The following is a 288,358-nucleotide window of genomic DNA, read 5'->3' on the forward strand; positions in this document are numbered from 1 at the left end:
GAGAGAGAGAGAGAGAGGGCGGGCGGGCCGCACGCATGCCAGGCGAGCACACTACTGCTTGAGCCACATCCCCAGCCCCTCATTTATCATTTTTAAATGTCAGTCTTCTTTTGTCATCTTTTTTTTCTCTTGAAATGTCAGCAGCCAGTCTTACTATTGGCCCAGTAAAGATAATGGCTACTTTTGAGATTATCCTCCTAGATTCAGTTTTCAGTATTTTACTAAGAAGTGGCTAGGAATAATTTCCTTCCATTTATCCTATGGAATGTTTGTAGAGCTTCTTGCCCCTGTGTTTTGATGATTTAATTTAATTTTTGCAATATTCTTGGCTAGTGTCTTTACAAATAGTGCTGTGCTTCACTATTTCTCTCCATGGTATGATACTGCAGTTACCAATAGGTTGAAACTTTTCACTACAATCTATATATTTCATACTCTTATATTTGTTTTCTATTTTTTTCTTACCTTTTTGTAGTTTGAACTAGTCTCTCTGACCCACCCAATTTTTCAGTTTTTTAATCCTCTTTCTATACTGGGTATTTTGTGGAAAACTTATTTGCTTAAGTGTTTTTTTTTTTATTGTGTTTTTCACTTCTCATCTTCATTTGTTTCTTTTCTCTAAATTTATTTATTTATAAGTTAAATTGTATACATTTATCATGTACAATATGATGTTGTAATTTTAGATACATTGTAAAAATGATTATATCTAGCTAATTAACATATGCATTGTCTCCCATAACTACTATATCTATATCTATATCTATGTGTGTGTGTGTGTGTGTGTGTGTGTGTGTGTGTGTGTGTGTGTGGTGTGAACAAAACATCTATACTGAGCATTTTTTTCCAGAATATTTTTGTTTGTTGTTTTGGTGGATTATTATCATACACCTTCATGGGTTATAGTGTGTTGTTTCAGTACATTTGCATATTATGTAATGGATCAACTCAGGATATTTAGGTTATTCATCATTCCTAATATTTATCACTTATTTGTGATGAAAGCATTCAAAATCCTTACTTCCAGTTATCTTACATTATGTAATATAATATTGTTGAGTATAATCACCCTCCTGTGTAACACCACCAGAACTTCCTCCTATCTGGCTGTGACTTTGTTCCCATTAACCCATCTGTCACCATTCTCTTAGTATTTGTCTTTTTATTTTTCCTTCATAGTCTTTACTTACGAGGTAAACTTTTCTGTTTATTTATATTTTTATATTTTTTATATATTTCCTTTTGATTAGTTTTTCTAAAATTCATTTTGAGATCTGGAAAATATGGCCACCTTTCCAATGACTTCTAATTTTAGTTAATTTTCCTGATTTTTCTTTGATTACTCCTCCTGATTTGTCTGTAGTTGTAGATTTAGTGACTACTGTATATAAAATTATTTATTCTGACTTCTGTTATCTTATGGCAGGACTATTCAGCTGGTCTACTCTTCTGTTGGAGTAGAAACAGATCACCATCAACTCAATACTTTGTAACTGTGCTTTTCTCCTCTGGTGCAATCCTTCACAAGTCTTGGCAGAGGGCCTGGGCTTTGTTCCAGGAAGCTTCCTTCTTACTAGTTCTGAGCTCCAGTTTTTGTTTTCCCAGCACTATGTTGCTGCTAAAGTTTGCTTAGCTCTGCTGCTTCAGGTTTGACCTAATGGCCACTCACTGCATGGAACCTAGGAAGAAGGAAACACTTCTAGGAAAAGCAATTGCAATACATGTTCACCTTTTTACAGTTATATTTCCTCTGTGACCTCAGCCCTTCAGTGCCTGGATACCTTGTCCTCAGCTACAATTTTTGCCTGCCTACCCTCTTCAGGTTTCTGAAAGCATGGAGCTACTTATAAGCCTGTACTGTTACATATATGGAATATTTTGGACTGACAATTATGAAGACTTTTGAACTAAACTTAATGTGGTTTTTCATTTCCACAACTTAGCCTCTCAAGTTCTATCTACCTTTGCAACTCTTACAATGTCTCCTAACTGCTATTATATTTCTGTTTTATAAAGCTTTACTAGTTGTCCTCTGGGCTCTTCCAGGATGTATAGTTAAGGTGAGACTGAAGATGTTATTTATATGCAGGAAGAAAAGGCATGGAATATATGAATGTTTTCAACAAATATTTATTGAGAGACTACCAAGGGTTGGTGTTTCTTCTAAATACTAGAGATGTAAAGGTGAACATAACAGGCAAATATCCTTATCAATGTGGAGTTTAGAGTTTAGTGAAATAGGTAATCATATAGAAATAGAAAAAAGATTCAGATTTCTGGTAACTTTTTAGAAAAACTTTGCAAACTAGTTAGAAATGTATGGTACTGTGCTAAATATATGTTACCTATAAGAATAATTGAGAAAAAACTATAAGCTAGGTGTTTCTGTGGATATCTGTCATAGCAATCAGTCACTCAGTTTATGTAATCATGATATTTGACTTCTAAATTTTGTTTGCTGGGTTAATTATAAAATAATTTGCTTGAATTTTAGTTCTTGGGTTCATCCTATTAAGAATAGATGCTTTTTACTATTGACTGGATCCACAAGCCAACTTGTCTTCAACTCTAATTTTATTATCTCACTAAGTTCTTATAATCTAATTGTATTCTCCAAGCATTGAAAGGTGGCTCTTCTGTCACCTGAACACATCTGTAACTGCCATGTAATTTGTGACACAGAGAATGTTTAAGGCAATACTTCTTAAGACCCAAGAACCATTGCTGTTCCATTGTTTGTGCTTTATGTAATTTTCAGCCCTATGAACTGTGAAAATAATACCCAAGTTTATAAACATGTCCTAATATATTTTCATCTTTGGGTAAAAGACAAGGATTTTTTTTTCATCTACAAATCAAAGTTGTTTATGAAAATGACCTAGAAGTCCTTTCTGATATTTCTTTCATGCACATATGATCAGTCACCAACCTTTTTAAATTCTAAATTCTGAGTACCTCTCAGATCTACCTACTTTTCTACAGCTCTGGCACCATCACTTAAGTCATAGCCACCATTACTGCACCATACCAAACTGGGACAGTAACATTAAGCTCCTTGACTCTACTCACTGATAAACCATTAGAGTAATTATTAAAACAAATTTATCATATTGATTGCTTTTCTCCTTGTTTTTTTTGTAGCCTCTCATGCTATTTTTTGAGTAAATTTAAATGCTAAATACTTAGTATCACCCAGAAGTCCAGTCAGAGAGACTATAAAACTCTCTGGCTATGAAAACATCCTCTGGAGCCACTTCAAATCCTAATTCTGTTGCTTGCTAAGTATTTTGGGAAAGTTACTTAACTCTCTGTGCCAACTTTCCTCCTCTTTACAATGTGTCTATGTTATAGAGACATAGTGAAGATTAAATGAGTTTAAAAGCAGGATTAGAACAGTGCCTAGATGGCACTCCAAAATACCTTAAAGAGGATTAAATTCTACATGTTATAATTCTTGCCTTTAACTCCATAATAACCTCAAAATATCACTCCAACTCTCCTGCCTACCATCCATGCTTTATCTCTAGCCTTACTGACCTCGTTACAGCTCCATGAACACCTGGGCATCATTATTCCACATGGTCTTCACACTTTGTTTCTATTTTTACTTCTATGATTTAGCTTTACTGTCTGATTTTATACAAGTTAGGTATCCTTATGAATTGTACTCATCATGCTTCATTAAAAAGATGTGATTGTTATAATTTCAAATAGTTATTTTTTACTTGTCTCTCTTCTAAGTTTAATGTCCTACTGTGGGATCTCTGAACACATTTTCTTCATCTCTCTGTCACTAATAGTTTCTTATAATGTATAGTAGATATTAGCTTCCCAACAATTTTCTCTGAATTAAGGGATCCTGAATCCCCCATAATAATAAAAATCCACATATGTAGATGTATATGGAATAGTAGAACAGAGTTAATAATAATGTATTTGGGGAAATCTAACGTGAGGTTCTGGTGGGACAACTGTGGATTGCTCAGAAAAGACGAGTTGCTATTTAATGTACAGACAACTCTAACAGTAAGTTACAGAAATAGAAAACTGAATAGTTTGGATTAATACCAAGGTAAATCTAGCTAAAATAAATATCAAGTACAGTTTTGTCAAGTATGAACTGTACCTAATATGGGTATTTTGTTTAACATGGTTAAAAGAATTCTTTTTCTTCTCCTGGGACATCTTTGGAGAATCTTTTGTTTAGACAGTCTTTTCTTGTCTGTTTCCCTTTCTACCTGCCAGCACCCCACAAAGATAGTTTTCACCATATTAAGCCAATCTCTTTCCCCTTCAAAGAGTCTCAAAACCATAAGAAACCACAAATAGTCATGTACATCTTTGAAGCTGAAGGTTTGCCAAAGAAAAGCATTCATACCAAATCAAACTTGAAACTCTAATGCTTTCACACTTAAAACATTGCAGTTTTATGGAAATGCAGCATCCAAAAAACCCACAATGTTTAAAAAACATTCAACACTTCATGATACTAAAGGATAAATGATTGAAGCATAACATTTTGATTAAAGTGGAAATCAAAGAAAATAACAGTATAATGTATCTGGCTGATTTTTTTAATTTATAAAATTTTAAAAATATTAAGCTTAAGTAAAACTAAGATGTACAGTCTCCTGATGTGTGGCATAAAATTCATTTAAAAAATGATAATGCGCCTGTGGTTGTGGCTCAGTGGTAGAGCACTTGCCTAGCACATGTGAGGCACTGGATTCGATCCTCAACACCACATAAAAAAATAAACAAATAAAATAAAGTTATTAAAAATGATAATGCTATCTGGGTATGCATAAGAAATATTACAAAGGTTCTTTGAAGGGAAAATGATTTCAATGTTAAAAACAAACATCGGTTTTGTGAAATTGCAGTATATAATATAAGTTAACTCTCTGTTGTCTGTTACTTAATAGTAAATAAACACTACACTGATTTTAAAATTTTTGTTAAGACGTAAGTTTTTAGAGTAGTTTAAGTTCACAGATTAATTTAGCAAAAGGTGGATAGATTTCTTGTCCATCCTCTGCTCCCACACATGAACAGCCTTTCTCATTATCAGCACCTCCCACCAGAATAGTACATTTGTTATAATTAGTGAAGCTCTATTGACATATCAGAGTCACCCAAAGTCCAAAGTTTACATTAGGATTTACTCTCCTTGTAGTATATTCAAAGGTTTTGAACAAATATAAAATGACGTATATCCTTTATAGTATCATACAATGTATTTCCACTGCACTAATAATCCTCTGAAAATCCTCTGTTTGCAGCAGCCTGTACATCCTCTTTCCTTTCATTCCAACTGCTGACAACCACTGATCATATTTCTCTATCTCCATAGTTTTTACTTTTCTACAATGTCATATAGTTGGAGTCTTTTAGCAGATAGTCTTTTCCAGGTTTGATTCTTTTACTTAGTAGTGTGGACTTAAATTTCTTCCATGTCTTTTCATTACTTAAACTCATTCTTTTCAGAGCTCAATTATATTCCATTGTCTGGATATAGCTTTTTAACCATACACTTACTAAAAGGACATCTTGGTCACTTCCAAGATTTGACAATTACAAATTAAGGTGAAATAAGCATCTGTGTATAGATTTTTGAGTATTTACAGGTTTCAACTTTTTGTGGTAAATACCAAGGAGTATCGTACAATAACTGGATTATATGATAAAAGTATTTCAAATTTTCTATGAAACCACCAAACTATCTATCAAAGTACTCATACCATTTTGCTTCTCATCAGAAATGAATGAGAGTTTCTTTTGCTTCAAATCTTCACAAGCATTTGGTGTTGTCAGTATTCTACATTTTTGCCCATGTTAGTAGATGTATAGTGGAACTACCTTCAAAGGATATTTGTAGAAAAGATATGCTTTCCTTCTTCTTGGGAAAATAGGTTTAAAGTCATATATGTCAACGTACTCTTTGATAGTTGTATAGCATTTAACCGTCAGCTCATTACAAAAATAGGCTATTGATTATCTCTTTTAATAAGTATTAAGTGCTCACTCTCAATTTTCTAATCACCTCCCATGTATGAATTCATTTCTTTTTCTTAAGTACACTCAAATACACATTTAAGTACTCGTATGGAAACCATTTTGCAGGTGACAAAACAAAAACTTAGAGACACTGAATAAATTTCCATAGGTTGCCACAGTTTTCAAATGCTAGCATCCTTGCTTGAAATCCAGCAAACCAAAAGCCTTGCGCTTGATCCCAGTTAGTCTGTCTTGGACTTCTCTTACCCTATGTTTCCCTCTTGTCCTATACCAGTCTGTCTCTCATTCAAGCGAAACCATCTTTGCCAGAGTCACCAGTCTTTCTTAATTGCCAAGTCTATTGGATGGCTTTCTGAGCTTATCTTGTTTCACTCCTTTGCCATAATTAACATTATTATTCATTTCTTTCTTGATGAAACTCTTATTTAGCTTCCATGAAAACACTCTCCATTTCTTTCTCACCATCCTGGCCCCTTTTTAGAAAATTTGTTTCTTCCACATATTCTTTTACCTCCTTCAACTTCTTATGTTTATTTTTGTTTTGTTTTGTTAATTCAGTCCTTAGCCCTTTCTTCATCTCCTAAATACCATTAATCAAGGTGGATTTGTATTTTTAATTATTTTTGAGATATCTTATAGGCAACTAATACTCAACATGGCTAAATGTAATTTTCCATTAGTTTTTTTTTTTTCCTTTTTGAATCTGGTTCTGTCTCCTTTAATCCTTGTCTCAGTACCTGACACTTCTATTACTCAGAAAATCAACTTTTATTCCTCTTTATTTATCTTTCACACTGAGCCAGGCACCACATCAAGCCTTTTCACTTCACGCCCTTTGCCACTTTCCTAGTAAAGACCCTATTACTTTTTACCAGGATTATTGCCATGTCCCACTGATAAGTACTCAACTCCTCCCTCCCCACTCCTTCCCCACAACACTATCGTAGAGGAATTGCCACAAAATACAAATACAGTTTTGTCACTTAACTTAAAATACTGTAATGCCCAAATTTCTGTAGGTTAAATTTCTACTTTTTCAGCATCATATCTTTTCCTATGTATTTTCTATGAGTCTTTCACACACAATCAATGTTTACAGGTTCCATACATTAGAATGTGCCTATTCACTGTGATCTATTTGTAACTCCTAAGTCAATACTCTCAGAGCTTTCACAATCATTAACATACATGCACAAAGTGGCAAAAATTTTGATTTGTCTGATATGCTCATTTCTAGCTAATATCGGAGAGACTCCTGCCTTCTTGTTTCAGCTCTCATATTATAAACATCACTTTCTGGTATATTTAATGTCACATTTTTCACATTTTCATATTTTTGTTGGTGATTTTACTGTTTAAAATGCCCCACACTCATAGTGCTTAGGAAACTAGACTGCACTTTAGCACTATGAGTGTACAGAAAATACACATACATACAGAAACTATGTATGTTAGATACATGTTCTTCAGGGATGAGTTATAGTGCTGATGGCCATAAGTTCAACTTATTAAATAAGGCATCTTTTTAAAAAATTACACATAAAATGAGTTTATGTAACTTCAAACTGTAATTATTAATAATATGAATTTTAAAATTTTATATTAGAATAAAATAAGAAAAATTATGTTACTAGGAACAAAGATTTCAGCCTGAAAGAAAAGAGGTATAATATAAAATCAAATTACATAAAAGGAACATGTGTAATCTTAAATTTGGTTTGGAAATATCAGTAAGGATTTTTTCATATTTCTAAAATAGGTCTGAACAAATGTAAAATGACATATATCCATTATAGTATCATACAGTGTATTTCCACTGTATGATAGGTAAGATATAGGTATCTATACTCTTTAGTCATTCTCTGAAAAGGCAAAGGAATAATAACAATCTGGGTTACAAGAAAATACAGCTCATTAGCAATTAGCACCTCCATTACCCAGATTTTGGTCTCTAAACATGATTTCTCACTAGAAATGAAAACCAGAATTCCATGAAGAAATGGTTGCTCCCAGGTCTATGACAGGAAAATCTAAATGATAGTCATGGAATTTCTTGTGCCCAAAACAAAGGAAGCTATCAAAAATCACTAGAGTAGAAGTAAAACTGTAAAACAAAACTAAGAAACTAGAGAATTATGTGAAAATGTTACTGCCAGCCTAAATACAGGGGAGCTACATCAGCATAAAAAAATTAACTACAATGATTGAAGCCATTTATTGGTTAAAAATTATGAGTGTATTTTTAAAAACACTGAATATCTACCTTTACCTTGGAGGACTCACTAGGACACAAACCCTTTACTCTAAATCAAGGATTGGCAAACTTTTTTTTTTTTTTTAATGGAACCACACAGTAAATATTCTCCTTCTTCCTCTCCTTGTACTCATTCTCCACTTCTACAAGTCTACATTCAGTCTCTATGGCATGGTCTTCTTTGTTCTTATGAATACCATTTGAGAATTGTTTAAAAAATAATTTTAGCTCTGGACCACACAAAAAGAGGTTTTAGGCCATCTGTGGACTGTGGTTAGCCAATACCATTTCTAAAATAAAGTAAGTCAAATGAGAAAATTATTCTGGATTGTTATAAAAACTACATATTATAGTAACCAAATCACTGATGACAAAACGATTTTCTTTATAGAAGCTCATCTAATGAGTTCAGAAACAATAATGGGACTTCATATTTACATACCTCAATTAAATAATAGATGTAAGCAAAGATCATTATAAAATTGTTAACTAAAAGGCTGATGGAAAATTGTACAGATGGATAGATAAGCCTGGAATCACTTTAACCTGGCATTTCTCAAACTTTGTTACACACTGGCATTATGTGTTTATCTTTAAAAAATACTGATGTCTGACAGCCAACTCTGGCTGGACATTCAGATTGAATTAGAGTGGGTCTCAGGAATTTTCACAGTTACCATGATAAAGAATAACAAGACTAAAATAAAACAATATGATATATGCCTACTGAAGAGGTGTAACAGGAAATAGGTAACAGTGCCAAAACATATAATGTTGCCATTGCATTGGAAATTGTTATGCAAAACCAATGCTAGGCAGTCCAGGGAGATGTGTCATCTTCACATTATTATCTACTTCATATTCCACTGCTCTGAGTAAACTTGAGTAAGTACCATAGATCTGAAAATATTATTTAAAAGCAAATTTATCATTATTAATTGAAACAATTTCCCTTTCCATTCATTGAATTCATTCAAATTTTAAGTGGACACCAAATCTATAATTCAATAAGATTATACTTTTTTTAAACTACAGATTGAGTCTAGGAGTGCTTACCCACTAAGCCACATCCTAGCCTTTTAATAGCTTACTTTGAGATAAGTTCTCACTAAGCTTCTTAGGGCCTACATTTTGAGACTGCTTTTGAATTCACGATCCTCCTGCCTCAGCCTCCTAGAAATATTGGGATTACAGGCATGTGCCACCATGCCCAACTAGACTTTTCTAATATCATATTTTTTCTCATATTTGAATTTTTCTCATAATAAAAATGGACCTTGTGTATTTAAATAGATCCACTCGAATGATATTTCATTGATAAAGAATGAGCTTTGAAACCTAACTAATGGCAATATTCAAATTATGCATATTAATTAGTATGAAGTAAAGTTTCAGTTTATGTATACATTATGTAATATTTTAATAAGGTTATATATATCTGATTTATCATATTTTAAATTAATTAATTAATTTTTATTTGTTCTAATTAATTACACAAGATACTAGAATGCATTTTGATACATCATACATAAATGGAGTATAACTTCTCATACTTCTGGTTTACATGACATAGAGTTATACAGGTCATGTAATCATATATGCACATAGGATAATGATGTCTGACTTAGTCTACTATCATCCCTACTCCCATACTCCTTCCCCTCCCTTCACTCTCCTCTGTCTAATGCAAAGTACCTCTATTCTTTCGTAGGTCCCACCGTTATTGTAATTTAGCATCCACATATCAGAAGTGAGATGGCATGGTAAAGCAGATCTTTTTTAAAAAAATTATTTGTACTAATTAGTTATACAAGACAGCAGAATGCATTTCATTATACATTCTTTCAAATTTATCATTTTTGTGGTAATAACTTTCAAAATGTTTTCTTCTAGCTTTTGGAAATATAGTACAATATTGTTATCTATGGACACCAATCTGTACAGTAATACCACACCTGAACTTCTTGTTAGTATCTAATTATAATAGTACTCATTGACCAACCTTTCCACATCTTCCCTAAATCCTAGCCTCAGCCTCTGGCAACAACCATTCTACCGTAGACTGCTATAGATCAGCCTTTTGAAATAACAAGTATGAATAAGACCATGTGGAGCTTGTCTTTTTGTGCCTGATATTTTTCACATAGCCGCTATAAACACTGATGTGGTTATCCATTGTAGTATGATGATTTCAAATCCTTTGGATATAAACCAAGGAGCGGGATAACTGGGTCAAATGGTCTTTCTAATCCAAGTTTTCTAAGGAATCTCCACACTGCTTTCCATAGTGGTTGCATCAATTTGTAATCCCACTAGCACTGGATGAGTGTTCAATTTTCCCCACAAGCTTGCAGCATTTATTGTTACTTGTGTGCTGAACTTTTTAAATATATTTGTTGATCAATGCATTTCTTCTTCTGTGAAATGCCTGTTTAGTTCCTTTGCCCATTTATTGATTCAGTTATTTGATTGTTTTGTTGTTGTTGTTGTTGTTGTGTGTGTGTGTGTGTGAGTGAATGTGTTACACTTTTTGAGTTCTTTGTATATCCTGCAGATTAATACTCTATTTGAAGTACAGGTGGCAAAGACTTTCTCCTATTCTGTATGCTCTCTCATCATGTTCTTGATTGTTTCCTTTGCATGATATTGGTACAAAAGCAGACATGTAGGCCAATGGTACAGAATAGAAGAGACAGAGACAAACCCAAATAAATACAATTACCTCATACTAGACAAAGGCACCATAAACATACATTGGAGAAAAGATAACCTCTTCAACAAATGGTGATAGAAAACTGGAAATAAATATGTAGTAGAATAAAATTGAACCCCTATCTCTCACCCTGCACATAATTCAAAGTGGATTAGGACCTAGGCATTAGACCACAGACCCTGTGCCTACTAGAAGAAAAAGTAAAACCAACTCTACATCATGTTGGCTTAGGAAATGACTTCCTCAACAAGTGCAAGAAGCAAAGTCAAGAATCAATAAATAGGGGCCAGGTGTGGTGGTACATGCCTGTAATCCCAGTGGCTCTGAAGGCTGAGGCAGGAGGATTGCAAGTTCAAAGCCAGCTTTACAAAAGTGAGGCACTAAGCAACTCAGTGAGACCCTGTCTGTAAATAAAATACAAAATAGGTCTAGGGATGTGAATCAGTGGTTGAGTTCCCCTGGGTTCAATCTCTGGTACCAAAAAAATAATAATAATAGCAATAATGATAATAAACGGGATGGTATCAAACTAAAAAGCTTCTTCATAGCCAAGGAAACAATGAAGAATGTAAACAGTTCATGAACAGTTCATGTGTTCTATTTTTTCATGACTTGGTATTGGTAAGTGTGTGTTTCTAGGAATTTATCCATTATTTCCAGGTTACCAAATTTTTTGACATATAGTTGCTCATAAGAATCTCTAATTGTTTGTGTTTCTTGGTGTCCATTGTAACCTCTTCCTTTTTATCTCTGATTTTTTTTTTTTTTGATTGGGGTCTTCCATTCTTTTCAGCTATCTGGTATATCTACATTTTTTATTTTTTCAAACAACTCTTCATTTTATTGACCTTTTATATTTTTATATTTGATTTTTAGTATTCATTTATTTTCTCTATTTCTTTAGATCTAATCTTTATTATTTCTTTCCTTCATTAATTTGGGGCCTACTTTTTTCTTGCTTTTCTAGTTCCTTGAGATTCAGTGATAGGTTATTTATTTGAGAATTTTTTATATAGAAATTGATTGTTGTAAACTTTCCTCTTAGTACTGCTTTTGCCAATCCATAGGTGCCTTCATTTTCATTTGTTTTAAGAAATCTTTAAATTTTCTTCTTGATTTCTTCTTTGAACCATTATCTGTTCAAAAGTAAGTCATTTCATTTCCATATATGTGTATATTTCCCTTGCTTTGTTATTGTTATGGTTATAGTCTTATTGCATTGTGATAAGGAAAAAAAACAATTTAATTTCAATTTTTTTGAATTTGTAGAGAATTATTTTGTGTCCTATCACATGATCTATTTTAGAAAAGCCTCCATGTTCTGCTGAGAAAAATGTGTTTGGACAGCTGCTGGATGACATGTTCTGTAGATATTTGCAAGGTCCATTTGGTATAGGGTGCAATTTAACTTTGCTATTTCTTTGTGGGTTTTTTTTTTTTTTTTTCTGTTTGGATGATCTGTCCATTGCTGAAAGTAGGGTGTCAGACAGAGTTCCTATTATTGAATTGAAGTCTGTCTCTTCCTTTACATCTACTAACATATGCTTTATATATTTGGGCACTCCAGTAATGGGTACATATTTATTTAGAATTGCCACTTCCTCTTGCTAAATAGATCCTTTTATTTAAGAATTGCCATTTTCTCTTGCCAAATTGACCCATCAATTATAATAACAATTTTCACTTTTTCTATTTTTGATTTAGTCTTTTTTATCCGACTTAAGTTTGGCTGCTCCTGTTTTTCTTTTAGATTACATTTTCATGGAATATCTTATTCCCATCCCTTCACTTTCAGTCTGTGTGTCCTTAAAAGTGAATTGAGGGTTTTTTGTAAGCAATATATGATTATGTCTTTTTTCATTAATCCATTCATTCATTCTATATCTTTCAATAGGGATTTTTAATCCACTTTTTTTATTAATTGTTGATAGGTAAGATCTTACTTTATAAACGTTTAGTAATTTCATTTTGTTTTAGCTTCTTTTGACCTTCAGTCTTTCTTACCTTCCTTCTTCTTCTCTCTTTTTCTGTCTTCTGTTCTTAGTCTTCCTTTGAGGTTAAGTCATTTAATCTAGTGATGTATCTTGATTTCTTGATTTTGGCTTACCCATTACAGATTTTTGTTTTGTGTTGACCATGAGGCTTTAAAAACATCTTTTGATTATTAGAGGCTATTTTTAAGTGACAGCAATTTCACATGATCCTAGAGATAAGAGTAGAAACAAAGAACAAGAGAAATTACTACAGCTGGGGATGGAGCTCAGTGGCAGAGCACTGGTCTAGCATGTGTGAGGCCTGGAGAGAGAGAAACTACTAATTATGATACAACTATGCATATTCTTCCTCCACACATTTGGAATTTTTGGTATTACAGTTTACATCTTTCTATATTGTATATCTCTTAACACATTAATTTAACTATTTAAAAATGATATTTTTTTGGTTTTTAAAATAATTTTTATTTTTTTAAGAGTAAATTGTACATTACAGGGAAAAAAACTACAAGCAAAGAACAAAGTCATCCAGTCACAAGAAGCTTAGTTGGAGGTGTAAAAATGATATTTAATCTTCATGCCAAACATATGAGTGGTTTAAATATCATACTTACAATAGAGCATTTTGAATTTGTTTAATAACTTTTTACCAGGGAGTTTATAACCTCTCATATTTTCTTCTTACTCTATAATGTCTCCCTTTTCCAGATTGAAGAACTTCCTTTACCATTTCTTGCAGGACAGGTCTGTTGGGCACATATATCTCATCATTTTTTTTTTTTTTTACTGGGAATCTCTTAATTTCTATTTTTAATGTATAGCTGTACAGGGTACAGTATACTTGATTGGCATTTGTTTTTCCCTATGGAAAATTCATGCCAATCTTTTTTTTTTTCTTCTGAAAATCTCATGCCACTCTTTCATGGGCTGTAGATTTTCTTCTGAGAAGTCTGCTTTTAGGTGAACTCAGACCCCCTGATTGGTTATTTTCTCTTGCAGCCTTGAGAATCTTCTTTATGTTTGACTTGTGATAAATTGATTATAAGATGTCTTTGGGTAGATTGGTTGAGTTAGATCTGTCTGGTGATCTTTGACCTTACTGATCCTGGATAGTTGTATGCTTTTGCAGGTTTGAGAAGTTTTCTGTTATTTCCTGTCTTCAAGTCACTAATTCTTCTCTTTGATCTATGCTGCTATTTATGCCTTCCATCATGTTTTTAATTTCACTGAGTACATTTTTCAGCTCAAGAGTTTCTGTTTAATTTTTTAAAATTGTTTCCATCTCTTTGTTAAATTTCTCTCTTAGAGTACTGAAGTGTTTCTCTGTTTTCTTTGAGCTTGTTTAGTTTCCTTAAAGCAGATGTTTTAAATTCTCTATTTCAGCATTCTCTCATACTGATTAATATCTGGTCAGATTCTGGCACCTTATTTTGAGTATTAGGTGAGGTCATGATTTCCTAAAAACTCTTGATGCTTGTTGGCATGTGACATCATTTGGGAATTGAAGGATTAGCTTTTTATTCCTGTTTTCCTAATATGGCTTTGTTTGTGCCTGTCCTTACAGAAATTCTAAATAGGTTGTTTATTTTCTCTGATTCTATAGTCACTTCCCCTGTATTATCACTGGATGGCGCCCTGTCCAGGGTTGTTGTTTGCTACTGCAGTGTTATCAGTTTCAGTACTAGAAGGCGATACTATCCAAGTTTCCCCCCAAATACACTATTGGTGTGATTTTTTAGAGCAAACAAGGAGAATATCAAAAAGAGTAGTCCTTTCCAAAAAGTTCCTCCGGAGACCTCATGCACAGTTACTGGCTGGGGTGGTGAGACACTTCAGGATTCTTCCTGGTTCTGGGCAGAGTCACTGTAGGTGGACTAGCTCCAGGGATGAATGCCACACCCATGACCACCAATATTGCCAAGCTCTGTTACACCCTGAGCCACAGGCTTCCAAAACCTGCACAATACTGGGGTAGACTCAAAGCATACACTGCTCTGTGTTTTATACTACTGAGGTAGACTCATGACTTAAGACTGTTTCAACTATACATAGGTGATGCACAGTCTCCCCGAACAGGCAGGTCAGGGGAAATATGCCCATTAGAATGTGCCCAGTATTAGGTTTATCAAATTCTGCACTAAGTTCTGGGACAAAATTTTGTATTTACTACACTTTCATACCTCCATTGAATGGGGTCTTGCCCCACACTATATTCTCTGAGGTTCTAGCCACAAGAACCTGGACATTCCAGATGCACAAAGGCCCATACAATAGCTGGTGGTAATGCAGGTTGAGAAACAAGTCCCTGCCACTAAATTGCAGGTCTCTGCCTGGTGCCAGGGATGTTTGAGAGCCCTGTCTGCAATTGCTGGCTTGTTGATAGTGTACTGCCCAAGATTTGGGTGTGAGTGATGGAGATGGTTTATTGTCTACCATGGCTGAAGCTAAGCAAGGTCACACCTGATTTTCACAGCCACAGGGACCTGAACAGACTCAAGAGGGAGGGTTTGAGGCACCTCAGAAATCCTCTGAGGCCAGAAATGATGCAAACTGAAGTTCTCCATTTGTCATATATGCGCACATATGTGCACATATTTCTTCCAGAGCTGGCCTAGAGATTATGAGATCTGGCCTGTGTGTGAAGCTTCAGTTTTTACTGAGTTCTGGCCTTCAACCCAGTAGGCCTTGAACTGAGATCTGAGACAAGACCCTGTGATAGTTTTGGGCTCCTGTTCCTCAGTGCATGGAGTCTGGATCCCCACTCAGCCTACTGAGTTTGGAGGAATGGTGGAGGAGGTTAATAGCACCTGGCCTATGACAGTTCCAGAGGTTCCATCTGTGATTACTAAGCTGGTGGTAAGAGTCTGGGTTTTTACCCAGCACTGGGTTTTAAGTCTAAGGCCTGGAATTAATTCTCTCTTCCTCCCTACAAGTGGAAGGGGTCTCTTTTCACATTGGGCTGCTTAGAGTTAGGAAGGGATGATGCAGGCACCTCTTACCTTCCTGCCTTCTTTAGTTTGCCTTTTCATATTATTATACTAAAAGCAGACTCTGTGCTCCCTTACTTGATTTTCCAAGCATTTGTGAAGGTATTTTGGTGAGTAGTAACTGTTTATCTTGGTATTTGTAGGGAGATGATTGCTGGAGCCATCATTTTGGTCCTGTTACTCTAACACTCTTGATTTCCATTCTTTTGCTTCAGTACTGGGGATTGAAGTCAGGGCCTTGGGCATGCTAGGCAAGTGCTCTCGCAGGGAAATACACCCTTAGACCCTTTTGCTTTTTATTTTGTGACAGGGATTCACTAAGTTGCTAAGACTGACTTCCAACTTGTGATCCTTCTGCCTCAGCCTCCCTTGTAGATGGGATTATAGATATGGTGCCAAAACACCTGGCTCTCTCTAAGTTTTCTACCTATAAAAAGATTCCTATATGAAATTAGGTTTTTATTGAGAATTTACTATGAATTGTTTAGTCTTCATCTTTTGAGAATTGATGTTTCCAGCTAAAATGATGCCCAATGAAATGATCATCATGATGTTCTTTCATTACTGCCTATTCCTTGAATTTTGAAATACAGTGACTTTTTTTTTGATAAGTGGTATGTTGACAAAAAGTTTATCACTTTCTTGTTTTTTTCTATATGTTTAATTCATCTGAACTTTGTTAATTTCAACAACTAAATAAAACTTCATCAAAATGACAACTCATTTAAAATTATAAAAATGTATATATAATATGTACATTTATTTACACGTTTTTGCTATATTTAAAAGGAAACAAAAGAAAAAAAAACAATTCTGGGAATATACATATGAATATGGGTATTCAGTGAAAGGAATGGGAAAGTAGTAATTTCCTGATGGGGGTTATGTTCATTAATTTTACTAATTACAACAGTGGACCCTTTGATCTCATTCAGGAGTATTTTTTAAAATATCCCTTTCCCAACATTGTCTCTGGACCTTCTGAAACTTCTTGATTTATTATCTACCTTTCCCAGATTTTCTTAGATATATCCCATGCCTTTTTTCCCTCATTGATTAATATCACTGGATTTTTTTTTTCTATCATTAGCTTGATTCACTCTATTTTACAATTTGTTACTTACAATTAGTTAATTGCAATTGCAGTTTAGCGGCAGGGACTTGTTTCTCAACCTGCATTACCACCAGCTATTTTTTAATTATTTTAATTTCAATAGTGACACTTTTGATTTTTTTGTAACATTTCTAGGATTTGAGCATATTATTTTCTACAGTAGGTTGTTTTTGTTCAAAGGATATAATATACATTTAGGTTAAGAGTCTATTTTTTTCAAATAATTTGTGTATTTAAATACAAACTCTGAAATTTAATTTGTTGAGCTGAGATTTGTATAAAATAAGAACAATAACAGGGTCTAACTCTATTTTAATGAGGTTTTAATGAAGATTGACACAATGACCAGCACCTAGTAAGTGTCAGTACTTAGACTCTAGAGTTCTGCCAAGGTCTACTTGCAGACTTCTTAGTCTGCAGCACCCACATTTTTAGATCCATTGGTTGACTTGTTCAGAATGGATTTCATTTTAATTGCTGTGATGACTAGCTTATGACTTACTCAGGATTTTGAATTTTACTACGAGCATGAAATTAAAGAACATTGTTGTTCCAAATTTAGGCTTTGAATTATAATATTCATTCCTCTATTTTTAATAATTTAATTCCATTTGTTTTGCTTTCCAAGAGTTCTCTTAATTTCTGGACTGCCTTTAAATACCTTTTTTGCTTTCTAATAACCTTATAATTCTTGTAATTTGTATGCTGAATTTGACATTGGATTGGCATCTAAATTCTTGGTTCCACGTTGGCTTTTCTGAAGGAGATTACCCATGGGCTATCTACTCTCTTTTCTCTAACAGCAGCGCCGATAAAGTTTCTCCTATTCTAAATAATTTCTTTCTAGTATTCAATTGTAAGTACCATGTGAATTCTGTGCCCCCTTCTCTCTTTCTCTCTCTCTCTCCATCCATCTTACACATTTTAAGCTTGATTTGAAGAGACCCAACAGTCATTCCTCCTAATTCTTCATCTTTTGCCCTATTTTCAACCAATTGTTGAACATTTCCAAGCCCATTCAGACTATTATGGCAAAAGGGTCAAATTCAGTGAATGAAATCTATGTCCTTAGCCCTTTGAAACCATACTCTTAAAAAAATTATTCTTTTAGTTGTATTTGGACACAATACCTTTATTTATTTTCATGTAGTGCTGAGGATAGAACCCAGGGCCCCACATGCACTAGGCAAGCGCTCTCCCGCTGAGCCACAATCCCAGCCCTGAAACCTTACTCTTGATTCCTTAGTGTGTTTGTGTGTATGTGTGTGTGCGTGTGCATAAATACATTTTCTCTTTCTTAGTTGTGGTATGGTCATATTAAAATTCCCTTTTAAATACCTAAATACTGACACAAAGTTTTCTTCTTCCTTAGACCATCTTACTTATTGTATTAGTATAGTTTCTGCTGCTATAACAAAATATGTGAGCAGGCTAACTTCATAGAGAAATGAGAATTATTAGGTTCACAGGGCATGACACTGGCATTGGCTCAGTGTCAGGATATCACGGTAAATGGCAGGGGTCTGGTTGAAAAAGAGACCACACTTCAAAAAAAGAACATAAAAAATGATTCAGGTGTCATGTTCAGTTTTATAATAACTCATTGTCAATAGGACTCAGGGATCCCACGAGAAATATCTCAGTCTCTTCAAATGTCAGAACTTCCCACTAGACCCCACCAATTAAAGATCTCAACAATTCTCAGCACCACCACTGTGGAGACCAATCACTCAGCACACAAACTCTTGAGGGCCACACTGAATTCACATCTAAACCACTGTACTTACACTCAGAATTTTAACTAAAAACTGTGTATCAGTTTTGATACCAGATATTTATATCTTGACCTTATCTCTATTCTACCATTTAGAAAAAAAAATTTATGTAAAAAACACATTTTTTATGTAAAAATATGTGTTTTTTACATAAAAATATGTAAAAATTACCTAATGAATAATACTTGACTATCTCCCAGGTAACACAAACTCAAATTGTTGTTCATTGCCCTTTTTTTTCTGTCTGTCACATGTCCCAGTATTCCTCCTATATTTCTTGAATCACTTCATGAGACTTCCATATACACCATATACCACCCAAGTCAAGGACATGAGGAGCTGCCAGGTTACTTCTCCTCTTGCTAGCTGTATCTGATAAGGTATCAAATCTTACCTTTTGCATTACTTTAATATGAAAAAATGTTGTTCTCTTTTGTTCTAGTTGTATTTATATTGCCTTAGCTTGTGCCCTTATCACCAAAGTCACTACAGTAGAGTCCTATGTTGTTAGTGAGTTAACTTGAACCCCTAAAAAAACCTGCAACATGCTCAAGTTAGTGAGTCTTAAAAACAAGTCTGATGCTGTCCCCCAGTTTATTTATTTATTTATTTTTTGGCAAGCGTTTTATTTTTTAATTTGTTCTAATTAGTTATACATGACAGTAGAATGCATTTTGACATACTGTGCACAAATGGAACACAACTTCTTCTTCTTCTGGATGAACATGGTGCAGGGTCACACTGGTAGTAAAATCATACCTGTATATCAGGTAATAATGTCTCATTCCACCATATTTCCCATCCTCACACCCCTACCCCCTACTGTCTTCTGCACAATCCAAAGATCCTTCATTTTCCACCTCCCATTATGGATTAGCATCCACTTATCAGAGAAAACATTTGGTCTTTGGTTTTTTGGATTTGGCTTATTTCACTTAGCATGATATTCTCCAGCTCCATTCATTTACCTGCAGATGGCATAATTTCATTCTTCCTTAAGACTGAGTAATATTCCATTGTGTATATGTACCACATTTTCTTTATCCATTTGTTTAAGGGCATCTAAGTTGATTCCATAGTTTAGCTGTTGTGAATTGAGCTTCTCCAACCATTGATGTGGTTATGTCACTGTAGTGTGCTTATTTCAAATCCTTTGAGTATAAACCGAGGAGTTTTAGAATAACTGGGTCAAATGGCAGTTCCATTCCAAATTTTCAGAGAATCTCCATACTGCTTTCTATAGTGGTCACACCAATTTGCAGTCCCACCAGCAATGTGTGAGCCTACCTTTTTCCCTGCTTCCTCACCAACACTTATTGTTGCTTGTGTTCTTGCCATTCTGACTGGAGTGAGATGAAATCTTAGAGTAGTTTTGATTTGCATTTCTCTAATCACTAAAAATGATGAATCTTTTTTCATATACTTGTTAATCGATTATATTTCTTCCTCTGTGAAGTGTCTGTTTAGTTTGTTAGCCCATTTATTGATTGGGTTATTTGTTGTTTTGGTGCTAAGTTTTTTGAGTTCTTTTTTATATCCTGGAAATCAGTGCTCTATCTGAGTGGCATGTGGCAAAGATTTTCTGCCATTCAGTAGGTTCTCCTTCATGTTGTTGTTTCTTTTGCCGAGAAGAAACTTTTTAGTTTGGGTCCATCCCATTTAATGATTCTTGATTTTACTTTTTGTGCTTTAGGAATCTGGTTAAGGAAGTCAGTTCCTATGCTGACATGGTGAAGATTGGGTCTTACTTTTTCTTCTATTAGGCACAGGGTCTCTGTTCTAGTGCCTAAGTCTTTAATCCACTTTGAGTTGCTTTTTGTGCAGAATGAGAGATAGAGGTTTAATTTCATTTTGCTACATATGGATTTCAAGTTTTTAAGCACCAAATTTGTTGAAGAGGCTATCTTTTCTCCAATGTATGTTTTTAGTGCCTTTGTCTAGAATGAGATAACCATATGTATGTGGGTTTGTTACTGTGTCTTCTATTCTGTAGCATTGGTCTACATATCTATTTTTGGTGCCAACACCATGCCATTTTTGTTATTGCTCTGTAGTATAGTTTAAGGTCTGGTATTGTGATGCCTCTTGCTTCATTCTTCTGGCTAAGGATTGCCTTGGATATTCTGGGTCTCTTATTTTTTCAAATGAATTTCATAATTGCCTTTTCTAGTTGTGTGAAGAATGTCAGTGGGATTTTAATAGGAACTGCATTAAATCTGTATAACAGTTTTGGTAGTTTGGCCACTTTGACAATATTAATTCTGTCTATCCAAGAATAAGGGAAATCTTTCCATCTTCTAAGATCTTCTCATTTCTTTCTTTAGTGTTTTGTTGTTTTCATTGTAGAGGTCTTTCACCTCTTTTGTTAGCGTGATTCCCAAGTATCTTATTTTATTTTTTTGAAACTATTGTGAATGAGGTAGTTTTCCTAATTGCTCTTGCAGTGGATTCATCACTGGTGTATAGAAATGCATTTGATTTATGGGTATTTATTCAAGTAAGATCATCATTATCACTGTTAAAGCTGTTTTATCTGTCATTCCCCTTCTTCATTTACTACTGGGTCTCCCTTTTTCTATCTCTCTCTCTTTCCCCCTCCATGTAGCTCTATCTCTTACACACACACACACACACACACACACACACACACGGAAACTTGTGCACTATGGTATTTGCAATTTTGAGCCTTTGTTCCTGCTGTTTCTGGTGTCTAGAAGGAACTTCCTGTAATTCCTTGCTTGGTAAGTCAATTTAATGCATTTAGATTTAGCTTTTGTCATACAGGGAAGCTTTATCTGACTTTCTTCAACTTTAACTAAAAACATTCCCTCAATGCAATTATCTCTCACCTGAATCACCACCACAAATATGGATTATTTTTACCTCTTCATTTCTCCATGAAACTGTAAATTTTATTTGGTCAGGGATAATTCCCTATTCACCTTTCTTTCTTCAATGCTTAGAGATGCCCGGTTCAGTAGGGCAGTCAGGTAGATCTCCTTAGTAAGAACTTACATTTTGAACTGAACAAACATACATACAATATATTGCTTCACGAAAGACATATCATTTAAGTGTTTTCAACTATAGATTTTTGAAAAATCATCTAATAAGAGCTGGGGATATAGCTCAATGATGATGTGCTTGTCTAGCATGCGTGAAGCCTGGTGTCAATTTGCAGTCCTGGTAAGAAAAAATGGTCTGATAAGTGTAACAAATTTGATTATTATTAAACCTTCTTTCTTTGATTCAATGAATTTTAATGATAATATATTTTGTCTTGTGGTAGATATATAATATTCAAAATAAGGTCAAATTAAAGTCAGTTAAATAGTATTTATTAATTTATATATTTAAACTATTTGCTTCTTAAGCACAAGATTAATAAATATTTTCACATTTAAGCTTCTTACATATAGAATGAATTTGACATATAAACTATTAGTAGTCAGCTTTGATAGCACTCAAATATGATCTCAGAGAACCTATGATCACGTTAAGTTCTGAAATATAGAATACAGTACCTGGTGTTTTTCTTTCTTGTTTTTTCTTTTCTTTTTTATTTTTTGAAATCAAGGAGTTAGATATTTCACAAGTGGCTGCTTCACCTAGGGTTTTTTTTTTTTAAGTCTGAAAACTGTGACAAAGCTAAACATTATAATTCTCTAATTGAAACATTATCTTTTGAAATCCATGAAGACATAAATTCTTCTGTTTATTTGCAGTATTCTCTTTATGGATCTCCACATAATCTGCAGTATATCTTCCCAGGGTGACCCCATGACATGATAGGCACAAGGGAACTTTAGACTATCTCCTTGTTAGATTGACATGTATATTAGGAGAAGAGACACTCTTTAATCCATAACTCTACAGTATGTCACATTTACATTTATCTTGTGCATCACTATATTTTATTGGTGCTTCCTGATGTCTTCAAATAAATTATGCTCTTGTGCCAAAAATGATTGTACTGTCTGTTTTTATTGGTTTACCATTTTCTCTAGGGAGCTGACTAAGAAGCATACTTTTGAAATTGCTGTTAAGTGAAAGTTAATACTGGGTCCTGAGAGAAAATGTTGAAAGTATAAAAAACAAGGAAAAGAAAAAAAGAAAAGTCCTCCTATTTTCTTTTAAATTTCTACATCTAGTTCTTTAATCTGACTATACAAGTTCCTACAAACTAAAAATGAAATATGTTATATGACCCTTATAAGTGTGTCCAAATCAGGAGACCCAAGTGAGAATCACTTACATCCAGAGAGAATTAGATCATCCAAAGGATAAATTTGCTGAAATGTGATTATATGGAAGTAGACAGGATTTTGGCTGAAGAAATATCTTCCACAATGCTAGCTCTCATATATTTTTGTCTATGGATCGTTTGGAGGCCACCAACTATCCACAGTGTTGACTGACTTATTAAAGTACTTTTTTCAGCCAACATCAACCTGGCTGCTACTTTTCTAAGTCTATTATTCCAGTGACAAAAGAATAACAACTGTGCCATGATTAGAGACTTACCATCTTTAAAAGACCTTTTGGTGACTAATAGATGGCAACAAAGAGACCAGTAATTGCCCTCTGGCTAATCATTGATACCTATATAACAGCATCTTTGACATTTAATTCTAGCAGGAAAACAATTTCACAGTATTATTAACAATATTAATGTACAGTTCTAGTATAGAGTAGGAACTAAGAGATATTTGTTCGCCATTCCTAGTTGTAATTTACTATTATATTTTCCAAGGCTTCAGATTATTCTGCTTGACATCTTTGTACTAGAACCTGGAAATTTTGCAGAACATTTCTAGTGTGTTCCACCAGTAATCTTTGGTTATACTGAAGTAGTATCTTCACTTCTGGCAATCTTGAGTGAGATCACTTTGTCTTACCATTCTGAAATTGGATTTAAAAATATTTATTAATTCAGATAACAGGATGGTTAAAAGACAAATAAAAACCTCATTAAAATGATAAGAGTTTTAATAAGACTTTTAATCTCTATCTCTGATTAAAGATGAAAAAGAAGTGAAGTAAAAAGGAAATGAGGTTGATGTTTCTAATCTTAGAGGTAAAGGATCTAATTACTTCCTGAGAATGGTAATAAAATTAAAAAAAAAATTATAATCTAAAAATGGCTGATGTACTAATGGAAAAAGAAAGTTCTCACCACGGACATAAAATCATCAATAAATAGTTCTGCAATCTTAATAAACTTTTAATTGAATTAAAATATATGCCCATAAAATATATCTAAGTGTACATAGTAAATTCTCAGTAATGAACACAAATATTCATTAACATTTAATGTATTATAAACTAAATATATAATATTCAAAGTGTTTACTAACAATAATGATAAAATCATTATGTTTAAATAAATTGTATATTTTGTGAAAAATAACTGTATATTCCAAAACAAAAAAAGTGAAAAGAATGTCAGTTTGTTATACATTTGTGCAAATCTCTTTAATGTCTCCATTAAGAGAAAAAAGTTGGATATTTATATGAGCCCTTACACTCAATCTGTTTGTATATGTTGCTTGGTTGAATATTTGGAAGGAAATGTAATCTTATATTGATATGTAGTTGAAAATGGAAAATTTTTTAAAAATATTTTTTTTGGATAATTGTAGATTTTCTTTGGTACAACAGAACAGCTTTGAAACTTCCAGTAATCAAGTGGTAATTTCTGAAAGGTCTTTACAGTATGAAACTGAAATTGGACTAATGAACTTTTATACTCAGAACATTTGTGAGAGAATGATTCTCAAAATACCAAATAACATCTTAGTATTTATTAAAAATAGTTTAAACTTTACTCATCACTATAAGAGACTTAGAGATCACTGGATTCCCACAATCTTCCTGTGAGAATCATTGCACTCTATAGAATTTCATTATACAAATACATCTAAGTTTATTGACTTATTATTATTGACATTGGTGTTTCTTACTGAAAAGATCATCCTTTACCCCCAATGTTCTTCAGTCTAATTTTCTATGCACATCTATCTCTGGATTCTATAATATTGTATGGGTTTAGCTGTGTAATATTGTAATCTCAGCATAATCTTCCTTACTGCAGCTTTATATTAATATCTGGCAAGTAATAGACTAAGTCCTAATTTCTTTCCTTACATATTTTCTTCTCTATTTTTTAACATTTTAATATAAATTTTATAATGTAAAGCATCTTTGTAATGATTGCTATTTTTCTCTGTGAATCCTTGCAAAATATGAATTAGACTCATTCATAGGTGTATCTTATATGTGTTTGAGGTTAATAGCATGTTTAATTTTTTTTTAGTATATAATTGTTCTAGTTTTGGGGGAAATACAATTAATTTTTCCACAGTGTGAACTTTCTAAATTTACTTATTTATTTAAATAGTGAACTATAGATTCTTTTTGGTTTTCTTGTGTAAAATTTACATCATCTACAATAATGACATCTCTATTTCTTCTATTACATTATATTTTTCCTTGGGTTCTATGGAATTATTAGGAAAAGACTCAAGTAAAATATTAAGTAGAAGCAGACATATCAAATAGCATTGTCTCATTCCTAAAGTCAAAGGAAAAATTTTCACCACTTCAACTTTATTTTTATGTTTGCTATTGATCTTTTGTAGAAAATTATTTTGTATTCCTAATTTATAAAGACCTTTATGTTGTGAGTATAAATGTTACCAAATTATTTTTCAACACTTCAAGTATGTGTTTTCTGTTATATTCTCAATATCATGAATAGTATGGATTTTTTAAAACATTAAAATAAACTTACATTCCTGGAATAAATCCAGAGTAGTTGTGATTTTACATACTTCTAATCACTAAATTGCCAATATTTTATTTATGGTTCATAAAATATCTATTTATGGGAAAGATTGACTCGGAATTTGCCTTTCTTATATTGTCCTTCTCAGGCATTAATGTTACTTTGACCTTAAACCAAATTGAAGAGTGTTACTTTTATTTTTCTGTGTGTGCAAACTGCAGTTTTCTTTCTTGAGAGAGTGGGGGTGGATTAATTCCTTTTTAAATTTATTCAGTGAAAAGACTATAAATTTTCTAAGTCATTTTTTAGTCATTGAGACATAATGCTATGTAATAAAATGTGTACTTTTAAGTGTAGAGTTCCTGAGTCTTAATAACTTTATATACCCAACTTTATATTTCTCATGCCCTTTTCTAATCACCTCCCCCAGCTTCACATCTGGATACAATACATTTCTTATTCCTATCACCTTTAGGCCTAATTTCACCAGTTCATGGACTTCATATAATTGAAATCATACAGTATATACATTTTTTTGTATTTGGCCTCTCTTTTTGAGCATAATGTTTATGAAATGCATCCATAGAGATGCATATATGAGCAGTTTATACCTTTTTAATTGCTTGATACTATTCCATTAAATGACTATATCATGGAAAGAATATGGTAAATTAAAGGAAGGGCATACTTCTCAGCAGTTCCTTTGTATCTACTTACAAAGCAGAAACACTGCTCCTCAGTAAGGTAGGTAACTAAGGGAAGTCACTGAAATGAAATACTGGACAATAAAAGAAACCATAGAAACACAGAAATCCAGAAAGTTTGAACATAATATAAGAAACAAAATGCAAACTTGGCATCCAAATGCTGCAACCATAGCTACTGAGGGTAGAGGGGCAGTGCAGGTAGAGAGAGAGGAAAGTGCTGCAGATTTTAAAAAAATTGGCGGAGGGGAACTTGTGGAAGTGAGAGAGGGTGATATTTATGGGCCCAGAGTTGGTGTGGGAATTTTTTGAGTGAAAACCAACTCAAATGGCTCAGCTCACAGGAAGATTGCTCAGCCAGAATTGGGCTCACCGACATAGGAACCATTTATATGTGCTGTGCAGCAGAGCAGAGGTGGGAGATCAAAAATTTATACAGTGACTAGCAAACCAAGACTTAGCCTATTGTGACTCTCTGAGTTTATCTGAACTAGAAGGACAAAAACAGATGCAAAGAAAATTGTGCCTGGAGCATTCAGGATCCAGTTATCAAGGACAGAGTGCTCCCTCTGTTGCAAGAGTGTGAAAAGAAAGTGATGAGCTCTTAAGAAGATAACAGTCATGAAGGAGCATCTACACAGCAGGGTGGATACTTGGCAATTCACTTTCATAGTGGTGAATAGGAGACATGTGGGGATATTTAGTCCCTATCCCCTAAATGAGATTTTACCAGAAGCCCTAGAGGTGCAGACATCCAGCACAGACTGGCATCTCCCCAGTTAAAGGGGGCATGGATCAAATCTTAAATACCCAGAGACAGAGTGTGAAATGTCAGTGAAGGCTGAACCTCAACTACTGGAATTTCCCATTTAGAACTCTGCATCCGGCCCCAACAGGAATACACAATTTGTCGCCATCCCCCCATCTATCCTACTCTAAATTGGGAGATGGGAAGCTGAGAGGTACTACAATCAGCAAATTTGGCTTCTAGCCACAATGTCTGGTAGCTAGGTGAGGAGCCCGAAGATAATGAACTTAACCACATCAGTCCTTGACCCAAGAGTTTGCAAAGCCCAAGTGTAAATATAAAGAACAAAATCAATCTCTATCAACTGTTTTGACAACCACAGCAGAAACAAGCCTTTTATTTCTCATTAAGATTTCATTTTTTATCTTTTTCTCTGTATTCCCTCCATTTTTTATGTTGAGTTTAACTTTATAAAAAATGTTTCACATAACATTTCATTGTAAAATATTTTTTTTTAATTTTTTCCATTCTGCAAGATTTGTGTGTGTGTGTGTGTGTGTGTGTGTGTGTGTGTGTTTGAGGCTGTGTGTGGATGTGTGTGTTCTAAGTGGATACGTTCTATATTTTGTTTTATATAATTTTACTCTCAGTTGCTTTCTTTTGAACCTATTCATTATTTAGCCTCATATTTTATTTAGCTTTTTCACTGCTGTGTCCAAAGACCTGACAAGAACAATTTTAGAGGCAGAAAACTTTTATTTGGACCTCATAGTATCAGAGGTCTGAGACCATAAACCGCCATCTCCATTCCTCAGGGCTCTAGGTGAGTCAGAACATCATGGTGGAAGAGCCTGGTGAAGGCAAGTGACTTTGGACATGATCTGAAAAGAGTGAGAGAGCGCACTTCTCACCAAGAACAAATATATCCCCTACAGTCATGACCTAAGGATCTACCTCTTCCAGCCACATTCTACCTGCCTATAGTTATTACCCTGTTAATCCCTATCAGGGGATTAATTCACTGATTGAGTTAAGGCTTTCATAACCTGATCATTTCACCTCTTCTTGCATGGTCTCACACATGAACTTTGAGGGAATACCTATATTTAAACCATAACATCTTGGTTTCACAAAGGTGGGAAAGAATTATGTGGGCATCAGACTTGTTTTGTTGTGATATTTGCTTGTTTGTTTCCTCCTTGGTTTTTGTCCCTCTTATTGCCACTCCTTCACTCTCTTCCCCCACTTATAGCCAAATTTTCCTGTTCCCTCCTCCTCTCCTTCATTTTTACTACTTTCAGTTAATTTGTTTTCTCCCTTCTTTACGCCTAACATCTGCTACTTCTCTTGCCTCCTGTTTACTTTTAAAGATTTTAAACCTTTTCTTGCCTTTCTACCTTATTTTCTCCTCATTGAGGAAACTATAATAGTTATATATAGTTTATATAATGCCTACCCAATTCATGTGGTTGTGATTACTAATACAGTGGACTACATAGCAGATACCAGTGGTTTAATGCCTGATCTAGGTCACATTTATTTCTTGTTGTACTGATATTAAATGTTGACCTCACCATTCCTATGTAGTTGGCTATTAGTGTTATAGATGTCAAAGTAGACATCTGAAAATTATCTTAACGTTGTGCTACTGTTGCTAACATTAGGGCTCCCCTCTTCCTCTTAGAGGGGCTGGAAAGTGATTGGGACACTTTGAGCTCACAGAGTAGATATTTTTCTGCAGAGCAATGCTTGCAAACCAGCCAAGTAACAGCAAATCTCAGTGCACACATGATCTAGCCCCATATGAACCTGAACATTACTTCATCACATAGAATTGGGGACAGAAAAAAAACCCAAACCAACGACCAGTCCCCAAGGAGGAACAATCAGAGGAGGACTTCAAGGAATCATGCCTGCACATCTACTCATACATCAAAAACAGAGAGAAATCCCAGAACATAAAAACTAACTACACACATAAGGACACATGTATAAAAGAAAAAAAAAAAGAATCCATTTCAATTGATAAGCAAATCTAAGACCTCTGAAAATATGAAGAAACAGGCAAACAAATCTCGCCACAAAAGTCACAATCTCCCAATAAAGGATACTGCAGATACGGAAGTGCATGAAGTTCCAGAAAAAAAGATATGAAAAAAACCGATTATTAAGATGTTCAATGATCTAAAGTAATATCTAAATAATCAAGAGAGAAAATATGGGAGCTGAAAGATCATTTCAAAAAACAAAGAGAGATAGTAAAAAGAAACCAAACAGAACTCCTGGAAATAAATATTTCACACCCAAACACCTCAATTTTTCTTCTTCTCAGCACCTGATGGAGACTTTTTCAAAATAGATAATATTTTAGGTCATGATATAAGTCTTAGCAAATACAAAAAAAAATAATATAATTCTATGCATCCTATCAGATCAAAACAGAATCAGATTATAATCGAATGAAACTAGAAAGCAACAGCAAGAAAAGTAACAGAAACCACATAAGCACATGCAGATTAAACATATTATCTTATCTAAAGATTGGATCATAGAAGAAATGAGAGAAGAGCCAGGCACAGTGGCAATGCCTGCAATCCCAGTGACTTGGGAAGACAAAATCTCTAAAAACAAACAAAAAGGCTGGAGATGCGGCTTCCTACAATGAAGAAAGAAAGAAAGAAAGAAAGAAAGAAAGAAAGAAAGAAAGAAAGAAAGAAAGAAAGAAGGAAGGAAGGAAGGAAGGAAGGAAGGAAGGAAGGAAGGAAGGAAGGAAGGAAGGAAAGAAAGAAATTCTTAGAAACAAATGAGGATAGAGATTCAACATGCCAAAAGCTCTGGGACAGTATGAAAGTAATTCCAAGAAGAAAATTTATTGCATTGAGTACCTACTTTATATATATATATATAAAAAGCCCAAATAAATAAGCTTTTGCTCCACCTCAAGGCCTTAGGGGGGAAAAACTAATTACAAAATCAGTAGAAGACAGGAGAGAATCAGAGCCAAAATTAATGAGGTTGAAAAAATACACAGGATCAATGGGACAAAGAGTTGGTTCTTCAAATAGATAAATAAAATTGATAAACTCTTAGCAAAACTAATCAAAAGAAAGAGAAGACTCAAATCAACAAAATTAGAGATGAAAAAGGAGCTATCACTACAGACACTTCTAATTGTAGTCCAATAAACTGGAAAATCTGGAAGACATTCACAAATGTCTTGACACATATGACCTGCCAAAATTGGACTAGGAAAATATAGAAAAACTAAACAGACCAATATCAAGAAATAAAATTGAAATAGCAATTAAAAGCCTTCCAATAAAAAAACAAAGAAAAGCCCAGGACAAAATGAATTCACAGCTAAGTTTTGTCAGAGCTTTAAAGAAGAATTTATACTGGTCTCTCTCAAATTATTCCATGAAATTGAAAGGGAGAGAACACTCCCAAATAAGTCAAACTCAGAAAACAAGGGTCAGATGTTTTCTTTTATATGTGGAAGCTAGAGCAAACAAGGGAAAGAATATATCATAATGATACCAGTAAGATTAGTGGAATAGAAGAATGAGATTGAGATTGAGAGAGAGAGGAAGGAGGGATGAGGAAGGGGAGAAAATAAGGAGTTAATTTAACAAAGTCAATAATATGTGAACATATAAATATATCACAGGGAATTTTACCTCTATGTGTGTGGAAAGCACCAATCAAGGATGGATAAATGGATAAGCAAGGGGAGGTTCCGTAGAATGAAGGGAGGGATGGGAGCAGAGAGGGGGGAGTTGAGAGAAAGGGGACTGAAATGGAGCAGGTCACATTCTATGCATGTATGATTTTGTGAGGATAAACCCAGCTACTAATGCTCTAATTAAAAACTTAAAATTAAATTAAAAAATGTATCCAGACAGTATTAACACAGGTTTAAGTTGTTTTCAGTTTATATATACCTAATTTAAAAAAAAATTATGACATTCTCATACAGACCTTGTGTAGATGCTTTAGTAGGGTAACTACTAAGAAATGAATTGTTGAGTCATGAGTATATTTAACTTTACAGAACACTGTAAGCAGTTTTCCAAAGGTATTGTAGCATTTTAGACTCAAACTCAAGTTTCTCCTCATCCTCTCCAATGTCTGGTAATTTTCATCTTTTTTTGAGGCTTTTAATGTGAGTAAAGTGAAATCTCATTATGGTTTTAATTTGAATTCAGTTGATAACTAATAATGTTGGTAAATTTTTACGAGCTTTTAGTCAATCAAAAATATTTTTGTAAAGGCTTTGCAAATAGTTAAACTTTTTTTTTTGTTCTGCCTATTGTTTTAAATACTATTAGAAGTATTTGTAATATATTCTCCTTGAACGTCCTTTACAGGTATATTTACTAAGAACACTGTTTAAAGGTCTGTGGCTTTTCAATTCATCTAATGGAATTTATGATGAATAAAAATAAAAATTTATAATTTTAATAAAGAAATGTATTTTTTCTTCAGTGGCTGAGGTTTTTGTTCATGCAAAAAAAAAATGCCTATATAAAAATTCATAGTTATTCTGTTATACTTTCTCATAGAAGTTTTATGGATATATATTTTTAGTTTGCAAGTGTTTAATACCTTTTGAAAACACAATAATCGTATCTTCTTTTATCCATTATTCTTAGTGGGAAGTTGGTGATTACACCATTTTTTTTTTTGCTTCCTTAATGCTAATTTTTTTGAAATGTTCTTTTTTCCCCTTAGTTTCAAGCAAATGTATATTGTGCCATTGGTGCTGTTTTCTTTGAATTTATTTTATTTAGGTTAATGTAGTGCTCCTAGAACTTATGACTTGTCTTTTGTCAGCTTTACAATATTCTTGGTTATTTCCACTTTAAATATTTTTCCTCCAAATTATTTTATCCTGCCCTATTTACACAATTACACATATATTAGAAATTTTTAAAAATAATATATTTTTGTAATGCTTTTTTGCATAATTCCCACACTTACATACCTTTGTAATTTTAGGATGGATATTTTTTATCTTCCAATTTGATAAATCTCTCTTCAACATTACCTAATCTCATCTAATAATTTCTCAGTTTCCCTTATTGCACTTTTAATTTTTCGATTTTGTTATCAACATTTGTTTCCTGTTTTATGATAATATTTGTAATTTAGCAAAGTTTTCAAATATGAGCTTTAATCATTATGAAACTGGTAAATTTCATAGTGTGCTTCCTATAACGTAGTCCATTGGAGCTCCATCTGAAAACCTGTTGGACTTATTAATATCCTCTTAATGAGATCTGATTCTTCTGAAACCTTTGCCTAATTACTCTGCTTCTCACCCCTAACTTCTAAGAACAAGAAATGGCTCTAGGGAGAAATAAAGTTTCTAGTCAACTTATACATTCTCTCTCTTCCTCTGTATGTAATCCTGAAAATTCTATCATGTCTTGAATAAAATATTTCATTTAAAAGATTAATGTAAAACTGCTTATGTATTTCATCCCAAATTTCATTCTAATAATTCTGATTTTTTTTCAATTGTGGAGAAAATATAAAAGAACTCGAATGATTAAACAAATCAGCAGAGAAGACTGTACTTTTGATTAATTGAAAAGACTAATAAAAAGAAAGTACAATACATTTGCAAATATATTTTGATTTTCAATTTGCTTTGTGTGAATTTGATTATCTCTATTACATATAATATTTATAACTATAATTAATTGTCTATACATCAGATATTGACATTTTGATCAATTTAGTATTGTAAATAGTGTGTCATTGCCTATTGAAATCAATATAAACAAAAGAAATATCTTAAGATGGATATTTGTATAAAAACTCTAGATAGGTTTTTCAAAATATGTTAAACATTCTAAGAATATATTGATTTATTTTATATTATGAAATATAAAATTTATTACTATTTGATTATTATTTATATTTTATGATAGTTTTAGAACAGGTTTTCATCATTTTTGACACTTATTCAAATAGAAAAGTAGATTCTATCCTTCTTTACTTGAATCAGGCCTGTTAGTACATAACCTACAAGAATTTATTCTATGTAACTGTCCAAGTTAGGCAAAAAGGACTGTTCCTCTTGCTGAAACATTCATTTTTAGAGAACTTAGTCATCACATAAGAAGTCTGAGTGTCTTATAAATATGCTGTGAAGAAGTTCATGCCAAATTGAGAAACTGTGTATCTGTTCTATGCAGGAATCACAACTGTGACTAGCCTTCTAGTCCTCCTAGCTCAAGTATCAGACATAAAATCTTAGAAGCTTCCAGAGCCTCCAAACTCTGGTAATTTAAGCTACCCCCTGATGTTCTGGTCTTTCCAGCTGAGGTTTCAAATACTGTAAAGGAGAGGCAAGCTATTGCCACTGTGATCATTTAAAATTTTGAAGCACAGAAGAAACATACACAAGATAAAATGGTTTTCTTCTTTTTTTTTTTTTTCATCTTTAAGATTTGTGGACTTGTTATACCAAAATAGAAAACAAGACAATTTGGGAATGGAATGAGAATATGGGGAATTTTATTAAAAATCTGAGAAATGCTGACTTAGGATCAAATACATGGAAATCTTCCAGTCCTTGAAGTGTACATATAGAAGGCTAAAGAGAATTAAGAAAAAAATGTTATAGGAAGATTGAGGAAAGAGGACTCTCTTATCACGTAGTAGAAAATTTGGCATCATTGCACCTGGAGAGAGAGAGAGAGAGAGAGAGAGAGAGAGAGAGAGAGAGAGAAGAACCTAAAGGACTCAATATTATAGTCAAGGAAACTTTAAACCATGATGTTAAAGGTAGTACCCAGATTCCTGTATCTGCTTATAATAAAATTCTAGAGCGGAAACATGAACTAGAAATCAAACTCCTCACTTTTCAAGTAGGATTTCAAGAAAATACAGAGAAACCAGAACAAACTCTCTTAAGCAAAGAGTTCTCAAAGTAAAAAACCTTTCAAATAAATGATCAGATCCTGAACATTGTCAGGAAAACATGACTTCACAGCAAAAATGAAGTCAAGGTTTAAGAGAAAACTTTGTTAATATCTCAGAAAGTTTTAAGATGTTTTGTCATAGATGTTTCAGAAAAATGTGAGACCACAGCAGGCTATTAAGGGCAGGCCTTAGTGAAACTGTAAAGTACTAGGATTTCTTAGAATCTTATAGGCTTTTTCCTCTAGCAGTCCCATCAAAGTGGTACTTAAGGTAGTGAAATATTTAAGTGGAAGATATTGTAGATATGGCTCTTGTCTAATGGATTAAATCATAATTAGGCATTAAAACTGACTTTAAAAATTTTTTTTATTAGTTATACATGATAGTAGAATGCACTTATATACTTTGATAAATCATACATAGATGGGATATAATTTCTCATTTTTCTGAGTATACATATTATAGAACCACATTGGTCATACAGTCACATACATAAAGTAATAATGTCTGTTTCATTTTACTGCCTTTCTTATCCCCACATCCCCTGCCTTCCCCTCCTTTCACTTCCTTCTACCTAATCTAAGGTAATGCTATTATTTATTTATTTATTTAATTTTGAAGCACAGAAGAAACAATCACAAGATAAAATGGTGTTGTTCTTTTTTTTTTCCCCATTAAGATTTGTGGACTTGTTATGCCAAAATAGAAAACAAGACAGTAATAATTTGGGAATGGAATGAAAATACGGGGAATTTTATTAAAAAATTTTATTAAGAAATGCTGATTTTGTATTACAATTCTTAATACACATATATACCACAATTTTTGTATCTCCGTTTGTATATTAGGATGGTGGAATGTGATGGACATTATTATACAAAGTACATGTATGAAGACTTGAATTGGGTGTCAACATACTTTATAAAAACTGACTTTTAAAATGAATTATACGTTTGAACTGAAAGAGAGACAGTAAAACATACACAAGGTCATCATATCCCGAAACTTCCATTGGCAGTAAACTAAAATATAAAATGGCCTAAGAAGAGAAAGCATGACTCAAATATCAGATGTATCACATGCTACAGATAATCATTTTCAGGGAGCAGATTTGGGTCCTAAACAAATGTGAGCCTGACTAGTTTTTAGAATTGTTATTAGCTAACCACTATTGGGTACCTTCTCTTTTGTTTATTTGAAAATGATGTCTGCTGGCATAATTGTACCATTGAATGTCAGATGTGTGGTAGTGGTAGGACAGAGGCAGGCCTAGATGAAATGTAAGCAATAAATTGCATTTGAGGGGCCTCATCTGTATACAAGAGATTCTTGACCATGAGCTTGATCTTAATGCAGTCATTTCAGGGCCTTGGAAAAGGATGGGTATACTTTTCTAATGGAACGTATAAATCATTAATGTATATAAATCATTAGTGTATTTTTTTAAATGACAGCAAATTCTCTAATATTTCTCCAAGCAGGAAGTCAAATCTAGGTTCCTTTACCTTATACCTGAGTGTGCTGTGATTACTTGACCAATAGAATATGGCAGAAGTAATGCAATGTGACTTTTGAGGCTGTTATAAAAGATCAGGTATCTTATTTCCTAGTTAAGTTGATACTGGATTCCTGAGTCATAATGTAAGGTCTGAAGCCATGGTGTCTGAGAAAACTCCAAGCACAACTGAGAGGACATGTGTAGACATGTGTAGACAGTCCCTGCTGAGCCATTCTTAGATTCTTCCCAGCTCTAGATATGTGAGTAAAGACGCCTCCAGATGATGCTTGCCATAAACAAATTTGGGTCACCTGTAGCCATCTGAATCTTCTCAACTATTGTGGAACTGAACAATTCCCATTATGTACAGGATCCATGAGCAAAATAAAATGATGGATCTTCTTCTCCACTAAGTTGGCTTACAATGTACTACTAAACTGGAAATGGTTTATATATAGTGGGATAAACTTCTAATGTTTGTAGATGATAAAATATAGCTATAAGCCAAAAACTTATTATAACTACAAACAGTCAAGGAATTCAAATGGAAACCAATTTAATTTGACATATTATATTTCTAAATATAATATCCAAAGCATGATATGTTTTGTGATAAATAAGTTGTTCACATGCTTACTGTGTGATAAATCAGTTCTAACATTTTTTTAATTTAATTATTCTACAATTACTTTTCATAAAGCATAAGGTCAAGTTATTTTACTTCATTTCATTGAGCATGTTGGACACTTTGTATGTCTTCTTCTCTTCTCATTAAAAAAATGTGTTATATTACCATGGTGTCATTTTTCTAATACCAAATTACAGTCTCTTAAATTGTGAATTTTTAGGGGCTGGGATTGTGGCTCAGTGGTAGAGCACTCGCCTACCATGCATGAGGCACTGGGTTTGATTCTCAGCACTACATGAATGTAAAATAAAGATATTGTGTCCACTAAAAAATAAAAATTTTTTAAAATGTGAATTTTTAAGGAAAAAGTTTTTTTCTTTATACTTAGAGAAGTAACTAAACATGACTTTAACAACATGTATGAGATAGTTGCTTTCTATACCATAATAAAAGGTTTAGTGCTGTATTTTCCATTGCTAACAGAGAACTAACAAAATTATAAATGCGGGGATTCCACCTCTTGGGTCCCCTTCTTCCTCTGGGAGAAGTCTTTTCTGCTGTTCTTTAATAAACTTCTAATTTCTACTCTGAAAAAAAAAATAAATGCACATGTAACTACTGGCAGAGAAACTGCATTGTGCTTGCTTACAGTTGGTCATTCAGAAGTTGGTCATTCTCGACAGAGCATTGGCCTACATATGTCATTTAGTACCTATAGCACACAAATCTAAAAGCAAATAGTTATTGCATCCATGTAATCATGTTGTTATGACTTGTCTACACAGGAAAAATCATAAACTTACTCAAATCATTTAAAATGTATTATTATTTTTATTATTATGAATAGGATTAGCCAGCCTTTATTGTATAGTTAGTATGCATCTAGTTTTAAGAACTTTGCATAAAATTTCTCACTTAATTCTCATGGTTATTTTAGAACAGGGATTAACCCTGCTATATTGAAGAAGAAAGTAAGGCTTAGAAAAAATTAAATAATTTTCCAAAAGCACAGAATTGGTATGCAAAAATTAGAGCCAGATCGTCACCCATGCTTTGTGAACTTTAAGCTACATCTCCTTGGCAATTTGCAGATTAAATTTTCATTTCTAACTATTTGCTTTTATTTTCAGTATAAATTATTTGTACATAGGAAAAAATACTTTGTGCATTACTTCCAATTAGCCTACAGGTATGATGTCAAGATTTTGATTTTCATCAGAAGCCAATGTGATTCGATATTATTATCAAACAACCTTAATATTTTAGTAATTTTCCTATTCACTATCAACTGATACAGGTTAATGTTAAATAATAATAACCAAGGTAAAAACTAAATAAGAATACTGTCACATTCATTCACTCGAGAATATATTTTAAAATGTTTTGGTTTTGAAAATAAATAAGAAGGTAAAGCATTGGCTGAAGTGAAAAAGTTAAAGTTACAAAAGGACTTAAAAATCCCAGTAAAACCTGGGTTTCAAGGATATTAGTGTCTAGGCCTTCCCATTGGAGGTAGAGAACACAGTAGAAGATAACTACGACGAATATCCCAGAGTTTTTCCACTTCTGGATGGCTTACTGTGTTATTACGTTGTCCTATTGTCTCCAAAATTCAATTTGTACAAATACAGATATAAGTCAATTTCTTGCTTATCAAGTTTCTACTCTTTCAATTACCTTTTTGAGTTTTTGTTTAAATCTCATTTGTTTTAGGTAATGTTTTTACATTTTTAGTTTATGGATCTTAATATGTTGAATTTAAGTAATTCTTTGAGGTGAGAATAATAGAAACTTTAATTTTTGATACATTTTAATGAATTGTGTTAAATATTTATTAAATAAATTTAAAGACAAGTGTTTTGGATTTATAGGACCATGCTTTTCCATGTTTACCACTGTGTTGCTATCATAGGACCTTTCATATCATAGGACCTTTCTGTGGTTACTCAGTTTTACTGAATCAAGATCCTTCATCTGATTGCTCATTGTTAGTCATCACAGACCAGATGCGGAGCCTAGTAATTCCCTTAGGTCCATGACATCATATATGAGAGGAAACTATTATTCACTCCATTCATTATTTTAGTCTTTTTGTGCCATATTTTTAACAACAAATTTCTTAATTTTTTTATACAAAGAAAAATGATTTCACAAATTCATAAATTTACTTTTATTTCAAATTCCTAAAATTTAACTTTTTTTAACTTTCACAAAGTATAGAGCACAGATAATCATTAAAGTGCTGTTTACCTCAAATTTGACTATATTTTGAAACTATAAAGGACTACAAAATAACAACTGGATCCCAATAAATTTCTGATTTTAAAAAGGGCACATATGCATTTATGAGAATAGGTGAAAACTACATGAATAAGTTCAGAAATATTAAAAACCCATCCCATCTAAACTACATGTAAAATAGTGAAAGTAAACATATTAAGAAAAAATTAACAGGGCAATAGTTATATTCATAAGCATTACTTTCATAAAGAACTATAAAGACCTTACACCAATATCTCATAAAGATGAGATAACAATGGTAATTAAAGAGTAATTATTTAAGCAAATCCCTGTTACTAATCTAGAAACTGATTTTTCAACCATAATAGACAATAAAAAAATTCTATGGGCTAATTTTAAAATAGCACCTATTATAATACTTGGGAAAAAATATGTAAAATTTTATTTATTTTTCCTATAGGCTTAGGAGTTTGATTTTATTTTCAAATATTGTTTTAAAAACAATTCCATGGTTATTTAATGCTCTATCATATTTTTCTCACAGAGTTTTAAAAACAACTGCCTAGATGATTATATGGGAGAAAATATATTTCTTTCTTGTATTAGAAAATATGGAAACAAAGCAAATGTACTGGACACTATTTAAAATAGGCTAAATTATTACAACACTTAATTAAGCTAGGCTTAAACACATGATAGATATTCCAACAGATTTTTTAAAAATGATGAATATATTTTATAATAGAAAATGTTCCTACTGACTGCTTTTTAGTAAATTTATGATGGTAAACAATCTAAAAAAATAGGGCTGTCAGGTTTTTAAATTTACTGCAGTATAACTTGATATTTAGCTCATGTGGAACAGAGTCTTCTCTATTTTTTGCCCACTGCCAATTCCCAGTATATATAGTATATCATATTGAGTAATAGTAAAGTGAAAATTTTTGCTATTATCACTATGATTTACAAATTAATTGGAATAAGGTTATTGAGAAAGCATGTAAGTGGACAAATACTATTGTACTTTTTTTCCTTCCAGATAATACTAGCTAATTTAGGAAAGTCCATTTTACTCTGCTTCCATAAAAGCAAAAAGTATATATTTTTCTCAGTCAACAGTCAACTCTAATGGATCATCTAAGCAATGTCTGACTATACCTCTTTGCAGAATCCCATCCAACTCTGTGATCTGGCAAAAATAAATTTTTCAACCAATGGCAGCAAACTTGGAGAGACACTGGAAAGTTTTTGCAACAAGGACAAATTCCTAGTATTCTTCTCTTTAACTAGAATCTTGGAAAAACCTTGATTTCTCCCCTCAGGTAATATCAATAAGACTAATATCTTGTATGAGTCTAAGGTGACCTTACATGAGTGACAGAAACTTCAGTCGTTAATCTAGAATGAATAGTGAGTGTGTGGATACACTTTTAGCAAAATAACATTGTTTTCACTTATTGGAAATTCTATTAAAAAAAAAAGAGTAATCAAATAGTATCTGAAAAATACAGATAAACGCTCTTTGGAAGGAAAAACTAAACAACACATATATGAACACCTTCCATAATGAACAAAATCTTAAATGAAACACTTGATAGAAGGAAGACATAAGGGAAACCAATGGTTCTTGCATCAATGCAATGACAAAAATAATATTCACTGTGACAATTTTATTTCCTTTTTAATTTTTTCCTGGTATATTTTGCCTGACAGAGACTACTCTTCAGGGGAATATTATAATTACAATTTTAGTGCTCAAAACAGTATTCAGACTTTTTTATTCATTTAAGTGTTTTATTCATTTAAGGGGAAAAATTTTAAAAACCTTTTTTTAACTTTAAAAGCTTCTCACAAATCATAAAATTAAGCTAAAACAACAAATGTTAAGAATAATTTGTTTAAAGAAAACATTGTATTTTATGAGTTAAAATATAATTCCTAGATTCTTTAAACAGAAATGCATACTCTTGCCAAGATCATTTTTGACTTTGTCACGTACGCATCAGTTTGTCCTTGAAAAAATAAGAGAACTTTTTCTGTTATTTTTATAATGTTATATAAAGTTCCTGTCATTTTCTTTTTCAACCTGCCAGTTGCAAGTAAATGATAAAACACTTCCACATAATACACATTTGATAAAATCTTAAATATCTATTCTCGGTAGTATTGATGGTATACCCAGAAGCTATGCTGTCATTCTGAATAGATCCATTTGACTTATCTCTTAAAAGTAAGATAGTTCTCTAGGATCAAACACATACAGATGTTTAGGACTTATGGTACAAATTAGAGGGAAAAATATTCTTTAAAGAGCCAACTATTTAAAATGCAAAGTTGTCTTCTTTAAATTCTCTTTATGGAAATACGGCTTTCACTGAAGTTTTGTCTACCCTGGTAATCATTCTCTATGAGATTTGCCAACGTTCACCGTCTATCCCCACTGGAAAGAAAGAAAATGGATGTTTTCCATCTGCAGCAAAGTAGAGTCAAAACAAATGTATTTAAATTGGAAACATTTGTGTCTAAAAGAGCTATTCTCCATGAAAACATCTGGTTGTACTTTTAAGTCATTGCCAAATAAACGCATGCTGGAAAGTCTATTTTATGCCACACATGGTCACCCATGTCGATGTAGCCTAAACCTGTTTTTGTTTGAGGTCAACACCCTATTTCAGGGAGAAAAGTACTGATTTGTGAGTGTGCAGAGATTTTTTTTTTTTTTAACAATACTTCTGGAATGGAAGTTTGAACATGTCTACTTTCTTCCAGATGGGGAACCAAAAAAGACAAACAGTGCTCTTGATGGTTCTCAGGTAGACAATGCAAGGATTGAAATAATGATGGTTGTGGGACAGATCAAATAACTCCTTACTTGTGAACAAAGACTGCTTGTGGTTTCTGGTTTCAGCCAGCTCTGGCTGTTACTTTTTTCTGATTAACATAGACGAAGAGAGATAATCAACTAAAAAGATGTGAAGAAAGGGGATTTCAGTATATTTGGTTGACTAGGTTTATTTGTTAGGGTATATAAAATACCCAAACATCAGTGGCTTAATATAGTTTTTTTTTTTCACTCAAACCCAGTGAAGATGTTTCTGGTTGGTGGGCAGCTTTCCTCATTTTTATTCAGGGATCTAGGTTTTTTAAATCCTGTGGCTCTCTCAGTCAGGAGGGCTCAAGATTTTTCTGTATTTGATCATCAGAAAAAGTTTATAGGCTCATGCTGGATGCTTTTATGTGCCAGCCCTGGAATTGTGTGTGGCACTCCCACAGCCCTTTGGCCACACCTAATGAAAGGCTCAGTTACGTCCTCTAGCTGTGTACCAGGGAAAACAGGATTCACCAAAATGGGTCTTGGTAAATACAAAGTTGCTTCTGTTATACCCAGAGGAAAGTGTAAATAGAAAGTTTGAATATTAAAGCACATTTTTATGTTACTGTATAATTGTTAGGGTCGTAGTAGCCAGTAGCACAGAAATACTAGTGGTCTTTTCCTCTTCTTATTACTATCAGCTACCTATGAAGTGACCCTCAGTATCCTTTTGAAAATGCCTTGTGAACACACCTGCTACTGTTGCACCAGTTGCTAGCTACCACTGTCTCCACTCAGTATGGAGTGGAGATACTTCCCACTTTGTCATCCATCATCTCCCGATGGATCATCTGCAACCTACTACTGTGTCTAAATACATCATGTACATTTGAAAACAAGAGTATAGGCCTTTGAGATGGCCACTAGTGTTGCAAAATGAGGATCCAAGCACAGTTACATGTGTTCCCCCTTTCTTTCATAGACATTTTCAAAACATTTTCACCTTTTTACTGTAGTCCTTCTCTCTGTAGGGCTCAGAAATTCATCTCAGGCTATAAGAAACATCAAAATTCTTTACATTCAATCAAGCATTTATATAAGTTGTCACATTCAATCCTTACAATAAATCTAAGAGGTAGATCCACACTGTTAAAATTATTTTTGCTCTAATTTCTCCCATGAAGAAACTTAACCATTGAAAAGTTAGGCTAGTTTTTCCAATCTAGCAAGGTTCTTCACCAGATCTCTGTACCCAAAGTTTAGGTTCTTAAACATTACACTGTTTTTTATTTTTTTTTCAACATTGGAAATTGAACTGGGGCTGCACACATGCTAGGAAAATGCTGTACTACTGAGCTATATCCCCAGGTTTATTTATTGTTTTTAAGACAGGGTCTGGGTAAGTTGCTGAGGTGACCTCAAACTTGGAATCCTCCTGCCTTGGCCTCCTGAGTAGCAGGGATTACAAACATGTGCCACCAGATTGGGCTCATATTGATTTGATGTTAAGATTTGATAAAACCTTCTAAATATTTTTTCATTTATTCTAAATATGCTTAACTTTTACATATTTAACCATTCCTTTTCCTCTTTCTAAAGTGTCTATCACTCCTTTTTTACTGAGAATGGTGGTATATAACATTAAATAATCCTGGATTAGTGCTTTCATAAAATTCATTGAGTCCTAGAGGTCAAATTCATTCACTAGTAATGAAAGGGCCATTCTGTGTGTAAGAATATAAAAATTTGAACTGTGAATGCCACACAACAGGGTACATCTACAATCTAATGGTTGTCATTTAGGAATGCATAGTATAAATTGCCAAATCTATGATTTTTCAAAGGAAAGTATAAACAGATTTTTATGTACAATCTCCAGATTTTTAATTATTAGAATTTTACTCTTTTTTTTAATAGAATGGATTTCTAACCTATAATAACTAAACATGGTCCCTTTTTCCTCTCAATTATTTTACAAATGGGAAATAAAGAAACTGTGTTCTTCATGGTTGCTTGTATTTCAGAATTAATAACCATTACACATTTAATGGTTCACTCACAGTTTCATATACTCACTTATACATTGATGGAATTCACACATTCATTCATCATTTCATTATGTACTGACTTGCATATTATAAGATACACAGTAAAAAAATCAAAGAAAATTATCCCTGCCTTTAAGCTGCTTACAATTTTATATGGAGAAGAGATGGATCAGCAAGTAGTTAACATTCTGGGGGGAATATGTATAATGATAATGGAAGGAGATATTAATTATATCTGAGGATAGTGATAAAGATTATGTGGTTTCAAACAGCAGAACACAATTGGGAAAATTTTGTAAAGTTCCATATGGCTTGAGCAGAAAATTCTTTTCAGAGTTGTGGTAACCAAAAGATATATATTTGTGAGAAGAATGATACTTCATAAAACTAAATATGAACATTGCTCAATATGAATATTATCATATTATTACATCTATATTCTTTAGCACATTAATATTTATTATATGTTTATTTGATAATAATTTACATTATTGCTTGGCATATTATTATATATGTGTATTTAGTTGATAAGTAATAGATCTGAGAGGTGGGAACATGAGGTTAAGAGGATAATTCTATGAAATGGGCTTACTGTACTGACCCCATATGCTTTCTTTTAAAAGAGCAGTTTACCCATAGCTCTGCCTGTCTTGAGTCAATAGGATATGTTACATTCCTCAACAAACAACCTGTTATCTGCAGGAGAAGTGTATGCCCAATAGGTTCCTCCTTGCCTGATAAGAACATAAGTTACCCTGAGAGACTTTGTGACCTTCATGCAGACCAGGTTCTGGAACTCAAAGAGATAGTCCCTAACCATAAAATATGTAAGAACATGTTCCAATTAGAATTGATCAGCACAGGCCAAGGGGGCTCAGAATTTCCTTGAGTCTTAAGAATGCCATAATAGCAAACTCTCCCCTCCATAGGGTAAAACCAAGGGCGGTGGGGACATAAAAATCTGAGGCAGTCCTACTCTTGACTTCAATGAGAAGTCAAGAAGTTGATCTGGGTGGGACTTTCTGGAAACTTATCTGGAACCCGTAATAAAATAGGAGGAAGGAGGGGTGTGACATTCTCTCTCTAATCTGAGAGGACCCTTAAGAATTTCCCCCTTTTCCTCTTTCCCTAAGGTTTCTAAAAAATCTCATACCTGCTACTCTGAGGAACTTGTCTGAAAATATTTCTGGTGGAATCATGAGAACTGGTGACTGGGGACATCCATCGTACCTCTGGTTTGATGGATGGTTTTTCTCTGCAGCAGAGTTCTCAAATACATTTTGACATGTATCAACTGCATAATAATCATCTTTGTGTGCTATGATGGCTGTTACAGTGCCACCAGTATGGGCATACACTTACTTATTAACTGCTGTATGAACATAATGGTGACTCAGTCTGATGGTTACTTGCCTTAGAATATTTGTGCTGAAATTAATATGTAATTTTACTCTTTTATGAATCAGAATACAAAGACAAAGTATCTAATTATCCCTGAAATTTTATATATATATATATATATATAATAATTAAAAATATCATTTATAGTTTTTTATAGTCTATTAATATGACATAATTTTTTTGAGGGGTACCAGGGATTGAACTCTGGGGCACTCAAGCACTGAGGCACATTCCCAGCTCTGTTTTGTATTTTATTTAGAGACAGGGTCCCACTGAGTCGCTTAGCGCCTTGTGGTTGCTGAGCCGCTGGGATTACTAGCATGTACCATTGAGGCAATAAAATTTTAAAGCATATGTTGTACCAATTTTTGACCCTGAATTAGGTCCTTTTTTCCTCTTAGAACTGTAGAATTAATAACAAGATCAAGCACCGACTGAGTAGTGAAGGAGACTTTAATTGTTGGTAAAAGTAGAGAAGTGGAAGATAAACTCACAGATCAGCTTCTTGAGCCCTGTGGATTGGGAGCCTGGAGATATAGGGTAAAAGAAATTAAAGATAGGTCTACAATAACAAAGGAAGAATATTCTTGTCTTTTCAGGGAAGGAGTAATTTTCTGGGAATTTGACACCTCTTTTTGATCCTTTTATGATTTTTCTGATTACTGACATGGCAGTTGTCAATGGTTATGATGCTGGGGTGTAGTTTACAGTCAGATGGAATAATAATGAAGTCAGATTATCTTTTGGTCACTCTGGCAGCCATTTGAGATCCAGTTGGTTAGTTGGCTTTGCCGAGTCTACTTAAAGAGGAACTTCTGCTCTACTCTTTTCAAAGCTAAACAAAAATAGGGTGAGATAGAAATTCATCCAGGTCAACTAGGTAGTACAAGATTAGGATACGGTAACCACTGATATTTCCATTGTGAGGGATAGTATAATTTATGAAGACCAAGGGTACAAAATAGAATACAAAGAGAAAAACACACAGTTATCTCATACGAGACCAAGGCACCAAAAACATACATTGGAGAAAAAATAGCTTCTTCAACAAATGGTGCTGGGAAAAGTGGAAATCCATATGTAGCAAAATAAATTAAGCCCTTATCTCTCACCCTGTACAAAACTCAACCCTAAGTGGATCAAGGACCTAAGCATTAAACCAGAGACCCTGCACTTAACAGAAGAAAAGGTAGGCCCGAATCTATATCATGTAGGCTGAGAAGCTGAATTCTTTAACAAGATTCCAAAAGCACAAGAAGTAAAATCAAGAGCCTATAAATAGGATTGTATTAAACTAAAAAGTTTATTCACAGCAAAGCAAACAATAAAGAACAGGAAGAGAGAGCCTACAGAATGGAAGAAAATCTTTCCAGCTTGCACCTCAGATAGAACATTAATCTCCAGGATATACAAAGAACTTAAAAACTTAACACCAAAAAAGAAAAGAAAAGAAAACAAAACAAACAACAACAAACAAATAACCAAATCAATAAATGGACTAAGGAACTGAACAGACATTTCATAGAAAAAGAAATATGAATGGTCAACAAATATATACAAAATGTTCAACATCACTAGCAATTAGAGAAATGAAAATTAAAACTACACTGAGATTTCATGTTACTCCAGTCAGAATGGCAATTATCAAGAATACAAGTAACAAATATTGGCAAGGATGTGGGAGAAAAGGTACACTCATGTATTATTGGTGGGAATGCAAATTGGTATAAGCACTTTAAAAAGCAGCATGGAGGTTTCTTAGAAAACTTGGGATAGAACCACCATTTGATCCAGTTATCCCACTCCTTGGTATATACCCAAAGGACTTAAAATCAGGATACTATAGTGATATGGCCATATCAATGTTGATAGCAGAGTAATTCACAATATTTAAGCTTTGGAACCAACATAGGTACCCTTCAAAAGAAAAATGGATAAAGAAAACATGGTACATACACACAATGAAATATTACTCAGCTATGAAGAAGAATGCAATTATGGCATTGCTGGTAAATGGATAGAACTAGAGACTATCCTGCTAAGTGAAATAAGCCAATCCCCACAAACCAAAGGTTGAATGTTCTGATATGTGGATGCTGACTCTCAGTAGTTGGGAAGAGGGGAGTGAGGTTTCATCAGATTGAATGGGGGAATGGGGAAGGGAGGGTGATGGAAATTGGAAAGATTGTAGGAATAATTCAGATATAACTTTCCTATGTTCATATATGAATACACAACCATTGTAACTCCACATTACTTTCAACCAGAAGATTGGGAGGTTATACTCCATGATATGTCAAAATACATTCTACTGTCATATATAACTAAAAAGAACAAATATAAAAAAATACATTTTACTGTTACGTATAACTGAAAAAAACAACAGTAGAAGAGCCAAGGCAAAAAACGTGACAATAGTCTGATAGGTTAAGGACATTAGGAAATGAATTAATGGCAATTTTCATTTATATAATAAATGGTGAAAAAAATGCCTAAGGTTTTATATTACCTGATGTATAATTCTTATTTTTATTACAAAATAACTGTACCTTTTAATGTTTGGTAATAGGTGAAACCAAAATAGTAACAGCATTTTTTAACATAATGCAATATCTCTGCAATTCTGAGGTACTGAAAATTATATGAAAGAAGTATATCATAAAGTCTTTTACCAAAGAAGGTAAAAATATAAAAAAACTGTCAGCTAACACTAGAATTTACTATATAATTCAAAACTTACATTTGTTAAATGTTATTTTTTAAAAAAAAATAGTTGTAAATGAATCTTTAATTTATTTATTTACATATAGTGCTGAGGATTGAACCCAAGGCCTCACACATGCCAGGCAAGTGCTCTACCACTGAGCCACAACTCCAGCCCCTAAATGTTAATTCTTAAAGGGAAAAGGCCGTTGGAAATCATGCCATAGTGGCACATCTCAAATCAACTAAGGTAGATGGTCATTTTCTCAATAATCACAGAAATAATTGAAGGAGGCATATTTCTGATACCCACATGCTTCTATAAATAAATGTTGGAAAAATAGGAAATCACAAACAGTGTTTGTACTGGATCATGTCTGTTCCAAAGACAGGGTATATTTTTTCTCAAAAAAAAAAAAAAAAGAAAAGGGAAAGGAAGGAGGTAAATATATAACCATATTTTTAACAAGAAAATATTCATATATTATAAAATATATATGATGGTGGGAAAACCATTGGTAAAGCAGTAAGAAGAAGGCAAACAGGAATAGACGTTTATTTGTCTGGCATTAATGAAAGTGTATGGGCCATTTAAAAGACAAAGTAAGTACAATTGAAAAATGAGCTACATGATATTCCGTTTTGAATTTATGAAACAGTAAAAAGAATTGCAATTGGGCTTCTCAGGAAGTTGATGGACAAGTGTAATTTGACTTTTTACAACTGCATCAATTTCAGAAAAAATCTCTTCAAATCTTTATTTTGTGACAGATTGGATGCCATCCATATCCTGGTTAATAACTTTGAGAATTCAAGGGTTGACTACATTTACAAAATCTATAAACAAAGAAACTTTCAAAAGAACATTTTAGAAAAGGTAAAAGAAAAATAAAAACAAAAAAAGAATAATCTGCCCTTGAGTTTTCTCTTCGTTCTCTATTTATCAGCATAAATGACATTAATAAAAAACAAAACTAAAAAGAGTGCCTTTAACTGGATTCCCTTTCTATTAGACATAAATAAGCAGTGATTTTTTTTTTTTTTTTTACAGTTAATGCAATTTGACTCATTTGGGAACTCTTCAGAATAAAAGACAAAAACTCACTGCAACCAAATAACAAGCAAATATCTGAATGATCTTATAATCATACTAGTATAAATGTGTGGTGCTAAATACATAAATCAAGTGGAAAATGGAGTGCTACTTATTAAATTCATATCTATATCTGTTAGTGTGATATCGTACATGAGAAAAATTCATGTGATTGATGGGAATTCGTCCCAGGTGCAACATTAAATAATAATTCAAAAACCAATTATAAACTACCATTTCCTCCAAGGGTTACTTAAGCCTTTGGTTCAAAAGAGCTTGAGTTCCTCATGAAAGATCTGTATTTTTTCAGGCACGAAACCAGTGATTCATAGGATGAGTAACAGACCCAACCCCCATCTTTCCCTTCCCCACTTTCTGTTCTGTTCTGCTTCAGCAGAGCACACATATTAATAGACTGTTTTTACCATGCCCTTCTGTTGCTTATCTTAGTTCTTAGCTTTCAAAGATGCTTTAAAATTATTATATTGCAAAACAACCAATACAATCACTAAGAGAAGAAAAGGTGGTTTTATTTACCAAATATTTGGATATTTTGCATACTCATTAATATTTAAAATTTTAAATGTTAAATAAAAATATAAATACCTGCTGTATTTGTTGTGTACAAATTTCTATCTATCTTCTATCTATCTAGCATCTATCTAAACTTAGAAATCAGAATAGTATAAGCTGTTCGCAAAAATATTTTAATCAAAGCACATGGAAATGGTAGGAGACCTTCAATGATACACAAAATTATAAGAGGTTATGAGGGGCAAGGGGGAGGGAAAAAGAGGGAGAGAATTGAACAACAGCAGAGGAGGTAGAGAGGGAAGATGGGAGGGGAGGGGAGGGGAGGGGGGATAGTAGGGGATAGGAAAGGTAGCAGAATACAACAGTCACTAATAGGGCATTATGTAAAAATGTGAATATGTAACAGATGTGATTCTGCAATCTGTATTTGGGGTGAAAATGGGAGTTCAAAACACAATTTGAGTCAAATGTATGAAAGATGATATATCATGAACTATGTAATGCTTTAAATAATCAATAAAAAATAAAAAAAAATATTTTAATCATAATTCATAGGATGTAGGCTTTGGGGGTCTACAAAATTCCATTTTAGACATTGAGGTATTTAGTAAAGTACCTAAGTAACTTTTCTGCAATATCAAGTATTTGTTCAATGCTTCTTTTAATACACTTACTATGTAATGAACATAATACACCCACTATGTAAACACAGGAACCAATCAATTTTCTTATCTATCCGTCCAGGTCCTGGGTAGAACTATGAAATCGTGTTAGGTGCATTCTCAGATCTATTTAAATATCATCAGTCAAATCATTTCATGTTTCTTTGAACAATTTTTGTAGGATATTGAATTTATGTAGGATATGATATGAAAATATTTACCATTCTTTTTCCCATATAGTAAATCCTTCAAATAATCTCCAGGCCCACTATTTTCCAGTTATTGGAGATAATTCTTGAAGAAAAAAAAAGAATACATCTCCTCCTTAATACAGTTTACATTATAGTGAGTTTAATCAGACAATAAATATTACACTTTAAACAACTATACCATATGTTAAAGAATGATAAGTTTTATGGATAAAGTAAGACAGTGAACTAAGAATGAGGAGAATGAAGAATTGGCATTTTAAAATTTTTATTTATCAATTCTTTTTAGTAACAAATGATAGCAGAATACATTTTGATATAATTATATAAGCATAGAACATACCTTACTCTAGTTAGAGTCCTATTCTTATGGGTGTACATGATGGTGGGATTCACTATGTTGTTTTCATATATGTACATGGGAAAATGTCAAATTCATTCTACTCTTGCCTTTGCCTATCCCCTATTTCTTCCCTCCATTCCCCATTGTCTACTCTACTGCTCTTCTATTCTTCCCCTAAACTCACCCCAACTGTGCATTTGACCTTTGGTTTTTGGGGAACTAACTTATTTCACTTAGCATGATAAAGCTCCAGATCCATTTATTTGTTGGCAAATGTGACTAATACTCCATTGTAAATATAAGCCATATTTCCTTTATCCATTCTTCTATTGAAGGGCACAGTGGTTGGTTTCATAGCTTAACTATTGTGAATTGAGCTGCTACAAACATTGATACAGCCATGTCACTATAGTGTCCTGATTTTAAGTCCTTTGGGTATATACCAAGGAGTGGGATAACTGGGTCAAATGGTGGTTCCATTCCATGTTTTCTAAAAAATCTCCATACTGCTTCCCAGAGTGGTTGCACCAATTTGCAGTTCCATCAGCAATGTATGAGTGCACCTTTTCCCCTACATTCTCACCAACATTTATTATTACTTATATTCTTGATAATTGCCATTCTGACTGGAGTGAGATGAAATCTCAGTGTAGTTTTAATTTTCATTTCTCTAATTGTTAGAGATGTTGAACATTTTTTCATATATTTGTTGAGTATATTTTTCTGTGCAGTGTCTGTTCAGTTCCTTTGCCCATTTTGTTTTATAAAGTTACTTGCTTTTCATTTGTTTGGTGTGAAGTGTTTGAGTTCTTTATATATCCTGGAGATTAACGTTCTATCTGAGGTGCAGGTGGTAAATATTTTCTCCTATTCTATAAGTTCTCTCTTCAGACTTTTGATTATTTCCATTGCTTTGATGAAGCTTTTTAGTTTGATGCCATCCCACTTATTGACTGTTGTTTTTACTTCTTGTACTTTAGGGGTCTCATTAAGAAAGTTAGTTCCTGAGCTGATATACTGGAGTGTTGTACCTGCTTTTTCTTCTAGTATGTGTAGGGTTTCTGTTCTAATGCCTAGGTCCTTGATCCACTTTGAGCTGAACTTTATGCAAGGTGAGAGTTAGGAATTAAATTTCATTCTACTACATATGGACTTCCAGTTTCCCTGTCCATTTGTTGAAGAGGCTATCTATGTTCCAATGTATGTTTATGACACCTTTGTCTAGTATGTGGTAACTGTATTTATATGGGTTTTCCTCTGTGACTCCTATTATGTTGCATTAGTCTTCTTGCTTGTTTTGGTACCAGCATATGCTGGTTTGCTACTATAACTCTGTAGCCTAACTTTAGATCTGGATTGCGATGCCTCCTACTTCACATTTATTGCTAAGGACTGCATTGGCTATTCTGGGCCTGTTAGTTTTCCAAATGAATTTCATGATTGTTTTTTCTATTTCCATGAAGAACATCTTTGGAATTTTGATAGGAATTGCATTGAATCTGTACAGTACTTTTGGTAGTATAGCCATTTTGACAATATTAATTCTGCCTATCCAAGAACATGGGTAGTCTTTCCATCTTCTAAGAGGTCTTCCTTGATATCTTTCTTTGGTGTTCTGTAATTTTCTTTGTAGAGGTTTCTCACCTCTTTTGTTAGATTGATTCCCAACTATTTATCTTGAGGGGGTATTATAATTGGGATGGTCTTCCTAATTTCTCTTTCAGCTGATATGTAATTGGAGTGTAGAAATGCAATTGATTTATGAGTGTTAATTTTGTACTGTTACTTGGCTAAATTCATTTACAAGTTCTAGAAGTTTTCTGGTGCAGTTTTTTAGGTGTTCTAAATATAGGATCATGCTGTTGGCAAACAGAACTTATTTTAGCTGTTCTTTTCCTATTTGTATTCCTTATATTTTACTCTTTTTCCTAATTGCTCTGGCTACAGTTTCGAGGACTAGGTTGAATAGAAGTGGTGAAAATGAGTATCCTGTCTTGTTTCTATTTTTAGAAAGAATGCTTTCCAGTTTTTCTCCATCTAGAATGATGTTGGCCTTTGGTTTGTTATATATAGCTTTTACAAAGTTGTGGTATGATCCTTTTATTCCTATTTTTTCTAGTGTTTTAATCATGAATGCATGCCATATATTTTCAGATCCGTTTTGTGCATTTATTGAGATAATCAGGTTATTCCTGTCTTTAAGTCTACTGATAATGATTGATGAATTATATTTATTGATTTCTGTAGGTTGAACCAAACTTGCATTCTCCAGGTGGATGAAACCCACTTGATTATGGTATACTATCTTTTAAATATGATTTTATATGTGACTTGCCATTATTTTACTGAGAATTTCTGCATATATGTTCATCATGGATATTGGTGTATAGTGTTCTCTCCTTGATGTGTCTTTGTTTGGTTTTGGTATCAGGGTGATATTGGATTCATAGAATAAGTTTGGAAAAGTTACCTTCTTTTCTATTTCATGGAATATTTTGAGAAGGAATTATTTGTTGGTAGACTCTTGATGACTTCTTCATTCTCATTACTTGAAATTGATCTGTTTAAATTTTCTATATCATCCTGGTTCAATTTATTTAGGTTATATGTCTCTAGGAATTTATCAACATCAAGATTTTCTAGCTTATTGGAGTATAGATTTTCAAAATAGCTTCTGATTATCCTCTGTATTTCATTAGTGTCTGTGGTGATATTTCCATTTTCATCATGGATTTTAGTAATGTGCTTTTTTTCTCTGGTTAGCTTGGCTAAGGACTTATCAATTTTGTTTATTTTTGAAAGAACCAATTTTTTTAATTCGTTGATTTTTTGAACTTTTTTTCATCTCACTTTCATTGATTTTAGTTCTGAATATAATTATTTCCTGTCTTATACTGATTTTGGTGTTGATTTTTTTTCTTCTTTTTTTTCTAGGGCCTTCAGATGTAATGTTAGATTATTATATTTGGTATCGTTCTGTTAATGTATGAGTTCAATGCTATAGTCTTTCCTCTTAGAACCACCTTCATAGTGTCCTCAAAATGTTGATATGTTGAGTTGCAATTCTCATTTACCTCTAAGTGCTTTTCTTAAATTTCACCCATGATTTCTTCTCCTATCCATTGATCATTAAATACTGAATTATTTAGTCTCCATATGTGAAAGTGATTTCTATTTTGTATCTTATCAAATATAATACAGGTTATTATCTCTGTTGATTTTTTTTGTATTTGCTAAGAGTTGCTTTATGTCCTACAATATAATTTGGAACATGTTCCATATGTGGCTAAAAAAAACTGTATTCAGTCACTGATTGATTAAATATTATATATATGTCCATTGAGTCTAAATTATATTTTTTAGTTCTGTAGCTTATTTAGGTTTTGTTTAGATTATCTTTCTAGTGATGAAAGGCATGTTAAAGACACCCAGTATTATTGTGTTGTGACCTACTCAATTCTTGATATTGAGAAGGGTTTGTTTGATATACATAGGTGCTCCATTGTTTGGGGGCATACATATTTCTAATTGTTATTTCGTGTTTTTGTCTGACTCCCTTAAGGCAGTATGAAATGGCCTTCTTTATCTCTTCTGATGATCTTTGGCTTCAAGTCTACTTTATCAGATATGAGAATAGAAATCCCTGCTTTTTTACAAGATACATGTGAATGATAGGTTTTTCTTTTTCTTTTTCTTTTTTTCTAATCCTTTCACCTTCATTCTGTGCAGCAGACCGGCTGCAGCAAAATAACGGGGGTGGGGTGGGGTGGTGGTGGGGTGGTGGTGGTGGTGGTGGTGACGAACAACTTGTGTACATTGATACAGCAGGAGTAGGAGCCATTTATTGTAGGACAGGAGTGGTATTTACACATTCCACACAGCTTATCTTAATTAGCATAAATTAGATACATCAGTCAACCAATAAGAAATCTCCACACTTAATGGCTCGCTGGCCTTACTTCACAAACCACTCCATCTGGCATTTTGCCAGGTGCCATCCAGACTTGTTTACAGACTCTAACATTTGCCAGGCACCATCCTGACTTGTTTACAGACTCTAACAATTCTGTGGATATCTTTACCTATGAGTTATAATTGGTCTTGTTTTGTAATCCATTGTGCCAGCCTATGTCTTTTGGCTGATGAGTTGATTCCATTAACATTCAGTGTTATTATTGAGACATGATTTTTATTTCTGTCATTTTGATTTCTAGTTTATAATTTGAATTAGAATCTCATTTGGTACACTATTCTTTTAGTGTCCTTTTACCTTCTGCCAGTTTTCATTTTTATTCTCCATTTCTTCTTCATGAAATATTTTTAGAGTATGTTTTGTAGTGCCAGCTTTATAGTTGTTAATTCTTTTAACTTTTGATTATCATGGAAGGTTTTTACCTCATCTTCAAATCTGAAGCTTAATTTTGCTGGACATAGTATGCTTGGATGCTTGGTTGGCATCCATTTTCTTTCAGAGCTTGGTATATATTATTCCAAGACCTCCTAGCTTTCAGTGTCTGGGTTGAAAAATTAGCTGATATCGAGATTGGTATACCTCTAAAGGTGACAAGTCATTTTTTTCTAGCTGCTTTTAAAATTCTATCCATAAAATATAGGATAACATTAAAAGGCCAAATATTCATGGTCTCTTAACATCTTTTCTTAGTGATCAACTTTATTCTCAAGACTACATACTTTGTCTTCATTGCCTGAAAAATATATCTTTCAAATGAACTAGTCTATTGATAATGCTTTTCATTGAATTTTTAATTTGTTTTATTAATTTCTTAATTTTGAGAATTTCCAGTTGATTCTTTTTCAGAATTTCTCCTTATTGAAGTGATCTTTCACTTCTTATATCTTCTTTCTGATTTCACTACTTACATTATATTTAATCTTGCAGATCACTTTAACTATACACTTTCTAAATTTCTTCTCCGACATTTCCTCCACTGTGGTATCAGTGGAGTCTGCTATTGACCCATTCTGGTTTGGGTGGGATGGTTTGTTCCCTGGCTTTTTAATGTTGTTTTTGTGTCTAATCATCTATCCAAATGGATCTGAAGCAGCACAGCTTCTATTCTATGAGATTTTAGTGATCCTATAGGTTTCCAATGCCTCACAGATTAGGGGGGAGCCAAAAAATTACAACCAACTATGCATACAATATTTAGCAATAAATTAAGTACCTAATTTCTATTTGATACTTACAAAGTTAATTAACACAATAAACAGAATTGGTAGTTTCAGCAATTTCTATCAGTAAAGATAGTAATCATGAATTATATCTGGAATAAAATCAAACAATAGGTATGTTATTTATGACTTTTTGTATTAATTGTTGCTATAAAGTTAGTGTTTTATAAAACAATTAGTTTAGGAGATGTTAAGAATAGTATTAATTAAGAGTACAGAAGAAGAGATGGGGGTAGAAAGGGGTTGGTTCTTACAAGAGGTGAACAGGGCAGATGCAGAGGTGAGGTAGGATGTGTTGTTGTTTATGAGGAAGAAGGAGAAAAAGTAGAAGTAAGAGAATTAAAGTAAGAGTGAAAGAATAGTAGAGTTTGATTGTTAGCAAGAGAAAAACAGAAATAGAAACAAAGGGGAATAGAGTTGTGAAACAGAGAATACAAAATCAATCCAAAATACACTAATTAAAAACCCTAACAACAGAGTAAAGAAAAACAACTTCTTTCAAGAAATGAGAAAGCAGAAATAAACATGTACATGTACAAATGTATAAATTTCCATCATGTATCAATCAAGTACCCATTAATAAAAAACAAACCACAGAATAGTCAATGAGGGTAAATGCTCGCTTTCTGTGCCAAACAGTATGTTTTTTTTCTCAACTTCCCTTCTCAGGAGGATGGGGAGCTGTGGGAGGTTGTGTTGGCTCAATTTCCAGCATAGAGATGCTGCTGGGTTCTGTGAAATAAGTTTCTGGAAGTGAAGCTCCCATGGGTGGGGATTAGGCCTGGTATTACCCCAGGTATTTTATTGCTTGAGAAGTTATAAAGTGTTAGTGAATCTATGCATCGATAAGACTGTACCCCACTAGTCTACCCAGGGCTCCACTCTTGGGAAGGGGAGCCAGTCCTTCACTGCTTCTGTTATTTGTGGATACTTCTCTTTCTGCTCCTGAGTACTAAGCAACTTCACCCCACTACACACACTTATCCCCCATTCTGCCTTTCAGATTCTTGAGCCCCTGCCACTGATCCTGGGCTGGATTCAAGGGACCTGTATTACCCCTGGGAAAAATGCTTTCTGTGCCAGAACTTCTCCTGCTTTGCTAGGCTCTGTTTAGTTCTCCTGGCTAGTATCTGCACGATTAAGGTATTGGACCCAGCCCTGAACTCACAGATGTAAGTTCTCCATCTGAGTTGGCACTGGTGCATTGTGGACATCCCCAAATGTCTCCAGGTTCAGCTCCCCATGCACAATAGTCAGACCCAGGGGGACTTTGGTGTACCAGGTGATAAGCTGAATAGCCTCTAGGTCAGCCCAGGACAGACTGCCCCTGTGATCCCAGGATTCTCCATGCCAAGAAGTGTCCGCAGCATGTTTTACACTTTTACAACCTTGTGTACTAATTTCTCCTCCTAACAGGAGCTCAGCTCCAATTTTGTTCCTTTTCATTGTGTAATACATCCAAAGTTACCAAGGCTCTCTGTCCAATACTGAGTATTAGTGAAGTGCTTTATTCACCCACCTCTCAGAAAAGCAGTTTTCCCACTGTTTGAGTCCCATGTTTCAAAGCTGTAAGAAAAGTCACTTTCTGTTAGTCTGCCATATTCTCCAATGCCTTCTGGAAGAATTGCTGATGCAGGTAAATCTCCATGAGAAAATAATTGAGCAAAATCTTGAAGGAGTTGATGGATCAAGACTTGTGACCACCCAAAGCAAGCATGCTTCAAGCAGAGAAAATGTCAGTTCAAAGTGATGGAGGCAGCAATGCCTGGGGCAGAATGTGACCACCAGACAGTTTCAGATTCTAAAATAATAGTCTATGAGAATAAACACACTTAAAACTCAAAAGGGTAAGTTCTTATGATATAATTTAATCCATAATATAGTGATAGACACATTCTTGTTCCATCATTCATTCAAAGGCCAAACAGGTATATAGTAAGCTTTTCCTATTCCTGAGCACTGAAAACACAAACCTGAGTTAGACAATAGGGAAAGACTCATGTAACTTAATCATTACCTTCCATATCATGAGGACTGCCATAATAATGTTGTATACAGAATGATAATTTTCTTGCATAATAATAAGAAGGAGTTATTAACTATCTGGAGAAAGTCATAAATGGCTTCTCTGAGAAAGTGATATGTAATATGGTTCCTGAATAATGAATGAAGTTTTACAAGGAAGAAATGATAGGGGCATTTCTGGGAACAATACCATGTCTGTAAAATAAATGAAAATACTGAAAAAACTAATGAAAAAGTCTTGATCTCACTGAATGCATAGTATATGAGCAGGTAAAGAAGCAATGAGCAAAATGTGAAATACTGCATTCTGAGTATTTTGACTCTAGTCTGTAGGAAGAGCGTGTTAGTAGAAGAGTGATGTAATCAGGTTTGTAAAATAGAACTGTTTGATAGTGGATGGAGAGGATAGATTACACCATTCAGGCAATCCCCTACACTGGCCAGCTGTTCATGAGAGGTCCCTGTAGATACATGTATAAAGATGCTTTAAGTCTTATGGGAAAACTTGATAACATTACGTAGGAATCTTACCGCTAGTGTTGATGCAGAACAGAACTCAACACAGGATAGGTTACTTCCAAAAATATTTAAATGATAATCTCAAGGGGTATACAATATGAGGGTTTACAAAATTCCATTCTAGACCTTGAGTTATTTAATGAGGTATCCTAAGTAATTCTAAAACAATATCAAATATTTGTTGAGTGCTTCTCATATATCCTGTACTGTGCTAGTTCCTTTTATGCATTACCTCATATACTCCTCGTAACAGTTCTGAGGTAGTTATTATAACTTCCCACATATTATAAATGAAGAAAATGCTATCTAGGGAGGTTAAATAATAGCTCATAGAAAGAAAAACATTTTTGATTCAGGTACCTTTAATTGCACATGCAACACTACACTGCTTCATTAAATATCTGGCACACATTGGCATTTGCAGCATTTTGTGATTAAGGCACAGCTCACATCTGAAATGTTTTCTCTTCTACAGGTTTGCACCTTACTGTAGTTTGTGCACTGAAATATTCTGGTTTTTCAGCTTGAAAGATAAATTGAGTTTATTGTGTTAAGAACTGGGAAGGGTCTGGGATTTTGTCTTCCTTGAAAGATGAGAGATTGTCTTTCCTCAGGTTCCAGAACACTGTTACAAGATATAAAACACTTAGTTCAAGTACAAAAGACATTGTTACTCATGAGACTTGCAGAAATCAGAATGTTAACATTCACATTGGTTCCTTAAGTCTCAAATTCCAAAAGCTAAGACAAAGAGGACCAAATGACATCTGCACATTCAGTAGGTTGATTGGAGGAGAGAAACTTTGAGCTTAGGGAACTGAAACTCTGATATAATAGAATAAATAACAATAAATAGAAAGGAAACAAAAGGAAGAACAGAGAAATCTAATTTTAATTTAAGGTTCTTCATACCTTTAAAGGTCTCTCACTCCCCTAGGTTTGTCATTCCAAAATTTCTAGGACATCTGTAAATCATATTAGAGAGTTACCATAAACTCACTCAGTTATAAAAATCACCTTGTGCACTATTAACTAGCTCATGCAATAAATAGGTCAAGTGAAGACAGAAGCAACATCTTAAGAACTTATAATTTAGGGGATTTTCCAATATTATCTATTGATCAGACAAAGGAGAACAAGGATCCTGAGAGGGAGCAGATGGGTATAAACTGTCCTTTGATCATAAGACTGATGTCATACTCACATACACACCCTTCCCATGCCCATCCCTCACCAAGTTTCTTTTCAAAGAAGGGCCTAAGAATCCCCCAAATTATTTCTTTGTTTAGATAGCCCAGATTCTTTCTTGAAAATGAAGCTACTTTCTTAATAAAAAATATCTGTGTCTCTGACTGACACCCACTGAAATTCTTTTCTGTCACATACACCAAAGACCCCACTTATCCTAGGTTGAGTTCCTTCCCCATTTCCAGGAACTCCTCAGACCATCTTTCTGGTGACAGAATCTTCAAAAGGGACACTGGATGATCTAGGAGGAAGATTTTATTATACTATACAATAAAGAAAGCAGCCCCTTGTTCTAGAGGGAGGCACTTTCTATATTTTAAGACTGGTGGTTATACAAATATCCTTCTAACGATAGCCTAAAATAAAGATGATTAGGTTCTAAGTTCACAAGACCTTCAGAAATGGGAAAAAACAGGGAGAATTGTCTTCCAGGATTGCACCCAAAGTGAACATGAACTGGAGAACATATAAGAACATCTAATTACCCACCACTTCTAACTAACACATCTGAAATCCCACAGAAGCCTTGAAATGCAAACATTTCCTAGAACTTGACATGGGTAAGTAAGCCAAGTTCTATTTCAGTGTCAGTGTCAGACAGAAGTTTGTGGATTTTATTACATGATTAATGGAATTTATTTTTACTTAAATCACAGAAACTATTACTTTTGGATAAATTTTGATGCCACAGTTGAAGGACAGGTATGCTTCAAAGCATGTTTTTAGCACTGTAATTGGCTGAATAATACATATCCTTATCTATTCTCCATAGTAGAGAGGTTATACTTAAATAATTTAACTTTTAAAAAAGTACTACCACCAGTTAAGATTCCTAGCCATTCTGATTTTCTTAGGGTCTTGAATAAAAATGTATTTTTTCCTCATCAAGCACAACTTTATTAATCCAGTCAATAAATCAAGGATTTTTTCCAAATTCTAACTCTTTCTAACTTTAGATGGATTTTCAATCTACTGACATTATCGCTGGAGATTATGCAATTTTTATAGGTGATCTTTGGATTAAATATTACATGAAGCATAATTTTGAAATCATAAAAGCATCTAAGAAGAAATGAACAATGAATACTACATGGGCAGTATGACATAAACATTAATTTCTCAATGCAAATAATTTTGCAGTAATAAATGAAGTAAATAGAAAGAAAATATGAGGATAGGAATGCTGGCACTACTGGTATTTTAAAAAAGAGGTATGTCACCAAAGGGCTCAGTGAAGGTCACATCAACATAAATGAAAATATTGGTTGTGATAAAAAAATGGGACATCCCAGAGGATGTGATATATTCAAAAATCTTCAAGAGAATTGTGAAGACATTTCACAACACTGACAGTGTAAAAGATAAAATGTGGGAAGTTGATCCAAACTAGAAAGAAATAAAGTAATTTACCAAGACACAGAAAGGATCTGTGATAAAAGTTATGTGATGAAAAGGTTAGAACTATTGAAATTATTTTTCAAAAGATTTTTCATAAACATTTTAATTCTCATTTAAATTACAATGCATCAAATATATATTTTACTGTTTTAAACATTTTTGTTCATTCCTAACCTATAGTAACAGAGTTTTTAATGTTTTGATACACTTTCTATAAGTACTGCAACTCAGAAAGCAAAGTAACTTGGCAGTTAATATGCTCCAGTGATTGTCTCACCACAGACACACAGATGTGAAAGACTCTCAGGACCAAACCACCTTCACAACAGCTAAGGAAATCAGGTCAGAGACCATAGTGCCTGCTTTTAGAATAATGAATTCAAAAGGTGCATTGAAGAAGGTAGGAAGCAAAGAGTAGTCAAGCAGTCCTGTAGAGAGACACCTGCTGCTGGGAAGGGAAGAGAGAATGAAGTCAGGTTTTAGACTTGAAACCCAGGACCAGACCTCCCATGGTGAAATCTGGTACTGGGAAAACTCCAGACCCCTGCTGGAAGTACTGGATGGGCCAGTGCCACTGAAACCCAGACAACCCTGACTGCCTCCCCGACTTTGGGTGGCAAAGTGGGAAGAAAGACTGCACTTGCTGGGATCTACCACAGGGTTTTATCTTGGGAGTCCAGTGCCCAGCCCAAACTACTTCTGGCACAAATAATTTAACATTAACGTTTTTTATTTATTTTCTTTCTTCCTTTCTTGTGGTTCTGGGGATCAAACCCAGGTCCTATGCATGGTAGGCAAGTGTTCTACCACTGCACTATATCCTCAGTCCCTCATGGGTATATAAGCTTCACATAGGTTCCCCTGACAAGAGTAATCTTTAAAAAAACAAACAAAACAAAACTATTCTACTTGCAAAGCACCTTCTACTAGGTCAATAAGGATTAAAGAACAAATCACCCGAACTTCTTGCCAAAAATTCTCCATAGTATACACACATCAACTCTCAAGACACAGATTAAATTGTTATTTAGTGATCCTGGCTTTGCTGAGATAATCTCATCAGATTTATATGGGAAGCAGACCTAGAAGTTGTAATATGACCTATGTGCATAATCACTCAATTAAATAAAATTAAATGATTGGCTTCCACGTTGAGTAACAACTTGTTGACCTGATGGCTTAATTTGTGTAAAGACTGAATTTGTATATAAATAGCCACACATTTGTTGATGGTATTGCCACGGGCATTAGGGAGCCGGTCTAAATATGAATATCTTCAAAATTTTATTGGTATATACAGGTTTGTTTAGATTTGATTTTTTTTTCTTTTGATAAATGCAAGTTTAAGTGCTAGTTTAGAAATTTGTTGAGATCCATTTAATTTATTGAATATTTTGTTCTTGTAGTGTGTGTGTGTGTGTGTGTGTGTGTGTGTGTGAGAGAGAGAGAGAGAGAGAGAGAGAGAGAGAGATATTAAAGAACAAAGACTCAAAATAATCTGGAATTATTTCAAATAGGAATCTACTTTTAGTGTTTTTGTTTTTCTTTAGGGTCCTCTTTTTGTAGCTTAATTTGCTTTTTAAAAATCTTCTGTTTTATAACAAGTAGTCATGAAATATGTATAAATTTATGACTATTTTTAATATTAGGCTATTGTTGGATATCTTATGTAACTACGTGTGTGTGTGTGTGTGTGTGTGTGTGTGTGTTTATCCTTTTAATCATACCACATTGTCTGGAAGTAAGTTTTAGGATGTGTTTATTTCTGGTTTTCCCTCTAGGGGTGCAATATAGTGCAATTTATAAGTTACAACTAAATCAAAATTAATCTCTCTTCTTTCTTAAAAAATGAAAATAAGTCAATTAAAACAAAGGCATTGAGTTTTTTTCAAATAGCATTTAATATTGAAAAACAGCAGGCTTTAAAAACTTTAAAAACATAACAAGTGAACATGAAAAATTGACTGAAATGATCTATAAACTGAATAAAGAAGTGAGTGAAACTACCATCTTGACTGGAGAAATCATTCTGTATGGTAATAAGTATGCATGTTGAATGAAAAAATAAAGATAGTAAATTTGGGATCTCAACTTGTTCTTTCAAGTTTGTTGTGTACAGCCCAACATAGAAACATAATACTGAATGCAGTTTAGAGAAAACAAACAAACAAACATTGATTCAGTTTTAGAAGAAATTTTTTCCCAAATATAATTTCAGCTATGTATGTAATTTAGGGGACAAATATCTAGAATGATTATTGGTAAAAATTTTCATTTGTGTATTTTCTTGGTATTACTTAAGAAGTGTCTCTATGTTATCTTTTCAGTGTTTTCCTACATTGGAGCAGAAATTCAGATATTAATTAACCCTGTGAATTTGCCTGAAAACATGGCCCCTGGAACACAACTCAGTCGGGCTTATGATAAAGATGTGGCAGGAAAAGCAGATGCATATCGCTTTCTGAATAAAACAAAGGATTTTGTCATTGATGCAAGTAAATGAATATTAACATTTTTATATTTTTATTTATTTTATATTTATTATTTAAGATTTAGGCTTAAATGAAAATGACTTAGTTATACTCATATGGCATATTGAGTTTTTTGGCATACTTTGCTTTAGTTAATATCTCTAAAGAGACTTCAGATTCTTGCTTTGCCCCTAACTCATGATGTTCTACAGTGTTTCTATAAAGAAGTAAAAGTTTTGTTCATTGTTAACCTGAGAGTCACCTCCTTCTTTTCAGGGAAAAAAAAAAAACAAAAACAGCCTTTGAATAATAGAAAAGATGATCCAGTATATATACTACTTTCTCGAAAAACAATTTAAAATATACTTTGGCTAAGTGAATTGCAATTCCCCCCACCCCCGCTGACGTGAATGAACTAGCCAAGACAGGGAGAACTCATACCTGGTTAGGTAGCTGGCAGGGTAGACTATCAGTGGGTGGGTGAAAAAATAGATCCGTTTCCCTCACTTATAATTAAGCAGATGATAACTCTAAAGTGAGATGTATGCTAGAACAACTGTTTTATTTATATTTCCTATAGCTATTATGTATACATTGATTTTTGTACTATGCTCAGGAAATGTCAAAATATTGCCTGCTAAGATTTTTATAAATTTAACATTTTTGAAAATAGCACTATGTGTCACTGGCCATCACCCAACTGTCACTTCCCTAGAATGCTTTACTGGTGGCTGAGCACAGCTCTATACTCTAAGAATAAGGCCCCTGGTTCCATTTTCTGCAGAGATTAATTCTAACCTTTGCCAACTTGGCTGTTTCCCTTCCTCTCCGTCACTCTAAACCTCAAATTCAGAATAAACCTGAACAACCCTGCTTTCTTGACTAGTGATACTGAAAACCTTCCCCTGGGCACAGGATTTCTGATTCCTGATGGTCAGACTGCAATAAGACTCACCTCCCTAGATGCTGATTGCCTGCCCTCTAGATCCAAGTCTTTTTTTTTTTTTTTTTCCTTTTCTTTTTGACCTTGGCTAGAAGTGATAAACCATGGCCTGGTTCCCAGATGAATCACCCTCCTCTTTGCACACCACTTATACTAAGGAAATGTCTCAATCTGATTCCGTGGAACTCTGTGCCCCACTCTGCCTCTCATCTTCTGAGTAGTTGCCTAGGATGAAAAGCCACAAATACGCATGCATCCTCTCCCCTATCCTTATCACCATGCTACTCAAGGCTTCCTTTCCTCTAACTTGGCCCGGTATTCTCTTTGCAATGTTATGCCCTCTGAAGTGCCATTTATAAATCAATAAATACAACTTTTAAAAATTCCTTACTTTTGCACTCTATTTCATGACATTCTCTACCTCTTGGCTTTAACCAGAATTGATCATCCCAAGGGACAACTGCAGAGGGCCTTAAGCTGCTATTCTTCCTTCTCCCACACACGTCTTGCATCTCTGAGTCAGGAAGTGGGGAGTCAGCATGCTTCTTACTCTGCAAAGCTGATTCCTGACCACTGCTCAGACATTTTTTGGGAAGGATCCCTGCTCATTTGGAGCTCCGGATATTTGGCTCCTCACCACACTAAACTAATCACTCCCCCACAAGCCCTGGGGACTTGAATGCATCCCTCACAGTGTTTCTATTTCAAGTTCTGCCACCATTTCATATGTTACTATGATGTTCACACTCTATCCTATCCAGCACCCCACATGTAAGACCCTTTACCTTATTCAGTGTAAATCCTGTACCTAAATTCCCATGTCTTTAAAATTAGCTACCATTTACGTACTCTTGTGGTTGTATCCAGAACTTCAGCACCCAGAATAATTCAATTTTTTCACTCTTAATTCAGAATCTCACTCTTAGGCCTCTTTCAGCTCTTTTTTTTTTTTTTCAGTTATTACTATAATATTGTGTTGCCATTATCTCTAAGGTCACCAGTCCATTGATTTATTTTCTTTCTTTCTATCATTCACCTCTTCTCTATGCCCTGTCATTCTGATCCATCTTTCAACTCCTCCTTAACATTATCCTTGGATAACCTACCCTGTGCTTCCTCTTGCAAATTCTCTTCTGGAAAATTCCAGCATGAGATTAATCAATTGTTAATGTTTCCTGCTATGCTAGGATTGTTGGATATTCTTGGAGAAAATCACATGAATCAACATGTTAACATGTCAACCAAAATGTTTTCTGGACATCCTTCAATTATTTTTTTTAAGTCAGAAAAGAATATTTTCTCTTCTTTACTTCTTCCCTTCTCCTAATCTTTAAGTAGTCTTTTAAGCCTTTTGCATTTCAATAAAATCCACTCTTGCCAAGTGTTCCTTTCCTTCTCCTGTCTTCTTTTTGACTTTTAATAGAATATCTCACTTCTCATTAGACTGGATAAATATCTTTAAAGAGTTCTATACAACACTTTCCCCTCCCACACCTCTCATTTATTCTTCTATGATGTTCAAAATGAACTGTGATAGGTTACTTCATCAAGACCTGTTACCATACAGAACAATCGATAGGTTACTTCATCAAGACCTGTTACCATACAGAACAATCCCCTTTATTGGTAAACACAATGCCATATTTTGTCCTGATCACATATAATCTCTCTTTAAGATTTGGAAGTGAAAAAAATCACTCCCTACTTCTTGAAACACATTCATATTTAAATTGCTTTTTACATAATTTAATGCAGATTTTCCCTATTTACCACTTTATCTCCGTTTCCTGTTCTTCTTCTTATTCTCCTTCTTCTTATATTTCCTTTGTTTAACCTGTACATGTTTGCAGGGTGTGATTTAGGGCTATTTAGGTTCCTTTGTATTTATACTCTGCACATTCCACCTTGCATCTATCTTGACTAAAACCACACCTATGTATCCCTTGACTACAATTACAAAAAGATTCGTATGATCCCAAATATATATATATATATATATAATTTCAAATATTATGACTCAACTCCAGACCAATGTCTCTACCTCATTGATATATGTTCAAACATATTAAAGTATTCAAATCTAGACTCAATAATGCTGCTTCTACTTTAAACTTTGTGTGAACTTTATAAAGTTCACCACTCTCCATTAAATGTTTTATATTTTAGTCAAAATATACATCTCTTAATGCAAATTTTTCTTCTTTCCTTGGGTCTTTCAATATATTTTCTGCCTCCTTTTCTCCTGGCCAAATTTTTCACATCACTATCAATTATTAGTTTGGAAATAATTCCTCCCAAGTAACCACAACATCTACCCTGTCCTCAACACTGCATAAAATATTCCTTTTTGTATTTTTAATCCACTTTATTTAGCAGCTTTATTTCCTTGATTGTACCTCTTGAGCCCAAGGACTGTGCCTGATTCAGTTGTCTTCCCTGTTTTATTAGTGTCTATCCCTATACCAATAAATTCATGTCTGTATTTCCAATTCTTATCCCACCACTTTGAATCTGCATTCCTCCCTTATCTGTCTTAAGGGACTACGTAATGAACTCCTTCAAAACATGTGGCTTTAAACAACACTGAGTTGGCTAAATGATTCTTCCCCTGTTCTTGCTTGGGTTCATTCTGACGTCTAAGTTCTAAAGATCTGATTAATCTCAGGAAACTACAGGTTTGTTTCTGAAACTAATGTCATCTAAATTAATCTGTTTCCCTTTAGCTTCTCTAAGGCGCAGTTACCTAGGTTTCTATCAGTGTAAGAAATATCTGAGATAATGCAACCTGTAGAAAGTTTTATTTTGATATTTGAAGGCTACAATCCATGCTTGGTCAGTCCTGTTGCTTTTAGTCCTGTGGCAAGGTAGTACACCATGGTGGGAGTACACTGGTGAGAAAAAACCTCTCATCTGATGGCTGGGAAGTAAAAGAGAGAAAGAAGAAAAGACTGGAATAAAACAGTCCCCTTCAAGGCCATGCCCCAGTGACCCAAAGACCTCTCACTTGGCTGTACTTCTTAAAGACTCCACCATATTCCAATAGTACCAAGATGGAGAACCAGTCCTTGAACACATAGGACTTTGGGAGACATTTAAGATCCAAACTGGGGTAGAAACCATAGCCTTCTGATGCTATTCCTGGTGGCCCATCTACAATATCCTGGGACTACACTAGCACTGGGAAGATAGGTTCCACTTAATAACATATTGTAGAAATGTCTTCCCTTTGATAGTTGGTGCTTCTAGGCCCTAAATGGTTCTAGTTGTTTCTAGCGTGCCACAGTTTATTTGGTACATTGTCAATATGGGAACTGGGACTTTTCCTGTTATATCTTCATACCAAAATAGGGAGCAAAAAATCTTTCTTGGGAGTTAAAGGAGAACTATGAGACCATTCAATCAAGTTTTAATTCCTTTAATCAGTCTAGAGAAGACTTGCTAGGAGACACTATGTTAAACATACATCCAATGGTTGATTCTATTAATATTCTCTTAAGGTTTGATCCAACACCCCAATTTGAGACAGTTTCTTGAATTATGTACAAGGAATCTATAAGCTCCATTTCAGTTTGAAAAAGAGTTCAGGTAGGGTTATTCTGGTTTCTTGTTATGTCTTGATTTGACTTGACTCTTATCATTCCATAAAGCTAAAAAGCAAGATTTATATAAATTTGTAGGAAACTTATTTGTTTCAGGGAAACTCGCTTTTTTGTCTTGATTAAATTCATTATAAAAGCATAATTAGTATATAATTTAAACACATGTTGCTACTTGATAATAGTGAATTTCTCAGAATACAGGATATTTTTTTTCTAATTCAATAGATTTTATGACTTGAAGCTTTAAAAAAGCATTACAAATATTACATCAACTTTTAAAATAACTTATTTACTAATAGTTTATAATTCATTTTAAAATGTCCAGATTTAGGAGGAAGGGAAAGGGGAGGTACTATAGGATGGAATTAACCAAATTATGTTATGGGCATGTGCAACTATATCACAATGAATCACAATGTTATGTGTAACTATAATACACCCATTCAAAATTAATTTTTAAATTTCATATTTAATAGAATACTTATATTGCTAATAGTAACAAAATAAAAACTTTCATTTTTATCAGTGTCTATATTTTTCTTCCTTTCATATATACCTTTCTTGTCTTAATTAGCTCTTTTACTCTCATGTGTTAGCCTAGTCCAGTAGGGAATTGGTTAGTGTTGCAATCAGTAGCACAAATAATCATCTTTTCTGACAGTATGCCTCCTTTGATAACAGAGAATTCTTGCCAAACCTGTGTTATAATTTTATGGTAAACTCATACAAATAAGGAGTTTAGATAAAAAATAATATTTTTTTCTCTCTTAATAAAAAGTAGACATGAATGTACTCACAACATGATGGGTCATTGATGGCCTCTGTTGTCTTTGGCAATGATTTTCAATAAAAATATTTGAGGGGAAAATACAGTTGATTAAAAATGTGTGTCTAAATTATAAACCAATTTGAAAAGAAAAGAAAACTCTAGCTTTTGCTATCCTTTTGCATATTTGAAAACTTTTTAATGAGGTGGCTAAAAATTAAAAATGCAGACTAATTGCATTCCTAGCTTTTAAGAATTCATTAAAAATTCATATGATGCTTGTTAAATGGGTAATATTGGTTAGATCATGTCATTTCTGATTTACATTCTTTATAAAAGAGTTAAAATCTGTAATTATAACACCTTTTAAGATGTAAAAGGTATGTTTCTTAGACTGATAATTATTATAATTTTTGGATTATTTCTTTACTAGGTTCTGGTGTAATCACTTCTACCAAAATTTTTAATTACGAAACTGATCCAATAAGGTTTCTATTTATAGTTGATACTGGAGGACTCATGAGACGTGTTCTGATTATTAATATCATTGATGTTCCTGAACCTCCAAACTGTACTGCTGATCCACAGTTTTCTTCAGGCACAGGTATCACACATCATTTTCCTATGTTTACTTTCAGTAGAGGCCAGGGCTACTTTTTCTTGTAGAGATGATTAGTGAAATTTTATTATGTATATAATGTGTTTATATAGGTATATGAAAATATGTGTAGACATTCATGTATATAAGAAAACACATGAACCCTATTTCTCCCTATGGAATAGATTGAAAACAATTTTACTATATAGAAATTTTCACTTTTTTTTTTTTAATTAGGGCTTGAAGTGAGGGGTGCTTTGCCACTGAGCCATATCCTGGGCCATTTTTATTTTATGACAGGGTTTCACTTAGTTGCTGAGAGCCTCATTAAAATTGCTGAGGCTGGCCTCAACTTGCTATCCTCCTCCCTCAGCCTCCTGAAATGCAGAGATTACAGGCAAGTGTTACCGTGCCCAGCAGCCAAGAGATTTTATGTGAGGACTTGCAAAAGAAATAAGTCAGGGGAGACAAAGTAAAAGTTTTACTTTTAGGTAAACGCTAAGAAAGGTAGTTTTAAGAATGTCTGTCCTTGTCCAATGGGTAGTGGGAATCCTTTGAAGTATGGTAAGCTAATAGGTATTTTGAATTGATTTATCTGGTTGGACACAGAGAAAGATTGGAAGGAGACAGAAGGAGGCTGAGTGAGCAAGATAATAAATATATATTTTCTTTATTTGTTCTAATTAGTTACACATGACAGTAGAATGCATTTTGACACACCATACATAAATGGAGTATAACCTCATTCTTCTGGTTGCACATGATGTAGAGTTACATAGGTTGTAGTAATATATGTAGTATGTTGGGTAGTCATATATGCACAGAGGGTAATAATGTCTAAATCATTCGACTATCCTTCCTACTCCCATCCCCCTCCATCCCTTCATTCACCTCTGCCTAACAAAAAATACCTCTATTCTTTCCTAGCCTCTTCCCCTTACTGTGAATTAGCATCTGCATATCAGAGAAAACAGTGATCTTTGGTTCTTTGGGATTGGCTTATTTTGATTAGCATGATATTCTCCAGCTCTATCCAATAAATATTTTAAGGTATGCATATCACCATATCACGAGGCAAAATTGCATACTTTATTTATATAGTACTTAAATAATAAGAAAGAACACAAATAGCTAGACAGTTTTCCTGATAAAATTTTCATAGTATAATAGTAGTAACCACAACAAGTATAATTTTTCTTTATTATTGGTCTATTAATAAGAAGAATGGATTTTCTTTTTGAGGTATATAGAAAATTCCTTTATAGGGTAGGATTTTAAATAACTCACTATCAGTGAATGGCTTTCCTTGCTTGATTAAACAAATGAACTACTTAGAATCTTATTTTGGTTGTAGTCTTAATTTTGTGAATAAAATTTGTAATGAAACTTTTAGATTAAAATTTTCTACTTTTTCTGACGATTGATTTCCATGTAAGTGAAGACATTGTGATGAGAGCTTAGTCAAACACATGCCTGAGTCAACTGGGACCCTCAACTCACATGACATGCATTATATTCTTTTAGCAGAGTTATAGAGTCATTGTATAAAATACACTTCTTCACCACATAATTCAACAGCATATTTCACACTCCATCATGACTTAAAATCGTATTATTCAAAGTCCTCTTTTCTCTTCCTGTTTTCCCGTGATGTGTAGGCATGGTGATTAGGAACAGTATGGTACTGAGAATGCTATTATGACTGGATTACTCAAATTCACATTTGAAGTGAAGAGAGCACCATGCACGTTGTCATTCCTGTCACTCAATGTGCAATACAGCAAAAATGCAGCAAGAGACAATCTGTAACAAGGGGGTATATATGTTGCCTGTTAATATTTTATTTATAAACACTGAAATTTGATTTCATATAGATTTCATGCATCACAAAACGTTAGTATTCTGTGGTTTTTAAAAACCATTTAAAAACTTTTGGCTATTTATATTTAAAACTTTAAAAACTCCTCTCAGCTCATAGAGCACATACAAACAGTCATCAGTCTTGATTTGGCTCAGCAAGACTAGCAGAGTAAAAAGAGGAAGAGAAGTTATCAGGTTATTTCAATAATCTAGGGAAGGAATGATAGAGTTTAGCCTAAGGAGGTGACAGAGATAAAGAGAAAAGGGTAGTCTTGAGATATTCAGATAAGAACTTAATCTGATGAGGAATTTAATAGAAAGCAAGGGAGGACAAATCTCAGAATTGTGATTTGCATGACTGTTGTGGTAAGCCTCAGGTAAGGTAGGATAGCATAGAAGTAAACCAAATTTGAACAGAGAATCCTGAGTTCCCCCTTGAATGTCATATTTGATATGCCTTTGTTATGTCAAAGGAGAGATTTAAGTTAGCAGTTGAGCTCAGAGGTCTTGCTTAGGACTATACATGTTTTGTAATTGAAACCATGGATTTGGATGAAATCACTCAGACACAATAGAGAATTAGAATAAAAGCAGGCCTAAGGCCAAACCTTGAAAAACTCCTACACTTAATGACGTGGGGAAGAAACTGAGCCTGCCAAAGACACTAAGAAAGAGTGACTGGGGTTGTAGTAGAAGATGGAGAGAGTTATGCCATGAATGGCAAAAGGACAGGTTTCAAAAGAGTGCCAGGTGGTTAGCTGGCTGAATTCAAGTCAATCAAGATCGGGGATTACAGAGTTCATTGCATTTAACTGGTGATGAAGGAGAGATGATAACTCGTGAGTCTGGGAACGATGTTATGGGTAATAGAAGGTGGAAGACAGAATGGAGCAGATTGCTGAGATTATAAAGAGAAAACACTTCTGTAAAAATTTGAATGTGAAATTAGAGAGAAAGCAGATCTGTATAAGAATTTCAAGACTGGTGTCTGGTTTACCTCTTTAAAAAAAAAGAATTGTTGCATTATAATTACTCACACTAGTGGAATTCTTTGCTATGTATTTGCACATCACATAATATAACAATGAAATCTGTTCATTTCTATTCCCCAGTACTTTCCCTTTCCCTCCCTGGTTTACTTCTTTTTAAAGGGAGATGTCTGGGTTATTTTACAAAGGAGGAGAATTGATTTTACTGGGAAAAGTTGAAGACACATGAAAAAGATAGTAGAAAAGAGATGGAATCAAGGTGTAGTGGAAATTAATGAATCATCTATCAATCTAGCTGACCCATCCATCTTGTAAACTTTTACATGCCCACATTTAAAATTTTATTTTATTTTGATGTTTAACAACTATAAAAAGTCTCAAAAATTTAAATCTCAAAGATTATACTTGAAACACAATTTTCGAAAAAAGTGCTTCAGAGTTGTGGGTCCCAGTTTATTTGGGTGTGTGCCTGACAGAAATTTTCTTGATTATCGCATTTAAAATATAGTACTTCAAAAATATGATCTATTATTCTAAATTATATTTATTATCTCTAGATTTGAAAAATAATAACTGTGAACTGTAAACTTATTTTAGAAAAATAAAAGAAGCAAAATAGGGGCTGGGTTGTGGCTCAGTGGTAAAGCACTCACCTAGCACATTCGAGGCCCTGGGTTCTATCCTCAGGACCAAATAAAAATAAATAAATAAAATAAAGGTATTGTGTCAAGTACAACTAAAAAAAGATTTCAAAAAAAGAAGCAAAATATTTACCTTTTTGAAATTTGGACACCATAAAACAAAAGTATTCATTTTATTAAGTGAGCCATATTAAATCCGTTTAATGTTGACTGTAAAAATAAAGTAAGATTTTTGTATATGCAACTCTATTATACTGTGCTCAAATATCACATCCAGGGACTGGGGCTGGGGCTCGGTGGTATAGAACTTGCCTGGAATGTGAGGCACTAGGTTCAATTCTCACCATTACTAATAAATAAATAAGATAAAGGTCTATCAACAAGTAAAATAAATTTTAAAAAAATCTAGTTCCTAAAGAACTACAAAAGGAAACAAATTACATTTAAAAATATAACATTTATTCCATTACGTGACTACAAAAGCATTTTTAATCAAATTTTACTATGATCCATATGTTTTCTGATAACATGTGTAATTATTTTTCAAAACAAACATAGCAACCCATTTTCAATAATGATATTTGTATATACATTTGAATAAGTAACAAGAATCCTTTCTTCTTTTCTTCCTATCTTAGTTAAATGGTAAGACACCAGATCATCTCACCTGAGTTCTCCTGGTCTTTTAGACCCCTGGATCTCAAGGGCCACTAAAAGTACTTGAGTATTATAACCACCTACTTTCTGTTTTCTGTTCCCCTTCTGTCTCTGACCAGGATATGAGGGGATAGAAGGTGTACACTCAAGGATGACAGAACTCCTACAAGAGATTATGGATTATTAAGACCTTGCTGGTTAAGATTTGGAATCTGTATATGGGATTTCACCTGCTTTGAGAACTTAATGATGACTGTTCAGGAATCTTGCCAACTTTGATTTCCCCAGACAATTCTTCCAGAAGTACTTAGAAATCTTAGTGTAATTCCTACAGATGTGCAGTGCTTTTTTTTTTTTTTTTTTTTTTTTTGCTAATAGAAGGAAGGTTAACTGTGTAACTGTTGAAGAAAACTCAAGTAAGATGGACAGTGAGCATCCACTTGGGGTCCGTTGGTCTGGCATCATGGAGGCAATTTATAATATTTGGGGAGCAGTTTCTATTTGTAGAGAGAAGCAAAGACTGATGAGGAGATGAAGAAGAACATAAACTGTGGCCCTGAAGGGTAGGAAAGAGACAGGAACATAGCTAGGCTATGCTTAGAATAAAGGATATTCATTCTTTCTCTCTCTCTCTCTCTCTCTCTCTTTCTTTCTTTCTTTCTTTCTTGGTATTAAAAGGGACTTGAACAGTTTAAATGAGAGGTAAAGTTAAGAGTCAAGAACTACAGAAAGAACAGGTGAGACAGCTCAGCATGAACAAGGTGTATTTTTAATGATGAAATTTTCTCCTTTACCACAAAAAAAGTGAAGAATATACACATATAAGTAGGTTGGTATATCCTGTGGGAAAACATCAGCTATCACTAGTCTAATTGTTTCTTTTTATTCTGTGTGATAAGATGAGAGCTCCCTTGTGAACAGCAAGATAGAAGACAGGGGAAGGGATAAGAGGTTTGGGGTAAAAGATAAGATTTGAAATAATGGTTGTAAAAGTTGAAGAGTAACAGAATAGAGACTTGCTTAAGAGATCAGGGTCAAATACAGTCAATCCTCTAATAATTCTCTTTATAACCAGTATATTAGGCTTATTCTGCAAAGTACAGCAAAATCTGATATTTATCCAACTTTTAAAAAAGTTAAAAAAACATTAAGCTGTGTTCTATTTGAGTCAAAAAAAAGGGGGGGTTCTGGATACCAGCATATTACTAACACATGATTTACTTATTTTTTTTTTAAAAAACTTGTATTATCTTAAAATCAATTTTTTATTGATTTTTTTCTTTAAGTAAAATGAGTTTGGGGATGTTTTATTCATTTATGTATCTATCTAACATAAAGCAATTATGGTACACATAACAGAATAGAATTTTCTGTTTAAAAAAAAAAAATATATATATATATATATATATATATATATTAGACTCAATTTTTCTGGTAATAACAACAAAAAATAATAAAGCTAACAACAAGCCCAATTTTAATATTTTATTTTTTTGCCTTTATTTTTTTGCCTTAACTTCAGTTTTTCTGGGTTCTTTCTTGTTTAATACAAGGCCTCACAGTAATATGGAAACTAGAGATTTTGTTAGGATTTGTTGAAATTATTTCTTTATTATTTTTTAATTTACTTAAAGTTTTGAAATTTGGTCATACTCTGTCTTCAGGTTATGCTGAGGGCATGGCTTTGGTGTAATGTTATTTCTTCTTTTTTCTATATTGTTTTTGGAGATAATATTGGAAAACATGGTTCTAGGTGGCCACCATCATACTCAGTTACCCCAAAATCTGGTCACTCATTTCAAACATAACTATGTTAGAAAAATTAAATTTTGTTGGGCAGCTTGTTACAATTTAATTTTATTACAACATATAAATTTGGTTCAACAATTTATGTAAGAAATATAAAAATTTTAAATGTCTTGTTACTCAACTTGAGTTAAACTTTATTTCCAGTTTATATTCCAAATAGGGTATAATGACACACACACACATACATTTACAAACAATAAGCCAGAAATCAGTGAAATAGTTAATTTAATCTGAATCCTTTATTCTATCTATGTGTATTATGGGTTGGGATTTTTTTACTCATGGTCAAGGACGCAAAGAGATGTTAAATGTGTGTGAGAGTTGGAGGTAAATCAGTTATCTATGTATCATGTGCTTCTGTTAGAAACAGAGTTCCTCATTGCATGGCCCCATTAATCTAGAAATTGGAGCAGTGAGATCTTTGTGACACTACCCTGTTGGCTCAGTAAACACAGTAAAGATTGTCAGCCCATATGTGATACTCTTTCTCATGAACCTATAGTTTCTACAGATAGTGCTAAGAAGTGCAGGTGGCTTAAAATTCTGAGATTTTATAAACCCACACCAGGCACATCATTGGTCAGGAACATTGTTGTCAGAGATGGCTCTGAGTAAATTAATGCATGAAAGAAATAAATACAAGGATATACCTCCTGATTTTGCATATCTGACATCCAAATACCTAGATTTTAAGCAGCATGTTCAGATAAATCTGAATGCAAGAGTAAGTGTTAATTTTAAAGACCCTGAAGCAGTCAGAGCTCTAACTTGTACTCTCCTAAAGGAAAATTTTGGACTTTCTATTGATATCCCATTGGAGAGATTACTTCCCACAGATCTATTGAGACTCAACTATATTCATTGGGTGGAATACCTGATTGATCATCAAGACTCTGAGAAAAGTACTCTCCAAAGAGGAATTGACATAGGTACAGGGGCATCCTGCATCTATCCCTTACCTTACTTGGAGCAACCTTAAATGGCTGGCATTTCCTTGCTACAGAAGTAGATGATATGTATTTCAACTATGCAAAGAAAAATGTGGAACAGAGTAACTTATCTGATATCATAAAAGTGGTAAAAGTGCCACAAGACACTCCTGATGGATAATCTTAAAGAAAAATCTGAGATAATCTATAACTTTCTTATGTGCAGCACCCCCGCTTTTTGCCAAACAATTGGAAGCCTAGGGAATAAACTCTCGAAACCTCAAAGACCTCCACCTAGTTCTGAAAATACAGGAGGTATCACAGAAATCATGGTGGAAGGATGAATTAGAATTTGTTAAATGATCATCTATCACAGTTTACAGCTTTAAAAAAGGCTAAGGTGGTAGAGCTGTATGCTGGGAAAGAAATGCAGCCTGGCTCCACTGAAGGAAGAACTTCACATCCAAGGGGTTCCCAAAGTTACCTTCACTGAGTTTTGTCAAGGTTTTGTCAATGAGGTGGGCCTTAGCTTGGAGTTTTTATGATGATATCACAGTACCATTCCCATCACGTAAGCGAAGAAAAGTAGAGAAGCCAAGAAAACCCATTACATTGTGGTGTTGGAGTCTGTGATGAAAGAATTATTCCTCAAAGAATCGTCCTTGGGCTCTGAGACAGTGGAGGGCATAGTGGTCTTAACAACATGGATAGAAAAAATTCTCACTGATTTAAAGGTCTAGCAAAAATGAGTTCCCTGTAGAAAACAGGGAGTTAGTCTTTCCCTGAAAGCCACAGAAAACTCCTGAATTCATTTAAGGCGAAAGAACAGAAAGCCAGTAAGACAACTGAGGGAAGTGCCTCGAGCTCCTGAGGATGTCATACAGGCCTTGGAGGAGAGAAAAGCTATCCCCAGAGAATTGGGCAGTAGCCAGAATTTGGCCCCAAGCCCCCAGGAGGGTACCCTGAGGGGTCTGCTCTGCAGAGGGTGAGTCTGCCACTGTTGGGGGCCACTGCCCAAGCAGATATCCCAGAACTCATGGAGGACGAAAGCAGTGAGGAAAGGGGAGGGGAGAAGGTTGTGGAGAGTTATAAAGTCTTTGGCAATGAAGCCCAGGATCCAGAGGCTTCTGAGAAGTTTAGCAACCCAGGGGCTGAAAAGTGGGGGGAAGCCCCTCCAAGGAGCAGCTGATTGTTACCTATTTAAGTGTTTGATAAACATTAAGAAGGAAATGGATGATGCCTTAGTTGAAATGCAGTGGGTTGGGGGACAGAACAGAGATTTGATGAACCAGCTTTGTACCTGTATACATAACCAGATTTTTAGGCTTTTTGCTAGTTAACTCCAAACTTCCTTTAGTTAGAAGAGTGTCTACAGAGACTGGGGGTGTGGCTCAGCTTAGCATGTTCTATCCCCAGTCCTCCTCTGACCCCCCCTAAAAAAAAAGAGAAAAAAAATCTATTAAACAGATTGTTTGGAGTAGCCTGTATGGTGGCACTGGCCCATTAGTAGTATTATGTGAAATTATCTTAAAAAGCAGAAATCAATTAATTCATTTGAAAGTTATAGGGAGTTATAGTACAGTGGTTCAGGAAGAAGAATTATGGTTATCAGCAAGAACAAAAACCTGTTTGTAAACTCAGGAGGGACTTAACGCTGACTCGAGCTGCTCATCTCAGCTTTGGACTGAATTTATGATGCCAAAGTATCTTTTGTGGTGTCTGGTCTGGGTCAGCACTTCCCGAACATCATGGTCTCACGTCCCCAGCATCTTCATAAGAGGAGACACTCTTGTCCTCTAATGGAGAACAGAAAGGCCCCAGTGCCCACTTCGAGAGTCACCTTTAAGACTAAGCCTCAGACACTGCGTACAAGATTAGTTAATGTGCTTCAGTGCCCAGACATGAGGTGACCTGATGGTAGGTGGTGGAAGAGTTTGGAGGAGAAACCTTAGTAAGATCAGGAAGAAGGGCCCCTCTGCAGTATGCCTGGGAAATGGAACATTGCTGACTCCTGGCTATTTTGATGTTGCTAATTTCTGAAGCAGAATTAAGTAAACAAAACTCCTAGATGTGACTGAGACAACAAAATACACTCATATTGTGACCTCCAACCTGTTGGAAGTAACATTTTGTAGCAATTTTGCTGCTGTTCGATTTTGGTTAAACATATGAAGCTGAATGTGTTTTATTTTTAATATAAGGCAGAATTAAACTGTTAGTACTGTTTGAATCCTGGGATTGGGGAAAATACTTTCATGGGTAAATAATGATCAAAATGTGAAAGAGAACAAGGCACTGTGTGCAGTCATAGCTTCAGAAATCTCACCTATTGGCAGGTAATTTGTTGCTGATCAAGTGCTGCTTCTTGTGTCTTCCCTTGTAATCCCTTCTGTGCATTTACCTGCTAGCACTGGAGCATTCTGGGTAAAATCTAACTGTGTCATCAGAACAGGTTTCTAATTGAAATGCCAGGGTTCAGCAGATACCTCTGGAAAGGATTCTTGGTTTTTGTTCTCTTTGTGTCTCAGTAAACCATCTCGGTGCTTGACTCTCACAATTTGATTTTGCACCACTACCCTAGTATTCTGTTTAGAGTAAAATCTTTGAGTCTACCAGAGCTCCTTGCCCACTCCAATGAAGATGGCTTAGTTAAGCCTCCCTGTTGAGAGGTGGCTGTTAGGGCAGAAAGCCAGTGACTGTGGCATATTTTGGTGGCGGCTAAATTAGACCCTCTGTAAAAGCATAAAGAAAAGAAAATATTTTGTCTCACTTTGGCAGTAGAACTGCGGAAAGAAGTTGTTTTAAACACAGGGCTCTTTGCATACTAGACAAGTGTTAATACCACTGAATTCTGTCCCGTGCCCTTTATTTTGTTTTGGGACAGGGTCTTGCCGCATTGCCCAGGCTGGCCTCAGACTTGTGATCCTCTTGCTTCAGCCTCTTGAGTAGCTGAGACTACAGGTGTGCACCACCTGGGAAAAGAGCATTTTAACCAGTAACCAGTGTTTGGAACCTAGTCTATGAATCTCCAGGGAATCCATAGGCCTCCTGGAATTATTTCTAAAAGTTCTGTTATGGCAAGACTTCAGTGAGATAAGAACTTGAGTATATGGGGGAGTGGGCTTTTCAACTTCTTTTTCTCTCCTTATTCTGCTGGAGTTTTCAATTTCCAGTCAGAAAATCTACCAGTGGACTCAAATGAAAAGGCTGAGACCTCAAATGTATAACTGATAAGTTTGTGTACGAGTTGCTGAGGCATAGGATAGGCCTCTTTTAAAGACTCCTCCTTGTATATTGCTGATTTGCCCACTAAAAAGTCTGTGCTAGTTTACATTTGCATGAGAGCCTGCTGTTATCACACTTGATAGCACTAAGAGGCAGGAGGAACTCACTCCTCATCTCCACCAGTTTCTGTAAGACTTTCAAGACTCTGCACTCCACACTGACAGCACTTCTTCAGGCTGGATTAGCCCAGACAGTCCAAGAAGAGGACCAGGCTACTACTACTCAACTTGCCATCTTGATGACCTTCAATAAGACACCTTCTCTTGGGAGGTCCTAAGCACCTGTAAGCCATAAAAAAAAAAAAAAAAAAAAAAAAAAAAAAAAAAAAAAAAACATTAGGAACAACTCTTTGGAGATAGCTGACCTTGGGATCATTCTCCAAACCTGCTAAGCTTTCTATTGAGACATTAAAAAGACTTCCCTTGCTGGGTATGGTGGAGCATGCTTATAATCCCAGAGGCTCAGGAGGCTAAGAAAGGAGGATCACAAGTTCAAGACCTATCTCAGAGGCTTTGCCAGACCCTGTCTCAAAATAAAAATGAAAAGAACTGGAGATATAGATATATCCAGGTAAAACACCCCTGGATTTAATCACTGTTGGCTAAATAAATAAATAAATAAATAAATAAATAAATAGATAGATAGATAATGAAAGCAAAATATACTTTAATTTTTAATACACTATGTTGATTTTTTTTCTCACAGCTACCTTGGAAATTGCTGAAGACTATCCATTATTTCAATCAATTTATAGAGTGATTGCCACAGATGAGGACTCTGCAAATGGTGATCAGCTGATGGTACGTGGCTTCCATTGTGTGAGATGCATGTATTGCTTCAGGAGACAAAGCAATGCACTGGAGATGTTTCTTGGGAGTAGTTGATACAATTTGATAATTAAAGAGCATATAATGAAGTTAGAAATCACTAAAATGCAATTTTAGTGTTAATTTTAGTGTTAATTTTTAGTGTTAATATTTGTATTAATGTTGGAAATGGTATTTTTAGTTTCTTGAAATCTATATGAAAATGATAAAGTAACTTATCCTGGAGGTATGGGCTAAGAGGAAAACATCCATGGTGAGGGAAAACTAGGGCTTTGCTTTTTGAAAGCCAATCAGAATGGTTTTACTTTTCTATGTCAATAACACATGTGAAATATAAATTAATATTTATATGTATAGACACATACATACATACATACATGTTTCAGTATCCTAATTACTAAGTATTTAATCCAAAGAAACTTGCTTTTCTCATAAATAATTTATGGTTGTAATGTCTCTTAAAGAGTTGGGAGAATAAAAAGAACTTATAATCCATAAAGTTCTATCTGGAGAGTTCAGTTGTGCACTGAACTGCAAAAGTCAGCACGCTGGCTCTGCAGCTGTTCTTTTTGAACACGTATTGAAGTAGTTTACTCCTTCTAATTTAGTAACTCACAGTATGAAGTAATGAAAGCACAATATACAAATGGCAGTGGGACTGTCAGCTGGCTGCCTGGGCTGTTATGGATTTACCACTATTTTAGTGATAAGATCCTGGGGAAATCACTTAATCTCTCCTGACCTTGGATTCCACAATTGTAAGAGATTTTTTTCTCTCTTTCCCTAACCTTCAGTAATGTATTTGCTGTCAGTCAAAGTATTCAAAATCCCTGTGGAATGCTCCAAAAAATTAATTTGTTGTAGACTAGCTGATATGAAATTGTTAAGAAACATGAGATCCTTTCCATTAGATGATATATTTTCAAAAGATTAAAAAAATAACTTGTAGTTCAATTGAAAATAGTTATTTCTAGTTCTGTCATTTGCAGGAACATGAGAAGTACCAGAAGGTGATTGTTTTAAAATTTAGTGTTTTGAAAAATAATTACATTGTTAAGGATAGAATGCAAATTAAATTGAAAAGAAATACACATAAGTAATTGAGCTTCTTCTTATTGAATTTTTATCTCATTTGTAGCTAAAATTTATTATGTTAAATTAAGGTAAAATTAAGGAAAGATTTATCTGCCTCTCCCTCACCTCAAAGGTGGTGTCAAATAAATTGAAAGTAAAATGAAGAACATAAACTATATCACAAAATGCATATTCAACTGTATGAATACTTGAAATTCATTTATACTCATAATTCTTGTTTTGTTTTGTAAAATTTAAAATGATGAGTTTAATTATGTGTTATTCAATCAAAGGTGCATTAATTTGAAAAATCAGAATTATGTATATTTTTAAAATTTTCTTAGAAAAATGTAGAGTGTTGTGCAGCTTTATTAAAAAGTAGCAGATGTTTCCGTTGTGCTTATAGGCTAAACAACTGAATTATTTTTTCAGTACTGTGAATTACAACTTATCAGTGATTCTGATACTAACTAGATCATGAAGAAAAATTGAAATTAATTATATTTGCTATATTATTGTATGCTAATAATCTTCTATTTCCTTGGTATATTTTATTGTTCTAGTACACCATTGAGGCACAGTTTTCTGGACCAAAGGAAGGAGCAAATTCTTTTGGAATGGATCCTGTAAGTGGTGTTGTTAGCTTGAAAGGTGGAGACCCCCTGGACTTTGAAGCTGGATATCATGTAATTAATATATTTATTTATTTTTCTATACAGAGTGAAAGGGATTTTTAGAAATAATTTTGAATTCTTCATGAAAAACTAAGTACATTTTTATTTGAAAGAAGGGTGGTGTTTTCTGAGATTCACTTGTATTTTTACAGCTAACTAAAAGTCTAGATCTGAACCTTACTGTTAGCAAAACATACTGATTGTGTCTTGACCTTTTAGATTAAAATTGAAATCCTTCTGCATATCAAAGGAAATGGAGGAAACTTAAAATGGTCAAGTTTTCATATTGAAACTGATTATTCATACCCTGCCTCACTTAGAATATTAGCCAAGGTAGGATCAAGTATAAGCCTTATGATGAACTTGAGACTAACACGGTGGGAAAGAATATTTCTGGTAGTTCTATGAGAAACATAATGTAAGGAAAGCATTTTTAGGATGATTTTTTTTGAGTGAAAAAGGATATGTAAGTAGGAACAGCTGATTGGAAAGAAACCAGCTAAATGGCTATTGAGATAGTCTCTCCACATTAAAATTAGGTGTGGAAATTGAGAAATAGAGGATGTTATTATCATCATCACCATTGTTATTATTATTGTAAAAACATTTCTGTTCTCAGAAATGCCTCCATATGTAATGATTCAATAAGGTGACAGAAGAAAAAGGGACAAAAGGCAAGATGCAAAACATTACAGTAAACATAGAGAATGTATTGCTGATTAGTTTTTTGGGGAGAAGGAAGTGATAATATTTAAAGATGATCTCAACATTTTTGTCTGAAAGACATAAATGGAAGAAAGCAGATGAATTGTATTTAAAGATAATTTGGTTTTGTTGAATGTTGGAGTATAACGGAGAGGCCAATGTGACATAGCTTTTAAATAATTTGAGTACTAGGAATACAATATGAGATTAGAACGAGGTGGAAAAGAAATGGAGGTTATGCCTAAGAGCTATGTATTTATGTATTTTTCAGATGTATACTTCTAACCCTCCCCTGCCTCACTTCCACTGCTGCCTTTACTTCAATCAATTTTCTATTTAGTCCTTCTTCAACTTTCTGCTATGTACCCTAATGAGATCTGAATTACCCATCCAAGAAACTGAAGTTTGGTACAATCACTGTAGGGTTTACCCAACAGAGTCTCAGACATTGTGGGCAGTTATTTAATGTTTGCTCAGGAAAGGCTCATAGTGGAACTCTTAATGCCTCAATGGTGTATTGTTTTTGTTTTCAAAGGGACAGCTGATGATCAGAATAAATATCTAAGAACTGAGATGTATGATAGGCTGACATGAAATATATTTGAGATCTGTTAAGCTTCTCAGCTCTTCAGAAGTTACAGCAAGTCCTGGAACCCAGAGTAGCTCCTTGTCCTGTGTAGGGTTTACCATCAAATGCATTAGATTTGGGGTTTATTATTGAATCTAAAACTTGTTCATAGTTTTGGTTTAGTTGCTCCTATATTTAGACATATAGTCAAACTATACAGACCTCTGAGTAAATTTAATGCCATATAAATTGAAGCTATTTTGAAATTTACTACTAACCTAAGTAAGAAAGCCCTTATATTTTATTTAACTACCTGGAAGAAAAATAAAAAGCTATATCTAATTGGAGAGAAAAAGGACAACCTAACAGGAGACACACTGTAAAAATACATGTGTATTTCCAATTACCAAATAGTATATTACAAAATTTCTAAAAACTCTTTTCCAGGTTTTCCAGCTTGCCCTGAGAGCAACAGATAAAACAGGTCTGTTCTGCCAAGGGACACTAATTATCAAGATTATAGACATAAATGATGAGAAGCCTCAATTTGAGTAAGCATATTTATTATTACTTTTACTAAATAACTAGAATTTAATGCTAGATAAAAGCAATACCAAGATTACCAAATTGTCATCCCTGAACACATTGTTTTTATCTCTTTAGAGACATAATACATTAAATAACAGTTAATGAAATAGAAAAGGAAATTATTGAAAGTGGTTCAGAATGTCAATATGAGGAGTCACATTATGCTGAGGTATAAAGGAAGAACCACATTGGATTTGGTGATGAAGTACGTAGGAATACGCACTCACTTTCCTTTACTTTGACACTACATTCCTAGGAATACTCACTCACTTTCCTTTACTTAGACACTACATTCCTTTGAAGACTTCCTTGAAAAATCTCTCCAATCCCCAGAATCAGTCTTCCCTTTTCTGTAAACTTTCAGCAAACTTAGCATCTCAACAATTACATAGCATAATAGGTATTTATAACTGTATTGCCTATTAGCAGTGAGATTTTTGAATGTTAGGAGACAAGGCTTAGTCATCTGTGCATAAACTAGTATAACATATGGTAGATTATCAATAAGTGTTTGATGCCTTGAATGAAGGCAGAATGAGAAAAAGATGTAAGTTTCAAAAATGTCCTAGAATGATCAGGTACTTTAAGTATGACTCAAAAAGGTGTGTAATAAAGCTCCCAAAATCAGGACTGAGTTGTGGTTCAGTGGTAGTGTGCTTGCCTAGCATGCATGAGGCACTGGGTTCCATATCAGCACCACATAAATTAAAGACAATAAAGTCTATCAACAACTAATATATATATATATATATATATAATTAATATATATATGAAATATATATATATATATATATGTATATATATATATATATATATATATTTAAAAAAAGAAAAAAAATTAGAAGTTTTTTAAAAAATAAAGTTCCCAAAATCATCTCCATGGTTGCTCTAATAAGTTGCAACTTTGGCTACCATTTCATCATACCAGATAATAAGATGAAAATGGCCATATTTATTACCTTATGTTCAATTGGCAACTATTCCATACGTTGGATATCTGGAATAACAGAACTATATAATTCCATTCTGCTTTTCATTTTTTATCTCTTTTATGTCATGGTATCTTTGATGCCTGGCAAGGGACCAGAGACTATATTATTGAAAATTAATACTTTTGCAGGAACTAAGTAATTTTGTGCCACAAATGAATTTTCTCGACATTTGGATAGCTCCGTGACACTTCAATTCTTGACAAGAGGAAGTAGTATTATCACAAATCTAAAACTTTCTTCAAAGTTTGTCACAACTTGCATTTATGTGTGTAAGAATTTGTAAATTTGTAATTCTCCAACTGTTTTTTTCAACTCTGTCTTTAACTTTCTTTAAGGCCATTTCCTCTGGATTCTATTAATGTGACTGAAATGAAGCCTGTAGGAGAAATTATAGCAAGAGTAAAAGCAACAGATCGAGATGAAGATAACAGCATCACTTATTCCTTTAAAACTCAGCAGGAAATGTTTGGTTTGGACCCTCGTGAGTTTTAGATACATTTCTTGGAGCCTACTTTGGTTAAACATTCACTATATATCTCTATACATTTTTAGAACTTGGCCTGATTCAACCACCCTTTCAAAATTAAATGTGGAGAAGCACACATACCAAAAACGTGGCATTTATAATTGCTATTTTCCTACTGGTTAAAATGGCATTCTTATGAAATAATGGGTGATATAAACTAATTTTTTATAAGTGGCCATCATTTTTTTTTAAAGAGAGAGAGAGAATTTTTCAATATTCATTTTTCAGTTTTCGGTGGACACAACATCTTTTTTTTATTTGTATGTGGTGCTGAGGATCGAACCCAGTGCCCCGCACATGCCAGGCGAGCGCGCTACCGCTTGAGCCACAGCCCCAGCCCAGTGGCCATCATTTTTCAGAGATAATTAGTACAAAGGCATCTGTGAAATCCTTGAAAACTATATGACACATAAGTCATAATGATTATCTCAATTTTATTTGTAGAGTTTGGGACTTTTCATGGATAATTTGATTAGCATTTTTGGTTATGGATAGATTTCTATGTGAAGAAGATTCCTTTTCTGAAATTTTCTTATAGGCTGTTGAGATAACTGATTTTATTAGTAAAACATTCACTACATATCTCTATATAGTGGGTTCAAGCAGACAATCAGAAGCACCAGGGGTACACTGAGGGAGCTTCTTTAATACTCTCTGAAAGGCTGTTCTAACATAATGCTAGAACTTGAAGTTCACAAGGCAAGAAATCAGGAAGAGAAGACAGCTATAAAGTGTGGTAAGTTAAGGGTAGACTAGAACATAGAAGCATCTGATAGACCCCACAAGTATGGACTGAGACCCACATTGGTTCTTATTGTCTCTGACCTGGGTGTTGTTGGTAGCTCATGAAAGCTGGGACATTTCATCACAGGGATGAGCACACATACCTGTTCAGCAAGTCAGAGAAACTGGAAGAACTACAGCAGGTCAGGTAGTTGCAGACTCAGCTAGCTAGTTTACACCAACAGTGATGAAGGGGACCAGCCAAAACATATGTAAGGAACAAAAGGACTGCTGCTATCCTCATCCTTCACATTGGCCAAGAAGCTCCCTTATGACCCACATGAACCAAAATACACACAATAATTAGAATTATGGAAAATAAAATTTGGCTTAGAAGAGTTGACATATTTCAGAATCATCATACTGATCAACCAACATTTGAGATCATTCATTTAAGTTCTTAGAGTTATTACCAATTTATGCATCTGTCTTTGAAATGCAAATGTCAGGCTGGGGTTGTGGCTCAGGTATAGAGTGCTCTCCTAGCATACGTGAGGCACTGGGTTCAATTCTCAGCACCGCATAAAATAAATAAATAAAATAAAGGTATCGTGTCTACCTACAACTAAAAAAAATATTTTTTAAAAGATGCAAATGTCATTGGGAGAAGAAACTAGCTAAGGACAATTTTGGCAAGACTAAAGCCTTTGAGAGTTAGGAAGACACTCAGGATTAAGCCAGATGATTCCAGAGCAAAAAGAAGGAATTCTGGGAAGGAAGTAGGTAGGTGGTGGCAGCAGGGATAGTCTCTTATGCTTTGCAAACTTTCTTTAGTTTGATCTTTAAACTCATTTTTTCATTTTTTATGCAATGAGATTAATTTGAAAGGCAAAAGCAATGAATGATTAGGATTTCGAAATGTTTTTACTAATTTTTAAGGTTCAAAAGCATTAGCAACAATTTATTATTGTAATTAAAATGAAATACAATGGTCTGTGTTTGCTTTTTTTTTTTACAAGTAGTTGTAAACAAATAAATGACAATTTACAAACTTGGAGGAAAATTTGATGAAACAATTTTTAAATATGATTATTTTAAAATATAAGCACACAGTAAGCAGAAGCAAACTATAAAATAAAGAAATATTTCCAATGAATGTATAATTGCTAACAATTGTTTTTCTCATTCACAGAAAAATATATCATTAAATAAATTTAAAAATTGTCAATATAAATAAACTAACATAAGCTTACTGATTTGGTAATTCTTTACTTTATTTCTTTAATTAGTTAAAGGTATAATCACTCTTCTTCAGCCTTTGAATCTTGACAACCCAAATAACTCCAAAACCTACCCTTTGGAAATTGAGGCCAGAGATAATGGAAATAATACCAACACTTACATGTTTACAGTTTTTGTGGAGAACATAGATGATCCTATTTCCTGTGACTCAAGTTTTTCAACAGGAGCAGGTATATTACAGGTTAATTTTATTTTAAAAAATATATGAAATGATACAACAGTAAAATTTAAAAATAAAACCTAGAATTGTAGTTCAAATTTACTTAGTTTTATTAAAAATAATTTAAATCCTGAATATAAGATATAACATGCTTCAGAAAAGAAAACACTATATTCAAATTGTTATTTTTTTTTCTTTGTGTGGTAGATAGAGGATAGGAGAAATGACAAAATTATTCTAAGTTTATCTGTCACATACAAATTAATGTGTGGCTTTAAAAGATGCCAAATACCAGAAAATATAAATAACAAAATATATTTTTCACCTACTATATTGTTCAAGACATAAATATAACAGGAAAAAAAGGTAATGTTATATAGACATTGAAAACTTAGCAATTTTAAGTTCGGATTTTTTAATAACCACACAGAATATTATGGTAGTAAATATTTGTTTTAAAAAATGATTACAATCTTTCTCCCAGAATTTGTTTCTTAGATTCATCGTTGCCAAAATATTAAAACATGGTCAAGATGTATTACAAAATTTGTAATAAGCATAACTTTGAAATAACCAAAATATCTAACTATAGGAAATTGACCAAAAGTTGTATATATTTTAATGAATTACTACCTAGTCTTTAAAAATTACCTTTTAAAAAATAATAGGCATGAGATGACAATGATACACACTTTAGTTTGCTTAATTTTGTGTACAATGATGTCATTGTACATTGTCCCCCCAATAATTATAAACATATGCTATTTTATTTAATCATTTCTTTTTGTTTGAGTACAGTAAATTAGTCTGAACATGCCTGACTTTTTTTGTTTGTTTGTTTGTTTGTTTCTGTGTGTTTGTTTTGGGTGCTGGGGATTGAACCCAGAGGCACTTTACATTTAGCTATATCCCAAGCTCTTTTCACTTTTTATTTTGAGATAGAGTCTTACTAAGTTGCCAAGATTGGCCTCCAACTTGCAATCATCCTGCTTCAGCCTACCAAGTCACACAGTTCCTGGCTCTACTGTTAATTTTTAATGTCTCTTATATTAAAAAAACTCTAGCTTTAATTATAAAATTTCAGTGTATTACGAATATAATAGTGTCATTACATCTGATAGCTTTACTCCCCCCAAAGAGAATTACTGGAATTGTATACCTTTATATATAAAATAATGAAATATGTTCTTATACTTTCTGCTACATAATTCAGAGCCTCATATACTGTTCATTAACCTCACCCTTATGTGTGTTGGTTTCTTTTTCATGAAGGCTTTCTAAAAATAAACTCTTTTAAACATTTGACTGTATTTAGACAATGCACATAACTGGAGCTCTGAAACAGATTGGCTTGATTTAATTTTAGTTGGGTCAACTGGATCTCAATAATTATATCTGTTCTGCTTATTCTCTCTTCTTTTCTGTTTTTTCCTAAACTTAGCCACTTCGTTATTTGTCATATTAAACTTAGCCACTTTGTTATTTGTCTCCTTTTACCTTTTCTGTTTGAGTGCTTGTCTTCCTCTCCCTATTTCTATTAGGAGAAACTGAAAGTTGAAGTCAAGAGAAACAAGGCAAACTTCATTAAAACACTCCCCCCTCCCCCCCCCACCAGTGCCTGTCTGTTGCAGCTGTGTAGCAACTTCTTACAGTGTTCCCTCTTTTCTGTCCACAGAAGCATCACCTTTTGAAAATTCAAAATTTCTAAAACACACACACACACACACACACACACACACACACACACACACATACTTCTTGCTTTGAGCAAAAACATACCTTCTGCTATGGATATTAATAAATATCTCTGAAATAGGAATTTATGTCAAAGGGATTGTTCTCAGGCTGAAAGAGAAGTCCCCTAGGTGAGCTCTGGCAATGAGCCAGCTTTCCGTTTGATGTTTGTGAAGATAGTATCTTTTGGATCACTTTGAAACAATAGGATGTTCTCTGTAATTTCCATTCAGTCTCCCCAAATTATAGTAAGCTTTAAAAAGATACACATGGATCCCATGAAGGTCATTTTGACCTGGTTTCTACCAGACTTGGCTGAACCAACACAAACTGCTCAAACACTATCAAGATCATGATGCCCTCTTTTCCATTATGTGGGCTGTGTCCTTGGATGGATGGATAGTGGGGGAAAATTACTTTCTATGAAACACAGGGTAACTAAGTGCCTCTCTGAAAAGGTGTTGATCTGATTTTTAAGTTGTTGGTTTGATGCACATGTTCACCTCACTGTGGTTTGTTATCTCTCTATAATTAACACAGAGCAAACCATTAAGTTAGAGAATCTGTTTATATATGTTCAATTTGAAACAAAAGTTCAAAAAAAGCTAGTTCCATTCACACAAAAATTATTCCTTAACATCCTTAGAAATAGTCAAATAATATGAGGCTTTTGCAGAACCACCTAATTTATATCCAAGACTGAGACTTTTTGAGAATCCTAGATGAAGAAACTACCAATGATTTAAATGTGCATGCATCTGTGTTATTTGATTTTGGGGTGAGAGAATCACAATGGTAACATTGGACGTAAAATAAGAAATGTTTGGGGAAATGAGAGTAGCAGTTGTGAGATATTTATGTATGGTATTTTATTTAGTCCTCAAAACTACTCTGAAGTTGGAAATGTACTTTATCTGCATTGTCCAGGTGAGAATACTGATGAAGCAGAAATTCAAGCTCATTTCTTCTGACTTTGCTACCTGGCTCCACATTGTGAACATTGTTGTGGAACAGAATAAAAAAACTTCAACCTTCTAACATATAAGAATCCCAGATGAAATATCTTAGAGACTATCGAGGTTGTGCAAGCACTGAGCAATTATATCCCATTCCACACACTAGCCCTAAATTTAAATTTAGAAATATGAATTGGAACTATGTTGATTTAAAAAATACAGATGTTCATGTGAATAAATATTTTTTAATTTTCTGAAAATGTATTAAGAAAACTGCTTGAAAGCCAGACATGGGAGCATAAACCTATAGTGTCAGCACTCAGGAGGTTGATGCAGGAGCATCAGTTGAGCCCAGGGGTTCAAGCTCAGCCTGAGCAACATAAAAAGACTCTGTCTAAAAAACAAAAAAACAAACAAACAAAAACCTGAAGTTGAAATTTTTACAGCATGAAGACTTATCACACCCATATGAGGCAAAGAATGTTTGAATTTAAAATTTTGTTCATGATTTTGGTGATTTTATAGGTGTTTCAGTGTCTGTTCCTGAAAATATTCCTGCATCTGCTTTTATATATATGATTCTTTCAAGGGACCCAGATATAGGACAAGAAGTTGAAGTAAGTTTTTAACTTTCAGTTATTAATTTTTTAAAAAATTTGATTTAAAAGTGTCTAATTTTTAATCAGCAAAAAGTTATTTCATCAGCTTTTTAACTATAATAGTCACCTAATGACAGATTTACACACTAATGAAATGTCCTTTCATTGTTTTTTTTTATTCATTTCAATCATGTCATTTCATTGTTATTTTCTTTTATTCACTCCAATCAGGCATATTTTCTTCTTATACATGTAATTTGAATAATGGACATTTTAGATCTCCCCCTTATTTCTGGTTTCAGCAATAATTCCTAAAGAATAGAAAATTCATAAGTAATAGATGACAACATGGTTACAGCTTAAGAGGAGGTAAAGAAAAAATTTAAGATAATTTATTCATAACTGCATTTTCTCAGAAATTTCTAATGGTGAAATATGACCTAAATGTAATTATATTTTTTAAGAAAACAACTGGATTCTTGATTATACATTATAAATCATATTAATACATTAGAACATTCTGCCTTAAATTTAGCAACTCTAATTCTCCATAGAAGAGACTTACATTGTTTCCTATTTGTTCATAATTGTTGCAAAAATACTGGCTTATAAACATGACTTGAGAATTCAGTTGAAACTAAAGTTTAGAGGAGCAGATCGCTGGAGAATTAAGCATATATACAAATTTTAATGAGGCATTGATTAGCATACTCGATTACATGTTTTGTTCATGTGAATTTAGATGGAGGATAGAAGACAACACATTAAAAAAATGAAATTCCTTGTTTACAGGTTCAGATCCTCCATTGTGTGAGTGTGTGTTTCAGGAGGGAAAAAGACAGAAGATGGGGGTCTTATGCATTTGAAATATGTGGGTTTTTGTGGGGGTTTAGGCTATGTGTAGAATTGGTGTTTCCATAAATATAAATTATAATTATGTGTTTACATGTATATTCCATAAGTAAAATTTATAACATTTGGATTTTATTGCAAAAGTCATTATAAAAGAGAAACAAAGACTTGGAAGATGATAATTTTTAACAATTCAAAACCATAAAAGTAAGGGGAGAAATAAAAAAAAAATTCCACAAGAATATTTAGTGGAGTTTATTCTAAAATAAGCCAACTTTAGTTGTTCACTTACAGACAATAAAATGTAAGCCATTATACCCGTCAAAATGGCCATTGTGACTTTTTAGAAATGGCATTGGATATCACATCTCCAAGTTTTATTCTTTTTCTTTAAGCCAGAATCTGGATGTAAATTTTTTGTAATTTCGTTTCTCTATGAAATTCTTTGCAAAATCTTTAATATTCATCTTGAACCTGGGCCCAGTTATAGGCATGGGTGACATCAATGTACAGGAACATGCTTATGCCCATAAAATCTTTGTCTCCAAAGCAATATTTTATTTTTTTCCATACAGAAAATCAATACAGAGATGACATCAAATGGTTTCTTCCAAGTATTTCAGTGCATGTACCTCCTTTAGATACACTTCCTGAGTATACAAGAGGGAGTGACTTTTTTTTTTTAAATTGGAAAAAGCTGCATATGTGAAACTAGAAAGTAATTATGAAAACAGTGACAGATATTTACAAAAATGCTCTAGTACTTAAGCACATGAACCAATGGAAAAAGTACAGTTAAAATGCAAAAAGAATGTTCAAATTGTTTTTGAAGTCTGGAACTGAGAGTAGGTTCAGATTTAATTTATGGGCACTGTTTTTACAAACCTAATTTTTATATAGGTCTGGCCAAATATCTGCATCAAAACTGTCAGCTCAAAATTCACGCTTTTTCAATAATGTATTTACCATGTTTGTGTTTTTTCTTTAAGTTTCTAATATTAAATTCTTCAACTAATGCCACTGCCTACTTTGCTTTGGATTCACGTAATGGTGTCATTTCTAAAACCATTGAACCTCTTTTGGACTATGAAACAAATCCTAAGGTGAGACTAAATATAAAATAGAGAATTAAAATAACAAATGCCTTTAAATACTTTTTCAATGAAAAATAATTATTGAAACATCTAAATTGAAATAAAAATATACCAAATTTTATGTAATTGTCTTTTCATATTCACATAGATCATGGAGAAATTCTCATTAAGAAAACTGATGAAAAACTTAATTGATTCATCTTACTTTTTTCTTAGACCTTTTAAAAATATCTCAATTGTTGTATGTGCTTCTATGGGTGTGTGTAAAAGTTGGAAGAGGGATCCTCTCTATATTCAAAAGCCTAGAACTGAGACAATGTTCTGTGTAATCTAATGAGATCATACTTCTTAGTTTTGAATTATCTGGAGAACTGCATCTGTCTGACTTTACTTGATTGTAGAGATCTAACCTCTTTTTTCCCTCATTACCCTGGTCAAATTTCAAATTAAAAAAGATTGGGAAAGAGAAAAGTATAAGGAGATGGAGAAACATAATAAATCACTTCTCCCTACCAACTTGTTCTGAGAAATGGAATCATTTAAATTTCAAATGTTTTCCAGTTTCTTAAATAATTTTCAATGATGCTTCCAGTAAAACTATCAAGTTCCCCCGCCCCTTTATTCTCTAATCTTACCTAGATACTGACTTCCTAAACTGCAAAAATTTTGGCCAGAACTTTTCTCATCAGGTAGGAATAAAAGAAAAACAAAACAAACAAACAAATCCAGTCATTTCTCTAAGACCAAGACATCTGGTTAGCTATTTATAAAATTACTTTTCATTCTGGTATTATAGGCTCTTGTGTCATATAGTCAACTTTGCTGTTTTTCACTCACTCCTAAAGACACAAATTGCCTTTATTATTTTTGTTCTTTTATTGACATTCTGATTTTAATTACATTGAATTTATAAAGTATAATGGCATCTCATCATCTTTAAAGCATCATTGAGAATTATTTAAAATTTGTTTAAATTTTCAATAAGACTTTATATTTATCCAGATTTTTCATACTATTTGTATAGCATTCTTAGCCACCCTTCATTTTATTGTTAAATATCCGTTTTCTAATTGTTCTTTATAGTTGTATAGAAAACTATTGGTTTTGGTTTCCTGATCTCAAAGACAGCAAATCTCAAAATCCTTTTATTGATTCTAATACTGTCTTGGTGATTTTTCATTTTTTTATGTGTCAACATTCATAAAGGGCTTGTTGAAAATAAAAGTTACTACTTTCTCTATAATCCTTACAATTTTAATTTGTTTGTTTTAAGCCTTCTTGTTCTGATAAGAATTTCCAGGGGGAAAAAAAAGTTCACTAGAAATGGTATAAGAAAGAATCCTTATCTTGTCATGATTTTCAAAAACGTTATTTAAATGTTTCAAATTGGAATGCTATTTGTTGTAGGATATAGTTAACCTTTTTAAATAATGAAATTTTCTTTTATTAAGAGGTTTTTTAAAAAAAATCAGGAGTTTGATTTTGACTTATATACCTTTTTTTCTCCATTTGTTCTAATGATTACATTTTCCTTTTTTCTTTCATCTATTAAAGTTCTAAGCTACTTAAACATATTTTCTACTATTATACCATCCTGTGTTTTAGCATATAATCAACCCCATTTGAGATCGTTTTCAATATTGACTGCTAATTCACTTAATTAATATTTTAGTTTCATTTGATACTTGAATTCTGGCTAGCCCCCCTACCCCCATTCCCCACAGCTATTTGGACAGTGTTGAGGAGCTTTTCTTCCAAAGGGTATTTACCATTTGACTCTGTAAGACATGCCTCTGGCATAACTGGCCTTTGGGAAATCCATGTTATTTTCATGCCTTGGCAATTCTCAGAAGAGATGGTTAATGTGGTCACTATTCACCTGCAATACCCCACCCCTATCCCCACTTTTTCTTTCCCCTTACAATATCATTTCAGCAGTATTTTTGAAGGATTACAGAAAACTATTTTATTCTGTACTTCAATCTGATTTAAAAGCAAAACTGCGCACTTGATCAACTTTCACCTTTTCCTTTGATTTACATGTCAATCTTCCCGATTAGACATGCTTTCCTACACACTTAAGGTTATTTCTAATCTTAATAAGATAATTCTTATCTCTAGTATATTACACTTGCATCAAACAGTCAGTACTTGAGAAATAATTTTTGAATGAAAACATTTAACTTTAGCTACCAATTTCCAATGTTTTGTTAAGATTCAAAACATAAAGAGGCAACAGATTCATTTGTTCAAAAATACTATTTTTGTTTTCCAAGTACTGTGTTGCAACTCTTACCTTTACTTCTAAGTACCACACATTTAGTTTTCTCCTACTTTTTTCCTAATTGTGTATTTTATCTCTATTTTATACATTTTTCTACCTTATTTCTAAACAAATAGTTTATAGTGGCTTTTTTCTGAATAATAATTTGCTTAAAGGTAATATATTGTTGTTCATGCAAATTTTAGAATATTCATATCTGTGATCTTCAATTTCTTCTCACTTATTTAAAATATTCCTGAAGTAGAAAGCTCAAAAGTTACAATTTTGTGGATTAAATGTATTTTAAAGTACTTTTTGCATATACATATAACTTATTATAAAATTAAATTTAAAAATAAAACAAAAAATTACAATCATTCTTTGACTTCATCAAAATTAGGTATTACCTCTTTAGACTACACTTCTTTGTTGTTTATGGCATTGGAATGTTACCTCTTTAAATAAAACTTCTATTCTGAAGTTTCTAAAATATTTGAGGCTTTTCAGTCTGTATTTTCTAAAAGTTAGTTGTTGAGCTTCAGAGATTTTTCCCTAAACAATAAAGTTACTTTTATTTTGATATTTTATTTATTTTAAAAATTTATTTATTTACTCTAATTTGTTATAGTATTTTGATATTTTAACAAATTTAAATTTGACATATTTCCTTATTGTGGTATGCTGAAAACTATCAAAAATTTAACCTCAGTTTCATAACAACTGGGAAGTTAGCATTAATTGCAGAATCTGCATGAGAATACAAAGGATGTTCTTTTCTAGAAATGATTTTAAAGTGTTTTTGGGATGCTACATTTTTATGCTAAGAGCTTTTTAAAAGTGTTTTTTTTTCTGTTTTATTTTTAAAGAACTTTTTATGAAGGGGAATATGCATATTTTAAGTACTCAAGGAAAAAAATAAAGATGTACTCTCTTCTCTTGTTTATTTTAGCATTTCCAGTTTGTAATTGCTGTTAGGAATAAGGAGAACCTCCATGTGGAGTCATGTGTTGGCACCATCACTATAAACATCCAGAATGTTAATGATGAGAGTCCTGTTCTTACGTAAGCAAGGAGTAATCTAAATATTTAAGTGCTATGATTAAATCACTGAATCTTTTTTAATAGCAGTTAAAATATCAATGTTTTACTATTTCTATTATAATTTTCTTAAAATTATTAGAAATCAAAATTTTATGAACTCTTTTGTTATTGCTTTTTTAAATAAGGATTAAAAATCAACTCCATTTCTACTTTGCTTTCAACACTACAAAGAGAAATAATACTTTGGTGGAAAAGATTTTAACATTTGCTATTTTCTTGCTGATTATCTGTAATATGTAAAATATTACAGAAAACTCAGAGATATATTCATATTGTGAATCAATGTGGCAGTTCAAGAGAATTTGGGCAATAAGTTCTTGCTGATATTGAAATATTTCCAAACATATGAAATGAAAATGTGATTGCCAGAGTGTTTGTAGAATTTTATCATCTGGAAAACAGTATAATTTACTAGTCATTGGAAGGACTGGAGAAAGAGTTTAGGTAAAAAAAAATTAAAAAAAAGAAAAGAAGAAAAAATATTATAAGATCATTTATGATATGTAAGCATTCCCTACATACATAATAATCTACAAATTATTTAAGGCCAGTGGCTTTAAAATGTTACAAAATATGTATCAAAAGAAATTTAAAATATTTGTTATATGACATAGATGAAAAGAGACATTTGTTTATACTGAATGATAAAAAAAAATCTCTTGTCCCACAGATACATACCAGATGCACCTATAAATATTTATGAAAATCTGCCTATTGGAACAATGCTGGTCAAGTTGACAGCAACTGATAGAGACATAGGAGACTCAGTACACTATGAATTTATAGGTACACAAAAAGAATTTTCTATAAATGAAGGTAAAAAAAGTTTTGTGGCTAATCATTTCAGAAAGTATAATATAATGTATTTTTCACTAGCTAAAAATAAGCCTGATTATCATTCTATTAGGATGAAAACATCTTCAAAATATTTAGCAGTGTATTTACATATTTCTATGAAGTAACAAGTAATCATTTCTTCCTTCTCAGAAGTATGGAAACTCTCAGACAATTCAGATCCATAACAGTATTCCCTAGGATTTTATTGTATAGTTTTCCTCTGAGAAGTAAACTTTCCCATGGAAACCAGAATACTAGTTAACATAAATTGAATATTTATTTTTATATCATACATTCTTCTAGGACTTTGCATGCATAATAACCCCATTGGGGTTTTACTGTCCTAACCCCCATCTATCATATAACTCCTGGAGAGGAGTTTTAATTTAGCCAAACTCATATGATTAATTTCTTTAGAAGACCTGTAGTGAGTTTAATCTGCTTGATTGTGACACTTGTAATTCTGAGTCCATCTCACATGACTGGAAGTTAGAAGTTCATGCCTCTAACAATTTAGGTATAAAGCAAGGAGGAGGAAGAAAGAAAAATTTCTCATCTTTTAAAGAGGGTATACCCATAATTGGATTGAATATAAATGGTCTACCATATCAATAGAAAGACCACCATGTAGGGGATCAGAATCTGAGGTTAGGGAAGATGACCCATGGAAGGGTGGCTAGGTATGGCAAGTCACAGTTTAAGTGGAGAGGAAGAAGGGTCCTTGAACTGGGTATGAGGGAGATGGCAGCAGAGAAAGGACAGTAGTTTACATACAGGGGGATTGCTAACTACATTAAGGAAAGGCTGACACTCCTATAGGAGAGATGAATTATTAAGATATAAAATGAAAACCATGTGGGTGGGGATGAATTAAAATTTGAAGGTATCAGAGTGAATATATGCATTTCAATATACATATTTGTATATATGTGTCTATACATAATATACACAAATACACAAAAAATATTGACATAACTACATGTGTATATACACATACATACATTCTGTACCTGTGTCTACAATAAGATTGAAAGAGTTTAAGAACCCCAATGTCACAATAGCAAAAGTATACTTTGTGTGCAGATACTGACCTCTAGGTCCCATTTCCCTACAAGAGCTCCTTAGAGGAATGGTTCCTTTTGAGACTAGAGCAGTTAAAATATAGGACGAACAAACATGCAAGAACCTACTCAAACAATAACAAGGAATGTCAATAAGGAGAAGAAATTAGACAAAATTGGTTATATTTTGGAAATGCTAGGACCATTGGAATATCACAATAAATAATAATGCATAGAATCAACCAAGGTGTCCACCAATGGGTGAAAGGATGAGGTACGTGCAGTATATTTTCACAATGGAATACTATTCCATTCTAAAAGAGTTTGCAATCTTGTCATTTGCAACATCATAGACAAAACTAGATATCATTTTGTTAAGTGAAATAAGCAAGAGACAAAAAGATAGATAATGCATGTTCTCAGGTCATAAGAGACTTGGAAAGACACAGGATGGGAGATGAAAAGGAGATTAAGAGGTACCAAAAGGTAGGTAGTAGGAAGAATTAGTTCTGGCTCTCTACAGCACAGTAGAATAATCACTGGTCACAACAGTGTGATTTATGTCCAAATAATGAGAACATAGGTGTATTAAAGTTCCCCAAACATAAAAAATGATTAAGATTTTAGTAGATAAAAATATTTATTACTCTGATTTGGTTGTTAAACATTGTATGCATATATCAAATTATCATAATGTACTCATAAAGATCTATGAATATTATGTATCAATAAAAATAAATAGGGCTGGGGTTGTAGCTCGGTGGAAGAGTGCTTGCCTAGCATGTGTGATGCACTGGGTTTGATTCTCAGTACCACATACAAATATATAAAATAAAGGCCCATCAACAACTAAAAAAACATATTTAATAAATAAATAAACATAAGTAAGTTTATTGTATATTAAAACCCATAAATAAAATGGGACACCATAGTCCACAGAGATATAAATATGCAAATAAACATGACAGTTTGATGAGGTAGAGGATGCTTATGTAGTTTCAAATACTTCTCCACACAATATATTTTGCACAAGGCAAAACAGTAACTTTGGAATGGAGTAAACTGGCAGATGCCTGCTTAGTCAAGTAATTAAGATGGACATGATTAGTAATGAAACAAACTGACAGAATAAAGTATAACTTCTGTGGTATTTAATCAAAAGCTTTAAAACCTTTATCAATTGAGAAAACTTTGGGCTCATCTAATCTGAGGGAAATTCTCCAAAACTGCTATTTTAAAAAATCTTTCAAAGGGTTAAGGTGGTAAAACTGAAGGGAAGACTTTAACAACTTTTTTTCAGTTGAAAAAGTTGAAACTGACTAACAACACATGACAATGTGTAACATTCTGAACTGGATCTTCTTTTTATTAAAAAATGGAGACAATCAGTGAAATTTGAATGAGACTCTCAGAATTAAATGTATTGATATTAACTTCCTGCCTTTGATGCTTGTATCATGTATATTTGGGGAAATATACATCAAATTTTTCAGAAGAGGGGCTGGGATGTGGTTCAAGCGGTAATGCGCTCGCTTGGCATGCACGGGGTGCTGGGTTCGATCCTCAGCACCACATAAAATAAAATGAAGATGTTGTGTCCACCGAAAACTGAAAAATAAATATTAAAAAATTCTCTCTTTCTCCTCTCTCCTCTCTCTCTCTCTCTCAAAAAAAAAATCAGAAGATGAGGCATTATGTTAGCAACTTACTCTCAGATTATTCAGGAACAAAACCCTTCTACACAGGTTTATTTTTATTTAAAAATCTAATATTATATTTAAAATAAAAATGAAAAATATTATAGCTGTTGATGATAGGCAGAGAAAAGCCAATGCTTTAAATCATATTCTACAAATTCCTGAGGAAGCAAACAAAAGCAACAGACCCAAGAAATAAAAGTGTCATTCAAGAATACATTCCTAGACTATACCAAAATTTCATCTCACTCCAATCAGAATGGCAGTCATCAAGAATAGAAATAATAATAAATGCTAGAGAGGAGGCGGGAAAAAGGCACACTTTCGCACTGTTGGTAGGACTGTAAATTAGCACAACCACTATGGAAATCAATACAGAAGTTCTTTAAAACTCAGCCTGGAACAACCAAAAGACCCAGTTATAACAATTTTTGGTCTAAAGGATTTAAATCATCACACTATAATAATACATGTATACCATATTTATATTAGCACACTTTGCAATAGCCAAATTATGAAGCCAACCTGGTGTCCGTCAATGGATAAATGGATAAAGTAGGTTTTCATGGCTATGAATTTTGAAATTGTTCTTCTATCAGTGTATCAGTTTTTTAATTTTAAATTAACTATGGAAAGCACCTAGGTTTTCATTTTCTTATATGAAGATTAATTATAATGATAAGATATAACAAATTAAAACATTTGATATTAATAGTACAAAAATCTATTATTTTTTTGAAAAAAATGACTCTTTAAGGAAGAACTTTATGTGTCTTTCTTTCAATTTTTGTTTCATAACTGTCATAAAACTTTTAACCAGATTAAAAGCCTGTGCCTGAGAGCCAAGAATAACATTCCGAAAACCTTTATCAAAGAAATATTAAAAAATTCTATGTAATAATCATTCATTTACTTTGCATACATGAGGGAATAATATATTTAATTAAACTTAATTTCCCATATCCATGATATTTACTATTTTGAGTAGCAAACCTAATAAACTTTTCTCCCATTCTCCTTTTAAAAAATAATAAAAAATAAAATTCTACATGAACCAAAAATTTTAAAAAAAGAAAATGTGACATATTTGCAATAATGGAGTTTTATTCAGCCATAAAATAATGGAAATTATGTAATTTGCAGGAAAGTACATAAAACTTGAGAACATTATGTTAAGGGAAATAAGCCAACTCAGAAGGTCAAGAGTCCTATGTTTTCTCTCTATGGAAGCTAGAGAGGATAAAGAAAAAAAAAAAGCAAGAAAAAAGGGAGATCAGTATAATAGGGGAGGGGCCTGGGCGAGGAAGAAGGTAAGGGAAAGGGGAAATACTGGGGAATGACTCTGACCAAATATTGTTATCTTTTGTGAATATATGAATATGTAGCAACAAATCTCACTATTATGTGTAATTATACTGCAACTTTAAGAAAACATGGAAAAAGAATATATTTCGTATAATAAGAGATTTGAAGCTGCATATTACGAGAAATGTGAGGTTCTTGGAAAAATCAACCCAGAATGACTAAATTTGAAACACATTCCAGTATATTATTAGATGTTAACTTAGATGTTAAGAAAAGTGTTTGAGTCTTTAGGCAAAAAGCCTAAGTCACTCATAAGAGAATGATAATCATACTGTAAACAAACCTTTTTACAACATTTTTTCTATCAATTAATGAAGTAACATACTTAGGAAACATGAAAACACAAAATGAGAGTTGAAAATTTATATCCAGCAAAATGACTTCACAGATAAAGATAGCAGATAAAATTTTCAGAAGGTGAAATCAATAAAGAAATATTATGCCTATAGTTTTTCTTCAAGAATTCATTAGGGAAAGTACTCTAGACATCCAAAATGCTTGGAGAGCTATCAATGTGAGAAATGACATCAAGCATCAAGTATGCGTTTACATTTAGAATAAAAAAACACTGTTTATAAAGGAGACAGTGTATTGTACATGTTACATGCTCTGAAAATGTAGATACAATAAAAAATGATTTAAAAAACAGTTCCTAATTAAATTAATATCAATTTTTCTTTTTGTTCTTTTTCTCAGTGTACTATCCACAGTTTCACACACATCCACTTAGCCACATCCAAGCCACCCCAATCTTCTCTCTCGATTTCTGTGCTCATTTTTCCACACTCAGCCTAGGCTTCACAGTGTACTCCTCACAACCCTTCTGCAAAATACCATCTGATCTACACAGCTCAGGAGGCTTCTCTCTTCCCCTGTCACTTATCCAACTTCTATTCTTCACAAATCCAAAGTTGTATGTAACTCACTTGGGAGCTACAACAGGTCAACAACTGACCTTTATTTTGTTCCTAGAACTATTTTATCCATGCCATTATTTTAAATCATAAATTATTCATCTTGTGAATGCTGAATACCTTTTCATTTGCTTGCCTTTTAGATTCAGGAGAGGTCACAATTGCCTATCCTTTGGATTATGAGGATGTAGCCACCCCAAAGTCTTGGGTATTATATATTAGAGCTTATGACAACAAACGGATGCATTCAACAACTGGGTCACTCACAGTGATACTACAAGATGTGAATGACAATCCACCTCAGTGCTCACAGGATATTTACACGTAAGTTACAGGAGCAATTATGTGAGATTCAAATTTTGTCAAAGATGAAAGAGAGAAATAAAGAGTAACCATCATGCCATCCCTGGTGGAAGCAGAAGCCCTTCATTCGTTCCTCACCTTATTTTCAGATAATATGCAGCTTCTCTTTATTTTTCCTTATTGAAACAAGTGGATCTGCTTTTATTTGCTCTCAAAAAAATGTATAAAAACAAGTGCTCTTGGGCTGGGGATGTGGCTCAAGCCGTAGCGTGCTCGCCTGGCATGCGTGCGGCCCGGGTTCGATCCTCAGCACCACATACCAACAAAGATGTTGTGTCCGCCGAGAACTAAAAAATAAATATTAAAAATTCTCTTCTCTCTCTCTCTCCTCTCTCACTCTCTCTTTAAAAAAAAAAAAAGAAAAGAAAAACAAGTGCTCTAAAATCTGAAATTCTTTGAGTGCTCATATGTTATCAGATTTTGGAGCATTTCAGATTTTGGATTACAAATTTTTAACTCATATGTAGAAAACCTGAGGAAACCATAAAAATGTGTGCTTCCAGCATCAAAAGGTCACCAGGATGGGATTAATGTCAACTACATGCAATAAAATTTAGATAGTCCTGTAAGTGTTGAAAGGGAAGCTCCTGCTTCGCCAGAATTTTCACTTTAAAAGCAGAAATGATATTTTATATGTTATGAAAGGTTTTGGGTAGTTTGCCCTCGAATTACTTATCTCCCATTTTAAACAATATTTTGTGGAAAAAATGCAGATATGTACTTGATCATCTTATAGTAATAAAACAATAAAAAAATCCAAATATGAAAAAAGTGTCTTTGCTCTGTTGTACTTCAAGATTCAAAACCTTTACCATCTCATAGAAGTCAGTAGTCAAATGGTGGCTATTAGAGGCTGGCACAGCAGTGGGGAGGACAGAAAGGAAAGGCTGATCGACAGGTACTAAGTTTCAGTTAAATTAATAAGTACTGGTGTGCTATTGCATAACAGGGTGACTATAGATAATGGTAACATGCGGTGAATTTCAAAAGCTGAAAGAAAGGATTTCAAAAGCTTTCACCATAAAAATGATAAATGTTTGAAGTGACAGATATGTTTAAACATTGCACAGGGTATGCGTATATTAAAACATCACACAGTACTCATGAATATGTATCATTTTCATGTTTTTATGTACCAGGTAAAAAATAAATTTAAGGTTCAAAAAGAATCAAGTTTTACTTTGTAAACTTTTTGTCCCTGTTGTTTTGCTAAAAAAAAAAAAAAAAGGTGAAATAACAAACAATATTTCTGCACACTCTGTAGTAGTAGTTCCCTTTCACTTTTTTTTTTTTTTTTTTTTTTTTTTTTGGCAGGGGGTGCTGATACCAGGGATTGAACTCTGGGGTACTTGACCACAGAGCCACATCCCCAGCCCTATTTTGTATTTTTATTTAGAGATGGGGTCTCACTGAGTTGCTTAGCATCTCACTTTTGCTGAGGCTGGCTTTGAACTTGAGATCTTCCTGTCTCACACTCCAGAGTCGCTAGGATTACAGGCCTGTGCCACTGCGCCTGGCTTCCCTTCTCTTTCTATTCCAGCTAGTAGCCTATAGATTCTTATTGAAGGAATATTATAAAATTTAGTTTCCAGAACTTTCTTCACATTAACAAATTTAAAAATTCATCTTTTATTTCATTATTTTTTAGTACTAAGGTATTTTCAATGATTAAATTAATAATACCTTTTGACAACTGAGGAAAACATACAATTATAGTCATTTGAACTCATCACAATATTTTCCACTTAATTGCTGTTAATGAATTAAAACGTACATATCAATGGCTAAATTTAATAAGCATGTCCTTGCCTCTTATGGGAAGAACAACGCAGGCTTGTTGGCCATACTGTTGGCACTCCTCCACACTGATTCAGGGATCCCAGTTTGTTCAGTAATTTTGCTTTGCAATGTTAGTCCCTTTTGCTCCCCACCACATGGACAGAAGGGAGGGAGAACATGTGGAAAGTACTCCAAATTGTAACTATCTTACCTAGAGCTGATGCACAGTCTTCCTTTGCATTTCACTTGCCAGTAGACTCCATATAAGCCAAGTGCAGGAGCTATAAGTGGGACATACAGAGGGAAATATGAATATTGGTCAGAATCAAAGCTCCAGCTCACCCTCCTGTAAATTTAATAGCAAGGAATTCTCAGTTCCTTATTTTAAAAATGAAGACAATGGTATGGTATCTGCTACAGGGTACAAATTGTCATTTTGTTCAATAATATGTATATTTTACTAATTTGCTGCTTATTTATTCAACATGATAATACTTCATTTCCTTTGGCCTCAACAAGAATGCCAGATAATTTATTATACAATTATTTATCAACACTATGATTTTCTTATTCGCAAAGTGGTTATTTAAACTGTGAACACATTTTAAAACATCTTTTATGCTAAATATTATCATCTGCGTAAATCTTGATTAACATGTTATACCACATTTTTTCTTGTGTTTTACTCATTACAGAATTGAACTTTCTGAAAACATCCCATCTGAAACTCTTTTAGTGTCTCTAACATGCACAGATAAGGATGGAACTCTTCCTAATAACAACATAACTTATCATTTGATTATGGATACTTTTTCAAATAAAACCTTTACTCTCACAAACAATGAACTGAGGGTAAGTACTTTAAAATTGCTCTCTGAATGTGACCCTGTAATTAACCTTAAATAGAAAAACATTTTATTTTTATTATTATTAAATTCTTAATGAACTACAGTAGTTCAAATAGCTGATGGCAGAATTTGTTCCTGAATTTTCAACTGAACCTGAAATTGCCAACAACATATCTTGCTTTGAGATGAACAATGGAATGCAATTTTAATCTTGTGAACTGAACTAGGAAGGTTACAAATTTCCTTCAACAAATGGTTCTGTGATGAAATACTGTCTACTCCTTTGAGTTGTTTTGGATATATTGTGTTGGATATATATATTAATAAACATATAATAAATATATTAAATAACTAGTGAGGTTGGTATATAATTAGAATAATTGTGCATACTTATTGCTATATCCTGGAATATGCAGTAGCTAAAATATTTTACCAATTGGGGAAATATAGATTTTATTTCCTGTAAGTTTTGAGGATAAAGTCATTCTACATGTTGCTATATCATATATTTTTTAAAAGAACAGGAAGTTAAATTATGTACTGTGTTCAACGCAGTGATAAAAATGTTGCTTATCTGAACAATTAGCTTATGAACAACACAACATGGACTGGATGAGTGAAATATAAGTAAGAAGTACTTTTTCACTTAGTTTTTATACTGATTTCATTGAAATTGAACTTCTACCCAAGATGCATTTCAAACAAACCCCTGTATCTTTACCACTTGCTGTCCCACACTGTGATTGAGGTACAGAATAATTTTCATGACATTAAAATACTGTGATGTCTTTCACTTCTGCCTTTCAATCTTAATGCTGTTCAAAATCCACCCTAGCTTTTTTTTGTATCCCCATTTCCCATGTCCCCTTTTGCACAACCTTCATAATTTGCATTAACATTTCTTTTAGGAAGCCATCCCTGATGTTTTTTCTCTTTCATGTTTGGATGAGGTGCCTCTCCTTGGCTTCTCACAGCATTTTATAGCTCTCCAACCTTGGCACTACTCACATATTTCACCTCTGTTTTCCCAATTAGAGTAAAAGAAGAAAGTTTGTTATTAAACTAGGAGCATGACATATTTGGTGCTGGGTGGATACATATTAATCAAGACTGAATTAATGAATCATAAATAAACAAAATTGAAATTTCAAAACATTTTTAAGCCATTGACAGGATTTAGTAACAAATTACTGCCAAGTGCATCAAGGTTACCTTTTCACAATTCTTTGTAGTAAGAAGATATTGCTTATATGACCAGAATATTAAAATGGATTCATATAAACTATATTATATATATATATACATATATATGTATATATATATATATACATACACATACATATCCTGATAATAATGAAAAATAATGTGGTATTAAAATATTCTCAATTAGGAAGGTGAAAATCATGGCACTATCTAATATATCTTTGAATTCTTCCTATTTGGACAACTCTAACAAAAATGAAACAAATAAAACAACCAAAATTATACAAATAAACAATAGCAAAATTATTGTATTGGATATACTCTAATTTTGACTAAACATAAATCTAGTCTCAATATTCACAGAATGAAAACCATTGATTTCCCTACCTTTCCCTGGAGATTGTAGAATATTAACTTCAATTAACTTATTGATATGTGATATAACCCCTTTATCTTTTTCTCCCAATTACTATATGACTGGATTGAGTATAATTGCAATTTTCTTAAATGGGATATTAAATTCAAAAAGGGTTATTAAAATGGTAAACATGCTAATCTTGCTATAGCAGCAAGGGAAGAAAAGCCAGTTTGTAAAAAGAAAGACACTTTTAATGCTTAGTGAATTAAACATCTATTAGCAGAATATAGAAAGAAAACCTATTTAGTTTTCCAAAAATGCTTAAGTTTTAAACTCACAAAAGACTGCAATCTAGAACTTGAGTTTTTTAAAATGTAAAAGTAGAGGTGATTAGTTCTTTTTACCATCCTTTGGCATGTGTATTATATTAAGAGGAGAAACAGCTCTAGCAGTCATTCAAAATGTGGATTCATAATAAGCATCAAAACTTTATTTTAAAATAATGATTAAAGCTCTAGTAGACTAGTGTATATTAACTTAAAGTTATCTCGATTAATTAAGGAATGATTTTCACCAGGATACCAGGAATAAATGTATAATTTTAATGTTTAACAGTGAATTACTATTTAATTAATCCAAATGATTTCATATGCAATAGATTTAACTTTTAAGTAAGGTAATGAAATGAATATTTCTCTAAGTCAGTATTGTTAGTCTTGTATTTTATTAGGTTATTTCTCTTTAATGGACATTGATGTGAAAAATCACCCCATCCTATGTATTTTGTTAGTCATTCCATTCTTAATTATTATTGTCTAAGGATGATCTGATATTTTTAAGATAACATAATTAACAGATTTGCAAATTATGCAGCATAGTAATGAAATGAATCACTGAATCCATCCCTGCACTTCAGAATTACAAAATCACTAACACCAATTTACCTGTTCCCACCCTTCTCCTTGTGAAACTTCCTCTCCTTTTGAGAGGAAACTCATTCTCTGGCAGTTGGTGGATGGGGTCTGCTAAGATTGCGGGTCTCTGCAGCCAAGAAGTGTTGCAGCTCTTAATATCTGGCCATGCCCTCCAATGTTGTAGCAGACCCCAGAGACTTACCTTCAATTTTTTCTTCTTTCTGGGTTCTTGTCTTGTGAAATCCTCAGACCAGAATGAGTGAGTGTAAGAGCAGGATTTAACTGATAGTCAGAAACAGGAACAGAACTCCAGCAGCGCCGGAAAGGACCTGAAAGCAGGTTTTCTCGCTCCAACTGTACTAGTTTAGGTGTTTATATAGCTTTTGGGCCACTGCTATTGGTCCAAACTTATGTTAATTATGGTTTGAAAAGAGTACCAATGTAATTGGTCTAAGTTGATGCTAATTAAGGTTTGGAATCACAAATGCTATTGGTCAGCTCTTGAGCCCCGATTTCCATTCAGGTCAGCCTCCCTTCCATTTTCTTGCCACCAGTCAGGAAGCCTCAGGTTGAGGTCCTGGGGTGTTCCATGTTTGCAGGTTCTGGGCAAACTGTGTGGAGTAGGCTCTTGCAGCAGGGTACCAGTATTATGCCCAGGCCTGGCTGAAGGATGATAGTTTGGCAAGCCTTGCCTCACAGTGCCTCAGGCCCACCATGCCTGCGTGGTGGGGGGCCGTGCTTACTCCTTCAGCCGGACTCATCTGGGCTGCCACTTTGCAGCCCCACTACTCCTTTGCCAGTTCTGGGCAGGGACCCATAGGCCGGCAGCATAGCTTAGTAGCCAGGGAGCCCTGTCACTTGTCTTACTGAGAAAATAGGTATATTGAATTTTGTGTTTGTTACTACCTTGAAGAATTTAGTTTTATCAACCATGTATGTATTCCTGAACTATATTGAAAAGCTTTAAAAGAAATGATATAATATATGCAGATTCATAACTTGATATTTATGTTGTGCTTCTAATGACTGTCTCTATATGGATCATATCAATCAATATGATTATTATAATGTTCCATATTATTCTTTAATATTCTGTTGGGTGATTCTAGTCTTTCTCCCAAAAATGCAAGTTTGAAGTTCCTTCTAATTTTTGCTTATTATGTGTAATATTATTATGAATATTATTATGCATTTCCTTTGGTTCTTTCATGCAACATGTACTCTAGGTTATATCATTTAATTACATGAAGTAGTATCAAGTTGTTTTCCATATTGGTTGGTTGTATCAGCTTGAACTCTCATCAGTAATGTTTAAGCATGGTTCTTCTTCAGTGCCTTATTTCAATATCTGGTATTCTCATACATATTATGATGTTTAGCTTGTTTGGTAATAAAGATTGTAGATCTTTTTATATATTCACCATTGTGTGAAGAAACAGCAAGTATTTGGACAGGGTACTTGTATGAACAGGATGAACATGTATTTATCCATTATTGCTTTATTTTCCTTATTGATTTGTGTGATGTATTCAAGCATAATATGATATAGGATATTTTCCTATAAATATTTTAACCAATGACCTTCATACCTAAATTGTTGGAAAAACAGACATTAATTTTGTGGTTTGGAAGTTAGCAAGGAGTCAATTAACTTTTTTTTTTTTTTTTTTTTTTTACCATGTGGAATATTAACTCTCCCAGTAACATTTCTGTAGGGCTCTGCCATGTTATATTTATTTATTCATATATATTTGTGTGTGCCTTTGATTATCTTCTTATAGTAGTTGTAGTTTTTCTCAATGTTCAATTTATTTCTATTTTCCATATTTCCATAGTATAAACAGGGTGAGCAAAAGCATGTAGTAATTTTGGAGGACAATTACCAGGGTGAATTACTAACTTTCTGACTGATACCTGGTTCAGTGCCATTGCCGTTCTTTATGTTACCTTCCTTTGGACACTTAGAATGCAGACTACAGAATTTTAACATTGAAAAGGACCTTATAGACCACCTAATATTCTTCTTCATGCACAAAGAAATTATTTTTTTCTCCCACTTGACTTATTTACGGTCCCTAATTTCTCAAATTCTTGAAACCCAGAATCTTAAACAATGCTATTCTTCTATGCTTTTCTGTCCCAACTAATCACTTAATTGCTACACGTAACTCCCCTGCCTAATAATGCTGACTGGTTTGAAAAATAGTTAATGTGGATGTGGCTGACGCACAAAAAGGACCTCAGAAAAGCTTGGAGGCACAGAATGCAATCATATTATTTCCACTCTTCCCTGAGATGGTCTCACATCTAGTCTATTCTATGACCACCCAGAGGATTGTGTGATTATGCACGAGCTGTGGAGGGAAGACTCTCAGATTGCCCCTTACATTTAACATTGTTAAAGATCCTGAAAACATCATGCCTGCCCTGCACATCCTTCCCTGGAGAGTAAAGGGAAAGAGCAAAAATATGAGATGCTTTGACCTCTCTCACAGAGTCAGTCTCAAGTTCTGTTTTTGCATGATTTTGAAGCTTGCAATTCAAAGCTTACTTCTGGGAGATTATTCCCACTAATACTAACCCAGATCTAATTCATTTTGAAGAATGCTAAGAAAGTCATGACAGCTTCTTTTAACAAATCTTAAATACACAACATAGTAACTACAGATGCTTCTCGACTTATAATGGGGTTATGTTCAGATTAAACTCATCTTAAATTGTGAATGTTGTAAGTTGAAAATGCATGTAATAACTAACCCTAAAGAACATCACAGCTTATCAGCACAGAACACTGCAGAAAATTGATTGGTTCCCCTCATGATAGGTATAGCTGACAGAGCTATGGTTAACTGCCATTGCCCAGACTCAAAAGAGAATATCATACTACTAATCACTAGCCCAGGAATCAAGATTCAAAACTTGAAGTACATTTCTAATAAATACACATAATTTTGGCACTACTATAAAACTCTTGTAAGTTTAACCATGGTAATTTGGAGATCATCTGTGTTTATGAAGAGATTGTGGGAAATGGGGAAACCTATCGTAAATGAATCAGTGAAAACCAAAGAACATGAAATATAATACCCTAGTTTTGCTATTATTATACTTGACAATATAACTTAAGAATATAAACTACCCAAATATGTAATAATATTAATTTAAATAAATTTATAGAAGCCTATAGCTATGTATGCCTTGGAATTCTAGAAATGTGGTTTATTCAAATAAAAATAACCTGCAATTGTGAAATAAGTCATGGATTTCCCAGAATTAGTACTAACAAACAAATGTCAACATCTCCAATATTTTTGATGTTGACTACATGTTGATATGACAGTATTTTGTATATGTTTGATTAAATAAGAATCTTTATTAAAGTTAATTTCACTTGTTTTTAATTTTTAAATGGGATTCTAGAAAAGTTAAAATCACACATGCGACTTGTGCTTGTGACCCATATTCTATTTCTATTGCACAATACTCTGTACATCCTCATTTTTCACTTATTTGTCACATCTCTTAGCTTTGGATTCATGTAGTTGAAAAATAGATGTTTAATCAAAATTGTTGTTGTTCATATTTTTCACCTACAGATTGGATCTACACATTTAGATTTTGATAATGCTATTTTTGCAGGAATGCACTTCAAATATACATTGTTTGTGAGAGTTTCTGATGAAGGAAGTCCTGCACTCTCAAGTAAGAAGTTAACAAATTGAAATATTAAATAATTTGAGTTACATAAAATGCCTAGTATTTTTCTTAGTATTTTATATTTAAAATCTTCCTATTATCTGTTGCATTAAAGCACATAGATTGATATTATATTAACTTATTTACTGCATATGTACTACTATTTATAACCCAGAAGACTACATTAAAACTGGAACCAGGTTAGATAATAATGTTCAAATGTGTCATATAGAAATTTGAAGTTATTTGAAGAGGATGTCAAAGATGAACCTTTTCTGTAATCTTTGTGTATTTGAAAGATTTCCAAAGAATTTTTTTTAATTCTGCATTAGAGAAAATACTAATATTCAGATTCTCAGAGTAAATTGCATTTTGTTTATTATTGACTATATTGTCAGGATGGAATAATTTAATCATATTCCAATCATTGAACACTATGTTGTCCATGATAAACTGTGATTTTTAATTTAGAATATATGATTAGTATAATCATACTATAGAACACATTGTTTTGACAGGTGTTCAAAAGCAGTTAATAAAGTATTTTAATCTAAATTTAACTTTAAATGCTCTATAATTTAAAAGGTAAAATTTAATAATGAAACATCAACATAAATATGATTTGTAATCCAAATATTTAATATTTAAGGTATTAGTAAAACAGAAAAGGAAAATAAAGAATATCAGAGACATGATTACCCCAACTATGTTTTTTATGTACATTTTTTTTCCATAGCTATTCTTACAATCATTGTAAGGGTGAGTCGCATAAATGAACTGAATCCAGTTGGAACTACATCGGTTACCTTCACTATATTTGAAAATAGTCCAGTTGATGCACTAGTTGGAAAAATTACATTTACAGATGCAGACTGGCCATTTAACAACTTAAAATATACCATTGTTGGAGGCAATGTGGGAACTCCTCCCAAATTTTACATTGAACCAGATACAGGTATTGTAAAAACACATCAATCAGTAATAAAAATAAAGAGGTCACATGTGCTCATTTGGAATCTATTTTATATAGAAATGGTGAGAATTAGACCATCTTCAGTAAACTCTCTCTTGAATTATGCTGTCTTCACCTTGATGTGTGACATGTATCTGTAAATTCTCAGGTACTATAAGGAAAGTATGGATGCTCTGATCTTTGAAATATTGAACTCCAGAAAGTCTGTGTGCATGTATGTCCTATATACCTAATAATGTGACTAAAAGACTATTAATTAACATCTGTTGTGATTTGGCTGCAAAATTATGCTTTGGAAGAATGAATGTATAACTACATTGTTTTGTACTAGTTAATTTCCATCTGTTATTGTAATGATTATATTTCATTTATATAGTTCATAATTCAGCATACATTGAGGATGTTTGGTAATACTGGGGTAACAAGTTTCCCATTATTTTCGTGTCAGGCATGATAAAGCTACTAGATTCACTAGACAGGGAAGTGGAATCACAGTATAAGATAACCGTCAGGATTGCAGACTTGGACAAGGATGCCATTCCTGACCCCTTCAGACAAAGAAGGGCTACTGCTCAGGTGACCATCAATGTTCTGGTAAGAATGAGCTACTTCTTACGATGCTATTATCCCTTAGGAGGCACATGTTCTTGGGAAATAAAATTAAAGGATGAATGTGAACGGTTTTAGTTCAGTGTCCTCAACATGGACCTAAATTCATAGAGTGATGCAATTTTTACTGTAACAAACAATGACAAAATTGACACTATATGCAAACTAATCAATTTGACTTATAAGTTAATTTGATTGTCCTATAAATCTGAAGTTAGATAAAGAATGCCTGATACCTCTGGTGGTATTTAAGTTAAATGAAGAATCAGTCTGTGGATAAATATATTTTCATAAATAAACAAAGAAACTTATACTCTTAGAGTTTTTGGAGGTTGCTCTGACATCATATTTTAGTCTATTTCTCTGTCTCTCCCTCTGGTTTTCACTGAAGAAATATCTTAATATTTTCACTAGTAAAGATTCTGAGACATCTGCTACAGAGTTTCAAAAACATGAAGCAGAAAGGAAAGGACTTTTAAGTGTTTTTAAAATATTTAATGCAAGAATAAATTTGACTTGGCTTGTTCAACACTTACATCAATACAGTTCCATACTTTAATTGGTGGAACTGTACAGAAAGAAAAAAATGTTACAGAGAGTGCCAGTTTTTCTTTATCTTATGGTGTTGTTTGCATTCTTTTTTGCTACTTGAGAACAGTATGAATTCTAGCCCTGGATCCTTTAGAAAAGGCAATAACATCTAATAAAAGAAGATTTAAAGCCACAGACATAGTTTAGAGTCTGTGCATACTCCTGCATGGTGAACACTTTCATATGTGCTCTTGGTGAGCTAAAATAGTGAGCATTGTCCATGACTCAGTGTTATAATTCCCACCATAGGCCCATTATGTCTGGAAAACACAATAAACCAGGCCAAAATCTTTGTGGAGAGAAATTTAATGAAGTGACTCGAATGGTTTCAACCATGACTCAACGATGTTAGAAGCTAATGAACCTCTTTTCCTTACGCAAGATTCCAAAATAATACACCCCAAGTATACTGAGTTATAGCTCGAGTATCAGTATTATGCCCTTGCTGCCTGTACTACTTTAAACTGGTTATTGCCATTTTCATTTTGTATGTAAACCCCTATGTTCCAGTAGGTATGAGAGCAAAGTATCTCTTTGTTCTTCATCTATAAAACCATTCAGATTTCTTCTTTTTTGGAACTAAAAAGAATTTATACAGGAATGAGTACTGAATTTCTTGAGATGAGGCAAAAACTATACATTTCCTACCATCTTATGGGTGGGCTTAACTTATGCCTGAGATGTCATTATTGAATTTAAATACCTTTTTCTAATACTTTCAAACAAACTTAGGGTGGGAAAACATAAAAATATTTCAGAAAAATAAGTTGAGGTCCATATTCCCCAATATGATGCAATTGTTTATAAAGTAGACCTTGTTCCCAAAAAGATTAAATCTTGACATATGAAGAGAAACATAATAATACAACTTCATTCATAGGTAAGTCTGTGAATCTAGATTTCATCCATAGAAATGAACAAACAGTAAAAATCTGTCTTTAATAAAAGATTACCCCTTTTATGAACTGAATGATTACACTCCATCTCAAAACCATACATTGAAGCTCTAAACCCAGTGTGATGTTTTTGAGGGTTATTTGTATCTGTGTTAGGATTTTTAAAATTCCTTTTAAAGTAAAAAAATAGAATAGAAAACATAACACTAGAGTATACTTTGACATATTATACATGCACAAAGTGCAACTTATTCTAATTAGGATCCCACTCTTGCAGTTGTACTTGATGTGGAATTTCACTGGTCATGTATTCATGTATGCACATAAGAAAGTTATGTCCAATTCATTCTACTGTCTTCCTATTCCCATGCTCCCTCCCTTCCCTTATTCCCCTTTGTCTAATCCAATGAACTTCTATTTTTAGCATCTGCATATCTGAAAGAACATTTGGCATTTGGTTTTTTGGGTGATTTGCTTATTTCACTTAGCATGATAGTCTCCAGTTCCATCCCTTTACCAGAAAATGCCATAATTTAATTCTTCTTTATAGCTGAGTAATATTCCTTGTGCATTTATACTACATTTTCTTTAGCCATTCATCTATTGAAGGGTACCAAGGTTGATTCCATAGTTTAGCTATTGTGAATTGAGCTGCTATAAACATAGATGTGGCCGTATCACTGTAGTATGATAATTTTAAGCCTTTTGGATATATATATACCGAGGAGGGGATAACTGGGTCAACTGGTGGTTCCATTCTAAGTTTTCTGAGGAATTGTCATACAAATTTCCAGAGTGGTTGCACCAGTTTGCAGTTCCACCCAGCAAAATGTATAAGTGTACCTTTTCCCCCACATCCTCGTCAGCACTTATTATTGCTTATATTTTTGATAATTGCCATTCTGGGTGGAGTGAAATGGAATATCAGTGGAGTTTTAATTTGCATTTATTTAATTGTTAGAGATATTGAACATGTTTTCATGTATTTGTTGACCATTATTATTTCTTCTTCTGTGAGTGCCTGTTCAGTTCCTTTGCTCATTTGTTGATTGGGTTATTTGGTTTTTGGTATTAAGTTTTTTGAGCTCTTTGTATGTCCTGGAAATTAATCCTCCACCTGAGGTGCAGGTGGAAAAGATTTTCTCCTATTCTGTAGGCTCTCTCTTCATGTTCTTGATTGTTTGCTTTGCTGTGAAGAAGCTTTTTAGTTTTTAGTTTGATACTATCTCATTTCTCGATTATTGATTTTACTTCTTGTACTTTAGGAGTCTTGTTGAGGCGTGTTAAGATTTAGAGGTAGATGAAGAGATGAATGTGAGGCTCTAGCCTGATGGGATTAGTGTTCTTGTAGGTAGAGACAACAGAGAGCCTACTCTCCCCTGCAAGTGAGGGTCACGTGAGAACGTGTTTGCCTGCATCCTGGAAAATACCCCCACCAGAGACTAAGCACTGCCAGACCTTGATCTTGGACTTCCCACTCTCTGGAACAGTGTTATAGTTTAGATGTGAGGTGTCACCCAAAAGCTCATGTGTGAGACAGGCAAGGTTTAGAGGTTAAATGATTGGGTTATGAGAGCCTTAATACAGTCACTGAATTAATCCCCTGACAGGGGATTAACTAAGTGGTAACTGCAGGAAGCTAGAGTGTGGCTGGAGGAGATGGGTCCCTAGGGACTGCCTTTGGGGTATATATTTTGTTCTTGTCCAGTGGAGTTCACTCTCTCTGCTTCCTTGCCATGTCCTGAGTCACTTTTCTCCCACACACTTCTGCCTTGATGTTCGCCTCACTTTATGGCCCAAGAAATGGAGCCAGCAGTCTATGGACTGAGACCTCTGAAACAATAAGCCCCCAAATAAACTTTTCTCCCTCTGATTGTTTTTGTGAGGTCTTTTTGATCACAGCAACAAGAGAGCTGACTAAAACAAACTGTGAGAGAATAAATGTGGTTTTTTTAAACCCTTAGTCTATGGTTTTGTGTTATGGCAGTGTAAGAAGACTAAGACAAACCCCAATCTGTTTTACCAAATACACAAAGTTAGAAATCTATAATATTTTTAAAAGATCTATTCCTTGTCAATACATATATAGGTCAGTGAAATACAATAGTAGTTCTAGGATCCACGATATAAGATAGTAGGTTCATGATAAATTATTACATAAATGGGATTAGAATGACTAATAACTCAGTTTGCAAAACAATTCATATAAAAGGAGGTCTGTCCTGTGACACAAAGCAAGTAACAAAAAGGCAATGTGGTTTTATCTAGTCAAAGACAAAAAGTTTTGTACCTATAGCACTCATGTAAGTAAATCAGTCTTCACACTAATAATGTGCCTACCTGGATCCAAAGAAAACCAAATCAAGAATATCTTTACCAATGTCAAAACAAAACAAACAAACAAAAAAATCCAAACAAAAACAATTTCATAGCATGATCATATATTGTCTATTACACCATAATGTACTTGCTGACAAGAATTTGCATACAAAATTGAAGGCTGTTTTGTCTCCTGCAAAGAGCATGATAAATTTCCTTAGAGGATAGTTTCTAAATCATCGCTGTCTTTTCTGTAATTCTTTTGAAGAAACTGTTACCAAACACATGCCCTTTATTTCCAAACTGGAGTACAGCGACTCTCCCGTGGCCAGATGCTTACTTCATTTCTGGAACGTGGAAAGCTGTGTGATTTTCTTTACATCTAAAATAGTAATAGAATCAATGACTTAGAAGCTAGTGTTTGTCTTTCTTTGAGCGTGTTTTTAAGAGTAGTCACACTCTTAAACTTCATTCCTGTTCTAAGTAACTAGTGTGAAAGTACACAGTGATGTCCGTACTAAATTTATCTGTTTTTATATGTAAAACAACTAGTTTGAAAGGAAATTTTGGTCTGTTTGCTTCCTAACAGAAAGGTTTTAGAAAATATAGAAATGACCATCCCAAGAGTTTAATATCTTCTGGTGGCTATTTTTCTCTTGGATAACTTTTTTGTGTCAAAGAACTGGACATGAATCTATTTATCCTTTACCTGGATGCCTGTTAACCATGAGAGCCGTTAACTATACGTACAAGTATTTTGTAAATTGCCAAATTTCTTTCATACCCGTTGCATGGTATTTAGAGCACAGATTCTTTAGCCATAGGGTCTGAATAAGAATCCCAGCTTCAGCCCTTACCGTGGTGATGTTGGACAAGTAACTGAATCTTTCTTGTTTTGTTTTCTCATTATAAAATGATGGTAAGAGTAGTGTCTACTCACGAAGTAGAGATGAGGCTTTAAAAGACTGAATTTAGTTCTGGGAATATAGCTCAGTTGGTAGAATGCTTGCCTTCCATGTACAAGGCCCTGGGTTCAATCCCCAGCACTATAAAAATAAATAAACCAACAAATAAATAAATAAAAACTGAGTATTTTTAAAGCTCTGAGTGGCACATAGTAAACCTATACAAGTTTTCCATAAATGAATAAGCCACATTCCATTTCCACAGCAGGAGAAGAAACTAATGGAAATTGTTCTCTTGAATCTACATATTGTATTGAGATTGGATTTTCATCATTTCCTCATCAAAACAAAAGCTAGAAACCACTTAAGTGTGACTGATAAACACTTGAAAAATGTTCTTATTTTTTTTTTTTGTAAATTATGGAATAAATGCTACAGCATAAAAGTCACAAGCTTAGATATTTTTAAAAGCGCAATGTTTCTTGAATTGTTTATGTTAATATGAAACTGAAACTGTAAATCAATTTCTTTCATGCACTAAATATGGCATAGTTTAAGGAATTTGAAAATATAGCATAGAGAACTAACCTACTACAGATTTTATTTATAAGATCACATTTTGAGAAAATATAAAAAAGAATGCAAGATGAAGGAAACAAAAGAAGAAACCCCCCTCAGAGTTCTAGAAGATAGCCAAATTGAATATCAATTGTTCTTTGTCAATGTCCCAATATTTTTATATCTCTATTTTGTTGTGTAGCTCTTTCTGGTTTGTATTATTAAAATAATTTTTTACTCCATTAAGTTGTTAAGACCTTGAAGTAAAGATTTTTTCTTCTTAGGTAAATTTAATCTCCAATAAGCATAGAATTTTCTGAATTATTTATTGAAATAAAAGTATATATGAGAAGTATATACAGGAACTTTGAGTAGAAAAAAATTCATTAAGACCTAAGAACCATCATAGAATATGATAATTTTAAAGCTAGAGAAAACCTTAGGGAAAAAACTTTCTCTTCTCATTTTACATAAGAGAAACTTAGATTTATGTTATTAAGTGGTCAAAAGGAATATGATTATTGATAGTTCCAAAATATATAGAGACTGATGTTGAAGTCCTGTCAGATGCTATTTTGTGTTTATCCGATCCTATTTTATTTTCTGTGAACATAGAAATATTACATTTTCTGATTACTTTTTAATGATATGAGAGGTTCCTGACTGGAATACGAACAGAAGCACTTTTCTAAACCTGGCAATAAAAACCCCAGTGCAATTGTTCACTTCACCTTTGCAAGGTGCTTCCTAAAGACCTCCTCCTAAAGCTAGAAACAGTACAAAATGAAAGGAAGGAAGATCTCCAAGTTGCTCCTTGATAAAGATCCTCTAAGGAGAGCTTCCTAATATTTCTGATTGTGACATGAGCAAAAATTAACCTTGTCCCAAGTGAATCAGATTTCATATTTATTGGTTACTATAACATGATCTTGTCTCTTTTGCTTCATGCAGAATTTTCCTAAGTGAGAGTTGGATTCCTTCAAATAATTGAAATTCTCACAAATTTCTTTGTTTTATACATCCATGTTTGATAGTAACCAACAACTCTAACATTAAGAAACACTGTTGTGATATTATATTTTTTTAAGTTTATAAATATTTAATCATTTATATATGGGACTTGTTCTTGGAAAAATCACTGGTTTCAATTTTTATCAGCTGATTTTTTTAAAACTGATTTTCTGATTGACTGATAAATTTCCAGTAATATTGAATGATAAAATACAGGGTTCAGAGACTTCCTAGTAAATTTTAATACTTATTTTAGCAAAAATAACAACAAAAAATCAGCTTCAATAATAAAAGATAATAATGTGTTTCAAAAACCACAAAAATACTAAAATACCTGCACAATTCTAAACTTTTGGCATTTCTTTTATTCCAGCATTAAGTGATTTATGAAATCAACTTCTTGGAAGAACATTCTCTATGATTTGTATCTTCTGTTTTTATTTGGAAGACAGTTATTCCAGGGATAGTGACTCAATGCTATAGAAAGCTATTATAGATGTTTATAAGAAACTAGGATATATCTTGGAAAACACACAAAATTCAAATACCCACCTATGCATATATATGTATTCTGATTGTGACATGAACAAAAATTAACCTTGTCCCAGATGAATCAGATTTCATATTTATTGGTTATGATAGCATGATCTTGTCTCTTTTGCTTCATGCAGAATTTTCCTAAGTGAGAGTTGGACACACACACACACACACACACACACACACACACGTATATATCTCTTTCTATTTAGAGACAAGGAATTTGACGATTACTTCAAACTTAACAAACATTATGGGATTTATTTCATATACTTTTAACTAAAAAAGTAGGATTTTGTATTAAATTTAAATTTGAGCAGAATTGATAAAGTACAAACACATGTAAAGCATTTTGAAATAACAATAAGTATATACATTTTCTAAATGAGAATTCAACTAATATTATTTTAGATAAATGAACTTGAAAATAATTATTCAAATGACATTGCAGACTTGGGAATGGTATTTATTTTCTATATCAATTGTCTCTTAGTAGTATGTAAACATTTCTGTAAATATGAGAGGTTTATGCACCTATTAGCTCTAACTAGTAAATTTGGTCACTCTTATTAGTTTTCTAGAGCTGCCCTAACAAAGTAACAGAAACTGGGTAGCCTGAAAGAGCAGTCATATATTTTCTCGGTTTTACATGCTAGAAATCTAAAATCCAGATGCCAGCAGAGCCATGTTCTCTTTGAATGCTCCAACCATCTATTCCATGCCTTCTCTTAATTTCTGCTGCTGCAGGAATCCTCACACATGCTTGGTTTGTAGAAATGTCAGTGCAATGTCTGGCTGTGTCTTCATGTGCTGCCCTCCCGTGTGTCTGTCTCTTCTCCTCCTTTTAGGATACCACACTGAATTAAGGGCCCAGTTTGTTCCAATATAACTTGTTCTTAAGTTCATTTAATATGCAAGGTATCCTTTTCCAAAAAATAATGATGTTCACAAGTGTCATAGAAAAGGAGAGTATAGAACATACAGTATAAATTTTTAATCCTCTGATCAAATTTTCAGGATATTTAATATACATGTCCTGTGACTCCTTAGGGAGAATAAGAAATTAGTTTAGAGTTGGGACAAATTCATTGTTCATGGAGCAATTTTTGATGGCATATCTTGAAAACAATGTTCCTTCGAACATACATTGAGAAATAATGTACAAAATTATGATTAAAAATAATAAATTTAAGTGCAATAATGACTTAAATTATACAGATATTATTTATAATCTAACCTCTTAGACATCTATTTCTACAGCTAAAACTTTCTTGCTTTGATTATTTACTATGGTATTCTATATGACAACATTATGGATTAGTTTTAGGGATTTTACTGTTATAATTAATTAAACTAAAAATAAAGAAACCAATGTTTTGGTTGGCACTTGCTGATTTATTTTATTTTATTTTTGCCAACAATTTAGAGTTACATTTTTAAATTATTTGATATTTTTATTTTGAAAATAATACCCATTTAGGCTTTTTCCATGGAGAAATTTCAATTACTTTTGAAATCCCATATGTCTATTTTCTATGTCATATTTTAGTTCAGACAATTAAGGAGGACAAATAAAATAGTTAGAATTTAATGGACATAACTTTTCCAAATTACATGACACCTATAAAGGTACCATCTCAAGGTAGAGGAGATCATACATCATGCACATGTATATCATGCAAATGGGCCATAAAAGAGGCAACATTCTCTGAAGGATATAAAAATCGTATTTTTAAAAATAAAGTTTATAAAATCTGTCAACTAGGGAAAAGCTGACATCCTAAAAATGGATGAAGCAGTTCAAATTAATGAAAGGCTTTATTTATATATGTACTGAAGAGGACCTAGATTGAGAGCAAAATTATGGCTTAAATAACAATGCAAGTACTGGAAGTGGATTGGATATTAAAGAATAGGTGCTATGAGCAGGATGTCTGCCTTATCGATCAAGAACTAATGTTAAGATCTTTTACAGTAAGGGTTATGGTAAAAATTTGAAGACTTAAAAAAAGAAGAGAAAAAAAAAGATATTAGATGAATGACTGTTTCTCATTTTTTGTTTTCCCCCCCAAAACAATATTACAAAACATTCAGAATTATTGTGAAACATTCATAATTTAGCTACTGAGAGAATGGTGAAGTTTTTTTTTGTTTTTTTTGTTTTTTTTTTTTTTTTTTTACACAGGAAGAACAAACTTCCCCCAAATTTTCAAAATCCAGGCACAAGTTGTAGACCTACAACCAGGCCCCTTCTTCAGAAGAGCTTTTCTGATCCTTCTTTTAACCTCTTTGAAGCAAAGATGATTAGCAGTGATGCCATCCAACCATAAAAGTGTTCTTTCATCTGAGGCAGGTTTATATGAAGACCCCTCTCACATTAAAGCACCTGACCTGCCTACCATGTATAAGGCTTTGGGATCATGCTCCAGTATAAATACATACATACATACATACATTCATCAATTATTGCACTTCATCACATCAACAGGCTAAATAAGAAAAATATAAAATCAAATAAAAGAAGCAGAAAAGGCATCTTACAAAATCCAACACCAACTCATGATAAATATCTAAGCAAAACTAGAAATAGAGGAGAACTTCTTTGATTGATAAAGAATATCTACAAAAAACTAAAGCTAATGACTCATACCTAACAATAAGACCATAGATCTTCTAATCAGAATAGGAACAGAGTGAGGATGTCCTCACTCATCATTTTCAAAATCATAGTTAATGTAATAAGACAAGAATAAAAAATAAAACAGTTACTGATTATAGATGAAGTTTAAACAACTGTCCTTATTTGCAAATGACAGACTGCTCTATTTAAAAGATCTAAAAGAATAAACAAAATTTTCTGTAACTAATAATCCATTATAATAAGTTTTTAGGTGCTAGTTTAATATTCTAATATCAATTCTTTTCCAGTTTCCACAAGGAATAAGTGGAAAGGAAAGTTTAAAATGCAACTTATATTAGGACCTCTCAAAATGAAATAGGTAGGTATAAATATTAAAATATATTTGCAAGCTTTAAGTGAGAAATACTGTAAAGCTCATATGAAAGAAATTTTAAGAAGAACTAAATAAATGTGAAGTTATTCTCTGTTTATGAACAGAAGATTCAGTGTCTTTAACATATCACTTCTTCACAAAGCTATCTACAGGTTCAGTGCAATCTAATAAAAATCTTAGCCATTTATTTTATGGATATTGGCAAACTGATTCTAAAGTTTATTTAGAGAGGCTGGAGACCCAGAATGGCCAAAACTATATTGAAAGAGAAAAATAATCTTAGAATACTAAGAAAAAGTACTGGACTTTAAGACAGTATAAATTCATAGGAGTCAAGATAATGTGGTATTGATGAAAGAACAGACAGAAAAAGCAATAAAACAGAATAGAGAGCCCTGAAGTAGACCTACATAATGTAGTTAATGATATTTGACAAAGGAGAAAAGTGATACAATGGAGCAAAAGCAGTTGTTTTCTCAATAAATGGTGCTAACAAGAGGGCATCTTCATGCAAAGAGACAATGTAGACAAAGACTTCATAGTTCTGAATGTAAAATGCAAAACTATATTAACATTAATGTTGGAGAAAACCTAGAGAAAATTTGGTATGGCACTTTTTAGACCCAACATGGAAAGCAAGATACATTAAAAAGAATTGGTGAGCTGGGCTTGATTAAACTTATTTTTTCAAAGAAAGACAATGTTCAGAGAATTTAAACAAAAATCACACTGAGATGAAAAATATTTTCAACAGACATATCTGATAAGGTACATAAATAATGATAAGACCTCAATAATAAGGAAAAAACAACTTGAGTTAAAAATAGAAAAAAGACCTGAATAGATACTTTACCCACAGAAGACATGTAGAGCAAGTGAGCATACGAAAATATGATCAACATTATATGTCCTTAGAGCATCATGAATTAAAATAATAATGAAATACCATAACAAATTCATTAGAAGGGGTAAAACCCAAAGCTATGATAACACCAACTGCTGGCAGGGATGTGGAGCAACAGGAACACATATTCCTTGTTGGAGGGAATGCTCAATGGTACTGCCAGTTTGTAAGAAATCAACAATTTCTTCCAAAATAAAATGTGTTTTTACTATCCTATGCAGCAGTCATGCTCCTTGATGTTCACCCAAATGAATTGAAAACATGTCCATACCAAAACCTGTACACAACTGTTTATAGCAGCTTACTTGTAATTGCCTAAACTAAGGAGCAAATTTCAGTAGTCGAGTAGATAAACTGTACTACATATAGAACATTGAATATTATTCAGCACTAAAAGGAAATAAGTGATTGACCCATACAAAGATATGGAGAAAACTTAAAAGCATATTACGAAGTGAAAAGAACCAGTCTGAAAATACCATACACTATATAGTTTCAATTACACAAGATTCTGGACAAAGAAGGACTGTGGAGACAATAAAATGATCAGAGGTTATAAGAAGTTAGGGGAAGGAAGGGAAGAAGAGGTAGAACACAGAGAACTGTTCTGCATAAAACTGCAATGGTGGCTATATATTATCATATTTTGTGCAAACCCACAAAAGGTACAACAGGGAGAGTGGGACCTAATGTAACCTGGATTTTGATTGGTATTTGTGTCAATATAGATTCACTGATCGTAACAAAGTGCCACTGGATACCATATATTAACAGGAAATGAAATTGTGTATGTATGAAAACAGGAGTATATGGCCTCTCTCTGTACTTTCCACATAGTTTTAATCAGAACCTAAATCTTCCTTAGAAAATAAAATTTGATAACTAGAATAAAAGGAGTACACTGCTTACAGAATAACTTACTTCCAGATAATATTTGTAGTAACAATTGTTTTATTTTTTATTTAGTGCTATTATTAAACAACAAAAAGATTATGAAAAGCATTTTGAAGATTTAGAGCTCTATAATGGAAAAAGTTAGGTTCTTTGCAAATACTTGTGAAAGAAGTCAGCTGGGCATACTATTTATGAAGTTTGTAAATATCTATTTATTGGGGTTTTTACATTTAACGTTAAGTTCACAGTATGCTAGAGACAGTTCATATTGGCTTACAAGTGCACTTTATTAACGTGTCTTCCCAACTTTTCTTTGAGTATTTTCAAGATTGTTATACAATTTGGCAAACTCTATAAATTGGATTTTTTTTTCCTTTGGTAATGGATATGGAGTCTCTTGTTAAATAGCAGCACCCTAGTGTATCACCACAGCATTCATAAGGTCTCTGAGGCTTGGGATTGAACAGATCTTATTTCTTCTAATTCCATACTCAGTGTGTGGCCCAAGGCATGCCTCAAAGGTAGGATTTAAAAAGTATCTGTTGAGTTGTTGAATCTGTTTAGAAAGTTAATAACAGTGCTTTTATGATTGAAAGAAAATGAGAAAATTTAGGCCCCAAAGGTAGAAGTACAGTGATAAATGATGCTAAAATGAAAGGTCAGTAGAGCATCTTTCTTAGAAAAAAAGGGGGGGGGTACATTTTAAAAGGATAATTAAAAAATGAAGCTCAATGTCGTATGTTGTATTGGAAAGTAGAGATGTAAAGTATAAACAAGGTTTTACATGCCAAAGATAGTGAATCCATAGTTACCATTTTTAGAACAGTATTGTAGTAAAAACAAAATCTAAAAGGCTGAAAATTGATGAATAATTGGATGAATAATTGAACAGTGAAGGCATGTGAAGGAGCCCCTCCTCCTTCCACTTGGGAGGACTGACAGACTTCAGGGCTTCCTGCTTCTTGGGTGGGTGCTTGTTTCCTTGCCCAAAGGCTCTGTGTGCCTAATCAGTGAAAGGAGGAGCAGAAATTAGAAGGTCATTCCAGCTGGAAAGTTAAAAGTTTTGTGGTTCTTTGAAAATATTCAGAGTAACAGGAGGAGAGGAAAAGATGATACTTGAGGAAGGATGATCATTTTTCCATGTGAAAAAGAATCTGGATATATTGGTAAATAGAAAGGAATGATCCAAAGTAGACACTGGATTAGACTGAATAGTTAAAGGTAGAAAGACAGTTGCAGACTGGAGTGAGGAAAGAAATACAGGCAAGGGTACAAAGTCTACAGGAAAGTTGAAAAAAATGTATATATATTTCTCATGAAATAATTACAGAAATGACCTGAAATAAGGACATACTCTCGTGTTGCTGCTCTAAATATTTTTATATACAGTATATCTTTAAATTCTTTAAAAATCTAAAAGACAGGAAATTTTTAATTCCTGTTTTAAAAGCGAGGAATTGGGAGGTTCCCTGCTCAAAGAACATGTTTTAGAAACGGGATTTGAACCCCAAATTCTGACTCAGAATGTGTAGGGCAGTAGGCAGAATCTGGATCAAGACCTGTTGAATCACTTACCAGATAGATACCTCAGCCAAGTTATTTGCTACTTTATGTCTCTGTTTCCTTAGTCATCAATTAGGCACTGTATTTTGTTTCTATACATGTGACCTATAGTGGTATTATGAATTTACTTGAGAAATTATGTTTTAGAATGTATTAAGTGTGATAGATATGTAGAATGTTTTATGCACAATGGACAAAAGGTTATCAAAATTTTTATTTTAGGGACTAAAAACTAAAATATTTATTTTCAGATGTCCTCAATGACTTAAAGTGGATAGGGCCATATACTAATAATGAGAAAAAAATTGTATTGGAAGCAAAAGAAACATGGAAAAGATTTGGACAAATTAATACTGAAGAATCCCCAGTAGTACTACTATTTTTACTCCAGTTTGGTAATGGGAAATTTGCCAGACCATAACAAAGGAAATTCCAGATTATGATTGAGCAGATACTCTGATGTTGGCTGCAGTGCCATTTTCCTTTCTGTCAACATTCATACCATCTTATATTGTTACAGTGTGTCAGACATACAATTGCACTTGCTATGGAAACAGAGGTTTCTCTTGAGATTCTGAACATTAGACAACAACAGTGTTGGATGCATACACCCATACAAGAGCTTTTCTTTTTGCATTTTCTCTTTTTTCTTTGGCCAAAAGACAAAAAATGCCAAAATGAAGCCTGGGGGGTTGAGGAGCTTCTTATTTTTGTGGCTTCCTTGACCCTGGATATGAGTTTGCTTCTATTTTCAGTGTTTAGTCCACTACTTTGTCTTTTTCTAAAATGCAGTAAATTTTAGCAGCCATGATGAAAGCCGGGGTGGGAAGTATTATTATTGCTCTTTTGCTGTTTTGGCTCAAGAATAGTCTGTGTGGGGATAAAAAGACAAAGAGAAAAAAAAATGTTCATGCCCACCCACAACTGAAAAGCCCTCCTAAGTTAAAGTAATTAAAGTCCAGCTTGTGGCTGGAGATTGTGTGTATCTAAACCCCAGAGATAACATAAAAAACGGCCTCCAGGCATCCTCTGAGACAGAAGATGTTCAATCAGATTCCAAGAACTCAAGAACATGTGTTTTACAAGGGAGAAAGCCAAAATACAAACTTTTCTGTAAGAACTACAAATACCATATGGAAAATTGATCCCATAAACTAAGAAGAAAAACATAATAAAGGAATGGTTTTGGAATCCCATTATGCCAGTTAAGGGATATATTTCAGTCTTCTATCCTAATTTCCAGAAAATAGGACTGAATCAAAAGGAAGATTTGATGACTAGTTCAAGTGTCATTTCTTGTTCTCTTAGAAAACCTTACACAGCTGGTTACCTTGTCTTGTTACTTGCAAAACTCAACCAGTTTGAGAGAGAAAGAGACAGACAGACACATCATTAAATTCATTGGCTTCCTGTATTTTTTTGGTAGTTTGGATTAGTGTTAGTTTCCCCTGAAGTAAAGTAGTTGGATGTAAGCAAATTTATCTTGTTTAAGTTGTAGATAGCCTCCTGATGTGTAAAGAGATCAGAGATGCCATATTCTCCATTTGGGATGCTGTTTACTGTATGTGTTTATAAATTATTAAAACAAAACAAGAGTTCAGTAGTGAGATCATAAATTACAATTAGCATAAGCTCTTCCCTTACATAAAAATATATTTTACATGATTTTTATTATTATTTCAAATCATGAAGTATGAATAATGACATTTTATCAGATCTTGAATTTTTCATGAGAACTTATGTTTTTCCTGTGGTTTTTAATATTTAAAATTTTACTTTATTCAATTCAAATATATTTATTTTATTATCTGTTTTAGATAATTCTATCATGTTCTGAAGAACTTTTTACATTACAGTTTTGTATACTTATCTTTTTCAGGATCTTTTTTTTAATAGAAAGGCCATTGTCTGGCTCATAAAATTATTTCTCTCTAGAACAGATTTGCTTTTATTTTTGCTTGGCACTCTGAATATTACATAGTCTGGATCAAATTTTATTAATTACTTAATCCTTTCATTGAGATTCCCACAGTATGAAAAATAGGGCAAGTATGAACCCTATACCAGAAAAAGCACAGTGTTATAGGTTTTATTTATTCCAAGGAATTTTTGCTTCTCCTTTTTTAGAGCCCCAGACAGAGAGAGGTTTTCTGCTGTGCACAGAATGTAGGTAGCTACACTCCTAACTAGAGTGCCAGCTCTCACAAATGCTGATTCTGCATAGACTTGTCAGTTTTCACTTCTTGCTTCTCTAAGTCTTAAAGCCTAATCCCCCATAGTCCCAATGCAGACACCAGTGCCAAGGTTTTCACTCTTTGGATCTGAGCAAATCTGATGATGCAAAGTTAACTTGCACCCTTGTTCTGGGTTTCAGTTTTCTCTCCAGTAAGGCATCAACAAATTTCCATCTCTTGTTTGTAAATTCAATTTAGTAACCTCAACTTTTAGTATTCTAGAGATTTTGTAGGAAAATATTGTGACAGTTCTTTGTGTACAATTGAGTGATCCAAGGAATTCCCGGTAAGTTGGGAAAACATGTTTTCTGGGTGTGTCTGTGAAGGTGTTTTTAGAAGAGATCAGCATATGAATCATGGAGTGTGTTAAGAAGATCTGTTCTCACCAATATACGTGAGTATCATCCAGTCCACTAAGAGTCTGGATAGAAAGAAGGAGGGAGGGGGAATCCTTGCTTTCTCTTCTCCTGCTAGGATATCCATCCTCCCTGCCTTTAATATTAGAGATCCTGGTTACACCACATCCCCTCCCCAACATTGGTTCTCAGGCCTTGACTGGGGCTGATTGACACTATCAGCTTTCCTTCTTCCTGGCCTTGAAGTTTTTAGGAATGGATTAGGTTTTAAGATACATTTTAGTTATGGCAAGTTATCTTCTGATGGAGATATAATAGTCTCTTCTTTCTCTGCTCCTCTCTGCTAAACACATCTATAAATCCTGAAAATAACATTAGAGACAACCAAAGAGAATTCTGAAAGATTTTAGGAAGAAGGGGAGCTGCACTGGAACCCCAGGATTTAAGGAACAGCATATCAGCACACCATCTCTCATTTCCTCACATAGCAGAAAGAGGAGATCCAGACCTTTCATTTTCTGACCCCCTAAGAAATACAGGAGGCAGTCCAGGTAGTCTCATTCCTCCTCAGGATGGGTTGGGAATTCCTCTGGCAACCACAGGGAAGGCCAATCATGTGCAGGATGGATCAGGATCTGTGCCAACAATTAGCAGCCATTAAAAGAGCTCTCCCAAGATTCTCCCTGTCTTTTGTGGATAGGTACCAAGGAAGGTGAGTTGAACCTGAGAACATCACCCAACCACTGAATACAGCCAGGCCACGGAGGCTGCTCACACCGGAAGGCCTGGGACTCCTCTCCTATTTTAGTCAACTTTTACAGTCCAAAAAGATCTGACCAGAAGAATTTTAGGGAAGAAAATTGTATTTGAAGGCTTATGGTTTCAGAAGTCTTAATCCATAGAAGGCTCCATTTCTCAGGGCTCAAGGTGAAGCTGAACATCATGGCAGAAGAGTGTGGCAGAGGGAAGTAGCTGATTTGATAACCAGAAAGCATACAGACTCCTCTCTCTAGACATAAAATATATACCCTATAGCTACACCCCCAATGAACCAGCCACACCCAACCTGCCTCCAGTTAACACCCAATTAATCCCATCGGGGATTAACTCACTAATTATTTTAAGGCTATAACCCCGTCGTCATTTCTCCTCCAAACCTTTTTGCATGGACTTATGTGAGCTTTGGGGGGACACTACATCTAAACCATAACACATCCCCTACTGAGGGACAGTAGGACAGCAGAAGTCACTGTTAGGTGATTTTTACCACAACAAAATATGACCCCGGAGGTAATCTCTATCCTATAGAAGCAAAAGAGATGACTTCTTGCTAAAAAGAGTCCCAAGTCAGAGAAGCTACTTCACTCACCTGGGCTTCAGCCTTCTCTTTCTCATCAGGAGAACATGGGAAAGGCAGAAGTACGACGTAGACAGAAGCCTTGGGCTGAGAAGCCAGTTTGTCCCTAGAGGTCTCTGATTTCCCTCTTGATGGAGGGAAAATGTGTGCCTAGTTGTCTGATTTGGAGAAAGCCTTTTCTTTTTTTAATTTATTTTTATTTGCTATTTTAAGTTATACATGACAGTAGAATGCATTTTGACATATCATATATACACGGAGTATAACTTCCCATTCTTGTGGATGTACGTGATGTGGAGTTACAGTGGTCGTATATTCATATATGAACATAGGGAAGTTATGTCCCATTTACTCAAGGAAAGCCGTTTTTGGCAGCACCAAAAGTGAGCACTGGTAGTCCTAGTGGTACCACTTAAACCAAGGAGGCCAGAATAACCTTCACAGTTCTGCAAATTAAATTGGTAACTGAGAACAGAGCTCACAGAAAAGCAAACCAGGACCTGTGTGTTAAACCTAAACAGAGTCACTGTTGCAGAAACAAACAAACAAAAAGGCCAGGGATGCTGGACATGGTGGCGCACACCTTATATCCTAGAGGTTTAGGAGGCTGAGACAGCATTTGGTGTGGTTACTAAATTTATTTCAACCATTTTGACAGATATAAAGTGGTATTACATTGTGGTTTTAATATTTATTTTCCTAATGACTGATGATATTCTATTAATTTGCTTATTTGCTTTGGACCATATTGCTTTATCCTTTAGTATAATAATATTGTTTTTATATGTTCTGGTAACTTGTCATTCATATTTATCAACCTATTTTTCCATCTTCACTTTATCTTTCAACATTTCTATGTCTTATATTTTTTAATATGTAAGCAATTCTGTGTATAATTCTAAGTTCTACTTTTTAAAATTTAATATTATGGTCTGTAGTTTTTAAATTGGTGATTCTGATATATTTATGTTCATTGTAGTTGTTGATACATTTAGATTTTTTCTGTAATTTTATTTGTTTATAGTTCCTTTTGATTTTTCTTCTTTTTGGTTGACTGAATTTCTTTCTGCTTTTTCTCTCCACTTATTTCAAGGGCTATACATTATATTATATAGTGGCTACCCTGAAAATTTCCTTGGAACTAGTCAGAGTTCATCAAGTAGACAGAAATTCAGTCATATGAAGAGGAAAAATGTAATAGAAAGAATTATATTTTAAAAGCACAAATAAGATTATAGAAATCAATATAAATATACAATTTAAAACTGAAGGACAAAATATTGAATACAAACTTTTAATACAGAGACCTTTAAAAAACAAGAACAACCAGTTATTTAGTTAACCATGGTGGTTAACTACAAATGTGCTAAAGGACAATGCTAAGTTTTCCTGAGGCAGCAAGTGTAAAAGAGGAGCCACCACCTCAAGGAGAGGACAATGCGAGCACTGAGGGATTAGGATAGGGCCTCCTTCTCCTAAGGCTGAGCTTATCATCTCTGGAAGAGGCTGTGGCTGCCACAGAGGCTGTAGCCTTTCTATGGTAAAAAAAAAAAAAAAAAAAAAAAAAAAGTACCCAAAGGCCAGGGCCTAAGCTGATCTATAGAAACAGAGACAGAACCCTGATGGTACCACTGGCATTACCCAGAAAGCAGTTCAGTTCACTGATTACAGAACAAATCTAGATCTAGCTAAACAAGCAGGCAACTGCTGGGGAGCTCCTCTGCTGACTTGTTTGGGAACAGCTGAGTGGGGAGTATTACTTGAGAGAGATAGAAAGTAGTCTGTGAGGGTTACTGGAATCCCATACCTTAAATAAGTAAATAAATAAAAATACCCCCCCCCCATTAAAAGGAGGCTTACATCTTGGAAGAGAGACATCTTCCTGTGGATATTCTGATCCCAAAGCTCTTCCACATTCATGTAAAAGTGTGTCAGCTAGCAAAGAGAGTGTTTCAAAGTTAGAAGGGACTAGTTAGTTCCAGCTTCATAAAGCCAGACAAAAAGAGCAATTAGAACCTTCAAGACTATCTTTAGATAACTGGTATAAGAGCTGTTATAGTTTGGATCTCAAAGGTCCCTCAAATTTTCATGTGTTCAGAAGTAGATTTGGGGGAAGTGATTAGACCTTTAGACCTCTGACCTCACCAGGGGATTAATCCATGGATGACTGACTAGATTACTAGGAGGAAGTAGGTCACTAGGGTTGTGCCCTGGAAGGGTCTATCTTCTCTCTGGCCTTTCTCTCTCTCTCTCTCTCTCTCTCTCTCTCTCTCTCTCTCTCTCTCTCTCTCTCTCTCTTTCCCCTCTCTCTCCTTCTCTGTTCCATGTCTGCCATGAACTAAGAAGCATTTTTCCATCATGCTCCTTTCACCATGTTTCTGCCTTGGAGTCAGGAAACCATGGACTGAAATCTCTAAAACTGTGAGACAAAAATGAATCTTTCATCCTCTAAGTTGTTCTTGTCAGGTGTTTGGATCACAGCAACAAAGAGCTAACACAAAAATTTAACAAACATTATTACTGGGGCTGGGGTTGTGGCTCAGCAGAAGAGTACTCACCTAGCACATGCAAGGCCCTGGGTTTGATCCTCAGCTCCACATATAAATAAATAAAATAAAGGTATTGTGTTCAACTACAACTAAAAAACAATAAAAATATTTTTAAAATTTTAGAAAAACAATATTACTAATTTGTAGTGAAAGCTACTCCCAATCAACTTCAGAATCTTATGACCCTTATATTTCCTTTGCCTCCTTGATACACAAGCTATCACTACGTAGTTCAGTTTGTATTTTTAATAGCACAGTTTACTTATTTTTTATTATCAAAACTTTAAAATAGCAATAGAAAATGTGCTCACATTTACTTACATACTGCCTGTTTTATTTGTTTTCCATCCTTTCTTCTATTCAGAATTTTTTTCTTGTGATTTCCCCTTCCCTTAAAATTCTTATATAAATGCTTTTAAAATATAGGAATGCTAGTAATGAATCCCCTTTATCATAACATTTTACTTTAAATAACATTGAAAGATAATTCAATGGAAACAAGTAAATGGCAGTTATGGTGGAGAAGTCTTGAAATATTACTTCTGCTAATGTATGTTCTTCAATATTAGTTATCTGATAATGTGTCCCGATACAGACTTTTTTTGTGTGTACCCTGCTTGAACTATGCTCTGCTTCCTACACCTTCCTGTGGATCCATCTGTTCTTGAAAATACATGCTCATCATGTTGTAAAACGTGGCATTTTTTTTCTTTCTTTTTATTTTTATTATTTTGTATACCAATTATACATTGTGTGAGAAAATCCATTCTATTCTACAATTCTCTGAATTACTCCCTTTTATTTTCTATTTCCTATCATATTCTTCCTACCTGTGACTTATCTTCTGTTGACATATTGATTGTACATTAAGTTCCATTGATTATTTTTTATTTCTTGAAGTTTTATTTATTTATTTTGCAATATTCTTGGAGTAATTTTTTATAGTCTCTGGTTTCTTACTTATTTCTAATAGTCTCTTTTTAGATTTTATACATTCACGTAATAATTAAAATATATAAAGCACCTAGAGGTCAAAACTCTTGCTAATTGTTATCAACAAATGCTTATATAATGGGCAACTTTCCTCTATTTGATCTTGCATGTTAATTCATATATGAGTGGTTTAATTATGATATATTTTTTTCTGATTACTTATAATGCCGACAAGTAATATACAATTCTGTAAGATTATGCCATACATACACATCTGAACTGTATTATACCTCTTCCTTTTTTTTAAAATTGAGGATGTCTTCTTCTAAAGACAAATTACTTTTGCTTTTGCTTGGAGAAAGGGCTGCCTACTTAATAAAACAAATACTATCTTTTTTCAGAAGACTTCTGAGGTTCAGTGCCCTTAACTTCTTGCTGCTTTTAAGTTTTAGGATGTATCCAGTCCTGGGCATTTCTTGGTTGGTAGGCTTCTCATGGTGTCTTCTATTTCATCACTTGATATTAATAGAGAGCCTACATCTTGGAAGCAAATTTTTACACCTCACATATCAGATAGAATACTAATCTCAAGGATATATAAAGAACTCAAATAGCTAAGCATCAAAAAAAAAAAAAAAACCCAGTCAATAAATAGACCAAGGGGGCTGGGGATGTGGCTCAAGCGGTAGCGCGCTCACCTGACATGCGTGCGGCCCGGGTTCGACCCTCAGCACCACATACCAACAAAGATGTTGTGTCCGCCGAGAACTAAAAAAAAATTTTAAATAAATAAATAAATAAATAAATAAATGGATCAAGGACATAAACAGACACTTCTCAGATTCTCAGAAAAGGATATAAAATCAACCAAATATATGAAAAAATGTTCATTGTCCCTAGCAATTAGAGAAATGCAGTGAGATACCATCTCACTCTAGTCAGAATGGCAGCTATTATGGAGACAATAAATGTTGGTGAGGATGTGGGGAAAAAAGCACACTCATACATTGCTGGTGGGACTTCAAATTGGTGCAGCCAATATGGAAAGCAGTATGGAGAATCCTTGGAAAACTAGGATTGGAAGCACCATCTGACCCAGCTATTCCACTCTTCTGTCTATGCCCAAAGGACTTAAAAACAGCATATTGCAGGGACACAGCCACATCACAATGTTTTTAGCAGCACAATTCACAATAGCTAAACTGTGGAACCAACCTAGATGCCCTTCAGTAGATGAATGGATTAAAAAATGTGGCATATATACAAAACGGAATATTACTCAGCAATAAAAGAATAAAATTATGGCATTTGCAGGTAAATGGATGGAGTTGGAGAAGATAATGCTAAGTGAAGTTAGCTAATCCCAAAAAATCAAATGCCAAATGTTTTCTCTGATATAAGGAGTCTGACTCATAGTGGAGTGGGCGGGGGGAGCATGAGAGGAATAGTGGAACTCTAGATAGGGCAGAGGTGTTGGAGGGGAAGGGAGGGGGCATGAGGTTAGCAATAATGTGAATGTGAATAATGTGGAATGTGATGGACATCATTATTCAAAGTACATGTGTGAAGACATAAATTGGTGTGAACATACTTTATATACAGAGATATGAAAAATTTTGCTTTATATGTGTCATAAGAATTTCAATGCATTCTGCTGTCATGTAGTTAAAAAATAAAGTCAATTAAAAAAAAGAGCTTTACATGCCACAAAAAAAAAGTTTTAGGATGTAAGTGACAGTACAGTCACTGGTCATTTTTAGCAATTACTTGTAAATTTGAGTTCCAATTCCCTTCTCTCTCTTTTTTCCTGACTATACAATATCTAATTTATAGATTCATTGAATGTATTAATCATGATTTTTAAATTTAGGATTTACTTTTAGCAGTAGAGTCCTTCAGAACAACCAGTCTAACTACTATCAAAATCAAATTCTCAAATAGATTCTTTATTACTTAAACTTAATAAATACATGACAGTGATTCTGCTGCAACTTGCTACTTGGAAATTACTAGTATATGCAGTCAAAGCATGTAAGAATATTCCAAGGTAAAATTTTGGCATTTTTATAAAAACAATTTATGAATTATCTACCACTTTTATTTTAATTTTGCCTGAATGAGCATCATCATTTTTTCCTGAATTTCTATTTGAGATTTTTAGAGGTTATTTTAGAGATATTTTGGAGCTATTTCAGTGCAAGTTCCAGATGATTTGTTTAAAAGTTTAGGTTAACTAAACATTTTACCACACAAATAAAATCTTTTTTTTTACCTTTTTTTTTTATTGATTGTTCAAAACATTACAGAGCTCATGATATATCATCTTTCATACATTTGACTCAATTGGGTTTTGAACTCCCATTTTTATCCCAAATACAAATTGCAGAATCACATTGGTTACACACTCACATTTTTACATAATGGCATATTAGTGACTGTTGTATTCTGCTACCATTCCTATCCCCTACTATCCCCCCCTCCCCTCCCCTCCCCTCCCATCTTCCCTCTCTACCTCCCCTGCTGTTGTTCGATTCTCTCCCCTTATTTTTTCCCTCCCCCTTGCCCCTCACAACCTCTTATAATTTTGTGTATCATTGAAGGTCTCCTACCATTTCCATATGCTTTCCCTTCTCTCTCCCTTTCTCTCCCCCCATTCGTCTTTGTTTACTGTTAGTCTTTCCCTCATGCTCTTCCTTCCTGTTCTGTTCTTAGTTGCTCTCTTTATATCAAAGAAGACATTTGGCATTTGTTTTTTAGGGATTGGGTAGCTTCACTTAGCATAATCTGCTCTAATGCCATCCATTTCCCTGCAAATTCTATGATTTTGTCATTTCTTAGTGCTGCATAATACTCCATTGTGTATAGATACCACATTGTTTTAATCCATTCATCTATTGAAGGGCATCTAGGTTGGTTCTACAGTCTAGCTATTGTGAATTGTGCCGCTATAATCATTGATGTGGCAGTATCCCTATAGTACGCTCTTTTAAGGTCCTCAGGGAATAGTCCGAGAAGGGCGATAGCTGGGTCAAATGGTGGATCCATTCCCAGCTTTCCCAGGAATCTCCATACTGCTTTCCATATTGGCCTCACCAATTTGCAGTCCCACCAGCAGTGTACAAATGTACCCTTTTCCCCACATCCTCGCCAACACTTATTGTTGTTTGACTTCATAATGGCTGCCAATCTTACTGGAGTGAGATGGTATCTTAGGGTAGTTTTGATTTGCATTTCTCTGATTGCTAGATATGGTGAGCATTTTTTCATGTACTTGTTGATTGATTGTATGTCCTCCTCTGAGAAGTGTCTGTTCAGGTCCTTGGCCCATTTGTTGATTGGGTTATTTGTTATCTTATTGTTTAATTTTTTGAGTTCTTTGTATATTCTGGATATTAGGGCTCTATCTGAGGTGTGAGGGGTAAAAATTTGTTCCCAGGATGTAGGCTCTCTATTTACCTCTTTTATTGTTTCTCTTGCTGAGAAAAAACTTTTTAGTTTAAGTAAGTCCCATTTGTTTATTCTTGTTATTAACTCTTGGGCTGTGGGCGTCCTATTAAGGAATTTGGAGCCCGACCCTACAATATGTAGATCGTAGCCAACTTTTTCTTCCTTCAGACGCAGTGTCTCTGATTTGATATCTAGCTCCTTGACCCATTTTGAGTTAACATTTGTGCATGGCGAGAGAAAGGAATTCAGTTTCATTTTGTTGCATATGGATTTTCAATTTTCCCAGCACCATTTGTTGAAGATGCTATCCTTCCTCCATTGCATGTTTTTAGCCCCTTTATCAAATATAAGATAGTTGTAACTTTGTGGATTAGTCTCTGTGTCCTCTATTCTGTACCATTGGTCCACCTGCCTGTTTTGGTACCAGTACCATGCTGTTTTTGTTACTATTGCTTTGTAGAACAGTTTGAACTCTGGTATCGCTATACCTCCAGATTCACACTTCCTGCTCAGAATTGCTTTTGCTATTCTGGGTCTTTTGTTTTTCCATATGAATTTCATGATAGCTTTATCTATTTCTACAAGAAATGCCGTTGGGATTTTGATTGGCATCGCATTAAACCTGTAGAGAACTTTGGGTAATATCGCCATTTTGATGATGTTAGTTCTGCCTATCCATGAACAGGGTACATTTTTCCATCTTCTGAGATCTTCTTCTATCTCTCTCTTTAGGGTTATGTAGTTTTCATTGTATAAATCTTTCACCTCTTTTGTTAGGTTGATTCCCAAGTATCTTATTTTCTTTGAGGATATTGTGAATGGAGTGGTTTTCCTTATTTCCATTTCAGAGGTTTTGTTGCTGATATACAGGAATGCCTTTGATTTATGCTTGTTGATTTTATAACCTGCCACTTTGCTGAATTAATTTATTAACTCTAGCAGCTTCTTTGTAAACCCTTTTGGGTCTGTTAAATATATTATCATGTCACCCGCAAATAGCGATAATTTAATTTCTTCTTTTCCTATTTTTATGCCTTTAATTTCTTTTGTCTGTCTAATTGCTCTGGCTAGTACTTCGAGAACTAAATTGAATAGAAGTGGTTATAGAGGGCATCCCTGTCTTGTTCCAGATTTTAGAGAGAATGCCTTCAGTTTTTCTCCGTTTAGGATGATGCTAGCCTGAGGTTTAGCATATATAGCTTTTACAATGTTGAGGTAAGTTCCTGTTATCCCTAGTTTTTCTAGTGTTTTGAATATAAAGGGATGCTGTACTTTGTCAAATGCTTTTTCTGCATCCATCGAGATGATCATATGGTTCTTGTCTTTAAGTCTATTGATGTGGTGAATAGCATTTATTGATTTCTGTATATTGAACCAGCCTTGCATCCCAGGGATGAATCCTACTTGATCATGGTGCACAAGTTTTTTGATATGCTTTTGTATTTGATTTGCTAGAATTTTATTGAGAATTTTTGCATCCAAGTTCATTAGAGATATTGGTCTGTAGTTTTCTTTCTTTGAAGTGTCTTTGTCTGGTTTCGGGATCAGAGTGATGTTGGCCTCATAGAATGAATTTGGAAGAGCTCCTTCTTTGTCTATTTCTTGAAATAGCTTGAAAAGTATTGGTATTAATTCTTCTTTGAAGGTTTTGTAGAACTCCGCTGTATACCCATCCGGTCCAGGGCTTTTCTTGGTTGGTAGTCTTTTGATGGCTTCTTCTATTTCTTCCTTTGTTATTGGTCTGTTTAAATTGTGTGTGTCTTCCTGTCTCAATCTGGGCAGATCATATGACTTAAGAAATTTATCGATATCTTCACTATCTTCTATTTTATTGGAATATAGGGTTTCAAAATACTTTCTAATTATCTTCTGTATTTCTGTAGTGTCTGTTGTGATATTGCCTTTTTCATCCCGTATGTTAGTAATTTGAGTTCTCTCTCTTCTTCTCTTCGTTAGCATGGCTAAGGGCCTGTCTATCTTATTTATTTTTTCAAAGAACCAACTTTTAGTTTTATCAATTTTTTCAATTTTTTTTTTTGTTTCAATTTCATTGATTTCTGTTCTAATTTTAATTATTTCTTGTCTTCTACTACATTTGCTGTTGTTTTGCTCTTCCTTTTCTAGGTTTACACCTCAAATAAAATCTTTAGTTCCCATTAAACATAGCAAGAATTGGAACTCAAATTCTTGGGAATAAACTTATACACAAGAATATATTTATGAGGACAGTAAATCACTCATTTTAGAGTTGTCATGAAATTTCATTTAAATTAAGTGAAAGGAGTTATATGAAGTACGTTATTATAACTTTTACTGATTTAGATTATTAATGAAAAAATTTATTCTTATATCAGATATTGTAAGTCATCCACAGTAGTGCTAGAAAAAATGGCAAAACACTCACAAAATATATTTTTATTAGAAATTTGTCAGTTTACAAAAAACAAAGTACACACACGTAAAATAAGATAGAAAAAAGCCACAAATCTAAAATATAATTGGGAAAATTTTTAGGAATATATACCTATCATTTTGAATCTCAAACTCTTAGAATTTTCATCAAATTTCCAACCACTATTTTCTAGAATTTATTGCATAATTCAGTGAATCACTAATCTCATACATTTGAGCACATCATAATCACATGAATGGCTTGCTCAAAATAGAAATTCTTGGAACCATAAAGACTAAGAAAATTAGAATCCTTGGGAAACTGGGTGTCTTTAAATTTTAGGAATTCCAGGTAATTCTAAATCAGTTTTAAGACAGTAGACTGAATGATCTTTGGCTTGATTCTCCCACTCAAATTACATAAATGGACCCTGAATTAACTGACAGTTGGATTTATTCTTATTTTTAATAAAATCAGAACAATTATAATTATTAATAGGATTTTGAGTATGTGTACATTAGCCATTTATAATGACTTGAGGTGAATTTCTTCACTATATGGTTCATCTGCTTCTGGTAAGAATTCTTTTTAAACTGTTATGACCCTGTTTTCTGAAAGTGTGTGATGACTGATTTAGCACACTTATTTTCCAAGTTTTTAATACATAAACATTTTGTCTCAGAGTTTTGGATGAGGATAATCCTTGGCATTAGGCACTAATATCATGTAATAGTGTTTTCTTACAGTTTTTAGAACAAATATCTAAAAAGTATATAAAGACATGATTTTGTTAATAACTAGCCCTATATGAATATTTATATGTACAATTATATGCAAATATAACATAGTAATTATATTTAAATTTAAAGTGTTCATTTGGCAGAGATCATGCTACACAAACACAATCACATTGTTTTTGTCCAGGCTGGGAGTTTATGAATTAGCTTACTTTTTTTGTGTACCACTATACCAAAGTTGCATTTTGGTGTCTCCTTTCTGTCCAAATTACAGTTTATGCTCTTTTCAGATATCACATGTATCCTCAGCTACAAATATAAGGAGTGTCCTGGATTGCAATGGATTGTTTTGAAACAAGAGAAAGCAACTCTATCACTTTTATACGAAAGTCTCTCCTCCACTCATTGTCTATTGTCTTAAAAATATAGAATTAATTTTTTTTCCAATTAGTATTTATGTCCAGGGGTATCCATGTCTTCTCTCTTTCAGTGTCTGTATCTCTGTTTCACTGTTTTTTTTCACTGTTTTTTTTTCTCTCTCTCTCTCTGTATATATATATATATATATATATATATATATATATATATATACACACACACACACACACACACACACACATGATTATGAATATATATATATATATATATATAATTACATATATATAAACAGCTATAAATATACAAATATATAGACTATATATAGTAATACATTCAAAGATATAATATTGTATTTGCATAAATATAAATATAAAGATACATTTATCAAAATCTAAATGTAGTATATTATATATATAGATATGTATGTAAATTCATATATGAACATACACACATTAAAAAAAGTGAGAAAACTAAAGATACCAGAGCATGAATATCAATTTAATGGGGAGAAGACATGAGGTATTGGATTTTGAGTAGCTATGTTTTAAAAGCCCACTATGAATTTTTCTGTGTAGGGCAGCTGATGACTTCTAATACAGATAGTTAAATTTCTTCTAACTTTCAAAGTCAATTAAATAATTTGGGTTTGCATTAACTAATAATTACATATGCATTGATTTTTAAACATAATGAATGTATATTTAAATCCTAATTTTGAAGATGACTTTCTTTTGATTATTTATAGTGCCAACAAGCCACATATATTTCTGTGAGATTGTGCCAAACATACACATATGAACTGTATTGATCCTCTTCCTTTATTAGAAAGTGTTTTTCCAACTGTTATCACTGGGGCTTCTGCAGTTGAGCACAAACACATGGTATGGCACCCAGTTTTTCTATTCTGTGCTTCCCAGTTCTGTCTCACCAAATAGTGACAACCGCATTTAGCTTATCTACTATGTCACAGAGTGATTTTGATTATTAATATTCTAGTTAAAATGAATATATATCAATGTAAATAACAGAAGTTGCCTAGCTTAATGATTTCAACAAGAATGAAGGCAGTAATGTGTATTTTAACCAAAATTTTGAAGAATCATTTATATTATTAAGTAATATACAAATATAAAAATGACTGTAATGTTCATAGGGTGGAACTATTGTTTTGAATACAAACCTGATCTTGAGAGGTTTCATGCAAAATATAATTAAAATAACATGAAATACAGTGTGATTCTTCAATAGAATTAATCATTTTATGTATTAGAACATTTGCAAGTCATCTTGCCTCATTGGTAAATTCAGAATTCCATTTTTTTTTGTTATGAGCAAATGTGTAGGGATTGATGAAAATATAAACTTCAAGAATTCGTCACAAACTAGCATGTGATGTAATATTCTACATATTTATAGAATACTATATTCAAAAACCTTTGCCATTCCCTGAATATTATTATTATTTAGTTTGTCAGTTTGTAAGAACCAAGATCTTCAAAACACAGTAGGCAATATGAAAGTCCATTTGTTTTCTCATGAATTTTCTGCAGGCACTGAAGATTCAGGCAAATAATTGACAGTCATTTTCAACTAGATATTAAAGATTCACACCTTCTCTAAACATTTTTGTGAGAGAATGTCCTATCAACTTATAACTAATCCCCTAATATCTTCTTACAGAGTTAATTTTGTTTTATTATTTGTTTTTGTACTACTCTGCTTTTTATAATAAGAATCAGTGTACAGTGCCAATGTTAGCATAGCAAATTATTATCAGAAATTGGGTTAACTTTATTAAGTTTCTATTTAGTATTTTTTATTTAACTATAATGTATACAAGGGAATGGTTCATAGCTGCCCAAACTGTCTGTGAATTTAACTTATTTGTAGTTAAAGAAATCAATATACTTTCTACCTTTAAAGAAAATCCATTCTATCTCCAGAATGTAAAATTAAAATTATAACTATTATTTTAAAATTTTAATTCCTACATTAATAATAATGGTTTATTAATTTAGAATAAAAAAAAAACACAGATGGCTTTGGTTTCTTTACTAAAACCTTAGATTAGTGTACAACCAGACAGAAAATGAAAATGTCTTTTCCTGTTACTTAAAGATAATCTTAAGTCAATTTATTTCTCTTTAATTGGTAACAGGTTTGAAAGAACTTCCCAGATATATTAGCTAAGTTTGTTTTTAGTTATTTAAATTTAACTAATAAATATATGTAATAAAATTCCAGAGTATGAGCATTCTAGGAGTTTAATAGGTTTAAATTTTCAACACACATAACAAGTAAAACCTTAGTTTTTCTTTGGACTTTGTATTGATCAAATTTCCATGAACTAGTTATACTTCTAATATTTTAATTGAGAACACTTAGAGACATGAATATGCTTTGTTATACTGTAATTGGAGATCTAGTTAGTCAAGGAAATGATGGTCTTTTGCCAAAATTAATTCTGGCAAGCAACTCTGGAATAATATATTAAATCCCAAACCATAAAAAACAGTACCTCAGAAAAAAGGAACTGATGATTCAAGGTTGGCAGGGTCTCCCTGTGCTTAATTTAAGGACTAGCTTAAAGGCTGGTCAAAACAATATTGAAAAAGTACGAATTTCTCTTTCCAACATGTTCCCAGAGTTCAAAAATATAATGGAGATATCAAAAAGATTGTTGAAAATTACAGCTTTAGAAAATTAGGTCACAAGATGAATTTGGAAGCTATCAATAAATAAGAGCCAAAAATCATAATAGAAATGTTTTTTTTTTTTGAAAGCCTTTATACAATTTCCCTCTGAGGAATATTTGTTTGCCTGTATTCTCCCTCCTTTTTAGCAGTATGTTTCCTCTATCTAGACTTGTTAATTAATTCCTCATTAAAGAACTTAATTTTTGAAGGTAACAAGCTTTATCATACAATTCACAAGTAAGTTCAACTCCATGAAGTCATGACCCTCCCATTTAATTCTCATCCTTGTAACTGTAAAGTGCTTATTCTTACACAGTTCTGGTTGTACCTTCCATTCACATTGTCCTTTCAGTGATGGTACACTGCTAGAACCTCCTTAACAAAGAATTTAGGGACCATAACTGCCTTTTTTAAAATTATTTTTTTAATTTATATATGACAGTGGAATGAATTACAATTCATATTACACAGATAGAGCACAATTTTTCATATCTCTGGTTGTATACAAAGTATATTCACACCAATTCATGTCTTCATACATGTACTTTGGATAATGATGGCCATCACATTCCACCATAATTTCTAACCCCATGCCCCCTCCCTTCCCCTCCAACACCTTTGCTCTATCTAGAGTTTGTCTATTCCTCCCATGCTCCCTCTCCTTACCCCACTAGGAATCAGTCTCCTTATATCAGAGAAAACGTTTGGCATTTGCTTTTTTGGAATTGGCTAACTTCACTTAGCATTATCTCCTCCAGCTCCATCCATTTACCTGCAAATGCCATGATCTTATTCTATTTTATTGCTGAGTAATATTTCATTGTGTATAAATGCCATATTTTTTTTTATCCATTCATCTACTGAAGGGCATCTAGGTTGGTTCCACAATTTAGCAGTTGTGAATTGTGTTGCTATAAACACTGATGAGGCTGTGTCCCTGTAGTATGCTATTTTTAAGTCCTTTGGGTATAGACTGAAGAGAGGGATAGCTGGGTCAAATAGTGGTTCCATTCCCAATTTTCAAATAAATGGGATGGATTCGAATTTAAAAGTTTCTTCTCAGCAAAAGAAACAATCTGTGAGGTGAATGGAGAGCCTACATCTTGGGAGCAAATCTTTACACCTCACACATCAGAAAGAGCACTAATCTCAAGGGTATATAAAGAACTCAAAAAGTTAAACACCAAAAACAAACAAACAAACAAACAAAACAAATAACCCAATCAATAAATGGGCCAAGGACCTGAACAGACACTTCTCAAATGATGATATACAATCAATCAATAAATATATGAAAAAATATTCATCATCTTTAGTAATTAGAGAAATATAAATCAAAACTACTCTAAGATTAGATCTCACTCAAGTCAGAATGGAAGTTATAACGAACACAAGCAACAAGAAGTGTTGGTGAGGATGTGGGGATAAAGGTAGACTCATACACTGCTGGTGGGACTGCAAATTGGTGTAGCCAAAATGAAAAGCAGTATGGAGATTCTATAAGTGCCTTTTATATATAACTTTTTAGAGTAAGACACTTCAAAACTAAGTAACATACTTTCGTATACATTGTTTGTGAAAGAGCTATGGAATATTCAAACAACCATTGTTAGTAGTCCGGTCTATCTATTTTATTTCACAAATAAATCAGTTGAAGAGCGAGGAAAAGGGGAATGAATGAATAAGTCCAATGGTAACTAGATGAAAAAATAAATTTTCTGTGAAGTAACACATTGGACAGATATAGAAAAGCAAGGAACTCTGTCAAAATCCAGTTTTGATTTAAACTAGCTTGATCTTTTTTTGCCATCATAGAATCTTAACCACTTGATCTGGGTGTGTGTGGGAGTGGGGTGGAGAGGAAAAGTGATCTGTACCTTGTGTGGAAATTATCCACAACATAATTTAGGGATTTTACTCTCCAAAACAAGAGAACTACATGAACAACTTGGTCCAGATCATATATTTCCTGATAAACTGGGAAAGTTTGCTCCTGGTTAGGTGAATAGGCACTTGTTACATAGAAGAAAGATCAATGTCTTGGTGATGGATAAATAAAGAACAGCATTATTGCCTATGAGAGTCCTTGGTATAAATAGTGTATTTTAATTATCTGAATATTAATATGAAACTAACTCCTAAAGGAAAAGAGTTTTTCTGAAACGTATAATATGAAAAGGACAAAGAGCATATAAGAACTTATAAGAACAGATAATAATGAGAAGAAATTAATTTTAAGCCTAATAGAATCCCACCTATATCTTACTATACCTATCGATTACTATTCTTCAGTGTGTTTTGGCTTATGCCTCCAATACCCATTCTATATCTAGTTTTACACAGGCATTTTCTCCTACATTTTGTATATATTTTCCCTTTATATTAAAATGAAAAAAAAACAAAAATAATTAAATTGGATACTGGGCAATTTTCATTTGATAGAGAATCATAGATCCCTATATTAGGTTTTAAAATGCTTTATAAGCAACATTTCATTCAAAATGTTTAAAATACATTAGGTCTATATTAAAAATAAAATTTGATTAGTGAAGGAAAAGAGATTGAAATTTTGTTAATATTTAAGGTAAAATAAGAAGAAGTTATAAAACATAAAATCCAGAGTTGCCTAGACTAGAAGAGCTTAGGAGTACCTGTAAGGGACTATCTTTATATGATGAAAAATGTCCTCTTTCAATTAACTTACACTGTTCAGAATGTCTCATAAGGAACAGAGATTTTTTTAAGTGAACATATAAATAGGTTAGTGTGGCAATCGTGTGAACTTATTAGCATGAAGTAAAAAGTGTAATAATACTTTAAGAAATATTAGTAAGGGGAATAAGGAATGTACAAGTTGATTTAGGCACTTCATTTTCCCAAATCACAGATATAAAGTGGTTTCATTTCACATTCCATTCTGTTACAGTACTTCGGAAATAACTCTCAGACTATCTATATTCTTCAGGAGCAATAACTATAGTAATTACTATAGTAATTACTTTGTGAGAAAACATAATTCCAATGCAGTCTGATTTAATCACAAACAGAAACTGCTTATCCTTATGTTTTGGTGATGAAAGACATCAGTGAAGCTGTTACTTTAATAGATTAACAATGTCTTCTATAGTTGAGAAAGAAAAGGAAGATGATGACAAGTAGCTTATTAGTTTGTATCCTGATAATAGTGAAAGAATCTTAGAATTCTAAGATTCAAACATTCCTAAAGATAATATAATTCCCTTGCCAATCTAATTGCTGAAACCATCCATTTGTTTGAAATGTAAGTCACATTTTATACTAGATCATAAATTTCTGAAAAACAACAAATTGGCTGAATTTATAGACAAAAAAAATCATACTTGAAATAAACAAGAGTGTTTTCAGCAAGTAAAACCCTCCAGTAGTGAAATGTGCTTCTTCTTAGGTAGAGATTATCCCATTTTAAACATGATTCAGGAAACTTTTTGACACACATATGTCTGGAATAAAGGGAAATGATTACTGTAGATCACATTGAGCTTTCAATCTATTTTTTTAAAATTTAAAAATAAAATAAATAGCATGAGTACCTGTCCTAGCAATATTACATATGAAATAGACACTTATTAACTAAAATATGGAATTCAATTCTGGGAAACCCCAAACAAAAAAAGTTTTATGGTAAAACATTATTCTTCTAATATAAAACAATTAAGATGATTTGTAAAAGTGTGCTCAAACAATTTTGTTGAAAGCAAAAATAGTGTACTATAAAATTTAAGTAAATAATTGATTAAATATTCCAATATTTTTGAGATAACCTGAAAAGATAATATCCTTGTATTATAGAATATAAATGATGAGCCTCCTGTATGCAATCCACCACATTTGGAAACTTGGATTTACTCCATTGTTAAGGCTCCTTTTGTTCACCTCAACTGTTCAGACAGAGATTCTCCAAAGGAACATCTGAGCTATTCAATTGTAGGAGGTAAGACAGATTATTGCAAATACATAAGACAGATTATTGCAAAATACATACATTATTTGCTATTTTATAAGATACCCATGTGAGATATTTTGTAACTGTTGTAAACAAATTGGGGAACAGTAGTAGTAGCTGAAACAAATTGGGAAATACTTTTAAATAAAAACTTAAACTGTAGAAACAATAATACATAATGTAGTTTTTTGTCTGTTTTATTACTTCATCATTTTCAGGAAATGCAAATAATCAGTTCACACTTCGGAGATTGGGTGTTGAACCTCCTTTTCTGGTCATCAGTCAGAATTTCCAGTATGATGTATTTCAAGGGATTCAAGACCCAGTGACTTTCCAGTTGCTTATTGAAGTCACTGATGAATTAGGTGGGAATAAAGCTCGTCAGCTGTCAGCTACTACTACAGTCATAATTCATGTGCTTCCCTGGACCACAACACAGCCAACTTCTTCCACAAAAACATCTACAACTACAGTAAGTATCTAGTGATAAACTGCAATTCTAAAGTAGTCTGAGTTAGTCATGAACATAGAAAGTGCTTGGGTACTCTCACAGGATTATCCTGATGTTTTGGCAATGAAAGACATAAATGAAAGTTACTTTAGTTCTGATGAATTCTCATCATCAAAATAAGGATAAATCATTGTTAACTATTAAATTTGAATTAAAGTAAATATATCGGGGCTGGAGATGTGGCTCAAGCGGTAGTGCGCTCGCCTGGCATGCGTGCTGCCCTGGTTCAATCCTCAGCACCACATACAAACAAAGATGTTGTGTCTGCTGAAAACTAAAAAATAAATATTAAAAATTCTCTCTCTCTCTCTCTCTCTTAAAAAATAAAGTAAATATATCTATGTTAATAATTTTGCAGGCCTTTATGCAATTTAGTTTAGGATACTTAGTAATTTTGTAGATTCTAAATATAGTATAGTTTTCTTTATTTAAATTAATACTCAGAACAGTTATAAACAAAGCACCATAATAGGTTTCTGAAAATATTTGATAACTTGTTTTCTTGAAAAACATAGTCTCACTATATACAAGACATATACTTTGTCTTAGTTCAAGCCACAAAAATACCATAGACTGAGTAGCTGAAACAATGAACATTCATTGCTTACCATTCTGTAAGCATGGAAGCCCAAAATTAACACAATGGCCAATTCAAGGTCTGCTAAGTCCATTCCTAGGTTCATAGATATCTAACTTCTCATTATGTCCTCATGTGGTAGAGAGTTAAAGACCTCTGAGGTCTCTTTTGTAAGTGTACTAGTGCTATTTAATAGAGTGTCACACTCATGACCTAATCATATATAAAGACCTTACCTCCTAATACCATTATATTGAGAGTTAGGATTTCAATGTGTATATTTTGAGGGAACACATCATTTAGTTCCTAACATGTTTAGAACAATTTATATAAAGAATACACAGTTTTAAATGATACAAATTATAGTACAATGTTATTTAACTTTGTTTTCTTGAAAATAAGCTTTTTACTCTAGGAGGCCATGAGTTCTTCACAAAGAGAGGACAAAAATTATGATGTAGTTCTTGCCGAACAGATAGTAGTGTGTGTGTGTGTGTGTGTGTGTGTGTGTGTGTGTGTGTGTGTGTTAATGTAAAGAGAAGAAAAAAATTTGGATTACCCTGGGAAAAATATGTATTCTGGGAAATGTTGAGAAGGTAGTGAAGCTAGAATTGCCAGAATAAAAAGGGCTGAGGATATCTCAGTAGTAAAGAAAAAGGGAGATTATGGTAAACATGTAAACTATTAAACATAGAATGTCTTGTCTGTAAAGCTGAGAAGTATAAATACCAATGACAGGAAGTTATAACCATTTCAAAGAAGTAAAGACAAATGCTCCCTGTTTTGTAATCTTTAAAATGCAAATAAAGAGAAGAATCAATTATGCAATAGAATTGGTCTCTTTGTATACCCTCATTGATTTCAGATAGGTGGAGTTTAAAGTAGTCAACTAGGTATTCATGTCCATGTCCTCACTAACTTTAGTTAACTCAGTTAACCCAAAGAGAGATACTGGAATTAATATAGCCTTTGCTGAGTAAATTTCTTCCATTGCTTGACTTCATGTCAAGAAGTTTTGTATTAGTTATGCAAAATCATTATAATGCAAGTTTTAATATCCTTGATAAAAAGAAATTAAATTGGATAAAAATGGCATAGGACTGGTAATTCTCTCATATGCCTAAAAGAAGCAAATTAAAATGATCTCTGTGGGAAAGTAACAATATTCTATGCTTCCAATTACTTCTAACAACTTTTGAATCCAGTGGATATACCACAGGATTGAACACAGCCAGGTAAATGAGAAGATATTAAAACCAAGAAGTAATACAATCATAAATGTAGAAACACAAATATAGCGATGGATTATCAAACACAAACCATAAAATAATTATGTTTATTAAGTTCAAGAACCATAAACCAAGCTTGAAATCTGACCAGGGTATTGGAGACTGTAAATATAACATAGAATATTTGAAAACAGATCAAATATATCTAAGAACTTAATACATGAAATTATGATAATAAATTGACTTAATAGCTAATTATAAATAGCTTAAGAGTCCATTAAGAACTGAAGATCCATCAGAAGAAACTGTTCAGAATGATGTTTGAAGAAAAAATTGATTAAAAAATACTAGAAAAAGGCAAGGACATAAACATGAGAAGAACAGTTAGTTTATGTTGATTTGAAATACAAAAGACATAAAAGTGTCTAATTGTTTTTCAAAACTAATAGAAAAAAGAAATCTATATTTAAACACATAGAAAAGCTCATAAAGTCAAATATAACATGAATATGAACATCTATCAAGAAAAAGATATTTCCTTCAAAAGAGTGTCTACATAATAGATAACTTTACAATGGGAAGCCAGAAAAATGAAAATGTTCAAGTTGCAAAGTAACTGCCAACCTAGCATTCTATACTGAATAAATGTGTGTTTAGGAGTATGTTTATGGCTTTTATATATGGTTTTGTTATATCTCAGTTTTATTATGTAGTCTTTTCATTCATTCATTTCTAAATATTCCTGTTTTCTTAACTTCTAAAGATACAAGGCATTTTCTAGTTATATTTTATTTACCACTTATTTATTTACTTATTTTATTTATTAATTTACCTGTGGAACTGGGCATTGAACTTCTAGCAGTCCACCACTGAGCTACAGGGGAAGCCTTTTTTACTTTTATACAGGGTCTCACTTTTAGAAGCTGGCCTTGAACTTGTCATCATCCTGCCTCTCCTCCCCGAGTTGCTGGGATTATAGATATGCACCACTATGCAGGGCTCTAACATAATATTTAAGATCAGAGATAATGTTAGACAGATTTCAATCCACTGAAAATCTTTTAAGACTTGTCTTACAGCCCAGTTATTATCAAATTTTGTACATGTTCATGTGGACATTTGATGTATGTATGTACTACAGAGCAATGATAAAAGAATGATAGATTCACAAAGTTATATTGGACAATCGGTATGGGTATATACAAAGTAGGAATAATCCTCTACTTAAATGAAGCCCAAATGAATTATAAATTTAAATGAAAAAACTAAATAAAATAACTAAACATTACAAAGAATATAAGAGACTATCATAATAATTTTGGGATAGAAAAGGCTTTTTTAGGACCAAAATTAAAAAAATAGTGATAAAATTTTTAGAATCTTAAATACCTTCAAAATAAGAACTTCTTATGTAAGAATGAAATAATGGGAAATCTGTCATTTGCTCCAGAATAATCATAGGTGGGAAGGAATAAGTAAGAGTAAAAATTAAATCTGGCACAACTTGTGGTCATTAAATCGTGTGATGTGTATCTGGTGAATTACTATATTTTTTGAGCTGTCATATACAGTTTAGGTATCACAAAATAGTTTTAAAATGGCAGAAAGGGAAATAATATGATGGCTTATGTACTTTGTTAAACTATTACTGTTTGATATGGTAAATTGTTCCCCAAATATACCTCATAAATTAAGTACTCTCTTATTCATTAAAACTTTGTTAACTACTTTAGAGCTTTCTGTCACACCTCTTATATAGCCAAACTCTATAATTTATGCTTTTAAACATGAATAGTCTTTTGGTCATCACTAAATTAGTTCTCAGTCTTTCTGCCTAGGCAAGCATAATTGATCATGGAACTTTCTTTCACACTCAACAAATATGTGTTCAAATAATTTTATAAGTCAAGTAAAATTTGCCTGAAATCCAGTTATATTGTTGGTGATATTGTAAGATGTTAGAAGAACATTCCAAAGGGTTAAAATATATTGTTTTTATTTCTGGCTGAACATGAACCTTAACTCCCTATTATGAGTCAATCTTCTGCGCTGGATCTTACTCCTTTGGGAGAGATTATTTTAGCCTGTACTGCAATGGGGGGAAAAATCTTAACTTACATTAACACATGAATTTCCACCATCCAAATTCCTGATTAAGAAGGCAAAATCTACCAAAGCAAAAGGCATTGTAATAAAACATAAATAAATTCTGCAGCAAAATGTGAAAGGAGTTTTAAATTTGTAGTTGAGCTAAGTGGAACTGTAATCCATACACTTCCTTTGGCAAAGTACATTAGGCTTACTAAAAGAGGCAGACCAATTAAGGCTGTCTGGAAATGATTACTAACCTGTGACTTATGAATTTATTTCCAAGGAATAAATGCTTTCCTCCATAAGCCATATGAGCTTTAATGTTTATGTGTATACTTATATAATGCATACATCTCTGCAGGGACATATATGTGCCTTTCTTGCAAAAAGTATTACCAGACCAGAAGAAACCTTAGAAAGTCTATAGTTCAACTTGACCATTGTGCAGGAAGGAGAAATGATACCAAAGTAGGTTATAACTTCCACCTGCTTGAGAGTGAGTAAACAGACACAGAAGCACACCTACATATTTTAAGATAGTTTTCTAAAAATCTAATATGTCTAAAAGCTTATTAAATCTATTACTGACTAGCTATTATTTATAATTGGGAATGTAATAAAATCATCATTTATGTCTCCACCTGTCTATTTACCAACTATATAGTTGAATCTTGGTCTGCCTGTTGGTATACAAATTTGAATAAGTTGGAGAAAAGCTTTCCAGGTATAAATAATAGAATATCTAACTTGGTCTAAATAATAAACATTCTTATTCAGCAAATGGGGGGTACTGTAAAGGCAAAAATTTGAAAACATCTGCATACCAATCTAAGAGAGGTGGACTTTATTTTCCAATCAGGGAGGATATAAAGAGGGAGTACAAGATAAGGATGGCAAGATCAGATATTTCTATATGTTTATGATGTTTGAATGAGGATGAAGAAAACATGAAGGGAATATTGGTGGATGGAGGAAGTAGTGTACATGGACACAGATAGCCTTGTTTTAATAATCCAGACTTAAGCCTTGAAATAAGACTTTCATGTTGAAATGAACGCTACATCTCAAATGTACATAAGCAATAGAATTTACCATCTTATTTTGTTTGAAATTGGTGTATTATAATGTGTACTTTTATAATATATCATGGGAAAAAGAATTTCTCTTAAAATTTAGTCATTAAAATTATAGACTGTTTTATTACGATTATTACAAGGCATATCTTTCAATTTAGAATGTTGAATTAGATATGAAAACATAAAAACATCTCTAAGTGGTTAAAGAACACCACCAGAAATTTATCTGCTTTTAAAATATAACTATAAAAGCCCCTTACAAAAATAGAACATTCTTAAACCAGATTTCTAATGGTGCGTGCTTGTAAATTTTAGAGAAAGGCCTGATGATTAAAAGCTCAAAGTAATTAAAAATGGATCAATTGTATTATAAATATTATAGAAGACATCTTCAGCTGGAGGACAAACTTTTCAACAAAAATTTCTTCTAGGTTCTTGAAAAAGAATAGGGTATCTCATACACTATAATTTGCTGAAAGCATTCCATAGAGATCTTTGTATATTTTACAGTGCCAACTATGGTACTTGATAAGTCAAAAGACTCATGCCATATGTTATAAGAAAGGTATGTGATAGCTCTTAATTGGTAGAGGTGGGGGTTCATGAACTGTTGTAGAATCTGATGAAAACTATAGTCCCTCACTGCAGTACATTGCCCACATATATGTGTGTACACAACTTTATATTACACTTTACAGCTTGTGAAATCCATTCATGGAACCTGGATTATGAAACCCCAATTAAAAATGGGTTTATCAACTACATTTGAATTGCTATAAACTTTTCCATAAGCAAAATATATTTCCATTAGTGTAAACACTGCAAGATAAGCCACTAACACATAGCTTAAGAAAAAAAAAATGTAGAATATTCATTAAATATATTGACATTTGTCAGGCTCTTCTTGACACTAGAATTGATAAAATAATACCTGACACTTAAAAAGAAAAAATAGGAGGAAATCATTTCATCTTAAATGTAGAAACAGTTAAACAAGCTAGTAGTAAATAAATAAAAACCTAAACTAGCTTAAATAAACCAAACCATTATCTCCTGGTTCACCTTAGTCTTTGAACCTATACCTGCTTATTCAGAGGTCACTCTCAGGGCAGGTAGAGAAGAAAAAAGAAACTAAGTCATCTTTCATGAACTGAATGAAATTCTTCCAATTCTAAATCAAGATTGTCGAAAAAGACAATGAGGTAACTGGCTAGACACTGTTTCCTGCAAACATAATCCCTAAGGAATGATGAATCAAAATTCCTGAAATGATCTGTTTGTAGCAAATTGAGCCCATAATAAAAATTCCAGGACTAATGTCCATTTTGACAATATGGAAGACGGCAGAGACTCTAAGTCATTCTAATTTATAATTGTTTTTGACCTTTATTTCAACATGAAAAGTAGAAAGGAAAGAGCCTATAAAAAATGTCTGTCAATCTTTTCATTGGTTCATCCTGATAACACGTTCATATTTCATGATGTGCATAAGTATAATAAAAAGAATTTTGTCCCATCAGTGAAGAACTGAAGAGGCATTAGGTTCACAGAGTGACAAATTTATGATTTTTCCATGTCTTTTACTTAATCGGAACTTTAAAGACTAATCCCAAAGATACAATGGCAGCTTAGAGACTCATAATGTTATATGCTCGCTCCACTGTTGTGCTCACTGCACAGGTTCACTACTTTTACAAGCTGGCATTGCGTCATCAAAGAGCAGTCCTTACCATTGTATAACTCATAAGCCAATTTGCAATCCAATCTTCCTGGTACTTTGTTCTCAGTCAAGAATTTAGCTGGTGGTGTACTGGAGCAGGATCACTCCAGCTAATGGGAGCCTAGTAATGAAAGCCTAGTGCTACTCAGAAAGCTTATGGTTTGACTGTTAAATTTTTGCTAGATTAACATAGGTTATGTGCCTGTAATCCCAGCAGCTTGGGAGGCTGAGGCAAGAGGATCTGTGAGTTCCAAGCCAGCCTCAGCAAAAGTGAGGCTCTAAGCAACTCAGTGAGACCCTATCTCTAAACTAAATACAAAATAGAGCTTGGGATGTGGCTGAACTGCCCCTGAGTTCAGTTCCCAGTACTCAAGGGAAAAAAAAAAAAAACAGGTTATGGTAGAAATATTTATACTATGAAACTGACAAATACTAATACCAGGGGTGTTTTAATTGTATTTTAAGAGTTGGTTTACAAGTAGACTAGTGGGCTTGTCCTTATTACTCTTTAGAAGACTCGGGAAGGTAGAAAAAAACTTAAAGTAAGACTAACAAATTCTTAAGTTTAATAGGCAAAAATGAAGCCATGGAAACAGAAAGGAATATGTATTCTACATTATTACTCTTTACTTCAAAGAGTAATTCAGTAGTATGGCTATTTTTAAAGGTCAAAGTACCTATTACAAGCCACAGGCACTTTCTGCCAACTTGAATCTATTCTTTTGGTAAAACTACAGCAGAGACTACAGCAATGTCTTACTTGTGAGCTGTGATTTAATATCCTCTCTGTTTTCTCAGTCTAGAAAGTGGAGCTCATTGTAGCATCGCTGGGATTAACCAACATCTTTTACTCCTGAACTAAACTCCTCTTGTTTTTTGTATTTTTCAAATATGATGACTAAAATAGCAGCAGAGGCACAGTGTTAATAATGGTCACAAACTGATAGCTTACAGAATGATACAAACTCCCATAAGGTATTTTTTTCCTCATAGCAACCCTACTACCTAGGCAGCAGTGTCCCAAACAGAAATTGACTTGTCCATATTGTGATAAATCATAAGCGCAGCTTAGGTCTGTTTCCACAGGCCATGTTTGTACTGCAATTCTACTATTTCTGTATTTCCTAAACTAGATTAATTCATGTACCCCTTTTGAAGAAAAATAAATCTCCCAGACACCCAGCATTGATTTACATTATTTTTATAAAAGCTATAAAAGAAAATATATTTGATTATAATGTTTTAAGGTGTGGAGCAGAAGTGTAACAAATCTGCCTCTTTTATCTCAAGTTATTTCTAAAAATAAATCAGTAAAGAAGATTGATTTAGTGGATCAATGATGATGAATGTAATACCTTTATGGTTGGCCAGAAATTGGAGGCTATAAGGAGGCATATTCAAGGGAAGCTTGTCCATTTTTATCAGTTCTATCAGAGCATGCAGGACATATGTATGATGGACATTGCTGGGATTATATATGTATTATCCTTGTGTGGAACAACAATAACAGGTCCCTTAGACCTAGGGGAGAGGCTTCTGCTGCATATCTGGAAGCATTCCACTATTCACCTCTGTCTTAAGTTTCAGACATGGGAACTAAGCAGCTAAGTCTGTGTTATGATTTGGATCTGGAATGTCCACCAATGGTTCATCTGTTGAAGGCTTGTATCTCAACACAGAAATGTTCAAACCTGGGGCTTTCAGAAACTGATCAGATCATAAGGGCTCTGACCTCATCAATGAGGTCATCATTAATGAATTAATGGGTCCATGGGCAATGGCATTATTGTGGAAACTTTAGAACATGGGGCCTAGCTGGAGGAAGTAGATCACTATGGCTTACACTAAAAGGGCATTTCTTATTCTTACCCCACATTCTCTACCCCCCAACACTGTGGTTTCATAGCTGCCACATAGTAAGCCTCCTTCACTACCGGCTGCCCACCATCATAGGAAAACATTACTTACACTAGCCAAGTGACCAAGACCTGAAGTCTCTGAAACTGTGAGCCAAAATTAATCTTTCCTCCTCTAATTTGTTTTTCTCAGATGGTGACAAAAATCTGAGTAATATAAGTCACCCTTCTTTCTTTAGGTGTTACTTGGAATAAAATCTCTTTATGACTCTTTTGCCATTTCACTTTCTGCTGTGTTAAGAAGTGACATGTTATGCAACTGTATGAGCATTTATTTCTACGTTTTATTATGCCGCATTCAGCCAATCTATTTTTAAGGGTTCCATGAATAAATAGAATCATATTTTATATTCATTTACTTCTTGGTCTTTGTGTCCATCAAACTCCCAGTAGGAAATTGATACAGAATAAATTACAAGAATTATGGAAGGAGGTATTTGAAAAGGTGTGGACAACATTAAGGAAAACCAACATGGAGAACATCAGCCTATCATTTTATAAATGAAATATATCCTGGATATTGATACATAATTTTCTTTTCTGACTGTTTAATTACTCTTTTGCATAAAAGTAAATATGTATTCCTGGGTTACTCAATAGCAAAGCTAGAATTTATTTTTAAGGAAAATAGTGTCTCACCTAACAAAACTGAGAACATTACTTACACTAACTAGTCTCTTGTTCGGTGGCTTATCTCATTTAGGAAATAAAATTCTTGTAAATAAATCACCATCCTCCCCCAGTAAAACTGAAGATTGTGCTTGGTCACATAAACTGAACTTCCTACAAAGTGTAATACCTTCTCAAGTTGAAAATATATATATATATATATATATATTCCATCCACGTATGATTTTCCTTATGTGGGAAGACATTGGATCTAACTTTAACAAGTAGCCAGGCATGAAGTGCAAGTATAAAGCAATGCTCAGTGTATGATGCAGATTCTGAATTTGTATCATATTTGTTACATACTTATACATTTTAGTACATTGATATCACATTTAATACTATTTTAGATAGAATTTTTTCAGAACGTAGTATGATTTATTTTAAAAAGTAATCTGAGAAGTAAAAGCCAATAATCTATTTAACATTTTACAACAAATAAAAAGGTTCCATGGCCTTCAGAGAATAATAATGTGAGTCATCAAAGTGGGACAAATCACTAGGATTAAAGAGATTTAAAAATTATTTTAGATCATTTTATTTTCCTTTATTATGTAATGTCTTTTTGCTAATTGTTCTGCCATTGTAGAAAAATGATAGTTGGACAATAAATTATTTTAAACTTTTGTCTTCATATTTTAAAATAATTTTCCATATTCTTTTTTTCTTTTTTTGTGTATTATTTTCATTTGATGACATATTAATTGAATTAGGACCTAGGATGTGAAAGTAAATAATAAGTTTTAGGAGTAATATCAGAGTTCAAAAAAAAGTAAAGCAGTTGACTTTTTTTGATATAGTAACAATGCTCACAAAACACTTTAGACATTAATTTCTAAAACTTTTATCATATTTTTTCATTCATAGTATCACCAAGCCGTTTTGAACCCAAAGTCTGAAGAGAAAGAAATGGTAACAGTCTCATTTCACAGACTCTATTGAACCAGTTTTTACATTTGAGAGTAGATAATCTCAAGTCCCAAGTAGTATAGCAGGGATTGGCCATGAGAATGAAGCAGGTCCTGGCTCAGATCCCAGCTCTCCCAGTTCATAACTGTAAACCTGTGCTGAGCCATCACCATGCTTGAGCCTCCATTTCCAATTATTAACAGCTATTTCATAAGCCCTCTTAGTTCAATGCCCAATAAAGGATGCCATTAATCCTTACTAGTATTGTATTAATTGTTGTATAAATATTAATTCATTGATTGAAGACAGTAATCTATTATTTAAAAATATTCAGGCTTAAGTGATTGCTGAGATAGTCACAAAACCTCTGGTTCTCCTGCATAGTCTGCACTGAGGGGGAAAATATGGCTTGTTTTCTTTATATTACTAATTTTTTTCTAAAACTTATTTTACAATATTTATTAATTTTAAATCATAATTGTCTTTAGTAAGTTGGCAAAACTAGCATTTCTGCTTAAATTATCAGTGTTTTATTACTAAAAAGTACTTAACATTTCTTATAGAAGTCTGGTCCATATTTAACTTGAAGTATTTGAGACAGCGCATACACACATGAATTGGAACTTCTTATTGATGATCTTTTAAAGAAAATCTTCAGTAAGAGTTAAATGAAATAATTGGAACGTCAGTAGAAATAACATATATTGTGTTCTATTAGGTTATAGCCTTGCACATCTGCTGTGACTCTAATATCCACTGACGAAAGCTGTCATGACAGGGAAGATTATCATTATTGTCTTTTCTGTAAAATATAACTAGTTAAGTAATTAAGGTTATGAATCAAACAAAATTAACTGCACACAGCTGTAAGGAGCTTAGTGCGTGACCAAATGACAGACGGGAAATTCTTTTGTTTTCACTGGTGATTTACCTAATGGTGAGATAAATGTCTGATGACATACAAACTCCAGTGTCCTGTCAATCCTTAGCCATTTATTTCATCACTCCTCATGATCCTAAAGGAGAGGAGTAACTGCTCAATCATCAAAGTGTGTAAGTATCTTTGTGCTGTCTGTTTGGGCAAACCTGCAAGCAACAGAAAAAAAAGTTTCAGCCTGAATTTAATAGCATATTTAAAACGGGTGAAAAGGTGCAATTTGTACAATAACATACACATGATCTAAAAATGATGTTCAGAAGGTTTAGGATATAATTAAAATGAATTTAAATAGTTTTTCCTTAGGAGAAAATAATAAAATTAATATTTGAACAAAATTTCCTAATTATGAAATTTGTGTATAAGCCCATCCATACATAAATTTTCTACATTAAATAAACCCATCACTTGATTTAATCAAATTCAAAGTCTTAACTATTTTTTGCTATGTTATGAAAGAGAGAACTTAGAGTTCAGGAATTTAAATAATTTTCTCAAGCTTGCAGACATAGTAGAACCAAAGAGACTATGAAAGAGACTAGAGAAATGCTTCAGGTTTGAGGAATCCTCTGATCAGTATGGTGAGTTGGGAGAAAAAGAGTGAGATGAAGTGATGAATAAAGGGGTCATATCTTGAAAAGATTTATAAGCCATAGTAAGTATAGAGATTTATATCCAATGAATCAAATTGCAAGTCATTTTGACCAGTGCTGTAAAGGTAGAGTAAACAGATGTAGGCCAGACAATGTAGCAAAATCTGGCTTGAAGAATAAGAGAAAGTCTAAGAAAAGGATACTTGAATTTGATGTAGACCTTTGATGAACAGAATAAGAAGCAAAGATATTCATAAATGATGGAAATGGAGGAACCGATGTGAGATCATATGGATTATTCACAAAGATGAACAACCAAGGGTGCCTAGAGTCCATGAAGCAGGGTGGTCAGATGCAGGGCCAGAAAAGTAGATTAGGTAAGTAGATTAGGTAGATTGACAAGGACCCAGAGTTAATGCCATGGACTTTGGGCTTCATTTTATAAATAATACATAGCCAGTTTAGATAGTTTCAGAACTGAAAGTAGACCAGCAGAGTCAAGGATTAAATAGAGAAGAAAAGACCAGAGGCAGCAAGTCCAGTCAGGTTGAACTACAAGAAGTAACAAAGAGCAAATGCCTTTGTCCTTATGATTATTGTCCTCTGGGGGCTCCAAAGAGCTTAAAAGCAATTAAAACATAAGGGAATAATAAGCTATGGGAACATCAAGTGTATGAAATGCTAATCCCCAAATTCAGTTTTTTCAAATTGTTTTGAATCACTGATTGAAAGGGTGTAGAGAGAGAGAGAGAGCTTGCGAGCACCAAGCCTGCACATAAAACACGTTTAAATATTTATTCAGTGTATATGATTACTAGATGGATTAGAATAGCTGTATCTATTGTACAAAAGATGTTATAGAGATCAAATGAAACAAGAGATATGAAAGCTCTTGTAATAAACATGCTATGTAAATATAATCCATTAATATTATATTTAATCCCTGTAGAAAGGTTTTGCTCTTTTTATATTATTGCAGCAACAAAGTAATATCCCCACTTGTCTTAGGCTTTGAAATGTTAAAAAAATGTTCCTTTTATAATAAAAGCTTTAGCTATGTTTTGTGTAAGTACATGAGAAAAAGATGGGGAATAATAGAGAAACAGGAAAATATACCCTTGTTTATCAGACAAGCAAAGTACAAGTGAGGATGATTCTTTCATCCAGCTTCTAAGCAATTTTCCAGTGCCTTCAATTGGCTCTGTACAGTTGGATTTTCATGGACAAAAACTTGTATGATGACTTTTACATGAAAACTGTGGTGATTTACAGAACAGTACCTCAACCCTTTGATACAGATTTGATTTTTTCTTAAAACTCTCACAATATCCTCAGTTTTGGGGAAGGTAGCATAGAAAGCTGGAAAGAACCTGGTGCTTGAAGATATACAAATCTATATGTGAACATCATTTCTGCCCCTTGGAGCTGTAGAACTCCAGGTAACACACCAAGCCTCTCTGGGCCTTTGTTTCTCCTTTGTAAACTGCTGGTGGCAAACACCTCTCTTTCAGAATGGGTATTAAGGGAAACAGAAATAGCTTAAAGACTTGGACAAATCCTGGCACATGGTAGGTAATAAATGCATGCCAACCCTATCCTTTGGGGTTGTAAGGTTCTATACTCTATTAAGCAATTCTTGGAATATAGTAGGTGTTCAGCAAACATTTTTGGAAGGTAGGAAGAAAGGAAGAAATACTGCAGACTGTAGTCTCTTTCCTTGTATTAGTAATGGTATTCTTCCCACTTGCACTTGGTAGGGGTATTATTTCTTAAGGAGCTGAAAACCGAGCTAGGTGATTAGGTGGTAATCAGGTTGTCTGTCATCCTTTTCATTTTTTTATTATGTAGAAATGCAATAGAGTATTATTTACTTAGGAAAATAAGAGTACAGTATTTCAACAAACATTGTGGGAGACAAGTCTGATTTCTTGATCTTTCTTGTCTAGGCACGCCCCTACCATTGTACTGTAAATAGAATGTTTAGTCATACAATACTTAATCTCTACAACTACAGCAATCAAGAAAGTGATCAGGATTCTTCTCACTGAATCATGTAAATAGTACTATTTCTGCTACCACCACTGTTAATCCTTTTTGGAAAGGTCTGTTCCCCACACCTTTGAATTTCCTTTACTTATTTATTTTTCATTTCTGTGAAGCCAGCCTCCTGACTTAGGTTACCTTAAGCAATGGCACATGTAATGCATGTGTTCACAGAATTTCTCCTATCTTATGCTGCCATCTGCTGGGAACATACTCCTCCTTAGTGAGGGACGCCAGGTTAAAATCTATAGCGAGCTTTGTGTTAATTACTAGCTTCTTAAGTGGTTCCCCCTGAGATGATGCGGGGGATTCACCTAGGAAAAAAGCCTTTTTGTGCTTTTATGATAGGAAGCAGAAAAGGGAAACAGTGATCTGACTAATTTTTAAAATAATACTTCACCCTGTAAACATCTTGCTGATTCATTCTACCTGTCATTTAGCCAACACTCCCTTAATGTCTTTTCTGTGCCAAGAGCTGCAGAGAAATGGTCCTTCTTTAATAGTTAGTTTACTTCTCAGAGGGAAAATTCAGAATTAAAACTAATAAATATGGTAAAATATTCTAGATGTTACAGTAGAAATAGGAGCAAAGAGAGTGGGTAAGGCAATTCTACCCCCAAAGTTAAGGTTCTTGTAAAAGCAAAGGCAGAGGATGACACTGATATGGAACAAATGCTCACCACGAGGGAAAGGCAGGAAAGAGGGTTCTGGCCAGATGCAATATTATGAACAAAGATGTTTACTTCTAAAGAGAACTGTTTGTTTGTCTTTAGTGATAAAGAGGAGTTAGTTTGATACCCCTTGTATTTTACTGTATGTGGATTTTTAATTTTTCAAATAAATATCAAGTGAAAAAATTTAAATTTTTATATGAAAATCTTATTTTAATAATAAAGAGTAAACAGTGATATGTGAAAAAACTCAGAGAATACTATATATTTTTTGTCAATGGCATTGTTAATGTTTAGTAAACATTTCCTGTATTACTCAGATTACTACTTCTGTCTTGAAGAAGATTTCATATTACTGGAGCCCTGATAACTGGTTTCCTGCAGTATTAACTCTAACAGGAGCTCTTTTTATGGTGTGCCTCTATGCTGGTGCATGGTGCCTCTTCAAAGAGTAAGATTTTAGTTTTGCTTCCATTTGAATTTGTTTGAGTCTCATAAAACACATCAAGAATGGCTTTAAAAGACCAGGATGAAAGTGGAAAGAAAAGGTTGAGATAAATTCACCTATTACTTTTAGTGCTTGGTAAATGTTATCCTCGCTGATAATCGCAACAAAGCTAGAGAGAATAGTACTTCTGTTTTAGATTAGATTCAGGATGTTTTGGTTCAAAAGCTAATGCTCTTTCTCTAAGTGATCAATCCAATGATACAAGCTTTAAAACAAAACAACAACAAAATAAAAAGGAAAAAAGAAATGAAATTTTGAAAGATACTACAGAAAATAAATAAAATTTAGTTGGTACATATGTAAACAATATTTACCTACCTAAGGATAGATAGAGGTCCTCAAAAGATAAAGAATTGCAATAGTAACTATAGGAGGATCAAATTCATTTAAAACTTATTGCCTAAATTCTTATGGTTCAGATATGTGACAGGTGGCCAGAATACAGAGATGATAACAGATAATACCTGCCCTCAAGGAGCACCATCTCTGGTAGAAAGGACACAGGAAAATGAATAGTTACATTAGATTATAAAGGAGAGTGATAGGGGGCTAATTAGGATTTAAACATGTTTCTGCAATATACTTAACTCACATGGAAGGATTGGGTAAGAAATTTTCATGGACGAAGTGCTACTGAAGCTGGCTTTTAAAGAGCCAATGGAAAAATATAAAAGACAAAATGTAGTTTAAAGTGATTTTTTTTCTTTTGAGAAGCACAGAATGGAACATAAATAGGTTAATTAATATGAACTCTACAGTTTTACTCATGTTAGAAAGTAATGTTAGTTACTAGTAAGGTTGTTTCTTATCCTGGAGGATGGAGTGTAGATTCCACAAGGTAATATGGGTTAGCCTGAAAGTAAAAGTTTAGGAAGGACCATCAAGAGGTTGTGACCTTTATATGAAGTGGAGATAGTTCAGTGAACTTAAATTTCTGTTTTGAAGGTGACATATACCTTAGAATATTATGTGGATTTGTAATGGTAGTATCAACTGCCTGAATAAATAATTTATTATTTTAAAAAACAGTTATTAGTGAATTAAGAAGGTACAATCATTGTGTTTTTTTAAAAAATTTCCACTTCTTCACTATGAGAAATTCCTGGTCTTAAAACTAGCTTATCATAGAGGGGTCTTGTAGATGTGCTACAACCAAGCATGACAGAAATTGAAGTGCTAAAATACAGTATCTATTAACTAGAAACTTCTCCCCTGATATCGAATGTCATATATATCCCATACTTCCCCCTCAATGTAGAAACGTTATTCTGAAATATTTTTAACATCTAAAGAGCTATTTTCTGGTTTTTGAGGATACCACCCAATCCCCCTAATAATTATTTTTATGGAAGTTTTATTAAAATGAAGGATAAAATTATAAAACTAATTTATTTATCTTTATAAAATTAAGTATATTATGTTCATTTTACAATTCAAAAGAAATTCTTATTAACTGGCATATATTTAAGAGATTAAATTGTATTTTTGTTTTTTGCATGGGAATGGTTAACTGGGAAACTCAATGCTAGTATGATTGAAGCAGGTAACTACGTTTGATAAAAAACAAGCACATCGGTTTCATTTTGTAAATGTCTTCTCTGTCCCCCACCCAATCTCCTTTAACTTTAGTGTTCCTGCCTGTTCAAGATTATTTCCTCACTGTCACAAACATCAGCAGCATCAACCAAGTCTCACTGCCAAGGAGCCAGGGCAGGTACCAAGGTATAAGCAGATTTGATGTTTTAAAGAAAGAAATTTTAGTTTTTACAAGCTGGTCCTAAATGCTTCAATAGACATGAAATTTAGAAATACAAGATTTTGATTGACATTTTAAGAAGTTACATTTCACCCTTAAATTCTTTGTCAATTTTTTAAGTAGCCCAAGCTTAATTCATCAATATTTATTGACTACCTAATATTATTTCAATTATAGAGGCATACTAGAGAGCAGAATTGCATTTACAAATGCTCATTATGACCTAGTATGAGTTTTCTGCTGCCATTGAATAGGATTAATACTGTTTTCAAGTCATTTAATGATAAGAGGCATAAGTGTCCCAGGGATGAGAACAAATATCATGTTTCAAGAAACCCAATGAAATATATAAACTTTTACTTAGAACAGCATCGAGATCCATTACTTTATTTAGAAGAGATAGTATCTGAGATTATTAATAATAAACACTTCTATTAATCTTAAGAACATAAGTGATTCTGATTTATAATGTCTAGGAGGCTATTAAGAGATACTTAATAGACTATTTAAATATAGCATTATGTAGTGTTGGCTTACCTATTGATTTATAAAAGAAACTAATGCATCATTTATTATTTACATAACCACTAAAATATATCACTTGCATTAAAGATTAAATAAATATTTCAAAAATTTCTTTAACACTTTTTGTAGGCATGGAAACTCATTGAATAGTGTTCCCAAACCAAACACAAAACCAAACTTACTGCCTGGAATTCATCAGGTAAGGACAAAAAGAACTCATGTCAGAGATACTAGAAGTTATTCTTGCATTTTTCATGGTGTCCAGACAATAAAGCATTTGCAAATAAACTGTCGTAAATGGTAATTCATAAATCAAAATGGGAGAATGTATGCACTTCAGTTGAGTGTGGAAGTGAAAATTAAGAAAGAGCTAACATTCTATTTTAAGTGCTTGACATTGGTGACAGTGATGAATGAAATTATATAGCAAGAGAAATCTATATTGATGGTGTATTGGTGAAATGGCTTTCAAATTTCCTTCACTATGTTTTCTCCCTTTTGAAGAATGAAAAAAGGTAGGTTAAATTAAATTGCAAACCACAATGTTTTGTTGAGTTACAGGATTAATTTTTATTTGATTCAATGTCTTTGGAGAGGTATTTTCCATTTAATACCAAGGTTATTAGCATATATATTATTCTAATCGGTAATATTAATTCAATAGGCATTTATGCAACACTTAACTATCACAGGCCACTCTTCTGATTACTTGGGAGAATTTAAGGAAGCATAAAATATGGTTTTTGTTCTTCAAGAACCCATAATCCAACTGGGTAGAGATATAAGTAAAAAATTGTAGGGAATAATATATGGTAGTTTTTTATTTTATTTTTCTTAACATGCACAGTGCATCTAATCAGCTCCATACGAATTCAGAGAACAACAAGGTCCTTGTGAGGTAGACCAGTAAGAGAAGACTTTGTAAAAGAATGAGCACTGGAGATATGGTGAATAATTGGTGTGTGTTTATAGATGGGGAAGAGTGGGAAAAGGTTGCATAGTCTTGGCATGAAGCATGGTGAACAAATGCCAACACTTTCACAAAGTTTTCTTCCACTTGGGCCAGTATTCCTTTCTCTTTTGCATTTCTCATACCTTTCATCTTCTCCAGTTCTACAGGGCCTACATGTGTCTCCTCATTGCTCTCCTACCACATATTATTTTCACCTTTGTGCACTAATGGAAATGTTCCTGAAGAACACCACCGTGGAATTTAAGCACAAACACTCTGTCAAAGCTGAGGCAGGCACTAAGTGATTTACCTTTTCTACAATTCTTCCTTGCACAGTGTACATCTCTTTCTTCCTTTACATATTATTGCCCTTTGGGGTGTGTATAATTAGATTTTAACAATCCTTACCTATTTCTATTATCATCCCCTAATCTTTCAGTGACTTTAATTTTTGGCTTCCAGAGTTTTTTTCCTACAATACTTCCTGGCATCTTATAGCATATTTAACTTTCACAGAAATTATCAACATTTATCATGGCTGATCATTCTTTTAACTCCTATGTTCTTGCTCTTTTGTCCTTCTTCCTATTCTAGACACCCATTCCTATGGTCACACCCAAGACTGTAACATCATCAATAATCATAACACTTCAAAAATCTAGTGTTCAAATATCATATTCTCTATTATCCAACTTAATCCAAAATACTTAGATATTTATTAATTTATTCCACATCATTATGCTAAAGACCATGTTTCTCTTTCTTTCTCCATTAGTTCTCTAATGTCACTTTACTTGTCATCCTGATAGGATTTCATTGTCCATCACTGTTACTCTGTTCACATAGAGTTCACTCTTTGTCCCACCATCTCCTTCAAATTCAGGTAAAGAACTCAGTCCTGATTAAAGCAATCTGTCATTGAATCTGTCACTGAATCTGTGGCTGCATTTAAGCAGCAGTGTGTTCCTTTTGAAAGTAACACAATTATGTGCTCTGGACTCAGTTCAGATTTATGACCATGTTTTCAAATCGTAGCTCAATGTAATCACATCAGACTATAGATCCCAAATAAATTCATTTTTACCACCTTCAGTGATGAAAATTCACAGCTCTCCTGCTTTTCTCAAATCTTGAACACATCCATCTCTTCTCACTCTGAACTGTGATTTCTTTGCACATTTCACAAACAAAAGACATATCTGATTTAAAAACTCTCTAAGCCTCTAAAAACCAATTTCACTAACATGCCTGCATCAGTACCATACATTCTTACATCCCAAGTCCAGAGAAGTGTTCCTGTTTCTGGGTATATCCATCCCCTCCAGTTATAATTTGGGTACCCGCATCTCTGGTCTTCTCATGGAAACATTTTCTATCTTTCATTGCTAGGTTATTTATATTACCTGACATGACTTAAAAATCTACTACTTCTGAAGTACTTCCTCTGTCCCCGTTCACATTTTCTGTAACCATCTCTTTTCTGCAGAGTACTATCCTTTGAAATAGTTGTATAAGCTGACTATACATAATTTCTCTCCTCCAAGTATCTACTCAACTCAGTGAAAGATCTCCACATATTCGATAGTCCACTGAAATAGCCATTATATAAATTGCCAATGACATATGATTTAGGAGAGGTATGACCTAATTCTGATTTCTCTATACTTATTGTTATCAAGTCAATAGGAAGGTGATAGTGCACAATCTTTCTAGCTGCCCTAAGAACACTGTGTAATGGTGAGCAGTATTTGGATATGACCTCAGTACAGTAAAATGCTCTGAAACTATACGGAGGCTTTCCGTATGTGTTAAGTAATGACTTAATGAATAATTAGATAATTAGATAAACAAAACAATTATTTTATTCAGTTGTCAGATTTCCTGAAGTATGAATGACTTTAGTATAGTGGGCCTGTGAATTGCAAAGTAGTAATTCTATTAGGGATTATAAAGTCATTGACAATGTCACTGTTGACATTTAGGAAGACAATTTGGAATAAAATAATAATTGTACATGTTTTCTTCCAGCTGTCAACAGTGTGATGGGCATGCAATTGATCCTGGCAAGAAGCAGAATATGGTATCAATATTTCTATGTCTAAAAAAGTACTTTCTAAACAGGATCAATTCCACAATACTAAGGAGCAGCATTATGGTGTGATTAGTGTAATGTTAAATTTTGATTATGTAAAATATGCTTAACTTAAAGAATTATAAATGCTTATTTTTGATTAAAATTATAAGTACATTATAAGTTGTTATATTGTTTTAAAAAATCCATTATTTAATTTTCTTTATCACAATGATTCATGAATTGTTGATATACTTTTTATTAAAATCTATATTCTGAAATTCACAAACCCTATTCTTAAGTAGTTTCAAATCCTTTCTCCATATCCCCCATAAATCTCCTATTACTACTTGAATAGACTTAATTAATCACTTTTGCCTGCCAAAACCTCCCTGTTTCTTTCCTAAATTTCTTAAATAAATTCAAACACTACTTCCACAATTACTATGTAATGACACAACTATTTATGGACAATATCGTGTGGGCATGTTCTAAGTGCCAGTCTCTGTGGGCAAAAAGCACATAATGTTCAGTCCTCATGAAGCCACAGAGAGGTAATAACATTCCAAATTTTTCCACAAGGAAATAGAGACTGGGAACTAAATTTATATTGTCAAAATTCCAAATCCTTAGCAAATGAAAATGAGCATAGTCTTTACCATCCCTAGAAATATTCAATCCCAAATACATTTCATCAGTTCTATGAGTATAGCACCATTTGTAGCTTAGTAAGTTCGTCACAATGTTTCATGCCTTTATTCTTTGTGAAGAACATCATTACATGTATTCTAGTTATATCACTTTTTCATTTTATGCTCTGACTGCCTTTACTCTTCCTCAACTAGCTAAGTCCTATTTGTAAAACAAGACAGCTTAGATATCAAATCACCTGAAGAAACTTCCTTGAATGGGTGTGTCTCCACTTTGTTCCTAAAACACCCTCACATATGATATCATTGGCCTCTATCTTTGTTTTTCTTCTTGGAAGAGAGTGTGAGATATTAATTGGATGTTTATCCCCGCTGCCAAGTAAATATTAGGCACTCCACACATATTTTCTTAAGAGGGGATTTGCTATTTAAGAGATTGCTGGTAACCTTTAAGAAGGTAAATATCCTAGTACAAGGGAGTAACGACTGAATGAAATGAGTAATCAGGTGTAAGCTGTTCTTTACTGAGATTTCCTTGCAGAAGGGGAGAAAGAATAATAGCACAATATAAAGGGATACCTATAGATTATATTTGTCCTTTAAAAGTCCTTTTTGACTTAAGAGATAATCCAAAGCATCTAGGAAAAAAATATAATTTTCTTAGAACAGGTTACAACTCCCTCTCTCTCAGATATATATGTCTGACTCTGTCTCTTATCTGTGTAATGATAAGGGGGAGATTTTACTGGAATTGCAAATGGAGTTAAAATGGATAAAATTTTGTTCATATTTTAAAGAGATACAGGGACAAAAAGGGGATTGGGAATACAGAGGGTTATCTTGGACCCCTAAATGCATCACTTAGTTTTCATATAATTTGGAGGAAACACTCAGTCTGTTTCAACTTCAGTTTCCTCGCCCATGAGCTGGAGATATCACTCTTATTAAAAGGTGCTGACATCTGTGTCCTAGTCACAGCAGTTCCCCTTGACTGGGGCTGGGAGGTGTTAAAGGCCTACTTATCTCCCAGGTGATTCTAAGTGTGCATCGGGATTGATTGAGACACACTGCCCAAAGTAGAAGGACGGACATTCAGTGTCCTTTTCGTTCAATTGCTCTAGCCCCGTTTAGTATTGAAATAGGTGGACCCCATCAGGAGGAACAGGCTCTGAAAAATGTAGGAAGAAGTGAAGCAAGAAGCAGAAGCTAATAGATAAGATTGAGAATACAATAGCCAATAGGAGGAGGGAGTTGTTCCTCCTGTTGGAACTGTGATTGAAGGGGGTCATCCAAAAGTTCATCTATCTGCAGATAGAGAGAAGTATTATGTCAGGTGAGCTTTGAATAACATAAATTAAAACAAAATAAAAACATTTTTACTACCTGTTATTCATCTTATACTTGAATGAAATATGTATAATAAAAAAATGTCATGTCGATTTTAAATTTCGTATGCTCCCAGATACAGATAAACCTCCTGTATGCCATGGAAAACTTGTCAAAATAACAACTTCATGTCTCCATCAAAATTTCAATAAATTTATTCAGGAGTCAGATTTTCCAAGACTGCCTAATCCTAATAATTTATCTGAGATGCTTAAAATATTATAGATTTATGGGCCCCACCCCAGCTCTTTAAGTAGAGGAATTTAGATATGTGTATTTTTAACCAATATTCTGGATTATTGTGAAGACATGAGTAGTTAGAAAACACCAATTTGAATAATTGTCTAGCTTCCAGACTGATTAATGTACCACTTGATAATAGCACGTGATACCACTATCACAAGACAAAACTCTCACCTTAAAATCAATTTAAGAAAACAATAAGGTTTTTTTTGAAAGGCCTAAATAATGTAAGAACAGGGTAAAAAATAAAATAATAACAAAGGCTTTTCATGAAAATCAACTGCCTTCCTCATCACCCCATGTCACCCTAGTACACACCTGCTTCTGTGGCAACTGTAATTGTATACTAAAAGTTAATAAATTATAATCCATGCTATATTGTGGTTATGTAAATCCCTTACTGAAAGACAAATAATATTCAAGCATGCCATTTTATTTGTTATATAATCACTCCTATCAGGAAATACATGTTCAGCAACAATCCCAATACATCTTTCTGTTGTTAAAACATTCCATAAGAGTGTTTGCATTTGAAGTACTGTACTGTTTTATGACATGTTTCAGAAATTTAGACAAAATATATGCTATAATGTGAAAAATAGCAATAAATAAAACTCCTAGAAAATGTTCTACATTCTTTAGATTGCTTTGTGCACCTTCTGTCATGTGTGTCCCCAACCTTAGAGGCCACTGCTATAGTCCCAGAATTATAGGCTCTAAGCTACATAAAGGAGGATATTGTTATCATTAAGATTGAGTCATTGGCCCATTTGTTAATTGGGTTATTTGTTATCTTATTGTTTAATTTTTTGAGTTCTTTGTACATTCTGGATATAAGGGCTCTATCGGAGGTGTGGGGGGTAAAAATTTGTTCCCAGGATGTAGGCTCTCTATTTACCTCTTTTATTGTTTCTCTTGCTGAGAAAAAACTTTTTAGTTTAAGTAAGTCCCATTTGTTTATTCTTGTTGTTAACTCTTGGGCTATGGGTGTCCTATTAAGGAATTTGGAGCCCGACCCCACAATATGTAAATCGTATCCAACTTTTTCTTCTATCAGACGCAGTGTCTCTGATTTGATATCTAGCTCCCTGATCCATTTTGAGTTAATTTTTGTGGATGGCGAGAGAAAGGGATTCAATTTCATTTTGTTGCATATGGATTTCCAATTTTCCCAGCACCATTTGTTGAAGATGCTATCCTTCCTCCATTGCATGCTTTTAGCCCCTTTATCAAATATAAGATAGTTGTTCTCAGAGGAGGACATACAATCAATCAACAAGTACATGAAAAAATGCTCACCATCTCTAGCAATCAGAGAAATGCAAATCAAAACTACCCTAAGATACCATCTCACTCCAGTAAGATTGGCAGCCATTATGAAGTCAAACAACAATAAGTGTTGGTGGGGATGTGGGGAAAAGGGCACACTTGTACACTGCTGGTGGGGCTGCAAAATGGTGAGGCCAATTTGGAAAGCAGTATGGAGATTCCTGGGAAAGCTGGGAATGGATCCACCATTTGACCCAGCTATCGCCCTTCTCGGACTATTCCCTGAGGACCTTAAAAGAGCGCTCTATAGGGATACGGCTGCATCAATGATTATAGCGGCACAATTCACAATAGCTAGACTGTGGAACCAACCTAGATGTCCCTCAATAGATGAATGGATAAAAAAAATGTGGCATATATACACAATGGAGTATTATGCAGCACTAAGAAATGACAAAATCATAGAATTTGCAGGGAAATGGATGGCATTAGAACAGATTATGCTAAGTGAAGCTAGCCAAGCCCTAAAAAACAAATGCCAAATGTCTGCTTTGATATAATGAGAACAACTAAGAACAGAACAGGAAGTAAGAGCATGAGGAAAAGACTACAGTAAACAAAGATGAATGGGGGGAGAGAAACGGGGAGAGAAGGGAAAGCATATGGAAATGGTAGGAGACCTTAAATGATACATAAAATTATAAGAGGTTATGAGGGGCAAGGGGGAAGGAAAAAGAGGGAGAGAATTGAACAACAGCAGGGGAGGTAGAGAGGGAAGATGGGAGGGGAGGGGTGGGGAGGGGGGATAGTAGGGGATAGGAAAGGTAGCAGAATACAACAGTCACTAATATGGCATTATGTAAAAATGTGAATATGTAACAGATGTGATTGTGCAATCTGTATTTGGGGTGAAAATGGGAGTTCAAAACACAATTTGAGTCAAATGTATGAAAGATGATATATCATGAACTATGTAATGCTTTAAATAATCAATAAAAAAATTAAGATTGAGTCATTATTTTTCCTGCTTTCTATCCACTGTAATCATGGCATGCTTTGGTGGGCTTCATATATGAAATATGGCTTAATGAAATGAATTTTCTTAATGATCCAAAAAATATGCTTTTACTAGTTTTTCAAAACAATTTTATTTCTAGTTGTGCCTATTGTATATAGTTCACCTCCAACATCATTAGTTTTTATTCTTCCAAAGATGTTCCTTTCAGAACTTTCTGCTATCCCCCTGTGAACCTGAAGCAATTGTTACAATAATCTTGTTTCTATCCCAATATTTTTCTTCACCATACATTCAACCTGGACTAATGTGACCCCAGTAAATATCAATGCTTATTTCATGGGTGTTGTGTGTGTGCTGGTACTCAAGGGAAATTTATCTACAGTTTTATAGTATTCAGTAAAGGAGAGCAAGTGTTCTTAGCCAGTGAAGGCCAACTCCATATACTGTGGTTTCTTCAGATAGAAAATAACTCATTCATCTCTGTATTTATTTACTGCAGTATGTCTTCCATTGTTTCATATCCATGTCAATAACTGTGACTTTTATGTCAAAAAATAAGGAAAAAAGATTGGATTAAGTATGCCATGTTTGCTATTAAAATGTTTCATTAATTCTCATCTCAAGAGGAAGAGAAAATACAAATGGTCAACAAATATATGAAAAAATGTTCAACATCTCTAGCAATTAGAAAAAAATGCAAATTAAAACTACATGGAGTCAGAATGGCAATTATCAAGAATACAAGTATAAATAAATGTTGGTGAGGATGTGGGAAAAAGGGAACACTCATACATTTTTGGTGGGACTGAAAATTGATGCAACTACTCAGGAAAGCAGTATGCAGATTCCTCAAAAAACTAGGAATGGAACCACCATTTGACTCTTCCATTCACTTATACCACTCCTTGGTATATATCCAAAGGACTTAAAATCAACATACTACAGTAATACAACCGCATCAATGTTTATTTCAGCACAATTCACAATAGCTAAGCTATGGAGCCAGCCTAGGTGCCCTTCAACAGATGAATGGATAAAAAAATGTGATATATATCCACACAATGGAGTATCTCTCAGCCATAAACAAGAATGACTTTAAGACATTAGCCAATAAATGGATTTATCTGAAGACTGTCATGCTAAGTGAACTAAGCCAATCCACAAAACCAAAGGTTGAATGCTTTAGTTGATATGTGGAATCTAACCCACAATAAGGGGTTGGGGAATAGAAGTTCATTGGATTAGACAAAGGAGAATGAAGGGAAGGGAGAGGAGAGAGTAAAAGAAAAGACAGCAGAATGAATCTGACATACTTTCTTATGTACATACATGAATATACCACAGTGAATCTCACCAACATGTACATTCACAAAAAACTGATTAAAAATATAACTATAGGTAAAGGGCAAAAAGATCAATAGAGGAATAGATCAGGGGTTGGGGGAGGGAAAGCCGTGGTACTGGGGTCTGAATTAGAAGAAGACATATTCCATGCTTTTATAATTATTTCAAAATGGATTCTATCTTCATGTATGACAAAAATGAACCAATACAATTAAATAAATAAATATGTATTATACATAAAAATTTTACAATAGGTAAAAGTCAGTCTCAGTGTTAAATACCAAAGTACCTTCCATATGGGAACTGAGATATCTCAACCCCACATAGTGCTCTTTCAAGAAGTTCATGAGTTGTCTTCAGGTCTGGGGATGAAGCTACTCTATTAAATGCTAAATTTACTGTTTTCTCAAATCAGTCTTGCTCTTTCTTGATCTCTGCCTGATTTTCTGCTGCTTAACCCATTTCTTTATTGAGGGGCGATATGAATTAAATATAAGTTTTACAAGTCAGTGGATACATAAAACATTACAAATAAGAATAATTTCTACTTTATGAGCAATGGACAAAAATTCCTACACTGTTGTGCAATTTTTATGTAACTGGCATACATGTATAAACTCATTTCATGTTCACACCAACCCTAGGAGCTAAATACTATATTTACCAGTCCCACCTTGTATATGATGATACAAGACAGAGAAAAGTCAAATAACTTGCATAAGGTTTGTAGCTGGTAAATGTGAAAACAGGATTCAAATCCTAGTGGTTTAGAACCAGAGCCTGCAACCCATCCTCTCTAAGGTGACACTCAGTATGTTGAATAAATGAGTGGCTGGCTGTTTTGATTCATAATATTTGGATAATTGTGTACCTATTGTGTATATGTTCTGTATCCCCTTGAAGATTTCTCCTCTTTCTTAATCTTTCCATGACAAAGTTCTTCAGGGTTTTGGGAGATAAATTCAGTAGATGTTAGTGACAGTGAAGAGAAGAGTTTCTCAAAAAGACATGTGAAGCATTCCAGAGTAACAAGGTAACTCTGTAGGGCTCTTTAGGAGTAAGACAAGGAAATTCATTAGTAGAATTGAACAATAAGCAGTATCAATATATTCATTATGGTTTTTAAAGAAGAATAAAATTAATAATCCAAATCTCCAGCCTCTTTCCTTGTTCATACATTATATATAATCTGAGATGTTAACTGTTGGTGAACCTGGTGCCATGGGGTTGATTGTGACTTCAATTGTACTCAATCACATTTTCTGAAACTTATCTATAGCCATTGAATCAATGATTAATTGTAAAAGTCATCTTAACAAAATAAATATCAAGTATTATATTTAACAAAATATAAAACATTTCCCTTACTTTTATTGGACAGTTCTTATATTTCCATTATCTAGTAGACATTCAAGTTCTTACAAATATTTTTTTTTTATTTTTTATCACTGACAGGAATGCAATATCCATTCAACAGTCAGACAGGAGAAGTCAAGATGTTGAACAATTAAGAAAAGAAAGTGACTCAAACGGGAGACATTTGACTTTAACCAGCATAAAGGTCACCACGTTATCATGTCACTTGCTTTATTTGAAAAGGTCTTTTGAAAACACAACGTTTTAACAATAAAACAGATTCATTTTTTTTCAACATTGCTAGATACTTTTGTGTAGCTTGTCACATATTTAGATAGGTCTAAATTTCACTTCTGCAGTTATGTCAAGGCTTATATGCTGTAGAGATGTGGTTGTTTTGAGTCAAAAATTTACAGCAGTAAACTTTCTAATAATCAATGAAAAATAGACCAAGGATTCCAATTGTGTTCAGACTGTGATTGTATTTAAAAACCACAATTAGGGTATTAAAAATAGAGATAATTCAGAGAAAATAATTTAGAAAATAAAAAGTACACCATGAAATAATACAAAATTCTTTATTAGGCTACTCAGAAACTTAATTTGATTTTTTTTCCAAAATAAAAACCAAATATTTATTTGGCACACAATTTTATACCTTTTCTTCTTTTCTTGCTTTTTAGTATCAGAGATTGAACCCGGGAGTGCTCTATCACTGAGCTATGTACCCAGTCCCCACCATTTTTATTTCCTTTATTATTATTTTAATTTTGAGACAAGTTGTCTTTAAATTGCCCAGGCTGGCCTTAAAACTAGCCATCTTCCTGTCTTAACCTCCTAAGGAGCTGAGATTGCAATAGTTGGGTTCACAAGTGTGCACCACTAATGCCCACTATTTGGGGGATTTTCCATAAACTCCCCATGATATCTTTCTTGCCATACAGTCTTCCAGTATAGCCCTGTTGGGTCATGTGGTCCAGGACGAAGGGTTGCTACTCTTCAGCCTAGACCTGCTAAAGATCCCTTTCTTGCTGAAAGTGTCAAATTTGTCACCATTTAATGTCACTGAATAAATAGATCAGTGTATGAATCTGAGGTGTTATGTTTTTATCTTAGTGGATGGGAAATAAAAAATGGAATAATTATCCTTTAATTTAGAAGAATTATCCCAACATATCCCAAACCACAGGAGTTGGAGGTAAGAAAAAAAGAAAAAAAAAATTGGTAAGGGCGCTGACCTTTTCATCTGAATCTTCATAGGTTTCATTTCCACCTTTTGTGTGCAGATGTCTTACTCAGGCCTCCAGCTTTCTTACCATGTGTTGCTCATATGTATAATTAATATGATGGGGTAGATAAAAATGGAACCATATGTCATGTCCAGACAACAATGATCCCATGGAACTACCTTGTAATGGTAGGTGAAAGAATTAATCTAAACCTCAGCAAGACCATAAATATATATCATTGTCTACTTCTTGAATGCAAATCCATTTCTCATATGAATAAAAATAAAATACTCCTCAAATCAATGCCCTTATACTATTTACCTGAGGCAGAGATGTTCTTCTCTTGTCAAGTCACTATATCTAGGCCAGCCATGAAATTGGGACTCCTTCTTGGTTGAGTTTGAGGTAGTTTCCTTTCCTCCATTAGGAGTCAAATAATTTTTGTAGAGGAAAGAATTATGATTTAAATGGGGCTTGGACAGCGCCACGACTGTCTTTGAAGTCATCAAGGTCAGCCCTAATCTTTGTCATTCCCATCTACCCCCAGATCATGATGCTGTTTTTTATTTACTGTCCTTTCCAGGGGCAATTTCAAAAACTTACATTTGACCTTTGTCACAAGAAAAGGCATTAATGCTGTGTTTTCTGCCAAAAATCATCTCCACTCTGATTATATGTTATCATGTACCTGAGCAGCTCGGAAATATTCACCAGATGAAACATGAGTTGAACAGGTAGACAGTAAGCTGGACTTGGACTCCATATATTTTATCTGCCCTTCATGAGCCCTGAATCTGAGGTCACAGTGATATGTTAGGCCCTAAGAATCAAACTTGAACCCTGTGACTCATGGTTCTCAAAATGTCTGATATTCCCTTTTTAAACAGATCACTTGCCAGAAGTAAATGACCTAAGATTTCCTGGGGAAAAGGGTGATTATTGCTGAAGTGGGCATTTTTGTTTTTGTTTTTGATTTTTTTTCCTCCTCATAAGGACTCAACTGCTTTTTTAGTTAATGAATCCTGGGTCTGCAAATTAGCTCTGGGTACTGGGCATGAAATATGATTTTTATTGCAGGGACTTCCCTAAATCTCAAGATCACAAGTCTTTTAATTTGCTTATTTGCATAAATTGTGAAATACTCTAACAGGTTATCCACCAACTGTGCATATGGAACAATGTGCCTTAGTAAGAATGCCCATAGCTCTCTTGTTCAGAACGTGTAGCTGCCACTCTGACCATGTTCCCCATTATGAGAGACATTTTCTTTTGGACTCTTATTTAAGAGCAGGGCTTCTCTCTATTTAGTATTATCCTCATTGCAACTAGTGTGCAAAATTTTGGTAACAACTCTCTCAGTCTGATTTATGGAAAACAGCATCAACTGAGCCTCTCAATGGTGATGTCACTCACCATCAAACTCCTTATTAATTTGATATTGTAGTGTTCTTTGGACCCTCTTGTGAAACATAGTTTGGAGTGGGTTTTGTGATTTCATATAGTATACTTATATTACAATGACATTTATGTGAACCATTTCTTTCTTTCCTAACCATGTGCTATGAAAATTCTGCAAGTCTTACTTCATTTTATGTGGTCCTTTCATTTTTTCCAAGCTCCAAGGAACATATTAGCCCTGTTCCTAATGGTTTGTGCCAGTGTTTTAATTGCTACTGTCACACTGATACATTCTCATCAAGTTTATGCCACAGAACTTTAGATCTCTCAAATCAGCACCCTCAGGATTTAGTCCCACACATTCTCTTGAGGCTTCTGCTGGTACATCCTAGCTCAGATCTGCAGAATCTTTGGTACATAGTCCTTTTTCCATGACAGAGTCAGCTTTTCCCTGTTTGATTATATTTTGACTTAATCCTAGTTAATGGCCTGGAAAAAGAATTGGAAGTCAGTCCTCAATTGTCTGCAGAATAAATGTTAAAGCATCACCTTCAAGCTAAGGGGAAATCTACTTAATAACAAGGAGAAATGGGCCACTTCTGTAGATTCAGAAGGTGCAGAGGAGACTGTTTCAAGTTGATCAAGTATAGTATTCCAGATGCCTTGATGCAAAGTTTCACTTCTTTCCAATCAAGGTCCTGACCTTGGTGGAACAGACCTGCCAGAATTGAGCATTGAATTTTCAACGAGCTCCACACCTCATATAATTATGTCCTGGGCCTGAGCCTGATTATTTCTGACCTCTGCTAGAGATGAGAGAGGTGATTCTCTTAGAAATTTGGGATGCTCAATTTCTTCCTTTGTCTTCTTACCTCCTTTCTCAGGATAGGTGAGAATGACCTCAGTTGATGCATGATGTGTTAGTACTCATTATTAAGAACAGCCCTTCTCAGATAATGTGTTTGTATAGTTGTTTTCGTGTAGAGACAAGTTTTTCATTCAAAGTTGATAACCATCAAGAAGATTCTTTGCTAATTATGACCCAAATGACTATTTTTTGAACTGAGTGTCTCAAAAATAAAGCATGTATTCTTTTACAAAATGTTTATATTGGGGCATTGCAATTAAACATAATAGTGTGATTAATTATGACATGCATATTCTCCCCTCCTGCCTGTCCCTGAGCTCCTTCCTCTACTCTGCTGGTCTCCATTTTATTTATTTTTAATGACTGCTTTGCAATTATACATAAAAATGGGATTTACATGTCTTCTTTAGAAAAATATCTATTTAAGTTCTTAGCCCATTTTAAAATAGGGCTTTTAGGTTTTTTCTTTTTCTTTCTTTCTTCTTTTTTTGCCATTGGGTTTTAGGAGTTTTTTTAAATATATTTTGAAGATTAACCCCTTATTTTTTCTACAATTCTTTAGGTCGACTTTTTGCTCTACTGTTTCTTTTTGCTATAGTTTTTAGTTTGATGTCCCATTTGTCTATTTTTTGCTTCTATTGCTTATTGGCATAATATCCAAGATATCATTATTAAGATATCAATGTCAAGTAGGTTTATCCAATGTTTTTCTCTAGGAGATTTATAGTTTGAGGTTTTACATTTATGTCTTCAATCAATTTTGAGTTAAATTTTGTATGTGATTTAAAATAAGACTCCTATTTCCTTCATTGCACATAGATTTCCAATTTCCCAACACCTTTATTGAAGAGATTGTTCCCCTCTTTTTGAAAAATTATTAACCATGAGTGTATGTGTTGAAGTCTCAGCTCTCTGTTCTGTTCTATTGGTCTATTTATCTATCTTTGTGTCTAAATATACTCTTAATTACTGTGGTTTTGTAATATGTTTTGAAAGATATAAGTGTAAGACTCTAGATTTGTTGTCCTTCAAGATTAATTTGGTTATCTAAATCTTTTGTAATTCCATATGACTTTTAGGATTTCTTTCCCCTCACTTTCATAAAAAGATGCCATTGTGAGTTAGATAGAAATAGCATTGAATCTGTAGATGACTTTGGGTGATATAGACATTTAACATTCTCAGGTCCTCCAGTTCATTAATGTGGTTTGCCTTTCCATGTATTTGAAACTTTTGTCATTTCTCTCATCTTTGTTGTATGGAATTTTCAATGTTAAGTCTTCTATAAAAATTATAGTTAAGTTTATTCTTAAGTATTTTAGTATTTTTGATGATATCATTAATGAGTTTTTGTTTATTTCCTTTTTAGGTAGTTGTTTGTTAGTATATAGAAAATAAATTGATTCTGTATATTGATTTGGTATCTGCAACTTTACTAAATTCACCTATTAGTTCTAACAAATTTTGTGAAGTGTTTTTAGCTTATATTTTTGTGGTACTGGGATTGAACCCAGCATCTTGCACATGCTCTACAATTTCTATGACTGAGCTATATCATGAGCTCTTTTTATTATTTTATTATTATTATTATTATTATTATTATTATTATTATTATTATGCTACTGGGGATTGAATTTAGGGGCACTCAACCACTGAGACACATCCCCAGCCATGTTTTGTATTTTTATTTAGAGACAGTTCTCACTGAATTGCTTAGCATCTTGCTTTTGCTGAGGCTGGCTTTAAAGTTGAGGCTATCTCAGCCTCTAACTTTTTTATTTCATTTTTGAGACATAATTTCTCTAAGTTCTCCCAGGGTGGGCTCAATCTTGCATTCTTCCTGCCTCAGCCTCCTGAGTAGCTAGAATTATAGGCATATGAATCTTGTTACTTTAAGGATTTCTACATTTAATATATGCTATTTGAAAATAATAGAAAGCCAAATGAAACAGAGTTTTTTTTTAATAAAGAAAAACAAAATTGACAAAGCTTTGCTAAGACAAAGAAAAATGGAGAGAAGTTTCAAATAAATAAAATCAGAAAAAGAAAACATTATAACTGATGCCACAGAAAGTTTAAAAATCCTAAAAGATTATTATGAACAATTATACAGCACAAATTCAATAAACTATAAGTGGATAAATTCCTAGAAGCAGACAATCTACAAAAACTAAATCACCAAAAAAAATCTATTTGGACCAATAATTAGTAAGGAGATTGAATCAATAATCCAAAACTTCCTAAACAACAACAAAAAAGAAAGGAAAACCTCAGAGTAAATGGTTTCACTGGTAAATTCTACCAAACATTTAAAGAAGAACTAATACAAATCCTTTTCAAATTCTTCCAAAAAACAGATGAGGCCAGAATTACACTGACACTGAAGCCATACAAAGACATTTCAAGAAAATCACAAGATAAATCTCTAGTGAAAACTGATGCAAAAATCCTCAACAAATATTAGTAAAGTCGTGTGCACATAAAAAAAGGACTATTCACCATGATAAAAATGGTATTTATCTTTGGGATGCAAGAATAGTTCAATATGTGGAAAATAATAAATGCTCTAAACTGCATAAACAGAATGAGGGATTTTCCTTTTCTTTACTCAGAGAGTATACCCTGAGCACCTTCTTTGTGACAGGCACTGTGCTGCGGAGCTTTTGCATGTGCCAAAAAGACCATTACATATAGAGTCACTATAAAAAATGACTGCCCTATTTTTTAATCTGTTTTAAACATTTGGTTTTATATATATTATATAATAAATTATACATTAATATTTATAAAATATGATATGGTAATGTTATTTTTAATTTAAAACAATAGTTATACACATTCATGTTCCAAAGTGATGTTTTGATATGCATGTATAACAAGAACCATTAAATCTTGAACTCTGTAAAATTTAGGGAGATTCACAGCTAATGTCTGCCATCTAGTGGCATTAAAAGAACTTTCACTTATAAATTTTTGATAATATATCCCCTATATTTTAGTGTGCTACTCCTCAGTTTATTCTTTAGGATCTTTACATGTGCCATCACTGGAAGTGGGGAATTCTATTGAATTTAAATCTCATTGTTTTCTTTACCCTAGATCTCTTACAGAGCACCTTCAAATGAAGAAAAATAAGAAAAAAAATTTAAATTGTCATAAATCAGGAAGTAATCTATTTTAGCCTGCATCTCATTTGATACCATAGACTCTTAAACTACATTATCAAACAATCATTTTCCTAGCACACATTAACATAAATATATTCTTAGATTGATGCACTAAATATATTGTTTTGAAAATGGCACACTAGAAAAAAATTTAAAACTAGTTAAATATATACTATTGATGGTTCTACTTTTAAAATACAAACATTTGAAAGACTCATTTACCTGGAACTTTTTTTGTGCCTTTCTTTATAATCTGTCCAGTTGCCTTAACTGTCTAACACATATCACAACTTTGAATTAAGCCTTGATCATCCCTAGTCTTCATGCCACTTTTTATGATGGGAATGATGTCTGCTTCACTGACAGAATAGAGTCCATCAGAAACTTGGTCCTGCGCTTTGACTTAAGTACTACTGTCCAGGAAGCATAAGGATTGTAGACATCGCCCTTCTGTGACCAGTTTGCTTAAGACAATGACTAACCATAAGAGGAAAATCTCCTTTGAAGAGAAATATTAAAAGTAAAAGAAGGGGTATATACCATCGAGTAAAGCTATAGAGAAAAGCAATTTCAAAATATCTCTTCATGTTGCCAGTAACTTCTAAAGACTTTTGCTAAATAGTTAATTACTTTTTAGCAGGCAATGGGAAGTATGCTTCTTTTGTAATACCCAGTTTAACTTTGGAATTGCAAATGAAATTTTGATACCTTACTTATTCTGCTATCAAATGAGGTACAGTCAGAAGATATGCTTTGCAGGTAGTAGACAATTAAGCAATGTTTACTGGTTTTAACCAGATTTAAATGGCAGTGTCAGAGAAGACAAAATTCAGGAAAGCTAGGACAGGATTCTCTCTCTAACCAGAATGGGCTGGGCAAATAAATAGAGGTAACAACAACGGCAATGATGAAACAACAAAAGACACTCATTCTGATTTGAATGACATGAGTTGTTTTAAAATAATTTAAAAGTACAGAAATAAATGGATAAGATGTTATTCTAGTAATTGGATACTTTAAAAACATAACCAAAACAAATGTTCTAAGTGTAAGCATATTTTAAAATTTATCTTCATTAGAAATTATGACAATGCATATTAGCACCAGTGAAATTCTAAAATCACTTATTCATATAAGAGTACAATAAAATAAATTTTAAAATTTTGTGAAAGCTCACAGAAAAGCAATTTGACCAACAATCTGTATAAAGATTAACAAATTGTATGCACTGTTGGCAAAATGAGTCCTAGGAGTGTTATTGATAATGCCAAAAAAAAAAATTAGAAACAACCCAAGCATACAACAATACACCTATTAATGAAATATTCTAGATATCAAGGCATTCAGTATCTCCAGAGGTACTTAAAAATAATATCTTATGAAATTGAAAGAGTTAATAATGTTAAGTAGCACAAAATGTAATTTGACCTCTATAAAATGAAAAGGAGTCTGAAAGATCTATTTAAATGTTTTTAATGATTATAACTCAAAGGTAAAATTGCTAAAAATATTTTATATGTTTTTATTTCCCCTAGTTTGTAAAAGAGAAATGTAACATTACATCAAAACATGAAACTGCTCTTTTTGCAGGGCAGATTTTTCAATTAAAGGCAACTTCATAGGATTCAAAGTACTGCTTTAAAATCTAAAAGTAAAAATTAATCTTTTTGATGGATGACTATAGAAATGATTTCACATATCAGAAAGAATAGTAAAGAATATTTCATCCAGATCAGTGGGAACAGTATTTCAAGAGCTAGAGACTATATAAACCCCAACCATAGATTTAGATTTATAGTGGGAATCATTATTATTCACAAATCCACCTTTGATACTCAATGCTCCCCAGGTTCCCTTTTCATCCAAATGAACTTTTAAACATTAAAGTGTTTCCTCTTGTCTTTTACCCCTCTCCTGGGATATTCACTAATTATCTTCTTCCAACAACAGAATCAATTGTTATGTGCTCTGGGAATGAAACCAATTATCAGTTGGCATAAAAAGAATAAAAAATACAGACATTATGAGCAGTTTATATTGAACTCAAGATCAATGTATAAGTGTGATAAGGTCTGTTTCCAAGAAACATTCCAAAGGCAAAAATTTTTCATCACCAATTTTACTACATAGTTATATTTTATATAATATTTATATTTTACATAAAACAGTCATATTTTTACTACATAGCTATATGCAAAACAATATTTGGATCATGTACTAAAATTCATCTATATACTAAAATTCATATTCTAATATTCTTTTAAGGTTTAACTTCAGACTAATTCAATGAATGGTAAAAATAAAGTCAAAATAAACAAATATAGCTCTGATTTTCCATACTGTTATAGTTAATGTCAGATATCATTTTACTAAACCATTTCAGTAACTATTAAACACTTTCTTATGGATTGTCTTATTTGGAAATCTTTGTAAAAGAAAAAATAAGTGAATTAATCAAGGCATTTTTTTCAAAGCAGTTTCACCCTACATGGAGTGATAGAATTGAAAACTCTGGAGTACATCCAGAGACAAAAACCTTCAAGAGATGCCCAGGACCCAACAGAGTGAACTATGTAACTTCATGTAAGAGATGCCCTGTGATTCAGAGACAATTTATTGTTGCTGTTAATCTATGCTTTATTTCTATATTGTCCACCAGAATCTAGGTTAGAGTTGTGCATATTTAAAGCAATAAAAAAAATTTAACTGCTAATATAGACTTAACATATAAAAAGTTGCATATATTTATTGTGTACATTTTTCTGAATTTGAGGATAAGTATACATCTATGAAACACCAGACCACAAACACATGAAAAGCAACTGAAATCAGGATTTCAAAGAGACATTTGTAGCCTCATGCCCTCAGCATTATTCACAATAGCTAAGATATGGAAACAACTTAAAAGTCCACTAGCAGATGAAGGGATAAAAAATGGGGATATATGCACACTTATTCGGTCTTATAAATGAAGAAATTCTTGCCGTTGGTGACGAGATGTGTGGAGCAAGAGAGCATTATGTTAAGTAACACAGAGAGCCAAATATGGTATGCTCTCACTTATTTGTGGGATCTGAGTCAAACTCAGAACTAGAGTAGAATGGTGCTTGCCAGGGGCTAGAGGGAGAGAGAATTTCAGAGGTGATAAATAAAGCAAGAAAATTGTAGGAGAGAACTCATCAAAAGAGAAGGGTACAGACGAAAGTAGAATAGAATGGAGCCCCCACAACTGCAACAACAACATTATCAATTTATCCAAACCCTAATGTCTGAAAATTCACTGGCGAGGGTGCAGAGGGGGAAGGGTGAGTATGAAAGAGAGGAAAGTGAGGCAAATCAAGGGAAAAAAATGGTAAATCTGGAAAAACGGCATTCAGAATTTTCATAAAAAATATCCAGAAAAAAATTTAAGAGCACTTTGGTGTACCCTGTTCCAGCTTTCACATGATAGCACCTGCATGGGTTTACTGAAGCTGTTCTGCTGTCTCCAGTGTGCTCCTCCCACAGCAGAGCAGGATTCTGTACTCCTCAGAGCTGTTCTCAACCTGTGACTGGAGGCAATTAGGAATCCAGCTTCCTCAATCCTGGCCAGCTGCCTCAACCTCTATGAGGTGCTGAAGTTTTGCTGAATTCCTAGTTCCCTAAGAGGAAAAGCTCTAGTTAACCAATGTGTAACTTCCCTGACAGGAAGCCCTTCACTGGCTGCCTTTATTTCCCTGTCTCACTTCCCCATTATTAGTGGGCATTATCTCCAAAATAAGATAGGTGCTCCTGAGTCATTGTCCTCTTCTAGAGTCCCTTACCTAAGGCGTTATCCTTTTTCAGATTTTATAAAGAAAAAGTATTCTATCTATGTGTTAACTTTTGCAAATAAAATCGATAATGCAATTATTATTTGTTTTAAAATTTCAAAGAAACTCTCTGATGTTTTTGTTTTATAAGCCTAAGAATAATAACCCACAAGTCAATGTTGGTTGCCTTACTAAGTGTTTTATAGCCATTATCTTATTCCATTCTTTAAAAAATGCTTCAAAGCAAGTAATTTTGTTATCTTTATTTGATAAAGAAGAATATAGAGCCCTGAGAGATCAAATAACTTTATCAAATTTGTAATTATTTAGACTGAAACTCAGATAAATTGAATCTCCACATTTCAAGCTCTCAATTACTTTGCTGTGTTCCTTGGTTCAATGAGTGAAATCAACCTACTCAGACTACCTATTCCCAATGGGGAAAAATATATTTATTTAATCTCATATCCCTAGAATTATTCAACCTGAAAGCCCTCTCCTATGCCTCACAGTATTATTTTTTTTCTGTGAATTTCATTTCTGGTTCTCCTGAGACCTTTCTATGAGTCAGCCTGCCACCTGCATCAAGTTTTCCAATCGTAGCTATAACCTTCGTTTCATTGACATAGTTCCTTAATCCTGTGTAATTGCACATTTACAAATAGTTTAGTAAATTTTCCATTTCAGTGATTAATTCTTAAATTTTTAGAATCATACTCTATTTCTCATCATCAGAAAATTGCTAAGCAAAAAAAATAAATAAATAAAATAAAATAAAATCACTGAATTTCTACTGTAACCAGGCCACCTTAACATCATGTTAAGGCCAGATATAACACAGACACAAAAAATACTTGCATGCTTTGTAGCCTCACCAAATGTTTTTGTATGATATTTGAAGAGCAAGTGTGAAGCAGATGTATATGTAGATGTATATGTACAAAATGTCAAGTATCCCAGGCTTTGATTAGAGAACTTGGGCAGCAGTGTCTGTTACTGTTATGGTTTGGATCTAGAATGTCTAGAATGTCTCCTAAAAGCTCAGGTGTTGAAGGCTTGTCCTCTAATCAGCAGTGTCCATATGCAGGTTTTGGGGAAGTGATTGGATCATGAGGGCTCTGACCTTATCAGCAGATTAATTCATTGATTAATGGATTAAGTGATAGAAGGTGGAGGCAGATAGGTCACTGGAGACATGCCCTGTGGGACAATATCTTTGTCCAGGCCTTTCCTACTTCTCTGCTTCCCAACTGCCATGAAAGGAGCAGCTTTCCCTTGCTATGCCCTTCTGTCATGTTTGTCTTGGAACCCGTTAACCATGGTCTGAAACCTCTAAAATCATAGGCCAAAATAACTCTTTCCTCTGTTGTCAAATATTTTTTAAAAAAAGTTTTTAGTTGTCAATGGACATTTATTTTATTTATTTTTATGCAGTGCTGAAAATTGAACCCAGTGCCTCACACATGCTAGGCAAATGCTCTACTACTGAGTCACAACCCCAGCCTTGTCAGATATTTTGATCACATTAACAAAAAGCTGACTAACACATTCACTCTTGTGTCTTCACAGAACTTTCTCTTCCCATTTTTCATTCTGACAATGGTCTCTTCTCCTTCCTTATATTCTGTGTTACAATTGTAGCGTATTCATTATTTGTTTTTTAGAACAATTTAACATTCTCTTGGTTTCTACAAGTCATGTTTTCACCCATGACTTCAACAGAAGACATTTTTTTTTTTTTAATTTATGCTTGAATCTTTGTTTCACTTTCTTCTTCTGGGACCCTCTACACTATGACACTACCCATAGTCAAATGTTCTAAAAGAAAATGTGTGTTATAGCTTAGATTCCATAGCAGAATTACAGCTAAGCAATATGGGTAACAAAGGGCATGCCAGCTTCTGGGAAGATTCAAACATATATTTAGTATCTCTTTTTAAGAAAAATATGCAAAAATATGATGTCACAATCATGTACAAAATCAGCAGATGTGGAGTCATGTGGGAGCCCTTGAAGCTTAGCATCATAAGTTTTCTGGTAAATCTGTTTTGAGAATCCTAGAAGAAGAAAGTGAAACAAAGATTCCCAAATAAAATGTTACATGTGTTTCAGGGGTTCTTTAGCCTGACTTAGGTTTTTCAACTCATTTTGTTCCATGTTAAAATGCCGTTGCTACAATTTCTTGAGCAAAATTGAAGATATTACCTAAGTTGTATTACCTAAGTTGCGTTACCTAAGATGATAAAGTATGCAGGAAAAGACCATGAAATCTGCAAATGAGAGAAGTGAGCAGTCTGTTCCAGGATATCCCAGGAACACACACCCAGCCAGGGAGGCATTGCCCCACCCTGAATGCTTGCACAGCTAATCCTACCCCTAGGGTCCCACTGGTTCTGGCTCCTGAGAAGCTTCCTCTCCACTGTTCACCTGCTCCAGGGGCTGCAGCTGCTGCTTCCAAGGTCAGTTTTCTCCAGCAAATGGTGCTTGTTTCTTCTGAAACTCTTCTAAATGTGAGTTGGTAAACCCTCTGTGAAACCAGGATTACATGTTTTCCATCACAGTCTATGTACTCGTTACTCAGTTTTTCTATTCTGGGGGATACTTCATTTGGTGTTTTATTAATGACATGTTTAAACCTTTCACTAGCAAAGTATTCATCAAAGTTGAAGGTGGCATCTTAGTTTTGACACCATTAAAGAAGGCTGTAGTTTTGACACCTTTAAAAAGCAAAGGGATAGCCGAGTCAAATGATGGTTCCATTCCCAATTTTCCAATATGTGTAATAAGAATTGTAATGCATTAATGCATTCCACTGTTATATATATATATATATATATATATATATATATATATATATATAAAAAAATATATAATATATATAAATAAAATAACACCAACATGACACCAGGGCAGTACCATTTCCATTTCTATTTCATTAGCAAGATGCATTGGGTCCTTTCCTTCCTTTCCTTGACAGTCATATAGTCTGACTTTAGACTTGCCTTAAACTGGAGATGTTGGTCAGGCCTGGAGGTTCAAAACCTTCACAATGCAGTAGAAAAAAACCATCTCCCTCTTAAAAAGAATTTACTTGTTTCAGGCAGATACCATCCTGTACTGGAGGCCTCTTGTTCTAGTGTTGCAGTAGCAATTTTTATCTAAACCATTACTACTGTTGTACTTTCATTTTTTTTCTCCTGGTTCTTGTACTCTTTTTGCTAGATCAAACACAGGAGGAGAGAGGGTTTTTTTCCTTCATGTGAAGCTGTAGTCTAAATGGTAAAATTAACAATAAGCATTATAAGCACTTACAGTACAAGTGTATAATACAATTGATTCCAATTATATGTCTAATATTGGAAGCTACAACAATAATACATGAAATACCCCCAAAGTCTTCACCTACAAATTGCAGCTCCACTGAAACTTGCCCAAACTCAATAGTTGAATGTAAATGCAGTCTTCTTCCTCTGTCATGTGGACCAAGGGGTTTAACACACACTTGTCAAGGGCTATGGCCACAGAGATGATGCCATTCTCAGACTGGAACCATGCAAAATGCAGGGGAGGTTAATTTGTTGGAGACTAGCGTACATGAGGGGATCTGTGAGGAAGGTGCTTTATTCCTGTGGTCTCTATTTCCAGGGTCACCATTTCCTCCTACCAATGTATTTCTACACCTAAGCCCAGGAACCCATTTTACCATTCCTCCCACCAACCTTCCTCTTCATTAATGTTCCTCCTTGTAGTTCTTGGTGCTTTGGCCCTCTCTGTGCTTAGCACCCACTCTCTGATGCACTTAGGTGAAATAAGTAATGTATATACTAAGGTATATATATATTCAGTAGAAATATTTAAAAAGATTAAGAGTTTCTCCTTCTCAAAGGTCCCTAGTATACTTAGCCTTATTCCTGAAGTAGAAAGTGTCAGTATTTAAAGTTGTGGGAATAGAGAGGGATAAGGTGAGAGGAAGGGGAGAACAGCTACATCCCATAAACTAGACTTTTCATTTACTTTCCATTTCAAGGGACTGTAGGTTTCTTGTCTCATTTTTTTAAACCATTGTCAGTACATTTAAGGTTTTATATCCTCCTTGATGAAGTTGTTTGGTTGAAAAAAAATCAAAGCCGGGATGTGATCAGATATATTTAAGTTGCACAAGTGGGACCATCAACCACCCCTACCACTAAGCTTTGTGCACAAGATGAGAAAACAGAAATGAATCCGGATGTTGCTAATTCAAGAGACTGTAATAAAACACTGATGTTTTAAATATGCTAAAAGCAAAAATTGGCAAACTTTTTGCCTGATCTCAAAGTTTTACAGTGTTAAGTACTTGTAAGCTCTGTATAAACATATCTACCTTCTGAGTGCTTTGGTGCCTGAAGTAACTACTCATTTTTATAAGATAATATTAGCTAATATGAAAAGAGAAGAAACAAAAGTTAGTGTTATAATTTGGATCCAAAGTGTACCTCAAAGGCTTATATGTTGAAGGACTTGACCCCATGAGGTCCCCAGCTGATACTGCTATTGGGAAGTGGTGAGACCTTTAATGTTTTGGACATAATGGTTGGAAGTTAGGTCACTGGGGCCATGCCTTTGAAAAGGATATTGAGAGGCACCCCTGCCAACTTTCATGAGATGAGCAGTTCAGTTCTACCATGTGCTTCCTGCCATGATGTCATGTCTTCTTACCAGCCCAAAGCAATGGGGCCAAATGGCCTGAAAGTGAACCAAAATAAATCTTCCCTCCATGTAAGGTGATTATCTTGGGTATTTTGTCACAGTGCCATAAAGCTGATTAACACAAGGAGGGTAGTTAATCATATTTAGTTAACAGTAAAGACAAAGTGATCTGATCTCCTCAGACTAGATATTGTGGCCATCTTTGGATGTATCATTTAATGACTACAGAAATCTTGCATAAGGAAGATATTAATATTAGCTTTTAGGGAATATAGTAACAAGCACTGTGATGACAACCATACTTTTACACACAGGAAAGATGTACAAAAAAAGGCCAGAACTTCTTCCAAAGACAGTGGTCAGTTATGTAGATGCAGATTCAGCAACTGAGTGCGATTCTAACATTGGAATGAGATTTTTTGTTTAAAAATTCTCCTGAGCATTCAGAGGAGACTGTGTCAAATGATTGAGAGTTGGGAGTTGAACTTAATCTTATTCAGAAGCAGTGTGGACTGCATTAAAATTTGATTCTATCTAGTATTTCTCTGATATATGAAAAGTGTCATTTGACTTTGTCCTTCATCTTAAACTTCTGTGGATTTTTTATGTGGCTTGAGTGTTTGCTATATAAATCAAAGAACCATAGTACAGATCATACCCAGAATCACAATATACACAATCTCCAGAATCTGTACTGTTTCAAGCCCACTCAGAGTTTGTAAAATTATAGAATTATATATATATATCCACAATATGCAATAACTTGCATTTCTCTGTTCTATGGTAAAAAAAAAGTTATTTGATTGTTCCATGTGTATTATCGTGTGTATTGTTGATTTAAAACAAATAATGCATATGATTTTCTACAATTTTTCTACAGCATTATTTTTGTCATACTCAATCCTTTTTGCAAAAGTATGTTAATTTATAAGTTAATTTCCTTCCTCTTCTTGACACAATATTTTATGGAAGGGCTCTAATAGGACAGCTGTAGCCATAGGAAGAGATTGTCTTTTCTGGGAGAGTGGACATTGTCATCCTGGCCAGGAAAGATAGAAAGAGAAAGAAGCTTGAGCACATGATGACATTAATAAGTCATTTCATCAGTCATTTCATGAATTAAAGAGTGAGGGGTCACCATGTCTCAAGGAAACAAGGAGATTTGAAAAGGTAAGGACTGAACAGTTTCAATTGGATTAGTATAGCAAAGTCATTGGTGAGATTCCAAAGAAGCTATTGTAGGAGAAGATAAACAGAAATGGAAGTGCAATATGAAGAATTTGAGAAAAGAGAGTTGCTTTAGAAAGCTGAGTTGAAACTAGGAACAAAGAGATGGGACCAACATTAGAGGTATGAGCAGTTTCTAAGGAGACTCTCTATGCTTGGTGTTGGATTTAAAAAAAAAAATATGCAGATAAGAGACTTAAACATGCTTAATACACTACTTTGGAAAAGACCTAATCAATATGTCAAATTTAAAGGAAGGCTCCCAAGTCAAATTTGTACACTAAAAACAGTTAAGCATTTGACTTTTATATGGAAGTTAAAATTGTTATTGGATAATAATTATGTCAGTTATAAAAATAATATATCCATGTTTTGAGAAACATGGTGCGTTGCCCTACCATAAAAGGATTTAGGTAAGAACCAAATGTATGGAAGAAATGATTGGCACAAGCAAAGGGAGCGAATGGATGGCTCACTCTGGGGGTAAACTTAATCCTCTACCAAGCAGCACAGAGCTGTCTGCCAAGTACCAGGGTGAGTGGGGGAGTCAGGATCTCTGCATTGGAGGAGGGGTGTGAAGGGACATGGTAGAGAGTTAAATCTCCCATGGAAAAGAAACTGGCCCTTAGAGAAATGAGCTATATTTAGGATTCAAATTCAGGTCTGCTCAGCTCCAATTCTTTCCAGTTCTTTCTGCCGTCAAGTTGTCTGCCAGCATGGAGGATGTAATGCTTCATTCATATGTAATATTCAGTGCAAAACAGATATTCCTTCATTTTTCTCCACAAGTACACAGACAATCAAAGTCTGATCATCTCTGGTACATGAGGGGAAAACAAGTAACAAACTGAGCTTGGGACACTTAAGTGCTTTCCCCAAAAGTCACTGAACAACAGCAAAGTAGAAACACCTTAAATTCACAACACCCTGTGCGTTTTCTTTGTCCTGACCCTTGTCAAAGTGGTGCTCCCATTCAGATATTATAATTTCATCTTATATTCATTCAATAGCCTAAAAAAGTGGTCTCACTCTCTTCAGAGATCCCACTCCCAATAACATCACACAAACACATCCTCCTTGAAAGCTTTGAGTAATATTTATTCCACATTAAAGTGAAGTAATTCCTAGGTTAGGAAAGTATGACCTCTTCAGTTATACCCTATCACTTCTTTTCTACATTTTGTCCTAAGTTAGAACAGACACATACCTTGGTGGCTGTCAATCACTTGCTGAAATCATATTACATATGCCTATTTTCTGTGTCCTGGGTAATTGATTTTCTTTGTATGGCAAGTTTTCTCCTATTTTACCTCTTAGACTATTGTTGGTTCTCAAAAATGGTATAAAGCTTTTAATACCAGAATCCTTCTTCATTCATTGAGCTATTTTCTCATTAAGAATATGACATAAAATATAATGAAAAAAGAGGAAACTATATATTAACTTAGGGGGGAAAATGTGCATGTATTTATATAAATGTGTACTTATTAAATATAGATTTTACCCATATATGGCTAATATTTATCACTTAAATTCATAAATATTTGTTTTATTAAACAAATCATATACTACATATAATCTGGATTATATAAAATATTATGTATAAAACGGTTTTATATTTGAAGATGCTCTGATAAGTAGAGTGCCAAGTTCCAACTCTCTTGTTTGAAGTTTTAAAATTATTTTAAAAAATCTAGACTTAAACTTTTGTTTTTGAGAATATTCGTGTAATTCTGTTGCGACTAAACTTAGCATGAAACATTTAGTAAAATTTACTTTCATCTTCCAAAGACTGGAATTGTATTAAATTCATAGTATTTATAAAAAGTAGTATGCAATAATACAACAAAGCAGCAGATGGAGCTAGAGAACTTACTCATTCCCATTATTCTTCCAGTAACTTTCTTTTGTTGTCTCTGAAGTGATTAAAGATTCTAGATGCATTAGACATACATATTTTTCTTATTCCTTGAAACTTCTATTTATATAAGCACTGTATGCATTCACTATAGTATTTTTGCATTTCCAAAATTAATGGGTAAGTTATATTTATCCAATATTTAAATAAATAACTATGTAGTAATAGAGATTGTTGTTGTTTTTTTAATAATTTGGCAATGGAAATGTTATTCAGTGGTAGTCAATAAAGCACTGTAAAAACAAATTTATTCATGACCATCACAATAATTATAAAGTACAATGGGATTTTTGTATTTGGAGAAAGATTGAGCTGAACTCTGAATATATCCTGGGAAAGTAAGATTTTATAGCTAAGAAGCTGGGTGTGGATCAGAGGATGGAAAAATGGGAAACCCTGGGGGTTGGGGGACTTCAGCTAAACAGATCTAACAGGATACTTACTGAAGACTGGCTGCAGCAGCTAGACATCACCTGGAGGATGAGGAATCCTATCAGAGATGGAGGGTGATCAGATATCAGAGGAAGTGGGTTTTTGCTAAATAAACTTAGCAGGGGTTTTATTCAAAGTGGGTTTTACAAGAAAATGCACAGATTGGTCTAAGAGAAGGTTCAGGATCCTAACTAAAATTTGTTCAAGCAAAGAATCTTTGCCAATTTCAACATTTATGCTTCAATGATATTAACATGCTTATGTTTTATATATTTTTAAATATTTTGAAAAAACATCCAATGTTTTTCCCTTTACAATGTTTCCTTTAAAGCAATAGCTAATATTTACCTGATCAGTTATCACTCAAGAAAAAGTCAACTGCAATTATGAATATTATATCTGAAGGATACAGACAAAAGTAACTTACATTCCTGTTCCTATGACCAATCCCTAACTCCAGCCTTCCAAAAGTGCCCACCAAAAGTAAGTAACTCCTCCCATGAACTGGCTCTGCTGAGGCTGTGTATAAAACCCAGACCTTCTGGATGGCCATTTTCCCCCCAAAGATGTGCCCCTCCAGTGCTAAGTAAAACATGGCTGGTCCATGAGGTCGGCCTCCATTTTTTTTTCCTTTTGTATTCCCTTCCATGTGCTTTCAATATCTTCAGCACACATCCCAACTTAGTTCTAGCAATTCATTCCTGAATAATCAAGCTCATTAGTCTTCTTTATTTACCCCCCTGCAGGCAAATTCGTTGATTTTTCTAAGTGCTCTATTACCAACAATTACAATTAGGTTGCAATTAATAGTTTAATTTTCTCTCCTGCTTCTGGCCTATGAACTATAATCCACAGCACCTGGCACAGAGCCTGGCATAGAGTTTGTACTTGGTAAGCATTTAACTTCAGTGAGTGAGAGGAGATGAGCATTTGGAGCCTAAGAAAGAGCAATGAGAGAAACAGAAAATCTAGATAAAGAGGGTATTTTAATCAGTTTTTTTTTTCTGCTGCAACTGAAAGATCTGACCAGAACAACTGTAAAGAGGCTCATGGTTTCAGAGTTTTCAATTCATAGACCCCAGGCCTCATTCCTCTGGGCTTGAGGTGAGGCAGGACATCCTGGCAGGAGAGTGTGGCAGACGGAAATACTAGCATGATGATCAGGAAGCAGTGAGAGAGAGAGAGAGACTCCACTTGCCAGATACAAATATATACCCCAAAGCCATGTCCCAAATGAACCACTTCCTCCAGTCACACCCCACCTGCCTCCAGTCACCACTGAGTTAAATCCCATCAGGGATCAATTCACTATTAGGCTAAGGCTATAACCCAATGGCTTCTCCTCCAAACCTTCTTGCATTGTCTCACATCTGAGCTTTTGGGGGATACCTCACATCCAAACCGTAACACAGAAAATATGTGAAGAAAATGAAACATTGAGGAATGAATGACGGCAGGTTTGCAAGTGCTACATTGAAACCCAAGAGTAACATGATTGTCTTTGGTTAATAGAAATAGTATTGACAGCTTAGAGTAACTCCAGGCCAATTGAGACATCATCATATCATCTTAAAGGTATACTTTTATGACATTCAATATCTATTGTTGGACAGTTCACTTAAATGAGTGAAACAGGGCTAAGGACATGGAAAACTCTGAATCCATGCTGTGTCTAAAGGAGATGTCACCTGTTTGGTGCCGGAAGTTAATTGCTATGTGGAATTATAGATCCAGTATTGTAGACCTTCTAATACCAAAGGGAAGCCAAAACAATAAACCTTATCATTAGGAACTGATAATTAACTTCAAATTTTAAAAACTCTTTCCAATTTAAACACATTATGCCCATGCACTCTACAAAGCCCAAAGGCAGCCAGGTTACCTTTTCTTTTTTTTCTTTTTTTTTTTTTTTTAAAGAGAGAGTGAGAGAGGAGAGAGAGAGAGAGAGAGAGAGAGAGAGAGAGAGAGAGAGGTTACCTTTTCTTAACTCAACAAGGGTAATAACGGTGCTGATGGAGAGGCAATATTTGTTTCCAGGAACCTCTGGGAAGTGGATTGGATAGGAATTAACAACCACGATGAACATATGACCAGAAGCATAAAATATATATTTCTATCTTCAATTATACAATATTTGAATGTAGTTATTTGTTAAAGCAATGACAATTTTTCCTTCTTGTTTCATCTTCACCAAACCTAACTTATTTTCAATTGTGTTATAAAAGTATACTCCTAAGGTTTTATATTAATCATTGGGGTTTGATTTTACTCTATTTATTTAACATATACATGTAATTTCATTAAAAATTAGCCCATGTTCCTTGATCATCCAAAGACATAAAGAAAATCTACCCCTTTATCAACAATTGATTCCACAGAAACAATCATGATTACCAACTTGGTTTAATTACCAAATTAAAAATGTAGTTTAAACACAAGAAGGCAAAACAGATTCAGAAAATTTTAAATTATTGCTAATTATCTACGTAAAAAATTGATTGAGCATAAATTTCTCCAAAGAAAAGTAGCAGTTGTATGGCAAGTAACTCAAACCCTCTTTAGAAGCCATGACCAGTTCATCCCAGTATTCTAACGCCCAGTTCCCTCCCACTACCATCAAATAGCAGATGACAAATCAGTAACAATCCCTCCTAAGAAACAGATGAGACTGAGAACTTTGAAAATACAGTGGCCTCTAGGGGGCATGTTCAGCTCTCTCATAGGCCTGCGGCACTTGGTTCTCTCATTCTGAATTGTAAGGGATCCTTGTTGACAGGAGAAGAATTTTAAGATAAGTAATAATTACAAAATTATTAAAATGCTAATACTTATTATTAGAAGGGTATTGCTTTTAATCTATAGTGTACTGGAAAAAGATAAGAGTCAATATGCAAAAACAATTTTGTATTAATACTTAACAAATTTTATAAAACTCATAAAATTATGTTCTTATTGCACAAATATTTTTGAGTCTGGGTTCATATGTTTAATTTTTTATATCCTAAAACGTTCCATAGTGTAAATATATGGTTAAATCATTTTAAATCTTTCTTGCATTTCACTGTATAAATATGTTGTATCAAACAATTTCAACTACTTCTTCTCCTTGTCTTTTTCTTCCTCCTCCTCCTCCTCCTCCTTCTTTTTCTCCTTCTTCTTCTTATTGAACGTTTGGGCTTCCTCTGACTTTCTATTACATAAATCATGTTCCCTAGTCAGAATCAAAGTGCAGGCAGACCTAGCTTCACACCTCAATTGTGGCATATACTATTATTGTTAGCTATGAACACCTGTAATCCTCAGGGATTTTTTTTTTCCCCTTAAAATGGTGGCCAGTATCTGTAAGACATTTGCTATTAGGACTAAGTGACTTAAGACATGAAAAGAAAGAGTTCAGCATATATGAAATATGTGCTAGCTGGTATTGTATCATCATTAGAATTTTGGTACATGAATCTGCATTTAAGATCATTTCTCTAAAACACTTCTCAACACTCACTACCTCATTCAAAAGTCATTGATCAGTACTTTCAGATTGCTTTCCAAAGGATTTGATCCCAGCTTTAAAGTTCTTTTAAAATGTTACTTTTCTTCATTGATACAAATCCAGAAAATAACTCATTCAGAGAATAGCTTGACTTTAAGGATTTTAGGAATTCACATTTATTTAGATGCCGATTCAAAGACCATGCGTCAGAAAGTACCAAGTGCATCTGATTCTGATTTCAATATTTTTTTCCCCTAAACAAGATTATCTGAGCTTCACAAGGTCTGTCAAGTATTTTATGTGCACTTAAATCTGTCCCTTTCTCCTGAACAGGGAAAACAACACTCAGTATATTTCAGGAAACTCTGGATCTCAATAAAAGTGAAGAACCCCAGGCATAAGTCCAGCCTTCCTAAAATATGAGACCTGCCTCTCTGCTTGAAGAACTTCAAATCTGTCTTGTTTTTTTCCCAGCCAGTTATGTTAATCAGTGTAAATGTATGGTGCTAGCTTTTGTCCTACTTTTGGGCTGATCTTGTCTACAAGCTTTTCTAAAAATGAAAGAATTAGTGTCAGTTGAGTAATATGTTGTATAATTACCATATTGCTGTTTTGAAGTTTGCATTATATATAACTAATTAAAATAAGTTTCAGCTGCCTACTATTGGTCCACACACAATTAATTCATGAATTGTTTTATTCATTCATGTTGGAGACATGCCTTATTTTTTGACTAATTACATCTAATTAGAAGATGCATTGAAGTACATAGCAAAACAGCTTACATTTATCTTTCTCTATTTGAGGGACTGCCAACTATATATTTGCAGAGATCTAATCAAGGACCAATTATTTTTAGCTTCAATATTCTTGACTTTTCTACCTCTTGGTACATCCATATGTACAGAAAGCAGAAATCCTTGAAAGAGGAATATATTTGGGGCATTTAGACAGTGAAAATAAACAAGTAAACAAAAATAAATAAACAAAATGAAGTTAATCTTACATTTATGCCTAAAAAAAATGTCTCCAATAGATGATCTCAGGGTAACTTTACCATTGAGCTACATCCCCAATCCTTTTACTTTCTTTCTTTTTTTCTTTTGAGAAAGGGGCTCACTGAATTAGTGAGGGTCTCACTACATTGCTCAGGCTGGCCTCTATCTTGCCACCCTCCTACCTTAGCCTCCCCTGGGATTACAGGCATGCACCTGGCTCTGGGTTCCTCTTTGATTGAGCTATTTATAGAAAACCACTAAGCAGTCTGATTACTTTTAAGAGAAAAGATGTGGTTTCCCTTAAAATGGTTTTCTTTAAACTTCACTCTCCCAGGGGCTTTCTGGAATTTAGATAAGAATCTCAGCTATGTTGAGATGAAAGCTGCTTATGAAAGGATCAAAGTTCTGAAATACAAATAACCATTAAAAAGTAAATTGCAGAACATGTACCAACTTTTCTGTCCCAATTTTATGCTGGGCACCAACGTCATTGATAGGAGAAAGCAAACTCTTATCTCTTCAATTTGTAGTTCTTGCTGAATTTGATATAATATTTCTAATCTCATTTAGTTGATACTATAAAAATCCAGTTCAAGGAAATAGATTGTATGTGGAAAGCACAACATGCCTCTCAGAGGGTTATGGCAAGCTAGACTGACAAAACATGCATATGTCCCAATCCCTGTTTTCCACTAAAGTGGGAAAATATATTGAAATAGTTGAATCAAAGTCATTTCCATGAAACCAGCAACAAGTTGCTCATCATTTTGGAGTTCTTCCATCATTCCAAGAGTTTAGAGGAAATACGCTGACTCTCTAGGCAGTGGCTCAACAGTGAACTTGAACTGTAATGGGTAGAAATTCACTATAATTTGGAATTTTTAAAAAACAAAAAATTATTTCCTATCCTGATTTGTTAGGATTTTTTAATTTAAATAAAACTATACCACCATATTACTGGGAAAATACAGAGTAATAGTTTTGCCAGTGTTTTGGATTCCTCCCACTCCTTCCATGGAGAGTGGAGGTAAGTTTCTTATGAAAGGTGCTCAGTGAGTCAAGAGCCGTCCTTTGCATGCTGTCAGAAACCTTTTTTGGAGATGAACCCAATAGGATTTAAAAGAAGGCATCTATTCAGGATTTCCCCATAACTTCCTCTAATTTTTCTCCACATGAATGTCCCTTTACTACTGAGCAGAAGATATCCCAGAGCCTTGGAAATGAATTACCTAAATGTAAGCAAAATAATTTGCTCAAAGCAGTATCATTAGCCTAGTCCTACTGAAATCCTAAAATCTAAGCTTTTTGTTTATTTGTTTGTTTCAGAACCATGACTATATTATGACATTCTCCGTGCTAGGGCTATTCAATAAAATGGATGAGTGAATGTGCACAAATATAAAATACATAAACCCTGCTCAAGTTGAGTAACCACATTTTGGTTTCTTAATTCTAATTAAAAATTAATTACCACAAAGTTTTATTAAATAATTTTATCAAGTTTAAATGCTTCCATAGTTTTGAATATCCATAATACCATGTCAGTCATGGGAATTTGTCCCCTCATGGTTTGGACTTGGAAAAATATTCTTGGAAGAATATTTGGAAAATTTTAATATTTCAGTGTTCTATACATTCATAAATAATAACAATTTTAACACAATTCAATAAAGTTTATTTTCCCTCTCTATTAGAACCTAATTTCTTAAAACCTTATCCAAACACCATTCCCATACACAGTATTGGAAGAAATACATCCCTTCTATCTGAGGAAAATTTAAAAATTAAGTCTGCCTTCAAAGAAAGAGAAATCTGGTTTTGGACATTTGCATACACATTAGCCAAGGCCTTCTAATAAATGTGCACTTGCTTTGGATACCTTGTGTGATCTAGAAAGAGGTTAGGAGATCTCATCCTGGTTAAATGCAGACCTTCATGAGCTTTGTCACATTTTGTAAGGGTTCCTAATCCTATTTACTCATGTTCACCATACCATAAAACTCCAAAGATAAGAGTTATCTGGGATGAATGTTGGTTCATGATTATAGGGATGGAGTTGGGCAAGGCATGAAACACAAATGTTAACCCACATTTAATTAAAGGATATCAAGTGTTATGTACAGCAATAACATTGAGAACTTAAATAATTTGCAGTCTTCTTTCTTTTCTTTTTTTTTTTTTAAAGTGGAGAAAAACTAAACATAAAGGAAAGTTTTCAATTGTTAGAGAATGACAAAGTCCTTCAGAATGATTGGTCAGGTTAGAAATTTAGCAGAGTGTAAGTACAGAACATTAATCAACCTCTTTTAATTCAACATGTAAACATATGTGAGACATGATAATTCATTATGAATTGGAGAAACTAAAAAAGTATACTTCACAGCTAAAAAGCAAAACTAACAAACAATAACAACAACATCAATAGCAAAAACCCCTTCTGTCTACAGTTTATCTTATCAGTCATGGTTGTATGTCAGACTCTAACTACATATTTTCATTAAAAAAAAAAAAACTTTTTAGTTGAGGATGTCTGAGACATTTTTTTTCTTTTTTTGTACAGAGGTCAGATCTACTGTGTTTTTTATTGGCGCAGTCTTGAGTTTCATTCAATTATCCTATCATTATTGTCACAAAATCACCATGAAGTCCTCATAATATACTTCCACACATTCCAAAAAGAATTAACCTCAGCAAAGAGGTTTCTTTTCTTAGGGGATTTAATCATCGGATAGGTTGAGAAAAATGCATGTCTTTGTAGATATTGTTCTAAGAAAATTTAAGTTCTGATTTCCCCCCTAGCTAGAATGCTTTCTTAAAAACCTCTTTAAATTAACATCTGAAAAATGACATTTCATATTCAAAGATTAAAAGATTTTTTATATCATATAAACTTCTTTTAAAGCTCATTTTTTTAAAAAAAAACCTTTTTGTTTTTTTTAAGAGCAGTTTTATGTTCACAGCAAAATTGAGAGAGAGGTTTAGAGATTTCCCATATGCCCCTTTCCCCACAGGCCCAGCCATTCCAGCCATCAACATGGTACATTTGTTACAACTGATGAACCTGCATGACATATCATTGTCCCCCAAAATTCACAGTTCATGTGGGGATTCACTCTTGGCACTGTACAAATGAAGGTTTGAATGAATATACAGAGACATGTATGTGCCATTATAGTATCAGAATATTTTCATTGCCCTAAAATTCCTCTTGTTCCTCCTGTTTGTCTCTATCTCTCACCTAAAACCCAAGCAACTAATCTTTTCACAGTCACCATAATTTTGTGTTTTCCCCAATGTCATAATGTTGGAGCCTTATAGTATGTTGCCTATCCACATGGCTTCATAGGTCATTTTGTTTTCTCAAGGTTGAATAACATTCCATTATCTGGATGTATCACAATTTATTTTTTCATTCACATACTGAAGGAAATCTTGATTTCTTACATGTTGTGACGATTATATATAAAGCTACTACAAACACTATGTGCAGATTCAGTTTTTTCTTCTTTTTTTTGTAAGGTTTTCACCTGCATTCAAAAAGATAGCAGATTAATATAATACATATTTAGGATCAATTCAATCAATCCTGGAGTACAAAGGGTCAAGTCCAAGAGTCCCTCCATTATCCAACTGCCCTTTACCCTTAGTTATTCAGCCCTGAAGTTAACTACTGTTAAAATTTGTATTATTCACAAATCAAACCTGAGTTTAGATATTTTTAGTGTGACAGAGAAATTCAAGAAAAATAGAGAGAAATCTACTGGAATCTTAAGAATTTATTTTCATGTAGAAAAGAAATGCATTTAAACTATTTGAAGCAAGGATGACTATGTAAATTGTCCAAGTTTACAGTGTAGATATATCGAGTGTGTCTTTCTATATTCCAGTTTATAATGGATATATACACTTCAATGAATATCTGAGTTATTGAGATATTTTCTGGATATAATCTGGTTTGTCTATTCTAGTTTTTAAAGATATGTTCTAAAAATATTTATGAGAATATTAGACTGGAAAGGTTAACTATAGATTTAAAATGCCTAGATGCTAACAATTTTTTTTTATTTTAAAGTCTCATTTATCTTATACTTTTTAAAAACAATGTGTTTTATAACCCAAGATAATGTTTCTAGAAAATAAAAGTCCATAAAAATATGTCTTAAAGTAGTTTTAAGAGGTAAATTTCAAGAAATATTTTAAAAGAACAAAATGTAAAGAGACTCCAGTATTCAATGACCAAATCAATTCACAATTTTTGTTTTATCTTGGAATATATTTATTTTCCAGTAACTGAAACATTCCCTCCTTGATTTATCAGTTTGTGGGTTCTAAACTTCAACAACTTTCTAGGTCTGAAGAGAATTCTTAGTTCTTTTTCTACAGTCCGCCTCATCTTTGCTAACCATGCTTCAACATGTCTATTGTGTTTACTTTTCATCTCTAGCTTCAAAATTTTCTGTGGTTTCCCTTCCTTCCTTGTTGAAGTTTTACAAATAAATCTGGAGGGTGTAAGAGAATAATGCCTTCTTTTGAAACCTCAGAAAAATAGTTATATACAGTGAAGGATTGGCTTTCTTACTACATCTGGGCAGAAAATATCAAATAAAGGAGAACTTTTAAGCCTCAGAAAAGTAAATTTAGCTTAAGAAAAAAACAAAATTGAGAGAGCCCATTTTATTCCAGAAGTGAAGAAAAACATATGTCAAAAATAAAAGTCTTAACGAGAAAACAGTAATTATGCCTAAACTTCATCGTGGCTACAAGTGTGTTATTAAAGTTATATAGTTGACCAAATAAAGTGTTTTGTAGAGTTTCTTGGTATTTTTCCTAAATGCAAAAAACAATCACCCAAAAGTAAAAAGATGCCCATTTTATGACCCCATTTCATGTCCCCTGCTTCTGCCACAGGCATTCTCCTTGCACTTCAAATAGATCAATCTACTCTCAGGTACTTTGTGTTCTTCCCATCCTTTGCTCCTGTGATTCTTCCAAGATATATGCACTGGTGACATCTACTCCCCATTCAGGAGTAGTACATCAATTTTCTTCTCCTGATCACACTATCTAGTTAGTTTCACTAGTTAATTGCTCTTTCTCTGTTGGGACAGTGATTATATCTCCTGAAATTATCATGCTCCTTTAATTGTCTATTGCCTATCTTCTCCCTCATTTAAGCTTTCATGAGTAGGAATCTTCAGTCTTATTCCCTTTCCATAGCTGGATTCCCGAAGAGTGTATGACACATAATAGTTTTGAATAAATATGAATATAATTATTTTATTCTATTAATGCTTTTAGCATCTTCACAACATTAGCTCTCTTTGGATAACAGGATCATAACATTTTACAAATGGGAAGATTTTACTGTCACAGAGCCCAATTATCTGTGTAAGGTTAGTGCCACCAAAATTCATGTCTAACTTGAATAAGCTACTTGGATTGAATTATCATAGGAATTCACTCTGCCCTAGAGAATCTATCTTAATCCTATTGAAGTTATTTTACAGAATAAATCTAATTTAATGTACCAACTTAGCAAGTGCTTATTACTGTGTGAAGGAATACTGTAGAGGTTTAGAATACATCATTAAACAAACAACAAAACAAAAATCTTTTGTTTCGTAGGCCTTACATTCTAGACAGAAGAGGTAAAACATTAAATATAAGTTTATAAAAATCACAGTACATTAGATGATATGGGCAACAGGGTGAGGGTAGTTATAGGCTGAAGGAGGTTGAAATTTTAAAGGTGTTTGAAATACACATTTAAAGAGAAAAAAAATAGATAGAGATACATGGATATATTCCCAGCAGAGAGCTAGGCAGCATACAGGTGGAGAGAAGGCCTGGTTCTATCAGATGCCTGTGGAACACAGGCAAGGAAGAGAGAAAAAATAAATTGTGTGTGTGTGTGTGTGTGTGTGTGTGTGTGTGTGTGTGTGATCAGGATGTTGTTGGCTATTGAAAGAACTGAACTCTTTCCTGTGAGTGAAAAGGAGAGTTTTTGCCCTGTGCTAAATAACAGTATCATCCCACTTATGATTTGAAAAGATTCTTCCGGGTAATGTGTTGAAAATAGAGCATGGGAGCCAAGGTTGAAGCAGGGAGGTCAGTTGGGAACTTATACAGGAGTTCTCCTCAGAGGAGGTAGTTCTGGTCCAGACCATCCCCAGATGGTGGAGCTGGTGAGAGACAGCTCCATTCCAGAAGTACTTTGAAAATAGGATCAGAAGAATTCTTTTGCACATAGGGCATGGAGTGAGAAAGAGAAAGAGAAAATGAGGATGCCACCACAATCTTGGCCTCAGACTCTTGTGTGGAAGATGGACTGAAAGTTCAAGTTCAGACCTGAGAGAACTGGCAGGGAGGCTAGTGCTTCTGAAAGGTGGTGAGAACTGCAGCTGAGACCCTGGGAGTAGGAATAGGGAAGAGGATAGACCTAAGCTTTATTTTAGGGATAGAATAATAAGAAAAATGCTAGTGGTAATAATAATAGAAATTACTATGTGAGAATTGAAAAAATTACACAATAATTTCTTTAAACCTAATGTAAATGACATAAGTGAGGTAATGCCTTAGACAGTTTGTTCATAAAAAGAAACACCAAAAATTGGTAAATAATTTGCTTCATTTATGTAGATGGAGAAAGGGATGGTGATATTGTCTGATTTACAATATGCCCCTGAGGAAAACTGAGGGGCAGAAACGTGGTGTATAAAAAAATTGCACCCCTTCTTGGATAGTTCTATTCATGTTACTTAGCACTACTAGATAAATATTCCTAGGATGCAACTCTGAAACATAATTTTTTTCTCTCTGTTGTACTGAGGATTGAACCTGGGCTTCACACATGCTAGGTAAATGCTCCGCCCCTGATCTACAGAGTACAACTCTTGGTCCCCTCTTTCCTCTTGCATGAAACACTTAAGAATCATTGTCACCTACAAGATGACGATCAACAATATTAAACTAGAACTCGCAGCTTTGGATTTAGACAACTTTTCATAATTAATTTCCTTTGCTTTCCCCTTCATATAATTATTCAGTGAAAATAATCTCATTCTATAAATCCCCAGTTTCCCATTTCACTGCATTTTTCTCTGATTGGTGAGCTCAGCAACCTTTACTCTCATGGTCTACCTTCCTTTTTTTAGCCTGCCTGGCACCTTTTTTTCCTGAATCTTTCTCTAACCCCCCCCTCATGTCTTTAAACAAACACTCTATTTTTGGTAGTTTTATGTCTTTTGTTATTTCTCATATTGTATTATCAGTATTCAGGGACCAAATTTTCAAGTGATGCTGTAAAGTATTCAGATGTAATCCTGACGTTGGATGGAAAGAAAAAGACAGTTAGCTTAAAAACCTGGTCTAGGGACAGATGTGCAGGTCAGACTCTGCAAAAGGACCTCAGGATTCTGTGGATGTTGTCTATAGGCACCTGCTCAGATCATGGATCCATTGATTCATTGGCAAAATCAAAAGAACTCAGCTATTCCCTGTTCCTATCGTGCTCTGAGAATCCCTGAGGGCACTTTGGTTTTATATATGTTGCAAGGATGATATGGTTTGAGTAGGGACAGCAGGCAGAGTGCATGCATTCTCCATGGCCTGTGTGATTTTGGGAGAGCAGGGCGCTGTAAGTGGGCAAGTGCAGGCACATGTGGACCTACAGGCTCTGGAAGTCTGCCTAGCAGCAAAATATTATATTGTGCAATGATTTTCTAAATTTATTTTGTGTGTGTGTTTATTTGTATTTATTTACTTTTTTTAAAGAAGGGGATTTTTTTTTTCTAATTTTTACAAAGTGACCATATAAACTAGAGATATTTCTGGTAATATAATTCATTTAATTTATTCAAGTTTTTGATTCTTTCTGCAAGTATGCATTGAACATCTAAAATTAGTCTGAAAAATAAATTTGGAGTCTGTGTGAAAGGTGGAGTAGATGGCTCTTGTGATATGGGAAGACAAGCTGAAGGCTATCACAGTCTAATCAGAAGAGAGGCACAAAGGGAACAAAGAAGAGAGTCAGATTTCCCAGATAGCCCAGAGATAAATTTGGGAATCAACTTAATGATTATTGAGTAAATGTGTGGTTGGTATGGGGCACAAGGGGGGTAGGGGTGAAAGAGAGAAGTTAAGGATTACTAAAATTTTAATTTCCTGTTGACATTCTTTGGGAAGATGATGAAGAAAAATCCAGAAAAGCAATGTTATGTTATGCCTTTATCCATTGAAGGACAAGGTGAGTTCACACCTTAGGCATGTACTACCTCTGTAAGCGCTTAGCAGTAAGTCTAAATAGTGATAGCCCACACAGTTGACTCACTGCGGGTGAATCCTTCCCTCTTTAATTCCATGGGGCACACACAGCCACATACAGGCTCCCTTACAGAGCCCTTAGATCTGCAGGTGTGTAAACATGCCCACTCATAATGTCTTGCTCCTGCATCCTTTAGTGGCTAAAGATATAGCATAACTTTATTTTTAGAAATATTATGCTTACATTTATGCATTAAGTATATATTGCATGTGTAAGTATTTGTGTGCATAATCAAGACATGAGCTTTTCATGTTTTAAATGCTATATTTTGTGTTATGTTTCTAATCTGGAATGTCCCCCCAAAGCTCATGTGTTGAAGGTAACATACTTTGTATGCAAAAGCTATTCAATCAGTACTGCTAATTTTTAAAAATTTTTTAAAATATTTGTGTTATATGTTGGTATGACTATTTTGTTGGCATTTTTTTTTGCTATTTTTGTTTGTTTTTAATAAAGAAGTTCTGTATATTGGGTACAATAACTCTGTGTCTTTTTAGAAATAATATTCAAAACAATGCTTCATAGTAATAGAAATGCTAAAATCTCATAAAAATAGAAATGCTCAAATTCCCACTCACTACTATTGCTGGCCTGGAAAGATGATTGGGAATTACAAGGAAAGGCTGCATGCAGCTGCATTCAGTGCACAAGCAGTTCCTTCGGGGGCTCAGCAGCATACAAATATGTTGGTACTAGATTGTAGCTGGGTATTTGAGAGCTGTTGTTGGAATTGCTGTCACTGACACTGCATCTGCTAAATCCCCTGATTCTGGGATCAGGGCTGAGCCACCAGTTGCTGCTGCTGTTGTTATTCTATTGCTTCTGTTATAGCCACTGTTGTTACTCCTGCCAACATGGTCCTACTTCTTGGTGCTGCTGCTTCTGAAGCAGGATGGAAGTTTATTGAAGGTCTGACAGAATGCCCTGGGCACTCAGAGGACTTGTGATAACTCTGATTGTGTTTGCTGCTGTATCTGGTGTGAAAATGTCTAAGTGGAAGACAATCCATGTGCATAAACAGGGGCCTACTGGTGCACAAAGCCACTGAGCTGCACTTGCAGGTTGCAAGTAGACTCTGTGAAAGCAGGCTTGGTGGAAGGGTGGCTGCTCTGTAATTCTGTAGCTGGTGGCAAGGAGCTTCATGGAACCTGTGCCTATATGTTGTAAAATCTCTGACTCTGTATCTTTGCTAGATGTTGGGCTCTGTGCATCTGCAGAAAGTTACCAAATTTCATTTGAGAAGAAAGTGAAAATTTAGCATAAAAATATTAAATATGGGGCTAGGGTTGTGGCTCAGTGGTAGGGTGCTCCTCTAACATGTGCGAGGCTCTGTGTTCGATCCTCAGCACCCCATTCAGGAAGTTACATGTCAGCACAGGAGAAATGATGAAAGTTTTAGCAAAGGGAATGACAAGTTGAAGCACTGTTTTAATAATCTGTCAGGAGATGTTGGGAGAAGAAGGGGGATTGCTAAGATCAAGTAGAAGGCTTTTCTAATGACAGAGGACTTTTATTGATCAAGGATGTAATGCTAATATGGCAAAAGGGAAATGAACAATGAATTGTAAGACATAGGGAAAGAAAAATTTCATGAGGCTGGTAACTTCCTGAATGGGGTTGTCATGCAGAAGGAGTAGACTCAAAGTGAGAAAAGGAAGCTGTGGGGGGAAAAAAAGAAAAGAAAGAAAAAAATCAATGCTAGAAAACCCAAAGAATTAAAATATTATTGACAGAGAGGAGCAGAAACTGACTAAAGTAAAAGATTTTGGCTTTAGAAAATTTTAGATGATAAAAATTTTTAAAATTTTAGATTATTTTGGTATTGGTATTACCAATGAGTTACATCCCCCAAAGTTTTTTAGTTTTTTTTTTTTTTTTGGTGTGTGTGTGTGCGTGTGTGTGTGTGTGTGTGTGTGTGTTTTGAAAGGAGGGACAGGGCCTTGCTAATTTGCTGAGGCTGGCCTTGAACTTGTGATCTTTCTGCCCCAGCCTCCTCCAGAAGCTGGGCTGGACTTCTCGTATTCTCTTATTGAAATTCTCATATTCTCTTATTGCAATTCTGAATACCTGCTGTGCAGTGTGAATGTGATTCATACACCCTTAGCTCACGGATATCAGTATTGCTTCCACCACTACTTCAAATTGCTCCAAAACAGCTTCCTAGGATTGCCTAGCTCTCAACTCTATGGGAGACTTTTCAGTTCATATCTCAATTCATATCAATTCACATCTCTTCGGTATATGAAACTGTTGACCTGCTTCTCTTTTTTAAACAGCTTCTTTAAAATCTTTTGAAACCACCATTTCTTGAATTGCATTTCCCCCATGGTCTCCTCAACCTCTATGTCTTAAACACTTGTGATTTGGGGGCATAGTCCTCTGCACCCTTTTCTTCTTCTTCTGCCTGTTCTCCTTCATTATTGTGTCCACTACTTTAGGGTAAGCTACCATCTTCTTGACGTTGATAAATTCAATATCATTCTATCTCATATCCCTCATCTAAGCTCCAAAACTTTAGATATTCAGTGCTTCCATGGAAACAAGTTCTTGACTGCATGCATAACCGTATTCTATCCCGTTGCACAAGTCAAAAAAATTTGACCTCATCACATTATACCTGTACTAAATTAAGTATCAAGTTTCCCTAAAAAATTCTACATTGCCAGGTAACGTGCAAATTAGATAAGTTTTTTAAGCTTTAAATTGCAATTTAAAATATTTGAAATTTTTGTGTCTAACAAGAATATAGCAATCAAAATTTAGAATAAATCAGTATATCTTGGGGAAAACCCAAGAATTATTTTTTATATTACAAAATGTAAGGAAATGTATTACCTGTCCTTGGAGGAACTGAAGTCTCTCCTAACTTCAAATTTAATTAGTGATTAAGACTTAAAACTTATTGAAACTGATTAATTTCCAATGTTTCATATTTCTTTAGTGGGAATAACCCTTTATAGAGTGAAAAGAATATTTACTGGTTTGGGTTAATAGAAATTTTTCCTAATTCTAGATAAATATTTTGACGGTACTCTCTCTGAAAAGTACAACTCGAAGAAGATATAAAAGGGTGCTGAAACAAAACACAAAAGATAAGGAACTTGAACAACAAACATTTATTTGTTATAGTTCTGGAGGCTAGAAGTCCAAGTATTAACATGAAATGCAAGTTAATATGATGTGTGTGTGTGTTTGTGTATGTGTGTGTATGCACATGTATGTGTGTGCACACATACTTGGGTGCTGATGTATGCATATGCCAGTTCATATGGATTACTTAGAAGTGGTAGGAAGCTAAGATATAATGATAGCAAGTGGAGAAATATCTTCATCCCAAGTGGATGCTGGAACCTTGTATGAAAGAACCATATTCCTTCCTAAAATCCTCACATTTTCTTTTACCAAAAAAAATCTCCTATTCTCTTAGCAAGTTTGGCTGTTAAAACAAAGTGCAAAAGATTAGGAACTTCAGCAACAAACATCTATTTGTCATAGTTCTGGAGGCTAGAAGTCCAAAGTCAGGTTGCAAATATGGTGGAATTCTTGGTGAGGGGTCTCTTGAGTCCCAGGCTTCTAGGTCTCACTGCACCCTGACATGGCAGACAGGAAAAGCTCTGATCCCGTTGTCTCCTTCTAAGGGTACTAATCCTGTCACAGAGCTTCACTCTCCCAGCCTAATTTAACACTCTTTACTTGCCAAAAGTCCAACCTCCAAATATCACATTGGGGATGAGAGTTATAATATACTTACTTGGAGGACAAACAGGGGAGGTCCATACCACCTACCATTTCAAATAGCAGGAAAAAGAAATCTGTCTTAATTATCTTTTCTTAGATGATGTTATATTGAAATTTCCACTGAACTGTTATGAAAAGTCCATTAGTGAACTTTGCTGTTATGGACAGAAGATCTAAGCTCCAATGCAGGCTCTATCACTAAGGAGAAATGAGCCACTGAGTAAGCCATTCATCTTTCTGATGCTTTACTTCCTTTCTCTAGGAAATGAAAATATTTAGCTGGATGACTTCTAATAAATAATTCATTTTAAAGTTCTGATTACATAAATAAAAAGTATAAAGTATAACATCTTCACCGAATAGTTTATCAATCAGTATTTAGCTAAGCATAGAGGCACATACCTGTAGTTCCAGTGACTTGGGAGACTGAGGCAGGAGGATCCCAAGTTTGAAGCTAGACTTAGCAACTTAGCTGAGACCCTATCTCATTTTTTAAAATAACAACTTTTTTGAAACAGTAATATATTTAAAGAAATTTTGAAAAAAAGACCTTAAATAATAGAGGTAGAGATGTAAAATTTTCCACCTCTACTAATTGTTCTTCATGATATTGCAAACCCTCTTGCCAAAGATCCAGGAATTCTGCAAGCTACGACATTATCCCAGTCTGTGCTGTGAAATCATACTGGGAAGCACAGGGCTGGTGTGAGCCTTGCGTGCCTCTTTGTGTTGTGGCTCTGGAAATCTTGTAGGGTTCTAAGACTGAGAAATAATTGCCTTTTAATGCCAGTGCAGTCTTTGGCAGGAATGCCAAGTAGAGAAAACAGCACAAGGCAATTTGATAAGGATGAATATTCTTTCAGACAGGGACATATGATCACTTGAGATTTTCCTTTCTCCAAATGACTTCTAGCCAAAGCATAGAAACTCCTCTAAACAGTAGTGCATCCGGGTAAATCGCCAATTCATACTCATCTCAGAAATACATGAAATACAAGCTAATATGATATTGTGTATTGTACGTGTTCTCAGCTGTGTATCAAAATAATGGAACATTTCTTTCTGGTTGAAAAGAAGTCCTTCAGCATACAGCCTATAAACCTGACAAGGAGCAAAGCCAGACACTTTCTGCTTGTAAGCCACCTTTTCCCCTCTAAGATAACCAAGTCATGCTTTCCAAAGCACTTTATAAACATTTCACAATGAAAACTGACAAAGATATTAAGATGTCTCAGTGGCTTTGCTAAACGCTTTCACATGAATATGTAGACTACACAAAAACCAAGTGAAATCCATGATTATAGCATTAATCTAAACTGTCTACTTTGTTAGAGACTATCTAATTTGCTTTGTGGCCTAGTGGTATGGTATATAGTGGTTCATAAAAAGCTGAAAAAGTTTAAAAATACTAATTTCATGGTTATATATGCAAAATGGAAATACAAGCACTGATTTTTCACATTTTAAATTAACAAATCCTGGATGTCATCCTAGATATACAGGGAAAAAAGTATTGAATATATGTATCCAGAGCTCATACTAGGGGGTATTAGTGAGGCAGAAATCTTGGTGCAGGATTTGAGGGGGTGGAAAAAAAATCCTTCAATCATATTTTTTAAAATCAAAATTAAGCCATGACAAAACCTACAAAAATTAAATAAATCAGTATCAGTATTACTGAAGTTTCCTTTAACCACAGTCTCCAGTGTGGCTTGGCTTGACACTATAACTATTCTTACTTTTTATCATATTATACTTCAGAACTTAGAAACAAATGCAGAATTCAAGATAAAAGAACATTATGTGATTGTAGCATTTGAATATTGTTGTATTTGAGCACTAAATCAATTTGACAAGTATAGATCATAATGCACAAAGTTTATACTCTGAACATATTTTATCTCTACTAGTATATGTTAAGATCTTTAAGGTAATCATATCTTACTTTTATTTCCCAATTTCCCATATTGGCTAACAGTACCATACAGGAATGCTTTGATTTGTCCTTATTACTAAGGTGATTAAGTGAATGATGGTAATATATATGGCTTTCCCCACTAATTCTTAAGCTTTCTTTTGGTAATAAGGTGCCATACCAAGGAAACACAGAAGAAATGAGAAACACATTGAGAGATAAGAATTTATTTTGGTAATATGTTTTGAATGAATTGGAATTGAATGCTTTTCATCTGTTTTGAAAACACAGTTATTGTCAAGTTACATGGAAGTAATGAACTTCTTTGGAAATAGCAAAAACTGATTATTTCTGGCTTATTATGTAGCTAAGGTATATTACTTTTGGAGAAAATACTTTAATGTGGAATATAGAAGAAGGAGAATAGAGAGGAAAGAGGAGAATAAAATTATGGGATATTTCACTTAAGTGAATATTTTAAATAATAATTTCCTGTCAATAGAAAATAGGAATTGGATTAGATTATGTACATAAATAAATATTTTAATTTTTATCAAGGAAAAAATCAACATAAGAGTAGAAAGATACCTGTGAAAACTATAGGCATGGACTATGTCGGTCAGTGTGTCTGTTATTTAAAACCTTTAATTTTCTTTTGTCCATTACTTTTTATCATGTTTTACTCATATGTAGTTAAACAATTACTGAATTAGCAATTAATTTACAAAAAATCTATTATTTTGTACCATGCAGGAAAAAACTCATACTTTCAATTTTTACATACTCAAGTCATCTACATGTTATATATTTAGACTCTGTCAAATAGGCATGCCATTTGCCTGTTTGCATTCTTAAGCTTAATGTTATGGTTTGAATTTAGTTTGCCCAACTGAATTCATGTGGGAGTTTAAGCCCTTTCGTCTATGGTAATGGTATTAATAGGGATGAAAATCTGACTATGATGTTTAGAGGTGGGGCCTCTGGGAAGTGATTAGATTCGATTTGGTCATTAGGATAAAGCACCCATAATTGAATCCTGGTGGCTTAAGGAAAGGAAAAGACCACACAGACAGAGATACACATGATGTTATGCAGCCCAAGGGGACCTTTGCAAAAGCTGAGCCATGCTTTTTGGACCTTGTACCTTCAGAACTATGAGCTAAAACAAATCCCTTTACTTTATAAAGTAGCCTGCCCTGATATTTTGTTATACTAATGAAAACATGAACAATGCACTCACCCATACTAAATTCTTCTTACTTTCCTGTTCTTGGTTTATTATATGGTTAACAGTTATGGGTTTAAATTGTGTCCTTCTCCCCTTCACCCAGATTCATATATTTAAGTTCTAAGTTACAGTATCTCAGCATGTGACTTTATTTGGAAATAGGCTCTTTCCAGAAGCAAACCTATTAACATGAGGATATCAGGCTGGGTTCTAATAAAATAAAACTGATATCCTTATTGGAAGGCAAATTTAGAGACAGATACCTACAGGGAGTACATCAAGTGAAGATGAAGGCAGGGTGATGCTTCCATAAGGCAAGAAATATCACAGATGTCCAGTGAAGCACCAGAAACTACAAGGAAGCACAGAACAGATTTTCTCTCACATCTTCTGGAAGGAACCAAGTCCTCTGACACCTTGAGCCTAAACTTCCAGATTCCGGAACTGTTGGACAACAGATATTTAGTGTTTAAGCCACCCAATTGCAGTAGTTGGTTACGTCAACACTACCAAACTCATGAAATAACCAAACCAACTTCAAATTTAGACTTCAAACATCACATCTAAGAAATTAGGAATTGTTTAGTTAATTGGTTTAGCAAATTGCATGACTTTTGAAAAAGCATTATTTTGTATGTTGGTTTTATCTCTCACATTTATATTCAAACAGATACATAGACCTGCATCTGTGTATTTAATAGGCAGGTAAAGGGTATGATTTCAAGAGCAATAAAGCAACTATTGTTACTTATGCTTATACTCTGGCAGCATAGGTTGATTTTCATTCAAACAAATTTCCCTTAACCTTGAAATAGATATTATGAGAGATTGTAAAGCTCAGAAGTCAGATGATTTTATTTAAAAAAATTCCTTCAAGAGATCATTCTATTTTAGGATTTTATTATATTACAGTTTGCTTCAATAAAAATTGGTATGTAGCTCTAGATAATGTGTTGTGATGGGGAACATTTCACTTTTGGATAAAAATTAAATGTACATACCCTTACGTCAGGAAATTGACTTTCCAGTGAGAGAAGTGGCTACATTTTTTTCAAGTATTTAAAATAAAATATAGTGTGAATATTAGTTAAATTATGTTAGCAAAGTCAAATAGGCATAGAGAAAAGAGTGATTGATTTTATTTAGTATGAGGGCAGAAACAGTAAATGCCTACAGAATAAAAACCAAGTACTTTTTGGGTGAACAAGAGTGAAATGACATTTCTGGCATAGTAACTGCAATAGAGGCAAAAACCAACATAGCCCTGTTCAGAGGACTTTATTAAGGCCACAGCATGAGATCCCTCCAGGGAACCAGACTGGCCATCCAACACGTGGTGGTAAAAGTTATCTTGTTTAAAGAGACATTGAGAGACATACTAGAGGAATATGAATATGAATCCGACTTTGACTTTTTAAAAAAATCTAGTGGAGGATTAAAGCATAGCTTGAGATGTTAAGAGGAAAGTAGAAGCACCAGGAATTACTGTTGCAATTAAGATCATCTTGTGTGTTTGTCTAGCTTATGCCTGTACAGCTCTGGGGGCATATTCTCATGGGTCACTGTGAACACTGCTGCAGCCCTACAGACAGTATTTATGAGCAGAGGAAATGAGCCGGAGAAACAGTAGTAAGGCTGTAGTAAGGCTGTACTAACAGATGACTGGAAAACATGATAAAAATAAGGTAGAGAACTATTGGTTACTGAGGGTTAGGTAGAAGCATCTAAATGATTTTTGTTAGTTTTTTTGTTTGTTTGTTTGTTTTGATCACTAGGTAGATCTCCAACAAGGCAGGAAATGTAGTAGAAAACGTTTTTGATAAGAGACTGCAGAAGATCAACATATTTTATTTTAGTTCCTTTTATCCTCAGTACTCAAAAGTTAATATTTAAATGGCCATGCACACACACACACACACACACACACACACACACACACACACACCAACACATACACTGACACCAACACACACACTGTGTTGAAACTGATTTTGAATTGAAATACTGCTCCATTTGCAAAAGACTCCTGGCATATGGCATGCAACTGTCAGCTCTAAAATGTTTGCACCATTGGCTCTTGTCTCTTCCCAAAATTTTGGAGTGGTTAACTTTTTAGAACAAAGAAAAATAAAGTTTAGTAGCCTACTCAGCAAATTTCTGGTTTTGAACATTTCTGATACTGAAGTCAATGCATTTCACTGTGAAGATCAATTCTATAACCATGGATTGTTGGTGAACATTTATCTATTTATTTTTCTATTTAATATTATATTCAATTAATTGGTTTCAAGCATGCTTTTATTAAAAGGTTGAAATAATAAATAAAGGGAATATTTGACTGTATGGCAACAGCATAGTTATACATAAATGCAAACACAGAAGCCAAGGGCTTTGTAAAAAGAAGCATATATATATATATATATATATATATATATATATATATATATATAAATTGAAATAAAATATATCTTCCATATTTTCATAAAGACAGTGTTAAAAATAAATTCAGATTAAAACTGAGCTTCTTGCTATAAAGTATTTAAAGAATTGTTCAAGGGAAAAATGACACATAGAGGAAATCAGGCAGGCAGAGAGATGTAGGTTTGACACAAAAGGAAAACATGAAGTTATACTAATGGCAAAAACATTGACAAAATAGTTTGATCCTTCTCTCATTCATACAAACCTATTTAGAAAGTGTGGTTTTCTGAAAGATTGGTAGGCTAGTGAGATTGAGTGCTACACTTGGAACAGTTCTCTGACCACAGTGCCAGATGAGAAAATGGCCCTGGGTTTCAGGAACCTATCCAGTTTGATGGAAATCTTTTTCAAGCTTAACATAAAACATTTTACTCAGTCTTGTTTCTACTGGATTGGATCTGAGTGAATTTACTTTGTTGTCTTATTTAGTAGTTTTGAGTCTTGTTGATATGGCACACAAACAAAATCTCTTTCCTTCATATAGGAAAACAGATTAAAAACATAATCTTTAATCTGTAAAACAGCTGGGCTGCTGTTACTACTTCTTTCCTTCACTTCTATGACAGATTTCATTGTAAAAGTAAACATACCTTTTTCCAGGGTTGGAATATAGCTCAAGATTGTAATTATTTACATGGAAATAGCATTCATAAATATTTTCTGGAGTTTCTATTACACTCTATTTTTAGTTTATGGTGTCAGAAAAAACTCATTTAGACCCATGTTGTGTTTTTGCATTTAAATTGCAGTTGACACCAAACAGCATAAACAAAAGGTACCAACATTGTTCCTATGATTCATCTAGACAATGATGACTTTTTCTTAACATTTCTAAAATTTTTTAACATTCTTATCATATTAAACATTTTCACAGCTGTTTGTTCAATATTGGATAGAGAATTTGAAATACTGACAATTTTTTTAAGGCCTAGATGACTGAAGGCCGTATTTCATAAATCTAAAGTTCAACACTTTCATCTTGCATCTTCTTAATGGCCATGGCTTTAAAAAAATGTTCATGTGAGTTTGAACCAAAGGAACTATCAAAGCACTCTATGTATTGTCTCCCTCACTGCCATGGATGAGTGGGGGGTAACTTTTGACACGTGGAACGAGTCACAATAAATCAAATGAAAAGAATCACGTCTCACATCACTCTTTCATGTCTCACCACGATTTTCTTACTCCAGTAAAAGAGTCAATAATATAAAACTTATGATGCAATGAAAAATATTTCATCCATAATTAACTTTTATTGTTAAATTTCAAGTTTACTTTTTTTTGCTAGTCTCAGAAATCAGATATAATTTCTAAGTTTGAAGTTGTACAGATACTGTATCAGCTCTACTACTCTTTGGCCTAAAGACATATTGCAACTCCAAGAGCATGTTGCACAGCAGCTGGTGCAGGAAGAAAGCTGGCAGAGCAGACTTGGAATGACAATAAAACAAGAATTCGCTAGTTGCCACTGTATGATTCCTTGTCTTGAATACAAATTATTGCTAGAACTTTGGTGTTAACAATTATCTCCATTATGATGTTATGAATGTCTATTTTTTAAATAAAAAACAAAGCTTCTTTAAATATTTTAATATGTCTACTTCATTTATTTATTTAATTTTAGTTAGCAGGTCAAATTTGTTTATGTTTATGACGTACAACATGATGTTTTGTTATATGTATATATTGTGGGATAACTAAGTCAAGATAATTAACATATCCATCATTTTACATACTTCTCACATTTTTTTGTGGAAAGAACTCTTAAAATCTATTCTCTTACCTATGCTCAAATAATTTTTATTTTAAAATTTATTTATTTTTAAATAAAGTCAATTGAGTTGACTTTTGTATTTGGAAGAATATGTGGTCAGATCTCAACATCACATGAATGCCTACTTTTCTCAACATCACTTATTGAAGAGATTGCCTTTTCCCTATTGTGTGCTCTTGACACCTTTGCTTTTTTTTCTTCCCCTATATTCTTCAATTTTACTGGATTCCTTTATATTTGTGTAAATGCTTTTTTCTATTTGATGCAATCTTCCACATAACCACATATACCTTATAGGAAGCTCTACTAAAACTTTCAGACACATATTGAAACTCTTGAGAAAAAAAAAAGATCAATTAAAATCATATAATTTACTAAATAACAGCCATCTGATGTTTAGTTTAATGCTGAAAAATTTTAATCTTCAAATAAATTCATATTAAGTTGACACAACTTTAGTTACTTAGTGATATATTTAAAAATCTATTGAGTTGTTTAAAATTCAAGTACCTCAGATTAATGAATTCAAAAGGAGGATTTTAACTAACATCAAATATGGTCTTCCCATTTATTTCACAGAATTTATGTGTTATATTAGAAATAGCAAAAAAATAAGATTTCTCATATTGATTTATACTTAAATACCTTAAGTAATATGTATTGAATGGTCTGTTTCAAAATTTTAACTTTTAAATTAATCTCCTCTCAAGTCTATTAAAATTATTTGCTATGAATTAATCTGCCTTCTTGTGTCTGAATTTCTGAGGCTATACAGGCTTTACACTGTCTTGCTGATCTGGCTAGATACAGAGGAAGCTCTTTATTTCTATAATTAATTGTGTTACTGCATCTTTATTTTCTATGTATCACTCATTAAATATAAAATTATTTTATGAGAAAAACATATATTTTTAAATTTCAAGTTCCTAGTATTATGAGCATTAAGTAAATGTTACTGAATGACTATTTTATTAAAATATTTCCTGCCCCCCAAGTCCCCTCTTTTCTGTCAAGGCCTTCTCCAATGGCCAAGTAGAATCAACAGAAATTGCTCCACATGTGAAATCACAAACACATACACATCTTGGACTTCACCTCTGTCCTTGAGACACCAGTTTTAGTCAGCTTTTTTCACTGCTGTGACCCAAAGACATGATGAGATTAATTAGAGGAGGAAAGTTTATTTTGGGGCTCATAGTTTCAAAGGTCTCAGTCCATACAAGAGTGGCTCCATTCCTTGTAGCTCAAGGTGAGACAGAACATCATGGCAGAAGAGTATGGTGGAAGAATATGTTTCAGATCATTGTACCAAGAAGCAGAGAAAGAGAGACTGAGCTCTATTCAATATGGACAAAATATTTTCCCCAAAGTCACAACCCCAAAGGTATACCTCTGCCAACCCCATCCTACCTGCTTATAGTTACCACCTAGTAATCCTTATCAGAGGATTAATACACTGATTAGGTTAAGATTCTCATAATCCAACCATTTCACCTCTAAACCCTTGCATTGTCCTACACATGAGCTTTTGTGGGACACCTTATATATAAACCATAACAACACCAGTCAATTCCAAATTCTGGTTACCTCACTTTATTGGATCATTTATCAGCCTCAAATTCCTTATTCTGCATATGACTTCTCTAATTTATGTATGTCTCCCTATCCAGCTTGCAATCCTGTGATTAGCATTTTATTAGTTCCCTAATATCCTTTACTGCTATCTTTTCCTTTCTAAAATTTCTCACACTGATTAAAATTATTTTTTAAGCCATTGATCATTTTCTCTAAACCTTTCAATGACTAGTCCCCTGGTTCCTACTCTTACTCTATAGAGAAAATTAAAGGTAACTTAGGAAATTCCATGATTATCTGTTTCTAAATTTTAACTCTTAACCATATTCTTCACCTCCTATTATGAAGGAAGATGATTCACTAGCTAATGATAAAAAAGTCAGAATACATACATTTGAAAGTTGTCTTTTCAGATACCTTATCATTTATCTCATTTTTTCACCCATGAACCTCTTAAGTGACAGCAAGTAATGGTTTTCTTGTCCATGAAGTGCTTATATTACATGAAAGATAACACGTAATGAATGCATAATTTTGATACATCTGAACGTTATTCACTGAGAAAATAATATTTATTGAATACATGTTAGTTGTTCAACAATATTTATTTGCAGGAAATACAGCAACCCAAGCAGAGAACAAATCCTTTTATTTTATAGAGGTACATTCTTGTGGAAGGTGGAAAAATGAAAAGGAAATTAGTAGAATATATAGCATGTCAAAAAAGTGATCAGTACTAAGCAGGATAATAGCCAGATAGAAAAGTGAATGGGCAGTCCAGCAGTGAGATAGCACAGTTTGAATAGTCATGTCTGAAGGTCACTCGAAAAATGTTACAAGCCCTGAAGGTGGTAAAGAAGAAAGTCAATGGAGCTATGCAGAAATGCCTCCCAGACAGATAGGATGGTCAATGAAAGCCCTGAAACAGGAGAGGCTTGGCGTACTCAGGCACCAGAAAGCATGGGCTGTGAAAACGAAGAAGAATGAGAGGCGAGATAGCAGTGAGAGGGAACAGTGAGATAGAGAAGGAATGGGATCCATTGTAGGAGAATAGTGACATGATATGACTTGGGTTTTAAAAAAGACAGCTGTCTTGTGTGTTGAGAAAACACTGACAGGAGGACCAAGGGCAGAAACAGGCAGTAGGTGTTAGCAATTACTGCTGTCATACAGATAAGAGAGATGGCTTGGACCAGGAGAGGAACTGTGTGAGCACGGGATGTTGCTGAGTTCTGGGTGTCCTATAAGGACATCATCACTATTAATATGTGGAATAAAAAAAAAATTTAGGTGTGACCCTAAAATTGTTAACACACAGATTTGCCATTTACTTTGTGAGGAAACTCCATAAAGAATGGGTTTTGAGATGGGGTTTATTTTGGGCTTATTAATTAATAGATGCTTATGCAATGTCCATGTGAAAATATCATAGGAAGCAGTAGATGTGATTCTGCAGTTCAAGGACGTGGTTTAAACTCCAAAATTAAGGGTAGAAAAGATGCCTAAAACTTGTGGATTAAATTTGTGTAATATTTAGTTTGGTCATCCCAGAGGAACTGATTTTAAAGGTAAAAAAAATAAATAAAAAATAAACACAAGTTAATTAGATGAAGAGGAAACTGGAGATGACTAAGATCCTTCTAAGGACAAAGAATTCATGGTACATGTGATAACCTCACAATAAAAAATAAATAAATAGGGTTGGGGATGTGGCTCAAGCGGTAGCACGCTCGCCTGGCATGTGTGCGGCCCGGGTTCGATCCTCAGCACCACATACCAACAAAGATGTTGTGTCCGCCAAGAACTAAAAATAAATATTAAAAATTCTCTCTCTCTCTCTCTCTCTCTCTCTCTCTCTCTCTCTCTCTCTCTCTCTCCCCTCTCTCACTCTCTCTTTATAAATAAATAAATAAATAAATAAAAGATTGGTACCATTGAGGATCTGAAATGGATGGAGAATCAAGAACTCACTTTGGAGAACTCTGATATAAGTTGGAAAATTTACCGAGACACTTCAAAGATGTTTATACAGGCAAATATACACTTCAGATTTGCACGTTTTGAAACTATGCTAGCTTGCATTTTGGGAAATGGAATGGAGGAACAATACTAGAAGCAAAATGGCTAGTGAGAAGGGTTATACAGGAGTATAGGAGAAGATAATGGCTAGTAAAGTGGGCCAGTACTAATACAAAGGAATTGATGAACCTGAAAAAAAAATTAGAAACTCTTTTTTAAGCTGTAGAACTAGGGCTGGGATTGTGGCTCAGTGGTAGAGTGCTTGTCTGGGATGTGTGAGGTCCTGGGTTCAACCGTCAGCACCACATAAAAATAAATAAAGTAAAAAATCCATTGACAACTTAAGTTGTAGAACTAGTAGATGATTGAATTCATTTGGTCATGAAGAATAGGGAAGAATGAAAGTTGATGCCAAGATGTTTGACCTGGACAACTAGTTATGGATGGTTCTATTTATTCACCTGGCACACACTTTTATTGGTTGGAAAGATGAGGTCAGATCTGGACAGGATGCCATTTAACAATATTGTATAGTCTTTATATGCTTAGTCTAGAAATCAGAAGAGTTTTCTAGGAGGTCTAGACAAAATTTATGAAGAGTTAGGTCTATAACTGACATTTCAAAGCTTGAGAGAACATTTGAAGGAAGAGGAGGATCTAAAATAAGAGCCTGAAGAAATCCAGTACTAAATAGCATGTCGGGAAAACACAGGTTGTAAAGGAGATTAAAAAGGAACATCTCAATCTCTGGGAATAAAAGCATAGAATCATGCTGGTTGAGAAGACAGCATCTCTGGAGAAAATCAGAGACAAGCAGTGCCCATTGCTGCTTGTCCAAGAGAGGCCATGCAGCATGAACCCTGAAGAAGCTCTAGGCACTTAGATACAAGGAAGGAGGGAGTTATTTTGGAAAGCATAATTCTCAGTGGAGTGGTGGACATGGAAAGTAGTTATTCTTAGGTTGAACAATGACAAGTAGGTGAGGATATGTAGAAAACAAATAGAATCAAATCTGTCAAGAAGTTTGTGTTGTGGAAAAGTGTTCCAGCATGCAGATACATGCTATGTGGTTAAGAGAGCCCATCAGTTATTTTTAGTATTAAAGAGAATTAACCATAGTAAAATGGAAATGACAAGATAGTAGGGAGGGAGAAGTGCAGATATAAAAATTAAAGATCAGTTTGCACATCTAAAGACTCTGAGAAGAGAGGAAAAGACAAATGGACTTCAAGGCCCATGTTTGGGAAGAGAAACTAGATTCTTAGATTTTTGTAAAAGGAGGATGATACCGCTGGTAATGAACACCTATTTCTCTATAAGATGCAATCAACAGGTACAAAACAAGAAATTGTTGGAAAGTTGTTTGACTTTGAGGAGAATGAAGAATTTCTGAAATAATAATTGGGGGATGTTATGATGTCTTTCCTCTACTGCAAATTCACCTCTTGAAGCCTTAATGCCAGTTTTACAGTATTAGGAGGAGGGTGTCTTTCAGAAATAATTGGGTTTAGACAAGTTCATGAGGTTGGTGCCCAAATTGAATTAGTATACGTATAAGAAAAAAAAAAAGGGGGCTCTCTCTGCCATGTGAGGTCACTGTGAGAAGACTGCCACCTGCAAGCCAGGAAGAGAGAGTCCTGTACAAGAACCTGACATCCTGACAGCCTGGTCTTGGACTGCCCAGCTTCCAGAGGTCTGAGAAATGAATGTCTGTAATTTAAGAACCCTGTCTATAGTATTTTGTTATAGCAGTCCTGGGTGACTGAGAGAGACGGGTGGGGCGGGAAGGGAGAGGAAATATCTTATTAAATGAACATTAGAGAGTTGCTGAATTGCAGGGCATGTGAAGGACCCAGCTGAGATTGGTAAGCATCTGTTTGCTTATCAGGCTTCCTGCAGGTTGCAAGCTGCATTATCAAGTGTTGTGCTTTAAAATGCAAGTAATTTAATCTGTTTGCCAGAAAGTATGGAAATACATGTTGAAATTTTCTCCCAGAAACTCAAATATTTGTAATTATAATTTAAAAAAAGAGAGAATCACCCTATGGTATCTTATTGGAATACTAATTCAGATTAAAAATTTGAAGAAATAATTTTCAATGTACTATTTTTAGTTGTTTTTATTCAAGATCTTTGGTTTTCTTCTTTATGTTTTGGTCACTGGGAGTAGGATTTCTATAGGTGAAAGTAAGAAAGTGAAATTGATCATTTTTTAATAATATTTATGAGTAAAATGTCTCTAATTAAAGACATGCATAGCCAATTATTTCTGACTGGGAAAACTTTTTATTTTTTACAACTGTAATTTAATAAGGTTTTATTGGGTTTAATAATGATGTTTTACTTGCACAATAAAAAATGTTATACTGTCAATTGTTCCATTCCTAACTATCATGTTTGAAAGAAAAGACTATTTTATTTGTTTGATGTGATTTTATTCACATAAAGTTTTTAAGAATTTCAGACACATGCACACACACACACACACACACACAGCTTGAAAACTTTTAATTCTATATATTATGGAAGATGGTATCTCTCTCTTATAAGGAGGAAGAAGCTTATAATGTGTAGAGTTTTGCTCATAAAGTGAGCTATTTCACATACTGACAGTGACCTTAGGAGTGTAAAAAAGACTCATGGCAACTATGAGAGTTTTCTGTGTAAAAAAATTATACAACATCAGCACACTTGCACAGTTTTTATGATATTATGGATTTCTAAATTTTCAATCTGAATGTCTTTTAAAGGATAACACTCGAAAATTGATATTGCTATTGCTTTTCTCTATGAGTTTAATCCTATAGCTATAAGGATTCAAATAGAAAGAAACAGTTCAATGAACATTAACTGAGTTATTTTGAGGAAAAGAAAGAGCATTAAGATATCTATAATCAGTAATATATTACAATGTGTCATTTCTGTTGTTTAAATTAGTCTCTTTGATAATAGGTGAAAATAATATTATCTTTGTGTTTGGTGCAAAATTTAAAATGCAACTTTTTGTAAAGCTAGAAGAGATATCTCTAAATAATTGAAGTGGGCAGAGATCAAATACTTTAAGAGTTCTAATATTAGTCGATTATAGCAAAAGCATTACCTTCATTTTTTTTCAAATGATATGTAAAATTATTTTTATGCAAAAGTTCTTGTTGAGTAAAAAGAGTTAGGCAAGTATTTCCATAAAATGCATATTGGATATGTAACAAATTAACACTGTCAGGTTATTGGTGAATGGAATAACTGCTTCTAATATTGTCAGAAAGTTGCAGTAATCTTCATGTCATGCTTCATGTTTTAGTTTCATTTAAATACTTAATGTATAAAGGCTTGCAGTATTTTAGTCATCTGATAAAATTCCTAAAATCAAATTCACTAGAAAAGTAGCTATAAGATGAAAATCTTCATTATATTAAACTAAGGAACATTGTATCTCCCTAAATGAGTACAAATCTCCAAATATTAATAATTCCATATTAATACTACATTGAAAGTTATCCAATTAACACATTATTTAGGCCAAGAACCCTGAAAACGTAATGTAATTTGGCAACGAACCAAATCATACTTTTTTGTACTTTACATTTCACTAAATGGTAAAAATTATTCATAATGACTGTGAGTTTATTGTTTGAAGTCCTTAGAAGTATGCCTCTGTCCTTAGAATTATGCCTTTATGTTAAAGAATTTAAATTTGATGCTCTAAATTATTGAGACAACAACACATACACTGGTACCAACTAGTCCAATACAGTCTATTTCATGGTGTTCCCAGTAGTCTATCATAAAATGCCATGCTTTGACAATATATTTTTCTAAGTCTCATATGAATAATCTGTCATTTTGTATTACTGTTTCTAGTTAGAACTATAAAAATAGTATAATAAATGTTTAGTATAATTTCTGAACCAAAATATTTTTGAAAACTAGTTAGATTATTTCATATTAATGATAGTAAACTGAATTTCTGTGGGAAAATAACTTTAGTAAAATTTTCTAATAATGAAAAATAGTATGTTGATAACTTCTTATGTTTCAAACATTGTATTATAGACTTACTTTTATTATTTATTTGTTATTCAGAACCCTCTGTGGTATTCTGGTGTTACAAATAGTTCCCTGTTTTTCACATGAGAAATCTGAGATTTATAGATATTAGGTAATTTTAGGAGTACACAACAATAAGTGTTAGACATTTTGAAATACTTAAATTTAGTAAATTCCTAATTGAATCACCAAAAATTTCAAAAGGCAACTCTCTGAAATATATCTTTAATCACCAGATGATAAAATGAGTAAAAATAAATATAATATTTTTCTTTGATTTTTGTGAAGGTGGTTTAGAGCCTGAATCACACATTTTCAAAAGTATTAATAAAAATTAAATTTTAATATTTTCAGTAGTGAATTTTCTTAACATATGCATGTCTTTTGAATATGATACTTAGGAAAATATAACAATGAACCTTAAATAAGACAGAAGATTAATTGAAAATAAATTAATTATTGAACATGCAAAAATTAAACTTGGCAAATCAGTTTTAAAATCTAACTAGGATATATTTTCTTACAACTTGACTGCATAAATTTTCCTTTTCAAAATTATTTTTTTAAAACACTGAAAGTATTACATTTCAATACTTTGTTAAAGAATCAAATTAAATTTAAAATGTCAAAGAATCAACTTTTTGTTTTCTCAATTTTTTCAATTGTTTCTTTTGTTTCAATTTTATTGATTTCAGCTCTAATTTTAATTATTTCTTGTCTTCTACTGCTTTTGGTGTTGATTTGTTCTTCTCTTTCTTGGGCTTTGAGATGTAATGTTATGTCATTTATTTGTTGACATTTTCTTCTTTTAAGGAATGAAATCCATGCAATAAACTTTCCTCTTACTACTGCTTTCATAGTGTCCCAAAGATTTCCATATGTTGTGTCTATATTCTCATTTACCTCTAGGAATTTTTTAATCTCCTCCTTGATGTCTTCTGCAACCCATTGTTCATTCAATAACATATTGTTTAGTCTTCAAGGTGTTGGAATAATTTTTATTTTTTATTTTGTCATTGACTTCCAATTTCATTCCATTATGATCTGATAAAATTAAGGGTAGTACCTCTACTTTTTTGTATTTGTGAAGAGTTGCTTTGTGGCATATTATATGGTCTATTTTAGAGAAGGATCCATATGCTGCTGAAAAGAAAGTGTATCTGCTTGATGCAGGTTGAAATATTCAGTTAAGTCAGTTAAATCAAAGTTATTAATTGTGTAATTGAGATCTATAGTTTCTTTATTCAACTTTTGTTTGGAAGATCTATCCAGTGGTGAGAGAGTTGTGTTAAAGTCACCCAAGAATATTGTGTTGTGGTCAATTTGACTCTTGAACTTGAGAAGAATTTGTTTAATGAACATAGCTGCTCCATTGTTTGGGGCATATATTTATGACTGTTATGTTTTATTGGTGTATGTTTCCTTGTCATGTGCCGAAAGTAGTCATTAAAATGATTTATTGTCATACTGGGAAATTTACATGAACATGTTTTCTTATTTTTTTTTCAAAAAATAAAATTTTATAATATTGAAGTGAAGCTCTATTGGTAAAAACAGGGAATTAAAAGAATACTTTGAAGTACACATTTATACTTCATTTATAAAATCAAAATGTAAAAGAAAATCATAAGATTTTATACATTACTCTATGCAATCTGTGACTTAACTAACATTTTAAAAACATTATCCTGCATTCCAAAGTAAACAATGATATGTAGATAAAATAGAGGAGACAAATATTATCTGTCTTTCCTACCAGTTTTAAAATTCTGGGACCATGGGAAAAAAAAATGGACAGTCATTTAAAATACAATGTGAAAAAAATTCCGTGAGAGCAAAAATGCTTGATACCTAGGGAATAAATCAAAATATAACAAAAATGAATGGGAAAAATTGGAAAATCATCCTGCAATCAATGCTGATGGAGGTGAAACCAGAAGTGTTTGTGGCATTATAGGAAGAGAAAGAAACAATGGAACAAAGATCTAGACCTACACAGATAATCATGGAAATAAAAGTAATTCTAGATATTTAGGTGAACTGGGAGGAATTTTGGAAATCCTAACTTTTACTTTGACTTTCCTCTTTCTTGTAATGTGAAATTAGACATAGGCTAATATTAATTATATCCCACTATACCAATAATGGGGCAGGTCACCAACAGTACTGTGTTCAGAGCTAGGACAAATTGCCATGACCACGACATAACATGAAAGAACAAAATGTAGTTTCTCATGCCTTTCCTAAATAAAGTGAGTCAGCTAAAAGCCCAAAGCCCACCTGATTTGCCCAATTTACTCAGAGAAACTAAACCACACTAAAGGCAGTTCTGTCAGAATAAGAGGGAAGTGTCAACCAAATTTGCTCTTAAATAGTTCAAGATATGGGCAAAGAATGTTGAGAAAAGAGTGTAGCCTGTGCATGGCTCTGTATATTCTAGGCAAAATATAGTGAGTTAGTAAGTACTTTTTCAGTGGAAATGAGTCAGAAAGTTTTTCCTGGAATGACAATGTTTCAGGGTGTGGCAACAGGAGGAGGTGACTTAAGTGGATTACATGGAAGTAATTTGGCTAGAGGTCATCAAAGATAGGCCATAGGAATGTCGAAATTCTCCAAGGGGACATGTGAGATTTAAAGAGAAGGGTGATCAGTCTCTAGAGTCTTGTAGAACAAGAACAGATGACCAAAAACTTGAGAATACAAATAAATTAAAGGCTGACAGCAACATAGAACATAAAACTTATTTTATAATAGAGTTGAAGAGAAATATTCTGAGAAATGACAGTGTGGATTCCAGGATTTGTGGAGAAAATTTTTAGAAGAAATTGAAGTAGGATTTAGAACAGTGACAGAGAGAGGAAGCAGAAATCCACATGAAGATGAGACTATAACAGAACATAAACAACTAAAGAGGATTTGATAAGGCAGAGAAATGAGGGTGGTGGTGAGGTAGAGGGAGTGGTGGCTGCAAGGAACAAAACTTCCTTATGTGGATTCAACTGCTTTCAAGATTATTGAGAGGCTCAGGCTTGTTTGGCTCTTCAAGGAAAGCTCTGTCATTAGAGGTTCTTGCAAGATGGGTGTAAGGGAATGACAAAGTATATGTATCCAAAGGTTTGAAAAGGAAAATTTTCCATTGGTCATGGTCTCTTCTCTCAGACCTGAGGCTTTGTGCAGTCTAGCTGTATGTTTAATGCATGTGTAGTGTACTCCCTTAAATTAAGACTCAAATAAGCATATTTTTTCCAATATGATAAATTACACGTAATGGAAATAACAAGAATATATTTCTTTCCATTTTATAGCCATTGAAGTTAAATTAGTTCAATTTACTCACTTGTTCTTCTGAATTTTCTACTTACTCCTTGCCTTTGAGTTATAAACAGTAAAAGAAAAGAGGAAAGAAAATGGATGATAAAATATTGAGAATATTATGAGCAAATTCTTCAGCAGAGGTATGTGGTCATTTACTACCAAAACTGGAGTTTGAGGTGAAACTCAATTCATTGCTTCTGTTGGCTGGTGGAGTCTGTGTAAGCTGCAGGCTACCACAGCTGAGAGAACCCATTTTGGTATTAGTAGCTAATCACAGCAAGGAAAGTCTACTGGCTTCAGCTCTGAGGGTGGCAGCAGCCAGCAATCTATTCTCTACTATCATTGAGTGGCATGTTGTCTCTCAAATCTGAAGAATGAATTTCATGTGACAATGGAAGGCAAGAGTGAAAGTATGAAGAATAGAAACACAACACTTATAGGGGCAGGAGGAGACCCTTGGAGTGGTTACCCCCTGAGTGTGCTAGTCTAGGAGTTCATACAGCACTGAAGTCAAGGCTATTGGTCCAGATTTATGCTATTCAGGGTTTGGAAAAGTACTAACACTATTGATTCACTCTTGAACCTGAATTTTCATTCATATCCTCCTCACTTCTGTTTTCTGCCCTCTCCTTGAGAAGCAGATGGTTGAGATTATGGAATCATGGATGCCCAGGGCTGCTCTGGTGCTATGTGGAGCAGCCTTCTGCATTGGGCCTGGGCCAGGCTGCTATGGTGCATGGATCAGTGATCCCAGGCTTGCCTGAGCCCTGGCTTGCTGTACCTCAGGCCCCACCTGCATGATAGGCTCCTCAGAACTGCAGCCCACTCTCCAGCCCACCCACTCAGCTCCTCAGCAGCTCTGGGAGAAGTTCTTGGCTTCACCACTACACACAATTGCTGCTGGGGAATGGACTTCCCAGCCCTCTTTTTAATCAGTGGCACTAGTGAATCTACTTTGAATGAGATTTTCCACCAGTGAGGTGAACACAGGAAACTCAACATAGGCAAATTGCTTATTTTTGTTTAAGGTCTCATGGCTTAGCTGTTGGCTTGGAATCATTCCACACCTCCTGTTTCCCAAAGAACAGAGCCGTTGAGCTGGATGTTATAGCTTGGTTTATTGCTATATTCATTTGGGGTTAATGAAGAAATAACAGAGTATTTTGAACAGGTACATAAAGTCAACATAAATAAATGCCTGAGAAAATCTGCAAGGCAATGATTTCAAAAAGATAAAAATAAGATCAAATACTTGTGATTTTCTAAAATCCAAATTTGAGCCCTAACAACATCTAATTCAATATAGTCAAAAGTAACTTCTGTTGACCAAAAAGTATAGCCTTTTGTGAAATATTTATGTCCATGCTATATACTGATAATAATAATAAACCAATAAAATATAAATTTTACATTCTAAGATAAACAAAATTTTCATTAGGTAAACATGGCTTGAAAGAGGAATATAGAAAGTCATGTAGAAAAGGAATGTAGAAACTCAACTACTAAGTATAAATTATTATACAAAAATTTAAAAAAATATATATTTTATGCCATCATGGAAAAAGTCCTTTGTTAAAATTTAGAAATTGTTTATCTGTAAATTTTCAGTAAGTTACAAATATTCATATCCTCAGATAAATTTTTAAAACCATAGGTTTTAAATATTAATAGTACAAAATAATATGATTTTTATGAGGCTAAGGTTTTATAACAATATGGGCTACATTATTCTTTAGTAAATGTGCTTAATATTTTGATGTCAGTTAATGTTCTAGTTTCTTAAATTTCATGTTGATCTTGTAATAAATTTGTGTTTTAAGAATGCAAGTGTTCTTTGACTTATATTATTTATATAAAATAATTGCCATAAGTTTACTTTTTTCCATCCTTACTGCTTTTATTATGATTAAAAAGGCACAATTAGTTAATAAACATGTTTATTAAGTACCTGCCATATCTCTACCAATGTATTTGTCCCATGAGTTAGGAAAAATATAAGCAAACAATAAAAAGAATGAAAAAGGAACTAACATCAAATTTTGTGGCACTGATTTTATGAGCCACCAGATTCAGTCAAAGAGACTCAGTGTTTGTTGGCAAACAGGGAAAGCTTTATGAATGAGATGGATACAAATAATAGAAATATAGATATAGGACAATGGCATAATCCACTATGAAGAACAATATAAAACTGATTAAAAACAGGATTAATCTTGACCAAATTATAAAAATATGAATGGAACATCTGCATATCTCCAAGATTTTAGTGTCCAGTTTTTCATCTTGCAAATATGTGTGTGTGTATACACACACACACACACACACACACACACACACACACACATATATATTCATTTATAAACTACTGTGTAGCATACACACACTTACACACAAATTCAAAATGTCTTTAAAAAAACAGATCTGGTTCTCTTTATAAGACCAACACATCCAGACCTCTCAATCTAGGAAATAGCTAGTTGATTTTAGAGAAGATCTTGCTCTTGCCCAGTTCCTGCAGCCCCCAGTCTCCTCCTTGCATCATTTTCTATGTTTCATTTGGAAAAAAAAAAGCTTTAAAATATGATGCCAACTTTGCCTTATAAAATAATACCCTGTCCTTGGTGCCACGTTGAAATTGCTGTGGAAAGAATTTGTCTCAAAGTGTAGTAAAAGGTTACAACAAATATCAATTACTAAGGACTGCAAGTCCCCATTGTGTGAATGGGTATTACAGTGAATTAAGTAAGCCTTTCCAAACCCATTTTGGAATAATTACATGTGTGCTAGTAATCCCTGGAGGTGGACTTGGATCTGCTGTGATTTGGTTTTTATTTTGTTGCTTTCATTTTTGAAAGTGAATAGTAAAGATCAGATAAAGACACCTTGACCTTGAGGCTTCCCACTTGATGTTGAATCAATAGATAAAGTATATATTCCCAAAGATTCACACACAGGAAAATTACATAGAATACTGAAATTTCTGAGTTAAATGGAAGAGGCAGCATCTTTCTCAGTCTCAGAAGGAAACAGAGATGTCATGAGAGAGAGAAGAGGGAGAGAGAACTATTTCCTGAGGACAGTAGTTGAACTGCTATTTTCATATACGAGTGTTTTACAATAAATGCAAGTAATGTGAAACTCCCCCATCGCCAGACCAGTGTTTTCTGTTTCCTGAAACAACTGGAACCACAGTCATAAATGGTGTTTCCCCCTCTCCTGGCATGACTCCATTCGGAGACACAGACAGGTATTCATAAGAGTCTGAGATCTGGAAAAACTGAGCAGAAACCTGCTTGGCAGAACCTCAAATTTGCTTTTTATTGTTTTTTGAGGAACAAAACCTCAATTTTAAAGCCATATTTGTGGCAAGGAGAATTTACAATCTATACCATGCAGGATTGTTTATTCTAGTCTCAACTAAAAATAATTTTATAGTTAAGATATTTTATGTTCTGAAAATGTCAAACATTTCATCTTAATAAGATGGTTTTATTTTTGTGAATAACAAAATTGTTTCTTTATTTTTTGTAAGGAAATTTGACATTGTATATTTGGAAACCAAAGATGTATTTTCTAAAATAATAATAATAATTTTAAAAATAGGATATGCATTCTGGTCACACTTCTTTTTTGTTGTTGTTTATTTGTTTTTTGTTTTTTGTTTTTTGTTTTTTTTTTTGTTACCACGAATTGAAGCCAGGGGTACTTTATCACTGAGCCACATCCCAGCCCTTTTTATTTTTGCATATTGAGACAGGATCTCCCTAAATTGCTGAGTATGGCCTTGAAATTTAGATCCTCCTACCTCAGACTCCTTAGTCTCTGCGATTATAGGAGTGTATCACCATGTCTGGTTCTAGTCACACTTTTTAATATACCTAATGAAGGACATTGCATATGTAATCAAGAACCTACATTATCTAGTGACTATTAATGGAGTTTAAAAATGATATTATTCAACAACATAAAAAACACTGAAGTTCCTTCTTTCCCAGTGGGAGCAAAGTTGGTATTCAATCTAAGATTTAATCTAGATGAGTGAGAATACAGGTTTTTCAAAAATATTTTTTTCCCATTTTCTCAACTTTTGTGAAGCAAATTATATTGAAAATCTGAAAAAAAAATGTCACAAATCTCCTTCAGGAGGTATAATTGAAGTTGAGGTACCTTTAAAGTTTCCTTTGCTAATTTTTAAAAGTGGGTTATATACATTGTATACTTCAAGAGTAAAAGAGAAATTTACAACTTTGTTTTAATTTAAAATTTAATTTTTGTATCCCTTTTCTCAGCCTAACATTTTGTAAATACCGAAACTATTGAATCTTGCTTAAATATTGCATCTTTCTTTGTGCAACTTTACTAGAACATGCTTTTGATGTTCTCTTAAACTTTCTTGGCATTTAACTTTTCCGTTCCTAACTTTTATTCCTAAGTATCAGTTGGCTGCTTTACCTGGTAAGCAACTGCTAAAGTTTACCAGAATTTTTAGCCAAATTCATCTCCATCATTTATTAGTGCTTGGAAATGTTTAGGCCCAAATCAAATTAGTTGGATAATGTTTTTAATATTACAAGCTTTAAAGACTCTATCATAAGCAAAGAGTTACAGCTGATATTTGAATGAGGAAATGATAAAGAAAATGTGAAATAATCTGTTAAACAGATAATAAGATTTATATTTCATGGCTGTTAATTTTAGGTTTAAGTACTATTTTCGGAATCCCTGGCAATCAAATGCTCTCACTCTCTCTGTCTCTGTCTCTAGAGGAATAGATTAACACCATGATTTTGGTTTATTTATTTATTTAGACTCAAAATTAACAAGTTTACTATAGAAATGGGATGATTACATGAGAGGCCCAGGATAACAACATGTCTTGATCAGAAACTCTAGAAAGATCATTTTTCCCTTTAGCAGAACACTTAGTGTAGACTTTCCATAGTCAATGTTCTCATAACAGGGATTTAGGAAATCTGATTATTTCCTTACCATAATGTGCATTTCTGCTCAGCTTTTCTTTTTCACAATGTACTCCTCAATTCATTGATTAATCTTCTGTGGTCTCTGCTTTCTCTCTTGCTTATGCCTACAATAAAAGTTTGGCCTTAAGCTGTGTTGAAAGATAAACTAAGGCACATTAAAATTTTAAAGCATTGATTTGTACAGACAGTGATTCATAAATGGGGCAGTGCCAAACCATCAGTGGTTGGGGCTCCACCAAAGGGGTGTGAAGGGAAATCTTTTATAAGGTGTTCACGGAAGTAAGAAAAGTAAAATATTTGATTGGATGAAATGGAGCTGTAGCCTTGGCAGTTTCTGACCAGTTAAGCTTAAATTTCATTTTTTAAGTGGATGACCATCTACTCTGAGTTGGATTTTAGTTTGCTTACAAAGGAACTGAGGGTGTTGGAGCTACCCCCTTATATAATGGCCTCCCATTTGATTATTTATTATTTTACCAACTGTTTTAGTCTGGTTTTTTTTTTTTTGTTTTTTTTTTGTATTGAGACCACTTGGTAACCCCTCAGCTTCTAACTACCCATAGGTTCTAAACTCCCAAATCCCAACATCCAGCATAAATTGGAGTCCTCCTAAGACTTTTCTGTATTATCTTCAAACCTTCCTGTCTTCAATCATTCCTAACTGAATTCCCTCATTAGTCATTTTCATACTGTAACAAACACGGGAAATAAATCAGCTTACATAGAGAAAAAGTTTGTGTTGACTCAGTTATGGGAGGTTTCAATCCATGACCAATTGGCTTCATTGCTTTGAACCTGTGGTGAGGCAGCACATAATAATGGGAACTTGCAGAGGTGCCAACTGCTTACCTTATGGCCATGAAACAAAAGAGAGAAGAAGAAAGGGTCACAAATCCATCATTTGATTCTAGACATGTCTCAATGACCTAAAACCTCCCACTTGTCTCAATCTCCTAAAGGCTCTCTCACGTCCAAGTAGTGCCCTGAGCTAGCAAACAAGCCTTTGATATATGGACCTTTTGGGGACATTCCACACCCAAACTATAGCAACTTCTCTCTCAATTTCTCTTATCTTTGGAATGCTTTGAATCCCATTATGCTTTGTGATCATGAGACCCAATGGTTAATTCTATTATGAAGTGAAAGTGGGGATATAAATAAAGATAGAAAAATAACTAAAAATGTTAAAAAATATTTGGGAGAAATATTTGGCTCTTAGGAATGATATAAGTTTTTGTTGTACTTTTTTTTACTGGAATATTATCAGATAATTTACATCACACTGATGGCAGGATATAAAGAGTACATGTAAAAGCATTCTCTCTATTTTTTTAGTCTTCTTTTTAAAACCTACAAAATACATTATTACTAATTAGAAGATGAATTACTATTAATTTCCATTTTTTTTTAAAAAAGTGATTTTATACTGGAAATCTTCACTGAAACAATTATGTGAAATGTTCAGATGAAGATCAAATATTCAAAATAAACACCTTTCAAATTTACATAATTTTCCATATTCAAAGAACTGAAAGAATAAAATAAATTTTGCTATGTTTCATTATTAGAAACAGACAAAATAATTTTGATGATATATAAGATTTGGGATAGTAATCTATGCACTTAAAATTTTTATTAGGGGCTGGGATTGTGGCTCAGTGGTAGAGCACTCACCTAGCACAGGCAGGACACGGGTTCAATCTTCAACACCACATAAAAATAAAGGCATTATGTTGTGTCCATCTACACCTAAAAAATAAGTATTTAAAAAAATAAAATTTTTATTAGTAAATTTTTATGAATAAAGCATAAATTCACTAGATTGCATTAAAAGAATTTTAATCACCCAGTTGGGAACATTCTTGTAAAACTCTATTGAGGCGCACATGTATGCAATTCTATTGACTATATACCTAGGAATAAAATTTCTTAGAGTACATATATATTCAGCTTTAATAGATAGTACCAAACAGTTTTACCGGCCTGGTTGTGACAGTTATAAACTGTTGAACAACCAGTCCCTGTCTATCCTTGAGGGCTCTGAAATCCAGGGGAGAAGTAGAAAAGACAACAACAATTTGAAAGTATGTTTTTAATTCCCTGTATATAGGTTTACAACAAAGTACTAAGAAAAAAAATTATATATATATATATATATATATATATATATATATATATATATACACATATACTAGAAATACATGCTAAAACCTGTAAAATAGTAATATATTATTATTACCATAACATAGACTATTATGCTTCTCTACTGTGAAAGAACTGAAATTTGAAACTTATTTCTAACAGTTACCTCCCATGGGAATAAGTTTGGTTTTATTTAGGAATTTGCCAAACAATGCTGTAAATGCTTGAAGTCTAGAATAGTAGGGTTCAGTTCAAGTTGGTTCCAGATGTTCAGACTTACTGAATTACTTTAAGTTTTCTTAAAGTGATAAGCTGTTTTCTGTTCCTCCATCTGATTTGGAGACTCCACAATTACTGATCACACTTACCAGAAGAATAAACTGAATCAGGAATCAGCAGAAGATTTCTCCAGAATCTAGCCTTCTGGATCAGTGACAGATCGTGGGACAAATGGCTTAGAATGTAAGTTTGAAAAGGTGGATCCCTGACACAACAATGCTCAGAACACAGCAGTTTTTGCAGTGTGATATTTCTTAATGACAGTTATATTTGAAAAATTGTCTCAGTTATATGTTAGCAAATCACCACAATGTGAAGAATCAGCAAGATCGAAATGTTACTCATGAGGCTTCTGGGCAACAGGCAACAGCCTTGGTGGTTACAAATTGTATTTCTTCCAACTGTCTTGACTAGATCCCAGCCAGGGACATCAGGCCTCTGTTTTAGCACAGCAATGAGGACAGAGTAGATGTATCCCTGTCTTAAGAGAGGGGTTGCTGTGACGTCAGTAGTTCCTGGGATTCTCCACAAGGGACATATCTGAGAATAACCAGTAAACAGAGGACTGATGATTCAAGGAACAATGTCAGCAGCCTTCATCCTGAAGAAAGGGACTCTATTTTTCTTGGCATTTTATTCCAATTCCTTTCATTGCAAGGCACATGGCAGCCTCTTGACAAATATTTGATGCATAAAAGTGAATGCATTGCCTAGTGAAAGAACAATTAAAAAAAAACGATAAAACAAATATCTACTTGAATGAACTAAAGTGGATGAAGGAAAAGTACACTAGAGTAGAATGAAAGGATGCATTCTAGGGTGGAGGAAGGTGTGTGTGTGTGTGTGTGTGTGTGTTTGTGTGTGTGTGTGTGTCTATGCAAAAATCACTCTGCAAATTAACTCATAATGTTTTAGAGATGGAATTTCTTTTGAAGTCTTACATCTCATTCCATAGATCTGAGACCCAGAAAAGAATGTGTTGGGCTGCAAATAACATACCTAACTAGTGATGGAATGGCAAGTTTCAACTAGACTATGACGTTTCTCTGGGGTTATTATAAAACGTATTGACAAATATAATTCTCAAGTATTTTAATAATATGTCTATATCTCAACATAAATACTTGTAGAAATTAAAATAAGAAATAAAAAATATTTAGAGAAGAAAGCAAGCATTCATTAAGATAGTGAAAATTCAATTATAATAGCAATTAAAAGTTGTTTGAATTATTGGGCCTAAAAAATAGCAGATTGTATATAACTATATTCTTTATAAAGAGATTAAGAATAAGTTATGAAGTTTTATATTTAAAATGCAATCTCATACCTAAATAAAATATATTACTATGCCACACCATATGTTTATCATACATATGCTATTAAAATATAATTTACATTTTTATAATGCAATAGGTTTTTTCTTAAGTATGTAATTTACTACACTGCAGACATTTTTCTAAGTGTGTTTGTACATATCTGGGTTTCTTCGAAAATTCGGAAGGTACTGGAAGGTATAGTTCTAAAGCAGCAAGACTAAAGCAGGAATGAAAATGAGACATTGAGGGAGGGAAAGCAAATGTGCTGGTTCTTGTTACTGACCTGTTCAAAGCTTCACAAGAAAACTAGCTGTCTAGTCAGTCTTGATGGCTATCTTCCTGACAGGCCATTCCCTCCTTGTTGAAAAACAGTCTTGTGAATAAAGAAAGGGAAAGGACTTTTCTATGAAGTTCTTTCTACCCTTTACTTCTTTGGTCAAATTTCCCCTTCGAGGTAGGCTCCCACCTCCCTTTAAGATAAATCCCAGACCCAAGGCAGTTCTTCATCTGAGTCAGAAGGTGGTGGGAGGAGTCCAGACCTCTTCCACAGCTCCTGCAAAGATGACCCTGGGTGTTGGGTAAACTGTGGTTTCAAATAGCAGGAATAATGGGGGCAATAATGGGAGCAGTTTTATACCTTTCATGATTACTTCTTGAGGGGATTAGGGGAGGAAGAGCCAGCTGTATTAACTGACAAAGGGACACTAAGGTGATGAAGGTAAATGAGGAGAAGGAGAAAACTGGTCTAGTCAGTTCAGAGAATAAGGAAACAGTGGCAACCATAAGTTGAGTACCAAGTCCAAGATGATTTTGCCAGAAAATGGCAGAGCCAGGACCTTCAACTGCTGCTTACACCAATGCCAGAGCTCTAAATGGAACAGTAGTTCCAGTGGTTTAAAGGAATACCTAGTTTAATTTAAATGACATACCATACAAAACAATATTATCTAAGGAGCACATTCCATATGTGCAATAAATCATGAGATACCATGAAGAAAATTTATAGAAGAACAAATAAAAATAATTCTAAAGTATTATAGGAAATAAACATATAAGAAGTCAAACAAACATTAACATCATTTCACATTATAGGTAAGAGAGATTAATATAACTCTACTTATCTCTAATTAAAGCAATGGATAAAAATATATGTGCACATGTAAAACAAAGGGTCTCTGTGCTTTCAAAATGATTTAACATCATTTTTAGTAAAATATACTAAAGAACTACTGTAAGGCACAGAAACCAGTCAGATTGAATAACATGGAAGAGAAAATATGGTTATTTCTGCCCTAGGATGAATGAAGGAGGAGCTTCTCTTTTTAAGTTGTACATTTTAGTTATTTTTTTAAAATAAAAACTATTTAAAATAGTTTCAAATATTAGACATTTATATTGTGATTTAAAAATAAATATATATTACTTAATATTAAAAAAACTATTTAAAATAGTTTCAAATATTAGACATTTATATTGTGATTTAAAAATAAATATATATTACTTAATATTAAAAAAACTTTATTCAATTTGGTAAAAAAGGCATTGAGTTATTTGTAAATTTGTTTATTGGGTGATTTATATAGAAATATTTTATTTCTATCTTACAGTTCTCACATAGATTTTTAAAAGGAAGAGTAATGGCCTAGATATCTTCTTATCTTTCTTCAATTTAAGCCTTTTCAATTTAATCCAGTAAGACTATCATTAAATATTTAGCATTCCTAAATCTAGAAAGCCTAAGTGTGTTTGAGGAATATAAAATATTTTGAAAATCCAGGAAATGTTTCGGCTACACGTGTTAAATAATTATTAAGTGCTAATCATTTTTTCCTCCATGACCTCAGATGCAGTAAAGCAAAACAAACACATTCTCTTCCAAGGAAAGTTTGCTTTTGTGACACCTGAGTTGTATATTGGAGGCTAAATCCATTGGGTGGCACAACAAAGGCATATTATCCCTAAAAAAAACCCCCAAATCTCTTAAAGTCCCCTTAGCCAAATTTGCAAAATCTTAACACTCCTCAAATCCCTCCAGGCTCAAGAATGAATTCAGTTTCTTGGGATTTTTCAAACAAGCTTGCACATTCCATGCTCCTGCAAACCATAAATATGCCTTTCTCTTACTATAAAAAATAGTCACCCAGGTCCTAGCTGGCTATGAGGAGAGATTTGGAGCTCTAAAAATGGTGCCAGCTAGATTTCGGAATTTCCATTGACCAAGTGACTCCTGGGTGCCTCCCATATTCTCTCTTCTCAATCAGGATGAGACTTTGTGGTTTTGCTGTGTCTGTATCACCCTGTGTGTTCATTTTTTTATTTATTATTTTATGTGTGAGGAACATGAACATTTGGAGATGAGAGGGATGACTCAGGTCAGCCTGACTATCAGAGATAGGCCAGGGCTGGAGTCTAGCTCTGGTCAGGCCTTCCCATCACTTCATTCTCACCCAATATCTAATTAACTCTGAGAGAGACTCCAAGCCAGTACAACCCAATTGAGAAGCTCTTCAATTCCTGTTTTAGCCTGAGGCTTAGAAATTGGCCTTGCCAGAAATAAAATATTGGACCATATTACATGATTCTTCAAGGAGAGCAGACCATTTCTTACTTTAAAAGTTTATGAGTAAAGGTCCCACTGAAGATTTTGTTTTCAGAAAATAAATTAGATTCTGTAATAAAGTAGCTTCTAGAACTTCATTTGGAAATAGATTGAGCTAAAAGTGATGTAAAATAGTGGACTTCTTTTTTTCTTTTTTTCCTGATACTAAGTGAGATGTTTCACCTGAGCATGTGTAATTTAAACAAGGCAGGAAAGTTCATCTTAAACTCCAACTTTACTAAGAATAAAAGACAAATTAGGCTAGAGGAGCTGAATAACAGTAAAATAAGACGCTCTCTGTATGGATCTGAATTTGCATTTACCTCAATAGTTTTTCTTAATTCTAGAAAGAAAGAAGGAAAAAAGTAGTGTCAATTTAGCTCAAGTTTCCTGCTTTCTTGTAATATCTCTCTCTCTCTCTCTCTCTCTCTCAGCTTAACTAAATAAAGTACTTTGGAAATAGCAATACAAGGAATAACATAACTAAAAAATGCATATTTTAAAATATCTCTTTACCTACATAACAAATATTCTAAATAATGATTTAACCAATGTCTCTTGACATTGACAGATTTACCATCCATATAAAATTCAAATGAAAAATTGGAAATGTTTTGTCATTGAAATGAATAACAACATGCAATAATCTTAAAAAGTTGCTGAGTTTACTAATTTGATGTAAATTTATTCATGTGGATATGGAAATTTTTAGTATTAATGTGATCAATGTTGATATACAGTCAATTCAAAAATATCCTTGGTGCTTTCAGTTTCTGTCATCTGTAACCTTTAAGAAACTCAAGGGTCATAATTCCAGAAGAAAATAACTAGTAGGTAATGGAAGTAGAGGCCAACCTATTATACGATTCAAATGAGTCTTAATTAATCACTCTTTTTGATAAGGTAAAAAAAATCACATTAGAATGAAAATTAGTAAATCTGTTCCTATGCACTTTTTTTTACACTAAATAGGTGGCCTTGAGCAAATCACACAGATAATCTTGGTGTATGCTCTCACTAGTGACATGTACATATTGACCAGAACTCTGTCCCTTTATCAGTCTTGGATTCTTTTCCTTTAGCATTGGAGCCCCATCTTAATGTTTTACAGGGACTTGGTTGCTGTTTTGCAGTTTGATATGCATACATATATGTGTTTATCAATGGGTATCAATGTATACACTGATACAAACATAAAGGTGTTTTCTTCATTCTTTTTTTTCCTCTTTGTCTTTTCTCCCTCCCTTTCTTTCTCTTTCTCCCATTACTCATACCTTTCTTTTACTTACACATGCATGTTAGCATAATGGACTCTAGCATTTTACTTATTGTGGGATATAAGCTGTTAGCAATTTGTGAAATCAATTAAATTATCATTACCATTTTTATCTGAAAAAACTAAATATTAAACAATAAGAATGGGATTGGATAGAAAATATTAGAGTGCACCAACAATAGCAAATTGTAGGAAGAGTATTTTATTTCATCAAAATTTTATTTGCATTTATCTATATATTTAAATATGTGTTTATGTATCTGAGATTACATACACATGCAGAGATATGTGCTTGATGTGAGTGTGCATGTGAATAAGTATGCTTGTGAGTACTGGGTCTGGATCACTCCATAAAATGAATTTTTCTCAGTGTGCAATTATAGGAGAATGGTTGAAAGCCTTCCTTGGTAAAAATGTCTAATTTTTTTCTGGTTTACACACAAATTGAAATCAAGTTGTTTAGCACATGAAGCATTCATTGCACATAATTCATAGAGCAAAGATAAATTAGCTGTATGAACCAGCAGTAAAGTTGTTCCTTGTACCATGGTGCATCATATTAATTAAATGATTTGTAAAGTGGCTTTCATCTCTAGAATGCAAATATTTCTAGCCTGTGCTGAATATTTGTCTTGAGGGTTTTACCAACCATAGTCCTGATGAGTATTATTCTAAGTGTAGTACAGGCAAGAAGATGGGGCAAGAGAAATAATGGAGGAATTAAAAATATAATTAATATAACATTAATATGATTTTTAATTTCACCATCAGTATCTAATCCCCATAGTTTTATAACTTTTGCTTTAATAGGTATTCAGATTTCAACACTTTAAGTTACCCACTAATAAACTTTGATAAAGATGTGATAAAGGACTTTACAGGAATGCACTTTGTGAATGTGAAAATATCTCAATCCATTTATTCATCAGGCTCTTATCTTTCATTATATTATATATACTAAAAATCATGCTTATTGACCCTATAATAACAGTGTAGACACAAATTTTGGTTTGGCTATAGTCATCTTTTTTTCACATCACTGAATGCATAGTAGGAACAAAAAAAAAATAAAGTCTTTTCCTTATTTATGGCTTAAACCAGTGGAAAGACTATAGAGCTTTTACGAGGTATTTTTTGAAAAGAGAACAAATTCTATAGAAAGAAATTGGCAGTGTGCTGTGGTCTTAATACAAATATAATGTTAAACTTTCACCTGTAGGGAAGTGATTGGGAGAGAAGAAAAATGACTGATTTCTGTATTTCTAGGACTCAACATTCTTGGAATAGAAGAAATGAGGATCCATCTCTAGGGATCAAGATTCAGATGAAATGTGTCTAGAACAGCATGAAAAGTTTGGAAAAGGAAGTTACCAGTAATATTCTAACAAAAAACAAAAGACCTCCTGCCAGCTGCACTGTTTGTAAAATTTGGCTTAGTGAGTGATGAAAAGTAGCTCCCTGGTTGCATGGTGAAAAAATAATAAGAAAGTAACATTAAGACAGACATACAAATTAGAACCATCCCCCAAAGCCCAGGATATGCATACAATTAGGCCAAAGGTAATAGAAATGCCATTCATTCATCTCCTCACTTCTCCCAAGTCTTGGCCCACTTGTCATGATTCAACGAGTCCTCCTCTTTCCCTTTTGAAACCCTTTTCTACATTCTGTCCTTTTACTTTATGTCCCTTTGCAAGACCATATTTGCTTGTGTGATTACTATTGGTCTCCTTTGGTAGAATAAAATTTCGATTAAGAAGGGGGCTTCATCTGTCTAGTTTACTACATTATCAGCAGCATCTGGAACAGTCGTGGCACACAGCTGATGGTTGATAAATATTTGAAGAATAAAAGGCACTCATTTTTTAATTCCAAAAGCAGAAACTGTGAGTTGAGATTCCTCAACTTCCCTTTTCTCATTTTGCACATCAAATCTGTCACTACTGATTCTCTCAGCTGAAGAGCGCCTGCCTTATATTTGTCTCTACTCTAGCTCTCCTTTATATCTTGTTTCTAACTCTTCATGTGAACCAACACAATTCTGCTGCTAATTTGAAGCTGTCATTCAGCAGTCAACATGGTGATATCTAAATATGAAGATATTAAGTTGTTATTTTAGCTGTGCAGCAGAACTCCAGACTGTTCCAGGAGCCTAAGCACTCTGCTCCCCTATGCTTTTCCTGGATGCTCTTCTTTATCACTCATTAAAAATAAGCAAACTGCATGCAATTACATCAGTACTGATCAAATTCACCACTCTCTTTTATTATTATTTAATTTTTATTTTTCTTTCTTTGGTATTAGGTATTAAACGTAGGGGTACTTAACCACTGAGCCACATCCCCAGCTCTTTTTTATTTTTATTTTATTTTTTATTTTGAGACAGGGTCTCACTTAGTTATTTATAGCCTCAATAAATTGCTTAGGCTGACTTTGAACTTGCAATCCTCCTGTCTTAGCCGCCCAAACCACTGGGATTACAAGCACGCACCACCACACCTGACTCAACATTCTTTTAAACAGAGGTATATTTTTTTTCTTTGCAATCTAGAAACTTCTGAGGAGACTGTTCCATTTCATGTAGGCTCAAACTTTTGGTATTGTTTGGAATGCACTCACAGGGCCCAATAATTAAAATTTCAAATACTTCTATAGTTAGCATTCAGAAGCCTATTTTTAATTGGTGACTACCTAAATCATATTTGTTCTTTTCTTTGCTTTCATTCTTTTCTTCTTTTTTATATTTTTGCCAAAGTAAATCATTGTTCTTTTATAGTTGGCACGAGTAAAATGGAAGTGAAAGGGTTTGACTATGAGCTTGTGATCTCAATCATTTTTTGAGCCATATATGTTTAAAATGTATTTCAATTCTTCAGAGTTATTTTTTCATTGTTTTTGTTAAGTTTTCAAAAGTAGTGACATCATCATAAAGCCTAAATTTTCTTCTCTAGCTTCATCCCTGAGTGTTTCCCTAGTCAAATGGTCTAGCCATAAAAGGAAATTCCCTATTTTCTGAATTGACTATGGTATTTTAAGCTTTCAAATCGGTGGCATAGTCAGCTTACTGTTAGGGGTGGCAGAAGACTGAACAATAAAAATTCAAGCTGCAGAAAGTGGTTCTGTTTAATGGGCAGCACAATGACATCCATATTTATTCACATTTGGGGATCTGTTTTCAGCTCACTATCTGAAAATTACTGTTTTTATCCCCCAAACCAGGAATAACAGCTCTCTCCCAACTGTAGCAAAGCATAAAGCAGACCAGAAAAGGAATCAGTTAACAGACAATGTTCAAAGGAGACATACAGCTAAGGGTCCATATAAAAAGAAACCATTTCTAGGATAATGAATAACAGGTGGCAGTATTTAACAGAATGTACTTGAGAAAAACAACATGTTTTAAATGCATTAGAAGATGTCTCTCTCTATAAAAACCCAAACATTTAATGGTAACCTGTAAAAACAACAAGAGTCTTCTAAAATTAGGAATAAAGTTTCTAATATGAGAAAATGACCACTTCAGAATAGAGCTGATTGTACAGAGAAAGGACTGAGACTCAAGGAAATGGAGCAGCAGCATGAAAATAATGCAGGATGAAAAATTAGTGGATGAGAATATAGAAATTCTTACAGTTGAATTTGAGAATAGGTTTCCATTAATTCTGGTAGAGAAAAACTGTGAAGGCCATTGCATTCTACTCATAGCTGTTAAACACAGCTGTTTAGTAATCTCTCTTATAATCATCTACAGTTGATGTACTTCAGTAAAGAGATATTGTTTTTCCATTAGTTCTTGTTTGTTTTTAGTCTTCAAAAATTCTTAGCTAAAAATATTAACTCCTTGTCTACTCTACTCATATTGTTTCACTAAGTTCTCTAGTACTTTGAGTTACAAAGATCAATGAGAAAATACTTTCTACAAAATGTGTTACCATAGTTTATTCTTATCTCTTTATGCTACCTGACACTTCTACATGTGTTATTTTCTGAAAATTGGATGTTGTTAGTTACTTGGTGAATCTTTCTTCTTTTAAATCGTATCAAAGAACATTTCCTCTTCGGTGAAGTTTTATTTGACAACCACCCTCAAAGCTCTTTTCCAATGAATGCTATGACACTTCATCCACACCCAGATTATAGGACTTAATTTATCATGATAGTATCTTGCATGGAATTTCTTTCACTGAATAGAGCACACTGAAGTTAGAATGATGTGGTCATTCTGTAACCTCCAATCCTCAGAACAGTAACTTGCAGTAAGCACACAAAACATGGATATATAATAAATTGATGCAAGGAAGAAAGGAAGTAAGAAAAGATGGGGAAAAGAGAAAAGGAGAAGAAAGGGAAAAATGGAGAAAAAAGAGTGGAGTAGAGAGGGAAATAAGACAAGACTCAGTGTTCCAAATCACAAAATCCTTTAAAGTTCTTTTTGTTTTCATTCACAAAGTTACTGCCATAGTAAACATTAAGGTGAATATGGAAGTCCAATAATTTTCAATTTGAATAAACTTCTTTTTTTCCCAAATCAAACAAGATACAAAAGTATTGTCCTTTTTTTATACCTTTGTTTATTTATTTTTATGTGGTGCTGAGGATTGAACCCAGTGCCTCACATGTGTGAGTATTAATTTTGTTATGTTTTCAAAAGTAGTAACATCATCATAAAGCCTAAATTTTCCTCTCTAGCTTCATCTCTGAGTGTTTCCCTAGTCAGATGTTTAAGGCAAGTGCTCTACCACTGAGCCAGAACCAGCCCCCATAAGTATTATCTTCATGTTTAATTTTGTTTTATTAGTTTGTAACTTCTATGATCTATCAACATAAAATACTAAAAGACATTGAATAGTTTACCATGCTTTAATATGTGTTGTATCATGTCCAATGCCTTTTCAAACACTTGATTACTAATTGTAATAACATGCCATAAATATTCTTCATATATTTTCAAGTCTGACTAACTTTACAAAAAAGTAGATAATATATCCATAAATACTCTTTATAATGTCTTTTGAAGTTTTACTACAGTCACATATAAAAGCAGATTAATTTTCACAAAGATATTAAAAATAATCATCATTTGTGTGTTGCTTTTATTAACCTTCTCTGAAATGTATTTTTCTCCTTCAAGTTACCATAATGATGCAGTCATTGTGATAAATCCTTTCTGCTTTTTTATTATAAATTTGTTTATTTCAGAGACACTGATTTATTTAGGAAAGCAGATGCACATTCACGGAAGAATTAACACTATGTCAAAGGAGAAACATCTTTTGTGATGAAGTAAGAAATACACATTCAAGGGAAAATGCAGGCCATCTCCCGAGGCAGAGACAGTTTTTGATTATAAGTTTAAAATACACAAAATCTATTTAAACTATTATTGGAAGGCAGCTTAAGTAATTTATTAAATTCTTGGTAAGTTTTATTACTATAGATTTAACCCCAACCTAACATTACAGAAGCTTTTCGGAGCAGGGGAAGGCATTAATAGCAGCATACATTTCAACAAGACTCTTTCTTCTAATGCAGAGATTTTAGAAGCCTGGACTCTATCTAGAAGCATTTAACTAGAACTCTGCACAGATCTCTTAGATAGTTTGCCAATGTCCATATTAATTATCTGCTTGTTTTCACTGAAGGAATCTTTTGGAACAGCCATGGTAAGATGTTTACCAAGGTTTATATTCAACCCAACCACTTATAATATACGTGCCTTTGTCAAATCCATCCTGTTAATATGGCTTAGTAGGCACCAAAAATGAATTGAAGCATATTTTGTTTCTAGTACAAATAACATGTCAAGACTGAAAAAAATAAAAGTATAATTCATCAAGAAGTACATTAAGTTAAACATTTTCAAGGTGAAAAAAAATATCAAAGCAATAATAAGATATATCATAAAAGTTTTAAAAACCCAATATAGAAACAGGAGATTAAAAGAATTAAAGAACCTAAGAGTTTAAAGTATTTTGTACACAGGTAACTTAAATACTTGTTTTTGCCTAATTTTTAGAGACATAGGGAAGAAGCTGATTGAAGTGGTTAAGTACTTACTCTAATTCAGATCATTACAAAATGTGACAAAGCTAGAACTGATTTTATGTAATTGACATTCCTTTTGTTTCTCCAAATGTTCCTTAAAGTTCAAAGGAAAAAGGTCTGCAGTCAGGAAAGGGGAAGGCACACTTGTAAAAATAGTGAATAGTTCAAAAAAAAAATAAAGAATTATACACAAAACAGCACACCAACCTATATAATCACCACCATTATCAGGTCTATGTAAATATGCATGTTGCTACAAAGCACCTAGGGATATAGAAAAATACATTTACCTGGGTGCATAGCCATGGTAATGAATAATTTTTTAAATATTTTAATTTTAGTTGTAGTTGGACACAATACCTTTATTTTGTTTATTTTTTATGTGGTGCTGAAGATCGAACCCAGAGTCTTGCACATGCCAGGCGAGCGCTCACCACTGAGCCACAACTCTTGCCCATGAATAATTTTTATTATAATGACTTGTGAGGAAGCACATTGGTAAGCACTTAAGATTATTACTTACAAAGTAATAATGTTATATGATTTCACTCCCATGAGGAACCTGGAGTGGTCAATTGCATAGAAAGTAGAATAGTAGTTGCCAGGGTTGAAGGTATTATAGAGCTGGAGCCTTCCAAGAAACTGAGACAGTGTGAAAACCCTCCCTCATTCAAACCTCAATTCTTGTGATGAAGTCAGAAAGATTTCAGACTTGTTGCTCAAAGTAACAGGAATGAGTTTATTGAAGGGATAGGAAACGGGAAAGGGCACACTCTAAAGTGAGAGAGTGGGTCTTTGCAGAGAGCAGAGGAACAACATGCCTCTCCTGCACTCCAGTTTTATTGGGGATCCCAGAGAAGTTTCCAGAGAGTCCTGCGCAGGTCCACCTCTTGGCTTTTGACTGACAGCAAACTGACATCACACTTTCAAGTCCCCCCTGTCATAGTTACTGTGGGTCATGTTGGCTCATGCTGACCAGTTCTAATTGGATGTTTAACCATACATTTTTACAGATTTTATGGTTAGGAGGGACTGTCTTATCTCCCTAAGCTTCAGGACCTGACCACCAAAGTCTCCTGGGTTCTTTCCATTGATATTATTTGGAGCCTGTATTTCTCCTACAAATACATAGTTTTCTGAGGAATGTGACATATCTTGTCCACTTAGGCCAGGCAGGGCTGCAGGTAAATTGCTTCTTGGAAGAGAAAGCATGCGAGGGTCATCACAGTGGGCTCATTTTATAGCATTATTCTCTTAACCTTGTGTTCCTACCATCCTCATCTGTCTATCCCCGCACAGAGGGAGGGAAAATGAGGAGTTGTTTAATGGGTAGAATTTCAGTCTGGGAATATGAAAAGAGTTTTGTGGCTTGATGGTAAGGATGATTGTTAACAACAATGTGGATAAACCTAATACCTCCAAAGTGTGCACTTAAAAACAATGAGAATGGTAAATTTTATGCTCTGTGTATTTTACAATAATTTTTAAAAATAAATAGTTTTTTAAAGTAATGAAAAAAAACAGCTTTATTGTGTGTCAATTTTTGAATTGTTTCTTTTGTTTCAATTTCATTGATTTCTGACCTGATTATTTTTTTTATTGGTTGTTCAAAACATTACATAGTTCTTGATATATCATATTTCACACTTTGATTCAAGTGGGTTATGAACTCCCATTTTTACCCCGTATACAGATTGCAGAGTCACATCAGTTACATTTCTGACCTGATTTTAATTATTTTCTGTCTTCTACTACTTTTGGTGTTGGTTTGTTTTTGTTGGTTTGTTGTTCTTTTTCTAGGGTTTTGAGATGTAATGTCAGGTCGTTTATTTGTTGACTTTCTCTTCTTTTAATAAATGAGCTTAATGCAATAAACTTTTCTCTTAGCATTGCCTTCATAATGTCCCAGAGATTTTGATAAGTTGTATCAGAGTTCTCATTGACCTCTATGATTTTTTTTATCGCCTCCCTGATGTCTTCTGTTATCCATGAATTATTCAAGAGCATATTGTTTAGTCTCCAGGTGTTGGAGTAGATTCTCTTTCTACTTTTATCATTGACTTCTGATTTCATTCCATTATGACCTGATAGAATGTGGGATATTATCTCTATTTTTTTGTGTTTGCCAAGACTTGCTTTGGCATAATGTATGGTCTATTTTGGAGAAGGGTCCATGTCCTGCAGAGAAGAAAGTATATTCACTCATTGATGGATAGAGTATTCTATACACATCTGTGAAATCCAAATTATTGAGTATTATTGAGTTCTATAATTTCTATGTTTAGTTTTTGTTTGGAAGTTCTATCTAGTGGTAAGAGAAGTGTATTAAAGTCACCCAGTATTATTGTGTTGTGGTTTTGGTTCTTGTATTTGAGACTATGTTTAAGATACATAGATGCCCCATTGCTTGGGGCATGGATATTTATAATTGTTATACGTTTCCTTTAGTGTAGTTCATGCTTTTGTAGATTTTTACTGTTGGTTTTCATTTCCTTGTCTTGGAATATTTTGTTGAGGATGCTCTGTGGTGCAGGCTTTCTGTATAAGATTCTTGGTTGGCATCCATATTCTTCCAGAGCTTGGTATATGTTGTTCCCAGATCCCCTGGATTTGAAATTCCAGGTTGAAAAATATGCTGAGATAAGAATTGATCTCACCCTATTGTGATCTGATTCCTCTCTCTTGTGGCCTTTAATATTCTATCCTTATTCTGTATGCTAGACATTTTCATTACAATGTGCCTTGGTGTAGATCTGTTGTAATTTTGTTCATTTTATATCCTGTAAGCCTCTTGTACTTGATTGTCCAATTCACTTCTCATATTTGGGAAATTTTCTGATATTATTTCATTGAAGAGATTGTGCTTTTCTTTGGTTTGAATCTCTGTGCTTTACTCTATCCCAATAATTCTTAGATTTGGTCTTTTGATGCTATCCCATAATTCTTGGATGTTCTGCTCATGATTTCTTACCATCTTCATTGTGTGCTCAAGTTTATTTTCAAGATTGTAAACTTTGTCTTCATTATTTGAAATTCTGTCTTCCAAGTGATCTAGTCTGTTGGTGATGATTTCTATTGAGTTTTTATTTTGTATATTGTTTCCTTCATTTCAAGGATTTGGGATTTTTTTTTAAGAATCTCTCTTTTTTGAAGTAATCTTTTTTCTACCTGTATTTGCTCCTTTATCTCTTTATTGGAGTGATAAATTTTTGTCTGTTAAATTGAAGAAAATTATATTGCTTAAAACATCATGTAGAATTTTGTATCCATTACTAAGTTCACTCTTTTGAACTTAGAATTATAGTATTTAAAAATAAGACTAAAGTTTAAATAAATAGCATCACTCTTCTTAATTTTAGCTTATAGTGTAAATTTTAAGCTGTGCTTTTCTTCTTCATGTTGATAAATTTACTAAATATAAACATAGTAAAACTATTGTCATAAAAATTATGAAAGACTAAGAAATGCACCTTTAAAGTACTGGATGTCTCCACTGGAAACCTTTAAGTGGACTAAAATACACCCTTCCAGTTTATCTGGTTCCAAGGAACTTATGCCATTATTTTCTTTGAACTATAGCTCCCTGTTATAAATGACTGATAGCAATGGAAAGGATCTTTTCTACAGACATGAAAAATCATTCTTTCTCAGAGGAGGGCAATTTTCTCATCCCCAGTGGAAATTAGCCAGTTTTATGTTTATTTGTAAATTAATTTCAGAATTCCTGATTAACCTAGGTGTGGTGCTTTGAATTTTCCTTTAAAATAATTGTGATATTTTGCTGGTCTCCTTATACAGTAGTAAGCTTTTCATCACTGAGAAAAACTACTTGAATGAGGAAAGCTTTATTTTGAATCATGGTTTCAGCCTATGGTCAGCTAGTTACACTACATTTGTGCCTGTAGTGAGGTAGAAACATCATAGTGAAGAATGTGGCAGAAGAAATCTGTTCACCTTATAGCAGTCAGAAAGCAGAGAGAGAGAGAGTGAACAAGGAAGGGGCTGAGGACAAGAAATACACTTTCAGGGCACAACACCAGCAACCTACTTCTTCCAACTTGGCCCACCTCTTATAGCTTGCCACACCTCTCAAAAATGTTATCAGATTATCAATCTATCAGATGATTAATCCACAGGTGAGGATTACTTAATTAATCCACAGGGAGTCCTCACTATTGAATCATTTCTCTGAACTCTATAGCTAAGCATTGCTGCACTGGCCAAAGCCTTCAACTGAAGGCCATTCCAGATACAAAACTCAATACCTTATCAACTAATAAGTTAAATAACACCTTTGTATTTGCATAAAACTTTTTCTATTTGTCATTTTTTATTTTTTGAAAACTAACTTTAAGGGCTGGGGATGTGGCTCAAGCCGTAGCGCGCTCACCTGGCATGCGTGCGGCCCAGGTTCGATCCTCAGCACCACATACCAACAAAGATGTTATGTCCGCCGAGAACTAAAAAATAAATATTAAAAATTCTCTCTCTCTCTCTCACTCTCTCTCCTCTCTCACTCTCTCTTTAAAAAAAAAACTAACTTTAATAATGGTATACCTTCCAATGAATTCTAACAGAAATATTATGCCAAAATTGAATCTAAATAAGCAATGAGCATAGATGTACATAGACATGATACTTAAAACAGGATCAATTTTTTTTCAGGGGAATAAATACAAATAAACTATGTGAGTTTCTGGCCCCACAAGGATATCCGTGTCCTAATTCCTGGAACATCTCCTGGCAAATAGTACTTAGCAGATGGATTATGGTTGGGGATATTATCCTTGTGTGCCTCTTGCTTTTATTAAAGCAAATGTTTGCCCTTAAAAGAGGAAGGCAGGAGGGTCAGAGTCAGAGAAGATGGAAGTACTGTTCAGGAGGGAAAATTTGTAAGATGCTATACTGCCCATTGTGAAACTGTAGAAAGGAGCTACAAGCTAAGTATAAGCCACGAGTTAATATAAGCAGACTCTAGATGTTAGCCCAAGGAATAGGTTTTCCCCTGAAGCCTCCACAAGGACTGCTGTTAATCACCACCTTGAATTTTACCTTGTAAAACTCATTTCAGAATTCCAACCTTCAGAAATGTAATTAGTATTGTAAACATGTGATAATTTTTTAACTTTGTGATATCTTTTTACATCATCATTGAGAAACAATAGAAAGCATTAGAAATTAAAATAAAGGCCCAATTATGTTATGTTTTTTATGTGAGCACTGAAGTTATTAAAATAATACATTAATTTACAGGCAATACTTCTTGAATACTGACTTTAGAAAATGTTTATAAAAGACTCATAGAATGTTTTGATATTTACAAGGGTTATAGAATTCAGTGTTAATTCATATGTATTCTAATTGTTAAAATGTGTAAGTCCTTTTTTTCCAGCATTGTTCTTTTTTTTTTTTTAAATTGTGGTAAAAGATGTAACATAAAATTCAACATTTTAACTACTTTCAGGTGTACAATTTGGTGGATTTAGTACAATCACAATGTTTGTGCAACAGTTGCCACTATGTAGCTCCAAATATTTTTATCACCCCACAAGGAATGGTTAGTTTTATATGTGGATTTGGTTAATGCACATAGTTATGTAATCAAATATTAAACAGATTATTCCTGGGAAGGTATACTATAGATGTTGTTAATATCTACAATTGGTTGATTTTTAGTATGCATGTCTTTTGAAGGCCAGAAGAACAGAAACTGAGATTTCCTGGAAAAGAAATTCTGCCTCAAAACTTCAGTGCTAACTCATTCCTGCCTGAATGTTCAGGCTGCTGACTCACCTTTGAGATTTCAGGCTCACTATCCACTACAATGCCAAAATGAAGATAATTATCCATGTTCTTAAAAGGACAATATCCTTATCTGTTCCTACCATATATCCCTCACTCAATAGTGTCAAAATTTTCAATGTAAATTCATAGATTTTCAGGTAAAAATGAAAGAACAGAAAGTCAAATTAAGCAGTACTTGCTGAAATTCATTGCTACTGTTGTATATCCTGTCTGATTTTTCTTCTTGTATTCTCTAATATCATAAAAGTTAAGCAGCTTCTACTGAACTCTTGATGAAATATCTGATACAATCCAACTTGATTTATGAATTGTCTGAGATGACTAGAAATATATTTTTAACTAATAAAGCATTGCCAAATACAAATGTATTGCTGAAGACTTATGTATTTTTAAATATTTTTTATCATTTCTAGAAATTTATCTGAAGGAAACAGCCTACATATGTGTTGATATTTATCTCTAAGGTTGCTTATCAAAACATTATATATATCCAGCATTAGTGAATGGGTTAACAAATTATAATAAGCTATCTGATGGGATATTTTGCAGCCCAAAACATGAATTTATAGTAAAATGTCTAATAATGTGGATATATTCCAAGGCCTCATGCCTGGGCCATTAATTCAGGGGATACAGGATGAGGGGCAATAGGGAATGGAGAAAAGCCAAACAGACACACATAGAGAGTAAAAGGTGGGGCCAGATGGGTAGTCAAGTCCTGGTGGGGCTTGACTGGCACCAGAGCTAGCTCAGCACATTTATTATAAAGGTTTCATCATCAAAAGGTTATTTGTGGGAAAGTTTCAGCAAAGTAGGCAATCTGAAGGACACAGGACTGGTGAGACTTTAGGGTCGATTTGTTTTGCTCAGAATCCTTTATCCCTGGGAGTTGGTATCTGAACTCAAGGCCTTAACTAAAACTCTGGCCTTTGAACAGATATTTCACAGGCTGGCATCACCATATCAACTGGGGCACCTTGACCTGCATCTTTGCACAGGCAGCTCCCAGCACAAATGCAACCAGGAGAGAGTCAGAGCCCATGATGTGATTCACCGCTTTCCAACAAATATATATTTATAACATAGTGCTAAGGAGTAAAATTAGCTTACAAAATTAATACATATATTTTTATGAAAATTAACACAGTTCAAAGTAACACAATTTAAAAATAATAGTGAAAGGATCCTCTCTAAAATGTCAAACTTTGGTATCTCTCATTGGTGAAGTAATAGAACATCTTTTATTGTTATGTTTTTAACTATTAAAGCATTTTTTAAAAAGTATGATCTTTAAACTAAAAGTAATTAATCGATATTTGATAAGTTACTACTATTTTGAGACATGATTTTTTTTTATATTTCCAGAGATCTTACACCTTCAAAATCTCCTTTCATATCCTGTGATAGCTATGGAACTTTCTGGGAAAGAAATGTCTTCATGAACAAATGACTAGTAATTAAGTAAAATAAGCAGAGTAGCTAAATGTTCCTTAACCACATGTGGTATTTCTGTTTGCTCAGGATACCCCCACTCCACTCTCCGTATCATGGCTCCCTCTTGCCTGCATCACAGCAGATCGTTCATGGACAGTACCTAATACAGTCTGAATGAATCTGTGCCCTCCTCAAAACAAATTCTATGTGGAGATAATGTGTGTGTGTGTGTGTGTGTGTGTGTGTGTGTGTGTGTGAGAGAGAGAGAGAGAGAGAGAGAGAGAGAGAGAGAGAGATTCACTCTGTACTGACCTCAAAGAGAATTCAGCACTGCATGCCAAAGTGATTTTATGATAATAAAGACATCTATGAGCTAGAAGAGAAAGAAGATAGCATACCAGCAGCAGAGGCAAGAGACGGAGCAAGGAAGAACATGCAGCTGAAATTCAACCAGGTCAACCTAGTCACTGAGGTACCTATGGAACTGTGTCAGTGAGGTGACAAATTGTTTTCAGTTAATCCTGTTTTTGAATAAACAGTTCTACTAGTTATCACATATTAAATATACATTAAATTAAGAAGAAAACCTAGTCAATAATATTTGTTAATCAAAGTAATATATAATCATTGCAAATTACCTATTAAATTAAAAAATAGCTGCTTGATTGTGGAGCACATGTAAGCTTTTGCTTCATTTTTATTCTACAAAATTGGAAATTGAGAAGTAGCAAGAAAATACACTATAAGCAATCAATCTTTAAGCTAGTCTATTTGACATTTGCCTCTTTCCTCTTCGCATTCTACTGTCTAGCCAAACACCTGAGAAATCTTCCTTTGTAGCCAAAAATTTAGTCACTGATTTTGGCAAGATACTTATACAGAGTCAATGATACCTAATTCCAATTTCAAATATTACAGTTAAAAAACACCATTTAAAAATCCTCACGTAAAAATAAAGCAAGATTGTTTTCTAGGATACAAAAACAAGCCCCTTTTAGAGGCAACATACATTGATTAACTTGTTAGTGAACAAGCAGAAATAAGATGGCTTTTTTGTTTGTTTGATTTTTGGTTTCTATTAGACAACAGCTGCTGCAAATCTATTTTCTTCATTAAAATTCAGTTTCTAGCATAGTAAAATTAGAACATAAAATAATTCCAAATCATATACAAGTAAGTTTGCATTCTATTATACCAGATCCCCTTTAGAATATTCTGAGGTTTCACTGTGAACACTTCCAAATAAGAATGTGCACTTGTGTAGAGCCTCAATTTATCCAGAAAGATGGTCTGGACAGAATGTACTATGTTTTTGAAAAACAGAAAGAAACAAACAAACAAAAAGCCCTAAACCTCAAAACTCAAGAAGTAAGACATCAGAAATAGAGAGAAAACTAAGTCAAATTACTGCAGTGTGAAAAGGCAACATCTGAAGACATATTACATGTTTATCTGGCCTAACTCTCATTATAGTGCTTTTTCTGGATTGTCTCAAAACCCATGGCCACTTTATAATGAGTGCTGTAGTTTATTTAAGGAAAGATTAGCATACACAATCAAGTACCTTTCCTTCCCTATTTAGAAGTTGTAGCTCATAAATATGTCAGTCATATTCCTGAAGCTTCATTGATAAGCAAACTTTCTCATTAACTGCACAGAAATAAAGTCATCCAAGTACATGTATATCTACAGGACATCTCATTAAAGAACTAGATCAGGAGATGAATGTTAGTGAACATGTGGAATTAGGGAAGAATTAGCTCAAATGAGAGCACCAGGTTCAGGGGTTGAAAGACCTGAATATTTAATTAAAGTCTGAAAAGCTAAAAAATATACGTGGGGCAAGAAGGTACGCACATGACAATGACCTGCTTAAGACTGAGTGAGAGTGTGGAAGTAAAATGAGCTCTATATCATGGACCTCATTTTTTGCAGATTCTCTCCATCACACCAAGAAAATTCCCTTCTATTTCCAGTTTGTGAAAATTCTAATATGAGTGTGTCAATTTTTAACCATCTTTTCTGTAATTATTGAAACTTCATAATATTTTATTTTAATGTACTAAATTTTGAATTGTTAAGCCAATTTTAATTCCTGAGATAAACATTGTAATGTAACTTTATGTTTCTGAAATCAATTTCCTAATGTTTTATGGATTTTAGCTCATGGGAAATATTTGTCAAAGTGTTCTTAAAATGACTTTTTCCAGCTTACATATTAAAATTGTCTGGACTCATGAAGAGTTGGAATGTACTCACTTTTTCCACGGGCTGATAAAATTGATATTGATTATTGATACTGGTATCAACTGAAACTAATAATCATGTGATAGAGGTCAAGAAGGAAGTTACCTGAGCATGAGGCTATTTTGGAATAATTTTTAATCGCACTTTCATATTTGCTGATTTAAAATTTCTCAGATATAATTCAGATTATCTATTTCTTCTTTTCTTAGTTTTAATAAGTTGCATTTTCAAAGATCTGTTCATATTTGTGAAATATGTCATAAATTACCCTATATTTTTGATATTTTAAATTTTTATATTATTAGTGGTGATACTACTTTATTAACTGGTAATGATAATTTCTAATTTTGGATCAATATCTATCAACAGATAAATGTTTATCAATTTTCTTAATAATTCTAGTTAGGTGAATTTTGATCTCATTGCATTTTTTTCTATTTTCTAATTCATTGATTTCTGTTCTTGCATTTCTACTTCCTTTGATTTAATCTGAACTTTTCATTTTCTACATACTATGTGCAACGTTAGATGCATCCTATATATTTAGCTATGTTGGGTTTTCATTTTAATTCAGTTCAAAATTATTTTTTTAAATCTCTTACCTAATTTTTTCGAACCTTATGTTATTTGATATTCTGCTGCCTACTTTCTGAATATTCATTGATATTTCAGTTGTTATTTTGTTAATGATACCTAAATTAATTCTATTGTATTCAGAGACTGTTCGAAGGATCTCAGTTATATTTTTTCTTGGTATTTTTGCTTTCAGTAATTGGTATATTTTATTGAATATTCAGTATACGTTTGAAAAAGAATGTATGTTTTTGTATTCTGTGATGCAGTGTCCCATTATTGGTCAAACAGGTTGATAACACTTTTCAGGTCTTCAATATTCTGGTTAATGTTTTACTCACTTACTCCAATAATTACTGAAATGACTATTATACTCTGCAAGGAAAGTTTCAGATTTCTCTATTTGTCTATTTGTCTTTTTTAGCTTTTTCAGTTTTTCCTTAAGCCTTTTTGAAACTATTAGTACAGGACATGAATACTTTGGAATGTTATACATTATTGATAAATTTACTTTTTTGTGTTATAAAATATCTATTTCTAGAAACTTTTCTTCTATAGTCTACTTCAATATTACTATAACTTTCAGCTCTCTTATTATCAACATTTGCATCATGTTTATTTTTCTATTTTATCATTTTTAAAGTCAATTTCTTAACATAGTATTAATCTTCCTTATTTACTTTTTAGACATAGTGAAAGTTGTAGATTTTAAACATTTCATAGTCAATGTAATTATTGATATGTCTGAGTTTACTAATATACCTATCCACATATTTATTCATACATTCAAAATTATTTTCTCCTATTATATCCTATCTATGATTTCTGGTTCTATTTTCATTTACTGATATTTTTTTCCTCTTGGTTGTAAGTCACATTCCACTACTTTTTTGCATGTCTAACAATTTTTAATTCATATGATTAAATACAGTTATATATACTGTATTGCTAAATGTTTGGGTTTCATTGTCTTAATAGAAAGCTGAATTTTTATTCTAGAAAGAAGTTGATTTACCTGTGAATCAACTTAATCTCTGAAGACTGTTTTAAATTTGCTTTTTTTCTTTGCAGTTTTTGCCTATGGACAAATTGGCTCTATTCCTAGAGAATAGACTTTCTGCGATCATTATGTAATGCTCTGAGTTGTCTATGGAGTCTATCTCCTCTGGAAGATCAGTTTAGACATTTTTGAGTAATTTAAGCTCGGGTAGTTGTGCAGTATACAGTTCCATATATGTAGTTTATTTTCATTAAAAACAAACTTAAAAGAATAAGTTTCCCAGCAGTCGTTCTTTACCAAACCTCTAGAAGTCTCTCCCTGTGCACATTACTCAACTACTATTCAGCAAATTACTCCAGGGAAAACTTATGTATAATTTTGAATTCCATCTCTGCAGAGCTCCTAATTTTTGTTACCTTGCCAAGTAAATTCTAGCTGCTTAGTAGCTGTTATTTCCTTGTCTGCTTAGGAGGAAGATCATTTGCATTGGGGGCCACCCCTCCTTATACTGTATCTGGAATGTAAACTCATTCAGAAGGCCAAGTAAAACCATGGCTGCACTCATGTGCTTAACTTCTCTCAGGGAGTAAAATTCTGCACTACCCCTTTTTCTTATTCCAGCCAAACTTCATCATATGTGAGATACAATTTCATTTCATAGACCAGTTAATGCAGAAAAAATATTATGCCTTTCAAAATAATGCTTTCACAGCCTAACCTATTTAAAATTTTAAAAACAAATTACTGAATTATGCCCAAAATTTACAATGTAAAAAGCCTATTTTTATAATATAAATTTCTATGGCAAAATATTAAAGAAAATCCAGGGAATAACAAGTCGAAAATTTCCAGGTATTAGTTTTACCTGATGTATTTTTGTCTTAAAATATGTCATATGGATTCAATATAGTTTGTGTTCTTAAAGGTTCATTTGTTGAAATTCAATTCCTATTGTGAGGTATTAAGAGTACAAAGAATTAGTGATGTCTACATAAGGAGAGAGAGAGAGAGAGAGAGAGAGAGAGAGAGAAACACACATGGACACACATAAACCCCCTGTCTCTCCTCATGTGATGTTTTCCACCACCTTGGAACTCTGTCAACAAGAAGGTCATCACCAAATACAGGCCCTTGAACTACTTCCAGAATTATAAGCTTAATAAAACTCTTTTCTTCATAAAGTTAATCAGTTTCAGGTATTATGTTTTACTTATGGAAAATGGGCTAATGCAGATGGTAAGCATATAACTTTTTATTATGCAATAACTTTTAAAATTTTCACATATTTCATTAAGAATCCTTTATTTCCACTCAATATTTAGTAAAAACAAATTAAAAATGGGAATATATAGAGTTTACAATAACCAAATTTATATTAGTGATAGTCAATTATTTAGTTAGTTCTGTCCCATATATTGGAAATGGACCTGAGGCAAAGAACTAATTTTTTCATTGAATTTATTGTTAAAATACCTATTTTTCCCAAGCCTTCTTCATTTCATGTAATTTTTATTGTGTGTTACCTTAGAACATATCTTACAAATTAAAAACACATTGTTTTTTATTTTTTGTTTGATTTTATCAAACTGAAAATTAAAATAAATATCATACATCTAATGATGAACTATCATTAGGTCATGACACAGATTAGTCTCTGATTGAATATCTTAAAATATGTGTGCATTTGATAACATTGAGAGCAAAAAATATCTTATTTGACTCACTGAATTGATGATAAACATTCAAAATAGGTAGTTTACATGTACAGATGCACCCTGTTACCACATAGATTTACCATCATTCAGTCATCCTTGTAATATGTATTTCAACTGTTGAAGTAGATAGTTCTTTAAAATGAAGACTATTGTAGATTTTTGTTTTCAGTTTACAACCTGTTCCTTATGCCAGGGGGCACTGTAGTTCAATGTTGTTGTTTCTATTCTTCTGATAGCTTGTTAGAATTAAATTGCTTACGGATTTTAGAAATACTCTGAGGTTTTTTGGTTTTGCTTTTCTTTTCTTTGCTTTTTCTTCTCTTTCTTCATGAAAAAATTCCTGAATGAAGTTAAAGCAATACAACATCATTTTTGATTTGTCAGTTTATTGATGCTAGGCAGTAAGTAATTTGATACTGAGAATGTTTTCCTGGTTAAAAAAATAATATGAAAAATTCCTTATACCTCACTATAAATTTTCTTTAGGAAGCTACTACTACTTTTTCTTTTTTACTCTGACACACAAACAGGCTCTTTGACAAGAATAAACATTAAGAATCATTTTGAAGAGTTTGAGGTCTGATAACTTCTTAATATTCATGTGGTAGAGACACTAGTCTCATTATTTAATATAATAATTTAAGAGTCATGAATGATATAAAACTGATTGTAAGCCCAAAAGAAATCACCTCTCTGGTTTTCCTACTTTCTTATAACAAATACCCCACAGATACAAAAGCAAGAGAAAAATTAAATAGGAACATTAAAAATTGCATTTTAGATCTTTACCTTAGTAACATTGCTAATTTGTCTTTCTGTGAGAAGTCAAAATTTAATTTTGATGCAACATTTCAGAACTTTCATATTTTCCTTCCACACACAAAAATTCTAACTTTGTGAGTTATTACTATTTGGTGCCTGGCACTTAGAAACATTTTTGCAATGCAAAATGTGTAGTTTTCAAATTGTGAGCCTTCACTGATGACTGCAATGATAATCATGTCTAGCAAATCTTAATTTGGGGGCTAGAATTAGCTAATAGACACCAAGTACTCAAGTGAAAAGTGCAAATTATTTGATCTGTCTCTACATTACTCTATTTTAGATTGCCAGCCTGTTCCAGAGATGCTACCAAACTGAAAATTTATGTCTCATTAATCTCTTACAGTTAGAATTCTGGAGAAATATTACTTCAATTAAGTGTATTCTTACATGATTGCTAAGTCAGTTAAAAATATCTGTTGACATCTTTTACTACATTCTGTTGTCCAGCAGGTATTTGATTAGATAATGATATGTGGAAATTGCCTGGCCCCAGCCATGATTATAGCAACATAGCATTGAAATTAAATTATGGGTACATTCCTCCAAAATAATCATATTTATTTTTAACTTCATGTCAAAAAGTAACTTTAATAATTTCCTTGTAAATGCAGCCAATACTGTTCTGTGGGACTTATTCTTTCCAAGTAGTAAGACCTGCATTAATCAAAGCCACAGTTTTCAATCTCATCTGAGGGTACGGTGTCAGTGCCATATGAAACCCTGAATGAAGTGGGGTCAAAATGCAATAACTATGTTGATGATATTTAACCTTATTCTTCTAAGGTGGTTCTCTAATCTCAATACCATTACAACACATATTTTCTTAAAGTTATAAGGCATGAATTTTTGGATATTGCCTGCTGAGTTTTCATCATGAAATAGTCCAATATTTAGTGCTCTTTTAAAAAATTTAATTAATTTTTTTTGCTAAAATTGTAATGAAAAAGATGAAACTTTGGGAAGGAGAACTGCTTTACTAAGATATATTAGCTAAAGACTTAAGGAAGGTCATATATACTGTGAGAAAATTTGGGGGAACTGTCATGTGCTGTTGGTCTCTGCATCCTTTAGAAGCCCCTCACATATGTGCTATGGTATTTTTAGGGTAGTTTTAACCCTCCTCTAACTTTGCAATGATGAAATATCTTGTCAAAGGTCAACACTTTCATTACTTAGTTATGGTGCTATAAAATATAACCTGGCCATAGCTACAATAGGATTAGGTTGTTTGATAGATTATTTGTTCACTAAAAAACAGAAATATTTGCTATTTATTAATATCTGACCCTGGAAAAGAAGCAGAATCATCAAGTACAAGGGATAGCTGGATGTAATCATGGCTCTTATCAAGAGTGGCCATAAATTCATGGAAAATGTGCTTACATGCTGATAACTTGAAAATCTTTATGATAACATTGGTAGGTAAGGGCTAATTACATCTTTTCAACTACAGGAAGAGTTTTGTCTTGCCTAGAGAAAACAGGTTCCAGAGGAAGTAAATTTCTCTAGGCAGTTTAAGTCTATACTGAGTTAAACAAAATCAGAATCAGGTATTTGGTCTGTGATTAGCAGTAAATTTGATAATAATTCTCTGGGAGATTCCACCCTTTGAATAGACTGAAAGCCCATGATTTCAAAATTTGTCTCTTGTCAGGTAAAATGTCATTGAAAGACCTATGTGCCTATATGTAACTAAGGTAGAACCCAGACAGGGCAGCTTTCAACGGGTAAGGCCACCTAAATCCAGATAATCCCATAAGACTTTAGAGTTGTGGGGGAAAGGTTTCTTTTATATTTACTTATTTTTCTATCGTTTTTTATTAGAGCACTATAATTATACAGAGTAGTGGAGTACATTTTGACAATATCACACATGTATAGAATTTAATTTCCATCCCCTTTCCCTCTCCTCTCTCCATATTCTCTACTAATCTTCCTTTCATTCACTTACTTATTTTTGATTGGTACTTTCTACATATACATAAAGGTGAAATTTCCTGTGGCCTATTCACATATGAATATAATGTGATCTTATTTAATTCATTCCATGTTTTCTCCCCTTTCCTGATGATTCTTCCTTTCACCCTCTATGCCACTGATCTTATGACATTTGATCCCCATTCCCTTATCACCACCTGAGTAATGTTTACTCAGTTTCCCCAAATAGGATGGCAAGTCAGAAAGAAAGTATTAAAGATATGAGAAATTTAAGAAATAAAGAAAAGACACAGAAATAAGCGAAAATCGGGGGTACAGTGGGATGATCCAGCTCTGATGGAGACTGGATTTAACAACAACATGGAGTCCACACGGTTTATTTAAATGGGTAGGAACACCAGATAGATTCAGAGTGAAGGACTTCCTGAGGAAAGCAGGAAGATAGCGGCAAGGACATCTTCTATTGGGGCCTCTATTGGCAGGTTATGCCCACCTTTTTTACTTCTGGACTGCTGCATTTGAAGCTAGGGCTGTCTGAGCCAATGGGCAGAGTGTCTACATAATCTGAGCAGTCTCCAATCAGCAGAATTTCACCAAGAGTTCTTAAAAAACAACCCCCTGCCTTGAGATGGCTCAAATAAACCCACAATTCATTCATGACTCTGGTATGCCCCTCTATTGCCTGCCTTCTAATCAATGAGACATATTGGAGAGAAAAACATTAACCCTTGATTTTCTGAACCTGGGTTTTTCATTTAGTGTGATATGCTACATCTTCATCCATTTCACTGTTGAATGCTATAATTTCATTCTTCTTTATGGCTGAGGAAAACTCAATTGTGTATATATGCTACATATTCCCAATTAATTCATCTGTTGATGAGCATTGGGGCTGGTTCCATAATTTGGCTATTGTGAATTGTGTTGTATAAACATTAAAGAGGATCTAATACTATAGTATGCTGATTTTAGATCTTTCTGATAAATAAGGGGAAGAGCTGAATCATGTGGTAGATCTGTTCCTTGTTTTTTTGAGGAATCTCCATATAGTTTTCCAGAGTAATTGTACTAATTTACAGTCCCATCAACAATGTATACCTATTTCCTCATATTCTTTTCAGCATTTATTATTATTTGTGTTCTTGTAATTGCCATTCTGATTGAAGTGAGATGAAATCTTAGCATAATTTTGATTTGCATTTTGGTGGGAAAGGTTTTTGCTGGCAACAGAAATGCAAATCCATCTAGTGTGTTTCAGAGCAATCCTACTGGCATCCAGTAGGATTATACTTTAGGAACTTCCCCAGTTCCTAAGGTATAAATGAGGACTGGATACGCAAATGGCTTTAAGGGTCTTTTTGGTTAGGGTTTTGAAATGTTGACAACAGAATCCATTTTAAATATTTTAAGCAGAAAAATTTACTAGGGGCTATTTTGTGGATTATAGAATCCTTGGAGCAATTAGAGGTGGGTGGGGTAGCTAGATGCAGCCCAGAAAAGGCAGCCAAGGGAAACTCTTAAGTGCAAGACTCTTATGGGAGAAACCCTAAAACACTGGCTGATGCCATTTGGCACCTACAGCAACAGGAACCAGATGCTAGAATCTCTGCCAGGACCATCTCAGAAAACAAAACACCTCCTCCTAAGTGTTTACATTATGCGCCTATCTCCTCCTGCAGCTTCAAGTCTTATTCTCTCTCTTAAATATCTGCCAGAGTTTATACCTGGATGATTCTGGAACCCTGGCTGCAAATGAATTTCTTAAAACTTACGTTTTAGTTTTTAAATATTGCCATTTAGGAAGGTATGCTGAAAGGGTGTTAGAATTCATGACATCTTCTGGAAAATTTTAGTCTATATCAGCCTTTCTTCTTATGAAGAGTCATCTAAGGAGGGAGAAAATAATCAGAGTGATCCAAATACCTACATATTATAAATAATTTGAGTGGTGATAAGAATATAGTCACATAAGCTGATAAATAATTAAAGCCCAGTGAAATTTGTGTTTTAATATTAAAGTTTAATAATTATTTTAGGGGGCATTGGGTTATAGCTATGTGAAGATATACTTTGTAAATTGAGCTGTTAAAATTTTCAAGTGAAAATATGAATAATCCAAACCTTAGGGAAAAACATGAGAAGCAGGGATTACTTTTAATTGTTTTATTTAAAGTTATAAATCAGAGTAGAGATTATTTAAATCCAGTACATTAATATTTCTTACTTTTTTCTACTAACAATAGACTATTTTGCTTTAATTTTATAACTTTAATCTATTCTTTTTTGCCTTTCATTTTTAAATTTTGAAGGCTTTATTAAATAAAATAATCAAAAGGCTAATATCTACAAAATCCAAGTGGGACACTTTGATAAACTGTGAGGAATGCTGAAAACTACAAGGAATGCAGCTACACCCTAGAAAACCACTTAACACTGTAGAAATAACTTTCAGTTTATATAAAGAGAATTTCATAAGAATGAGTAATATGCTTTTTCTTACTTGATAGTGATTATCTTTTCCCTTGCTGGATAATTCTAGTGTGAACCCACTGTAAAAATAATTTTTCAAATGTTTGTAGTATACAACACACTGTGCTAGATGATGAGAATAAGTTCAGAAGTATTCATGTGAAATTTTAATTACATCACTAAGTACTGAGCCATAATAAATTCTAGAATACATCATTATACTCACCATACAAAAACTGTAAAATTATTGGTACAATGTAAAGCTTTTATATTTATATCAGATGATTTTTAGCAGATCATACTTTATTAATGATGTACAAAAACCTTTAAATTTTTTTCCAAAGTTATTAATTTAAAGAAAGTTTCTTCCAAAGTGTAATGCCTTTGTCTAAACAAAAGCATGAATTAGTCCACCCCCAATAAGAATTTTATCTCTAAAAGTTATTCTCTGCTGAATCTTCTTTGTGATCATAAAAGGCTAGTCTTTAATTTGTAATCTGATTTGTCCTTTTTTTAACTTTTAAAAATGTTACTATTTTTTTCCAAAAAGTTGTGCAAGACAAATATTCAGTATGCTCAAAATCACAGTTAAACCCTTTTCTTCTTTTCAGTTTTTTTTTTAAATTTATTTGTTTATTTTTATTTGCCATGTTTAGATACACGTGGCAGTTGGGTATATTAGACATGTGTTGTCTTTGGAAGTCATTCCCAGAGGGTATGAAATGTATTGAAATCTTTTCTCCTATGTCCTAAGCAGGAATGTAATGTTTTAGTTTACTAAATCTGAAACTTCCTTTATTTCTATTATATTTTTGCTGAGGTACTACAAGCCAAAATGGATACACATCTTGTTTTTTTTTTTTTATACCACACAACTCTATTATACTATAGTATAATGCCTCTCACCCCTAAGGCATTAAGTCAGAATGGGTGAAGCAAGAAGTGAAACTTGAAAAAAATCATGTCTTCAGATAACAGGTAATTGAGATTTTTTTTGACCCTGGCTTTGATCATAGTCTACCTTTTTGATAAATTGTTTTGAGAGTTTTATTAATCGTTCTTTCTGAAAAGACCATGACAGGTACCTACTTTTATAATCCAAAGCACTTTTGACATGAAGTTCAGTTTTTAACTCTAGATTTGATTCATCAGACCAGGTCTCTGGTAAGATAGGTCAAAAGATAAGATCCCAGGAGAAGCAGTTAGAGATACAGAATAATGATACCAATGATGGCATTCTGGGGAAGTCAACTGGCACTAATTGGACTAGTACTTGAGCTCCACATCCTAAGCTGAGGATAAAGCAGCCCATCACTGCCAGGAATACCTGATGGTGGATTCTAGATTCAGGAAATAAAAATACAGAATCTCCAGTTACATCCAGCTTTCAGGTAAATAACTAATATTGTAGAGTACAGTTGGCTCTTGCGGGAGTTATAGTGTTGACCTCCATGCAGTCAAAAATTTGCTTGTAAGTTTTGATTCTCTCAAAACTCAGCTACTAATAGCCTGATATTGAATAGAAACTTTATTGATATCATAAATTGTTAATTAACACTCATTTTGTATTTTATGTGTGTATATATTTATAATTATATATTATAGTAAGTGATGTCTTGCAAATCCCATACATTTTCACTATTATATAATGACATCACTTTTTACTATAATATATAATTTACCTGGGAGGTAAAGTGACGGCTCACATTGAGATGATCAGTAGAAACTTTTTGCCTCACATGATGTCTTAAATGGATAGAACACCAGAGCTCAGTGCCATCACAATGGGAGAGGGTGGTACCTAAGAAATTATTGTAATGGGTCATTATGTACTACAGTTAAATTTAGATAGTTATGATTAAATACTGGATTTTTACATTTGTTCACATTTCTATAGACCACAAATGGCACAGTGTAACTTTTAAAAATGTTACTATGATGCAGATAATTTGTTTTTTTTTTCCCAAATAAAGTGTGTGTTTAAATTTAATAAAAAATTTGGGAGGGAGCAGGTACTTGGGATTTAACATAGGGGCACTCCACCATTGAGCCACATACCCAGCCCTATTTTGTATTTTATTTAGAGACAGGGTTTCACTGAGTTGCTTAGCACCTTGCCATTGATGAGACTGGTTTTGAACTCGTGATCCTCCTGTCCCAGCCTCAGGAGCCACTGGCATTAGAAGCATACACCACTATGCCTGGCAAATTTGATAAAATTTAACCTTTCATAGTAGATGTTTGTATGTTTTGTGGTACTAAATGACAAAATGGAGCATTATCTACATACATTTTATGAATTCGTGACTTACCTTTACATATTTTTACTTTTTTTAGGCAGTAAAGCTCATCTGCAAGTTTATTTAGAGTTGTCACAAATCTCCAAAGAAAGAAACAAAGAAACAAAGAAGAGACAGATAGATCTGTATATAAGTGGAACAGTGCATTGAAAAAATATGTTGTTCAAGGGTCAACTGTTAAGTGACATTTGGAGTGCAATACATGGGGAATAATTACACTAAAAAAATCTGTTGTTTATCTGAATTAAAATTTAACTAGATATGCACTGTATGTTATCTGACAACTTGCAATAAACAAATCCTAAGGACCAGAATCAGATTCCATGTTTCATCTCTGCAAGAAACAAAGCAGGGCTGCTGTTCTATAGAAAATGTAAGTACTCATCAGAGTTTCAAAACTAAGGCTAATTATTTTGAATCCAATCTCAAAATGGGCATGTGTTCTTAAGCAAGGCAATAAGAATCCATATGTTGAAACTGGGCTTTGCATTATAAAAGGAACAGAAGACCCTGGCATGATAGTATGTCACTGAGAGTCTGATTTCTTATTCAGCCTTCGCTAAAAGTAATATCAATTTTAAAACGTAGTACTAGAATAAAACTTATGAAAATCAGAGTGTTGTCATTGGCAAAATTTGGCCAATGATAAAAGCAGAGAACCAGGCCATTCATGGCATTTGAAAATTGCTGAATCTTAACTACACACTTGGATTTTATCTGTTGCCCTTTACTGGGCTCCATTTTCTCAGGGTACCCTGGAAAATTACTGTTCCTTGACTGTTCTGATTTGTTATTTTCACTCTGTCTTGCTGAGTCTAACCCTGGATTTTAACCTTTCTTACTTGCTATTATCAGCTGCCTGGTTTGTCATCCAGAATGCATCTGAGAAATCAAAGCCCATTATAAATACAGAATTTCCATCTGTTAAAATTGAACTATTTTTTTTTTTGCCATTTTCAACCCCAAAGCTCATTTACCACGTCACCACCTTTCTTCACTCATATATAGAATTTTGAAAGATTCTGGGTAATACATCTTTCTGAACTACATTTAAGAACATTTGACACTAGGGCTTCATTTTTCACTTCATCTTATGCATCATTTATAAGACTTGTGAATTAAACTATGACAAATAAGACTATTGTTAACTGCAGACTGGGGTTTTTTTGATACTTTCATACTGCTTTGTTCATAACAGTGCTTTGATTGTGACCATTGTCCTCTGTTCATTTCTGATTCTGCATTTAGAATGATTTGAAAGCAGTAGAGATTTGTTAAAAATTTTGGAAGTCTGAATGGATTTTCTCTTTCCCTATAATAATTTTTCTTTAAAAAATGAAGTCTTTTATTCAAATTAATCTGGATCAAGAAAAAAGAAATATAAGTTCTATTTCCATATAACATCCATGAAGGCAAGAATTTTTTTTGCCTTTGCAATAGTAAGCTGAAAGAATATTTCTTTTGGGTAAAATATATATGTGGCAAATGGATGTGTCATTAAAAAACTAAGCAGTTTTCAGATCTTTAATTACTCTCCCAATACTTCCAATAATCTATCACCAGCTTATTTCTCCCTTTTTACTTCTAGATTTGTATATCAAGCTCTTAGACATCGTTTTTGGGATTATAACAGGTACCTCAGATATGATATGTCTAAAATTGAGTTCTTGATGTTGAGTTCTTCATATCTTTTCAAGTTGCTCTAAGCTAAAACCTAGCAAATGGATTTTCCCTTCTTCTAAATCCCACCTATAACCATGTCCTCTTGCTTGTTCATTTTCAAAGAATTTTTCAAATCTGCCCACATCATTCTGTCTCTGCTGTGACCCCAACATGGATTATTTTCCATTCCTTTCTTATCCCCTTCAGTCTATTCTGTATTTATCATTGTGTCAGTCAACTGTTTATCACTGTGACAAAATATTTGATAAGAAGAATTTCAAAAATAAAATATACATTTTGGGATCACAGTTTCCGTGGTCTCAGTCCATGTTTGACTGACTCCATTGCTCTAGGTCTGAGGTAAGGCAGGACATCATGACAGAAGCACATTGCAGAAGAAAATTTCTCAGCTCATAGCAGCCAGAAAGTGGAGGATGGGGGAGAGGGGAGGATAGGGAGAGAGGGAGGGATGGGGAGGGGAAAGGGGAGAGGGAGAGGGAGAGGGAGAGGGGGAGAAGAAGAGAGAGAGAGAGAGAGAGAGAGAGAGAGAGAGAGAGAGAGAGAGAGAGAGAGACACCAGAGACAAACTACAAACTGTAGTTCCCAGGGCATGTCCCTAGTGATATACTGCCTCCAGGCTTGGCCACCTCCCTACAGTTACCACACAGAAATCCTTTCAGCTATCAGTGGATTAATCCAGCAAATAGATTAATCCATTGATGAAGTCAGAGCCCTAATTATTACCTAAAAGCCATACCTCTGAACCTGCTGCATTGGGCACTGTGCTTACAAGAGATGAACTATTGGGGGGACATTCCACATCTCAAGTGTAACAATCATCCTTAAAAAACATGAAATGAGTTCATGACAATTCCCCTCACCACAAAGGCTCCGTTGACTTCCATTGAATTTAACCACCTTATTAAAACTGTGGGATGAGCTCCCTCTGGTCTCTTCTCCATTGTCAACACATATATTTTATGTTTATTCACTGAAACAATTTCAGCCACATTGGCCTCATTGTGGTCTTTAAACATGTGAATTTGCTTACCATCTGCCAGTTTTCAAACTTAGCATCCCTTAATCACAGGACACTCTTTTCCCACATCTTTGTATAGATTTCTGACTCAACTTTCCTATCTTAAAACAAATATCCTTCCTTAAAAAGTTGACTCTGGTTACATTGTTTTTCATCACCATTTCTTCAACTGCCTGAATTAAAACCTGAAATTACCTTGTTTATCTATTTGGTTGGTTATTATTGCTCATGCTGAGAGAATATGTTTTTATGTAGACAGGAAAACCCATCTGTATACTTTATAGTGGTGTGTGTAGCTTCTAGAATGTGCTCTGTAAATCAATAAATTATTTTCAGGAAATGAATAATTTCTAAATATTAGATTACTCTAATGAGTTCAGTACTCAAATGATTCATATATTTTCTTGAAAATTTGGTCGAATAGAATATATCAACATTGATACACTTACAATAAATAGATTACCAACAATTTGATTGAAATTATATGCATATAAATTGTTTATTTTCATGACTGTTTGAAAAAATGATAATTTGAAAATATAAAGAAAAATAATTTCAATAAATTATTTTCATTTTGAAACATCAAATTTGGTAGTGTAGCTTTAGAAGTATGCTTTGCCTTTCCAAAAGTTCAGCAACAAATGACATCCTTTCTCCATTTTTTAAATGGAACAATTTGAATTTAATGTGATATTTTAAATAACTACATCTGTGGTGGACTAGAAGGGATCAGTCCAAATTTTATATGATTTCCTTAGACTTTTGTTTATTAGATTTTGTAATAATCTGAACCTGGTCTTACATGTTCTTAGGTATCATTTTGTTGAGGCTCAAAACATCATGGTTTATTATTCCTGATATTTTTTTCTTTAGCTTTAAAATTAAATAATTTGTATTTAGTAAGTAAAAAGGTTTTAGTATCTCAAACTAACTGTACAATTTTAAGAAAATATGAACAGGTACTACTAAAGAATCACAGTCCCACTATTTGATGGAAACAGTACTCTTTGTGTAAATCAAAGTTAAATATAGTTATTAACTTATTGATCTTGAAAAATTATTCTATATTAGCCATATTTAAAAAGCTATAACTATTATCTTTTCACAAAAGAGTTTATGAAATTAATTTTTATTCATTTTATTATTATTTTACATTAAATAATTTAAAAGATTTGTAAAGTAAACTTCTAAAGTAATAAATGGATATATGATAGATGTAAAATAGTGGACAAAATACTTTTTAAAACATTCATTTAGCGTACTAGCTTTAAAATACAAGTAGTGATGTTGACATCTACTTCCTTTTAAATATAGGAAAAATTGCAAAAATAATTTGTGAAGATACAAGAAAAAAATAAAGTACTTATGATGAATTTGTCCTAAAGCCCTTAAAATAATGTATTGTGATTGCCAGTATGGACTCAAATGTTGAAATGAAAGTTACAAATGCAAAATGTAATATATTTTGTAGAATAATATGGATTATATTGTTGCTGAAAAAAAACTTGGGATAATTAAATTCCAAGTTGACAGTTTACAATTTGGAGCAAAGTAAAATAACTTGCAGATATCACTCAGCAGTTGATTAATTTTCAGTTTTAACAGACTTCAGTGATCACACTTCCATTAATAGCAGTTACTCCTCAGGAGAATGATACTTTATGAATGGAATAGAAACAAGTTTATTATATAGAATTGTAGCCAAGTCTTCAGGTCAAAAAGTAAGATGACAAAAGCTAGCCAAGCTACCTATGGAATCAGCATTTCTTTCTTCTATTAAATGTGACTCTATTTAACAGTGAGAGACTTTCTTGTTTTAAAATTGAACTATAATATACCCAAGAAGTGGATTTGAATACAATAATTTATATTTGGATTGTCCCGAAAATGACTTCAGGTTTCATGCAGAGATAAATAGGTTTACTATACCTATGAGTGGGAGGCACTGAAAAGCAAAATTTAAGATGTGGCTATTGTTATAGTTTGGATCTGAGGCATCCCCCAAAAGCTCAAGTGTGAGACAATGCAAGAAAGTTCAGAGGAGAAATTATTGGGTTGTGAGAGCCTTAACCCAATCTGTGAATGAATCCCTTGATAGGGATTAACTGAGTGATAACTGAAGGCTGGTAAGATGTGGCTAGAAGAGGTGGGATATTAGAGGTGTGGCTTTGGGATACATATATTTGTATCTGATAAGTGAAGCCTGTCTCTCTCTCTCTCTCTCTCTCTCTCTCTCTCTCTCTCTCTCTCTCTCCTGATCATCTTGTGAGCTGCATCCCTCTTCCACATTCTTCTTCCATGTTGGTCTGCCTCACTTTGAGACCTGAGGAATAAAGCCCCAAACTGTGAGCCCTCAAATAAGCTTTTCCTTCTCTATAGTTGTTCTGGTTGGGCCCTTTAGCAGTGAAAAAGCTGAATAAAACAGATATTGGTACCAGAAGTAGGGTCTTTGCTGTGATTAACCTGAGCATGTGGTTCAGATGCTTTTTGATCTTTTTGGAATTGGTTGGAGGAATTTTGAGATGTGCAGCAATGCAAGCTGAAAATGCTTTAGATTTCTGCAAGCTGGAAATGCATTAGATTGCTGTAAGTGGAGCTTAATGGCTGATTCATTTGGGAGCTCAGATAGGACTCTGGATAGTGAAGACAGGCTTAAAAGAGTTTACAGGAAAAAGAGGACCTCATTGGAATTTGGAGTAGAGGCCATTCATGTTTAGTTCAGGCTGAGAAGTTGTCTGTATTTTGCCCATGACCTGAGACTTTCTGTGAGGTTGATTGTAAAAGTGATGGACTTCTTAATCTAGTGGAAGAAATTACTAAGCATCATAGAATTCAGGAGGTGGCATAGATATTGATAGTGGGTTTTAGCCAAGTATATTTTGATATTAAGGAGCAGAAAACTAAGCAAAAAGGTTTGCAAAGCTTGAACTTGAAAGGCAGGAGTAAAACTAGGCTAAGGAAGTTATAGTTGTCAAAGACATTACTGCCACTGGAAAAATGCTAAAATCTTTGCCCAGAGACTATAAAAAAGATGGCCTCAGAGCATCTCAGGAATTGGAAAGATCATATCCATCTCAGACTCAGTTTCAAAAGAACTTTGAACCAGTGGGGTACTCTTCTTATACAAGGAGACCTAGGAAGTTTTTTCAACATGCTCAGCTACTTAGGCACTCAGAGGCTGCTACAACAAGGGTCCCTGGAGGCTTACTACTGCTTAAGATGGTAGAAGACCTTGGCATCAACCACATGGTGCTACTTCTGCAGGAATGCAGGGTACTAGAGCAAGGGGGTCATTAAGGCTTCCACCAAGACTTCAAAGGAAGGCCTTGGAAGCCAGGAAAAGTGAAGAAAGGTTAGCAAGTGCAGGCACTCTCTGAGAAGGCAAGGTGCAGAGCTATGAGGAGTAAGCCGAAGCTGCAGTGTAGATACCTGAGACTAAGAAATGCTAGTAATCTGGGACATTGTCCTAGGAAAGCTGAAGGAATTGAGCAGAGACAAGCCAACAAAAAGGCCACTTACACTAAATCAACAAGGCCAAAGGGGCAGACCTACACAAGCTCTTTGGAGAGAACATGATGTCGTGGTGCTCCTGATGGCAGACACAAAACTACAGGACTTGTTTGCCCAGCTAGACCTTAATCTTTCTTTGGTCCCATCTCTTTTTATATGCCTCTATTTTTATGAATGGAAATGTTTACTCTGTACCTTTATTTACTGGATACTTGTTAATTGCTGTTAATTTTACAGGAGCTCACAATGCAAGATTGCCTTGAGCCTAGAGAAGACTTTGGAGTTGAACTTTGAGCAATCTCAGTACTGTTGAGACTATGGGGACACTTAGAAATTGACAAAATGTATTTTGCATTGTGAGGTGGTTTTGAGATTTTGTTATGGTTTGGATGTGAGGTTTGTTTCCCCAAAAGTTCATGTGTGAGACAATGCAAGAAGATTCAGGGAGAAATGGTTGGGTTGTGAAAGTCTTAACACAATTCGTGAATTAACCCCCTCATAGGAATTAACTGAGTGGTAACTGAAAGCTGGTAGGGTGTGACTGCAGGAGGTGGGACATCAGGGGTAAGACTTTGGGATATTTATATTTGTATCTGGTGAGCAGCATCTCTCTCTCTCTCTCTCTCTCTGCTTACTGATCATCATGTGAGCTGCTTCCCTCTGCCACACTCTTCTGCCATGATGTTCAGCATAGCCTGGAACCCCAGGGGGGAATGGAGCTGGCTGTTTATGGACTGAGATCTCAGAAACCATGATCCCTCAAATAAACAACAATAATAATGATAATACTATATTTTTAAAGAATAATGCACCCAAACAAATCTTTAGTGGACTATCCACAAAGAAATTAAGTTAAAAGATTAGCATAGTATTGGTGTGAGGTGATATTGGTAACCTAGAACAATGGAACAAATCACAGTGGTGTGGACAGTGGGCTCAAGAAACAATTGGGAAAAATAGTTTCTGGATTACATAGAACCATAAAAGGATGGCATTCATTTGGGGGCCTTTGGGGAGCTTAAGACTGAAAGAATGGAGAAAAATAAAAGGGAAGTCCAGCAGGGGCCCAGGTGGGTATCAGAGAAGATATAAAGATAGGATGTATCTGATATATCTGAAAAAAAGCAAGAAGATCTGGCCCAGGCTATTAAATTACAGGCCTTTGAACTGACTGAAAAGGTAGCATCATTTTTATCCCAGGCAATAAAAGCATATGGTATATTGATTTTATAGTTCATATATTTTTTTCTTCCTTCAGTTCTAGAAATCAAACCTACGGCCTTGCAAATTCTAGGTCTGTGTTATACCACTGAGCCATACCCCCAACTCCATTTATTTTTAAATTTTTGAGTAATAGTGGATTAAGTGTTCACATATGGTTCATTTCATATGAAGAAAAAATTAGGATGATTAAATAGCTGTATTTGTATTTTGGCTCCTTATTTCTTAGCTACTCTAACATGACAAGTATGCAATTCTTCATTTAAAATTTCAAAATCCATGGTGTTCTGCAAACCTGTTTTCTGATAAATCCCATGGGTAGCAAAAATGGAATGATCTAAATTATTAGAAAAAAGAGGGAGGTTTTGAGGGGGAGGAGAAGACGTAAAGAGGAGAATAAAAAGAGAAGGAAGGAAGGAAGAAAAGAAAAAAAGGAAGGTGCTACAGATTTTTGATAATTTGAAGCTTTCCTAAAAGGGGAAATGGGACCCTGGTCTCTTTCTCTCTTTTTCACATTTCGACTATGAGATAAACAGTTTGTGGTTATACACTCCAGCCATAATGTGCTTCCCCCAACTAAGGCCTAAAAGCAATAGGTCCATCTGATCTTCTAGAACCTCCAAAATCCTGAACCTAGATAAACCTTTGCTCTTTTTAAGTTGATTTATCTCTGATATTTGTTGCAGTAACAGAAAGATAAACACAGAAAGAAGGATGGAAAAGACCTTATTTGAAATAATATGAGGTTATTTATAATACTAATATAAATATTCATATAGTTCATTGTTCTAATCTTTTGGTTATTATTTGATATTATTTTAGTATCTCTATATGGAGTTGTTACATAAAATATAGCAAAGAAAATTCTTAAAGTTCAGAAACAAAAAAGAATTAAAAATGGTATTTTGTAATACATATAACCTTGAAAGTGAAGAACAAAGGTATTTGTACCCATGGTTCAAGATTATAGAAAATTAGAATAAAGTAAGTGACAAATGAACTAATAACTGGAGTGGTCTGCCTGTCTGCCTTGTTCTCTTTCTTACTCAAATATTTAGTGAGTTAAACAAAAAACGTAGAATTACATTTGAAATATAAAATCTCTAATGTGGTTCATAATAGATGATACTATTTTAATTTTATTCTAATAAAATCAATAACAAAACAATACTCAAATGACTAAATAGATTAATGCACTGAAAATCAAATTAAGGCTCTGACACATCCAATCTCAATACTGTATTTGATTGCTCTACTCAAGATCTGGGATACAATATAGTTATTGAGTTTTGTGAAAACAGAAAGAATATTTTAAAAGTGTCATATACCTATGTTTCCATGAAAACCATTTTATAGGTAATTCATTTGAAATAACTTTTGAAGACTTTCTAAGTTAATTTTAGATTTCGACAGAGAGAAGGTTTATATATGTGAAAAATGAAATACAATCCTTCTTTGGAATAAAAGAAGGATTTTAAGAGAAGCTTTCTCTTAAGTATTTATTATGAAAAACTTGGCTGCTTTCTCCTTAAATTTTATTGTATTATATCATAGGTATGGTTTTGAGAAATCATTTATTCTGTAACCATTTTTTGAAAACAATTTCTAATAAAATCCCAAGGGAAACATTATCCCTGAGATGAGAGAAATGCCATATGATTATAAAGTATGTTGTCAGTGTTCTTTCTAGTGAATTAAGGGAATGCTAACAAAATGTAACCTGGCATTAAAAAAAAAAAAACAGAATATGTTCCAGTGAATACATATTCATGACCTATAGCAAAATTCTAAGTATGGATATTATGGAAGATAACTATTAAGTTCCACTTTATAGTTTGTCAGTGACCTGTGAGACAAATTTAGGGAACATTGCTAAGAACTATATAATACTCTCCAGTTTTATTAGATATTTGAAGATAATGCTAAGTGAAGTTAGCCAATCCCAGAAAAACAAATGCCGAATGTTTTCTTTGATATAAGGAGGCTGATTCATAGTGGGATAGGGAGAGGGAGCATGGGAGGAATAGACAAACTCTAGATAGGGAAGAGGATTTGGAGGGGAAGGGAGGGGCAAGGGGTTATTAATGGTGGTGGAATGTGATGATCATTATTATTGAAAGTATATGCATAAAGACACTAATTGGTGTGAATATACTATGTATATAACCAGTGATATAAAAAATTGTGCTCTATATGTGTAATAACAATTGTAACGCATTCCTCTGTCCTATAAATAAAAAAATTTAAATTTGCTTTAATTAGTTATACATGACATTAGACTGCATTTTTGCACTTTGATATATCACATATAGATGGGATATAATTTCTCATTTTTCTGAGTGTACATGTTGTGGAGTCACATTAATGGTCATGCAGTCATATATATATATATATATATATATATATATATATATATATATATATCAAAAATTCCTGTTTTATTCTGTTATACTTCCTATCCCCACATCCACTACCCTACCCTCCCTTCACTTCCCTCTACATAATCTAAGGTAACTCTATTCTTCTGTAGTTCCCCTCCCCTTACTAAATGTTTTCTCAAATATTTTTTAACATTTAAATAAAATTATTAGAAATGAGTGAAAAAATAAGAAGCATAGGGAATTAATTCCATTTTGAATTAAATTCTGTCCTTGTATGGAGTTGAGCAGTGCTTCTCTTATGCTAAACCTGAATACATATTTCTTTTTTTCTTCATTGATAAGCTAAATTGCAATTTAGTAATTGTTTGCAAATATCTAGTATTAAATTGTATATTGAGGACCAATGACATGAATTTCTACTTATATCTTGCATTGCACCTAGCATATAGAAAGCAATCAACAAATGTTTGTTGAGTAGATCTAAATGTAAATCCTTAATGATGAAACATTGTGCAAATAGAAAAATATACTTTTCCTTCTCTTTCTTGCTATTTTGTGTTTTTTCAGGCAGTTGTTCACATCAGGAGTCTACCATGAATCTCTAAAACTAGGCATAATTGTTGGAATCTTGAAACAAACAGATAAGTAGTATATTGGGTCAATGGCATGATTTGAAGTGAGTATAAAGATACAGAATAAAAACACAATGTTGGCTCTGGGTGTGGTGCAGAACTGAGAAAAAACAGAAGACATATGAATATGACATTCTAGAAAATCACTGTACATATGAATGAAGGGCAGGAAGAATGGAAGAATGAAGGCAGGAAGAATGAAGCAAAAAAAAAAAAAAAAAAACATAGAGTGAAAAGGGTCCTGGCCGGAAATAGAAAATGCACAGAAAGATGTGAAAAATAAATTCTTAGGAGCAGAGTTTTTAATGATAGTTAATCTTGAATTCTTCCTGAACTCAAAATTTGTGTTTCAATTTTCTTCTAGAAATTTCCCCCTGAATGTTTTATAGGTTCTTCAACCTAAATCTCAATATTTTGAAAACTAAATTTCCACATATATCCCAATTTCAATCCTCCTGTTATATTGTGTGTTTGAGAAATACAACTACCACTTAAGAATTTTGTTCCCAACCAAATACAGGAATCATCTTTTTTTGCAGGGTGGGGCACCGGGGATTGAACTCAGGGGTGCTCAAACACTGCACCACATCCCTAGCCCTATTTTGTATTTTATTTAGAAACAGGATCTCACTGAGTTGCTGAGGCTGGCTTTAAACTCACAATTCTCCTGCCTCAGTTTCCTGAGCTGTTGGGGTTACACATGTGTATCACCATGCCTGGCTCACTAAGAATAATCTTTAATAGTTCAGTTCACTTTATATCCTTAAGATCTCCTTAAACTCTTCTTTTTCAGTATTTCTTCTATTTGCCTTAATTTCAGGTGCTTATCATTTCTTGTTTCATTTTCTACAAAATCCTTCTAAACTGTCTTCTTGCCTCAAGTTATAAATCCTTAATCCATGGGATCAGCACAAGTTCAAATGTAACTCTCTGCTTAAAACTTCTGCCACATTCAGTAAATTCATTAACTCTAGAGGATGAGACATGTAACCTGTCACAACAAAACCTCTGCACCTACTCCATTCTCATGATACATTCAAATATGTACTTTTTGCTGCAGTCATTACTCAGAGCACATTTTCACCTTAGAACATTCTGTTCATGTTCTGTGACAACAGAAACTCCACAGACTTTCCTACACCCAATGCAGCAAAAAGCTTTCTGGAACAGCTCCTCAGCTTCTAAAGACACATTCCCATCGACCCCCACCTTGCATATTTGTATAGAACTTTATGGATGTCATTATTGAATTTATAATTTATTTAATATTTGTTCAAATGTATTGGTCTTCTCACTAGAGCAAGCCTTTCAACAAATATAAATGGATGTGATCCTGGCATCCACAGTTTATAGCAGTGTCTGCTACTCCTTAGTACAACCGCAGTCAATTCAACATACAACATCTTTTTCATTGGACCCTAAAAAATTAAGATGACAGTGGAAGCTTATTTTCCTAGAAAAATAAATCCTGGTTTACTCCTGATGCCAAAAAGTATTTGTCATCTATCCTTTGTACTCTCCAAATTGTTCAAGCTTGCATAAAATAATTTGGCAACAAAACAACATGCATTCCTCTGTTCTTATGTTACTTAATTTTGCACATGCATATCTATAAAATAAATCAAGAAATACCAAGTTTATTGACCTCAATATGATTCACACTATGAATTCCAGAGAGCAAAAAGGCCCACAGAAGAAATGGATATTAAATGAAATGAGCTGGATGTATGAATTGTAGATAAGTTAATGTTTTTTTGTTTAAGTTGAAGTAACAGGTTGGTAAAATAATTTGGAAGGAAAGAAGTACTATAGGAATAGCCTATAATGTTGAAAATTTCAAATTTTGTCAATTTTTCTGACTTAATTGTCCAATTAGATGTCTACAATTATATGGAAAAAACTTAAATTACCTCCATTTAAATCAGAGATAATAATACACTAATAGTACAAAAGTAATGGTCTTGCATAAAGAAAATAAGTCTGAGACTCAGAATGTGGTCTTTAGATTACATCTAGACTGTGTGAATAGAATATCATTTATCACTTCTGGGTCTTTTCCACATTATAGAAGTTTTGACATAAAAACTTTGTAATAAAGAATAGAAGTTACACAAACTCAACACTGAGCAAAAGAAAATAATAAAATTATGTAATAATATTTTTATGAAAGGTGTAAAGGATATAGTATATAATATTGCCTTTACTTGGTTTCTATATTGCTAACAAAATATTTTGAGACTTTTAAACTGAATAACTCTATAGATCAGACCTTCATAGCAAACCAGAACGAGCTGATTCATCAGAAAAATCTGTTAACTACAGGGTGGATATTTATTTTTAAATAAACTATTTTCTATGGATCTAAGCCATAAAATAAAGCAAAATTGTGGCTCTGATGGTTAACTTCCTTTTAGTATAGCCTCATGTCCTAGATTCAGTAGGTGCATTTTTCTTTCTACTTCCGTGAAATTTTTTAAAAGTTTTCTTCTAACTTAAGGAATTCACAAATATATAAAACTATAAATTTTGAAAGTATAATGTTACATTTTGAGAAAAATATCTGCATTTCTCCTGTCACATGCACTCATGCCTCTGCACACACCAGTGTTTGTATGCTGGAGGGCAGACCCAATCTAGCAGTTCACTAGCCCCTGGAAGTCTGAGAGAAATCTGCAGAGACCTGCCCTTTTCTTCACAATCAAGACTGTTATCTCAAAGCTCTGAAGTTCTCATTCTAAATTCAAGAGGACGTGTATTCCTGGTGTTTCTTGGCACTTAGAACTTCTTTCCTGGAATATATGCAATTGTTCTTATGGATCAATATTTTAACTTGACATAAATTTTTTCAAAAAAAAATGAGATGAAGGTTTAATCTGAAGATTTAATCAGTTCTTCTCACTATGGGAAAAATGTTGTACCTTACTATTCTAACATGATAAATACAATCCTCAAATTTCTTAATTCAAATTAATAAAGCTTGTTTACTCTCATATCACTTAAGGAAATTTCATGAGCACAAACCCTTTGTAATGAGACAAATATCTTAATTTTGATATTAGATGTATTAAGATATTAGATATATAAGGATACTCTCCACCTGGAGGAATCAACTGCAGTGATAAAACTTTGTGAAGTGTCTTTGAGGGTGACTAGGATTTTATACTGACATTCTTCTCCTATCTCTTAATCACTACTATGGGTCTATCTGTGGGACAGCATAAGTTTGAAATTTAGGTTTAAAAAATATCTATGGAGAATTAATTCTCAGACTTGTTCCTTAAAATTTAACCTTGTTCTGTTCAGTGTCCAATTCCACAGGAAAATTACATGGTATTTCCTCCTACTCATTTTTTTAAGCTAAACAGTTTTGTATTCCTGATTTTATAAAAATCTAACATAGAAGTTATCATATTCACAATACAACCTGCGTCAATCTCACAGAACACAAGGGTTCAATTATTCAGTTTGCTGCATACAAGGGTGTAGACATTAGTACTGAGCGAATTTTAGAGTGAATCAACATTCCTGTAAACTCTTTTAGGATGTTCTAGTGGAAATCATATGATTAAAATGATTAAGTGTTTTGAGTCATCTAGTCAATATGAAGAAGATCCAGATACAGAGGCATCACTTAATTTAGACCAAGTATTCCTGTCCAAATTTAATTACAGTGGAAATATTCCATATGACTAAAGATATACAGGTCATTTTCAAATAAGTTTAGGACATCTAGCCATTTGAAATTCTAGGTACACACTTCTGCAGATAGCTTCTACTCTTCAATATTCTCATCATTTATTTTTTCTCCTTTTTTACTGAAGGTATTGTACCATGAAACTTTAAGGTTAAACTTAGCTTGAATGTCTTTTTACATTAGTAATTATCACATAAACATGAATTTCATTCACCCTGAAGTGAAAAAGAAATCCACAGTCCTTGAAACTATGACATCTTGCAAAAGCTGGCAAACTGTGTAAACGTTTTCCTTTTAATTAATTCAGTTTTATTCAAGTTGTACCAAGTGGCTACTATTTTCCAGTAATTGTGGAAGACACAAACACTTAGAGCTCTGTCCTCACATTATTTACATTATTTAGATGTTATGCTAGCCCTACCATTAACAATAACATCATTATAAACAAAAACATCATTATGTAAGCAAAATAATTTCTCTGGCAAATAAAAAACATTTATTCATTGACATTTAATTTTGTAAAATCACTGTGCCAGGCTTATATGTGTATTGTCTTCTTTAACAATCCCTATAATACTCTCAGTTCTATTAGCAAAATAAAAGCTGAGTATCCCAAGAAGTAAAAAATTTCCCCCAGGATCATATAACTATCTGGTGGCCTATTCAAGGATGAATAACAGGTTGTCTATCTTGAAGAAGTATAATCTTTGTATAGTATTATATGTAGGTATCTTTCTGAGAAATAAAATTGCAGATTGGTTATTGAATGTGAAAATTCTGATATCTGATAAATGAGTCAATCCCAAATCAAGAAATATATTCTACAATTAATTTGATTTCTAATGTAAATTGCCTCCCAATGATATACAAATCACAACACTTTAAAATGTGTGTGGGTGTGAAGGCGAGGGAAAGTGGGGAGGGGGGGGAGAGAGAGAGAGAGAGAGAGATCGATCTATGAAGACATGAAATATCACCTTCTATGCTACTCTATGGATTCAAGTCACTCAGGAATCCAATAGACAAAGCCAGACCCTTCCTTCACCATAACTACTAGAATTATCATGACAACTCTGATACAGAGAGAGAATAATGTCTATGCCAACTTTTAATTTATCTTCAGAATCCTCAGGGATGTGACATTTCATTGTATGACAGTAGGAAGAGGAGCAGAGAGCTCAGAAAGAGCAAAATGCAATGTGTCAGTAATGTATTTCATCATATTTGCAATGAAAATATCCTAACCATAAAACATGTGCTCATTTTAGGTGAAGTTTTAGTGAAAAGGCATCCAAAGGCACTATCAGGCAGGTGATGCCAAAAGTTTCTTAATTTATTCTTCATGATTTCAATTTGTTATCAGAAAATGTTCTTCAAAAGAAAAAGAAATATGACTTCTGAGCTGGGATTAGCCTAAGATCCTGATAGAATGCATGAGTCAGACCATCTATGTGACTAAGATTAATTTTGTTTTCTTGGTGCTTTATAGCCAAGTGGAATACTCCCTCAATGTGAGCTTTTCAGCCTGTCTCTACAAATTATAATTGTAAGAATTAAGAGAAAATATTAGAGTTTTTAGATGTCTGTCTCTGCCTTTTATACATTTACTACCCTCTAACTGAATATACTATATATCTTTACTGTGATCTTTCATTGATGGTGAGAACACACACGCATATAATCACACATACAGACATCATATATACACTTCAGAAGAAAAATTAAAAACTTATTAAGCATATATTTCTAAAACTCTTTTTTATCTTCAAATAAGTTTGGACAGTATTGAAGATGGGAATTTCATATTTTTAATTAACTGCAATATGATTTAAAGTTTGGTAAAATTTTAAATAAATTTCCTGAAATAGTGAGTATATATATAATCTAGGGAATTTGGGGTTAATCCCCCTTAAAAGAACTAAGACTACTTTTGAAACCAGCTATCAGTGAAAAGTTACTAGGGGGCCTGATATTTTGTGAAGGAAGTCTATCAACTATAGATTTTTGTGTAATGTAAGAATGACATATTCCAAATCACACACAAAACAGAACATATATAAATTTGGAAGCTATGTCAAGAATGTATTTGTATTTCTATTCTAGGAATTAAAGTACATGACTATAAATATGAAATTGACATCTGTGTAAGTTATTTCCAAACAACATTATGAAAAAACGTCACAGCTGTTGCTGTGTGATACTTGTGTGTATGTGTTTCTGTGTGTGTGTGTGTGTGTGTGTGTGTGTGTGAGAGAGAGAGAGAGAGAGAGAGAGAGAGAGAGAGAGAGAGAGAGACAGGGAGAAGGAGAGAGAGAATGTAAATCAGAGAGAGAGAGAGAGAGAGAGAGAGAAAGAGAGAGAGAGAGAGAGAGAAATTTTAATACTCTACAAATTACTTAGAAATAATGCAAAAGTTCGGGAACAGCATTGGACCGGGAATTGAAACCATGTTCAGACCTTGCAGCTGTGTGAATTTGGGCAGCCATGTAATCTCTCTGAGATTCTATTCTCTATTTTATAAATCAGGAATTGAAATAAATTATGTCTGAGATCCTTTTGTCTCTTAGAAATCCAACTATGTTTTAGATTCTGACCTTTTTCCCCCCTAGTTGAAGTCATTGCTAATGAGATAAAAAATAAAAAACAAAAACAAACCGTGAGACAAGAACTTCCAGCAAAGTATAAACAACAAAAAGAGCAAGAGGAAATAAACAAATAAATAAAAAAAGTATGATCCACAACCTACAGAATGGTTACACAGTAATTTCAATTGTGTGTCCCAAGAAAGTTAAATTGTCTCTTATAAATTCAACCCCTATTCTAAAATTGAATTATTTAAAAATTTCCTTCATGACTACTTAAGATTTATTCTGGCTGGATTTGGTGGCTCACACCTATAATCCCAACCATTCAGGAGACAGAGGCAGGAGGACCACAAGTTCAAGGCCAGCCTCAATAATTTAAAGTGAGGCCATAAGCAATTTAGAGAGATCCTCTCTCAAAATAAAAATAAATAAATAAATAAAAGACAGCTGGGATGTGGTTCAGTGATTTAGTGCCCCTGGGTTCAATCCCTGGTACCAAAAAAAAAAAAAAAAATGCAGCAATTAATCTAATTGATTGAGAATCAATCATGAAGAATTTGGGCAAATATTTTGTCCATTACTAGTAACATAAGCAATAAAAATTAACTGGGAATTTAAGTATTTCATAGAGTGATATGAATTCAAATCAGTGTACTTATTAGAAAAATGTGTACAACATTTACTAATACTTTTCTATTTAACATCAATGCAGAGTTTAACAATCGGCTGCTTACTGCTCTCTGTTCCTTGGATCTGTGAGATGGAATGGACAGAACATGGAACAGTGAATCAAGAAAGACTGAGCTGTCCTCTCAGTTCAGCTTACCTGAATACAGCTATCCTCTGCTGCACTAATTTTTTTTTAAATTTGGATAATAAAGTAATTGGAGCAGTTACTCTCTAAGTTTTCTTATTTGCTATAATTTTGTAATTATGCTGTTAGGAAAAACATGATATTTGGAATTGCAAGAATTATACACATATGACACATGTATATTCATTCATTTAACATTATCACACAAAGTCACTAAATACTAGAGTACTTAACTTTTAAGAAGATACTACTCCATTTTTTTTTCAAATTATAAACCTGTTGAACATTTGAGAAAGAATTTAAATTTTGTGATATTTATAAGAAATAATTTAGAAATGTCCTGTTCATGGTCCTCTGATTTTTAAGAAATGTCTTTTTAATAAACAAAGAATGTACTTTGGGATTATTTTTTGCAAGAATTAATAATCATAGTATTACAAAATTCCCAGTTGTATCTAGACTATTTTAAAATCTCTAAGATATTATCAGATACTGCACATATGTTCATTGCTGAAAAAAAATCATTCAACTTATAGCTTAATTATAAAATTTGTCATAAAAAAAATCTTTGCTATTTTTTAAACCAGAAAATCAAATTGGATCAATAAATTAAATAATGAATATAAAGAATTTATTTTGAATTTTTCAACTTCTTTCATAAAAGAAATAGGATATTCATAACTTCTTAAACTTTATAATAGCATGAATTATGGAAACAAATTTAAATATCTTGTACTTTTCACCCCAAAGTATTTGTAATAAACTTTTAAATTTTATATTTACAGAATTAAAGTGAAAGTACTATACAGAGTTCCCACAACCCCACACTCAATTTCTCCCATTATTAATATCTTAAAAATTAGTGCTAGTTTGGACCTGAAATGTACCCTAAAGGCCCCTGGAGGAGACTTGCTGCTTAGCCTGGCCATAGTGGAAGGTCTTAGAAACCTTAAAGAAGTGGGGAATAATGGGAGATTAGAGTGTTAATGATGTGGCGTCAAAGGGGATTGTAGAATTCTGGTCTCTTCCTATAGTCTGCCTGTGCTTCCTGGCTACCATGAGGTGAGTAGGTTTCTCAACCATGCACTCCCAAACATGATGTGCAACCTCATCACAGGCCCAAGCAACAGAGACAAATGACCATGGAATCACACCTCTAAAAGTGTGAGCCAAATAAACCTTTCTTCTTTTTAAGTTGGTTATTCCAGGTATTTTGTCACAATAACAGAAAGCTGACTAACCAATTACTATGATGCATTTGGCACAATTAATATACCATTGCTAAGTTGGCATAAACTAAAGTCCATCTTTTCTTTATTTTTTTTTCTCAGTTTTTTTTTACCCTCATATTTTTAGTTACAGTATCCTATCTAGGATCCTAAATTACATTTACTAGTCATGTCTCCTTAGTCTGTGATATTTTCTCAAACTCTGTTTTTGATGACCTTGAAAGTTTTGAGAAGTACTGATCTGGTACTTTGTTGGATGTCCCTCAGCTTGGATCTCTCATGTTTTCTCATGATTACGCAGGACTAATGTATTTGATGGAGGAAGACCAGAAAGACAATTACCATTCTCATCACATCATAACAAATTACATTCTATAAGTATGACTTATCATTTATCACTTGTTAACCTTGATAATCTATCTTGACAATATTTTTTTCAGTAAATCCATTGTAAAGTTACTCTCTTGTTTTCTTATATACTGTACTCTTTGGTAAAAATCACTAAGAACTTTAGGAATAAAGAAATTTCTTTCCCTTCCTTTAGGGTGAAGTAGCTACAAAATTATTTAGAATTATTTTAGATGGTAGATTTATTCATTCTCCCTTATCTCTTTACATGGGTATGGATTTTTAGATATTCATTTTGTACTCTGGGGTTATTATAATCCAATTGTAGTTATCTTGTTGCTTAAATTTTCTAACTTTGGTCATTGGAACCTCCTTTGGTTAGCAATGATATCCCTTTAATATACCTCCCATCATTATAGATTTTAAAATATTATTTCTGTGAGCATTTTATTAGTCCCTGGGACTAAAATACGTTCAGGCTCATCTTGTATATTTTCTGTCCCAGCCCTGGTTTTCGTCATTTTTCCAAGGCACATTAGTCCCTTTTATTGAAAAGGGGTATTATAAACCATGAAATAGGAATGAGATATAAATAAAATTTAATAGGCAGTTTATATTTTTCAAATGTTCTAATAAAAAATCAAAAGTAAAATTTAGTTTGTATTCATAAGATGCATATATAAACAACATATTCCATAATTATTTAATTATGAAAATCCTATAGTTTTCACCTGTTCCCAAATGTCTGGAGCAAATCCACTAGTAAGGTGAAGAGTATCAAAGACCTTTAACTGTTAGAAGGTCTTTTCAGTTACTGACAAGCACCCAATCCACCTGGACATTCCCCTAGAAGTGGTTCTTTCAGACCCCATTCCAGATGACCAGAACCTTTACATCACAGATCCTGGGAGACTACCTGTGACCTCTTGTGGACATTGCATTTTGTCACTGAAGAAAAGACTGGCAATTCAGTAGAATCAAGTTATATTATTATTTCTTTTGAGAATTTATGTTTAATTATCTTAGTTCTTTTATAAAACTACTCAGTATTCCAGGATATGAGACAATGGATTAAAAGTAAATCAAAGCCAAATTCAAACAAATATTTTTATAATGCCTCATGATGAGGCATGAAAATGTTAATGTTTGATGAAGTGTTTTATCAGAAATATCACATAACTAAGAGTTTTGTCATAGACATGTGAATTCATCAACTTAGTTTTTTGGCAGGTATTTCTGAATAGATTTCATAATAATTACATAGGGCTAGAAAGAGTACTAACTCTAAATTGAAAGCTTCAAATTTGGGCCTGGACATCTGAGCATTTTCTAGTGGGGTGATCTTCTTTAACAAGTTCCTGGAAAACTTCCAGGACTTTATGTTTTTATATAAAGTGAAGGGGTTGAGTCAGATGATCTCCAAATCCATTTTCAGTTCTTGGATCCTATGATATCATTTTCTTGAAACTTTGCTACATGCTGAATATGCCATGTAATTAGTTAGCAACATGGCATTCACAGATTTTCTACACACACACACACACACACACACACAAACACACATATATGTCATGTGGTTTTCTGTCTTAGAACAGTTGACCAGGGATTGACCCCAAGGGTACCTAACCACTGAGCCAATCCCTAGCTCATTGTTTTTTGAGGCAGGGTCTCACTAAGTTGCTTGGGGCCTTGCTAAGTTGCCAAAGCTGGCTTTGAACTTGTGGTCCTCCTGCCTCAGCCTCCTGAGCAGATGGGATTACAGGCATGTGTTACCATGCCTGACTTGACTGCCTATTCTATTTGAACAAAATAGTTCGATCTGAGAGAAAGAAGTAATTTCTTTGTGTGTAGCATGACCTTTCAAAATATGAATCTACAGTTTTACCCATTCTACCCAGGCACAATACCTTCTAATATCTTTC

General features: G+C 33.6%; 1 protein-coding gene and 1 pseudogene across 2 annotated transcripts; both read left to right on the forward strand.

Moving 5' to 3' along the window:
• Positions 1 to 57,000: 57,000 nt before the first annotated feature.
• LOC308643458 (cadherin-related family member 4-like) lies at positions 57,001 to 163,925 on the forward strand (the record flags this gene model as incomplete). The annotated part of the gene is made up of 20 exons (XM_081283293.1): positions 57,001 to 57,028; positions 62,910 to 63,077; positions 68,795 to 68,965; positions 79,835 to 79,929; positions 81,594 to 81,716; positions 83,425 to 83,528; positions 84,893 to 85,038; positions 87,096 to 87,278; positions 90,484 to 90,575; positions 95,716 to 95,828; positions 96,538 to 96,683; positions 101,885 to 102,065; positions 104,579 to 104,735; positions 110,803 to 110,908; positions 111,639 to 111,857; positions 112,324 to 112,469; positions 146,584 to 146,725; positions 146,956 to 147,209; positions 162,000 to 162,130; positions 163,817 to 163,925. The coding sequence occupies 20 exons, from the start codon at positions 57,001 to 57,003 to the stop codon at positions 163,923 to 163,925; spliced, it is 2,814 nt and encodes a 937-aa protein (XP_081139419.1).
• On the forward strand, positions 75,517 to 77,184 carry LOC308645557 (RNA N(6)-adenosine-methyltransferase METTL16-like; annotated as a pseudogene). The gene has a single exon. The product of its transcript is annotated as an RNA N(6)-adenosine-methyltransferase METTL16-like (transcript).
• Positions 163,926 to 288,358: the final 124,433 nt, after the last annotated feature.

This window comes from Spermophilus citellus (assembly GCF_964194105.1).
Source record: "Spermophilus citellus genome assembly, chromosome: 3".
NCBI classification, from domain to species: domain Eukaryota; kingdom Metazoa; phylum Chordata; class Mammalia; order Rodentia; family Sciuridae; genus Spermophilus; species Spermophilus citellus.